Genomic DNA, 244,383 nt, shown 5'->3' with positions numbered 1-244,383 from the left:
TTTGAATATTTTAATATTTCAATATTTTAATATTTTAATATTTTAATATTTTAATATTTTAATATTTTGATATTTTAATATTTTAATATTTTAATATTTTAACAACTTCAACATTTTAATCTTTAAATATTTGGAATTGTAGAATATAAGATTTTTTGGAGTTTAATAATGTTTGGAATCAGAGATTTTTAAAATTTTCTCTCTCTCCCCTCTCTTTCTATTTTCTCGCTCTTCCTGTTCCCTGCTATCTCTCTCTTCCCTTCCTCTCAATTCAACTTTTTCTCTTTCTCTCCTACCCTCTCTCCCTTCCCATATTTTCTCACCTCTCTCTTTCCCACTTTCTCTCTGCCTCTCCTACTCTCTCTCCCTCTCCTACTATCTCTCTCCCTCTCCTACTATCTCTCCCTCTCCTACTATCTCTCCCTCTCCTACTATCTCTCCATCTCCTACTCTCTCTCTCCAACTATATCTCTTATATCTCTCTTTCTTCATCTTTGCCCCTCTCACTCCCACTTTCTCTCTCTCTTACTTTCTATCTCTCTCTTCCTCTACCCTCACCCTATCTCTTTCCCACATTTTCTCTCGCTCTTCCCCTCCAGCCTTCTCTCACAAACTCCCCCTTTCTCTCCCTTTTCTACTTTCTCTCTCCCTTTCCCATTTTCGCTCTCTTTCACTCCCTCTTCTCTACCACTTTTTCTCTCCCTCTCCTCTTCTCTCTCCCACGTTCTCTTTCTTTCTCTCTTTTTCTTCGTCTACCCCCACCCACTCACTTTCAGTCTCGCATACACACACGAGCACACACACACACACACACACACACACACACACACACACACACACACACACACACACACACACACACACACTTTCACAAACGCACTTTCACAAACGCATACACACACCCGCAACGTCCAACCCGAGGTCCAACCAAATCAGAAAAAGATAAAAATTGGTTCGTTAAACTCAAACTCGATACAATTTTTCATTCACACAATCGCCACGGTCGCACAATCCCCACGGCTGGGGTCAGTTTATACTTCCCCTTTCCAGCTCTTCCGCAAATATCCGTCCTCCAGAGCACGAGAGGGAAGAGGCGGCATTTTTAATTCCGCCGGGAGTTGAAGGTTCCGTCCTCCTCCTCCTCCTCTTCCACAAGCACGCGAGCCACACTTACCTTGCCAAAGTTCCAAAGTTTTCAGCAGCACTGCGGAACACCAACTCACAGCCACGAAATTATTTTGTTTTGACTTGTCAAAACGTGAATCGCAATTTTAGAACTAAAAAAAATACTAAAATTTAGGAATTTTTAAGAAGTACTTCAGTGTTCTAAAAAAATCCTAAATTTTAGGAAGAAAAAAATACTAATTTTTAGGTATAATTTGACAAGCTAGAACATAAGTTCAAAAAATACTAAAAATTAGGAATTTATACCTAATGTCCGTTTTGCGTGTAGTAATTCAACATAGACAGTGTAACGTAGGACTACGCCTCGCCTTTGGTTTCAGTCACTTCCCATTCACGACGTTCTTGCAGGATTCTAGCAAAGTTCTTATACAGAGCTGGATATTCTTACAGCAGGATTCTGGCAGAACCAGCTCTGCTAGAATATTTTGTGACTACATCGGGAAACTGCTGCGATCCTACGCTGCGCCGCGACGACAGATGTGAAAAATTTTCGTTATAAAAACGCAGACATTCCTGCGAGTATCTACAATGAGCTGCGTTGGTTGCTGTGATTTCCCATTTGGAACTGTCAACATTTATTTCAAAATTTAGAACTTGCGGCCTGCAGTCTGCGATTTTAGTACAGAATCGCAGCACCGCAGCATTGGCATTGTGGAAGATCAGATTGATTTGCATGTGTTTAAAACTTGCGCTTGCATCTGCGATCCTGCGAGTTTCCTTTTGTAGACCAGGCTTAAACGTTTTGCATCACGCACATTTAAAATGACTCTAGCAAAATAATGCCAAAGGGAGCGTTCTTTTATTACGTAACGCAAAAAAACTGATTTTTAGACCCCCTCCTCCCCCCTCGTAACAAAATTTCCATACAAATTTTAAAAAAAATTGTATGGAGCGTAACATGGCCGTCGAACCCCCCTTCCCCCGTATCTGCGTGACGTAATAAAAGAACGCTCCCAAAGGGGCGTAGTGAGTTTGTAAACAAAGAGTGTATTCTTTTCATGCCAAATGTAAATTCTATGTTTACAAACCCACCACGGCCCTTTTGCCTTGTTTTGCTAAAACTATCGAGAGTTAAAAGTGATTAGTGTGTGCATGGAACATGGAGTTAAACCGACGACGTTAAACTTTTCGAAGTGCCATGGGAACCTTCACAGCAACTGCTTAGAAAGTTTAACTCCATGTTGCACATACTCTCACTTTTAATTTCTTGATACTGGAAATAAATATTGTCCGTTTCTCTAGAAGGTACACGCCGCATCATTTGGATCTATAATTTTCAGTAATCCAGCAAATCTTAAAATGAAATCCAGAGATGCAATTTCGACCATTTCTGCCCAAACCCACTTTTAGTACAAGCCACACACACACACACACACACAGCCCGCTGTCATAAACAACAACTTGCACATTTTGTTTTGAATTTGCATTGCATCGTCAGCGCAGAAGTTTGTGCCGGCTGATTTTTTTGTTGAGCAATTTTTCTCAAAGATGAGTTTAAACTTTGGTGAAATTGTGGAACCCTCTACGCGAGCCTTCTGGGACGATTACGACGAGGGGGACGAAGAGCTGGTTCCGCTAGCACCGTGAGTAATTTTGTACATTTTTATTAGAAGATATTTTTTTAAAAAAAATTCAACTTTTTAGTCTCGAGTGGGAATGGCTAAACGAGGACAACACAGAGCTAAAGCTGGACCAACTGAAGCACTTGCTAATCATCGAAGGCCAAGGTATTGCGGCCTTCGCCGGCACGGCGATTCTCAAGGGCCGATCTCCGGTTTGCCGGTTTCATAATATTTCCGTCGGCGTTTACCACGTTCCGGAGCGGGATCTGCTCGTCTGCTTGTCCGAGGAGAAGGAGCTGAACAGTTTTGGGAGGATAACGGAGAAGTTGGCGCCCTGGTTGGATGTGGCACAGCAGGTTACGGCGGTGTCCTTCCATCCGAGCGTAATGCACAAGGGAACGCCGGCTGAAGATGCGGAGGAGGTTTGTTTTATCCGGAGCATTAACGGGAGCGAGAAAGGGTTGGAGGCGCCGAACGTCATTACGGGTTTGTCGGCGGGAGCGCTGAGCTATCGGAAGTTCCGGGAGCATGCCGGATCGGCAGCAGCGTACGCCTGCTATCTGGACAGTCCGGTGGTTGATTCTGCGTCGGCGAAGCCGATTCTGAAACTGTTCAAAGCACTCTCGGTGGATTGTGCGGACAGTTATCAGCTCAAGTTTAAGGCCGGTTCGAATTTGTACATGTAAAACGGAATAAAACTCACTTGCCTCTGGATGTTTCTTAAAATTAGTATGGTTTATTTTGTGTTTTCCACCACAAGTTTAATATCGCTCAACAAGATAAGATGTAAACTCAATTCCGCATGTTTGCACCGCCCTGCAGACTCACGCGTTCCCTCCCTCTTCCCTCCCCCACCTTAAGCCATGTAAATAAACGTGTTGATGTCCTCGTCGTCCCGCCGCATGTACTTGTGCTCTATCAGCCACTCGAGCTGCTCCTTGATCATCTTCTTCGAGGGCAGGAACATGTTCTTCAGGATGTCCACCAGTTCGGCCTGCGAAATTAAATCACGTGAGGGGCAAGTCTTGAAATAATCAAGAGAGAATCTTACCTGCAACGCGGCATTGCTCAGTCGTTTCCGCATCTTCATGATCTTGATGATGGCCTCCTGGGTGCGCAATATCCGCAGCTGCACGATCGACTGATTGTCCTCCTGCTGGGACCGCTCGGTGCTCAGCTGTAGCCGTCCAACGAGATTCACCTTGCCCCGGCGCTGCGGCTTCCCATTCTTGACCAGCGCAAACTCCTGGTTGATCCAGAACAGCGTGTTCTCGGCAAAGTCCTTCGGATTGCCGACGGCCGGCTCGTGCAGCAGCAGCTGGCGCTTGAGCTTCGGGAAGGCCACCAGCGACCACAGCGTCCGCCGCAGCTCCGGATCGGGCAGTTCGGTTGCGAGGCGAAGATTCTCGTAGGAAACTTTCTCGTTTGGGCGCTGGTTCCACGCGAACAGCACCGCCATCTGGAACGTGGTCACGTCCAGGTCGAACCGGCCCGAGTTGTTGGCGAATGTGATGGTTCCGTTGCTCATGTGGTGATACCACAGCAGCTTCCGGCCGGAATGTTTCTTCTTGTAAAAGTCCTCCACCTCGGGGATGTAATCCTCCAGCTCGAGCGGCAAGCTGACCGAGACCCGCTCGGAACCGCGGGCCCACGCACCGGCGTTGAGAATCTTGATGTTGATGGCGTCGTGCCGGGTCGTCTGCGCCCGGAACTGCGTGTTCAGATCTTCACTAACCTGCAATGTTGCGAGAGAGTGTTTAATTGATGTCATCCACGGTTATAGTCAATCGCCCTACCTTGTTTTTTAACCTTATTTATTTTTAATTTTAAAGTGGGTATATTCAATTTGCCTTTGAATTTTAGATGGGATTTACCCGTAGAAATATTCTTCTAAATTTAAACATTCTTGGCGAAAAGAAAAGATTGGAACATTCAAAAATTAATGCTCCATCATTCAAAATTCAAATATCAAAAATTCGAAACTTTTTTTATAGTTTAATAGTTTTTTTGAATTTTTAAAATTGTAATTTACAAAATCCGAAATTTCTAAAATCAGAATTATAAAAATCTGAAATTAAAAACTCCAAAAAACTAAACAATCAAAAGTTCAAAATTTAAAGAAAAATTCAAAATTAAAAAAAATCAAAATTAAAATAAGTCTAAATTTGAAAACTAAAAAATATTAAATAAAAACAATTTTGAAAACAAAAAAAAACGGAAATCTCAAAAATTTTAAATTCTTAAATTCTTAAATACTTAAATACTTAAATTCTTAAATTCTCAAATTCTCAAATTCTCAAATTCTTAAATTCTCAAATTCTCAAATTCTTAAATTCTTAAATTCTTAAATTCTTAAATTCTTAAATTCTTAAATTCTTAAATTCTTAAATTCTTAAATTCTTAAATTCTTAAATTCTTAAATTCTTAAATTCTTAAATTCTTAAATTCTTAAATTCTTAAATTCTTAAATTCTTAAATTCTTAAATTCTTAAATTCTTAAATTCTTAAATTCTTAAATTCTTAAATTCTTAAATTCTTAAATTCTTAAATTCTTAAATTCTTAAATTCTTAAATTCTTAAATTCTTAAATTCTTAAATTCTTAAATTCTTAAATTCTTAAATTCTTAAATTCTTAAATTCTTAAATTCTTAAATTCTTAAATTCTTAAATTCTTAAATTCTTAAATTCTTAAATTCTTAAATTCTTAAATGCTTAAATTCTTAAATTCTTAAATTCTTAAATTCCTAAAATTCTTCAATTCTTAAATTCCTAAAATTCTTAAATTCTTAAATTCTTAAATTCTTAAATTCTTAAATTCTTAAATTCTTAAATTCTTAAATTCTTAAATTCTTAAATTCTTAAATTCTTAAATTCTTAAATTCTTAAATTCTTAAATTGAGTAATTCTCGCTGAAAGTGGACCACTATTTACACAAGGTGCGAAAAATCAAAAGCAACGTACTTTTCCAATAGCCCCCACCAAGTTATGAATGAAACCATGTTTGGTTGGTTAAATTTGTCCTCACCTCGGCGCCACGAAGCTAACACATTTTTTTAAATTGGTAATTTTGTGACTTAGACGCGTCCACAAAATTGCTCATAACTTTGCAAAACTTCAACGAACCCTTGATGTTTAGGGGTGTTTTGGAAAGGAAATGAGCAGAGCTTTCGAATGCACTTGTCAGAAAAATACCGTTCCATAAATTTTTTAGCCACAAAACACCAATGTATTTTTAAAAGTCATTTTTGAAGGCCGGCGCCCCGCTTTATCGAAAAACTGACAAATCCATTCGAAAGCTGAGACGATTTCACATAAAGGACCAATATATCTAAGGTGTATATTCCTCCTATCTTTTTTAATCCAATTTTGAATCTGCGAGCGCAGCGCTCCGTTCGCATTTCGGGCACCCAAAATGTTGCAATTTGCTTGCCCCATTTTAAGGTTTTGTCAAAAAATATAGGTGCTCACTTTTTAAATGATAGTTTATTGTCCAAGGATCAAAATGCACTTTCGATAATTGACCAATATTTATGTTTTTGGGTTCTTCTAGGCAATTTAACGTCGAAAAATAGTTTTTTTTACTTCTTTTTTTGTAAAATGCTCACTTACAATTGGGTGGACTTTTTTTCAGTAGAAATAATGAATGTAGCATGTAGGAAATTTCACCACGGAAATTTTTCTCTAAGAGAAAACGTAATTTTGATACTCCAGTGCGAAGATATTTTAGTTTAAGTGAGAAAAAAAGTGCCAATTTTACAAATTTCTCAGAATTAACAAGCACGGTCTATTATTTACATGCGGCATATGTTTTGGAGGCCAGAGTATGGTTTCTTATAGTTATTTTGGTCACTGAATTCGGATCTGGAATGTGCAAACCTTAAAATGGGGCAAGCAAATTGCAACATTTTGGGTGCCCGAAATGCGAACGGAGCGTTGCGCTCGCAGATTCAAAATTGGATTAAAAAAGATAGGAGGAATATACACCTTAGATATATTGGTCCTTTATGTGAAATCGTCTCAGCTTTCGAATGGATTTGTCAGTTTTTCGATAAAGCGGGGCGCCGGCCTTCAAAAATGACTTTTAAAAATACATTGGTGTTTTGTGGCTAAAAAATTTATGGAACGGTATTTTTCTGACAAGTGCATTCGAAAGCTCTGCTCATTTCCTTTCCAAAACACCCCTAAACATCAAGGGTTCGTTGAAGTTTTGCAAAGTTATGAGCAATTTTGTGGACGCGTCTAAGTCACAAAATTACCAATTTAAAAAAATGTGTTAGCTTCGTGGCGCCGAGGTGAGGACAAATTTAACCAACCAAACATGGTTTCATTCATAACTTGGTGGGGGCTATTGGAAAAGTACATTGCTTTTGATTTTTGAGCACCTTGTGTAAATAGTGGTCCACTTTCAGCGAGAATTACTCAATTCTTAAATTCTTAAATTCTTAAATTCTTAAATTCTTAAATTGTTAAATTCCTAAATTCTTAAATTCTTAAATTCTTAAATTCTTAAATGCTTAAATTCTTAAATTCTTAAATTCTTAAATTCTTAAATTCTTAAATTCTTAAATTCTTAAATTCTTAAATTCTTAAATTCTTAAATTCTTAAATTCTTAAATTCTTAAATTCTTAAATTCTTAAATTCTTAAATTCTTAAATTCTTAAATTCTTAAATTCTTAAATTCTTAAATTCTTAAATTCTTAAATTCTTAAATTCTTAAATTCTTAAATTCTTAAATTCTTAAATGCTTAAATGTTTAAATTCTTAAATTCTTAAATTCTTAAATTCTTAAATTCTTAAATTCTTAAATTCTTAAATTCTTAAATTCCTAAAATTCTTAAATTTTTAAATTCTTAAAGTCTTAAATTCTTAAATTCTTAAATTCCTAAAATTCTTAAATTCTTAAATTCTTAAATTCTTAAATGCTTAAATTCTTAAATGCTTAAATTCTTAAATTCTTAAATTCTTAAATTCTTAAATTCTTAAATTCTTAAATTCTTAAATTCTTAAATTCTTAAATTCTTAAATTCTTAGATTCTTAAATTCTTAAATTCTTAAATTCTTAAATTCTTAAATTCTTAAATTCTTAAATTCTTAAATTCTTAAATTCTTAAATTCTTAAATTCTTAAATTCTTAAATTCTTAAATTCTTAAATTCTTAAATTCTTAAATTCTTAAATTCTTAAATTCTTAAATTCTTAAATTCTTAAATTCTTAAATTCTTAAATTCTTAAATTCTTAAATTCTTAAATTCTTAAATTCTTAAATTCTTAAATTCTTAAATTCTTAAATTCTTAAATTCTTAAATTCTTAAATTCTTAAATTCTTAAATTCTTAAATTCTTAAATTCTTAAATTCTTAAATTCTTAAATTCTTAAATTCTTAAATTCTTAAATTCTTAAATTTTTAGAAGAAAATATTTCAAATATTGGAAATGCAATTTGTTTCGGAATGAAATTTGAGTTAGGATATTGATGCCAAGCCCAGTTATTGTTAATCGCCCTACCTTAATATCCTGGAACATTCGAGCGAGCTTGTTGACGTAGTCCGCCGGCATGCCGACCTCGCGCAGCCATTCGACCATGTCCTCTTCCTTTTCGCTGTCGGCGCTCGAGTCGAGGATTAATCTGCCAAAGAAAGACAAGTAAGTTATCTGAACGAACTCACCACCACCAATCCGTATACGAACCGTCGCGTGAGATGCGCCTTGTGGTACCGCATGAAGACGTCCTTATTGCTGACGTACTTGAGCACCAGCAGTACGTCCTTGAGGCGCAGTTCAATCTCCTCCGTGGTGAGTCGCTTGCTGAACGGTGTCCGCCGCAGCAGCATATCACAATAGTTGGCGAGCAGTTCGGGGCATTTGGACTCGGGCGTGGCGGATTTGATGCCGCGGGCCATCGCCGTCGCAGTCGTCGGCAGCTCCAGCTTGAACACGCTGATGTCGTTGACGACCGTTTTGAACGCCTTGTCGCGGGCCGTCAGGAAGCGTGGATCGTCGTTGAAGGCTTCCTTGACGAGATTGCTGAAGCGACGGAACAGCTCCAGCAGCCGTTCGACGTACTTTTCCGAGTCTTGCGTGATGACGTCGGCGGCGGCCAGCATGTCGGCCAGCCCAGCCTGCACGATGTGGTTCTCCAGGTCACGAAGCATCGGATCAACGCCACCCGCCACACGGTCCAACAGGCGGAACATCAGTTGCAGCCGTTCGGTTTCGCGAGCTTCAATCAGTGGTGCGCATTCGGCCAGCAGCGTCGGCAGATGGTCTCCGATTAGCACCGTAACGCAGCACTGAGCCAACGCGGTAATGCTACCCGGTTCCAGGTACCGCTCGGCACGCGCCTCCTCCTCGCGCAACTTTGCATCCGCATACTCCATGAAGCTCTTGACTCCGTCCGCCTGCAGCTGCTCGCTGGCCTTTAACCGGTAGAACGCCGACGTCGCCTGCAAGTACGCCGCCTCAAAGTTTTCCCGGTAAATCTCCAGCTTGTCCTCGGTGTTGGAGCACAGATTCACGTAACTCTCGCGTACGCCAATGACCAGCTGCGAGTCGAACGCTTCGCCGTTCCGTTCCGCGTGCACCAGCTTCATCGCCGAGTCCTGCAGCCGGTGCTTGATGTTCATGAAGATGCTCTGGTTCCACGAGTCCAGCATCAACTTCCGCACGATGCTGTCGTCCGAGTGGTTGGACTTTTTCGACGAACTGCTGCTCGAGTTGTGGCTGGAAGACTGACTCTTGCCCTGGAACCAAGAACCAACGCTCAACTAAAACCAAGAAATATTACCATCCCAATCCCAACGCGCGCGTGCGAACTCACCTGAAGTGCGTTCTCCAGCTGCCAAAACGGAAGCGGCAGGTAGCCACTCTGGGTGAAGAACTTGCGCCACTCGACGATGTACGCCTTGAGCAGGGCTTGCTCCTCGCGCTGGGCCAACACCCGGCTCTGGGCCTGCTTGATGAACGTGACGATGTCCTCCTGGAGGCAGTCGTGGATCTTGGTCGGACCCTTGTCATCCCACAGGCACACCAGATGCACCGCGTAGAACAGCTCCTGCCACTCGGAGTGCGTGACCGGTTCCTGCTTGAGCAGCTTCAGCACGATCGGCCGCATCTGGGGCCATTTCTCCTCGAACGATGGCTGGTTGGACTGTGGGAAAGGGCAATCATTAGTTTCCAAAATATCTGAGTAAGTAAGTGTAAGTGCTAATTATACACTTTTTTGAAGCCACATCAATCACGAGTAAGCGTGACATTGCATTTGCAGGTATGACCTTTTGAAAAAAAATCCGGGTCTTCGACGAGCAAAAACGGGAAATCGGCAAAAAATCCACTTTTTTAAAACTGCGATAACTTCAAAATTTCAGGGATGACCTATACATGTTTGGGTACCAACATTTTCGTAATTCAAAAAATCAGATCACCCTAACACGGCGTAGGTCACCGTCATGGCCTAGCAAAAAAAAAAATCGGGTCTAATTATTTCTAAGCTAAGCTAAGCTAAGGGATCATGTCTCGTGGCCTCAAAATTTGAATATTTTTTTTATGACCACTTAAGTGACATTTATGTATTATTTTGAAGCTGCATCTTTTGGTTTTAGTTGGTCCCGAGCAGCCTGATGGCAAGATTGTCAAATTGTATGTATGGGCCGCGATACTCACATTTGTTGGACCGTGGACCCCGCTATTTGGTCGCTTTACCCCTCTGACGCTAAATATAGGGTAAAAGAGCCAGCAAATGTGCAATTGAAAAAAAGTTTTTTTTGTGAAAAATTATTTTAAATTTTGTTTTTGATGAATAGCTTTGAATATTTTTTGTCAAAAAATAATAACTAGAAAAAATAAAATATTATCCAGCCTTTTGAGGACGAAGTCAATCGTTCACATTTTTTAATGTTAGCTTATACACATATTTTAGTGTTAAATGTCAATATTCCAAGAAGATAATCCCTGGGCTTTGTCATAATGAGTGTCATAGGTTTGATGCTTGTTTGGCAAAGAGTATGATTTGATTCGATGTGGAATTAAAATCGAAGTGTTCAGCATATTGCTGAAGCTTCCATTTTTACACATGGACACCACTTCATGCTGCGAGAACCCACTTTGGCGCAGTCTCAGGGCTTAATCGATGGCCGGTAAGCTGTCATCGAGACAAGGAGGTTCTCCGATAGTGGAAATATCACATTTGTACAATGAACCGCTACATATGTGATTTTTCCCTATCTTAATGTGGGTGTCAGGTTAGGATGCGGGTTTAAAAAAAAAATAGTTTTTGTAGAATTTAGGATTTTAACTATAAATATCAACTTTTTATACTTTGCCTTTAGTTATTTAGGGACAAAATTAGTAACAGTGAATTTAGTAATTCTATCAGAATCGGTGATTTTCATTCAAGTAGCATAAAAACCATTCTGATTTGTCAAAATTTCCATAGAGTCTCGATCAATCAATAGTGAAATGATATCGGACTAAATTCGTTGATCTGTTGAACTAACGGTTGTCGGATTATGATTGTATCGACCATTTTTGCGAATCGAGGATCTACTGGAATTCTGACGATCAAATGGTCGCCTCTTTTTCAATTCACGACTTGTAAAATATGAACTGTTAATCTATTTTTTTGTTTTTTAAAAGAAGCCAGAAAGGTTTTAAAAGAAACGTTGTTTTGGCTATTAATTAAAATGTCGGGGATTTGAGATAAGAGTAGCTTTCGGATAGGTTGCTTTAAATCTCGTATTCAATTCAAGTTAGGTAATTATCCGCAGTGAAAATTTGGATTTACATGAATAATTGAACATTTTGGACTTATGAATAACACACAACTGTGCAATGAGTCTGCGATCAGCAGAGGAGCGAGTCAGACGTGCGTCCCTCACAAACCAAAAAAGTGCTTAAAAAGTGCAAAAATGCCTCACGGCAAGAAAAAGAGGCGGTCCTCACCAGCAGGATCGGCAGATTTGAAGAAGCTAAAGAATGCCGAAGCGCTACCTGCAAAGCCAGGCAGTTTGAGCAAGGACGCTCAAAATTCGTCTGGAAACCAGTTCGCTACCCTCCCTGTGGACGTGAGCGAGAAGGAACAATTTGAACGACGGGAAAAGTTGCCACCCATTTTTGTGAAAACATCGTCATCGGATTCGGTGCGAAAGTGGCTGACCGGGTTTATCAAATCTGGTGCTTTACGAGCTTCCATTCGCTTGTGTGCTGATGGACTCAAGATTCTGCTACCTACCAGAAAGGATTACAACTATGTTCGGGATTTCCTGAACAACACAAAGATTGAATACTACAGCCATGACGATCCAGGTAAACGCCCCATGAAACAGGTCCTCCGAGGCCTGTACGACATGGATGTGAGTGTGCTGAAAGAAGAGCTCAAAACTCTGAAGTTGAACGTAATGGAAGTCTTCAAGATGACGAGACACAACAAGGACATCAAGTATCGTGATCAACTGTACCTGGTTCATCTCGAGAGAGGATCGACAACGCCGTCTGAGCTGAAAGCAGTTCGGGCAATTTTCAACATCATTGTGACTTGGGAACGTTATCGCCCAGTGCACCGTGACGTGACACAATGTTCGAATTGCTTGCAGTTTGGACATGGTGGAAGGAACTGTTTCATCAAGAGTCGTTGTGCAACCTGCGGAGGTGAGCACAAAACTCAAGCTTGCGAAACAATCAACGAGAACATTGAAGCCAAATGCTTCAATTGCGGCGGCGACCATTCGACCAAGAATCGAAGCTGCCCAAAACGTGCTGAGTTTGTAAAAATTCGGCAGCAAGCGACGACGAGGCACCAACCAAATCGTCGCAAAACACCACCAGCATACACGGACGTGGATTTTCCTGCTTTGGCGTCACCTGGAGCGGGATCTGCTCGAGTGGTTCCAAATCTGCAGCCATTGCCGTTGAATCAGCGGCAAAAAGTTGCAGAGAATACAACACCTCCAGGCTTCAGTCAGCAACCGAGGGAAAACCAACCAACATCAACGGGTGAAGGCAGTAGTGACCTGTTTTCACCACAAGAACTTCTGAACATTTTCATCGAGATGACAACAACTCTGCGTGGGTGCAAAACTCGCCAGGAGCAAGTAAGAACTCTTGGAGCATTCATCTTAAAATACAGTTCGTAGTTTACTCGTTCTAGTGATTTTGAATATTCAATGGATTTATTTTTTTTTAGTTTTAGGTTAGGATTAGTTGTTAAAGTGATTTTTTTTTCTTTTTTACCCAAATGTATTCTATTGAATGCAATAATGTAAAACAATTTGAAGCAAATAAATAAATTTGATCAGTTAATAATAAAACGAAAAATACAACAAAGATGAAGAGCATTAGGCCATACCACTTATCATGTAAAAGAAATGTAATTATTATAAGAATGTTCAATAAAGACATATTTAATTTCAAAAAAAAAAATCACAACTGTGCAATTATTCTAGAGTCAGATCCATACAGCGTCAGTGTTTATTTGGTCGAAGTGTACTAATTCATTGGCAGATCTGATTCTAGTTGTAATGTACGACAAGACTACTGACGGACGTGACAGGACGAGGGCCCAGTTTAGAGGTTTCGACATCAACGATGTGCGGCTGGATCACCCTCCCAAAAAAAAAAAAAAAAAAATGTCAATATTCCAAGAAGATAATGTCCAGCTTGTGACGATAAACTACTTTTCCTTTACTTAGAAATCGAATCCAGAAGGGAAACGATAACCTGCTATGTTGGTCCGCACCGGGTTCTGAACTCCCATTTACGAGTCGGAAGCGTTGCCGCATGGCTTGGTCTTAACAAAAAAATTAACTAGACAATAAATAACAATTTCAAATTACAAATCTAAATATTAAAAAAACTTATTTTCGAATTCACTCATAAATGGCCTGTATACCCTATTTTGTGCAACCAGTTTATGGAGCGTTCACCCTATATGGACTGTCAAAAGCGAGGTTCACTTTTTGACAAGCTTGCCACCAGTCTGGTCCCGAGCCAAAAGTCATGTTTGATGCCAGATTTCAATTAATTCCTGATCTTTTGTGTGACCAATTTTTGGTAAGAAGTTAGGAAGAAACCAAACACATAAGTGGATGCAGTTAATGAGTCTTTAATCCATTGTATCTTAGGTCCAGTCTTCAATGTAAGAAACACTATGTAAGAAGACAATATTTTCTAAACTCTTTGAAAAAATATTTTCAGAAAAGTTCACTCATGGCCATGGAAACCAATTTAAAAAATCGAAAAACTTGCAAATTTTTAATTAAAATCCAACGGTGCACTGTGTGTGTGTGTGTGTGTGTGTGTGTGTATGTGCAACCAACCAAACGGGACCACGCGGCCACTTCTTACAAATTGAGTTGTTTCCATGTTTTTTTTTTAGATTTTAACAGCAAATAACTCGCAAAGGCATTTGGATGGTGACTAGGGTGACAATAAAAAAAATTACATCAGGGATACCCTCTGATTCGATTCCTTAGGCAAAAATAAGTATCTGTGCAAATTTTGAGCCAAATCGGTAAAGGTTAAGGGGTCGCTTTTTACCGTTGAAGTTTATATGAGGAAAATCGCAAAAATGTATGCAGAAAAACATCGTTTTAATATTTTTCTGCCAGGTGGCGCGGGTTTCGCCCAACATTTTCCAAGAGTGAGATTATTGTAGGAAATTTAATTTCCTACAACTTTGTCGAAGGGTGCAAAACGATCCGAGTTGATCCTGATTTTTATGATTTTTCTAGTAAAAATTATTTTCTTATGTACTTCTTATATACCCCTTATATTCTTTCAAGTATATAAGCCAATTTCTTTTCATCGCATTGCTAATAACTCATCAGGATCAACTCGAACCTTCTTGCACCCTTCGACAAAGATGCTGGAAATTAAATTTCCTACAAGAATCTCATACTTGGACAATTTTGGGCGAGACCTGCGCCACCTGCTGCCAAAATCCTGAAGCGATGTTTTTCCCCATACATTTTAGCGATTTTCCCCATATAAACTTCAACGATAAAAAGCGACCTCTTAGCCTTAACCGATTTGACTCAAAATTGGCACAGTAACTTATTATTGCCTAAAGAATCGATCCAGGGGGTATCTCTTCAGATTTCCCAAAATTTTCATTTTTTCTTGTCACCCTAATGGTGACCCATTTCTACGCTGGCTAGCCGAGCGCGAGGTACTTCAGCTTTTATCGACAAGCCCCACCCTGAAGAACGTTTGCATCAATCGGGTTCAAACGTTATTTAGAACTTCCGAACCCTTGTCAAATGGACAAAGACCCAGCGCGTATTTAGTTGGTAGTAACAGTATTCCTAATTCCAGTCATAGCTCACCAAGCCGTGATGGCGTAGTGCAGCGATTCTCAACGGGGATACCGGGTCTACTTGATTTACACGGCATGGGGTAGCAGGCTAGAAGAAGGTTGAGAATCTCGGGCGTAGTGGTTAGCATTTTTGCTTAAGAATCGAAAGGACGGGGTATCGAACCCCACCTTGAGCGACTTTGATTTTTCATTCATTTTCAGTATTTCAAGTATTTCTAAGTCTGCAACTTTCTCATTGGGAGCAGATGAGCATCGAACCCAGGACCATTCGCTTACAAAGCGAACACCGTAACCAGTCAGCCACCGGCGCTCTTCTAATTAAAATCCAACAGTGCACTTTATCAAAATTTCGAAGTAAAGTACTTTTGATTGCAAATTCGATTTCTACATGAAAACGTTACTAAGTCCACCTTTAGGTGGCTCTCACCACCTATTCCTATAATGGAGCATTTCCATTTGAGCAGTTTTTGCTTTTTTCTACAGAGGCGTCGCGTCCACCTGTTCAACCTGTTCATAGGACAGGTAATCATTTTGATTTCTTTCTGAAGAAAGAATTAAAATATGTTCATCAAAATAATTGAACGAACATGCCAACTCTTCTTTGGATCATGAAACAACCAAGCGCATTCGTATCATAGAGCGTCAATGAAAATCTAACGCGCACTGAAAATCCTCCCAACCTGTTCGGATTTCTCCATGCACGAGTTCCCATACAACGCATCCAAAAATACACAGAAAACCCCCCCTATTTGTACGCGCTGGACGGTATGCATGTGGTAGTTCAGGGTGTGCATGAAAGCTTTTGGACAGTCGACAAAAAAACGCGCGAGCCGAGACACGAGCAGGGAGAGAGCAAAATATGGAGCTTTCTCTCTCTCTTTGAACTTTGCTCTCTCCCTGCTCGTGTCTCGGCTCGCGCGCTTTTTTGTCGACTGTCCAAAAGCTTTCATGCACACCCTGAACTACCACATTCATACCGTCCAGCGCGTACAAATAGGGGGGGTTTTCTGTGTATTTTTGGATGCGTTGTATGGGAACTCGTGCATGGAGAAATCCGAACAGGTTGGGAGGATTTTCAGTGCGCGTTAGATTTTCATTGACGCTCTATGATACGAATGCGCTTGGTTGTTTCATGATTCAAAGAAGAGTTGGCATGTTCGTTCAAATATTTTTGTAAAACTTTTTTAATTGTTATAAATAGTAGAACGGCATGTTGCTTCCAAAAAGCGTTTTTAAATGAAATAAAGTAATAAATAGCTCTGTTAAAAGTTAGCAAGCAAGTTCATCGAAAGATTTGCAAATTAATTTGGAAGAAAATAGAGCAAAATCTTTGACCTACCAAGCATAGAATCATTTGCTTTACATGTTTTTTTGTACAAAAACAAAAATAAATAAAGCATAAATAAGCTGTCGGAATAATTTCTATTTGGATGAATTCTTGAGTTTTGATCGGTTAATTTTTTTTGAAAATTTTTATAAAGTGATGTTTTTTATTTTATTTTATGGATTTATATTGAGATATGAGCTGCAGTAAAATAACAAAAAAATCTCAGATTTATTGCACTTAACTATGGCAATTATTTTTCATTTGTGGCTATCAATTCAAAATTTGTTATATGCCTAAAAAGCCCAATGCAATGCAATGCAAAAATACACGTTAAACGTCCAATCGATTGCACGAGTTTTTTTAAATGAAAAATTTAATTTTCATCGATATTATTTTTTTCCTTCTAGTTTTTTAGGGAAATTTTGAAGATAAACGTAAAATATATTTTTTATGGCCTAATTATTTTGGTCAGAAAACTAGAGCACGTGATTTCAGGATTAGAATGGTCAACATCCGGAATGTTTGCTTAGTGAGATTTGAAAATAATTAATAATTTTTGCTCTAATCTAATCCACTGGAACATAAGAGAAGTCATTCTAAAGAAAACTCCTGGGAAAAACTTGTGGTTGGATTACGCCTAAACTTTTGATTTAGTATTTTTTTTTATTTACAAAACAAGCTAATTATAGAATACTACAATGCAAAAAGCATTTCAATTTGATCATTGCTGTAATTTGGAAAAGTTACTATTTCAATAAAAATCATGTGATCAACAATTCTCACAACAATATTGCTAACATCATCTAATTTCTCTTTATTATGTAAAAAATATTTTTTTTAAATATAATTGAGCTAAAAAACTTGAAAATTACTGCAAAGATTGTTTGAACAGGTAAAAATTTTGGCCACGCGTCGCCTCTGGTATTCCTTATGGGAGAACTGTCATTTCTGAGCAATTCTCTGCTAAATCGATCATTTTTTCAGAATTTTATTTTTTTGTATTTTTTAATCCGGCTGAAACTTTTGTGGTGCTTTCGGAATGCCCAAAGAAGCCATTTTGCATCATTAGTTTGCCCCCCCATGTTATAAAAGTTTACCAAAAGTACAATAGTAATATTTGAGTTAATCCTTCAACCATTCCATAAATTGAGAAAGGGATCAAACCTCACTTGTTTGAAAAAAAGGGTAAAGATTGAAAACAATAGACAGTAAAAGAGAATATATTTTATAAAAAATCAAGAATGAATAGTAAGAGAATAGTGATTATATTTTAAAGAATAAAATGAGAAGCTGGATGTAGTAGATGTAAAATTAGACAATATGTTATAAATAGAGATAAAAACAAGCTTAGATTATAATAATGATAATTTATAGGACAGATAAAGAATTATTCTAATAAATAAATTCGCAATAAAAAAAAAAGATTAGGCAAATGATAAATAGACATGATATTACTAGTACATTAAGGAAAAATATATTTTAAGAAAAAAAAAAACAAAGTTTGTTACAGCAATATCAATTGGTAAAAAAGAGTGGAAAAGCTTTGAGAGATAAGAGAATCAAAAGTTAGTAAAATCAAAATCAAATGATGGATATTAAATAGAAGAATCAGTGAAGAAGTGAGAATCAGTAGAGCAAAATAAAAATAGGAGATAGGTGGTAGCTGAGAATGAAGAGAAGAGAAACCCCGTTGTGCAATGTCAGGTACATCCACAGCAGTTGACTCAACATACTGCGAATCAAAACAATACCGTCTACAAACACAAATTACTTCCCTTTCCCACATTGTCGCGCCCGTTTCTTTCAGCCGTCTCGACTATGACCCGCGGTGGTCAAAGAATCGATACGACTGTAGGGATTGCGGTATCAAGAGCTAAGATCACGACAACGACCTCTGGATCAAACCGAGCAAAATCTACAAAAACTGCTTCTTAATTTAACCTGTAGCAGCAGGTCCAGCAACAACAACAAAAACTCTAATTCTTCGACATTCCTCAAGGACTTTGGCCCAAAGAGGTTTTTCTAGCCGTCCAAGGCCGACCAAAATATTTACATACCTTGAGCATAGTTTCTGTGTGTTTTCCCCCTTCTCCCTGCTGCTTGCTTCTCCGATGTCGTGTGCCTTCTCCTACGGGGGAAGAATCTGGGCTAACCGCTGGTCTCACTTGTATCCGCGGTTGTTGTAACACCTCGAAATTCACCTTCTTTTGCTCACTTCCGCACCTTTTGTTTTGTGATGTGATAATCAGACACCTTCGTCGCTCTTAATCAGAGGAATTAACCCCAGACACTCTGATCATTGACGGCTTTCGGGGGAAGGTCTCTTGGTGGTGGCGTAGTCCTCTCCGACCCAGTCGTCCTTGCGGGGGCCTCACCACAGTTTGCTGCTGCCGATGCACTTTTTGCTGGCCGCGGTGGCTACTGGCATTGTGGGGTGACAAGCTCCCTGGAACTAGCCAAGTTTTGCAACAACTTGGATTTTTTCTTCACCTAAACTATACACTACACTCCGATGGCCACCAATTGAACAGGGAAAAAAAAGTCGCCAATTCACCGTCGTTCGTGCTGATCTGTGTGTTTGCCGGAGAGAGGACGACAATCTTTTTTTTTGCCTTTTTTGCAATCGCCACTTTCTAATTTGTGACAGTTCGAGCCAAACATTTCATTAGGGCACAAAAGCCAAAACCGCGATTCGAGAAAATCGCTTGCAAAAAATGGACAACTTGTTTCAATTCCTATTTAAAAAATAAGCATGACTGATGGTATTTTTAATGATGATTCGATAAAACACACCATTATCCTCAACTCTGCTTTACTGCTTCTTAATTTATGTTGATTTTCGCAATAAAACTCATAATTTTAAAAAATCTCGCTATTGGGCCCTTTTAACTTTCCAACAAGGGGTTGGAAACTCTTAGAGCTATAATTATTATGTTAGCTAGTATACTTATTATTTCCTTTACATATCGCCAGTATACTTACCAATATACTAAGAGTATCTTAATATACTAACAGTTTATTGCTTTTCGGTTAGTATACTAACAAGTATACTGGAATATCGTTAGTATACTAAGTATACTTGCTTTCCAACTGTTGTTCATAATGGGCCCTTTCTTAATGCAATTTCGAACAGAACTGAAAGGGCACTAATGCGCTGTCACCGGATTGTTGTTTTGAATGATGTTTATGGGCCCTTTTGTTTAGTTAGAAATAATGAGGAATTCAGTGGAAATTTTGATAATTGGTGAAGTTTTATGATCGAATGGAGTAGATAAGGTATGTGAAACTTTAAAATTCTTCAAAAGTGTACTGAACAGCAGCCGCGGGCCGTATTCAATATTGTATTTCGACGATGTTTTTTTCTGCAGAAATCCTTGGTGAAACGTTAACCAAACTTTGTTTTGAAGTGAACTAGTGTTAAGAATGTATAAAAAGTTCACTTTATAACATAGAAAGTTCCTTAACCACGAAAAACTAACGAAAAAGAAAAGGGCACAATTGATTTTTTTTTTCTGGTTTGGAGTGAACATTGTTATGTGCCCTTTTGTTTTTTTGATTTCTTCAATAGGAAATTGTTTGCTATCAATCTGATTCTTGGAGGGCATGTAGGGAGTGTACTAATGAGTGGAATAGTGGAATAATCCCGAATGTTTACGTTTTGGTTTTGTGCCCTAATGAAATGTTTGGCTCGAGTTGACAGTTGCTGTAACGATTCGTGGTCCACAACACAAAGTTGACATATGATCCACACCAGGGATGCCAGATTCATCTTGAAAACATCTGCCATATTGATTTGTCTGCAAAAGTCCGTAAATCTTTAAGAGCTTCCAATGGCCCTGCAGACTGACTCTATAGAGACGTAGAACAGAGCTCGAGCTCGAGCCGATCGGCTTCAAAATTGATGAGTGGGGGTGAACTTTGATTCAAAAGTCCCCAGCGAAATAAAAAAAGACTTATTGCGCAATCCTCACTAACTTGGACTTCGCACTAAATTATTGCTATCGATCGCACTATTGCGACTTGTCAAACTGGCTTGGGAAATTTTAATTTTCTCAAAAAATGATCAAAGCGAGCCGATATTTCTAACCTGTCAATCGCAATTTTAAAGTGCGAATGTCCAGTTTGGTGGAAACTGCGACTGGAAATGTAAATAAACAACTGCTGGTTGCCTAGTTTTTTGTTAATTTTGTTGTCAAAAGTGCGAGAGAAAAGTGCGGGCCAAATCCAAGTTACAGTGCAAGGATCAATAGTGACCTTCAACAATTTCTGCAAAAAAATCTGCTGCGGACTAGGCTGCGGAGTATTACCTCACGCAGAAAAATGTTTTGTGAAATCAGCCTGTACGAGGTTTGAATCAACAAATTTTTTGTTGAATATAATCAACAACAAAATTGCGTCGAAACAAACCTTGATTTTCTCAATTCCACCAAAGTTTTGCGTTTTGCGTTGATTCAACAAAAATCATGATTTCAAATCAATAAAACGTTTTGTTGATTCAATTATGCCTTATTTTTCTGCGTGCTGCTACAATTTTTTCATATCTGCAAATCTGGCATCCCTGATTCCAAACTGCGGTGGTTTGTCAGTGATGCCGGTTTTCAAAAATTGAAAAAAAAAAAACATAATGAGTCAAAGACAATGTCTTGACTTTTTTTGATAAGGTTCCTTTAAATAAATCTAGAGTTTTTTTTAAAAAGGTCCTATAAACTATTGTCTTTCATATATTTATAGGACCTACTCAAAAAAAAAAAAAAAAACTATGGAAATGTTAACATTGAGTGTATCCCGCTTATTCTGATGGACATAAGATGTGAAAGGGATACACTCAATGTTTATATTTCTTTATAGGACCTACTCTAACAAAAGTCTAGAATTCTAACTTAAGTCTCGAGTTTTTTTTTAACATTTTTTTTTTATTTTTGGGTGTTTTTAAAACCGCTTGAGTCAGGGGTGTTCAAAAAAACCCAAAGAGCAAAAAATATTGCCAATCGAAATTGACTTTATAATTAGCTGTCGGCCTCTCGACTTTCGGTGATTAGTCACTTTTTACACGAACTCACACTTACCATCATACAAACGTTTGGCAGTATGTGTAAGATCTGTGTAAAGAGGGTGTCAAACTAAAAAGTGACCCCGTTCGTTCGACAACAATTCTCGATTAAATTTTCAAAAGGCCCTATCTGCATAGGAAACCCATGAGGGATAGGTTGTTTTGAAAATTTAATCTAGAATTGTTGTCAAACCATCAGGGTTTCTGTGTACTGTCTTTCTTTTATATGAGCAATTCTCTGAGATATCGGTCATTCGGTTCATTTTTGTATTTTTTAATCCGGCTGAAACTTTTTTGGTGCCTTCGGTATGCCCAAAGAAGCCATTTTGCATCATCAGTTTGTCCATATAATTTTCCATACAAATTTGGCAGCTGTCCATACAAAAATGATATGTGAAAATTCAAAAATCTGTATCTTTTGAAGGAATTTTTTGATCGATTTGGTGTCTTGGGCAAAGTTGTAGGTATGGATATGGACTACACTGAAAAGAATATGATACGCGGTAAAAAAAATGGTGAGTTTTAATTTTACTTTTTGTCACTAAAACTTGATTTGCAAAAAAACACTATTTATATTTTTTTTAATTTTTATATGTTTAAGGGGATATCAAATGCCAATTTTTCAGAAATTTCCAGAATGGACAAAAAATCTTCGACCGGAATTTTTGAAACAAAACCTGATTTTTTTTAAAAATCGAAACATTGGTCGCAAAAATTTTTCAACTTCATTTTTCGATGTAAAATCGAAATTGCAATCAAAAAGTACCTTAGTGAAATTTTGACAAGTGCATCGTTTTTAAGTTATAACCAATTTTAAGTAACTTTTTTGAAAACAGTCGCAGTTATTTTTTTTTAAATTAGTGCCCCACTTTTAAAACAAAATATTATTGAAAAGCTGAGAAATTTTTCTATATTTTGCTTTTTTGAACTTTGTTGATACGACCCTTAGTTGCTGAGATATTGCCATGCAAAGATTTAAAAACAGGAAAATTGATGTTTTCTAAGTCTCACCCAAACAACCAACCATTTTCTAATGTCGATACACTCAAACCGATGGTTTGACACCAACTGTTGTCAAACGAACGGGGTCACTTTTTAGTTTGTTCACACACACTACCAAACGTTTGTTTGGATAGTGTGCGTGAGCGCCGTGTAAAAAGTGACAGTTCGTCACTTTTTAGTTTGACTTTGACCAACCAACGGGGTACAAACAAAAAAAGTGTCAAACGAAATAGTGACCAACCACCGGGGGTTGAGTGTATCCTAGAGTGTATTTTTTTAAAATTAAGACTAACATTTCAAAAGGGCCAAACATTCAATATTACGTCTTTTTGAATCGTCGGTTTTAACTGCTTTGAAAACTCGAGGGAGGAATCAATATGGCGGACCTTCCCGTATCCGTGCCGTATCCCCTTAAATGACCCTAAACATGCTAATGCAATGCTATGCATGGTTTTATGGATAATTTCAGAAATAACAACAGTAAATCAACAATTTCACATAACAATATTATTTATTAGATGTTGTCTCGAGTAGCGATATTCTAGACATGCGTTTTATTTCGTTTCTTATATTTAATAATTTATAATTTCTTCTCGTGACTTCTTCACTTCTGTGTGCTTCCCCAAAATAGGCATTAGTCTTAATTTGTTTGTTGTGTTTTTGTTTCCGAACTTTTTCTTTTACCCAGATTTCGAGCACATCGCGTTCCACCTAAATTTCCGAATCTCCACCACCACCATCGCCGAAGATCTCTTGTACCATTTACTCGCACGCGGGTGCTAAATTAACAGTTTTCCTTCGTGTGTTTCAGACTTTTTTTTTCTTGTTATTTTCGCTTCTCTTTGATTCAATCATTTTTTTTTCTTTTTACTTCTTCTCTTGCCCGATCACTTGTGCCCCTTTCTTCGCGGTGATCGTTGACTCACTTTTGTTTCTAGTCGCACCACCTGAAAACGGGCGCGCATTGCTGCCTTTTTTTTGAGATTCCGATCGCGAAAAACAAAATGTAATGAAAAACAACAAAAAAGCCGGATTTTACGACCTTCTCGCGGCAGGGTACCGTGCGGGGATGGAGTTTGGTCACTGTTTTTTGGGGTGATTTTTATGTTTTTTTGACGCAGATTGATCTGGAGAAAAATTGCTCATACTCAAGCTAGCTCAATGATTCATGTCTGCGGTAAACTTCACATAGTATGCCTGGCCACTTTGACGTTTGCAATGCAATGGCACACTATAAATGTCTTGACAAATGTTGTGTATTGCTAAGAAGGCAAAGCGTAATCTAACCTGTGCTGCACTGTGATTTGATGAGATTATGTTAGAGATTCAAACTATTTGTTTTATGAAGACTTGTTGACCAACTCCCTCCACCTCACGGTTTCCCGTGCGAATTAAAACAATTTCTTTTCGCACCGCGCGCGATTTCACTTACAAATCGAGCTCTGGGTACTAAAAAAACTGGTGCCCGCCGTGGGTACAAAATTGGTTATAATCGGCGCGCGCACTGGCGTGCAAAACGGTACTCCTATATCTGCGTTTGTCAATTTCTGCGCCACATTAGGGATTCCACTATCGTACGACGTGGAGCAGGAGGGTGGAATTTTTGGCCGCTACGGTCATCGCGAGCCGGGCGCTGAGTTCCTTGTTGAGCTCGTGCCAGATGCACTTGCCGATGAGGGAAACGCTTTCGATCGAGGGCCGGCAGATGACCAGCAGGGTTATGCAGATGCCGTCGGTTGGGTTGGGCTGGGAGTTCGTGGCGTGGTGTTCCACGCTGAGGACACCGTGTGGGCGGTGCTGGGGCAGATCTGCGCCAAAGAGTTCGATCATGAACTTCTTCAGGGTTGAGTGAAGACTCCGGCCAGGGTGGATCTCAACGGTAGGGAAGTGGTAGGCCGTCTTTTCGCTCAGGAGAACGTACACCTGTTGGCTGGTTTTGTTCTTGATAGCGACCACTATCCGCAGGTAGTTCTTGTAGTGAGCTTTCTTCGCCGGTAGGATGTCCCGGTGCCAGCTGGGATCTTTGGGAAGGCGTCGGCGGTGGTTACGGGCCAGGTCGATTATCGGAAGAATGTCGTTTGCCCTCAGGTTTAGCTCGTTCAGGTTGTCGATCCACTTGGCTTGGATCGATTCTTGGTCCGCTTGGGAGGGTGTCTTGAGCTCACCACCCGTCACTCGACCTGTGAGCACAAACCTGAACCAAGAACCCCCGGCAGACTCCACGCCCAGCAGTGTTGTAATGTCCACCTTGAGTCCCGTTTCTTCGAGCACCTCTCGGGCTCCAGCTTCCATGATGGTCTCACCGGGTTCCATGCGACCCGCAGGTAGGTACCACTTGCCAGCGCACGATTCCTTCGCTTCCTGCATCATCAACACTTCGTTCTTGTCGTTCACGATGATACAGGCCACCACGTACGTCACCGACTTGCCCACGACCGGGACGTAGTCCGAAGACGCCAACGGCTTCACACCTTGCGCCTCGGTGGCCGCATTCTGTTCCTCCAACGAAAAGTCACACAACTCACTGGTCAGCTCGTCCAAATACTGACCCTCCAGCACGCGTATTAGATTCGTCTCCATAGTTCTTCCTACTCCTCTCTCAGATCATTCCCAAACAAAAAATTTCCGCGATCACCGTCGTTTCCTTGCGTTATGTTGCCCACTGGAATGTCCAACCGTAACTAAGCCCACTCCAGCTCCGAGGACCCAACGCGACCCAACGCGATCACGTCAACGAGATCTCTCTTTCCCCGCGCGCGCGCGCGATCGTGGTCTTTTCGAGAAAGCTTTTGAGAGAGAGAGAGAGAGAGCGGCGGCTGCCTCACGATCAACAACAGATCCGTCGTCCGGAACCGATGATCGCGCGATGTGAGCGTTAGGTGAGATTCTTTCAGCGACCCCCGCGGGGGTCAATCGAGCGGAACTCCGGGATTATGGACCGGCGTTGATCATCGATCTGGTGTAACGGTGCTTTGGATGTCCTCTGGGTTTGGTCTGTTTTTATTTTCGGGGAAGAAACAGAAGAGCAAAGAGACAAGATCAGAAGAAGCGAAAGGTGAGGAATTAATAACTCAGGTGTAGAGCAAGGTGTAGAGGAAGAGGTGCGGAGAGAGAATTGGGTGAGCGTGCTCTGATAACGAGAGCGAAATGGATAAATTGGTGGGACCCACATTCAAGAGTAATTAAGGCGCACGCATCAAAAGAAGAGTAAACTGCTCTCAAAATTGCGGCGGCTACGTCAGGTGTGTGCATGAATGTTTTGATTCACTTTCCCTTTATGTTTTTCGAATGGTTGATGCATCGGCATTGTTTGTTAGTTAATCGATTATGATTGGATCATTGATGTGAAAATGAGATCAAAATTGATTGGTTTGATTCCGCAGGTTTGAACTTTTTTTTGAGTATGTAATAACTGTACATACATTTAGAGTGTAATATTAAATTTCGGTCCAGACTCGATTATCCGAAGGTTTGTACGGGACTTCGGATAATCGAATCACGAACAAACAAAATGCATTTTTTCAACACTCATCACCGCCATTTTGGCCGCCATCTTGGATTTAAAAAATCTGAATCACTTTAGCGTAGCTTAGGGGTTTAGCTCGACAATCAAAAATAAGACAACGGAAAACCCATTTTTTCGTGATTCGATTATCCGAAGTGAAATTTTTCCGAACCTTCGGATATTCGAGTCTAGACTGTGCTTTTCTTAAAAATGTGCATGCAATGCATGCAAATTTAACATTGATTTTTTCAACTGTGACTACAATCCAACTTTTTGGCTGATAATGGTAATAAATGCGATTATACAGGAGTTCAACGACACTCCCCCCGATAACTAGTTACCTAATCGCATCAAACTTTCTTTTTCGAGACAACCTACCGCAATCAAAAACAAAACGCCAAAACCAGAATAAATTTCACTCTCGTTCGAACGCCGCCGCAAACAAATTGCATCTATACTTCGAGGTGCACTCGCTCGAAACTAATGCAATAATATTGTGCCTCCCCCCCTTCGGATTGAACTGCCACAGCATCGGATGGCAGTGTCTGGTAAATTGCACCAAATAATGCACTTTAGAGAGCTTCAACTGAGCAGGTTTTCCGCGATGGCGGGTTACACCTGGTTGGGCACATTGGTGGGTAGTTTTTATCTTTTCCTTATGATTAATTTTGCAGTTGACTGGTTCAAAAATCAAGTGCAACCCGGTTCCGTGGCTTAACGGTTAAGGCTTTTGCATCACAAGCAAAAGGTTCATGGAACAAATCCCGGTGAATTCGCTTAAAAGCGTTTATTGAAATTTAGCTTAGAATATTAAATATTTACAATATTCATCTTTTTTGAATTTGTACATTAATTTCTTATGTCTTCCTGATAAATCCATTTTGCATCATTGGTTTCTTCATATAGATATCGATAAAAATGTGGGGGCTGTCTTTACTAAAGTGCTATGATTTTTTTTTTGCAAAACATGTTTCTTCGAAGAATTTGTAAATTACTACACTTAGGTTGAGATCAGAAATATTCAGTGAAATATACACCATTCAAAAATATTTATTTGAAAAATCGTTGTGATCGTGGTATCTTGTAGCACGTCGATTTTGCAATCATATCGAGTTAAGAACGACATTTTGTAACGCCTCACTTTTGACCATCACAAAATTTGCATTGGCCTAAATATTTTCTTTCTATTTTCATTTGTTTTTATTATTAATTTTATATAAAAAATAGAAAAAAGATCTCTTGAAAGAATTTTTGTAGCACTTTGAACTTGAATGTGCGTAACTCAATCCTTTTATTCTACAGTGAGTTTTGAGTCAATTCCGCTTAACTTTCTAGTACAAAGCATTTTTTTTTACGCGCACGTTGACGAGATATAAGCTAGGCTTGCTAAACCCAAAAATAAACAAAAATTGACTTGAAAATAAAAAAAAACAATAAAAACCAAAACTAAACAAGAAAAAATACTGAAAAACATTTAAGGAGAGAAGTAATGTCTTTCGTAGAACAAAACTGGAGTTTTTTTTTTAATAGGTCCAATAAACCAAATTTTCAGTTTTTGGTTTTTGGGTGTTTTTTAATACCCCTGACTCAAGGCGGTTTCAACAATACCCAAAAAGCAAAAAATGGAAACTCCAGAAACTCCAGAAAAGTGGCTTGAAATGACCTCCTTAACGGTGCACATCAACCATAGTTTGAAGCTCCCCACATATTTGTTACACACATGTTAGTATCTTTGAAACTACGGGAACTTTCGATATAATTTTTGATTCAACCCCTAAGCTACTAGGTATCTCCAACACGGTCTACAGAACAATATGACAACTTATATAGGAGCAATTCCAGCTCAAATCTGGAATTTTTCTGGTACTTTGTACCCGACCCTCTCCGATTTCAATTAAACTTTGTAGACATGTTATCCTAGGCCTATATAAGCAATTTTTGAGCATATAGATCCAATTGTACTCGAAAATAACATTTGAAAAGGGCGTAAGTTATTTTAATATTTTTGAATTCAGTAATTTAAAAATAACTGTATTTCAAAGCTATAACATCGTATCAAAAAGTGGCCAAAGACAAACTTGTAGGAAATCGGACGAGCTTTCTGAAATAAAATACACTGAAAGAAAAATTCACACCACTTCTATGAGATTTTTCAATGTTAAGGTGATGTCACGATTTTTTTTTATTCAAAATTTTTGAGGAATCAGCCTAAAATTACTTACGAAATCTCTTTGTTTTAAAGTGGTCTAAACGTAATTTTTTTCAAAACCCGATAGGGAGAACCGATTCTTCAGACAATCTATATATATAAAAAATTACGACGGTTTTGTTCGAACGCGAATCAGTTCAATACGGAGCGTCGGATCGAGGTGCTCTTTGTTGCGTTGGGTTCGTGTAAACCCAAGGAAGGTTCTTACGCCAAAAAGTTACAAATTTGGCCACTCTGGAACCGATTCTGGAAAATCTGCAGATAGTATGGGAAAAGTTACGTAAAATCAAAATTTGATCACAGGAGGCTAAAGAAGCAAACAAGCAAGAAACGTCAGGAAACCAAAAAGGGCAGGACGAAGTTTGCCGGGTAAGGCTTGTTTTACATAAAAGTCTCCATATTGTCCATTGTCCTTTGTATACAGCGGTTTAAAAAATAAAAATGTTGAAAAAATAGGTTTTTTTTTCTTGGTTTTTGAAAATTTCTATCATCAGTTTGCATTTGACAGCTTTTAAGGGTGCACAGCAACCAAGGAAGTTGTTGTCTTCTTATTTCAAAATTGACAAACTTACGGACCCAATCCTGCAACAATCTGACTGTAATAATAGGCAAATTTGATTGTAAATCGTTTAGTAAACAGTACTTTAGGGGATGAATAAAAAGTTTTATCGATAGTTCCCGTAGTTTCGAAACTACTAAAATATCTGTAACAAAAATCATGGTGCAAAAGCTCTGGTTGATGTGCACCGTTAAATTGAATATATCGGCTTACAGATATAAGCTTAATTAAATTGTTCATAACTGATATTAGAATATTTTTTCAGTGTAGTAGAAATCTGGATAGTAAATAAGCTTACGCTAATATTAAAATGAGTCAAATTGAAACGCTGTCAAAAGCGAACTTATGGGAAATTGGACGAGCTTTCCGGTAAAAATATTTTCGATACTGAAAAATCAAGTCTGTCATATAGAAAATGCCAAAAGCCTATTTTTTCAACATTTTTATTTTTAAAACCGCTGTATCTTGACAAGGATTGATTGATTTATTGATTCTCCCTACTGGTTTTTGAAAAAATTTAACTATAAAACAGTTTTCGTATATGATTTTAATAAAAAAAAAATTAAAGAAGAAACATACCATCCTGCATTTTACGTTAGCCTTTTTGTTACATCTTAGGCTCCTCAAAAATTTTGAACGAAAAAATATCGTGACACATTACCTTAAAATTTTAGGTTTTTTAAGCTTAAAAATTGGAAAATCTCATTGAAGTGGCTTGTATTTTTCATTCCTGTGGTTTTTTTTAAACCCGTCCAATTTCCTACAAGTGGGCGAAATTCAGAATTTCACAATAAAATTTAGTAAGGAAGCAATTCTCTTGGAAAGTAGCCGAATTCGTGCCATTTTTAATTTTTGATTCTCAAACTTGATGGAGATATTAATTACCTCACCATTGTGTCTTCAACGTTCAGATGCACGCAAATAAAAATCTCTGGTCAAATCGAATTCATTGAACGCAAAAATTGTGTCAAAATTTCCAAACCAAATCAAAAAATCATTGCAAATGTTTTATTTATGTTGCCTGTTGTTTACACCTAATCTACATTCCGCAGAATCGCTGGAAAGTATCGCCAATGTTTGATCCGTAATGTTCATCGTACGCACTTGTTGGACAGCTCTCGAATGGAAACACAAAATGAGTTTGAAGCAGCCAATTCATTAGCATAAAAACCGTTCCAAAAACTGATCCATCAGAAGCCAGCCAACCTGCGTACCAGCGTCATCGTGATTGGAATCTCAAGGTGACTTGGCTGGTTTTATTTGTTTTGAATTTGAATGAATACGGACGTGGCCGGGGCCAGTTCAAGCCTCCAGGAACAGGTTTTCTCTTTTCCCTCATCTCAACCTTAAAGCAATCTCTTGAGCTTATATTGTGTCTCGCTCTTTTTCTCTCGATTCTGAGTCCCAAGTCTCCAGCAAATGTCTTAGAAAGAGACACCGCGCGAATGTTTTTGTCAGCTATGGGACCCCGGGACAGGTATTAAAGATCTGGCGGTTTCACGGATTAAGTTTTAGCAGGTCGAGCCGAAAACAAAAATAGAGCTGAAACAGAAGAAAAAAAGCTCTACGCCCAGAGTCACCAACCTCGGCCGGTGGGCTAGTGGTGTCAGAGGCAAACAGACGTAAACCCCGTTTTCTTTTCATCGTCAAAAATAACGGTCAGTTCAAATATGAATTCAAACAAGTCGTAGTTTCCAAGCAAACCGATGATGGCGATATCATTTGATTCGATTCTAATTTATCCAAACTTGATTTTGTTCTTAGATTTTAACAAAAAAAAGTCAGTCTTAAGGTCCTAAGAGTCATGTCCGCTTGTCTGTGGCGCGTCTCCACCGGGAGTTAAGATGACGATGGGGTGGTGTCCATGAAGTAGAAAAAAAAGCTTCGTTGCCACCAGCTTCAACTCTATATCCAAAGCTGGCTGGCTGACGACGGGTTGGCCGCAATGATGTAAGCCAAGTGACTTGGGTTAATGTGGCAGTGAGGTGGAGATTATGTAAAAGAAATTCCCTACTACGCAAAACTAACACCGTTCGAACGACATCTATCTGGGGAACCGGTTTCCGTGAAACAGCCCACGCTATTCTATTAGAGGTTTTTTTTTGTAGATCGTGCTTGTGTTTTATGATAATTCTTAAATATTGATACCATGTACAAAATGTATTCATACAAAAACACTACTTGTTTAGCAGAATGAGATTGAGGCTTCTCTCTCACACAACAAAAAAATATATCTCAGCCGCGTGTAAATGACCTGGGTGTAAAATAAATTTGCATCATGTTATTAAATTTAATGAAATATTAACGCAGAAATATGTTGCTCATCTGTATGGAGCATTCGTTGACATAAATGCCCAAGGTAATATTAGCGTTAATCCTCAACCCCCGGTGGATGGTCAATTTTTCGATTGACATTTTTTCGCTTGTACCCCGTTGGTTAGATAAAGTCAAACAAAGCCTGTCATCCTAAAAAGTGACCTCGTTTTCAAACCATTGAAGTATCCGTGTACTCTAATTGGTCGGACAGCCGCGCGGAGTTCATAGAAACATTATTTTTTTATTTTTTAGAGCGAAACAATACTCTTCAAATAATACAAAAAATTTGATGCATAAACATCAGGGGTTTGCTTGTAACCATCACGAGTTCGCGATTTTACGAAAAAAAGAACGTTACTCAATTCACATTTAGGTGGTTGGTGCCTTCCTTGCATTCATAAAGAGAATACATGAAACAGCCACAAAAAAGTGTTATTTTTATCAAAATATCTGAGATCCAGCCTAAAAAGTGTATAAATGACACTTAAGTGCTCATAACTTTTGATGGGGTTATCGGATCCTTTTGAACGCATTGGAAAGGTCTTTCAAATACCTTTCTAACAATATATTTCTTACACAAACACTCTTTTTACAATCTTCCGAAGTTTAGCTAAAATCGTTTTTTTAGTATAACTTTTGAAGTACTTTTCTAATCTTCATAATATTAACTAGGGTCTTGTGGGACCCCAAGACGGATCGAATGAAACCAAAACGGTCCAAATCGGTTCAGCCAGTCCGAAGATAATCGTGTGCATATTTTTCGGTGCACGGACTTACATATAACACACGCACAGACATTTGTTCAGAATTTGATTCTGAGTCGATAGGTACACGTGAAGATGGGTCTACGAGGTCGAATAAAGAAGTTAATTTTTCGAGTGATTTTATAGCCTTTCCTCATTGAGGTGAGGAAGGCCAAATGTTCTGAAAAAATATTTTTGTTTGTTTGTCTTTTTTCGTCGTTCTGGTAAGTAAGGGACCATCCACAAACCATGCAGACACTTTTTTTGGAAATCTTAACCCCCCCCCCCATCGTGGACGATTCCCATACAAATAAAATCTTTTTTGTATGGAGCCTGGATAATCGCCAAACCCCCTCCCCCTAAGGTGTCCACCTGGTTTATGGATGGTCCCTAACAAGCAACTCCCTTATGTTAATACATATTTTTTTTTTGTAATTGAATATGAAGCGTTCTTTTATTACGTAACGCAGATTGGGGTCAGATGCCGTGTTACGCTCCCTACAATTTTTTTAAAATTCGTATGGAAATATTGTTACGAGGGTGGGGGGAGGGGGTCTAAAAATCCGATTTTCTGCGTTACGTAATACAAGAACGCTCCCCAACAACTTTGTAGAACATTGTTTCACTCTTAAAAATGACCCTGCAAAGTTACAAAAACACGAAATTTTAAAATGAAAAAAGACAATTCTGGGTAGTTGCAGACTCGAAAAATACATATTCAATTTCCCATAAAATGACATTTCTTTAAGTCTAGTAACCAAACATAACAGAATATTCAAAACTATTTTTGTTGTTTAATGTCGTATGAAAAATACGTATTTTTTTTAATTCTCAAAACGCCATGAAATTTGGGGTAAAATTTTACATAAAATTCACATTGATACCCAATTTCCAAACACTCACCATTTCAGGCTGCAAATTATGGAAAACGCGTCAATTTTCGAATGTTCAAAAATTAAAGAGGTCGTACCGCCACTCCGTCACGAGATATCGAAAAATTGTGCTCGGATTTGTGATAAGGGACAAAAATTACCACTTAGGACAAAGTTTCACGCAAATCGAAAAAGGATCGAGGAAACTTTTTCCGATTTCGTGTTGGATGTTTTGATATTTAAAATTCTTTCATCGGTTTTCTCCCGAAACTAGAAGGAATTTTCCCGGAAAGCTCTGAGAATAATGGAATAAAAATTTCAGAGATTAACAACATTTTAGCCTTTTTTTTTATCCGAAACATTAGGGGCATATATAAACCACGTGTACACTTCTTTTTTTTTGAAATTCTAGAGCCCCCCTCCCTCATGTGGACAATTGTCCATAAAACAAATCCATGGAGCGTTTTTAAATGTATCGTCAACCGGGGCGAATCGGGACTACAGTCAGAACAGAAAAAAAAAACAATTTCAACAGGAAAACAAAAAAAGATTTTTTTCAATTTAATTAATTTTTATTAGTAAATAATCAACTAACAATTTCGTAATTCTTATAGCCTAATAGAGTTTTGGAGTACTTTTCAACTATGATTTGAAGTTACTTCAAAAAGGGAAAAAGACAATCATATTTCTTAATAAAAGAAAAATGAAGTTATCTGATAAGGAACTAAAACGGTTATACAAATAATAATCAAAAATCGAGTTAAAAGGGATAAAAAGAACAGACACAGAAAAAAAGCAAACAAAAAAAAAAGTATAAAATATGCAGTACGAAGTTTGCCGGGTTCAGTTTGTATATCATAACTATTTTTTTGAAAAAATAAGTTTTAGAAATTGTTAACTCTAAAATGTATACATATTCAAACCATATTTAATGAGAAAATATCCAAATTTTTATCCGCAGATTGTCTTTAATTTCATAAAAAAATATTCAACAGAAATGTTGATAAAAACGAGTTTTTTCGCCAATCTGCTGATAGCGGAATATGGCCAATTACAATCTTTTTCGTGATAATTTATTTAATAAAATTTTAATTTATTTTATTCATAAATATTTGGTTTAATTCATATATAAAATAGTGTATTTAAAAAAAATCAAGTTCATTGATTATCAAAAAAATAAAAAATAAAAAAATTAATAAATCTTGTCACATTAGAAGCAGGTTTATAGGTTCTCGCGTGGGACACGAAACATGACCAATATTGGAGCATTCTCGGGATTATTTTTGGCCAGGTAATATGCTTAAATTCATCGTTTTCAAATTCAAGTTTATTTGGGATCCCAAAAAAAAAACAATGTTTGGTTTGGACCAAAATCTGGCCATTTTGGTTCATAATAAACCACAAAAAAGGTAATACGTTGCATTTAAAACAATAAGCGCTGAACAAACATATTTTCTCTCTAAATTGGTGGCTGAGATTTTAATTTATTATTTTGTCACAGCTATTTTAAAATCGAAAACGACTTTAATTCATAGATATTAAAAGTAAACAAAGAAATGTCAAGCATGAAGAAAAGAAACATCTGGTCAGAGCGTTTAAATTATGTTATTTCTTCGAAAAGATCGAGCGATTTGGTCGTCAACAGGTGTTTATTGCTGCATTTTAAATTTGGTCACTACGACTGCAGTGCAGTAGAATTGCTAGTATTCAATCGATATTTCAACTTCCACTCGTCACGTCACTTTGTCTGTTCTGTGAGCTGCACACAATCTGAATAAGCATGTGAATTTTATTCATACAGGTCAAATTATATTAAATTATTTCACGCAGAGCTAAATCGCTGCAGTGAATGATTTAGTGAGTATTCAGAACAACCTTGAAGAACTGCACGCAGTACTCACTGCAGGCCGGAAACAATAATTGCATCACGGTACGTATAGCTAACCTACTTACCAATCCCAAATCCGGTTGCTCTATTGCCAAGTTCTGCAACCTTCAACTAAAGCAACAAAACTTCTTGGCAAAACTCAGCTGCTAGAGATGTCTCCTACAGTAGCGCACTGACTGACTGAACACGCAACTTATAATCTGCAACTATAATCAGCTTTAAGCAAATGCACTTCTGTGGCACTATATACGTAGTCGTAGACAGACACTGTTTATTCAAATCGAGCCGTAGAATAAGATGATTAAAGCGGCGGTGACGATGACATCTCTCGCCCGAGACACACAGTTCAATATTAGTGCAGAAAAAGGGGGAATGTTTGGGAGTTCGAGCCAAACAAGCAAGAGAGTGGGAAGAAAAGTGCGACGACAAGCACGACGTTTTATGCTTTCACCAGTACAAGCGCAATACATTTATGTTGAGGGGTCGTCCATAGAGCATGTTTTCATGAATTCTGGGTCGTTTTTTAAAGAAATTTTTATCTTTGCTAAAAAAGTAGAATTTAAACTTAATTATCAAATTTACGTCATTTGGGGACGACCCTCTGTTAGTATCAAAACATAGTCGCAGTATTTACAACCACAGCTGATTCACCGACAGTGCGCGTCTGTATCGATACGATAGAGGCATGCAGTAGTAGCAGCAGATCACCCTCACACATACTGGTAAACCGGTGCGTCCCGAACTAAAATGTGCTGTATAACTAGTGTAAAAAGAAAAAAAAATAAGTATTGAAGAGTGGAAACTCAGGGTCATTTCATCGGTTAGAAATAATTTCGTTTTTCAATGGTAATTTGCTGGATTCTTTTGGATTTTTTTTTTAGGATTAATATTTTGCAAAAAAATTGTTGTTTCCCAGTTTTTTTTTTCTCAAAACACAACAAAAATGACCGTAAACCGTAATCGCTTGATAAAGAATTAATAAAAGACGTTTCAAATAAACAGTACAGAACAAAAAATATTCTCGTACAGTCTTGACTCGGCCTTGGCAAAGTTTCACTTCGGATAATCGAATCACGAAAAAAAAAAATCTTTTTCGTTGTCTTATTTTTTATTGTTAAGCATTAGTTTAACATCTGAAATACTCTAAGGTGATTTAGATTTTTTAAATCCAAGATGGCAGCCAAAATGGCGGTGATGAAAAATGATTTTTTTAAATTAATACGCAACCAACCATTCAAATTTGACTAAAATGGGGTAGCATAACTCGAATTTGATGTTAAAAGTAAGAAAAAAAAAGATTATGCGAAGTCCCATAAAAACCTTCAGATAATCGAAACTTCGGATAATCGAGGCTTCGGATAATCGAGTCTGTACTGTAAATGAAAGACGCAACTGTTGCTGGCCAACAACAAAGTATTGGTCATCGCTAAAATTTTAAAGATATCGCAGTTTTAGTTATAAATGCTGTTTTTTGTCGATTTCGTGATTTTTACTATGACTTAACTGTTTTTCTTGAAAGCCTAATCACCTTTCATTTGCGCGACAACTTAAATCGAATGAAATGGAGCGGAGTGATGGATTTTTGAAAAATTTGGTTTTTGCGAAAATCGACAAAAAATGCAATTTTTCGGACCACCCTAACACGGCGTAAATCCCCTTATGGCAAAAAAAAAATACGAGCCTGTATTTTAGGCCAGTCCAATTAAAAAAAAAAATATTAAAAGGAATTTTGATATTTTGTAAATCTTTACTAATTTTTAGTTTTTTTTTCAGAAGTTTTGGGATACTGATAGATGCTCTTATGTTTCCCTCCGCTCTCGACTTCAACCAGGGCCGAGAGTCAACAACTTTGAATAAAATTTAAGATAGCTTGATTAAGTATATGTCTGATTTTTGCAAAATTTTTGTATCAATTATTCACTATTTTATTGAGAAAACTTTAGCAAACATTAATTTTTTATTTTTACATTTAAATTCACTTGGAAACGCTTTTTTTCCATTCAATCCAATCAATTGCTCGTTTTAGAGGAACAGCATTTAACTCCATCGAGCCACTTATGATGCCATATCAGCACTTTGGCGTGCAATTGCAGCCCATAAAATGCGTTTTCAACTGAAAACGATTGATAAAAAGCAGCAAGTTTCTATCAACAGTTGTTTAAAATAAGATGTTTATATAATGATAAACAGCTAATTGGATGGAGTTAGAGGAGCGAGTGCTTAACCTGTCAAATATACACAAAATTCCCCTATACATCTCTGTATGCTCTATAATCCGGATATTTAAAGTCCCAGCTTAAGGCCGATGCAAACATTTCTGAACGTTCAAGAAGGGGGCAAGAAATAAAAAAAATATAAAATTTGAAATAACAAGCCAATATTGAGCAATTCCAGCTCAAATCAGGAATTTTTCTGGTACTTTTGTACCCGACCCTCTCTGATTTCAATGAAACTTTGTAGACATGTTATCCTAGACCTATATAAGCCATTTTTGTGTATACGGAGCCAATAGTACTCGAAAACCACAGAAGGGTGTAAAGTATTTAAATATTTTTGTATTTTGCAATTTAAAAATTACTGTATCTCGAAGCCGTTGCGTCGTATCAAAAAGTGGTCAAAGACAAACTTGTAGGAAATTGGACAAGCTTTCTGAAAAAAATACACTGAAACAAAAATACACGCCACTTATATGAGATTTTTTTATTTTTAAGTCTAAAACTTAAATTTAAAGGTGATGTCACGAATTTTTTTCGTTCAAAATTTTTGAGGAAATAGCCTAAGATGTTACCAAAAGACTCACAAAAAATGCAGGATGGTATGTCTCTCCTAAAAAAATACAAAAATCATTTACTAAAACTGTTTTTTTGAAAAGTGGTCTAAACGTCGAAATTTTCAAAAACCGGTAGTGGGAATCGATTTCCCCGACAATTTTACATAAAAGTCTCCATATTGACCATTGCCCTATGTCCAATTCTTGGGAAGATACAGCGGTTTTAAAAATAAAAATGTTGAAAAAATGTTTTTTTTGTGGTTTTTGGCAATTTCTATATGACAGGCTTGGTCTCGTAAATATTTTTACCGGAAAGCTCGTCCAATTTCCCATAAGTTTGTCTTTGACAGCATTTCAATTGGATGTAAGAGCTTACAGATATAAGCTAATTTACTATCCAGGTTTCTACCACACTGAAAAAAATATTCTATTTTCAGTTATTAGCAATGTAATTAAGCTTATATCTGTAAGCCCCTCATATAAGTGGCGTGTATTTTTGTTTCAGTGTATTTTTTTCAGAAAGCTCGTCTAATTTCCTACAAGTTTGTCTTTGACCACTTTTTGATACGACGCAATGGCTTCGAGATACAGTAATTTTTAAATTGCAAAATACAAAAATATTTAAATACCTTACACCTTTCTCAAATGTTGTTTTCGAGAACTATTGGCTCTATATACACAAAAATGGCTTATATAGGTCTAGGATAACATGTCTACAAAGTTTCATTGAAATCGGAGAGGGTCGGGTACAAAAGTACTAGAAAAATTCCTGATTTGAGCTGGAATTGCTCTATCATTTTAATGGAAAAAGGAATGAAAAATGCAGCTGTACAGTCGGGTTGCAATAATTTGTATTCAATTTTTTTTTAGTTCAGCGAAAACATTTTTTTTTTGTGGAAAAAAAAAATATTTTTTTTTATTAAATTATTATTTATTGCGATACTGTACCTCCAAAATTCACGAAAACTCAAAATAATTTATAATTTAAATTTTAAACGTAGAGGAATGCATCTTAGATTTTTTTCTGCAGATTTCACAAAAAATGGATTTTAATGGAAAAAGGAATGAAAAATGCAGCTGTACAGTCGGGTTGCAATAATTTGTATTCAATTTTTTTTTAGTTCAGCGAAAACATTTTTTTTTGTGGAAAAAAAAAATAATTTTTTTTATTAAATTATTATTTATTGCGATACTGTACCTCCAAAATTCACGAAAACTCAAAATAATTTATAATTTAAATTTTAAACGTAGAGGAATGCATCTTAGATTTTTTTCTGCAGATTTCACAAAAAAAATGAGGTTTTAATTTAAAAAAAAATCCGATTTTTCCTCGTTCCCCCCCCCTTTTTGGAAGGGGGGGGGGAAGGGGAATTATCATTAAAGTTTTTGAACTTTGAAAAATATTTCTATCATACTTCTTATATTGAATAACAAAAATGCCATGAAATAGTTATTTGCTTATACAGTCCACACTCAATTATCCGAAGCCTTCGATTATCCGAAGTTTCGATTATCCGAAGTTCGATTATCCGAAGGTTTGTATGGGACTTCGGATAATCGAACAAAAAAAAATTTCGTTTTTTTTCTTTTTCTTGTTTTAAACGTCAAATTCGAGTTCTGCGACTCCATTTGAGTCAAATTTGAATAGTTGATTGCTTATTAAATAATGAAATGCATTTTTTCAATATTTCGTCACCGCCATATTGGCCGCCATCTTGGATTAAAAAAATGTAAATCACTTTAGCGTAGTTTAGGGGTCACACTTAAGCTCGACAATCAGAAATAAGAGAGCGAAAAAAAACATCGTGATTCGATTATCCGAAGTTTCGATTATCCGAAGTGAATTTTTTCCGAGGCCTTCGGATAATCGAGGCTGGACTGTAAATGTCTTATGGGAAACATTAAATTGGTGAGATGTCTTTTTAACGCGTTTAAAGATTTTTTGATGCTTTTTAAAACAGCAGGTAATCAGCGAAAAGAACTGTGACAGCCGAAGAAAGTTCCCTTTCAAAACTTTTCCACAGTATGGAAAGTTTAAAAAGAGCTCAAGTTCCAAATAACAAATAAGCAGAAAGCACAGCACAGCAGCTGACACTCAGTAATCACCTCAAACAGGGGCATCAGAGTTCGTTCATAAATCAAGTTCAAGCCCTTGGCTGTGTGTGTTTGTAGCATCCCCTTTTCCCAGCCAAGTCCTGGGGTACGGAAGCAAAACTTTTCAACGTAATTCCTGTATTCACCGTCTCTGTTCTCTGTTCTGCCCACGTGGCCAACAAAACAACCTGAACCGCTTCACACTACTGGGCCCGGTACAAGGGTATTCGCTCCATTACCTCCCCGCAAACCGTAAAGTTGCTCTTCTGACTTGTATCGGGGTCCCGCCAGCCGGAAGGAGTGGAACATGGTTTCCCAAAGTCTTCTTATACATCATAGATTAGCATAGTTCCGGCCAATGCCGGATGCTCATCAGAGCGGCCAAAGTAGTATAGAAAAGCTAATTAAAAACCTGGCCGGTGCTGCCGCAAGGATCGTCGCCCCCGGAGGGGACTAATCACTGGAAATTAAATTTTGCGTGATTTATCTAGCTTCTACTGAACAGAGCTATAGAGTCTAGTCTTGCCGATGAGGTCACATCATGTAAGGACTTCGGGGAAACGATATGAATGGGCTATTAAATATAAAAAGTGCCTTGTTTAATATTAATGCTTGCCGAAAAGTTGGGCCCATTTAGAAAGGGGTCCAACTTTAACCAACTTTAAAATACCTAGTACGATTTTTTTTCCTTTTTCAGCAAAGCTTCCCTCAGCCAGCCACCATCAAAAAATTTATCCTCTACATTGTGCCAAAGTCAATTTCGCACCCTGATCCTTTCCGTAACGTATGAACAGACCCTAAGGATCGAACGGCAACCAGTGACTATGGCCAATAATGGACTGCATCGCAGAGTAGCAGCGCAGCGTAGAGAGTAGTACACTCATCCCTCATATTCGGAACAGTTTACAGATCGGCCAATGTTCAACAAATCATATAAAGTCGATAATTGAACATAATGAATTGCTTTTACCTTCATGTGAAAGCTTTTCTTGCGATCTTTCGATTGATGTATAGACCGGCTGTACATTTTTACGTTTTATATCATGTTTTCAAAGAAAAACATTGACGCTTGAAATCCACAAATTCGGAACACTTTTTTCTTACGATGTAAACAAACTTTTTATTCTCTACAGGAGTACATATTTTTTACAAAACAATGACTTCGCAATCCGAAACCAATAAAACTCATGCTTAGTAATGTTTTATGAATGGTCTCATAACTTTTTTTGTGAAAATATCAGTTAAATACAGGTGTTCCACAATTGTGGGAGGCACAATAACATCCCACAATCATGGAACAGGCAATTTGGAGGCAGTGTTTTGCTGCTCTGGATAAAATAGTCTTGAAATGAAGTTTTTTGTTCAGAAAGTACTACTTTTACTAGTGAAATAGCAAGAAAATGACCAAATAAAGGTCATAAAAATAGTAGGGTCGAGAGAAAAGCTGCATTTGGCATGCTATTGACAAATCATCACAAAAGTGTTCCGAATTTGTGGGTGTTCCGAATATGTGGGATGACTGTAATCTGATTAATATTGCACCTTTGATGTTGACTCCATTATGGATTACGCCGGCAAACTTGCGCGAATGAGTGCATTTAGTGAAAGGCAGACCATGGTTTTATTTTTAACTTCAAAACTTTGCTTTTAAAAGAGATTTCAGTCTATTTATCTGTTGATTCGTTGCGTGGCTTTTAAAACTCGTCTTGTTTTTATGAGTTAAGCCATATTTTAGGCTTAGTGATTTTTCACGCTCAAAAATTGCAAATTTCACGGGGACCTTTATTTCAAAACACCAAATTTCACGGAAATTTCGCGGAACGTGAAAATACAGAAACTACTTTTTAAGCATGACCACACATAAAATGTTTCAATAAACTTTAAAAAAAATCTTCACTTAATTTAAACGTAACACCAATAAAACATTTCCTAGTTTCCAAAAAAGCTTCCACGGGGTTACTGGAAGGGCACAATATATATGAGCAATTCTCGCTGAAACCGTCCCACTAGATGCACATGTTCTCAAATCGTTACGGCAATGTTCTCATTCGATTCGGCGCACCAAAAAACCATATAAACAACCTTCGAACCAATGAGAATGTCAGCCGTTAGCCAACTGTAAATAAAAACATGTTTTGAACAATGGATTTTTTCGAAAAAATGCCCTAATTTGGAGAAATGATATCTCCCAAAATACATTACCAAACGTCAAAAAGTTATATATCGTTGGAAAGGTAATCGCGAGGGCTTTCTATCGCACTTTGATAAACATTTAAAAAATCATGTTTTCAAGGGTAATTTTCAAGGTTTTTGGAAAACTTACTCTTAATTTTGAATTTTGACCGTGTTCGCAACCACTTATCGTTACGGAACCATTTTCATTCGAAAGATTGGACGATTTTGCATAAAATCAACTTGAGGAAAGTAGTGTAATGAAATAGTTTTCGTATAGTAATTAGCGGATGAAAGAAATTGGTCAAATTTCAGTAAAAAATAACCAATGCTCAGACTTCAGAAATGAGCCTTATTTACAAGCAAAACAAAGCAGGATTGTATTTTAGCCGAATGTATAGTTATCTGAGGCAAATCTGAACATATAGGATGAATAGGGACAGCTATTTCAACTTTGCTTTCACTCATCAAATCATATTTTTAATTTGTTTATGTAAAAACAAACATAAACAAACAAGTTTCTAAATTTTAAGCTTTTAAGTACTCTGAAAACTAATGTCCTTACTTAGACTGTAATCTCGATTCGCCACATTTCACTGAAGTAGGTAATATTTTATGTACAGGATTTGTTTTGGCAAGGTCTGCTTTATTCGAATAACCTCAATCGTGCACAAAAATGTACAATGTTGAAATCATTTTTTTTTTTCTGGTCAAGTTAAAATTTGGTGGGTCTGATGATACCATCAAAACAAGCAAAAAACTCGATATTCTTCCAAATCGGACTACGCGCTTTTATTTGACACAAGTCAATTTACGATAATTTATCTTTATTTGGGGTAAAAAAAAACTACCCCCAATTGAAAACTGGATGAAAAATTAACTTTAAAAACAAAAAAAGTGGAAAATCCCTTTGCCCCACATACGGGCAAAGCTACGCACTTAATTTTTTAGGGTAATTGCCTGGTTCTCGACATAAAAGCGATTTGAGGTACATCCTAGTACTACGTTTTGAAGGCAAGTGATAGGGGTACCATTTGGTACATGAGCAGTTCTCTACGGAATCGGTCTTTTTTCTTTAATTTTAATTTTTGTATTTTTTAATCCGACTGAAACTTTTTTGGTGCCTTCGGTATGCCCAAAGAAGCCATTTTGCATCATTAGATTGTCCATATAATTTTCCATACAAATTTGGCAACTGTCCATACAAAAATGATATGTGAATATTCAAAAATCTGTATCTTTTGAAGGAATTTTTTGATCGATTTGGTGTCTTCGGCAAAGTTGTAGGTATGGATATGGACTACACTGAAAAAAAATGATACACAGTAAAAAAAAATTTGGTGATTTTTAATTTAACTTTTTGTCACTAAAACTTGATTTTCAAAAAAACACTATTTTTAATTTTTTTTATTTTTTGATATGTTTTAGAGGACATAAAATGCCAACTTTTCAGAAATTTCCAGAATGGGCAAAAAATCTTTGACCGAGTTATGATTTTTTGAATCAATACAGATTTTTTCAAAAATCGAAATATTGGTCGCAAAAATTTTTCAACTTCATTTTTCGATGTAAAATCAAATTTACAATCAAAAAGTACTTTAGTGAAATTTTGATTAAGTGCACCGTTTTCAAGTTATAGCCATTTTTATGTAACTTTTTTCAAAATAGTCGCAGTTTTTCATTTTTTAAAATTAGTGCCCATGTTTGCCCATCTTTGAAAAAAATATTTTTGAAAAGCTGAGAAAATTCTCTACATTTTGCTTAATTGAACTTTGTCGATACGACCCATAGTTGCTGAGATATTGCCATGCAAAGGTTAAAAAACAGGAAAATTGATGTTTTCTAAGTCTCACCCAAATAACCTACCATTTTCTAATGACGATATCTCAGCAACTATAGGTCCGATTTACAATGTTAAAACATAAAACATTCGTGAAATTTTCCGATCTTTTCGAAAAAAATTTATTCAAATTTGAAAATTTAAAATCAAGACTAACATTTCAAATGGGCGTAATATTGAATGTTTGGCCATTTTAAAATGTTAGTCTTGATTTTAATTTTTAGAAAATATTTTTTTCGAAAAGATCGGAAAATTTCACGAATGTTTCATGTTTTAACATTGTAAATCGGACCTATAGTTGCTGAGATATCGTCATTAGAAAATGGTAGGTTATTTGGGTGAGACTTAGAAAACATCAATTTTCCTGTTTTTTAACCTTTGCATGGCAATATCTCAGCAACTATGGGTCGTATCGACAAAGTTCAATTAAGCAAAATGTAGAGAATTTTCTCAGCTTTTCAAAAATATTTTTTTCAAAGATGGGCAAACATGGGCACTAATTTTAAAAAATGAAAAACTGCGACTATTTTCAAAAAAGTTACCTAAAATTGGTTAAAACTTGAAAACGGTGCACTTTATCAAAAATTCACTAAAGTACTTTTTGATTGCAAATTCGATTTTACATCGAAAAATGAAGTTGAAAAATTTTTGCGACCAATATTTCGATTTTTTGAAAAAATCTGTATTGATTCAAAAAATCATAACTCGGTCAAAGATTTTTTGCTCATTCTGGAAATTTCTGAAAAGTTGGCATTTTATGTCCTCTAAAACATATCAAAAAATAAAAAAAATTAAAAATAGTGTTTTTTTGCAAATCAAGTTTTAGTGACAAAAATTTAAATTAAAAATCACCAAATTTTTTTTTACCGTGTATCATTTTTTTTCAGTGTAGTCCATATCCATACCTACAACTTTGCCGAAGACACCAAAGCGATCCAAAAATTCCTTCAAAAGATACAGATTTTTGAATTTTCACATATCATTTTTGTATGGACAGCTGCCAAATTTGTATGGAAAATTATATGGAAAAACTAATGATGCAAAATGGCTTCTTTGGGCATACCGAAGACACCAAAAAAGGTTCAGCCGGATTAAAAAATACAGAAAAAATCGAATGACCGAAATCTCAGAGAATTGCTCACATACAAAGAATCAAAAATAGTCTATGGTCATCGGTGACAGAATGATTGTCACTAGGTGCTTACCTTTGCCCCGCTCTTCTCTATTCTGCGTAAAAAAAATATTTTGGGATTCATTGAACTTTAATTTTAATTGCTCTCATTATGAAAACCAAGTAAAAAAAATTCATTTGAGCAACATAAATACACTGAAAATAGTTTTAATTGAAAAACAACAAATATTGATTCTACGTCCAATTATCTTTCTAGTGAGTTCTGGCTCGACTCTGAACGCTTGCGGTTTAAGAGATATAGCAGTTTGAAAATAAAGGGTTTTAACATTGTTTACAAAAAAGCGAAACTTTGTGGTGGTGTCAAATAAAAGCGCGTAGTCCGATTTGGAAGAATATCGAGTTTTTTGCTTGTTTTGATGGTATCATCAGACCCACCAAATTTTAACTTGACCAGAAAAAAAAATGATTTCAACATTGTACATTTTTGTGCACGATTGAGGTTATTCGAATAAAGCAGACCTTGCCAAAACAAATCCTGTACATAAAATATTACCTACTTCAGTGAAATGTGGCGAATCGAGATTACAGTCTAAGTAAGGACATTAGTTTTCAGAGTACTTAAAAGCTTAAAATTTAGAAACTTGTTTGTTTATGTTTGTTTTTACATAAACAAATTAAAAATATGATTTGATGAGTGAAAGCAAAGTTGAAATAGCTGTCCCTATTCATCCTATATGTTCAGATTTGCCTCAGATAACTATACATTCGGCTAAAATACAATCCTGCTTTGTTTTGCCTGTAAATAAGGCTCATTTCTGAAGTCTGAGCATTGGTTATTTTTTACTGAAATTTGACCAATTTCTTTCATCCGCTAATTACTATACGAAAACTATTTCATTACACTACTTTCCTCAAGTTGATTTTATGCAAAATCGTCCAATCTTTCGAATGAAAATGGTTCCGTAACGATAAGTGGTTGCGAACACGGTCAAAATTCAAAATTAAGAGTAAGTTTTCCAAAACCTTGAAAATTACCCTTGAAAACATGATTTTTTAAATGTTTATCAAAGTGCGATAGAAAGCCCTCGCGATTACCTTTCCAACGATATATAACTTTTTGACGTTTGGTAATGTATTTTGGGAGATATCATTTCTCCAAATTAGGGCATTTTTTCGAAAAAATCCATTGTTCAAAACATGTTTTTATTTACAGTTGGCTAACAGCTGACATTCTCATTGGTTCGAAGGTTGTTTATATGGTTTTTTGGTGCGCCGAATCGAATGAGAACATTGCCGTAACGATTTGAGAACATGTGCATCTAGTGGGACGGTTTCAGCGAGAATTGCTCATATTTTATTTTGAAACAAAATGTGGAGCATTAATTAAATTTCGACTTATATAGCAAAAAAGTTTTCCCTTATTTGCTTCTATTTTATCCTTTTACATTTTATTGAATTTCATATCAGAGCCAAATTCAACAATCTTTTCCAACCAAAATTATTAAAATAACTTGAATTGTCTGCGACATTTTGCCCAGTAATACTATTTTTTAGGGTTTTCGTCTCTATTCTCTAAAGCTAAATTAAAAATTAATAGGTAAAAATAATTTAATCTGTAACGAAACCATCAAAACGTTATTATTTTGAGACTAGCAAAAAAAAAACAATTTTTTTTTTCAACTTCCATGGGGACGGTATCGTGAAAATTTAACAGAACTCAGAATGTTCTTTAAATGGGATTTTAAAGATAAAAATATTATTCATTTTTCAGCTTGAATCTTTTAATTTCTTTTAAACCTTTACCTTTTGAATAAAGTAGAAGTCAAGAAAAACGAAATCATTCTTTTGATAACTTGATGATTCCGAGAATATGTTTTTTACTTTTACTGCTTTTTGATAACATTCGCAGCATTCACTTCTCAGTAAATGTTGTAACAATTTATGTTAATTAATGTTTTGCTAACAATTCTTCAAATAGTTAGTATCACACTTTTCAATTTAAAACTTTAATATTTAACTAAAAAGTCTCTATGGATGAAATATTTATTATTTTGTTATTGCGCCTTGCAGCAATTTCTAGAGTTTTGTGTCAATCGTGCTAGGCCTAGATTTTTTCATCACACTGCTTTGCAGGACTGAGAACTGTCAACTTTGCGCACTTTGCACCTCAGTAGAGTGCTGCGGGAAAATTTTCATCACAGTTGGCAAACCGAATTTCCATCACACCATCAAAACAAAACAAGTGTAATACATCGACTTCTGACCACAATCTAGTCATCAAGCTGTGGTGGCCGAGGCAGATAAGTCATTGAGATGGTCTGTTAAAGGTTCCTGGATCGATTCTTGTGGTTGCCACTGTTGGGTTTTTTCGGTGGATTATTTTTTTCTAATGAGCTCGAGGGCATAATTATATCGGCCATCTTGTTACCGTTGCTCACAGTTCTTGAATGAACCTTTACTTTTTAACTCAATTCCTCAACATACAACACTACACCCTACACTAGAAGCGAAGGGATTTGCGTACCACAAAAATTAAGACAGGCTCGAAAGCGCTGCGTTTTCATTTGGAAAAGATTAGGAGGGAGAAGTGGAATTTTATCGCCGATTTTCCAATTCAGGCGTCCGTGTGGTTAGTCGAGTGTCCCAGTGTCAGTCCCGTTTTCGTACTGGTCACGCTCTGCATTCCGGAAGAGGAGGTGCCCCGGCGGATGTCAATAATCCGCAGGACCTCGGCAACCCACGGTTTTTGGTCGGTCCAGGCCTGTGAGTGCACAGGGGCCATTGCCTGCATCGAAACGTCAAGGACCATCTTCACCACTTCGTCTAGGAGGTTCCTCTCTCGGTTCAACCGGATCAGCCAGGTGCTGGGTTGGCCGATACTGTCACTAAGGGAAGACGACTAGCCGCGCGGAAGTCCAGCAACGCCCGCTCGACATCCGGCAGCGAAATCCTGCCCGAAGCAGCAACAACAGCCATCAGCCGTTATTTGACTCCAAAGATCCACTGTAAGCCAAGATGCCGGCGCAACACCGCTGCATCCCGGCACACAGTGGATCCTCTTCGAACAAAGGTGTGACAAAATTAAAAAATGTCAGGTATTCTACCAAATATGTCATATTAGGGTAATTTTGGGCAGCTGAATTCAAAAAAACACATTTATTTTTTCATGAAATAAAATCTAAGTACATTAGGGTGGTTCATAAATATTAATTTTTCAAATATTTTTTTTAATTGCTGAAATTGTATTTTTTTATATCAATAGTAGCTTGGAATTTTGATTGTGTGTGTGTGTGTGTGTGTGTGTGTGTGTGTGTAAATCTTAACAAATAAAATGTTAGGGTGGTACCATATCACAATGATCCATAACCGAAATTTTGTTAAACCAAATTCGTAGATGCCACACTTTTAAATAACAGCTTTGTTATCTTCCGAAAAGTTGATCAGGATCAGTACAGTAGTAACGTTAGGGTGGTCCAGTCCAAATTCTTGTGTATTTGAGGAAAAGTGTTATTTGGCTTCTATGAGATTATCATAACATTTTAACTGTGTACATTTTAGTAGTATCTGTAGTTTAGGTAGAAAAGATCAGAAGACATTTCTAGAGTTTTTAATGGTCCTATAAACATATGAAACACATTAAAGAACCTTTAAAAACTCTAGATTTTTGTTGAGGCCAACGAAAACTTCATTTCAAGTTTTTATCTCGTCCCCTTTCGAATATTCTCCAAATACTAGGGTGCAAAACAAAGATAAACCTACAAAATTAATAAATCATTAACTTTTTGTTTTGCATTAGAGTTATTAATTAGAGTAATTTGTGATACTTTCTAATTAAAAAAGATGAGAATAAAGTTTTGATTTTTTTAATTTCCCATCTTCCCTCTTCTCTTCATCCACGACTAAAGCCAAGGTCTGCTCTGCTTTTTATGTACTAAAGCTGCACGTAAAAATATGTAAGGTAAAAACTGCTTTTAGGAAGACTTTTTGGAAGATTTTTTAGGATAGTTGAAAAAAATCTTGTACACTAAGAAATCCAAAATCCAGTATAATATGAAGAAAGATCATAAGGCGATTGCCATATCTGACTTTTTGATCCGATTCGTGAATAGAGTAGAGTAGATCCACTTTGACTTTTTTTAGAAACATGCAAATTTTGATCTTTCGAGCAAGTATGAGCAAAATTTGCTATACACAGTCTGAAAGTACATTAAATTTCACGCCAGAAACTGCATACGCGACATTGGTCACACCCGTACAAAATTGTTCCTGAAGGGTTGAAATTTGAAAAAATCTTGAAAATAGTTAATGCTTTCTTTCGTTTGAATAGCTAAAAATGGGGGAGGGGTCAATCAAAATTCCAACAACAGTAAAATTAACAACTTTTAAATACCTTTCGAATGCAGCCAGAAGAATCAAATTTGGTTGAAAATTGGCTGAGTTATAAAAGTTCTACGAAAAAATATTTTTGGCGAATTTTGAAGTTTCAGCTACTAGAAATAACAAAAATGTCTGCACTCTCAAAGCCGCCAAAAATTCAAATTCCATCCAATCTTGCTCAAAATTTGGGAAAGAGTTTTTGAAGGTATGAGAAAAAATAGAAAAATACTAACACTACTGAAATTTAACTTTCATTTTTTGATTTTTGTCACACCTGGATCCACTGTGCGGCACCGAAGCACTTTCTCTGGGCTGGACGAGCTTTCTGAACTTCAAAAAAATAAATAAATAAACAGCCTGCCATAGCAACGGATATATTCGTCATCACTGTGAAGAAAAATCACTGTGATGAAAAAATACTGTGATGAAAATAATTGCGCAGGACTCTAGTAAAGTGCAAAATGCGCAATATATCAAAGAATTGACCTGAGAAAATTGATAAATTTCACGGGATTACACGGAAATCTTCAAATTTCATGAATTTCACGCTGTCCGCGAAATCGTGAAAATTTACTAACCCTACATATTATGTAACATACTACACAGCTGGTTGATAAGCATTAAGGAGGTATTAGTTTGCAACAAACAAACTCGCACTTTTTTTGTTTTGTGTTTTGCCGAACAAACAAAGTAAAATGTAGGGTACGTTATTCATTAGTGGACCCCTTTCCTATAGTGGACCCTCTGAAGGGTTTTTAATGGAAAATTCAATAAAATCACAATTTCAAGCATGTTGTTGTCTACAAATCTTTTATTTGGCATGTTCAGCATCATTTAAATCAATGTTGACTGACATTGAATTGTCCTTTTCACCAAAATAAGTGTTTTGAGTTCGACATCTGAAATCAGCCATGGCCACTAGCATTTTCACAACAAAACTGCATTTATATTTTATGATTGAATTAACCATCCAATCATTTTTTGACTGATTATTTAACTTCAGCAAGTCGAAGTAATGTTTAAAAGTTTAAGGATATTTACTAAAATAAAGCGAAGAAATGCAATTTTCTAGCAAAAATTATGGGGGTCCAATATAGGACAACGAAAATCCAAACTTTTCCAAAAGTGGACTCCTGTTAATTAAACCTTCAAAAATGATGAAAACTGTGTATTCAAGCAAAAGTTTCTCTAAAACATACAATAAATGCTTGTTGTTATCAACCTAAACGCATATTTTTTTCAATTATGAGTATAAATATAGCTGTTTTCATGTTAAAAGTTCCAATAATGCTGAAGCCGTAAGAATTTATAATTAATCAAAACTATAGTTAATTGTACTTAACTGAAGCACCATAATTGCAGTTTGAAATGATATTTTATAATAATAAATCAATAACAAAACATTTTTTTCCAATAAACATGCGTGGTTTCATCAGCAACTGTAAACAATTCTATTGTTTAGTTTCGGTCAACCATTTATGTAATTAATATGGAAAAATTTGCATCAAGATTACTTTTTTTAAATTATTTTTATGTTTACAGTGGTTTTTGAGACGTTTTCTCTGATCTTTTCGGAAATAAATGTGTTTAAATGTCTGTTTGGTTTTTGTTGTTTAAAGCCAAATTTGTTAACAAAAAATATTTGTTTATGATGAAAAGTGAGCAAAATCCATCTTTTATTCATTATATCTATCATTAGACCTACACCATGCATCAAAACATCAAATATCGGTTAAATTTGGAATAAAAATAACAGTTTGCCTATAGTGGACCCGGGTCCATAATCGGATTATGGACCCGGGTCCACTATAGGAAAAGGCGGTCCACAACAGGCAAAAAAAACTTTTTTTTCAATTGGCTATTTTTCTGCTCAAAAACAAATAACTGATGAAACAAATAGTCAAAATTGTTCAAAAGACTTCAGTTTTCATTGTTTTGTACAAAGGGTTATGAAAAAGTGCTTAAAATATTGAAAATTTGTGAAAAATGTGCTTCGGCTCTACTAGGGGGTCCACTAATGGTTAAAATAAACTATAATAAAGAAAATGTTGATAAATAGCATTATTTTATTAAATTCTCAAAGTGTCATGATTTTCTCAATGAACCTGATTTCGAACCAAAAAATGGAATGCATTTTTGGATTCTTTGGACAATTTTTCACTAGGATTAGGTAAAATAAGTTTGTAAATAATTGATATAATGTGTTTGGAAACATAATTCAAAAAAATCTCCCAATTTATAGGCATTTCAGTAGAACAAATTTCATATAAAATGTGAAAACTTTTGATTCTTGCTTCGATTTCAGTTTAAAGTGCAATATGATTCGATAATTTTATAAACAAAACTAGTTTTAACGATTTTTAGCCAAAATTTATTTTATAACAATGTTACCATAAAATTTATATGTATTTCGTTAAATAGCTTATAAACTTAGTTAACTAATTTAAAACATGATTTTTTTTGTTACAAATGTTTCAGCAACCTTAGTAATGGTACATTTGACTTAAACATAAAATTTGAACGCATTAAATCTGATTTTTACAAGAAAAACTATGACTATCAAAGTCACCCCGGTATTCAAAATAAGAATTTTCAACGCAACTATTTTTTTAAACACTATTGAAAAAACTTTTTATCAAAAATAGTGCATGCATCTTGTGTGGCCTACCCCAGTACATGTTTTAAAAATATTAATTTCAAGATAAACCTTACCAGTAGAAAAATATTCCAAAAATAAATCGAAATTCTATCAATGTCATACTGGTTTACGGTACCGTTAATTGGAGTGACTTTGTTTGGCAGGGTTACATTGATTGGTTGATTTTTTTTACAGAATGAAAGAAACGAATTAAATATGAAATGAATGGAATAGCACGTCGTCGCCGTCGTGCTAACTTGTCGTACGTGCATTTTGAGACAAATTGAGTTAAGAACGCCATTTTGTGCAGCTCAAAATGTCTCACCTTTTGACCTTCACAGATCCCCAAAATTCGATTTCAATCCTGAGATATTTCATAAAAACCGAAAAAAACTCCGTGCATTTTTGTCACTTTTCATATGAAAGAAGTTCCCATCTTGTCGTGCTATCTTGTCACAGCCTGAAAATTGATGTAAGTGCGGCAATTGGCCAAAGGGATTTCAGGTCAGAACGCGTTTGACGCACGTACAAGCTAGACTACCGTTATCATTTTCAATTATAACTCGGTACTTCGGCAACCAAATTCAACCAAACTTCGGGGCAATGCACAGAATGGTCAACAAAAAAAAAACGTGTTTGTTATTGTTTACATTGCGTGTTCTCGTTTTTGTTTATTCAAGGTCAAACAAAACCCGTTTTTCTCGGAACGTCGAAATGGCGGGTGCGACAAGATAGCACGACGACGTCGACGTACGGAACGGAATTATACGAAATAAGAGATAGTCCCGAAGACACCGAAACGATCAGTAAAATTTTTCTCAAGAAACTGATTTTGATAATTTTGCTAGCATTTTTGTATTAATAGCTGCCGAAATTGTATGGACGAAAGTGCTCACAAAGTTTGAGCAGAATAAAAAAATACGCATGGAGCAAATTAAAAAAAAATCTATAGCTTTCCTAGTTGTAACTAGTATGTCACCCTTTTTGATAAAAAAAATAAATCTTCAGCTTAGTTTAGCCTTTAGTCAACTACTGTTGGGAAGCAATGTTGACGATTCCTGATACTCATAGTTTGAATATTCATAATCAGAAAAGTATCATTCAACTACTCAAAGGAACCAAAATACAAAAAAATAATATCTTAAGAATAAATTTATGATCGGAAATCCAATGTTCCTCCTTTCCCAACCCGGAACTGTTCAAAACTTTCAAATAATCCTCAGCAGAAATCCCAAGACCATCGGCATCTGCTCACGACACATTCCCCCAGATTTATTGCGAGCTCAACCTCTCCAGTGCCAGGCACTAGTTCCGATCAAAAATGAATGAACTTGAAAGATTGCAGGATAAATAAATAATGAAAACAGGAGTGGGTGTATTATACACACCTTACCCGTTCATAAACTGTTCAACCCCAAAACTTGGTCTTCTTAAGCTGTTTCGACCTCATCGTCTTCATCGTCGTCGTCATCGTTAGTATCCTTCCCCGATAGAGACCCCCGAACGGCATCCTTCCGGTGAAAGGCGTAGGTGTTCGAGCCCGCCAACCTGCTTTGGCATTCTAAACTTTTCTTAATTAATAAAATTCACTCGCATGTGCTGCAGAAGACAACAGTATTTTAAAGAGTCATAGACGGACATTCAAGATAATTTGAAACATTTTAAAATCGAAATGTTTTTCTTCTAACATACAGTTGCATTGCACTACTCGATAAAATTTTGAAAAAAATATGACGTAAAAGTCTAGTGATTTGTAAAACAATCCTGTATTAAAATAATGCCATTTAATTGTCTATATTTTTAAATTTTGCAGTCTCGAATGCAACTCTATGCATAGCCCAAATTGACTGTAAATTTCGATACCGGAAGCACTTCTCCACAAAGTTATATGCCAAGACAAGCCTATACTTTATCCGGCCGGTAAATGTCGATTTTGGTCTTTCGTACACCCTTGGGCTCGTAGAAAACTATATTAGCTTTTGGGGATGGGTCTAGTGCGTCTAGGAAACTTTTCGCCAGGAAAAAAAAACTTTATCTTTCGACTGAGGAAATTTTGAGTGAATTTTCCACGAGCCAACTATCTTACAACTGGTTAGTTTTTGCGGTGGTGTAAAACTTGGAACGGATGTGATTTGCATAAATTTTTGGTGTGTCGGTTTTCTTTCATATGCAATATTCTTTCTAAGTTTATTAAGTGTTGTAGGGGAATTTCACATTTGAATCATGTTTTATTCAGCGTGACGTTAATTTGTAACAATTCCTTTGATGTTAATTTTAATGTCTTTAAAAAATAATGAAATTGTATAGAACAGTGTTTCTCAACCTTTTGCGTTCCATTCCCCCCTTGACTGATTTTCAAGAACTTTATTCCCCCCCCCCCCTCCCTCCACAATCTTTATTTTGAAGTTGTTGGTTTCAATGCACAAATATAATCACAAATTTTCTTACTCTTGTCTTTTCAATAGTTATAAGTAATAATGCCTTCGATTGAACTACGATGTAACACACAGCTGAAAGGAACTCCAAAACCCTTTTATGTACCTAAATGAACTCATTATAACTTGATTATTCACAAATAAACCCGAATTGAAATTGAAATAATCACAAATTTTAGATGTGTACAGAAAGATTAAAATTTTCATAACGAATTAAAGTGTAAACTACGAAATAAACTAAAGTACAGACAACGCAGGTTTGATTTCTAAAAGCGCTGTGATTTACATTTGCTGTCCATTTTTATCACATGCAAGTTTTACTTAAAGATTAATCTTCAGAAATTCATTTTAAACTTAAATTAGTTTTTTTAATTTGTTTGGAGGAATTAAAAGTCACATGCATTTTCATTTTTAATATTTTGTCTTCAACTGCTCATATTTAATTAAATAAATCTTACAAATATATCTCCAGGCAGTTTTATTAATATTGTTTCTGTTTAGTTTCACTAAACTATAAAAAAATAATGATATATGAAAAATGATTGCAATGTTTGAATAAAGCAAAAACTAACGAAAAATATTACTTGAAAATTATTTATTTTTTCTAAACTTCACAGCAATTTTTATAAATAGCTTTCTCAAAAAATATAAAAAACTCTAAAATAATATTTGAAAACCCAACTTTTTCTGGAGAACTGTCCAATTATTGCTTAAAAAAAACAAATGCCAGAGAAATATTGATAAAAAACATTTGTATTGTTTCAATAAATGTCAAACATTACATAAATCGAAACTTTTAAAAATGAAATTTTAGGAAAAAAAAAACTAATGTCGTTCTTACTAATCAAAGAAATTGAAAGTTGCATAGAAATGTCAAATTATGATTTATGTTTATTTGTTTACAAATACGTTTAAAAACATTGAATTTCTATTAAATCCTCATTCCCCCCCTAGAATGACAAAATTCCCCCCCAGGGGGGAATTCCTCACCGGTTGAGAAACACTGGTATAGAATAACAGAAAAAAAAACAATGTTTTTCACGTTATAAAAAAACATCGTTTGACACTCGTGCCGACGATGGTATTTGATAAACGTTTGATGCCACCGTTAGCCGTCACGAGCAAGGCAATTTAAATCACAATCGAAGAAATTTTGACTACCAACTTGGCGTGAACAACTTGGCATGCCGTCTCAACGATTAGTGCGAAGAACAAAGTTAGTTCGAATTTTTGATACAGCGCGTGCACATCAAAGTGTTCTATTTTGTGTGTGACGATTGTTAATGTATGCGTATATAACGGCAAAGAAATGTCGAATTATGGAAATATTTTAAAAAGGAGAAAGTTCCTTTCTCTTTAAACGATATGAGTTAGATGAGGTAAAATGGTTTAGAATAATTTCTTAGAATTTTCTCACACTCTTATTTACCAATATTCAATTCAATTACTCTTTATTCAATAGAGGAATTCTCTTCAAAAACCGGATTTTTTTTATTTGGCTAACATTTTGTGGGTTTGTCCATACAAGTCTCCATATATGTTGGGAAAATGGCCAGCCAATATTTAAAAATCATTTTTAATCGATTCAATATCTTTGACAAAGTTTTAGATATTAACTGAGTAAGAATGTTATTTTTTTTAATGTTTAAATAAATTGAAATATTTTTCAAAATTGGTCGGAAAAATCAAGGGGCATAAAAATATTTTATCAAAAAACCTAAAAATTTCAATGGAAATAGAATGTTTATTAACTTGTTTATGTTTATTATTTGTATTATTAATTAATAATAATATTTGGTATGTTTGAGCTCGTTTAAAAAAAAAATATTATGATTGCAAAAAAATTGGACAGGTGTCTAATGCATTTGAAGACACATTTTTAATTTAGTGTTAAAACTGTGGCTTGTTATTTAAGTTTTTTAACTTTTTAATTTATTAACCCCATCCCACTCTCGACTTTGGTCAGGGTCGAGTGACATAAACTTCAAAAAATATTTGCAACGGCCTTACCTGTTATAGATGATTAAATTATAGTTTCAAGAAAAGATTTCATCAGAAACATTCGAATTCCAAAGTGCCGCATTTTTTTAAGGATATGTTTGGTGGTGGCAGTGCGTGGCCGAATGGTTACGCTGTCCGCTTTGTAAGCGGATGATTCTGGGTTCGATTCCCATCTGCTCCAACCTTCCATCGGATGAGGAAGTAAAATGTCGGTCCCGGCCTCCGTTGTTGTTAGGCCGTTAAGTCATTCCAGGTGTAGGAGTCGTTTCCATGCCATAAGTACAAACAGCACACCAAACCAAGCCTACTCCGGTGGAATCGCTGGCGGCGGTTGGACTCGCAATCCAAAGGTCGTCAGTTCAAACACTGGGGTGGAAGGTTCCTTGGAGTAGAAAGAGGTTTGGGTGCTCTCCCCATTCAAGCCTTCGGACTCTTAGGTTCGAGCAAAAACTTGCAATAGAGACCACAAAAGACCCGGGGGTCGTTAATGTGGATGGTTTGATTTTGGTAGGCGTAAAGTGTCAACTTTTGTAAAAGTAAATTTTTCCCTTGACCAATGAAGAATATCGAGGTCGCAATTACATAGCGGATTTAGTGACTATTTCTTAACTTAATGTTAACATTTTAAGGTTAATGTTAACATTCCATAGGTCGCCTTCCCTAAGGTGTGATGATAAGGTCCAGCTTGTGACGATACACTACCTTCTCATTACTAAGCATTCGAATCCAGAAGATCGAAAGTTGTGTTGCGCTGGGATTTGAACCCCGATCTATCGCTTACGAGGCGGAAGCGTTACCACTAGGCTACGTGGCTTGGTTTTCAAAAATATTTAGACAGGGCCGAATCATTTTTCTCCAAAGTTTGTATGGAGAGTTAGGGTTCGTCGCTGTTGCATACAACCAAGAAATTTCATGCAATATGTGGGAGTAGCGATCAGCACTAATTCTTTATACAAACTTTGGAGAAAACCCATTTAGTTGCATCAAGGTATGATAGATTTAAGCTCCCTGAGCACGCTCTAATCGACAGAATGGAATTTTAGTCATTACCATACCAACAATTCTTATTTTTTGTGAGTTTCTTTAGGGACCTATATACCTATAGGCTCTCTAACCATGCGCACCCTCTTATTGTTTCTACAGCATACATAAACGTGGGTGCGCATGGTTGCTTAAGATGATTCCTTAGTATTTATACCCGAAATACACAAATTTATTTATTGGCATGGTAATCACTAAAATTCCATTCTGTCGATTAAAGCGTGCTCATGGAGCCCAAATCTACCCCCCACCTTGATGAAACTGAAGCGTTTTCTGACATCAACTTAAAAACGTCGAGTTTTGTAACTTAATGGGAAGTGAACGGACCCAATCCTGAAATAATTTGATTATAAATATTTACAAATTTTGTTGTAAATCTTTATGGACATAGTAGCTTAGGGGATGAATACAAAATTATATCGATAGTTCCCGTAGTTTTGAAGATACTAAAATGTCTGTAACAAAAAGCTGGGTGTAAAAGCTCTGGTTGATGTGCACCATTAAGTTGTTTAAATAGTGAAAATGAACATATTTTATGGAAATAGGACCGAATCATTATCTTTAGAAACAAATAAAACATTCGCTTTCAGTTATGGCATCTGGATGTCATTTTATTTAGTTTGAAATAAGCATACATTAACATTCGTAACCGTTTTTTTTTTGTTGGAGACACCATATAATGCTGAAGTATTCCTTCAAAGATTCACTAGTTTTTTTATCAGTTAGTCTTAACAAGTAAGTTAAAAGGTGTGTATCATCGTCTATTAATCCTAAAGAGTTTGATTTAAGTAACCATGTCTTTTATGTTTCAATTGATTTCTTGCTGCTTTAAGTATGTCTTTTTTTTTAATTGCATTAGTTGCGCTGCTTGTCCTTTTCATTCAGTACGGTCCTCGCTCAACCCTGCTTCCATGATTTTTATGTACATCGATATGATTAGATTTTCACTGTGCTGCCTTATACAAATTCCATCGGTGGAGCCCGCGGTCCCCGCTGGACCAATGCGCTACATCATACGTATTGTTCGGGCGCTGCTTCCTCGTCCTTGATGCTGGTGTACTGGACCTTCTTGGAGACGTGGTCGACGACGGGCGTGATCAGGGTTTTGAGTTTGTCTTTGCTGACGTAGATGAGGGAGCCGACCAGGACGATCAGGATGCAGCTGAGACAGGCCAGGACAAAGACGAGGGTCACCGTGTGGTCCCGCTTGCCGGTTCGTACCTTTTGGCACTTTTTCATGTTTAGGGTGAGGATGGGTTCCTGGTGTTTTTTGTTGCGGAAGCACATCAGGTTGTCACGGTTTCGGACGGTGACCTTGCTCTTGCTCATCCACTCGTATAGGGGGAAGATGCTGCAGTCGCAGTTGAGCGGGTTGAAGGTGAAGTCAACCATCAGCTTGATGCCGTCGTGGTGACTGGCGAGGGTGTCCATCATGGCCATGTCGTGCGGCCGAACCGACTCGAACTTGTTCCGTTCCAGGTCGAGGAAGCGCAACTTCTTCAAGCAGGTAATATTGAAGTTGATCTCTTTGAGCAGATTGTCTCCCAGGTGGAGATCCATCAGCGACGGTAAATCACAAAATACTCGCTTGTCGTTGAACTGGATGATTTCGTTCTGCTCCAGGTGGAGTTTGGTCAGCTTGGTCAAGTTGCTGCTCACGAAGATGTCGTGTAGATCTGCGGACAGCTCGGCGGAAGTGTTGTCCGCGAAGGCATTCGTCAGATGCAGCTCCATCAGGTTGATAAAGTTGGAAAACACTCTCGGATGATGGTGATTGTACTCATCGTCGTCGTACCGCGAGATGCTCAAATTGTTGTGGTTCAAAATCAACCGTTTTACGTTCGGCACGTGGTGGTACGCCTTCCCGCGGATCTCCCGGATGTGATTGTTGCTCATGTCCACGATGGTGAGATTCGCCAGATCGTTCATCGCCCCGAACACGTTCCACGGCAGTTCATCAATGTAGTTCCCCGTGAAGATGAGCACTTCGGCCTGCAACGGCATATGCTCGAGCACGTCCGTATCCCGGAAGCCCTCGTCGGTACAGTTGACCACGTAACTCGTCTTGGAGTTGTACTCCCGCATGCCACAGTTGCACCGCCCTCGGAACCCTGCACCGCAATCGTCCCCGCTAACGGCACTGGCCACCAGCGCCAACACCACACCATACAGATAGTTCATCTTGGGGTTTCCCTAGAAAAAAAAGAAAAAGAAAAGAAAAACTTGTTAAAAAATAATACGCACACCCCACAAATTGAATATATATTGTTCGGGAGAGCAAAATTCCGTGGACACATTTCCCGCCAGCAAGAAAATCCACTCGGATCGTAATCTAATCACGGTGGCATCCCGGATCAGTGCGAGGCAAAAAGTTCATCAATCAATTTTCCATTTTCCTGCAAACGTTAACTTTTCCTGCCGCGCGAGGAGGAAAATTGAGCGCGCGGTGGTGGCGAGCATGGCTGCTGACTAGGATGACCTTGTTTGAAAGTTTAGGTTATTTTTTTAAAGGGATAAATTTGTAAAGTATTAACTTTCGTCAAAAATAATCAAAGGGCCTCCGGTAACCGGTTCCAGATTGGCCAGGATGGGTCAGCAAACAATGCAAACAATCAATTTTTTATGCGTTACAAAATAAAAGAACGTTGCACGGCCGAAATGGGCTATGGAGTTTTTTGTTGTGGTAGGTTCCTGCTGGCCACAGTCACCAAATCCGGTTTCCAGAATTCGTGCCTAAGCTTTCATTTGAAACCAAGAAAACAAGATTTGATCAAAAAGAGTTTTTTAGGATTTTTTTTATGTTTGGGGTCGAAAAGTACCTGAAGTATTTTTTTAATGGCCGCTTCAAAAGGGTTCATCCAAGGTTCATTTGTAAATAAAATTTTGTAATTGAGCAATCAATTTAAAGTCAGAACATTTCAAAGCTGTAGCATTTATAAAGAAAAATTTAAATTAAAATTTTCATAAATGGTCCAAAAAGAAGCCCAATACCGTAGAAAGAGGGCCATTCATAAACTACGTGAATTATTTTTTGACCTCCCGCCTCCCCTATCCCACATGAGGCCAATTGTCCATACCAGAAAATAAATTTGATTGATATTATTGTAATAACAGAATATTTTTAAAGCTCATTTTTTGTTATTTTTTCCAGCCTACCATTTTTCCGTAGATGAAACATCAATTAGAAACTCCAAGGGGAGATGGGGGTAAGACGGCCACCCCAAGGTAAACACTGATTTAAAATCAACATAAATCGTTATTTTCACCTCCAACCTAGTGCACATTCTAGTTGGACTATTTCGTCATATAAATGCTCGAAGTTGGTATCTTTAAAATAACCATTCCTTTAGCTTATGTAGATAAAAAAAAACTCTGCGCTTATTTATCCTTTCTCCTCTTGCGGGGATGAAATGGCCACTTTTTTTAGCAACTTAGAGAACTAAGATAAAAATTCATAAAAACCCTAAATGCCTACAAATCATTATCATCATGGCTGCGAATAAAAAAAACTATCAATAACATGCTCCAAAATGGTTTCAAACAAAACATCTGTCACCATATCTTGTTGAATATTATCATACTTTTTTCTGTGTACTCGAGATATAGCTTTTCAGATATTCACATACTATTTTTTATGGCCTGTTGGCATGTTTTTGTGAAGACTTATTGGTCTTTAATAACACAAAAAAATGTCTTTTAAATATTGGATGATTTTTGCGAAAATTGATAAATTTTTGTCTCATTCTTTTGAGATGAAAAAAATCTGATGGTAACTAGACACATTTTGACACATTCTCTTCGGGAAAATTTGAAAAACATAATTTAACCCTCTACTGCCCAAATTTTTTTCCAATTATTTTTATTTTCCCCGTGTTTAGGAGGTCATTTTGAGCAATGTTTGTTCTACAAAAAAAATTACTTCTATTGTTTTATGTTTTTCTTGTTTTATTTTTATTATTTTAATTTTCATTTATCTTGTTTAGTTTATGTTTGTTTTTGGTAATATTTGGCCTATTCTACTACCTCTTGTCATTATTTTTTTTTTCGAAAACCAATAATGGCATTCGATTCAGCAGTAAATTTTAAGTAAAAAAAAACATTAAAAAGTCAAGTTTATGTTGATTAACAAAGCAGAATCATGGCTTTTTCAATAAAATATTTAGAAATCAAAATTCTGCACCGTTTTTGTAAATAACGTCACGCCACATATTCGTTCGTAGAACAAAAACCAAAACGTCAAATCCTGAACCCAAAGTGGATTCTTATGGCAAATTAAAAGTAATTTCGGAATCTGTAACAATATTGAGGTGTATTCTTCAAAAAATCAGATAAATTTTGTACCACAAAACTTTCAGGAACTTTTATAATATTGACTTTAGTTAACGTTTTACTACCCCTTTGTCATTTTGATCATAAAAAAATCACGATATCAAGGAAATGGAGTTTTCTGTACGTTTTATTTTATTTTATTTTTCGAGACACTCTATCGTGACCCAACATGGGAAGCTTTTCCAGAGCGCACAGTACAAGATTTTTTTTAAAGGAAAAGGATTGTCTGAAAAAGGGGGAAAGGGAGCTTAACTGGCTCTTTTTGAGATTTCACGTTTTACGACGGGTTACTTTAGGAACCACCGAAGGGTGAGACATTCAACAGTGAAGGGTGTCTTTTTTAAAAGTTCATATTTATGGCATAACGTTATACTTCCTTTCACTATTGGAAATAGGATTGTTCTTGAATTACATCCTGTTCTGTAGTTTCATTTGAAAGAAACATATGTTGGCAGACATTTTTTGCTGAGTGGCTCCATCATATCAATACGACTATTCTATCTTTATCCGGCAACCATATTTAAAACTTTTGACTAGAAGAGCACTATAAAACGTCTTGGATTGATCGGGCAAAAAATCAAACTTAACGGTGCACATCAACCAGAGCTTTTGCACCAAGATTTTTGTTACAGACATTTTAGTATCTTCAAAACAACGGGAACTATCGGTATGATTTTTCATTCATCCCCTAAAGTACTTACAAAGTAATTGACAACAAAGTTTGACTAATTTTACAATCGCGTTGGTGCGGGATTGGGTACGTAAGTTTGACATTTTTGGAATAATAAGACAACAACTTCCTTCGTTGCTGTGACGTTTTCAATACTGGCAATTAAAATGGCCATTTTGACAGTATTGGCCACAACCTGGAGTGGCCGGTGCCCCCAGAGAGGTTCTCCCGGGTGGACATTTACCGATCCATACGATTTTGGACAATATTGGTATCAATATTCATGGTTTTGTTATTGGTAATAAAAATGGCAATTTAAAAAAAAAGTTGGCCAAAACCTGGAGTGGCCGGTGCCCTAAAGGAGAGTATTTCCTGGAAGACATTTACTGAACCAACGAGTTTCGACAATGTGGGTATCACAACTCATGGTTTTTAATACTGGCCATTTCGAAAAAGGTGGCCACAATCTGGAGAGGCCGCAACCTCACGATTGTTCCGATTGGAGGACAAACATCAAACCATACAGATATCATGGTTTTTGATACGGATCATAAAGAGAAATCGAGCGAATTTATCAATCCAATTATGTTTTTATTTTATCTGACGCATAATTCAACAAAATGGCTTAATTTAAAAAGTTTTTCTGCTAAGTTCTTTGCCATACTGGTCATATGTAACATAACCACCTGCACCTTTTTTGGTCAAGTCAATGTGCTCAAAACTTTATTCAATCTCGCTGGAAAAAAATCTGGCAGCACTTCCTTTTCAAGTGTTTTGCTGTGTCAAAACGTAAACATTCCAACATAAATGAAATTGATTTTTTTTACGAAATGGATAGTTCTGTAAGTTTTTGGTATACAATTCTATACTTTCTATACATCAAATTGAAAGGAATTGTCTAAACTAAAACCTGTCGGGACCAGTTTTCCCAAAAAATGGATTTGTTTTCTGCTACACGGAGGGGAACTTAGCGAAAATGTTACGTTCAACAAAAGTTGTTTACAAATTACATATTTCTATGAGCTAGAGATTACCAACAAAGCTCATAATTGCACAAGACATACTCTGAAATGTCCTTTAGGACCGGTCGGGATTAGTTTTGCGAAAACTTTAAACATTTTCGAGAAATTTGAATTTTAGTTAAAAGTGATGCACTCAATCGTTAAAGAATTTCGGAAACTCACTTTCCCCACCCAAAAAGATTTCAGCATATATTTCAGAAACGAAACGATGAGCATCCTTCCAAATATGAATTGGCAGCTTTTTTGGAAGGAACAAAAAACACACCATCTCGCTTACATGTGGTGTCAATTCTGTTGTCTATGCTTCCAATTGCAGTTTCAAATCAAATAAAATCATACATTTTGTGAAGCGTGATGCACTGCTATCAAGTCATGCAGTCGGTGCAGTTTCATAGCTATGTGGAGTGTTGCTGGTTGTGGCAGATAACAAGTGTACATTTACTTCGTTAGTGTTTCGGATATGATACAAGTGTGCTTGCATCCTCAGCATTCGTTGAAACTTAATAATCTCTTTTTCATAAGGGTATAATCAGATGAAAATGCAAATTCTCAAAAATATGAAGAATGGTTTGGAGCGCATTTGCTTATTTTTTCAAATAAAAACTTCGTATTTAGACACATTATTTGAAACATAGTAAAAATATGATGACATTATTTAGCTAGGTTTTATAAATATTTATTAAAATCACAAAAAAACCATAGGCAAACATCCTTTTTGGATTAGGAGTCCCCTTTCAATATTTGGATCCGTTTTGAAAATGTTCCACAATCTAAGTATGCCACACTCGCATCCACCACCACCGGAAGCCCATCATGATGGAGGAAAAATGGCTTCCGAACCCAATTCTCACTCCGGTTACGAAAACCAGAGCGCCGGGTACAACATTGTGGTTGTAAATTTATTCTAAAATGTTCATTAATTACTTTCCACCTTTCGCCGTCGAAATTCATTTCCCAGGCGAGTTGGTCCATGAGAGGGCAAAAAAATAAATAAATGAAGGGAATCACTGTGTGTGCTGTGGTTTGGACTGAACCCGGTGGTGCTTCCGACGGAATTTGGTCCCGCTCGACACGCGGCCACTTGATGAGGATTTTCCCCCGCACTTTCTCTCGCCCTCTGTGAACATCCGCCGCCAGGACAGGATGTGTTGTTGGGGGGTCAAACTGAATTGATTTTTAATTTTATTTTACACGTGTACCATCACCGACGGATGGATCCTTTTTTTGTTGGTTCGACCGACCAACCGGAAACCTCGGCGATGTGTTTTGAACACGGTTGACCACGTATAAATTTGGGAAATGAGTTGGAATTGTTGGTTGTTTATTGGTACGATTCAGATAAATGTTCAGCAAACACGATGTTTGATTGTTTGATCATTTACCATTTTCATGCTAAATAAACTGTTGCAATTCCGAAAAACGTGTTATGTCAATCATCTATGTGTTAAATAAATTCATCGTTCAAAACAAAAAAATATTGAAAAATGTTACATTTCGATACAAGTGTTGAAAAGTTCAACTTTTCAGCACCCATTTTAGTGCTGAAAAGTAGAACTTTTCAGCACTGGTATTAAAAGGTATTAATTTTCCATTCTGCTATTTTCGGTAGGGAAAAGAAGGCCGTTTCGTTTCTCCAGAAGGACAGGAAAAGTTGACAGTTCTGCAAAGTTCTAGGATCATCTAAATATCCTTAAAATTCACTCAAACAAAATATCCCGATTGGTTGAATGCCCAAGAACCAGCGTTATCGTCCGAACTTTTTTGGGAGGCTTAGGCGTCCGTGTATCACGGAGAGACCGTGCCCAGAAATTTTAACAATTAAAATTGTTGATTTTACTTTCGTAAAGTTTAACAAAAACGTACTTGTCACTGCCAATTTTTCAGTTAAATTAACCAAAATTCAGTAATAATTTAATAACCTGTTTGTTGAAAATGCTAAAGGTAAAAAGCTAACAGATTTCCCGAACTCGAATGAACGTGCTCGACTGTTAGCTTTGATTCTAGGAAAATCAAAAATTTTGTTGTTTGAATATAATTTACATTTGGTTGAATATTTAAAAGATAAACTTGGGTTTGTTTACGTCTGTCATTTGAAGTCAGGATTCGAACGAGAGCGGTCGATTTGTTGAATTTGTGTTGTTAATTATGAAGTGAGTGGATGTGAAAGGTGAAAATTACACTATTTAGCTAAAGTTGAAGTGGCAAATCAAAGTGTTGCAACTGGGGATGTAGAATTGGTGAGTAGGTTTGTTGATGATTTCTTTGCAGGTGATAAACTATGAAGAGCAAGAGGATGACCTTCGCCATGAGGACCTGTAATGCGAGTGAGTTGAACACGTTATAAGAATGTTTGATGGAAAGAGAGGGCAGTAGAAGGGAGATGCTTGCCAACTCTTAACGGATAGAGCAGCCCGGGCAAATTTAACAAAATGTTGGTTAATCCAAGTAAGTATGGGTTTATTTTTGCACAATAATTTATCTAATGTGATTCTTATTAGAAAACTGAATCATTAAAAAGTTTCGTGCTTACGACGGATAGAATCTTAATGAACCGTTCTTTTTTTCAGAATCATCAATTATAAAATACATAGAAATGCGTACAAATGACAACATAAAAAATAGAGATGAAGTAAAATATAAAAAAAATATATAACATGTTTAAAAGAAGATAATTATTATCTTGAAAGTATTGTTGCAATACGTCTGCTCAATAAACTGGTAAGTAATACTTTAAATATTTTTTTCAGGAATCGGAGTACGCTGAATAAATTGAATCAAATGCAATGAAAGTTTGTTGCCAAAAGTAATTGTTAAATTAATGCATGCTTGGTAAGTAACATTATTGATATTTCTTCTTTTCTCAATATAATTACAATTATTTACGTTCCTTTTTTCAGTTTATAGCCGAAATTAAGATTTTTTTATTAAATTACTAAAACATTTCACTTGTCTATTTGCAGCAAAAAGTTCACTTTGGTGAAAATTATGTATCCCACCACAAGAAAAATAACTAAACCTGAGACCGTTGTAGATGATGATGACTTTTCGGATGATTTCACAGTGATGGTAAGTGAATACAACACTTAATTTTATACAACATAATAAAAATATAAGCTTGAAACTAGGTGAAAATTTTGCTCGGTTTCTATTTTTAAGGAATTCACGAGAAATTAAACATCTTTTTTAAATATGTTTAACAAAATTTGTAATTTGCTTTTTTTATTATTTTTTTAGTTTAATCCAACGTAATTTTATAATAAATTAATCAAACTTTACATGTTTTATAACAACAGTTAAAAAATAGTTTTGTTTTGATGCTTTTTAACAGTAATTTAACAACTTCATGCAAAAAAATAAAATAAATAAGTACAAAACTTTAAATTTTCAGGCAGAACAAATGCGAATATAAAAACACTCAGCATTAATTTGTGAGGCATTATTACAAAATTTACTGCAAATTCAATAAAAATATTGCTAGCAACTGCTAGTTATTGACTACATAGAAAAAAAAGTTGAATTTTGGAATGTTGAAAATTTGGTAGGTTGAATATTACCTCTGTTTTTGTGTAATATTACATAAAAAATGTGTAAAAATGTGAACCTGATGAATATTCATCAAAAACTGATGGAAATTCATCATTTTCTGGGGTAAAATTAATCATTTTTTTGCCACTAAATCTGTCACCATTTCCTGATGAATATTACCATCATTTTTTTTTCTGTGTACATGTACAAATATTTTTCTGTATTCAAGTAAGACATTAGTTAAAATATAGCTAGAAATTCAGCCCAGCCTATATCGTTAGATAATTAAAAGGAATTCTTTATCAACACTTACATAAATTATGTCTAATCAAGAAATGTTTTGTAATAAACCGCTAATAATTTGCTGCTTGCAAAAATATTTCGGTTGATACAACGAAAAAAAAATGTTGAAAAATAGTTGAAAAATATTTCACAGCCAGTTTTTAACAGAATATTCCACAATATTTCAGCTGAAAACAAGAAATTTTTAGTTAATTTTCTGAAAAAAATATTCTAGCAGTCGACTGCTAACAAAAATGGCAATTCCAACTATTTTGCCTTCCTCACTGAGGTAAGGCTATAATCCTGCTCGAAAAATGAACTTTTGAAAAACAGCTCGTAGACCTATATTTATGTATACCTATCGACTCAGAATCGAAAACTGAACAAATGTCTGTGTGTGTGTGTGTATGTGTGTGTGTATGTGTGTGTGTGTGTATGTATGTATGTGTTCAAAATTCTTGCCAAGTTTTCTCAGCACTGGCTGGACCGATTTTGATCAAACCGGTTGCATTCGACTTGGTTTAGGGTCCCATACATCGCTATTGAATTGTTTGAAGTTTCGATAAGTAGTTCAAAAGTTATATATAAAAATGTGTTTTCACATTTATCCAGATCTCACATATATGCATGAAAACTATGTCCGGATCCATCATCCAACCCATCGTTGGTTAGGTAATCAAAAGACCTTTCCAACGAGTCCAAAACATTGAAGATCTGGCAACCCTGTCTCGAGATATGTCCACTTAAGTAATATTTATGTACTTTTTGGAAGCCGGATCTCACTTAAATGTATGTAAACTATGTCCAGATCCACCATCCGACCCATCGTTGGTTAGGTTATCAAAAAACCTTTCCAACGAGTCCAAAACATTGAAGATCTGACAACCCTGTCTCGAGTTATGTCCACTTAAGTGATATTGATGCACTTTTTGGAAGCCGGATCTCACTTAAATGTATGTAAACTATGTCCGGATCCACCATCAACCCATCGTTGGTTAGGTTATCGAAAAAACTTTCCAACGAGTTCAAATCATTGAAGATCTGGCAACCCTGTCTCGAGATATGGCCACTTAAGTGATATTGATGCACTTTTTGGAAGCCGGATCTCACTTAAATGTATGTAAACTATGTCCGGATTCACCATCCGACCCATCGTTGGTTAGGTTATCAAAAAACCTTTCCAACGAGTCCAAAACATTGAAGATCTGGCAACCATGTCTCGAGATATGGCCACTTAAGTGATATTGATGCACTTTTTTGAAGCCGGATCTCACTTAAATGTATGTAAACTATATCCGGATCCATCATCCGACCCATCGTTGGTTAGGTAATCAAAAAACCTTTCCAACGAGTCCAAAACATTGAAGATCTGGCAACCTTGTCTCGAGTTATGATTACTTAAGTATGTGTGTACGTTTTTTTCTGGATTAAAAAAATAGCTGAAATATGTGTCCAAACCACTCAAATTACCCATTGTTGGTAAAAAGTGAGGAAGGCATCAACCACATAGGTGGATTAAGTTAGTTTTTTTAGTTAATTTTAGTTACTGGTGGTCAGCAATTTCGGGTTAACAAAATCAACAATCGATTGTTGAAAAAAAGCTGTGTAAAAAATTAACCCATACTTTTGGTTAAATTAACCAAGATTTTCTTAAATTTGCCCCGGCCGGTCTCTCCGTGTAAGTTGAACATGCGTTGGCGAGTCCACGAACAGGGCATACCCCTTGTTCCCCACAGTGCACAGTAGTCCATATCGCAAAATTAATTGAAAAATGGGATTTTCCGAAAAATGGTAAACTTTTGGAGCTTTGATATCTTGAGAAGAGTTATTGCAAATAGGAAGGGACAACTTTTGTTTTGGTTGAAAATCAGGGTGGTTCACGATCAGGGTGATTTTTAAAATTTAACTTTTCAGGAATATTTTTGGGAATTTATTGACTTCTAAAAAGTTGTTGGACTTGCCAATCGATGCAAATTTGTCGAATCCTAAAATTTCAGGCAGATTGGTGAGGTATATACGAGATGGGTATGCTCTGCGTAGAAACGACATTCGAAGATAAACGACAACTGGTAGTATCAAGTGGTTAAGAAGCGAAAAACCGTGATCCTTGGGATTCTAGTTGTCCCAAGACACCAAAGTAGTATTCGATAAAGCAAATGGCCTATCGAACACTGCTCAGCGATGTTCACCAAGAAGAGAGCAACAATAACGACGGTAGCAAGGAAAAAGGTTAAGAGCGAAAAGAAGATCTAGATTAGAGGCGTGGTTGTGCGATCAAATCTACAAATGAACACTACTTTGGTGTCTTGGGACAACTAGAATCCCAAGGATCACGGTGGCTTAAGGGTAGAGTACCCCGCTAGAGACGTGGGTGATACGGGTTCGAATCCCGTCTGTGATCTGGTGATTTTTTTTTCGCTTCTTAACCACTTGATACTACCAGTTGTCGTTTATCTTCGAATGTCGTTTCTACACAAAAAGAGTCATGTCCTAACTTAGGGTCAACCATAAAAAAGTATGCTCTGCTCATGGACTCGCTCTTAAAATACTAGAGAATTATTTTGATTTTTTTCTTTTTAATATTTTCAAGAACTGTTTAGTTATGAAACAATCATAAAATTTACAGAAATGAAACGAAAACGAAGTTGACTTTACAAGCTGTCGGCCACTGTTGCTAGTACCAACCACTAGTGTCTTCCTTTTAACTACAAGGACTTCGCCGCCCTGGGCTCCTAAGTGTTTGAGTACGGCACGGAGCGACGGCGCCGGATACCCATATTTACACTTAGAATTCTGAAACTGTTCGTGGAATAATTATAAAAAGACCAAATCTGGAGTGCGGACGATAGCATACCTCGACTGTTGACTGTTGAATTGAAACTTTGAAAATTATGATTTTTATAGCTTTTGGTAGTTCTAGACACTGTTTAATTAAATTAATTGGGTCTGTAAGTGTTTTCAGCTATGTTTTTAAAATGTCTTAATATTGTTTATTAAAAGTCCAACTAATCACCTAGTTTTGAAACGTGGCGAGCTAAAATTGGTCCAGCCGTTTCGGAGATGTTTTATGGAAAATGTGGTTTTTACGAAATTTGTTAAAAACGCATTTTTTACCACCCTATTTCTGATAGGACCACCCTATTCGCCAATCATAAAAAGGACCAAATTCCAAATTGTGATTTAATCGGAGTACTACTGATCTGGATCCTGCTGGTTTGACGTGGATTGTACACTCTGAATTTATCACAAAACTTCGTTTTTTTTGCATGAGTTGAATGAAAAATGTGTGTGTTCCTAGGTGTGTTCAATTCGAACCTCTTTGCCCTAACAGTAACATTAATGACTCTCTTCGCTTTGAATTCTCCGAATAGCCCTCAACTTATAGATCAAAAGCTATCGTATAACTAGTTTAAGCCCCTTAGTCGTATAAAGCAAATTGTCCTAGTTCAGCCGCAGCACTTGCTTTGCGGAAAGCAGAAAACGCCAAGAACCGAATTAATTCAATTAAAGTTGGTACATAAATGATGAAGTTTACATAAACTCGCAGCATCGCAGAACGACAACACAGATGGCTTCACGAGTTTGAGTTCAAAGCCAAATCCTCCGGCCTCGCCGGTTTAAACTCTTTCGTTCGGGGCCACCCACCACAGTCTAATTAATATTGTACGAAGTGGCTAGCATAAAACATCGAGTTCATAGTTTTCCCGGTTAGGGTGAGAAACCGCATTTCCGGCAAGATTTTTTTTCGCCATCTGCCCTTAAAAGGGTTTCAAGGGTCGAAAATAGACGCACTTACATCCTGCTGCAGCTGCAAAACTGCAAACCTGCGATCCCAACAAAGTTAACCGGCTCGGACTTTTCCACTAACCATTCATTAGCTGATGCTGTTTTCCACCGGTGGAGGAGAATAAAAAACTTTTTCGTTTTTCCTACAATCCGCAAAACAGCTTTTAAACCAATAGAAAATGTCAACAACTTTAGCCGGTGTGGCTTCGCTCAGAGTGTTTATTTTATGAACTTGCGGTGCGGCAGGCACTCTGTTTTTCTTTCGTTAGCTCTGCGTTAGCTTACATGTATGGCGCCGGGAAACGGTCCGTTGTGGTATTTGACGAGCGAAACTTTTCCAATCCTTCAAGAAAACCGCGCAGAATTGTGTGTGAAATGTTGTAGAGCGCCGTCCATTCAGTGGTACACTCTTTCTTGGGCAAGTTTTTGCTGAACAAACAAACCTTTTCAGCTTTCGGGATGCGAGATTTCTTCGGCAATGAAATATGTTTAGTTATTGTTTAGAGGAGAAGTTATGGGAGAGTTAATTTAGTTTTTTTTTTATATTTGGCAATCCTAGTATGATATGTTGAGACCTAAATGTTAATGAATTTTATCGAAATCATAAATATGCAGTAGATGATTACATTAATGACATCCAACACATCCAATATTATTTCATATAAAATTAAGGTTGATTATTGAAAAAACAAATGAGGGAATACGAGAATTTTTCAGCAAATTTCCCGAGAAATCGCAGGAATTCTTGAAAAAAAATAAAATTTGTTGAAAATCGTTCTGATTAAAAAATTTGCAACAAAATCGTAGCGACAGCACAGCAAAAAATCCGATGGTAAAATCGCATGCAAAAGCTTGCACATCACCTTCGTCAAAAAAGACACTTAATAAATATTACACGCTGCATGTACAATTTTTGTAAACACAAAAAAAAGTTGCAACCGACGGGACTCAAACCCAGCACCTGCAGTAAGGACTGGTGCCTGAGCCCGATCGGCCATCAGACCGATGAAACGCTGTAAAGATAAACGCATATACGAGCTTGACATTTCGGTCAAGTTGGTTTCCCATACTAACTGGCTACATATTTCAGGGTGTAAAATTCAGGGTCGCTAAAAAATCGCATCGCGCGATCAATGAGTGAAGGTATACACACACAGTAAGCGCCACTGTTCTCAAGAAAAACAACGCGTTGCTGGTCCCGCTGTGTAACCAAGAAGGAACTCACACCAAAGCGATCGTTCACAATCATCCACTGGGTGGATCTCACCCGATTCGCGTCGTCAAGGGGTTTGTTTATTTGGGACCGCAACGAATCTTGAATCGCGAGCGGAGAGCGATTTCCAAAAATCGCGACTTGTAACAATCCATGATTGTTACAAGAGACGATTTTGGTGTTTAAGGGCAGGACCACGATTATACGGTTTTATTGAGAATAATTGTATTGAACATTTAATGTTTTCTAGAACGATTAGTTTTAATATGAACGATTATAATAAATGAATTTAATAGATTACTTATTTCTGAAGTGTGTTAAACTCATTAAAACTGCATGGGCACGTTGAATGCGTTTCCGTTTGTTTCAGCTCAAAGAACGTGTTCGTGTTTGTGTGTTAATGCAGTTAAATTTGAAGTAAAGGTTGAACAAAGTTGCACAAGCTGTTAACTGCATAAAAATGCGTGATGTGGTGAAACGCTTTCGACAAGAATTACCTCCCAACAAAAGAGCAACGGGTTTTTTTTGTACCGTAAAACGGGGTGACTTTGATAGCCGGGGTGACTTTGATAGGTTTGCGATTTTTCCGCAAAATGAAGAATACAATTAAAATACGTACGGAATTGTTTAGAATCATTCTGACCGTGGTAGAAAAGTGTTCAAAGAACCTCAAAAAGAACTTTTCATGAAATTTTGAAAAGTTTAAAACGTTAGTAAACTAAAGTTAAGAAAATGGTGATGAAACTCATTATTTTAAACTTCTCAAAGTGTCCTGATTTTCTCAATGAACATGATATTGAATCGGAAAACGGAATGCATTTTCGGATTTTTTGGACAATTTTCCACTAGGAGAAGGTAAAATAAGTTTGTAAATAATAAATAATATGTGTTTTTGAAACACAATTTAAAAAAAAAAACTTCAAATTTATAGGCAATTCCAGTTGAACAAATTTCATGTAAAATGTTAAAACTTGCGATTAGTGCTTCGAATTCAATATAAAATGCAATATAAATCGATAATTTTATAAACAAAACTAGTTTTTGCAAATTTCAGGCAAAATTCCGACTTTTTAACAATTTTACCTAAAATTTATATTTATTTTGTTAAAAAGCTTATAAACTTTGTTAAATAGATATAAACATTGATTTTTTTCTTAAAAACAATATCAGCAACTTCAGTAATGGTACATTCAACGTACAAATAAAGTTTAAACATCCTAAATATGATTTTAACAAGAAAAACTCTGACTATCAAAGTCACCCCGGAATTTAAACTAAGAATTTTTAACGTACACAGCAAAAAATCCGATGGTAAAATCGCATGCAAAAGCATGCACATCACCTTCGTCAAAATAAACACTTAATATTACACACTGCATGTACAATTTTTGCAAACACAAAAAAAAGTTGCGACCGACGGGATTCAAACCCAGCACCAACTGTAAGGACTGGCGCCTTAGCCCACTCGGCCATCAAACCGATGAAAAACTGTAAGGATAAACGCATATATGAGCTTGATATTTCGGTCAAGTAGGTTTCCCACTGATGGGCTACATATTTCAGGGTGTAAAATCACATAAAATTGCATAAAATAATGCAATATTTATTTTACACCCAGGCCTTTTACACGCAGCTGGATTACTACTTTTTTAGCTGTGTAACTATTTTTCTAATCACTATTGAAAAAACTTTTTTTCCAAAATAGTGCATGGACTTTGTGTGGCCTACCCCAGTACATGTTTTAAAAATAATAATGTTGAGTAAAACCTTACCTGTTGGAAAATATTCCAAAAACAAATTGAAATCCATAATGCTATAACTTTTCAGTTTTATTTAACCCTAACCCTGTATTTCTAGTTTTCAAACGATTGGCATTAATGCCAAGTTTCGACATATTTTAGGGAAATATGAGTATTCCTTCTCAATTACTTCTCTTCGTAAAAAGTAGTTTGATTTATTGTTTGAAAAACTTTTTTCATTTAGAAATTGCGGGACAAATGTAAGGAATCAGGAAGTAAATGATTCGTTTCATTCTTATAAGATACTGTATACTGTAGGGACCATTCACAAACCACGTGGACACCTGAATGTCAATCCCCTTAACCCTCTATTGCAATTTTTTTTGAAAAAGGTTATTTTGAGCAACCTTTATTCTACGAAAAACTTTACTTCACTTTTTTATGTTTTTCTTGTTTCCTTTTTTTAGTTTTTTAACACTGGAACGCCCAACGCATGCCCAACTTACGCGGACACCCAAGCCTCCCAGAAAAGGTGGAACGGTAACTTCAACTCGCTGGTTCTCGGGCATTACTCAACCAATCGGGACAATTCTTGTTTCCAGTGATTTGTAAGAATGTCTAGATGATCCTAAAATTTTGCAGAACTTGATTTGCACAAATCTGTAATTTCTGCGACCGAAAACATCGTTCCACCTATTTTAAAACAACTGCCTCCGCGGAATTTTTGGCGAATTTTTTTTTACATGCGAAAAAAAAAGTTGGAACGATGTTTTTGATCGCAAAATATACAGATTTGATCAAATTAAGTTCTGCAAAGTTCTAGAATCATCTAGACATCCTAACAAATCACTGGAAAGAAGAATCATCTTGATTGGTTGAGTTATGCCCGAGAACCATTGAGTTGAAGTTACCGTTCCAACTTTTTTGAAGCCTTGGGCGTTGGAATGTCAATTAGCATTTATCTTGTTTAGTTAATGTTTGTTTTTGATAGTATTTGGCCTATTAAAAAAAATCTTAAATAATTTGTAAATAAAACATAAAATACAACTAGAATGTGAGGAAGGCACCAACCACCTTAAGGTGGATTAAGTAACGTTTTTAAATACAATTTTTGAAAAAAAATAGTTACAATAATCTGGAAACAATCATAAATATTTTTTTAAGTTTAGCGTATTTAGATAATTTGGGTTTATTCTGAAAATCAGTTTATTTAATATTTTTATATCTGTTTTAGTACATAGAGTGATTTTTACTTTGAGTGTAGATTTGCATCAAATGGTCACAACTTTGAACTTCGTCTTTTTGATAAATTGATATGTACGATACTGAGAATAGTTTAAATGCCTCTAATTTAACAACAATGCTAGGGTTCAAATGTTTGGGAAGGGGATTTTTGAAGATCGTTTTGGAAATCTTTAAAGCAATAAGTTGTTTTCGGTGAAATACATACTGTACCATGGCTTAAAATTTGTGAAGAAACTATTAAATAGGGCCAATATGCAGCTTCAAAGGAGAGGGCTGCACGGACACTTTTTTGATACTCTGTATTTCAAATCACACCGCAAATTATCGTAAAAGAGCCGACTTATATCCGAACTTACTGGACTAATTATCCCAAAAGTCGCTGGTTCGAATTAAAGCGCAGGAATTCGGCTTCATCTCCCCGAACCATACTTTTACACTTAGGTGACCCGGGTGTGAAAGTCTGTATCAAAATACAAGATGCTATAAGTGGTCATGACCACGAGCCACGAGGTTTGTAGGCTTCCGAAAGGCTAACATGTGCTATAAAATACACCCTGTACACTGAATCCGTTCCTTGGTGCTGTTTAAAAAGATATCTTTTGTCGCCTTTTTCAAGAATATTGCACAAAAATCGTGAGGTTTTTTTATATGTCCTGTAAACAAGCAAACCAATTTCTTATAGAAGCTTTTAAAAGAAACATTAAAACTCTTGGTAGAATTGCATTGCGTAAGCAAGCAAAAAGAAAACACGAGGCGCGCAAATCACAGTAACCAATGCACAGTGGTCCGAAACCGAAATCTAGCGTGACAAAATTGATAGCGGCCACACGTTAAGATTTAGAGCTTTGGTGTCTTCGGGACAAATGATCAGGGTCAATAGGGACATCTTTTGGTATGGTGGACATTAGGGTGGTCCAAATTTTAGGGTGGTTCAGAATTTTTATTTTGGCGGGATGACGAGATAGCGCTTTGGTGTCTTCAGAAAAGTTGTAGGGAACACCATTCTGAGCAACTTTGCTGAAGGGCACAAAGCTCTATCTTCAAACGGGAAGTTTCTAGAGCCATTTTTGTAATTTAGGTTTGGGTGTTTATCAAAAAATGAGTTTTTTGAATTTATCAACTCAGGCTTATGTCGTAGCGAGTTTTCGTCTTCTAGACATTTGAAGAGCTTATCAAAACACACATTTATGTTCCAAGAGAGCGAAAATCGGACCTTTTAAACGAAAGTTATAGCCAAAATACGACGAAAAAGACGCCATTTTGAAATGTGAATAACTCGAAAAGGTGGTGGAGTTTGACCTCGCTCTTAAAAGCATCTGAAAGTACACATTCTAAAGTACATTTGCTGAAAATATCTCGGAGGTCTTTTTTGTTTAACTCATTTAATCTTAATTTGAAAATGAGCATTTTTAAATCGTTGTTTGCCCATAACTTTTGATAGAATTGGCCAAAATTCGTTTTTCAAGAACGAAAATGTTTATTTTGACAAGCTCTACAATTGTCTAGAAGGGCTCAAAAATGTGCAAAATGATCTAGTGGTTGTAAAAGAAGAAACAAGTTTTTACTGAAATATTTCAGGAATAAATTTAATTATTTTGTTGATTCCTGAAATATTTCAGTAAAAACTTGTTTCTTCTTTTACAACCACTAGATCATTTTGCACATTTTTGAGCCCTTCTAGACAATTGTAGAGCTTGTCAAAATAAACATTTTCGTTCTTGAAAAACGAATTTTGGCCAATTCTATCAAAAGTTATGGGCAAACAACGATTTAAAAATGCTCATTTTCAAATTAAGATTAAATGAGTTAAACAAAAAAGACCTCCGAGATATTTTCAGCAAATGTACTTTAGAATGTGTACTTTCAGATGCTTTTAAGAGCGAGGTCAAACTCCACCACCTTTTCGAGTTATTCACATTTCAAAATGGCGTCTTTTTCGTCGTATTTTGGCTATAACTTTCGTTTAAAAGGTCCGATTTTCGCTCTCTTGGAACATAAATGTGTGTTTTGATAAGCTCTTCAAATGTCTAGAAGACGCCAACTCGCTACGACATAAGCCTGAGTTGATAAATTCAAAAAACTCATTTTTTGATAAACACCCAAACCTAAATTACAAAAATGGCTCTAGAAACTTCCCGTTTGAAGATAGAGCTTTGTGCCCTTCAGCAAAGTTGCTCAGAATGGTGTTCCACAACTTTCTGAAGACACCAAAGCGCTATCTCGTCATCCCGCCAAAATAAAAATTCTGAACCACCCTAAAATTTGGACCACCCTAATATCCACCATACCAAAAGATGTCCCTATTGACCCTGATCATTTGTCCCGAAGACACCAAAGCTCTAAATCTTAACGTGTGGCCGCTATCAATTTTGTCACGCTAGATTCCGGTTTCGGACCACTGTGCAATGAGGGCGTTCGCGCCGACAAGACCACCCCGGTGCTCACTGGGTTCCACCTTCAGTGATTGCTAGGAAAAGCAATCGGTAGCGCTCTCTGTGCGACAGCAAAAGTTGAGTCGCGGGTTGTTACAAGAGACGACTCGAGAGAGTCACGAGGGTTTTCTCTCTCGAGATAAAAAATAAACTTTCAGTCAGAGGTTGTTACGATCGCAGATTGTTACAACCCATGATTGTCGCTGAATCAGCTCTTGTTCGCGCTCCATGCACCCCTGGTAAAATTACATAAAATTGCATAAAATAATGCAATATTTTTTTACACCCAGGCCTTTTACATGCAGCTGGATTACTACTTTATTTGCTGTGAGCAACATCGATGGTCAAAACTTATGGTAGGATCAATCCCTGGCTTGATTAGGGGAGATGGGGATTAGATGTCCACCTTAAGGTTAAAAACTCTTTTAAATTTTAAAATTAAAATAGATCGACATTTTCACCTTCAACCTAGCACAGATCCTAGCTCCTAGACATGATCGAACTTGGTACAGTCCAGACTCGATTATCCGAAGGCCTCGAAAAAAATTCACTTCGGGTAATAAAAACTAATCGAATCACGAAAAAAAATGGTTTTAGCTGTTTAATTTTTTATTGTTGAGCTTAAGCTAAAGTGATTTAAACAAAAAATAAATCCAAGATGGCGGCCAATATGGCGGTGACAAAATATTGAAAAAAATGCATTTTATTATTAAACAGGCAATCAACTATTCAAATTTGACTGAAATGGGGTCGCAGCACTCGAATTTGATGTTTCAAACAAGAAAAAGAAAAAAAAAACGAGAAAAATTTGTTTTGTTCGTGATTCGATTATCCCTTCGGATAATCGAACTTTGGATAATCCAAACTTCGGATAATCGAGACTTTGGATAATCGAGTCTGGACTGTACTCTAAAGTGAAATTTTCTTTGCTTTTAACTGAATTTAAAAAAGACTGTGCTTCATTTATTATTATTCATTATTTAAGACGGCCACTGTTTTTTTGCGACTTAGAGAACTAAGATAAAAATACATAATTAATTTGATTTTAAATTGAAGTATTCTATCGAAATGGGTTTAAAACTAATGGTAATAAGGGAAAATTTGTCAAACTTGTCAAAATTTTGCAAGCAAAAAAGTAAAGTTTTGATTTTTATGTTAATTTGTTTTTTTTTATCTCTCGAGTCAGGAAAATTAATGGTTTATTATTCATTCCGCAAAATGATGAAGCGTTCCAATTATAAATGCTTTAATCATAAAAATTATGTAATGAATTTTCCGATTTAATTCAATACATTGGTGCCGAAAAGTTGAGAAAATATATACTTTCTCTTGAATTTTGGGATTTCCCGGGAAATTTACAGAAATCCCAGAACGGAAAATTTTACGCTCTAGTGATATTTTGTGACTACGACTTTTCAGTGTATTTTTAGAATATCGTTTTTGCATAGTTTGGCTGTGAATATATTCACATGAATTATGGAATCTAACTTTTTGAAGCATATAAAGTCCTTATATTAAATAATTTGCTCTTTTGAAATTTTATACTTGATTTAAAAAAAATCAATTTTTTTGAAGGGATCTGACAATTTAACGAATAGTTCAAAATCTGACGATTAGTTCGGTGATCAAAAAACGAGAACTTTAAGCAACACTGAGAAAATCTCCTTTTTTCTGTTTTTTTTTATCTTTGCATGGCCATAACGTCATGATTCGAAATCCGGACTCTTAGTAGCATATCATTTATGTTATAGCTGGCAAAAAATCATGTAATAAGTTGGAAGTGTAGAAATATCTTCAGGATGTAGTGTAAACAGTCTCCCCATCGGAGATTAATACGTAGGAAGTTGTGATTTTCCGGCCTGAATCAGAATCTGTATTAATCAAAATAATCTCTCGGTGAAAATTGCGTTTTTATAATTGTTTAAGTGTTTTGATTTTTGGTACGGATTTTTAACTGTTCTGGTTTTATAGGGGGATTGACAAGGGATTGATTTTTAAAAAAAATATGTTTTTAAACAGATTTGAAGAGAAATCTCTTACCTATCAAACCCATTTTCAACGTTGAAAATCCGTTTTGACTGTAAAAAGATATTCCACTTTAAAGACATTCAATTTGAATGCGAACTTCGTTTGACCTTGAACTTCTGCGACCTTGTATGTCACTAAAAAACAGACAAAATATGCTTTTGTTTAAACTGGAATATCTTTTGACAGTCAAAACGGATTTACAAAGTTTAAAATGGGTGTTAAACGTAAGAAATTTTTCTACAATTCTGTTCAAAAACATATTTTTCAAAGATCAATCCCCCTAAGGTCTGAACAGTTAAAAATCCGTGCCAAAAATAAAAAAAAAAACCTTAAAAAATTGATTTTGATTTATACAGATTCTGATTCAGGCCGGTTAAACACAACGTAAAATCTCCGATGTGGTATCTCAGTTTATAATATATTTTGCTCCATCCACACCGTGCCCATCCATAGAGTAAACCTTTGGCAAGGGTGAGCACCAAGAGAATTTTCAAAATCGGTTTAAAGCATAGTTTAGGCCGATGCAAATATTTTTCAAAGTTTTTGTACCTCGGCTGAGGCCGAGGTCGAGGGGGAGGGGGGCAAACACTAGTTAAGTTGTTTTGCAATCATTAGTTTTCAAAAAAGTAAGATTTGACAAAAACAAAAAAAAATTGCGACAAAAAAAGTTTTTGCGATAGGGGAAATATATCCTTTCTAATCAAACACCTATCTTCGTCATCAGCTGTGTGCTATCTTGTGACAACGACCATTTAGTACTATTCGAGAAAATCGATTTTTAAAGTTTGATGATATTGATGATTTTTGAAGCAATCGGTTCGTATACTATCGCTTAACAAACGCTCCAAGTTTCAACTAATTTGGTTACACCAGTTAAAAGATACAGTAAATTATGTAATCAATAATCTGAAAAGCACGTGTCACAAGTGTGTTTCGAAAGTAAAATTGTACTACGTGTCACAAGTGTGCACAGAATTCCCATACAAACTAAAATAGACATTAATCAATAGTTTAACCGACTTAATCAGTATATTTTCAAAAACAAAAGATTGCATTGCTTTTAAAAAGTGTTATCAACATAAATTTGTGAAAAACAAGACAAATTTTCCACATTTTCCAACAATATGTATGACGTGTCACAAGTGTGCACGATCATTTTGATGATAAATTGGTCTATGGTACAAGTGTGTATTGTGATATCCGGGAAACGGAAGCGAGTTTCCAAAATCGGGTTAAAGCATCTTGTAGTGTTTGTTAAGTATAGCAAAACGTCATCATTAATTAAAATTTGTACCAGCCTTATTGAGTTAAATAAAAATATACTTTTTTCAATTTTTTTCTTCAAATTCAAACCCTGATTTTTTTTTGCAATTTCAAAGCAAAAAGTATCACAAAATTCTTTATACAATAAAAAAATATGCAACTACAAAAAAATTGCAAAATATGTAAACAATTATGAAAGTTGTTTATTTTCCTAAACTTTTACGTTTCGTTTCGATCGTCGCATAATTCAAAATTTGCCAAAGATTAAAAATCGTTATTTGATTTACACAAATAAGCGTTTAACGTATTCTTTGTAATGTATTCTAAATGACTTACAATCAAACAATTTTTTTATTTGTTTCAAAGAATTTATTTTAAACAGTGCTTCAACAAATTTAAAAGTATCTATTTCTTGAATAAAAAAAAACAATTTCTTTAGACAAAATAGGATTGATGAAAAATATTACATCTGTATCTTTTGTATAAGCAAGACTTTAAAACGGATTTAATTGAAGGAGGTAAGACAATATGCTCCCTTTTGCCAAATTTAAAGCTCTTCAGAGTCACAATGAACGAATGAATGCATGCTTATGTGCGGAAAATTCCGCTGTTTACATTCCTCTGTACACACTCACACAGAGTTCACCGGGACTGATTTTTCCGCGGAATAATTCAATACCCACCAGCGGACGCAGTCATCCCGAAACACTCAATATGCACGGGCACTTTCGAACAATATGAATGGGGGAAACATCATCATTGCGCGAGTCAGTCCACACACACAGTTTTTACAAACGGGGGAGAAGGTCACACGACACGAAACGGGAGATCATTAAGCTGTATCCTGTTTTCCGCCGAAGTTCCGCCAGATTAACCAGGTGCTGGTGCGTTTTTTGTTTCTTGTACCCGCTGGACTACAGTCGAACCCTGCTGGTTTGATAACACAGAAAAAAAATATGATAATATTCATCAGGAAATGGTGACAGATTTTGTGTAAAAAAATGATTAATTTTACCTCAGAAAATGATGAAAAAAACATATTAAAAAAAAAACAAAAAAAAAACATATTACATTTTTTATGTAATATTACTCAAAAAACCAACACCTTTAGGTGGTTGGTGCCTTCCTCACATTCATAAAGTGAATACACTACACAGCCTCAAAATAGTGTATAAATAACACTTACTTTATCATAATATCTGAGATCCGGCCCTAAAAAATGTGTAATAAAAACACTAAAGTACTTATAACTTTTGATAGGGTCAGATTCTCAATGTTTTGGACTCTTTGGAAAGATCTCTTGATTACCCATCCAAAGATAGGTCGCATGGTAGATCCGGACAACGTTTTCATCAAAATATGGGTCATTCCACCTGAAGTGTGCAAGAAAAAATGCAAATTTGAAAATTACCATCTCCGATTCTGTTCAAATTTGGCAGAGCTATTGAGACTATCAAAACATGCAAAAATCCCGAATTTCATCCAAATCGGACCACCCCCTCCATTTTTGTACCCTCCCAAAAAATCGACTTTTTGGCGATTTTTGAGCGAAACCTCTATCTTCAAACGACGATAACTCAGGAACCACAAATCTTAGAGGGTCGGTCTTAGACGCAATTTTGAAGGAAATTGGACGTAGAATCCATTTCCGTGATCAAAATTTAGATTTACATATTTTGTCTACCTGTATTGCGCAATTAAAAACTTTAAATGGCCGTATCTCAAAACAGCCCTATTTATTTTTTAAATTTGACCTCACCATCGTATTCCCCGGCCAATTTTAAATAAGAATCACCTATCGACAGAAAGGAATATGTTTCGTTCCAGAGATATCGAATTTTAAAGTTTTAAGTATTTGAGATTACCTAAATTAGCTTAATTCGCCGCATCTGCTAGAAGCACTCGGGCGCGCTGATCAATAACTGCTACCTGGTTATTTATTGAAATAAGATTTCATTTCAAATAATCATTAGCAAATTAGCCCACAGGACAGAGCAAAAACGACACGTAATACAGGGCAGAATGGAATTCCCGCAGAGCTAGCAGGAAATTGCAATTGATCTTGTAAGTAACACTTAAGAATAAGTGTACGATACATTATCGTGTTAAAAATTTTATGAATTAACATGAATAAAACTCTCGTGAAGCATGATTAAGGAGGAGGATTTCTGGAATGTATAAAACTGAAAAATGTAAGAAAATCACAACGATTAATCTGATTTATTATCTGATGAAGATCAAATTCAATTGGGTTGATTTCGACACTGTCCGAACAATAATCTTTTTTTGTTTGTCAATCATTTCGAAATCTTGGAAAACGATACAGCTGCTGTCCACATGTATCAGAAGTATATGGTTTTGTTTTTGAAATTAAATGTACCAGAGTTGAAAAAAATCATCAATTATTCAGATGAAACTGGCTCACAATATAAAAATCGGTTTAATACAAGCTTCCCTGCACCGTGCGGTACACGCGGTTCACTTGTACCTCGGGTTTGCTTTGCGAACAAAGCAGCGGTTTACACCCGTACCCGACTCACACGAACCGAGGGTATTTTGGTTCATCGTACCAGCGCACCACGACACTCTCGGTTCGCCGCGTCGGTTTTGTGTCTGGCACTCACCCATGGCAAAAAAAACGAAACTATTGGCACTACGCCCCCCGGGGCATGGCCTTCCTCTAACGTGGGATTTCTGCTCCAGCGCCTCTGACGAGACAGGAGAAACCGGGACCGACGTTTTACTTCACCATCCGATAGAAGCTCAGTGGATAAGGCGGGAATCGAACCCGCGTCTCATAGCATCAACGGGATCGGCAGCCGAAGCCGCTACCCCTGCGCCACGAGACCCACCCATGGCATGAACCCTGTATATGAGCCAAGGTGCTTCACTCGTTACGAGCCGAGGTACGCGCTGGCGGTACAAAACGGGTCCAATACCACGACGCGTACCACGGCACGCTGGGTTCATGCCATGGGTGAGTGCCAGACACAAAACCGATGGGGCGAGCCGAGAGTGTCGTGGTGCGCTGGTACGATGTACCAAGATACCAATACACAAATGGGTTCAGGCACGTACCGAAGCTTGAAAACCAAACCCGTGGTGTGCGTTGGCACTGGCGCATGGGAAACTTGGTTTAATATGAACAATCTTTCAAACCATAAGGCAGATTTTGGGATTTTTACTGAATGGCACTATTTCGCTACCGCACATGGAAAAACAATGATAAATTTTTGAAAATTGTATTGTAAAAACTCTATAGCATTTGCAAATAAATATTAAAAGTTCAAATTTTACTTAATATGGTTCAATGACACTGAGATCAGGCAAAACAGCACATTAAAAATCACCCAATAAATATTCCTTAAACAAAAAATAGATTGTTCAAGGTATTGATTATCTCAAAATCGTATAAAATTTTAAAAATAATCCATCTTACACAACACCAGGTAGTAATTATTGATCAGCATGACTGAGTGCTTCTAGCAGATGCGGCGAGTGTAGCTAATTTAGGTACAGTCATCCCACATATTCGGAACACCCACAAATTCTGAACACTTTTGTGATAATTTATCAATAACATGGCAAATGCAGCTTTTCTGTCGACCCTACTATTTTTAGGACCTTCATTTGGACATTCTCTTGATATTTCACTAGTAAAATTAGTGCTTTTTGAACAAAAAACCTCATTTCAAGACAATTTTATCCAGAGCAGAAAAACACTGCCTCCAAATTGCCTGTTCCATAATTGTGGGATGTTATTGTGCCTCCCACAATTGTGGAACACCTGAATTTAACTGATATTTTCACAAAAAAAAGTTATCAGACCATTCATAAAACATAACTAAGCTTGAGTTTCGTTTGTTTCAGTGCGTGAAGTAATTATTTTGTTGAAAATTATGTACTCATGGAGAGAACCAAAGTTTGTTTACATCCGTAAGAAAAAAGTGTTCCGAATTTGTGGATTTCAAGGGTCAAAGTTTTTCTTCAAAAACTTGATATAAAAGTAAAAAAATGCAGTTGTTCGATACATCATTCGAAAGATCGCAAGAAAAGCTTTCAAATGAAGGTAAAAGCGAATCATTAAGTTCAATTATCGATTTGCTATGATTTTTTGAGGATTGGCCGATCTGTAAACCGTTCCGAATATGTGGGATGACTGTAATCTTAAATACTCAAAACTTTATAATTCGATATCTCTGGAACGAAACATATTCCTTTCTGTCGATAGGTGATTCTTATTTAAAATCGGACGGGGAATACGATGGTGAGGTCAAATTTAAAAAAATAATTGGGCTGTTTTGAGATACGGCCATTTAAAGTTTTCAATTGCGCAATACAGGTAGAAAACATATTTTAATCTAAATTTTGATCAAGGAAATGGATTCTTCGTCCAATTTCCTTCAAAATTGAGTCTAAGTCCGACCCTCTAAGATTTGTGGTTCCTGAGTTATCGTCGTTTGAAGATAGGGATTTTGCTCAAAAATCGCCAAAGAGTCGATTTTTTGGGAGGGTACAAAAATGGAGGGGGTGGTCCGATTTGGATGAAATTCGGGATTTTTGCATGTTTTGATAGTCTCAACAGCATTGCCAGATTTGAGCAGAATCGGAGATGGTAATTTTCAAATGCTGTTCCGCTTCAGATGGAATGACCCATATGTGAGATCCGGTCTCTAAAATGTGTATAAATAACACTTTAGTGGTTATAACTTTTGATAGGGTTGTCAGATATTTAACGTTTTGGGCACGTTGGAAAGGTCTTTTAAATACCTTTCTAAAAATGTTTTTCTTACAAAAACCACCCTTTTTACAATCTTCCGAAGTCTAGCTTAAATCGTTTTTTTTAGCATAACTTTTGAAGTACATTTCTAAACTTCATAATATTGACTAGGGTCTTGTGGGACCCCAAGACGGATCGAATGAGACCAAAACGGTCCAAATCGGTTCAGCCAGTCCGGAGATAATCGTGTGCACGGACTTACAGACATACACACGCCCAGACATTTGTTCAGAATTTGATTCTGACTCGATAGGTTTACGTGAAGGTGGGTCTTCGAGGTCAAATAAAGAAGTTCATTTTTCGAGTGATTTTATAGCATTTCCTCATTGAGGTGAGGAAGGCAAAAAGAGGTAATATTCAACCTCCCAAATTTTCAACATTCCAAAATTCATCGTTTTTTCCTGTGAATGGTTGAAGCCTTGCAAACGAATGCATGACATTTTCAGAAGAACGATGAAAAGTATGAAGCTTAAAATTTGCTCAATAAAAACATGTCACGTTATCGAGGTTTTACTGTGAAAGAGAAGGAAAAAAGTACTTTTTTATGCATACAGTGAGGCGGGACATTGCAGCAGCGACGCTGTTCTGGGAAAATTTTAAATAAAATAAACATGCACTTTCAACAGTTCTATTTGAGCCCTGAAGGGTACACTTTATCACAGACATTTAGATTAGAAATTACAAAAAGAAAACTTCAGTTTTCGAGTTCAGTAATTTTCCTTATGAGGTTTCTTTAGAAAAATGTTTTTTTTAGTTTCCACGAACCAGTTTTCATTTTAGGTGCCTTTTGAACAGTAAATTACTGCACGCTGCAGGTCCTGAAATAGCGGAAATTGCTGAAATTGTTAAACCAACACTTTTAACAGCTGGACAATTTTCCAGCAATGTTCAAAAAAAAAGAAGCACCTCAAAACACTGCAATTTGCTCGCTCGCAACCATCAGATTATGTTTCTGGCACAAAAAACACATCTTTTTAAAAGGATCATCTCTTCGAGGAGGACGGACATCCTTTTCGGAAAGGGGCAGCAGCACTAATCTGAAGGTGTGTGTGTGCTGGAAAAGTAAATAGACACACACACACGCCACACATACACCCAAACCACACGGTGGCTGAGCACCAACTGGTCCGTGAAGATGAAGCAGATTTCATTTCCAGATTTTCGCTCACTAAATTTTTTTGTGATATTAATTTCCTCCTTTTTTTTGCCGTGTGCTGCAGAGCAGAGTTGGCTGACAATTTCTAGAATTCACCGTGTTCGTTGGGATCTAAAAATGTGAATCTGAGCTTTCAATGGTAGACGATGTGTTTTATTTTAAACAATTATAAGCATGGAGGACAAATCTGGGTTTGACGATTACATTTTTGATCAAACAAAAGCATATGAATGAAACAGACATCAAAAGTAGCAAAATTCGAAATAACGAATTCGCTCTGCAGGCCTGTTATTTGGGTAATTCTCTACCAATTCACACGAAATCGGGAAAAGTTACCCCGACCCCTCTTCGATTTGCGTGAAACTTTGTCCTAAGGGGTAACTTTCGTCCCTGATCACGAATCCGAGGTCCGTTTTTTGATATCTCGTGATAGAGGGGCGGTACGACCCCTTCCATTTTTGAACATGCGAAAAAAAGAGGTGTTTTTCAATAATTTGCAGCTTGAAACGGTGATGAGATAGAAATTTGGTGTATAACCCAAGTAACATTTTAGGTTTTATCAAAGCTGTCACAACCGCTATAAAACCTATCAGCCAAAACCAACATTAAAACCCCTTAGTCGTAACAAACTCCCCAGAACCTTGATAAACCCCACTTAAAACCCAAAAGGACCTCCGCAAAAGGTTGTTACGGCCTATTTATATAACCTACATAGGAGTTCAAGTCTTTACAACTGAATCCTAACAACATCCTCAAAGCCTTGATAAAACCTTTGTTAAAACCTAGTCAGGAGTTATGGAAAAATGACATCTCATACGTCTTTAAACGTCTTATGCCAAATAGGTTTTATTTTGGCAAAAAATAAGTCTTCGTCTTGCCAAATGAAATTATGGAGATGGTTGTCAAAAATGGCGATGATAAATAATAGATATTAGAGGTAATCCAAATAATTGAAAGCTTATTTCTCAGAATTGATGGCTCAAATTCAGCTGCGGTTGAAATTTTATTGATAAATGTAGGGGAGATAGAGCCAAAAAATTCAACTCGCTTCATCAAAAATCAATATTTTTTAATCGTAGTGTTTAATGTTAAAATATATTTTATTGCAATTCTTTGAAAAAAATGTTCAAAATATTTTTAAACATCTATCGCTATATAAATCATACCAGAAATTCAGCATAAATGTGTGTTTTCATCGAATTTAAATCAAATTTTTCAGTTTTCTATTTTTTCAATCAAGATGGCGGTCAATCATATTCAATCAGAGCACGCGTCTAGCGCCATATTTATGCACTGCTATTTGGCCGCGATAAATGCTCTTTAAGGAGCTTATGGTTTTAAGTGAGCTTTTTACATGGCACTTGACAGCTACAACACCCTAGGTTTTAACAGAGCATGCGATAAAACCGTTTGGCATGGCATTGCCATCTGGTTTTCAAGCCTCTGTTAAAACTTTCATAAAACCTTATTGAAAGCCAGTTGGCTTTTATTTCCACCCAGTTTTATGTCCGAGGCATAAAACCCTGTTAGAACCTATTAATTAGCTCTTGCTTGTTGGTTGCGGTGAATGCCCAAATAAAACTATTAGGCAATCAAGATGCTACAATAAACCCTTAATAAAACTTGGTGGTGGCTAGTTGGTTTAAAAATGTTACTTGGGAAGGGACTTTTATGTAAAATTAGACGCCCGATTTGATGGCGTACTCAGAATTCCGAAAAAACGTATTATTCATCGAAAAGAATACCAAAAAAGTTTTAAAAATTCTCCCATTTTCCGTTACTTGACTGTAATTTTTTTTAAATATACCGTTTTATGGGAAATTTAATGTACTTTTCGAATCTACATTGACCCAGAAGGGTCATTTTTTCATTTAGAACAAAATTTTTCATCTTAAAATTTCGTGTTTTTTCTAAAAAAAAATCGTGTTTTTTCTAACTTTACAGGGTTATTTTTTAGAGTGTAACAATGTTCTGCAAAGTTGTAGAGCAGACAATTACATATATGATATATGTCAAAATTTTTGTAATTGCCTGCTCTACAACTTTGTATAACATTGTTAAACTCTAAAAAATAACCCTGCAAAGTTAGAAAAAACACGAAATTTTAAAATGAAAAATTTCATTCTAAATGAAAAAATGACCCTTCTGGGTCAATGTAGATTCTAAAAGTACATTAAATTTCCCATAAAATGACATGTTCCAAAAATTTTTACAGTCAAGTAACGGAAAATGGGAGAATTTTAAAAACTTTCTTAGTGTTTTTTTCGATGAAAAATACGTTTTTTCGAAATTCTGAGTACGCCATCAAATCGGGCGTCTAATTCTAACTATCAAAGTCAAAGTATTTCATCCCAATTTCTGATTATTGGTGGGCAAATTAAATTATTTACTTGAAATGGTTCAATTAAGGTTCATCAGATTTACATGAATATTAACCCTCTACAACCCAACCTCAATCTTCGATCTGAAAATTCTTCAAAAATCTATTTTTCAACAAATTTTCGATATTTAAAAAGCTTTGGAAAGAAGGACTCTTAAAATTTCAGAAAATTTCTAAGGTTGGAAGTGTGACTTGTTTTATGTGACTTTGCCGAAGTTTAAAAACATGTAATTTTTTTCTGGGGTCAACTTTGGCTGTGTTTCTTACAAATATTTCCTATATTTTATGTGACAAAAAAGTATGCAATAATTTTTCTAGTGTGCCAGACTATGCCTCTAGGCATTTTTTACAACTTAGAGCGAGTCCACGAACAGGGCATACCCCTTTGTATGGGACGTCGTTTGGATCTCACCAATCTGCCTGAAATTTTCAGGGGTTGTTTGTACATATAAAACTAGCATCTGGCCAAAATATGAGCACTCTAGGTCAACGGGAAGTGGGGCAAAACGGGACACAAAGTTTGAAGGTTCAAAAACGTCAAAAATCTTAAAAATGCTATAACTTTGGCAAAACTAAATATAATTTCAAAATTCAAAAAGCATCTGAAAGGGCTTAAAAAATGCAACAAAATGCAGGGAGAAGCACCCCAATTGGTTAAATCTAAAGAGAGTTATTGGCATTTTAGTGAAAAAATAGCATAATTTTCAAACTCAAATAAAAAAGTGTTCCATCCAGATATCAACTCGGTTCGACCTGCAGCTTGTAGGGAACATCTGGGACTACCATCTGAGTCTGAGAACGCTTTGGGTAAGGCAGTTTAACATATTAAATAGACACTTTTACTTTTAGTGAATTTTTTGGTTGTACATTTTTGCTCGGGGGACCTCTTAGATCCCATTTTCTGGTGATAATTTTATCATATTCGTGTTCCTGAGACAATTTCACAATGGAAACATCCATAAAAATGTTTATTTTCATCCATTTTAACCCTATAAAAAATGAAAGTTGAAAAAATCTTCGATTCACATTTATAGAAAATCAAGTTCGTTTCCAAGGATACTAGATGACACCAGAAAAAAAGCAGCTTCTTAATTTTTTTCAACTTTCATTTTTTATAGGGTTAAAATGGATGAAAATAAACATTTTTATGGATGTTTCTATTGTAAAATTGTCTCAGGAATACGAATATGATAAAAATATCACCAGAAAATGGGATCAAAGGGGTCCCCCGAGCAAAAATGTACCACCAAAAAATTCACTAAAAGTAAAAGTGTCTATTTAATATGTTAAACTGCCTTACCCAAAGCGTTTTCAGACTCAGATGGTAGTCCCAGATGTCCCCTACAAGCTGCAGGTCGAACCGAGTTGATATCTGGATGGAACACTTTTTTATTTGAGTTTGAAAATTATGCTATTTTTTCACTAAAATGCCAATAACTCTCTTTAGATTTAACCAATTGGGGTGCTTCTCCCTGCATTTTGTTGCATTTTTTAAGCCCTTTCAGATGCTTTTTGAATTTTGAAATTATATTTAGTTTTGCCAAAGTTATAGCATTTTTAAGATTTTTGACGTTTTTGAACCTTCAAACTTTGTGTCCCGTTTTGCCCCACTTCCCGTTGACCTAGAGTGCTCATATTTTGGCCAGATGCTAGTTTTATATGTACAAACAACCCCTGAAAATTTCAGGCAGATTGGTGAGGCCGATGCGAGATGGGTATGCTTTGCTCGTGGACTCGCTCTTAAATGATAATGGTATCGTTCTATAGTAGAAAATGTGGAAACCGAGCAAAAAAAGTGACTATAAAAACATGAAAAACTAGATAGGCAAAAGGTAACGATAGGAGGTGGTTGAGTAAGCCAAATACTATCAGAAACAAACATAAACAAAACAAGATAAATGCCAATTAAAATACTAAAACTTAAACAATTTACATAAAAAAAGAGAAGTAATGTTTTTCGTAGAACAAAAGTTGTTTAAAATGACCTCCTGAACAGGGGAAAATAAAAATTATCGAAAAAAAATTGGGCTGTAGAGGGTTAATAAACGTCAGCAAGCAAACTTCCCATGGTACTTCACAAGTTAAAAAAATAACATCATTGTCTATTGAAAAATATAAACAAGACTTATTTTCATAAAAGTTTCTTAGAGTTAAATTATACAAAATAATTTATGGTAAAAAACAGCATGGCGACAAAAAATACCATAAATTGCCCTAAAGTGACTCGCTAAGCACGTTTAAAAGAAAAACGTTAAGGTTAAACCCCCCGGAGAGAAGACTTTCATTTAATTTAGGAGAATACACTGTGCGTTGACACCGACGACGGAACGGACCGATGTAAACCAAAAGATAAGGTATGCTTAGGATTTCTCTGAATTTTCCGTTTCAGCTTTTTTCTTCCTATTGTCCCCACAATAACCACACACGAACGAGAGGGGGGGAGCTAAGTTAGGACGAAATGAAACGCTAGCAGCATTTTGTCACACGCAATAATTTTGATAACTCATCTCTTTTTGCAGGTGGATACATTTTTGGGGATTTTTAAGTGACATTGTACGCCTTGTGGGGCGATTTCACAGCTGAGTGGATTGTTCGTCCCTTTGCTAATCGTTCGTTACTATCTTAATTATGGTGGGGGAAATTAAAGCTACTTTTGTACTAATTAAATTTGAGCTGAATCGAGCATTTAAGATTGCACGATAAGGTTTAAATGTTTCAGAAGCGAGCTTTTTTTTTATTTGCACAAAATCAACTTGAATGTTCAAAGATAAATCCGATTGGTTTATGTTTTATGTTTCAAATCATGAAAGTGGCCAGCAGTTTCGACCATCCGTAAACGTGATAGCACCGTTTGGCCAGGTCAGCTCGTGCAGCACGTCGTTCCGTCCAGGCGCCTAGTGTTTAATCTGTTTTCTCGTTTGGAAACGAACCACTTCCCTCTCAACTCGGTCTACCGTAAACCGGGGTGACATTGATTTTATTTATTTTCCAAATTCTTCCCGAATTCCCGAAGTAGATTCAATTTGTATTTTTTTTGAACCTTTCCTACGACCAAAGCAGCGAATTAGTTCACCCATACAATTCTGGCAGCTGTCCATACAAAAATGACACGCAAATTTTCGAAAATCTGCTTTTTTTGAAGGAATTTTCTGATCGATTTGTTGCCTTCGGCAAAATTGTAGGTATCGATAGAACTATTCAGAAAAACAAGGGACACGTATTTTATTAATTTACCTTTTTAACAAAAAAAAATATTGCTAAAAACCCGCAGTTTTTAATTTGGAAAATTTGTTGATATGTTTTAGGGAAAAATCGAAAGATTACACATAATGCGTCCATCCCGGGAATTCCCGGGACAAAAATCCCGGGATTTTTCCATACCGGGAATTCCCGAATCCCGGGATTTTCTATAATTTGTCCCGGGAATTCCCAAAATTGAAAAAAACATCATATTTTGGTCTGGAAATTCAGATTTGGTTGTGGAAATAGTAGAACAATAAAATGAATTAAAATTTGTATTCAGCAAATCTCAGCATTAGATTGGCTTTTTAGGAAAAAATATTATAATTTTAATTAACAGGTCCGCAAAATGCCTAGTGCTTTAAATTGTTTTCCCTTTTATTTTATTTTATTTAAAAACTGAATTTATTTACGTATATTTTCGATTTTAAATTAAAAAAAACAATCTCAAATCAAATTATTTATAATCAAACGTTTTGGATGACTTCGGTTAAAACAGGAACAAAACAAAACAATTTGTACTTCCAAATTTATTGCTCTAAAATCTCCTGTACCTTTTTAGACTGTAATTCTGATTTTCCCTCGGTTGGCGGTAGTAACTTGAAGATAATTTGTAAAATATGTTTATTTTTTTTTGTTACACTGACTGGTATCATTTAATTTATTGTCGTTTTTTGTTTTTTAGATATAAAATAAATTTTTTAAGCTGTTTTAGTCATGTCTTATAATAATATATATAAAAGAAAAATTACTCTTGGTGACACCTTTATTTACAATCAATAATTGTTCCAAAATGGATTATGATGTAACACACAGCTGAAAGGAACTCCAAAACTCTGTAATGAACCTCAAAAGAACTTTTTGTATCTTGATTATTCACCAATAAAACCGAATTGAATTGAAATATAAAAGAAAACAAAATATAAAAGAATTCCAGAGTTTTTTTTGAATAGGTCCTATAAACATATGGAAGACAAAAAAACTCAAGAATTATGTAATTTGATTCGCAAATCAAAAAAAAAATAATCATACTGGAATTAAAAATAGTAGTAAATATAAAATCCTTAACACCACAAAGACAAAAAAAATCTCTTAGGCTATTTTAAAATTGTCGTCTTTGTTTAGATTGAAGTGAGGATTATCACCATTTGATATTATTAAGCTAATTCTATGATTTTAAGCTTGAAAACATAACAAAAATATAATGAAACATAGATTTTATTATTGATTCAAAAATTTCCCGGGATTCCAAAACCATTTTTCCCGTTTCCCGGGAAATTCAAAACCCGGGAAAATTGGACGCCCTAATTACACAAATATTTAATTGCTATATTCTTGTTGAAGGTTTTTGACAACACTTTATATTTCTTTTAAATTGTTGATCGTGAACTAATCTGAAACATCACACAGTAATGAACAATTTAAAAATTGATGTTTATTTTTAGTAAGCAGAAATTTTTGAAAAATTCGTGTTGCCAAATTCGTATTTTTTCAAAAAGTTCAGAAAAATTTCCTAAAATTTCGTCTTTTCAAAAATGCTTAGCATTAATATTTCGCCCTTTTGAAATGTTAGTTTGGATTTAAAAATTTTCAAAATGTTTTGTTGGAATAGATCAGAAAATTTCAATAGGTTATGTATTTTACACTGAAAGTTGTATTATTAGTTGCAGAGATATTGACATTAGAAAATGGGGTCCTATTTGGGTGAGACTTGAGGAAGACTTTAAAAACATATTCATGTTCGTTTGTTTTTTCATCCGCTGTATCTCAGCAACCTGTGGTTCCATTTTTAATGTTTCTAAGACGAAATTTTAGAAAATTTTCTGAAAATTCTGATTTTTTTCAGATATGGTCAAAAATTGAAAAACAACTACTTTTAATATAAAGTAAAAATTAAAGTTGCAAAATTTAAAAAAGTGTACATTATCAAGACTTCTGTGGAGTACTTTTCGGTTGCAAATTCTTTTTGCCTTCCTCACCTCACTGAGGCAAGGCTATAAAATCACTCGAAAAATGAACTTCTTAAATACGACTCCTAGATATACCTTCACGTATACCTATCGACTCAGAATCAAATTCTGAACAAATGTATGTGGGGATGTGTGTAGACATGATTTTTTTTTCCACACGATTATCTCAGAACTGGCTGAACCGATTTTGGCCGGATCCGCCTTATTCTGTTCGTTTTGAGGTCCCCTAAGACCCTATTAAATTTTATTCTGTTTAGTGAAGTACTTTTAAAGTTATGCCAAGAAAAAGTTTTTTTGTAGCTACAAAAAAGGGTGATTTTTGCATAACCTCAAAGGCCGGATCTTTTTGCTTACGCGCGAGAGTCGGGCAGCATGCGTAGGGATTTTGGTCCGACCACGCGGGGGATTGATTGGCAGCCACACCCCCTTGCATGCGTATCGCCCGGTTGCCACATTGCTTAAGCAGTATCTGCGTCTCTTCTGGAAAAATTCTGTATAAATTATGTTGCTTCATCATTTTGTTTCGACAAAGATTTACACGAACTTTTTACTGAAATATATAACTCATGAGACTTTTCTCCTTTATTTTGGAGAGTAAAAGGAATTGAAAATTGCTGTTCAAGTAAAATCAATATATTATAAAAAAATAAATGAAAAAAAATTTAAAAAAAAACTCCTAAATTATTTTGTAAATACAACCTAAAATACAACATAAATGCGAGGAAGGCACCAACCACCTTATGGTGGATTAAGTAACGTTTTTACATGAAAAACTGCAGTAATTTTTTTTTGGGAAGGTATCTATTCATTCCAAAAACCTAACAAGAAGAAAGTTAATATAAAAATCGGATTTTTTTTCGTGTACAGTCATCCCTCATTCCCTCACAGAAAAAAAATAATGTAAATTTGGAAGCTGTAATTTTGGAAGGTTTAATATTACCTCTTTTATGATGTAATTTTACCTCAATTTAGACTGAAAAAGTGACATTACATCAGAAAAGTGGTAAAATTACACATTTCCAGAGGTAAAATTACACCTTTTTTCTGACGTAAAAGATGTACCCCTTCCCAGATGTAATATTACCATGATTTTTTTTCTGTGTACCACAATTGTGGGAGGCACAATAACATCCCACAATTATGGAACAGGCAATTTGGTTTGCTGCTCTGAATAAAATAATCCCAAAATGCAGTTTATTTGTTCAAAAAGAACTACTTTTACTAGGAAATAGCAAGAGAATGTCCAAATAAAGGTCCTAAAAATTGAAGGGTCGACAGAAAAGATGCATTTGGCATGCTATTTACAAATTATCACAAAAGTATTCCGAATTTGTGGGTGTTCCGAATATGTGGGATGACTGTACCCATTTTTTCAAAATAGTTCTCACCATAATTAACTAAATATTTAGTCACAATATGAGTAAAAAAATTAAATCACCCCGGTTTACGGTACGCTAGGCAACCTCAGTGCTCAAGCAGTTGTCTAGGATATATCACTGCACCGACAAGCTCCAAGACCAGAGCGGAGCGGAACGACGATTTTCTCGCTTCTTGGTCACGGCCAGTGCGGCCAGGCCAGATGACGTTCCCGGGTTGGTGTTGCTTCTGGTCTAACGTACATTTTTCCGGTGTCTTTTTCGTTTCGAGATGCCACCAGTTTTAGGTTAAAGTGCACGGTTAAAAATTTAAATAATCTAAGGAGAAGATGATGAGAAATATGTTTCAAGATTCAAATCCTGGCATTCCTGGCCATCATAGTAGCTGAGAGATGCGGCCATATTTAAACTTTCTGCCTTAATTTGGTCGCATTCATTTTCAAACATAATGTCATAAATAATTAAAATTGTTGCTTGTCTCAGTATAGCACATTTCCCTCCCAATATTTTATCACTGTGCCCACCATCCGTGTCCCTTCGGTCTAGGTCACCAGAGGATCCGAAGAAGCCATATTTAGATTATTTAGATGAGTGGTTAATCCCATTTTTCGCCATGCCGTATATTTGCAAGCTAGCATTTATTTCAGCATGCAGCTTATGGACTTTTAGCTCGGAGGGGACTTTGATCTGCTTCCACCATTTTTTTTTTTGCGGTACAAGATTGGTGTTGCAACGTTGAGCCGGTATCATTGCTTTGGGTATGTTTTTTATATGATGAACTAACCAACTGTGATGATGGTGGCCGAAGGAGGGGAAACTAGCAGCTTGGATTAGCTTTGCTCTCGGGAATGAGTGACATTTCCTTTCCAATTTGAATAGAAAGTGAAGTACTGGGATGCATTTTAAAAAGAAAATATATCATGATGAAGAAACACGTTGGGGGTTCTTTTATATATTGATGCAAGATATTATTCTTATTAACATCATTTGTTTACATTGGTCCACCTAAAAAGCAAGCCTGTAGCTAACATCAAAATTTACTTACTAAATTTGAACAATATTACTGATATTACTTGATATGTAGAAAGAAATGTATTATTTCTCTTTTGATTAAAATATATTAAAATCATTAATAATACAATATGTCAAAATCCCTCACAAAAATATATTTTAAGCATTTCCAGAGATCATATTCATATTCATAAAAATAATAAAAAAAACACCTAACTTTGAAAAGTACTTATATAGTTCTACGACTTTTATAGTTCTACGACGAAAATTTATTATTTTGCCAAAAATAAAGTTTTTGCGGTGCAGTACTTTGGAATTTCATAAAAAATCATAATATATATTAAATCCAGTCCAAAACTTGCTAAATATGATTATCAATGCAGAATTTTTTTTAGATTGTTTTCAGTTGATTTGACTTTTAATTTCATTAAAATTTTGAAGTTTTTGAAAAAATATTTGTTTTGCGCTCTGATTTTTTGGACAATTTATGAAGGGGGGGGGGACATAAGCCTTTATTTCTACAGTTTTTTTTTGAAAAGGTCCTAAAAACCAAATTTTCATTTTTTGCTTTTTGGGAACCTTTTCAAAAAAAAACTCTGGATTTGTAGGATAAAACCGGGGGGATGACAACTCTATTCCGACCAAAGCAAACTGACTGCAGTCGACATTAGCACGATTTTCAAATGAGAGCCCGCAACAAACGCACTAGCTGTCAAATCGACTTCGTCGTGCTATCTTGTCGCACCCACCATTTCGACGTTCCGAGAAAAACGCGTTTTAATATTTGACCTTGAATAAACAAAAACGAAAGCACGCAATGTAAACAATAACAAACACGTTTTGTTTGGCTGACCATTATGTGCATTGTCTCGAAGTTTGGTTGAAGTTGGTTGCTGGAGTCCCGAGTTATAATTACAAATGTTTACAGTTGTCTAATTGTACGTGCGTCAAACGCGTTCTGACCTGAAATCCCTTTGGCCAGTTGTCGCACTTACATCAATTTTCAGGGAGTGACAAGATAGCACGACAAAATTTAAACTACTTTCATATGAAAAGTGACAAACATTTTCGGAGCTTTGGTTTTCATTGAATATCTCAGGATTGAAATCGAATTTTGGGGATAAGGTCAAAAGATGAGGCATTGTGAGCTGCACAAAATGGCGTTCTTAACTCAAACGAAGTTGACGTTATAGCTGTCGGCCACCATTGCTAGTACCAACCACTAGTGTCTTCCTTTTTATCTACAAGGACTTCGCCGCCCTGGGCTCCTAAGTGTATGAAAGTATGGCACGGAGCGACGGCGCCGAATACCCATATTTACACAAAGAATTTTAGAGCGCCCGCCGCGGGATTCGAACCAGCGACCTCTGGATTGTGAGTCCAGTGCGCGGTCCGATTGATCCACACGGCGGGACGCGTTCTTAACTCAATTCGGCCCAAAATGCACGTACGACAAGTTAGCACGATGGCGACGAAATGGTAGCCCATGAAATATCAATGCTTGTTTTTTTTTCAATTATTTCGCAATTTAAACGATAAATTTCTGAAAAAAAACACGTGAATTGTATTGCTGATTGCAAATACTATCATATCATTGGAGATTCCATCCCAATGTTGGCTGAAAATTAATATCGAAAAAAGTGATTTTTCTGTTTACCTTTTTTTAGCTTTTTTCTTTTAAGTTGGGAGATTTTGTAAAACAATTGAAATTATTTTTTTAGACGCAAAAAAAAATCGATTTTCGAATCTAAAACCCTTAGATCAAGGGGTTATCCTGCATTGATTTAGCTCAAATTTTAGGAATCTTCCTATTTTGGCCTATTCAACCGACCACAAAATGTTCAGATTGATTCACGAAACTTTTTGCAAAACGGATCACGCTAACAAGACCGGGATATACGAAGCAAGGCACTATGGCGACTCCTACTCCTTTCGACACAGTTGCACCCCCGTTTGCCGCTGCCGACTTAACCTGTCCCGGTCCTGTGGTCGGAGGGCGAGATAGGAGTTGCCGAACTTGCCCCACAGGCAAGTACCCGTATATTAGCAACACTTCCTCTTCCGAACGCCTCCCAATTTTCAGCCCAAGTACCGTTCCCGAATCCACGCGGCGTGTGCCGTCGGCTGAAGCTGTCATGGTGTCACAGCTGATAGACCCCGCGCCGTTGGACAACCCATCGCACCGTGCCGCGCTGCCATCACCGGGACGCTCGCTAGACGGTACCATGGAAGTCCCCAATCGCTCCGACGCAGTCGCGCTCCCAGCCAGCGGCCAGCCAAGTCGTCCCGGCCCTGCGTTCGGAAGTCGAGAGGGGGTCTTCCAACAACCAACTCCAGGCGAGTACTCTGAGTCAACAGTTTTTTCTTCTCCTGACAATCCCTTGGCTTGCAGCCCTCCACGACACTTGACCATCTATTACCAGAACATTCGCGGCATGCGAACAAAGACGGAGAAACTGCGCTTCGCCTTGATGTCCAGTGACTACGACGTAGTGGTTCTCACCGAAACCTGGCTGCACGGCAATATTCTGGACTCGGAGTTCTCCGCGAACTACAAGATCTTCCGACTCGACCGCAACACCGCCACGTCCAGCGCAGCTCGTGGAGGAGGAGCACTTGTTGCTGTCAAAAGCGATCTTGGAGCTAGGGAGGTAGAATTGGCTAACTGCGAACGGTTGGAGCAGTCAACGGTTCGTATCAACTTCCATTCCTTCTCTCTCTTCGTTTGCGGGATTTACGTCCGACCACGCACCACTCCCGACGTGTACACCTTGCATGCTGAATCCGTCCAGCAAATTCTCGAAAAAGCAACGGATCAAGACGTGGTGGTTGTTGTCGGGGACTACAACCTTCCGGATCTCGTCTGGGTCTTCGATGAAGACGTCGGTGGCTTTCTCCCCGCGAACGCTTCGTCCGATGCAGAGGTGGCTCTCACCGAGTCCTTCCTTGCCAACGGGCTGGTACAAATAAACTTCCTGCTGAACAACTCTAACCGCTTACTAGACCTCGCCTTTGTGAATGACGCTGCGGCCTTTGAGCTGTTACAGCCCCCGAACTCACTCTTACCGATAGACGCCCCGCATCCTCCATTCGTTCTGAAGCTAGAGATTTGCGCGCACACACCTGCATCCGAATCTATCGATCCGGTTGCTGAGGAGTTCGATTTCAAACGTTGCAACTTTGAAACGCTGAATTCAAGGCTAGAAGCTGTTGATTGGAGTACGATGGACACAGCGGGCTCACTGGACGACGCCGTGACAGAGTTCTACGACCAGCTGCTGAACGTGTTACGCGACACAGTGCCAGTTCGAGCCAGGCGATTTCGTTGCCCTTCCAGGACGCCGCCGTGGTGGAACTCGCAGCTTCGGAACTTACGCAACCAACTGCGGAAGGCACGTAAGCGGTTCGTGAATCGAAGCTCGTGGGAAACAAGGTCACACTCTCGTACCTCGAAACTGAGTTCGCTGAGCAACAGGTTACGAGCTACCAGAATTATATCGCAGGAGTTCAGGACAATCTCCAGTCTAACCCGAAGAATTTCTGGTCGTATGTCAAGGAGAGGAAGCAGGTGGGAGAAATACCAACAGATGTGTCGTATCGCGAGGAAAAATCGACTTCTCCGGAGGCAGCCGCCAACCTATTTGCACGGTTTTTCGAAACCGTTCACAGCTCGCAAGACCCCACGGTTCCCCCAGAGCAGCTAAACGAACTAGCAACCTACAACATTAACCTCCCGTTGCTCACAGTCTCGGTTGCGGAAGTCAAGAAGGCTCTCGGCTCGGTGGATGCAGCAAAAGGCCCTGGACCGGACCGGATCCCTCCATCTGTCGTCAAGAACTGCTGCAGCTCGCTTGCCCGTCCCGTCACAAGCATTTTCAACCGCTCGCTCTCCGAAGGTGCTTTCCCGTCGGAGTGGAAGGTCGCCTCAATTACCCCGATCCACAAATCGGGAGTCGCGCCAAAGTTGAGAACTACCGTTCGATCTCAATTCTGAGCTGTTTGGCAAAAGTATTGGAAAAGTTGCTTGTTGACCACATCTACCCGTCCGTGAAAAACATCATCTCGGAATACCAGCACGGCTTCATGAAACAGCGATCTACGACGTCCAACCTGATGGCTTACACAAACTGGATAATCCGGAGGATGGAGAAGCGTCAACAAGTTGATGCCGTCTACATTGATTTCGCCAAGGCCTTCGATCGAGTCCCCCACAAGCTAACTATCGCCAAACTAACAGCGCTTGGCCTACCGGACTGGGTTACTCGTTGGCTCAACTCGTACCTGGTCAACCGTTCCGCCTATGTGAAGATCGCTGGTTCTCTCTCGACCTGCTACGAAATACCTTCCGGCGTCCCGCAAGGAAGCCACCTTGGGCCGTTGATTTTCGTGCTGTTCATCAATGACCTGTGTTCCCGTCTCCAGTCATGCAAGCTGCTGTACGCCGATGACCTCAAAATCTTCCGGCGAATTGGCGATTCTGACGACGTCCGTGCTCTCCAGGAAGACATCAACGTGCTGCTTCGCTGGTGCGTTCAGAACGGAATGGAAGTGAACGAGAAAAAGTGCAAGCTGATCTCGTTCTACAGGATTCGGAGCCCAAATCTTGCGGAGTACAACATGGGCCGATCCACACTCGAACGCGTTCACTCCATCGTGGACTTGGGCGTCACGATTGACTGCAAGATGGAATTCAACCAGCACGTCTCCATCTCCGTGGCCAAATCGTACGCTATGCTCGGTTTCCTTCGAAGAAATGCTGCTGGTTTCACCGACGTGAGGGTCCTCAAAACGCTGTACTTCTCGCTAGTTCGCAGTGTGTTGGAGTACGCCGTACCGGTGTGGGCGCCGTATTACGCCGTCCATCAGCAGAAGATCGAGAGTATCCAGCGTCGGTTCGTAAGGTTTGCAGCTCGAGTGTTGCCCTGGAACGACCCTGTGACGCTGGCACCCTACACGAACCTGTGCGCTCTGGTCGGCCTGCCAACACTCCAACACAGAAGAGTTCTCCTTCAACGACTGTTTGTGTTTGACGTCTTGCGGAACAACATCGACTGCAGTGACCTACTCGAAGAAGTCCACATCCGAGTTCCCTCAAGAGAACTTCGGAACCATCAGCTTCTCGACATACCAAGGCACACGACGAACTACGGACACCACAACCCTCTTGACGCCTGCTGTAGAAAGTTCAATCACTCGACTATTTTGGAAAATTTTGACTTTAATGTGTGTAAATCTGTGTTTAGAAGTAGAATTTTGTTGCTTAGTTAGTAAGAAACCCTAAAGTCTGCAAAGATGATAAATAAATAAAAGACAGAGTTGTCAAATTGTTTTTAAGATTAATTTGATTAGGGGTTTACACAAAAAAATATTATTAGAGAAACCATGAGGAAATGTTCTGATAAATTAACTCGATCTGAGTTCAACATGTTTTTTTTTTTTTAATCTTGTTCTTATTTCACTCTCATAACATTCGAAATCCAACTTTATTAAAAATGGTGGTGGTTATGTTACACATGATCAATATGACCAAGAACTTTGCACAAAGCTCATGACATTTTTTTTTCTTTTATGTCCACTTTAAACAATTAGGCTGATTAGCAAGTTTAAATAAGATTCACAATCAATAGTTTTTGAAACAGAAATTTCGAATTCCCATCACAACACACCTTGTGCCATCCAGATTGCATCACCAATTATCACGTCCTACCTATATTCTTCGCGCGCTTTAACGTTGAGCAAAGCAAACTGCAATCACAAACATTGAGTACGGTTTGTGGCGGTTTATTTAGCTTTGTTTGTTTGCACAGTTCTTGGACAAATCAGCTTCCACAGAGTATTTATACATACTGTGATTCATATGCGTGCATTTGTTGATTGATCAATCAATATTTCTTCAGTTGTTGGGGAGACATTTCTCGATGTGAATTAATTTCGGTTCGAATTGTTGCAGTGATTTATGTATGCAGATCTTTCCAACAATAGACCTATAATCAGGTCTAAGTGGTAGATTACTCAGACAGAAAAAAAAAATGCAGATCTTCAACAATCAGGCAACTTTTGTACATAATCAAAAGGGCAAATAAATTACTGGACATAAATCGCAAACTGGCACATCGATTTGTCGAATCCATCCGATTGCTCATGAATGAAAAAAGCATTTTCATGTCGGATTTTAGCAAAATATGTGCCAGCAAAGGCAGTGATAGGGGAAATCCAGGACTTTGGGAAGACAAAAAAAAAGCTCAACATAGTTTGCTGCCGGCGACGACGATACCAGACCACACTAATTGGCCAGATGGTACCACTTTTGGCTGGAAAACAATCCTGGGTAGCTTTGGCAACCGGCCGGTGAAAACCCACCACAAAAGGCTTGAAACAAGAGCTGAAAAGTATGCACATTTGTGCTGAGCATCGAGCGAAACGTACCATATGGCTGCTGCAGCGTTGAATCTACCGGTCGATCGTCTGATTGAGTGAATTGTCAAAAAACTTCTCACCAACATTAATCTTTCAAAAAAATTGTACTAGCCTTATAGAGTTTTTCAGCCAGCGGCTGGTTCAATTTCTAAACAAGATAAATACAGATAAAAAACTAAAAATGAAACAAGAAAAACATACAACTAGATAATGAAGTGAAGATGGTATGTCAGAGACCACATTTTTTAAATGGGATTGCTGATGTTTTCAGATTGTTTGTAAAATGGATAACCAGATTATTTTATTTTGTTTTGAATAAAAAGAACACCGGCCACTCCAGTTTGTGGCCACCACTGCACAGTGTTCGGAATGGCAAAATTAAGTGGAATAAATTGATAACCCCTTTATTTGACGTCCTAGCCAAATGGTGTCTTTGGAAGAGTTGTTGTAGTTGATAAGGGCTATCTTTTGAAGTTATTGACATACAGGGTACCGACCTTCCAGGGTGTCAACAAAAAACTAACTTTGTTGGATGACGTTGTAGGGCTTTGGTGTCTTCGGCAAAATTGTAGAGGAGAAAATTTCATGAAAGTTTGTCCAAAGCACCAAATTTGTAGGTCTTAATCTACTCGAGATACACGCCATTTTTGCAAAAATGGTAAAAAAAAGCGCTTTTTTTTCCAAATGTTAGCATTTTAGCGGCCTACTATGTTCTGGAGAGTTGTTTATGAAATAAAATTACACATCTTTGCCGAAGACAGCAAAATGTTTTGAGTCTTTATTGAGGAGTTAGAACCATTTTTAAGTGATTTTGAGCCTATTTTCAAGTTGCTATGTTTTCAAAATGGCGCATTTTGGCGCAAAACCGAATAATGCACCTGAAAGTACACACTTTCAACTACATTTCCTGAAAATATCTCCATGTCTATCGGTGTCTATTTTTAGATATCTCAATTTGAATTTGACGATTTTTAATCATTTTTTTTTCTTATAAATGTTATTCGAAATCATATTGAAGGGTAAATTGATAGATTTTTATGGAAAATACTTTGTCTATGAAAAAAATTAACAACCTTTCTAATGTGACCAAATACAAAAGGAAATATTCAATTTTAAATACGAACAATTATTAAGAATTTAAACTTACATTATTTTTGGGCTAAACATATTTTAATACATAACTTTAAAATGTTTAACGTAAACATAAACAATGTATTTTCCATAAAAATCGATCATTTTACCGATTATTACAACGTTATCGTTAGCAAAATATAGAGAATATTCACAGTTTTTCAAAAATATTTTTTTCAAAAGTGGGCAAACATGTGCACTAATTAAAAAAAAATGAAAAACTACGACTATTTTCAAAAAAGTTACCTAAAAATGGCTATAACTTGAAAACGGTGCACTTTATGAAAATTTCACTAAAGTACTTTTAGATTGCAAATTTGATGTCTGCGATCAGCAGAGAAACGAGTCAGACGTGCGTCCCTCACAAACCAAAAAAGTGCTTAAAAAGTGCAAAAATGCCTCACGGCAAGAAAAAGAGGCGGTCCTCACCAGCAGGATCGGCAGATTTGAAGAAGCTAAAAAATGCCGAAGCGCTACCTGCAAAGCCAGGCAGTTTGAGCAAGGACGCTCAAAAATTGTCTGGAAACCAGTTCGCTACCCTCCCCGTGGACGTGAGCGAGAAGGAAGAATTTGAACGACGGGAAAAGTTGCCACCCATTTTTGTGAAAACATCGTCATCGGATTCGGTGCGAAAGTGGCTGACCGGATTTATCAAATCTGGTGCTTTACGAGCTTCCATTCGCTTGTGTGCTGATGGACTCAAAATTCTGCTACCTACCAGAAAGGATTACAACTACGTTCGGGATTTCCTGAACAACACAAAGATTGAATACTACAGCCATGACGATCCAGGTAAACGGCCCATGAAACAGGTCCTCCGAGGCCTGTACGACATGGATGTGAGTGTGCTGAAAGAAGAGCTCAAAACTCTGAAGTTGAACGTAATGGAAGTCTTCAAGATGACGAGACACAACAAGGACATCAAGTATCGTGATCAACTGTACCTGGTTCATCTCGAGAAAGGATCGACAACGCCGTCTGAGCTGAAGGCAGTTCGGGCAATTTTCAACATCATCGTGACTTGGGAACGTTATCGTCCAGTGCACCGTGACGTGACACAGTGTTCGAACTGTTTGCAGTTTGGACATGGTGGAAGGAACTGTTTCATCAAGAGTCGTTGTGCAACCTGCGGAGGTGAGCACAAAACACAAGCTTGCGAAACAATCAACGAGAACATCGAAGCGAAATGCTTCAATTGCGGCGGCGACCATTCTACCAAGAATCGGAGCTGCCCAAAACGAGCTGAGTTTGTGAAAATTCGGCAGCAAGCGACGACGAGGCACCAACCAAATCGTCGCAAAACACCACCAACTTTCACGGACGTGGATTTTCCTGCTTTGGCGTCACCTGGAGCGGGATCTGTTCGAGTGGTTCCAAATCTGCAGCCATTGCCGTTGAATCAGCGACAAAGAGTTGCAGAGAATACAACACCTCCAGGCTTCAGTCAGCAACCGAGGGAAAACCAACCAACATCAACGGGTGAAGACAGTAGTGACCTGTTTTCACCACAAGAACTTCTGAACATTTTCATCGAGATGACAACAACACTGCGTGGTTGCAAAACTCGTGCGGAACAAGTAAGAACGCTTGGAGGTTTTATCTTAAAATACAGTTCGTAGTTTACTCGTTCTAATGATTTTGAATATTTTAATGAATTTACTTTTTTAGTTTTAAGTTAGGATTAGTTGTTAAAGCGATTTTTTTTCTTTTTTACCCAAATGTATTCGATTTAATGCAAAAATGTAAAACAATTTGAAGTAAATAAATGAATGTGAACAGTTAATAAGAAAACGAAAAATATAACAAAGATGAAGAGCATGTAGCCATACCACTTAGAATGTAAATGAAATGTAATTATTATAAGAAAGTTCAATAAAGACATATTTAATTTCAAAAAAAAAAAAAAAATTTTTGCAAATTTGATTTTACATCGAAAATTGAAGTTGAAAATTTTTTGTGACCAATATTTCGATTTTTTTTTGAAAAAAATCAATATTGATTCAAAAATTCATAACTCGGTCAAAGATTTTTTGCACAACCTGGAAATTTCTGAAAAGTTGGCATTTTATGTCCCCTAAAACATATCAAAAAATGAAAAAAATAAAAATAGTGTTTTTTTGCAAATCAAGTTTTAGTGACAAAAAAATTAATTAAAAATCACAAAAAAAATTACCGTGTATAATTTTTTTCAGTGTAGTCCTTATCCATACCAACAACTTTGCCGAAGACACCAAATCGATCAAAAAATTCCATCAAAAGATACAGATTTTTGAATTTTCATATATCATTTTTGTATGGACAGCTGCCAAATTTGTATGGAAATTTATATGGACAAACTAATTATGCAAAATGGCTTCTTTGGGCATATCGAAGGCACCAAAAAAGTTTTAGCCGGATTAAAAAATACAAAAATTAAAATTAAAAAAAAGATCGATTTCGTAGAGAACTGCTCTAAAGAAATGCCAATAAAATCATGCAAAATCTCTGTTAAATACAAAATTATAAGTGTTTTTAACTTGTTAAAGCCCTATGAGAACTTTCCACAAAAACAAATATAACAAACATCCCAATAGGGACGTGGCGTTACATCATGCTGCCACCTGGTTTTTTTAAGTGCAAGAGTGAAAAAGTGCTGAGTCATCGTCTAAAAATAGACGGCGTCCTATCTCGCCCAGCAAAATGAAGTCGATAAAGTAGTCGGTTTCGATGAGAAAAAGTGGAAAACGTGGTCTAAAAATAGCGACGCCATCCCCCTATTGCATAGTACTCTACTATCTTTCATCGCACCGAAGCTCATCACCGTCCACCGTATTGCCACACCGGTTCCGGCCACACAGTCATGGTTCCCAGCTCTGGCCAGACCTTATTGGACCGGTGGCGTCACCAGTCCCCAAAACTGGAACCACTAAAAAACGCAAAACAACGACGGCCACTAAACCCAATCATCGCACACCGGTATCGACGGAGCAGAGTGGACAAGTGTGCCAAACTGCCGCGACCGATACGGGCTCAGCAACTTTATGGCCAAACGACGATTCTGTTAATGGCAAAAACGGCCGTTTCACTGCAAAGTTGTTGAGATCGTTTGGTTTTTTGGCGGATGAGCCACTTCGATATAAATTTTCATGAAATTTGTTCAAAACTGATAAATTTATTAAGAATTTTGAGAGTTGAAAATTGTGAAGGGATCAGACATTTAAAGTTTAAATTGTGGCACATAAGCCACTTTACCAAAACTTCCTCCTCAAAATCCATGAATTCAGTCTGGCACCATCAGCAGAAATTCGAGAGCAACAACGCCGTCAGCTCGGAGAAGGGCTTTAGAGAGGGCCAATCGACATGTGGTTGCGATCCTTTTTATTAGGTTTATAAGTGTGTTTTTGCCCGTACCTGTTGATTTTTGCTTGGATTTTCGACCGGGAACCTTTTCCGTCCGGATGTGGCGGCCGTTCAGAGAGCCCAGTAGGCGCTATCCGCGCTATCGGAGGCCAGCTGGTGCTTCATCATGGTGCGGTTTCGTGCCCGCCGCACAGGTCCTAATTGGTTTTTGGCACTCCCGGGGAAAGTTTCGGGGCTTTTTGTGCTGAAATATAGCTTGGTTTGGCTTATTGGAAGTGATCAATTGAATTGAGAATAGTGGCGATACGTTTCTAGTTTCCAGTGTTAAACACAGGGGAAAATAAAGTATTCGATGGTGGTGCATTTCGGTCAGAAACAATAGTTTGTTTGATGATACGATAATTATGAAACGATAATAAATATTTAAAAAAAAATGGCTTTCTAAATTATTGACCAAACATTAGATTAGTTAAATACTTCTAGCTCAGTCTTTTTTCCAGGACATTTATTTAGATTGAAACAAGTGAATCAAGAGTTTTTGTTTTGTGATTTTAGTCACGGTTAAAACTTATAAAAAAGGTGTTGTAATTTTAACAAAACAACTCAAATCCTTAACAATATTTACAAACAAAAAAAAATAATTTGTGTTCATTTCTGGGCTCTACTCGTCCAAACTGATAAAAATCTCAAATGTTTAAATGTTTCTAAAAATTAAAAACTACCCAAGTAACCACCCAAGTAACCGCGAGGCACTAAATAGCGGCATTAAATCAGCATTATATTGGCATTTAATACCAGCAAATAATGCTTCAAAACATTAAATCAGCACTTTTCCCTTGAGAAATATTTCAAGCGGCGCACAGTGATGCCGTTTTAATGCCTCACCGAAAGCTCGAACAAAAAAAACTGCTTTATCGACGTCAAGGCTGGGGGAAAAAAAAGGACAGCTAGCTGCTCCACACACTTGGTGGTGGGCCTCCTTTGTTTTTTTTTCTCCTGTTGCGTTTCATGTGTGAGTGTGACACTTTGATGTTATTCTTGCATTTTCTCGTCGATCTCAGGATGCGCGCCAGCCAACTGATGTATTCTGAAATGAGTGTTTGTTTTGAAAGTTTTAATCGATGTGGTTGATGCATCGAACATTAAGGAAGACTTTCTTTCTGCTGTTTCGAGTTTCTGGTTCATGAGAAAAACCCGTTGTCATTTTGTTGGACGAAAATTATTGACGAGTCACTCAGCAAATTGCGGCCATCCTGTCAAGTACAGTACAATCAATTACGGAAGGCTTGGGGTTGATAGGGACAAGTAATGGCTAACGGCTAACGTAAACTGTTTTTCCGAGGAGTGCTTGGTCCACGGTTGGCAAAATTTCACAAAGTGTATCAGACTTCCGGAAAGCAGCTTTTTGCTTGCGAGAAAAGTCATTCAATTTACCAGAGAACTTTTGATAATGTCCTTTGTGCTATGGGCATATGTTTTGAAAAATTTGGCTTAATTACAGGCTGCAGTTTTCCACAAAAAAAAAACAAAAAAAAACAGTTCAGTCAGCGGGAATTGAACCCAGTTCACGCAAAAATAAAACTGTTGCACACTGGGGGAAATGCGCCTTAGCCCGCACGCTTATTGGAACAGTATAACGGGAGAAGGATAAAAGTGAATAAGAGCGTGACTGGCTGAAATGTTTCCCGTATGGATGGGTTACTTTGTTGATAAACATCAAATGCTTTGAAGCACATTTTCAAGGTCGTAAATGGTGATTTAATGCCAGTTGTAATGCTGCAAAGTTTTGGTACTTTGAGGCATTCGCAAAGCTTATTTACTACTTCAAAGCATTCGAGTGCTGATTTAGTACTGAATAAATACTTCAATTTAGTGCTTGTGCCCAAGTAACCACAAGCACTTAATTGAAGTATTAATTCGGTACTAAATCAGCACTGGAATGTATTGAAGTAGTAAATAAGCTTTGTGAATGCCTCAAAGTACCAAGACTTTGCAGCATTACAACTGGCATCAAATCAACATTTACGACCTTGAACATGTGCTTCAAAGCATTTGATGTTTATCAACAAAGTAACCGCTGACTGAAGGGTTTTTTTGTTTTTTTTTGTGGAAAACTGCAGCCTGTAATGAAGCCAAATTTTTCAAAACATATGGCCATAGCTAAAAGGACATTATCAAAAGTCCTCTGGTAAATTGAATGACTTTTCTAGCAAGCAAAAAGCTGCTTTCCGGAAGTCTGATACACTTTGTGAAATTTTGCCAACCGTGGACCAAGCACTCCTCGGAAAGCAGTTCCGTTAGCCGTTAGCCAGTGCTTGTCCCTTTTAACCCGTAATAAATTGTACTGCACTTGACTGGCTGGCCGCAATTTGCTGAGTGATAATCGATAATTTCCGTCCAACGAAATCACAACGGAAACTCGAAACAGCAGAAAGAAAGTCTTAATTAATGTTCGATGCATCAACCACATCGATTAAAACTTTCAAAACAAACACCCATTTCAGAATACATCAGTTGGCTGGCGCGCATCCTGGAGATCGACGAGAAAAATGCAAGAATAACATCAAAGTGTCACACTCACACATGAAACGGAACAGGAGAAAAAAAACAAGGAGGCCCACCACCAAGTATGAGTGGAGCAGCTGTTCTTTTTTTTCCAGCCTTGACGTCGATAAAGCAGTTTGTTTTTGTTCGAGCTTTCGGCGAAGCATTAAATCGGCATCACTGTGCGCCACTTGAAATATTTCTCAAGGGAAAAGTGCTGATTAAATGTTTTGAAGCATTATTTGCTGGTATTAAATACCAATATAATGCTGATTTAATGCTGCGGTTACTTTGGGATATTTCGATTTTTTTCCAAAAATCACTCTTTTTTCAAAAATGAATAAGGCCGTTGCAAATATTTTTCACAGTTTATTTCCCTTCAAAAATTGTCTGAAAAATCAGGGGGCAAAAAATATTTTTTCAAAAATCTTCAAAACTTTAATGAAAATAGAAGTTAAATCAATTGAAAACAATGCTAAATGCATTTTTCTAAATTGATAGTCATACCGTCATACCGTCATAGTCATACTTTGAAACCTCTTTTTACGCGATGCGTTATGTTTTTCTAATTTGTCGATTTCTCTGGAACGACGCAACATTTTTGCAATCTTTTAAAAGCAATTTGTAGGTTTAGTTCAGATCTACAAAACGCTTTTTGAAGCTTGCAAAAATATTGTATGGTTTAAGAGAAATCTACGAAACAAAAAGCGTAACGCCACCGCGTAAAAAGAGGTTTCTCTGTATTTAGCATGTTTGGGCTGGAATAAAAATATTTGAAATTTTTATGAAATCCCAATGTACAGCACCGTAAAAACTTTTTTTTTTGCAAAACATAAAATTTTCGTCAATACTTAGATATTTTGGAAACTAATGACTGCAAAACAACTGGACAGGTGTATAATGCATTTTAAAACACTTTTTTCATTCAAATGTTGAAACCATGGCTCGTAAATTCAATTTTTAATCTTTTTTTAACACTGGAACGCCCAACGCATGTCCAACTTACACGGACGCCCAAGCCTCCCAAAAAAGTTGGAACGGTAACTTCAACTCGCTGGTTCTCGGGCATAACTCAACCAATCAAGGTGATTCTTTTTTCCAGTGATTTGTTAGAATGTCTAGATGATCCTAGAACTTTGAAGAACTTAATTTGATCAAATCTGTAATTTCTGCGACCAAAAACATCGTTCCATCTTTTTTCAAAACGACTGCCTCCGCGGAATTTTCGGCGAATTTTTTTTTACACGCGAAAAAAAAAGTTGGAACGATGTTTTTGATCGCAAAAATTACAGATTTGATCAAATTAAGTTCTGCAAAGTTCTAGGATCATCTAGACATTCTAACAAATCACTGGAAAGAAGAATCATCTTGATTGGTTAAGTTATGCCCGAGAACCAGCGGGTTGAAGTTACCGTTCCAACTTTTTTGGAGCCTTGGGCGTTGGAATGTTAAGAGGGGGGAACCTCGACTTTGGTCAGGTGCGAGAGACATAAACTTCAAGTTTTGGTCCCCAAAAACATATCAAAAAATCTTGAAAATCAAAAATACTAATCTTGGGAAATTGACTTTTTGTTAAAAAAAAACTAATTTAAAAATCGGCAAGATTTTTTTTCCATTTGCCTATTTTTTCTGAATTGGTGTCTTCATTGATCAGGAATTTCTTTCAAAGGTTACAGATTTTCTAATATTTACGTACCATTTTTGTATGGACAGCTGCGAAAATTGTATGGAGACTTGTTTGGGTGAACTAATGGCACAAAATGGCTTCTTTGGGCATAGGGAAGGCCCCACAAAGTTTGAGCCAAATCAAAAAATACAAATAAAATCCATTTCCGGTTTTGGAAGAGAATTGCTCTAATTAAGATGTGGAAAAAATAATCAGATTCATGGTTTTTCATGGTTTTTGAAATTGTAAGTGCTTTTATGACCTTAAAACATTGTATTAAAATGCAATTAATTTCGAAAAAAAAAAACATTCAAGGCTGTTCATGTGGAAATGCCATAAAATTCAAACAATCAGAAACAACTTTTAACGCGCTGTAAAACTAAAACTTAGGACAATAAAATAAGAATGAAAACACTGATATTTACAAGATAACGAGTCTAGTGATTTGTGTTTGAGTTAGGGACATTAAATTTTTAATACGTTGAAAAAATCAAACCGCCCGGAAGCTCACATCCACAAACTTCTAAACTTTGAAGCTTCCACTGTTCTAACTACGTGCCTCGAATCAACAACCGCACTATTTCGGCTGACTCGCTAGTAATATTCTCAGCCACCAGTCAATGTGCAATGTTTGTTCGTCAAGTTTATGGATCACTAAGCTAACGAACTGTTGGTGTGGTCGTGTCGTGGTGTTTTCTCCCTTTGAGTTAATGTGTTTGTTTGTGTGTTTATGTGCCACTCGCGCCTGCAAAGGTTGCATTTTCGCTAGAAAGGTACACACGACAGCATTAACGAGATACAAAACCGGCACTAAAAGCAGCCCCAGCAACAACACCAGCCGACTGATCTGGGAAAATGCATTGCATATCTTTATCTCGCTCTGGCTCGTCGCAAAACACTGCCAATCATGCTTCCCGAATCCCGCGTAAAGTCAAACACCACCGGTGATTGTACCTTTGGCATCAGTTGTCCATAACCAGCATTACTTGAAAATGGTGTAAATGTTTGTTCTTAATACATTGCACACAGTTCATTTGATTTTCAGAACAATTCTAGAGTTTTATTTGAATAGGCCACCTTTAAAAAAAACTTAAGAATTCCAACATTTCATTTTAAAATGTTCACCAAATAAGCAATCGAAAAACATTTAAAACTCTATAATAAATTTTCGGAATATTATTAGTTTGCTGGTTTCACTTGTATCATGTTACATTACCAATGTTTTGAAAATTGTAATTTTTTCCTTAAATTTTAAGTCATAATTAGTTTGCAATATCTTTTGTAGTACTGGTCATGTACTTTACCGAAATGAGTGCCCTTGTGGTTTATGGATAGTCTCTTAAAGGAATAAGTTATTTATTCCGCCCCTCCTCCCCACATATTTGAGAAAAAATAAATGAAAAACTATTCATATAAGCTAAATTACATTCTATTCATGTTTTTATCCAAGGCCCATGTTAATTTCAAGCCCCCCTACCCCCTTTTTCTAAGTTTTCTAAGCAATCATGGAGAATTTTTTTTACAAAAAAAGACATTTTCAAAGAATGAACTCGTGGAATCGATGTTCAACTATTTTAGATACATTATTTAACGTTCATTTATGCATTCATTATTTCAATTAAATCACGGTGTATTTTTCGGAGATTATTTAGATAAAAAAAATCGGCAAGATATTTGGCACCATGAAAGAAGGGCTCTTTCCCGACATTTTGTGGGGTACCGAAATATTTCGTCGGGGGGTCTAGAGCAACTTTTTTTTTGAAGATTTTTTCTCAATTTCATAGGATATTTCTTCAAAAAAGTCGCTGAAAATCGGTGCATTAATGTTGATATCCATCAAATTTCTTTTGAATATGCCTAAGGTGACTCTAACTTACATATTTGACCTATATTTTACCTCCAATAAAAAGTTTCCGATCCAAATTTACCAGATTTTTGGCTTTCTTTGAAATAACTCCATAGTCAAAGCTGGAAGATTAAGACAACCGAATAAAAATCTTTTCGGCGGTGTTCATCATGTGAAAGGTAATTAAATCCACAAATTTTGGAGAAAGTCACTATTTATTTTAGGAAATTGGGCATATCTGTGTCTATATAGAACCAAAACTGATACTTTTTAGGGAACTTGTTCAGGAAACTGTTTTCTACAATGCAATTGATTCTTAAATACTTTAAAATAAAGTGGTGTAATATGGCAGAGGATTCAAAAAATAACTTCGAGAGCCTATTGAGTAATAAACAGCTTCATGAAATAATTGTTGTTTTGCATTGTTTAATGCTCAAATTTCTATCCGGCAATATGTTGCTGTATTTTTAAGACAAATTATGCAAAGAAAAGATTTTTATTCGGTTGTCTTGGTTCTTCCAGCTTTGATTTTGGAGTTCTTTCAAAGAAAGCCAAAAATCTGGTAAATTTGGATCTGAAACTTTTTATTGGAGGTCAAATATTGGTCAAATATGTATGTAAGTTAGAAGTTGCATTGTTAAACTTACAATTTTGGTGGATTTTCTGGAAATATTTCATCGCACCAATTTAAAGAGACCGAGCCACGTAGCCTAGTGGTAACGCTTCCGCCTCGTAAGCGGTAGATCGGGGTTCAAATCCCGGCTCGGACCAACACAACTGGTGATCTTTTCCCTTCTGGATTCGATTGCTTAGTAAAGGGAAGGTAGTGTATCGTCACAAACTGGACCTTATCACGACACCTTAGGGAGGCGACCTATGGAATGTTAACATTAACCTTAACATGTTGACATTAGTTGAGTGAAAAACTGCCACTGAATCCGCTTTGTAAATGCCGGCCCCGATACTCTTCACGGGTGTTCCCCTCAGGAACTGGGAAAGTAAAAATTAAAAACAAATTTAAAGACACATGTCAGGCTGACGTTTGGCGATGAAGTGTCAATCTTCGCCAAACTTTTTACCGACATGACATGAGAAACCTTACCGATGAAACGTTTAAAAAAAAATCCACCAACATTGTAGGTTTAACAACACGGCTTTGGAGAACCTTTCAACTGAGATCAATTCATAAGCCTTTGCAGGGAGGGTTCATATTTCTATGTTTAGATTTTACTAGCTGAGTGCTATTTCAGGGAAAATAAATTTTGAGAATAAAACCCTAGATCTATTGGCATGGGAATGTAAAATGGGAACTTTCAGGATTTTTTTCTTCAATTTTTGATTTTTGAGACCACGATCGGAAAAATACGTGACACTCTAGGGAAAAATGTTTCATAAATTCGTTTAAATTTTGCTTTTTTTAACAGTGCACTGTGATAATTATGGAGAGGGCCTCGTGGCGCGGTGGTTAGCGGCTTCGGCTGCCGATCTCTAAGTTGCTATGGGGCACGGGTTCGATTCCCGCCTTATCCTTCTGACCTTCTATCGGATGGGGAAGTAAAACGTCGGTCCATTTGCGTAAAAGAGGTTTTGGGTGACTCACCACCAGAAATGAGAAGAAACTTGCAACAGAGACCACAAAAGACCCGGGGGTCGTTAAAGTGGTTAGCTTTTAGTGATAATTATTGCTTCAAAACTATAGATGGAAATTTATTTTTTTTTGTCCGGGGAAAAAAACTTTAACACTGGAACGCCCAACGCATTTCCAACTTACACGGGCGCCCAAGCCTCCCAAAAAAGTTGGAACATTAACTTCAACTCGCTGGCTCCGGGCATAACTCAACCAGTCGGGAAGATTCTTGTTTTCAGTGATTTGTAAGAATGTCTAGATGATCCTAAAATTTTGCAGAACTTGATTTGAACAAATCTGTAATTGTAATGTAAAATCTGTACTCGCGAAAAAAAAGGACCTACGAGAGCGGGAGGTATCAAATTATAGAACAAAAAATCAAATCATGCTATTTGAGAGGACTGAAAAATCCATCTACACATGAAGGTTTATTGCGGAATCGATGATCGACAACGAGACAATCGACTGTAGCTTAAATAAAGTGATTATGTTTATGTTTATTTTGTATTACCTTTTCTAAAAGCAAATAAAATTGTAATTGACCACCTAAGGGATTGCACGTAGAAAGGGTACTTTTTTGGTTCAACTAATGTTAGGAAAAAATAGTAGTAGTACGATAAAAAGATGCTAAAATCGTGTGCACTCACAGAGAGTGAGTGAGATCACACACAAATGGGAAAGGCTGGCAGCGACGAATGGCACTTGGCTCTCGAGGTATGTCGCTGATGTTTGTTTTTTTCATTCACTATGGTGCGACCTGCGGTTAAAAGAGGTGTGAATGTGAGTTTGGTTTTGGTTGATGTCATTGTGGTTGATTTGTGTATGCGTGTTGTTTTCAGAGAGAGAACACCAAATCTGGTGTCATGTCGCGGCTTCAGAAGGTGTGAAGCTGATTATGTGGGTACATTAGGAATCTTAAAGGGGATTTTTAGAGTGAGCAATGCTGACGATTAGATAAAGGTTATTTTTTTTACTCTATTCCGTAATCAAATGAGATAACTTTGAATTTTCTTGGAAGATGATACAATGTAAATTTAGGAAAGGCTTATCTTTCAGCGAAATGCGGTTGATAAGAAATTTTCTTTGAATATTTTTTTATCGTTGAAGAAGCAATTGTTAAATTTATGCCAGAATAATTGCTCGGTAGACCTCGAAACAGCAACCATCCCACAAGAGAGAATTTCCATTAAATTTTGAGAATCTTCAGCAAACCAAAGCCCAAGGTTCAGCTCAGAACGATTCTGCACATTTACCGCAACATCGAATTGATTTGTGTTATTATTATGCAAATGTATCGACGTGGAGGAGTAGATTGAATGCAGCATTAACAGTCAAGACCCGAAGGAAAAAATTTCCCTGTACAACCCGAAGGCTGCAAAATGCGTTACAGTAAATTTTTGCAGGCTTGGGAAATATGCAAAATAACACCAAACTTCAATGTTTTATAGTGTTTTGGAATCGTCAGAATGTCTACTTTAAGTAAAAAATATGCAAATTAGTGGATTTTTGGGCGGGGCTCGGGGGGGAGGGGGTGAACGAAAAAATATCCAAGCAAAATGCGTTACAGTAAATTTGTAAAATTTATATCTCATGCAAAACTTGACCAAAACTCAAAGTTTTATAGTGTTTTGGAAAGGTCTTCATCTGAACTTTATGTTAAAAATATAAAAATACTATGTTTTCAATAAAGTTTTACTAAAAAAGTTTAGTAAACTTTTATTGTTCTACGTACTTACATCAGTAAGAAAATAACAACATGACTTTTCATCAGAAACATAATCATGCGACATATCTAACTTCCCAAAATTTTATGACTAGTCATTCTGAAACAAAATTGAACCGATTCAGCTGAACCGGTTCATCCAACCGGTTCAATAGTTGTACCGGTTAAACATTTCCGGCTTAAAATGTATCATGCGACACATCTAACTCTTTCAAATTGCCTGAATAGTCATTCTGAATCAAAATTGAACCGATTCAGCTGAACCGGTTCATCCAACCGGTTCAATAGTTGTACCGGTTGAACGTTTCTGGCACGAAATGTATCATGCGACATATCTAACTCTTTCAAATTGCCTGAATAGTCATTCTGCAACATAATTGAACCGATACAGCTGAACCGGTTCATCCAACCGGTTCAATAGTTGTACCGGTTAAACATTTCCGGCTTAAAATGTATCATGCGACACATCTAACTCTTTCAAATTGCCTGAATAGTCATTCTGAATCAAAATTGAATCGATTCAGCAGAACCGGTTCATCCAACCGGTTCAATAATTGTACCGGTTAAACATTTCCGGCATAAAATGTATCATGCGACACATCTAATTCTTTCAAATCGCCTGAATAGTCATTCTGAATCAAAATTGAACCGATTCAGCTGAACCGGTTCATCCAACCGGTTCAATAGTTATACCGGTTGAACGTTTCTGGCACAAAATGTATCATGCGGCATATCTAACTCCTCCCAAATGCCTGAATAGTCATTATACAACAATATTGAACTGATTGTGCTGAACCGGTTGATCCAACCGGTTCAATAGTTGTACCGGTTGAGCGTTTCTGGCACAAAATGTATCATGCGACATATCTAACTATTTCAAATTGCTTGAATAGGCATTCTGCAACCTAATTGAACCGTTTCAGCTGAACTAAACGGCTTCAATTGTTGTAGAATAAACATATCCTTTTGCCTGAATAATAAGTTTTCACCAAGATTTATCCAATTTATGTAAAATTTCTTGAAATCTCTCAGGCTGGTAAAACCAATATTTATGGGTTTTGTCTCCTTTCAAAGTCAGCACAAAAATCTGGGGGGGGGGGGGTTTAAATGGTTAAAATTCGCCTATACAGTCCAGACTCGATTATCCGAAAGCCTCGGAAAAAAATCACTTCGGATAATCCAATCACAAAAAATATTTTTTTTTGTTTTCTTATTTTTGATGGTCGAGCTTAAACCTCACAAACAACTCATAAACTACTTTGAAATATTTTAGAAATTTCAAATCCAAGATATATTGAAAATCCATTTTTTCATTTACAAGGCAATCAAATATTCAAATTTGACTAAAATGCTGTTGCAGACTTAAATTTGATGTCTAAATTATAAAAATAAAAAAAATCGGAAAAATTTGATTCTATTATTCCAAGCCGAATCTGGTACGTTTCGCCGAATGTCGTTTCGCCGAATGGGTTGTTTCACCGAATGTACATTTCGCCGAATTAAAAAAAAAGATTAAAATTAAAGGTAAACAAAAATATAAAAACACCAAAATTACCAAGAACGATTCATGTTTGAAAAAATGCAAAAAGTCACAGAAGTATCCTCAAACCCTATTTTAGTACTTTTTTTTTTATCCATTTCTTTTTCTTTTTATTTTTTCCTTTTTCGCTTTCTCTTTTTTTTAAATTTGGCGAAATGTCCATTTGGCGAAATGTCGATTCGTCGAAACGACCTTCGGCGAAATGTCCCGCACCCTTCGAAGTCCCATACAAACCTTCGGATAATTGAACTTCGTATTATCGAAACTTTAGATAATCGAAGCTTCGGATAATCGAGTCTGAACTGTGTACCTCTTAGGGCCGATGTGGCCATCCCTTTTCTGTGGCACCGCCTTCTTTTTTTGACGATTTTCTAAAAACCTTTGTATTCTTTTACTCGTAACTTTTCAACTATAAGACCAAAAAACTTTCTTCAGGTTGCTTTTTATAAACATTGTTTTAGAGAATTTAAAGAAATTAAATAATTGAAATAATTTTAAGAATTTAAAGAACTTGAATAATTTACATTTTTTAAAGAATTTAATGAATTGAGGGATTCAAATAATTGAAATAATTTCAAGAATCTATAGAACTTATTTTTTTTAAGAATTTAAAGAATTTAAAGAATTTAAAGAATTTAAAGAATTTAAAGAATTTAAAGAATTTAAAGAATTTAAAGAATTTAAAGAATTTAAAGAATTTAAAGAATTTAAAGAATTTAAAGAATTTAAAGAATTTAAAGAATTTAAAGAATTTAAAGAATTTAAAGAATTTAAAGAATTTAAAGAATTTAAAGAATTTAAAGAATTTAAAGAATTTAAAGAATATAAAGAATTTAAAGAATATAAAGAATTTAAAGAATTTAAAGAATTTAATGAATTTAAAGAATTTAAAGAATTTAAAGAATTTAAAGAATTTAAAGAATTTAAAGAATTTAAAGAATTTAAAGAATTTAAAGAATTTAATGAATTTAACGAATTTAAATTAAAATAATTTAAAGAATTTAAAGAATTTAAAGAATTTAAAGAATTTAAAGAATTTAAAGAATTTAAAGAATTTAAAGAATTTAAAGAATTTAAAGAATTTAAAGAATTTAAAGAATTTAAAGAATTTAAAGAATTTAAAGAATTTAAAGAATTTAAAGAATTTAAAGAATTTAAAGAATTTAAAGAATTTAAAGAATTTAAAGAATTTAAAGAATTTAAAGAATTTAAAGAATTTAAAGAATTTAAAGAATTTAAAGAATTTAAAGAATTTAAAGAATTTAAAGAATTTAAAGAATTTAAAGAATTTAAAGAATTTAAAGAATTTAAAGAATTTAAAGAATTTAAAGAATTTAAAGAATTTAAAGAATTTAAAGAATTTAAAGAATTTAAAGAATTTAAAGAATTTAAAGAATTTAAAGAATTTAAAGAATTTAAAGAATTTAAAGAATTTAAAGAATTTAAAGAATTTAAAGAATTTAAAGAATTTAAAGAATTTAAAGAATTTAAAGAATTTAAAGAATTTAAAGAATTTAAAGAATTTAAAGAATTTAAAGAATTTAAAGAATTTAAAGAATTTAAAGAATTTAAAGAATTTAAAGAATTTAAAGAATTTAAAGAATTTAAAGAATTTAAAGAATTTAAAGAATTTAAAGAATTTAAAGAATTTAAAGAATTTAAAGAATTTAAAGAATTTAAAGAATTTAAAGAATTTAAAGAATTTAAAGAATTTAAAGAATTTAAAGAATTTAAAGAATTTAAAGAATTTAAAGAATTTAAAGAATTTAAAGAATTTAAAGAATTTAAAGAATTTAAAGAATTTAAAAGAATTTAAAGAATTTAAAGAATTTAAAGAATTTAAAGAATTTAAAGAATTTAAAGAATTTAAAGAATTTAAAGAATTTAAAGAATTTAAAGAATTTAAAAGAATTTAAAGAATATAAAGAATATAAAGAATTAAAAGGATTTAAAAAATTTAAAGAATTTAAAGAATCACAATTATTGATCCGGTTAGATGATCCAGTTTAGCTGAATCGGTTCAATTTTGCTGAATTGGTTCAATTTTGTTTCGGAATGACTATTCAGGCAATTTGAAAGAGTTAGATATGACGCATGATACATTTTGTGCCAGAAACGTTCAACCGGTACAACTATTGAACCGGTTGGATGAACCGGTTCTGCTGAATCGATTCAATTTTGATTCAGAATGACTATTCAGGCAATTTGAAAGAGTTAGATATGTCGCATGATACATTTTGTGCCAGAAACGTTCAACCGGTACAACTATTGAACCGGTTGGATGAACCGGTTCAGCACAATCAGTTCAATATTGTTGTATAATGACTATTCAGGCATTTGGGTGGAGTTAGATATGTCGCATGATACATTTTGTGCCAGAAACGTTCAACCGGTACAACTATTGAACCGGTTGGATGAACCGGTTCAGTTGAATCGGTTCAGTTTTGTTTCAGAATGACTATTCAGGCAATTTGAAAGAGTTAGATATGTCGCATGATACATTTCGTGCCAGAAACGTTCAACCGGTACAACTATTGAACCGGTTGAATGAACCGGTTCAGCTGAATCGGTTCAATATTGTTGTAGAATGACTATTCAGGTAATTTGAAAGAGTTAGATGTGTCGCATGATACATTTTAAGCCGGAAATGTTTAACCGGTACAACTATTGAACCGGTTGGATGAACCGGTTCAGCTGAATCGGTTCAATTTTGTTTCAGAATGACTAGTCATAAAATTTTGGGAAGTTAGATATGTCGCATGACTATGTTTCTGATGAAAAGTCATGTTGTTATTTTCTTACTGATGTAAGTACGTAGAACAATAAAAGTTTACTAAACTTTTTTAGTAAAATTTTATTGAAAACATAGTATTTTTATATTTTTAACATAAAGTTCAGATGAAGACCTTTCCAAAACATTATAAAACTTTGAGTTTTGGTCAAGTTTTGCATGAGATATAAATTTTACAAATTTACTGTAACGCATTTTGCTTGGATATTTTTTCGTTCACCCCCTCCCCCCCGAGCCCCGCCCAAAAATCCACTAATTTGCATATTTTTTACTTAAAGTAGACATTCTGACGATTCCAAAACACTATAAAACATTGAAGTTTGGTGTTATTTTGCATATTTCCCAAGCCTGCAAAAATTTACTGTAACGCATTCTGCAGCCTTCGGGTTTTGACTGTTAAGAACGGTCCAATCTGGTGCTGCTGCTACTCTAGTATGAGCAGAGAGAACATTGGTTCCGGCTGTTCCGGATTACACGATGACGATGATGATGATGATGATGATGATGCAAGAACGGCCATGGATGCAAACACGAGGTTTTGTCGGAAACTTTGTCGTTGACCGGGTTCGTACAAGTTTAAACCATTTCCAAAACTCAAATTGCAGTGCAATTTTGCATTGCGGTCACGTACGAGGTTTGCTTCACAATCTGGACGCGTATAGCCGTATGGTTGTGCCAGCTCATGGTTTTCCTGAGGCGACGTCGAACGTCTTGGGAGATGATCTAGGAGGGAATTTATTCTTCAATTTCAAGCAGTTAAATGCTGAAGTCAAAGAAATAAACTGCCAAATCTAGATGGCTGTTAAATTTTTGAACTTCTTTTAAAAATTTAAGCAATCTAAGTAGCACGAAATGCCGTTGAAAATATTGTTCAACCGTCCATACAATAACATAATAGTCGAGGATAAAAACTATTGATGAAATGTATGATTGTTGAATTTTCAAAAAGGAAACGATTTATTACAAAATTTTCGAAAACCAAAGAACCCTATTTTTGAAACTATAAGGTGACTAAAAATAATGTTAAATGTTGTTGTATTTTCAATTCATCGAAGAACTTTGCTAAGAAACCCATCTAATTTGTGAATTCTGAGCAAAATGTTTATTTCCTACTACAGTCCAGACTCGATTATCCGAAGGTTCGATTATTCAAAAGTTAGTATGGGACTTCGGATAATCGAATCATGAACAAAATGTTTTTTTTTTCTATTTTTTTTTATTTTCTTACTTTTACCATCAATTTGAATTCTGCGACTCTATTTAGTCAAGTTTGAATGGTTTATTGCCCTAAAAATTACAAAATGCATTTTTTTCAATATTTCATCATCGCCATTTTGGTAGCCATCTTAGATTTAAAAATTATAAATTAGTTTAGAGTAGTTGAGGGATCATACTTAAAATAAAAATTCCATTGTGTACAACCGATCAGTGAGGTACTCCTGGATATTAGCTCCTGAAAAGTGCTTTAAAAGTGCAAAAATGCCTCACGGCAAGAAAAAGAGGCGTTCCTCACCAGCAGGATCGGCAGATTTGAAGAAGCTAAAGAATGCCGAAGCGCTACCTGCAAAGCCAGGCAGTTTGAGCAAGGACGCTCAAAATTCGTCTGGAAACCAGTTCGCTACCCTCCCTGTGGACGTGAGCGAGAAGGAAGAATTTGAACGACGGGAAAAGTTGCCACCCATTTTTGTGAAAACATCGTCATCGGATTCGGTGCGAAAGTGGCTGACCGGGTTTATCAAATCTGGTGCTTTACGAGCTTCCATTCGCTTGTGTGCTGATGGACTCAAAATTCTGCTACCTACCAGAAAGGATTACAACTACGTTCGGGATTTCCTGAACAACACCAAGATTGAATACTACAGCCATGACGATCCAGGTAAACGCCCCATGAAACAGGTCCTCCGAGGCCTGTACGATATGGATGTGAGTGCGCTGAAAGAAGAGCTCAAAACTCTTAAGTTGAACGTGATCGAAGTCTTCAAGATGACGAGACACAACAAGGACATCAAGTATCGTGATCAACTGTACCTGGTTCATCTCGAGAAAGGATCGACAACGCCGTCTGAGCTGAAAGCAGTTCGGGCAATTTTCAAAATCATCGTGACTTGGGAACGTTATCGTCCAGTGCCCCGTGACGTGACACAGTGTTCGAACTGTTTGCAGTTTGGACATGGTGGAAGGAACTGTTTCATCAAGAGTCGTTGTGCAACCTGCGGAGGTGAGCACAAAACTCAAGCTTGCAACACAATCAACGAGAACATCGAAGCGAAATGCTTCAATTGCGGCGGCGACCATTCTACCAAGAATCGGAGCTGCCCAAAACGTGCTGAGACGACGAGGCACCAACCAAATCGTCGCAAAACACCACCAACTTACACGGACGTGGATTTTCCTGCTTTGGTGTCACCTGGAGCGGGATCTGTTCGAGTGGTTCCAAATCTGCAGCCATTGCCGTTAAATCAGCGGCAAAAAGTTGCAGAGAATACAACACCTCCTGGCTTCAGTCAGCAACCGAGGGAAAACCAACCAACATCAACGGGTGAAGGCAGTAGTGACCTGTTTTCACCACAAGAACTTTTGAACATTTTCATCGAGATGACAACAACACTGCGTGGATGCAAAACTCGCCAGGAACAAGTAAGAACTCTTGGAGCATTCATCTTAAAATACAGTTCGTAGTTTACTCGTTCTAGTGATTTTGAATATTTCAATGAATTTATTTTTTTAGTTTTAAGTTAGGATTAGCTGTTAGTGATTTTTTTTTACTGTATTCGATTCAATGCAATAATGTAAAACAATTTGAAGTAAATAAAATAAATGTGATCAGTTAATAATAAAACGAAAAATACAACAAAGATGAAGAGCATTAGGCCATACCACTTAGCATGTAAAAGAAATGTAATTATTATAAGAAAGTTCAATAAGAAATATTTAATTTCAAAATTACTTAAAATAAACATTCAAAAATAAGACAACGTAATTTTTTTTCGTGGTTCGATTATCTGAAGTTTTGATTATCCGAAGTGATATTTTTCCGAGGCCTTCGGATAATCGAGTCTGGACTGTATAGTGTCTAAATCGGGGCATAGTGAACGGATTTGGACGCTTCAAGTTGAAAGAAAGAAAGGGATTTTCGACCGGGCCGATCCGGATTATCCGACGATTTTGTACCGAAACGCTATTTTTACTCCAAAAAGACAATAAACAATGTGTTTTAAGACGGTATTTGTTCGAAAATGTTCAGTAGATTCTGTTGACATTTGTTTTTAAATACTCATGTTTTTTTTAAGTTTTACATAATTGAGTATATTTTTATTAGTTTTTATTAATAATAATATTTGTAGTTTTTGAGTATTAGCAAATCAATGTCAAAGTCGTAATGAGAACATTCTCTGATTGATTTTTATGTTGCCAAAACAGAGATGTTGCTTAAATCGGGAAATTATAAAAAGTGTATGTTTTAGAAAAAACTATCAGTATTTGTGTGAGAACCATCAATAAACTTCGGTTACCCTTTACAATGACGGGTGTAATTTATGGGAATATTCATAGATCACGTAATGAACGAATAAGATGATTTTTCGACTGAAAAAAAATGAATTGATTTATGATAAAAGATATTATTTGCATTGAAAATAATTATATTTTGAGCAATAACTTATTACCGTCATCAGGGGTGACATTGGGTCTAGGGGGTGAGATTAGGTCATACAAATTTCAGCATTTTTGGTTGACCCAATCTCACCCCCAGACCCAATGTCACCCCTGCTGACGGTAATTTATGTTTTGAAAGTATTACGCAATTCGCAATTCGCAATTTTCAGTGTAAGAACGGGCCTTGACCGATCGGAGAGAGTTCGGTTGTCAAACGCGCAAGTCACGTCGTTTCGGGTTCCGCAAAAAAGTCGTTTCTATGGTGTACATGTTGTGAATTTCGGGTCGAAAATGGTCTTAATCGTTCGGTCGTGAAGTGTTCTTTCCGGGGATTATAAAATATTTTTTGTTTTTTGAAGTTTTATGTAGATTCAGACCAATTTAATTCATGGTCGCTTCTTTTAATTTTGGCGTGGTTTGGCAAGTGAGAGAAAATATAACATCTCACAGAAATACACACGTGAAAAGTGTAAGAGTGTAGTTGTTACCTTGCCGGAAGAGAAAGAGGAAAAAGGCTCTCTGCCCCGGTGTGAAGAAGTGCTTGGAGTTTCAGCACGAGAGCTTGTGCGTGTTTTCTCTTTGGATTTGAGAAAAAGAGCTGACTTTTGAGAGAGAGAGAGTGAGAGGCTCGTGGTCTCGTGGTGTAGTGTTGGTGCAGCAAAGTCTTGGTTGTGTTTGCGTGTGAGCTGGTTGGTTCGCCGATGACATTTCAGTAACAACATTTCAAAAGGGCGAAACCTACGATCCTGCCATTTCGGGAAAATCAACATTCAAAATTTTGCAATTCCGATCAATTCCTATTTCCACACAAAGGCATGAAAACCATCAATTTTGTCAAAACGTAATAGAAAATAGCAATAATTTCATCATAGAGAGCAATTTGAAATTAATTAAGGTGTTTTTGCTATTAAAAATTGAGAAAAACAAATTACGCCTTTTTGAAGAGCGTGCCTCCATTTTCGCCCCACCGTATTCGCCACCCACTCAACCAAAACAACGGTTTAGCCCGTCAGGTTACGCCGCAAAGCAAAAGTAAACAACAGATTCGCCCTTTTGTTTTTTGTTCATTTTTCGGGATTTTAAAGAAAAAAGTGGTGAAACAACTATTTTATCATTGTGAAACGTTACAGTCAGTGATAATACAGTGATATTTGCAACCTCAGTGATAAAAAAATGGTCTAGAAAGCCTTCAGAAGGAGTTCGATTCAGGCCAAGAATCGATACACCGTAAGTAGCAAGTTGGTTTGACGATGTGGTCTATATTGAAGTGACGTTCCTTGGGGTGTCCCCGCCGGAAGTGGGAGACATGGCACCTGACGACTAGGCCACCCCGCGACACCATCCTGCCTTCTCTATCTTTGCATAGCTTCAATGGTTACGGAGGCGATTATTTTGTACGGCATTCTTCCTAAACCTCCCTACACTAACTTTTTGTCCTGCAACTGCTAGACCCAGAATCCCCGGATGTTCCAAGAACCGGTAAATTATGGACCTTCATATCTAGATTGTGAATCCAGACCAGATCCGATACTACAATAATTGAAATTAAAAAGTTATGTATTTAGGATCATACAAATCTGTGTTTGTTGTGGAATTGTGGTCAGAGACATCAGAAACATACATTTTGATCCATTTTGAGGATTGTCAGGTTAAAATTCACTAAATTATAACGAAAATTTGGTGTTTCTAAATATACGTCGGAACTTGCAGAAAACACTACATTCGCCCTCGTGATTGGATGAAAACACAAGGGCGGAAACTCAATTTGGTTTGTTTTGATTGATGTTGTTGATTAGCCCTTTTGTTTTTTGCTTGTAAAACTACGTATTTTCGGAATTTTGTGATGATGGAGGGTGTTTTAGGATCAGTTTTGTTCGCTTTATATGATTCTGACAAAAACTCAGTTTACATCTTAGGGTTTCGCCCTATTGAAAAGTTGTTACTGATTTTTTTGTCGGAGCGCGCATCTTGCGACAGTGTTGTGCGTGTGTGCACTGCACACTGAGCAGTGAGGGGGGTTTGTGGGGCGGCTGATTGAAGTGAGCTAGATGTGGAGTGATTGTCCACATCAAGAGAGGCGGCTCCTCTCTCGGTTTCTTTGTTGGTGGCTGCATTTGATGGTGCGGAAGCGAGACTGCGATGGCATCAGCGCCGATGGCAGCCCCGCGTGCTTGCTAAGAGGTGATGGAGTACGGTTCAACGCTCGTCCGTCGCCCAGAGAGAAGGAGGCAGCATCGATCAAGTAAAAGGAAGGCGTCTGCGAAGCATGCTTTGCCCCGGGTGAGAGCGTTCTTTTTGTGTTGTGTGTTAAAGCCCTACTTGATTTTGTTCGTATTCTATTGTGCTTTATACTCATTCCAATCATGCAGCATTAGTTTTTAAATTATTTATATTTTTCACAGCTTCCTGGAATCATATTTAAATTAACTGCTAATATTTATTTATCTATTCACTAAATGATTTATTTATATTGTTATGTCATTCCTTGTCCTATTCCTAATCCTCAATTATATCATTTCCCCATATATTATATATTCGAATTGCATAAACTATCGATACTATAACAGCCATCTGGAGCATTTCTTTTTAAATTATTGTTATTTTTTACAGCTTCTTGGAATTATTTTCAAATTTAATGTCGATATGTTTATTCATCTATTCACCATATGATTTATTTAAATGTTCAAATTATTCCTTATCTTATTCCTTTTCATTTATCTTACCATTTCCTCATATCATATATGATCAAATTGCATAAACTAGTGTCGTTAGTTTATAACTATAACAGGAAAGGAACCATCTGGAGAATTTGTATTTTAAATTATTGCTATTTTTTACAGCTTCCTGGAATCATTTAGATTATATATATTATCATCACTAAACTATATGCTTATTACATAATACACTACAGACTCACACTTACACTTACTAACTTCCAAAACATTTAATACTTTACGCATTCAACCATTTTCATCGGCCCGATGAAATTCCCCCAACCCCCATTCCAAACCTCCCAAAAATATTCCGTTCACTTTTAAAAGTCGCATGGGTTCCCTGCACTTTTGCCACTAGTGAACAACAAAAACATCCCCTCCCAAATCCCCACGGGACTGTATGGGCGTAGCCTTGGAGCACAGTGTGGAAATTTCCGTTCTTGAATATTTTTGGATGTACCGGGCATCAGTCAAATTGTCTAAGAATATTGAATTGACCATTGTGGCACCCCCTACAGCGTGGTGCAGACCCGTTATGCTATGCTATGCTATGCTATGCTAAGAACGGGCCTTGACCGATCATGCACCAGGTTCCCGACGAACACGCACTGCCCTTACACCTACATCTTACCCTTGCTCTGAGTCAGTACGAGCAACACGCTAGAACACGCTTTGAGTGTTCGTGCCAGGCATGCACACCTTCTTTTCCGGTTACGCATTTTAACTCGGCCGGGGGTGGTACATTACGTAGGGTTTGATGTAAGTATAAGCGCCTAACCATTTATAGTGTGCCTATCAACTTTCATTAAAGCAAAAACTTTTTTATTTTTAGCTTGAATTCAAAAACTAATTGTTATTTACAGTGTATTGTTTTCTCCTGAAAATCTTCCCTATTGTTGAGTCATGTTTATCTGTTGCTATTTCTTTTGTCGCGGTGTTTTGTTACAATATTTTGGTCCTAAGCATTTTAGAAAAGTTTTTCAAAAGTACTATAGTAATAGTTGTGTTAATCCTTTAATCATTCCATAAATTGAGTAAGGGCTCGAACCTCACTTGCTTAAGAAAAAGGTGAAGTTTCAAAACAATGGACAGTGAAGGAAATATACTATGTAAAGAATCAATAGTAAAAGAAAGATAGTAATTTATGAAGTAGATAAAGAAATTAACAATAGTTAATAAATAGAGGTAACAAACATGCTTAGATTGTATTGAGGGCAATTTACAGGGAAGATGAGAAATTATAAAGAAAAGGCACATGATAAACAAAATTGACATCGCTACCAAATTAAGGGAAAGCAGACAGTTTGTTACAGCAGCATCAATTGGTAAAATAGATGAGAAAAGCGTTGAGAAAAAAGAGAATCAAATAAGTAAAATCGAAATCAAATGGAGGGTAGTAAACAGAAGCCGTTTTAAAAAATCAGTGAAACAAAATAAACAGAAGATAGCTGTTAGCTGAAATGGAAAGAAGAGAAACCCCGTTCTGCGATGCTCAGGTACATCCACAGCAGTTGACTCAACATACTGCGAATCAAAACAATACCGTCTACAATCACAAATTACTTCCCTTTCCCACATTGGCGCGCCCCTTTCTTTTAGCCGTCTCCACTCTGACCCTCGCTGGTCAAAGGTTTACGAGTCGTTTCCACAGGCCACCAGCTAGGTTACACCTTGTCATCATGATGACTAATCCAAGCCAACGTGGAGGTAATAAAATAGGACACTTGCAAGGAACCAGAGCCATGCTGTTTTGTCCAAACAGCACTACGGATGTATGTGGGCTCCTTCCGGGATGTTCCTCGCCTGGGTGTCAACCGACGAGTATCATCAGTATCATGCACCCTTGGCCTGCAAATACAGTTCTTTTAATGATGATCTTTTTGAATGAAAAAGGTACCGTGTACCCCAGAATCACTAGCGTGCCCAGGGTGGGGCAACATGGGGCAGTTGCCCCACCATCCTCGGAAATTTGTTCTAAAATTGGGCAGGGGGTGTCCATAAACGACGAAATTTTCAAAACTCTAATATTTTTGCCCCACCTTCCTTGAGGACCTGGGCACGCTAGTGCCCAGAATTAAACCGATTTACAATAATTATTGGTATGGTAATTTGTTATTTAAATTCTTCGGGATTGGAATTTGTCCATTCTGGGACAGCAATCCAGCGGTTGTGTTTCCAAAATTGAGCAAAATACAATTTTTGTGTTCCAAAAAAAAGTTTTTCAAGTTTGTAGATATTCCGAATGAGTAGGACGTTTCGATCTCACTAGGTTTTTTTGGCCAAATTTTCCCTAGTTTTTGTTTAATTGCATTTGAAGAACCATCTGTTGAAGATGGATTTTTGTGGCGTTCTTTTTGTGCTGTATTCGTGATCGTGTTCATATCATGCATGCGGTGAGGGGGGTCATTGTGCTAATGAATATTATTGCGCGGAAAGATGGATTTTTGTGGCGTTCTTTTTGTGCTGTATTCGTGATCGTGTTCATGTCGAATTATGTGGAAGGTGCGAAGCCGCGTTTTAGGATTCTTGTGTCTTTGTTGTTTTATGTGTGTTTCCATCTGGAGTATTAGTTTTAAAATTATTTTCATTTTTTACAGCTTCCTGGAATTATTTTAAATCAAATGCTTACATGTAAATTTGTCTACTCACTATATGATTTATTTAAATGTTCATATTATTCCTTATCCTATTCCTTTCCTGTAATATACCATCTCCTCATACCATATATGATCAAATTGCTTAAATTAACGAAACTTTCTAAAACAGCATGGGAACCATCTGGAGCATTTATATTTTAAATCACTGTTTTTTTACAGCTTCCTGGAATCATCTTGATTGTATTTATTATATTTATTATATTTATTTTATTTACTATATTTATTATATTTATTATTTATCATTATTACAAAACTATATGCTTATTAGATAATACACTACAGACTCACATTTACACTTACAAACATTCAAATCATTAAATACATTACGCACTTAACCATTTTCATCGGCCCGATGAAATTCCCCTAACCCCCATTCCAAACCTCCCAAAAATATTCCGTTCACTTTTAAAAGTCGCATGGGTTCCCTGCACTTTTGCCACTAGTGAACAACAAAAACATCCCCTCCCAAATCCCCACGGGACTGTATGGGCGTAGCCTTGGAGCACAGTGTGGAAATTTACGTTCTTAGATATTCTTGGTTGTACCGGGCAGCAATCAAATTGTCTAAGAATATTGAATTGACCATTGTGGCACCCCCTACAGCGTGGTGCAGACCCGTTATGCTATGCTATGCTATGCTAATTGCATTTGAAGAACCATCTGTTACCAAGCGGTTAGTGAAAAGGAAATAGTTGCAAGGAACACCAAATCTCTATGAACCCGCCATTCACACAAGTTGTAAAATTGTTATTTCGGTAAATAAAATGAATTGAATTGAATTGAATGAGTAGGACCATTGTAGATGTCAAAATGCCTATGATTTTTTTAAATGTTGCTTCAACATGCATTTGAACTGCTCGAAAATACAAAAAAAAAGTCACTTAGAATGACTTTAATATTGAATATTTTATTTGACAGATGCTTTAATTTCACACATTTTCAAACCCAATCAAAAATTCTTTACAAAATGTTTTTACTTTTATCACAACCTTAGAAATAATCCATTTGTATGGAACATGGCTAAGTTTGTCATGAACATGTTTGTTTTTCTAATCAACTCAGCGTAATTTAATGTTGCCAGTATAAAACTCAAATCAGCTCACTTCTCTCACCTTGACTGTGTGTTCTTCACTTGCTGCAACACCACCTGATGACTTATGCTGACTCCACTCTAACTTCAACACCAACTCCTTCTCATGTGCCCATATGGTACTCCACGCGGATGATCTGCATGCAATACCACCACCACCTATCAACCTTCCGAACTCTTCTGATCTCTTCAGCACTAATCCACAGCGGAAATGACGGGCAAGTCTTGTTCCATCCGACTTTTTTTTTCTTCAATTTTTCGTGGGGTACCCAACACTTGTGCGCCACTTCTTTTCGGGCGTTTCTTCTTGTAATATTAACTTCCTCGCGGTTCACGTACTTTACTCACTTTTGCCCTTTCCTGGAGCAAGTTTCCAAGTATTCCGCGGTTTTTCGATAGCTCACTCCCACTCCGTGCCCCAAATTGGCTTTGTTTGCACTAAATCACACTGTTTCGTTCTGTTTCTTCCCCCAAAAATATCTAGCAACCCTTTCCAGCGGAACCTTGCACAGCCTGTTGCGTCTCCCGTTCAAGAAGTGGTGACTTCATGGCCCGAACTCTGCGCAAAGATCGCTGCGGCGCACTGTGAAGTCGCATAAATGAGTAGGCGCAGAGCAGCAGCGGCGCGAGTTATCACGCGCACATCTTAAAATCAGTATGCACACACGCGAAACACTCACACAAACACCCCGGACTCAACAGGTATTCCAGGTGAGCTTGTATGGTTGGGACACCTCAACACAGCTAAGCAGTTTCGCTGGTATTGTTGTGCGGCACACCTCCGCGAGACCGCCGCGACTTGTTTGTTTCGGGCAATCTAATGACCTGCTCCGCACAAGGTGTGCAACGCCGCCGCTGAACGAGAAGCGGTCGCAGTAGTCCGTGTCCGTAGCGCTAGAAGAACCGATGAGAACTGAACGCATGCTGCGCGGTGTCGGAACGGAACTCCAAAGCCAGCCTGGCCGTGTCACGTCGCGTCAGGTACGACCGGATTGGGGAGATTTTTGGGTACAGAACAACCGGACCACGGTTGATTTTATGTTGCGCAACACACTGCTTGGATGCCATTCTTATGTTGGTGGGTGGCGATGTTGCTCAGTAGGCTTTTTTGTCTGAAACAACACCGTCCGTGTTGCTTTGGATACCACTTGCGCAGTACACGCGCGCCGGCTTGTATGCAAGCCTGTGCTTTGCATGCAAGATTGTGATAAGTTCAAAGTGATGGGTAAAATTATATTTTCACCTAAACATTTTGGAAAAAATACTTCAATTTGTTGAGAATATGATTTGAAATTACCATAGGCCGACTAATAATCCTTATTGTTTATGAATTTAATGACCTTTTTAATATAGAGAAACGTACGATAAGTTAAAATAACACTTGTGCTACTTGTATCTACATTATGAACATTCTGCCGAAATTTGATTCAGAAAATTGTGTTGTTTATATTTTTTTGAAGATTTTTTTTCATGGTTTCAAAGGATATTATTGTTAAAACTGGAAACCCTATTTAATTTGTTTTAAACAACACATTTTTTCATTTATATTTTTAAAAATGTCCAGATCAATTTTAATTTATACCGTCTTATTTCGTCATATGTGTTCGAGGTAAATAAAACACGAATATCCACGATTGGATTCCGTGCGCGTAGCGTCATCGCGTGTCGAGATTTGTTTCGTGCGATTGTGACATCATCTATACAGCTTCAAATGTCGCAGTACAGCGTGCAACATCAGCATCAACTGGTGCGTCACTGCAAGTTCAGCAGATTGTTTCTGGTTTATTTTGTTGCACGCCGTGTTATTTGCAAGAATGATTTCTGTGATATTTAGTGAAGGAAATTATGTAGTTTAAAAGTGATTGTAAGCGCAAATTTCTACAGGTTTTTCATTAGGTAATTCTTTGGAGAGAATCGTAAATTCATCGAATTTATTGATGTTAAACAAAGTTTGTATTTGTGGTGTTCTATCTGTTGTGAGAAAATTTCGAGAAGCTGTCAATTTTCCTATGATCGCGTTTTGTTGAATTTAAGCAAGTTGAGTAATGAATAAGCATGCTTTCATGTTCGTTCTGACGATAAATGATTTTTGAGCAAAAAAAAGGGCAACGCGAAACTTCAAATTCCTTTCTAAAAAGAACCATCATATGTTGGAAAAGCCCCAGCTCTGTGATTGTATGGGAATCTTTGCCTTGAGAAGGGATTTTTTCTAATCGATGTAGTGTTACGGCAAATTTTAAGAGGCAATTTTGGATCTCTTAAATGAACATACTAAGCGGTTCTCAATTAACACAACGTTAAAAGTAAAACGTAAATTACAGCAAATTTTAAGAGGCAATTTATAGAAAATCAAATTGTTCGATCTACAGCATGGCCCAAGGCGTTCACTATTGCAAGATTCCTCTACTCGAAACTATGTATCCGAAAAGCTTGAAACAGTGAGACTATCCAACCCCCTTTTTACATCTAGCTCCTATCCACCTCGGGATTCGAACTAACCACCTTTGGATTGCGAGTCCAACTGCCGGCCAGCGACTCTACCGGTGCAAGTATACATTTTCTAGGGAGACGACTCCTACACCTGGACTGACCTAGAGTCTAGGGTAGAGTAGTCATCAATGAGACATAGGGAACAATGATAAAATGGTTTTCACAAGTCGTAGTTTCAACCAAACTCATATTTGGGGGGAAAGTGTGTAACCATATTAAGAACGATCATGGGCGATCATCAATTTCCCCTAAATGAGCGAGCGCCAACTGGGTGAGGTGGTGAGTTTCGGAACTAAAAATTTAAAAAAATAGGTCAACTCTACATCTCCCGTAGACGATGATCGTGTGATATATTGACCTGGCCGAAACTCTCTCAATTTTCCGCTAAGTGCTTAGCAACCAGGGCACCTTGCGAGTAGGACTCGGCCTTGACCAATCAGAGCCGGCCACGAGTGAGCCATTTTTCGCGGTCAAGGTCTCGACCTAGTGTCGTCAAGGGCTCTCTGCCATTTGCTCCGAGATCGTGCGCTAGTGAAGATCACCAGCATTTAGGGAAGTGTAGTAGTTGCGAAAATTTACAAGTCTGCCAATTAGCCAAGCCGTTGAATTTAAGCCCGCGTGTGCAAAGCGAAGTGTATTTGGACGTGAGTTCACTCCCGAGTTATTGTAGTTCTTTTAATTAATTTAGATCACTTTACCAATTTTGTGAAATTAGGCCCAAGTCGCTAGACTAGCGTTTTTCCGCTCCCCCCCCCGCGGGCGTGTTGTTACAAACCAGAACCAAAGGTAATTAAATACATTAAATTAGGCCAGTGATCTAAGTTGCCCCGTTTCGCCCGTAGAACCTTCAGGCGAAGGTTCTTTCGGTAGGTTCTACACCCCACCAGCACCTGCGAACGTTTCACAACGCGGTGCAGCACTGTGAGGTAAGCACCACGCCACCGCGTGCTTCACACCGGAGCAGCCCAAGCAAGCCCGCACAGCGAACGAACCGTGCCTATCCGCCAGGGTCCGCCGAGAGTCCGTAGGAGGCCACACCATCCCCTCCGAGCCACAGGACGCGATCGTCGACGAGGCTCCAGCATAGCTGGCCCGCTGAGCCGCCCACGCGGCCACGTGGTGTCGTCCGTAGAGGTTGCCGCCATCAACCTTGAGCCACTGGACCACCATCGACTTTCGTCTACATCCGTTCGAACCGGCGATTGACCCGCGACACGTGGCCAGCAGCTTTAGCTCGAAGCACGAGTCCGTAGCGTGCCCGCCAACGCACGTGAGCCATTGGACCCAGCCGTTTCCAACCAGCATCGCTGGCGAACAATCCGACAACGATCGGCAGGTGAGTTGTCCGTAGGAGACGCGTCAAATCTCTGAGCGAGTGGACCTCACCGGCGCCTGGAAGTGCCAAGATCGAGTGCCACGTGTCCCAGCGAAGTCTCACCAACGTGGGAGTCCTGCCCAGTAGCAGCGTTCGTACCAGGCGGCCCGAGAGCCCGCCCAGACGTAGCAGTAGCAGATCAGCACCTGTGATCGCGAGTACCGGCCGGCAGCGTAGTCGTCAGCGGCGTTCATCCGCCGAGCAACAGTAGCGATACCGCGAGTCAGCAGCCGCTGCAGCAGAGCAACGTGTCCGTAGCGTGCCCGCCAACGCACGTGAGCCAGAGGACCCAGTCGTTCACGCCAGCCCAGCTGGCCAACTTCCGATCGAGAATCGGACAGGCGTGCGAGTCCGTAGAGGACGCGCTAAATCCTCGAGCCAGTGGACCACGCCGGCGACTGAGAGTGCAGCAACAACAAAAAAACAGCCTTAGGCTGTAGCAGGTCAGACTAGATTTAAGAGATCTCTCCCCTTACACGTGCACGTGACCCCAAACTGTAAACCCTGCCCCCCCTAGAGAATAAACAAGTGGATGTTAAGTTTAATTCTAGGCTTGATTCTTTTACGAAACGCACTTTCGACAGACTTGTGGTTTTTGAGTTCCTTGTTCGATATCTATCTTCGTTTTTTGATGCGCTTTTAATAAGTGGTTCTCACTTGACCTGCCCTGAGAAGCTGAGCCGGGTTCTCCAAGTAACACGCCCTTTCGCAGTGTAGCCTTCAGCTACACTAGCGCTTAAGCGAGAGGGTTTCCAAAGGGACGGTCGTTCCGGGTCATTGGTTGGCGGAAACAGTTGTGGTTGTTGCCCAAAAAACCAAGTTTTGGTTCCGTTCCATCACCTCACCAGTCGCTAATCGCATCCCCCCCAATAGAACTGTTACAAGTGTGTCTACTGGATACACTTCTGCCATAAGAGTGGCTTTGGTTTTGGAAGCTCCCTTGCAAAGTTTTTCATACATGTTTGATTCTGGGGTTTAAAAGTAAATTCGGGCAAAACATACTTTTTCCCTCGTAGGCTACCATTAACATCAAAACTTATAAATTTTCAGATTTCTTTCGATGTTTTATAGGATATGAGTTGGGCTACAATGTCCTTTCGTTAGATTTGACCAAACTTTAGGATATACCCAGAATCCAGGCCTTACTCATTGTTCCCCACTCATTTCAGTTTATGGGTAACAATGAGACACTTTGATTTTTCTTCATTAAACTTCTCAAAATCTGTAGAAATCTTTCAAAATATGTATTGAAAGTGATTTTGGCATATTTATTGAGTTTTAACTTTAAGCAACCAAAGATATAAAGTTATTTGTTCGCAATTCGCAATTTTCAGTGTAAGAACGGGCCTTGACCGATCTTATGCACTAGGTTCCCGACGAACACGCACTGCCCTTACACCTACATCTCACCCTTGCTCTGAGTCAGTACGAGCAGCACGCTAGAACACGCTTTGAGTGTTCGTGCCAGGCATGCACACCTTCTTTTCCGGTTACGCATTTTAACTCGGCCGGGGGGTGGTACATTACGTAGGGTTTGATGTAAGTATAAGCGCCTAACCATTTATAGTGTGCCTATCAATTTTCAGTAAAGCAAAAAAACTGTTTAATTTTTAGTTTGAATTCAAAAACTAATTGTTATTTACTGTGTATTGTTTTCTCCTGAAATCTTGCCTAATGTTGAGTCGTGTTTATCTGTTGCTATTTCTTCTGTCGCGGTGTTTTGTTACAATATTTTGGTCCTAAGCATTTTATAAAAGTTTTTCAAAAGTACAATAGTAATATTTGTGTTAATCCTTTAATCATTCCATAAATTGAGTCAGGGCTCGAACCTCACTTGCTTAAGAAAAAGGTGAAGTTTCAAAACAATGGACAGTGAAAGAAATATACTATGTAAAGAATCAATAGTAAAAGGAAGATAGTAATTTATGAAGAAGATAAAGAAATTAACAATAGTTAATAAATAGAGGTAACAAACATGCTTAGATTGTATTGAGGGCAATTTACAGGAAGATGAGAAATTATTGAAATAGATAAATAAAGAAAAGGCACATGATAAACAAAATTGACATCGCTGCCAAATTAAGGGAAAGCAGACAGTTTGTTGCAGCAGCATCAATTGGTAAAATAGAGTGGAAAAGCGTTGAGAAATTAGAGAATCAAATAAGTAAAATCGAAATCAAATGGAGGATAGTAAACAGAAGCCGTTTAAAAAATCAGTGAAACAAAATAAACAGATGATAGATGGTAGCTGGAAATGGAAAGGAGAGAGGAAACCCCGTTCTGCAACGTTCAGGTACATCCACAGCAGTTGACTCAACATACTGCGAATCAAAACAATACCGTCTACAATCACAAATTACTTCCCTTTCCCACATTGACGCGCCCCTTTCTTCTAGCCGTCTCGACTCTGACCCTCGCTGGTCAAAGGTTTACGATCCGTTTCCACAGGCCACCAGCTAGGTCATCATGAAAACCAAGTCAACGTGGAGGTAAGAAAATAGGACACTTGCAAGGAACCAGAGCTATACTGTCCTGATCAAGAAAGATCTAACAGGACTACGGGCGTAGTCAGTGACGCTCCTTCCAGGATGTTCCTCGCCTGAGCGTCAACTGAAGAGATATCATCAGAATCATTCGCACTTGGCCTGCAAAGATATTAAGTTATTTGTTATAAATATATGGATATTTTTCATTTTATTTTTTTTGTTTAACTTTTGTTTATTGAAGTTTCAAGTTGGAAAAATTGCTTATAAATGTATAAGGCAAGTTACCTGCAATGGAACAATACAAAAATAAGATGTTTTGCTAGAAAAGTATTGATGTTAGTAGAGTGTCTAATTACCCTGCCAAGTGCTTCTACATGCAATGAGACAGTTGAATAACTATGATTGTAGAGGTCCAGTCAATGTTAAATTTTATTCAAGTTAAGAATTTGGTATAACTTTTTTTTTCAAATTATCTTTTAACTCCATTGAGGTCACTACCGCCAACTGGGATAAATCGGGACTATAGTCTGGATAGGGAGAGTTCATTTTAAAGCATTGAATTTGGAAATCGGTGTGCTAATTTAGTTGCTCAAATCAAATATGAATTAAACAGTTGTCCCAATTCGTTAAATTTGTACTGATTCGCCCAGATTCCGGTACCCCAGAAAAAAAAAAAAATATTAACATTTAAATATTTCGAATTGAAAAAGAATCATTGATAAACGTAAAAAGAATACCAAATCTTTTAAACATATATTAAAAATACAAAATAAAGAATTAGACATTTTTTGGGTCTGTATACACTAAAATTTCAACAATTTTAATTCCTCTGAATTTCTATCGACTACTAAGTAATCTACAATTCCACTATTTTCACAACAGATTTTCCAGACGAAAAAAATGGAATAATTTGTCTATTTCGGGAAAACAGGGACAACATATAAACAAATCCCAGAAATCCCGGAATGGACGCACTAATTTTGAATATTTTAATTATGTCCAAGTACTTGAACAGGCCAAACTCGATTATCCGAAGGCCTTGGAAAAAATCAGTTCACGCAACTATTCGCAATTCGCAATTTTCAGTGTAAGAACGGGCCTTGACCGATCTTATGCACTAGGTTCCCGACGAACACGCACTGCCCTTACACCTACATCTCACCCTTGCTCTGAGTCAGTACGAGCAGCACGCTAGAACACGCTTTGAGTGTTCGTGCCAGGCATGCACACCTTCTTTTCCGGTTACGCATTTTAACTCGGCCGGGGGTGGTACATTACGTAGGGTTTGATGTAAGTATAAGCGCCTAACCATTTATAGTGTGCCTATCAACTTTCATTAAAGCAAAAACTGTTTTATTTTTAGTGTGAATTCAAAAACTAGTTGTTATTTTACTGTGTATTGTTTTCTCCTGAAATCTTTCCTAGTGTTGAGTCGTGTTTATCTGTTGCTATTTCTTTTGTCGCGGTGTTTTGTTACAATATTTTGGTCCTAAGCATTTTAGAAAAGTTTATCAAAAAAACAATAGTAATATTCGTGTTAATCCTTTGATCATTCCATAAATTGAGTAAGGGCTCGAAGCTCACTTGCTTAAGAAAAAGGTGAAGTTTCAAGACAATGGACTGTGAAGGAAATATGCTATGTAAAGAATCAATAGTAAAAGAAAGATAGTAGGAATTAGAAATTATTCAAATAGACAAATAAAGAAAAGGCACATGATAAACAAAATTGACATTGCTGCCAAATTAAGGGAAAGCAGACAGTTTGTTACAGCAGCATCAATTGGTAAAATAGAGTGGAAAAGCGTTGAGAAATAAGAGAATCAAATAAGTAAAATCGAAATCAAATGGAGGATAGTAAACAGAAGCCGTTTTAGAAAATCAGTGAAACAAAATAAACAGAAGATAGCTGTTAGCTGAAATGGAAAGAGGAGAAACCCCGTTCTGCGATGCTCAGGTACATCCACAGCAGTTGACTCAACATACTACGAATCAAAACAATACCGTCTACAATCACAAATTATTTCCCTTTCCCACATTGACGCGCCCCTTTCTTTTAGCCGTCTCCACTCTGACCCTCGCTGGTCAAAGGTTTACGATCCGTTTCCACAGGCCACCAGCAAGGTCATCATGAAAACCAAGCCAACGTGGAGGTAAGAAAATAGGACACTTGCAAGGAACCAGAGCTATACTGTCCTGATCAAAAATGATCTAACAGGACTACGGACGTAGTCAGTGACGCTCCTTCCAGGATGTTCCTCGCCTAAGCGTCAACTAAAGAGGTATTATCAGTATCATTCGCCCTTGGCCTGCAAATCAGTTCACGCAACTAGCAAACAAAGGAAAATGTATGCAGGCTGACGTTTCTGCAAACAAAGCAGGCAAACCGTCAAAAGGTGCGAGTTTGTTTGTCATAATCTAATAATTTAGCAATTTAGCAACTTCAAATAATGGAATCAAGAACAACATTTTTTTCTTCTTTTTTTTCTGACTTATAACATTAAAATAGAATTCTGCGAACTCATTTTAATTAAATTTTGAGTTGTATGGGTTTCCTAAATATTAAAAACATAATAACCCTCTTCAACCTAACCCCGCCTTTAGACGGGCTTCGATCTAAAAAATCGCCAAAAATCCATTTTTCAACCAATTTTTGATCTTTAAAAAGCATTGGAAAGAAGAACTCTTAAAATTTTAGAAAATTTTAGGGTTGGAAGTTTGACTTGTTTTATGTGACTTTGCCAATGTTTTTAAAAATGTCATTTTTCTAGGGGTCAACTTTGGCTGTGTTTTTAACTAACATTTCCTATAATTAAAGTAAAAAGAAGCATGCAGTAATTTTTGTAGTGTCTCAGACTATGCCTCTACGCAATGTTTTACAATTTAAATGATGATGATGCCATTCTATAGCAAGAAATGTGAAAAACAAGCAAAAAAAAAAATGAAAAAGTGACTGTAAAAACGTGAAAAATTAGATAGGCAAAATGTAATTATATTCGGTGGTAAAATATGCCAAATACTACCAAAAACAAACATGAACTAAACAAGATAAATGCAAATTAAAATACTAAAAATAAAACAAGAAAAACATAAAACAAGAGAAGTAAAGTTTTTCGTACAACAAAAGTTGCTCAAAATGACCTCCTGAACACGGGAAAAATAAAAACTTTCGAAAATAATTTGAGCAGTAGAGGCACAGAGAACAGATGTACATCTAGGCTCTAACTTGTGTGTAAACACTGTTGCACTAAAAAAATGCGTTGCATACAATCTTGCATCAAAGAAATTAGAGTGTGCAGGATACGCTTGGCGGCGCCACCGTCGCGGCTGAGAATACTTGACTTAACAATTAAAAAGGCTCAATAATTCCGAAAGAAAATTAATGTTAACCTCGTTTAAATAGAAAATTCGCTTCTGTATAATTCCAGTTGACTAAAAATAATGCAAAAATGCATAAACATTAACGAAAACCTAACAGAAATTTCATTCAAAAATGATTTTTCAAGCGACAACTTAAAATAGTCCCTTTACACATGTTATGTCCGATTTCGTTTTGTTTACCTTCTTTGGCGCGTAAAATTTCAACCCTCTGATGAAGGACAGTCAGACATTGGTCTGATGTCGTTCGTACGGAATGTTTTATGTAGTGATTAGATGGTCCAACGTTCTGCTACTGTAGGCTATCATGATTTTGGAAGTGGCGCCATCTAGGCGGATGGTGCACACCCTAGCTCTTTTCAACGTATTTTGGTTTGAATTTTTACACACGTTTTTCAATGCTGTTTGTTCATTGATATACATCTGTTCTCTGTGGTAGAGGGTTAAGAAAAACATAAAATCAGAGATTTTTTTTTTGCAGAACGAAAGTTGCGGATGAAACAACTCTTGAGCGATTTAACTTTGTTCACAACAAAATTGTCAAAAGTTGTTAGGGAAGTTGTCATCACGTTTCATAGAGTTAAAAACAACTTTGACTAATTTTCCACAAACATCACAAAAAACATCTGTCTCTATTTGATATCGTTTTGTATCCACGTGTTCCACAACATCCGACAGTCCGTGTCGCGAAAGGAGGAAGGATTTCACAGAGCGTGTGTTGAGATATTTCCAGTGGATGGCTTTTTGTGAAAAGTTTTTGATTTTTTGTGTTCTGTGTTCTTCCTAGGGTCTTTCTTCTTTATTTTATCAGTAATTTTCCTTTTATCGACTGCCACTTTGATACATTAACTGTACAAATCTACTTTTTTTGTTTGTTTGTCTGTCTCACATTTTGTTCAGGTTTCTAGCTGAAAGATTCCACTCGAAATAAGGGAAAAATTGATGTTTTTTTTTTGTTGTTGTCCAGGTGCTACCGTACTATTTAACTGTGACTATTGCGAAATGCATGATGTGAGGCTGAAATCCCTTTTTTAAAACTATTTTTTTTCTCTGTAAAATGACAAACAAAGCGTTTTTCTCTATGGCCTGACCGATGAAACACAAAACGATTGGGTGTTGATAAATTGTTGTTATTGCAGGTGTGTGTGTGTGTTTCGGAATAAACATTGTTACTAGAGTTGAAATGTTTTGATTTTTGCAAAGTGAAAGGTAAAGAAAGAGGAGGAAGGGGAAAACAATTATTGTGTGTTTCTTATACACCTAATGCAACAACTGATGTGAATATTCAAGTTCTGTTTTCTGATACGGAGAATTATTAGGTCATACACTTGTGTTGTAGTTAAGGGCTAACTGCTGTTTGATTAGTACTGTACTGCTTTATGAGTTGTTAGAATGAGTGTGTTTTGTGTGTGTATCGTTGTGTAATAAAGGTATTGTTTGGATACTTCTTCTATGCTCTGCTTTTACTCTGTTAGACATCGTTATTTCAGATTTATTGTTTTCGTGCAATGTTGAATAAATATTCTTTGCTGTGGTGTAGTTTTGTATTTTGATGCCGTTCTACTTGCTGTAAATGATGCTTTAAGAATATTGTTTACACCTGAATAAATGTAGCAAGAAACAACCACGTCTCGTTGAATGTAAATAATTCTTTCTATGGTAAACTAAACCATTATAAGCACTCATTTATTTTATTTACCTTTCTTGCATTGCTACCCAATATTTTGACAAAAGAAAGGAAAAAATCTACAAGAAAATAGTTTTAAAAAACAATAGCGCTGATACAAATATTCGCCTCCGGCGATCTGTCTTACGCTATAATGCCTTACCACTAGTTTAACGTGAATTTCCTTCTCTTCATCTTATTCTGTTCAACTGCGATGCCTTTGTTTGTAATCATAAATTATCTCACACTGTGTTCCGCAATCCACGTTGCATCGAGTTTTCTTGTATTTTTCGGGGATATCTGTTTGTTAAAGTTTTTTTTGTAAATCGCTATAATTTGGATACATTATAGTCAGCAAACGTAAAACCTACAAACAATGAGAGGTAGGAAGGAGGCGGGAAATTTTGGAAATTAACCAAATAAAATTAGGAATGGGGAGAGTAGGGAGGGGAGGAAGGGAAAATAATAGTACAAAATAAGGCCGGTTACATCGACGACATGTTGTGCCGGCGGCCCTTCACTCGGCTGACCAGGTTGCAGATTTTCAGCGCCGGGCCCAGCTTCAGGCCCATGTACTTCATCATCATGTCACTGTTGAGCAGCAGAAGCGCTTTACCGTCGATTTCCTGCGCATGGTTGAACGTGTAAAAAGGGGGAAACAATGTTTTACTGTTTGTTTTTTTTTTAATAGATTAAAAATGTCTTATTTACAGAGTGAATAACCAAGTTACAATAATTTAATTTGATGTACAAAACAAAATTCCTACTCGAAACTAGGTATCCGAAGGCTTGATTGTTGAGGCAATTGCAAACCTCTTTTTACACCTTAGCTTCCATTCACCCCGGGATTCGAACTGGCGACCTTTGCATTGTTAGTCCAACTGCCTACCAGCGACTCCACTGGGACAGGACCCAGGGAGACGACTCCTCCTACACCTGAACTGAGCTAACGACCTAACCTCTAGTTTAGACCGGGACCAACATTTACTTCCCCATCTGACGGAAGGCATGATCAGACAAATCTTGTCTCGAAAAATGCCACCGGGACCTTCTGGAATCGAACCCAGGCCGACTGGGTGAGAGGCAACTACGCTTACCCCTAAACCACGGGTCCCTGTTCATGTGTGCGTGCGACGCATCCGCGGTAATTGTCGGTATAGTTACCTCCACAGTTCACGCACCTGATGCGCGCTTTGGTTTGCACTCCGTTGTCCCCCAAGTCCGCCTTGCACGACATTGCACACTCCTTTTGTATTCCATATAAAAATTCCAGTGGCAGTGCGTGGCCGAATTGCTTACGCTGTCCGCTTTGTAAGCGGATGATTCTGGGTTCGATTCCCATCTGCTCCAACCTTCCAACGGATGAGGAAGTAAAATGTCCTTGGTTTGTTGTTAGGCCGTTAAGTCATTCCAGGTGTAGGAGTCGTCTCCATGCCATAAGTACAAACAACACACCAAACCAAGCCTACTCCGGTGGAATCGCTGGCGGCGGTTGGACTCGCAATCCAAAGGTCGTCAGTTCAAACACTGGGGTGAAAAGTTCCTTGGAGTAGAAAGAGGTTTGGGTGCTCTCCAAATTCAAGCCTTCGGACTCCTAGGTTTGAGCAGAAACTTGCAATAGAGACCACAAAAGACCCGGGGGTCGTTAATGTGGATGGTTTGATTTTTTTTTTGATACAAATTCCATAAAAAAGAATTACCTTATAATGCAGAATCTTAAAACGAAGAATCTTGAAATTTAAAGAACGGATTTTGTTTTTTGCTTGAAATAAAATAAACCAAAAGAAGGCTAATAATTATCATTAAATTTTCTGGCAGGAACATTCCAAAAAATTAAAAAATTAAAACTCAAGCATTTTGAAACTCAGAACAATGAATTTTTAAAAATTCATGGTTCAAAAAACTAAAATTTAACAATTTAAAAGCCAAAAAATAAGGTTCAGATCATCACAAATTAAAATATTCAATTATGCTACATACAATTTCAAAAGTACAAATTTCTGAATCTATAAAACAAAGAAATTAAAGTTCAAAAACCAAAATTCGCAAATTTAGAATTTTTTTTTTTAAACAGTTTGTACTCTATTGTCCGAAATTGTCGCCTTAATTTCTGATCCAATCAAATATTTTTATCTTTCTTAAAACGGGCGTCCATCTTGTGGAGAGATAGTTGCTTATTATTATTATCAGTCGATCTCGAGCAGCTAATCGCGCGGTTGATGAGCATGTTTCGTAATGATTTTGAGGTTTTTTGTGTTGTTCTCTTTTTATAGTTTTCGATAGAAACGGGCCGAATTTTGTTGAGACAAGCAAGTCAAATTGCTCATTTTTTGATTATAGGACTTAATCAGTAAAGTAAAGGTAAACATTGAGTGATTTCGCTCACTCTCATGGACATTGACATAAGGTGTGATAAAGAATACATTCAACGTTTACATTTGTTTATAGAACCTCATAAAAAAATTCGAGATAATTAAATCTTAATATAGAGCAATTCCAGCTCAAATCAGGATTTTTTCTGGTACTTTTGTACCCGACCCTCTCAAATTTCAATGAAACTTTTCAGACATGTTATCCTAGGCCTATATAAGCCATTTTTGTGTATATGGAGCCAATTGTTCTCGAAAATAACATTTGAGAAGGGCGTTAGTTATTTAAATATATTTTTATTTTGTAATTTAAAAATGTCTATATCTCCAAGCCGTTGCATCGTACCAAAAAGTGGTCAAAGACAAACTGAAAAAAATACACTGAAAGAAAAATACACACCACTTCCATGAGATTTTTCAATTTTTAAGTTGAAAGTTAAATTTGAAGGTGATGTCACGATTTTTTTTCGTTCAAAATGTTTGAGAAAATAGCCTAAAATGTTACAAAAAGACTCACGAAAATGCAGGTATGTATGTCACCCCTAAAAAAATACAAAAATCATTAACTAAAACTGTTTTTTTGAAAAGTGGTCTAAAAGTCAACATTTCCAAAAAACTGATAGTGGGAATCGATTCCCCAGACAATTTTACATAAAAGTCTCCGTATTGACCATTGTCCTATGTCCAATCCTTGTAAAGATACAGCGGTTTAAAAAATAAAAATGTTGAAAAATTAGGTTTTTTGATGGTTTTTTGCAATTTCTAAATGACAGACTTGATTTTTCAATCTCGAAAATATTTTTACCGGAAAGCTCGTCCAATTTCCTATAAGTTTGCCTTTAACAGCATTTGAATTGGATGTATGGGCTTACAGATATAAGCTTAATTACATTGCTCATAACTGAAGATGGTATTTTTTCCAGTGCTTGCTTAAATAAGCTTACGTAAATATTAAAACCAGTCAAATTAAAAAGCTGTCAGAGCCAAACTTATAGAAAATTGGACGAGCTTTCCGGTAAAAATATTTTCTAGACTGAAAAATCAAGTCTGTCATTCAGAAATTGCAAAAAACCATCAAAAAACCTATTTTTTCAACATTTTTATTTTTAAAACCGCTGTATCTTTACAAGGATTGGACATAGGACAATGGTCAATACGAAGACTTTTATGTAAAATTGTCTGGGGAATCGATTCCCACTATCAGTTTTTTGGGAATTTTGACGTTTAGACCACTTTTCAAAAAAAAAAAACAGTTTTAGTTAATGATTTTTGTATTTTTTTAGGAGAGACATACCATCCTGCATTTTTCGTGAGTCTTTTTGTAACATTTTAGGCTATTTCCTCAAAAATTTTGAACGAAAAAAAAAATCGTTACATCACCTTCAAATTTAACTTTTAAACTAAAAAATTTAAAAATCTCATGGAAGTGGCGTTTATTTTTCTTTCAGTGTATTTTTTTTCAGAAAGCCCGTCCAATTTCCTACAAGTTTGTCTTTGACCACTTTTTGATACGATGCAACGGCTTCGAGATATAGACATCTTAAAATACAAAATAAAAATATATTTAAATAACTTACGCCCTTCTCAAATGTTATTTTCGAGTACAATTGGCTCCATATACACAAAAATGGCTTATATAGGCCTAAGAAAAAAAAGAAGTTTCATTGAAATCGGAGAGGGTCGGGTACAAAAGTACCAGAAAACCTCCTGATTTGAGCTGGAATTGCTCTATAGCTAACATTCCCGTCCACTTCCCAGTGACTCTACCTCTGGCCGTAGCCATTTGAAAAGTTGCGAAGCAAGGAAAGATGGCTCCCACTCATCTTCTACGGCTCGTGGATGTAACTTATGGAGGTCTTGGCCAACAACGGAGTAGCAACTCCGGCGATAAAAACGACACGTTCTGGTTGATAGGTCGAAAAATTTAAATATTTTTTTTATTGGTCTAAAAAAAAAAACTCAATTTCTAATCCGAATCTGTAGTAAAATGTGTGTTTGTTTTGAAATGGTTTTGGTCACTAGCGTGCCCAGGTCCTCAAGGAAGGTGGGGCAAAAATATTAGAGTTTTGAAAATTTCGTCGTTTATGGACACCCCCTGCCCAATTTTAGAACAAATTTCCGAGGATGGTGGGGCAACTGCCCCATGTTGCCCCACCCTGGGCACGTTAGTGGTTTTGGTATCATTCCAAATTTCTTGACGTTGCATTTCTTGTCTTATGAATTTAAATTTATAAGGTTTTATAAGTTATTTTGAATTACACAATTTTAAAATTTTAGAATGTAAGAGTTCAATGTATTATAATTTACAAATAAAAAAAAATCGGAATTTTCCTTTTTTGTATTTTTTTGTTCTATTCCTATTGAATTCCAAAATTTTTAGAATTCTTCTATTTTTTAATTTGGGTTTTATTTTTAATTTTTTTATTTTAGCATATTGAATTTGGGAATGTAAAATGATTATGATATTAATAATAGATGGCGTAGATTACGACATAAAATGTTGGTATCTTCGACAAAATTGCTTTAATTGCTTTCTAGATGAGAGAAAAAACATCCAGACACCAAAACATCACCATTTTTCGGAAAATTTTATTTTCCAATTAATTTTAGGATCTTGATCACTGTGCAACGTTTTTATCAAAATCGCAAAAAAAAAAAGCAAAATAACCCCCAAACCAAAAATCTCTACTCACATGCTTCCGAAACAGATCGGCGTGCACCGCCAGCGACGGGTCCTGCGCCGCGATAAAGTGTATCACCTCCTCAATCGTCCAGTCACTGGTTTGTCCGCGTGGCATCTGTGGCACCGCCGCCGGCGTGACCACAGCCGTCGCCACCGTCGAAGTGCCGGTTCCCGCGGCCGGAACCATCGTGTTGGGAATTGCGAGAGGCGTCGTCGTCGCGGTAGCGACGCTTATCGTCGGTATAACGACCGCTGGCGCCGCCGCCACCGCCGACGAGGACGCCGAACCGAAGGGAATCGGGGCCAGGGCGGGCGGGATAATCGTACTAGCGGTGACTAGCAAGGGGGGTGTTGGGACTGCGGGGGGTGTCGGTACGGGGGCGATGTTCGCTGTGGGCGTTACGTGAGTCGCCGCCGGAGAGGTGGTGGCCTGAGCGGGGGATAGAGCGGACGCTGACGAGGAAGCGGCGGCGATTGCGGCGGCAGCTGCCGGAGCGTTGGACTCCGTTTTGACCGCGATGCTGGGTGGGGTAGGCGCGGTCAACGTGGCCAGCGGTGGCACGACCATCGTGGATGACGGCGTCGGTTGAACGGTGGCTGAAAGGTTGAGGGTTTTTGTTTTGGAGGGTAGTTTAAAGGGGGTTTTGGGTTTGCTCTTACCAACGCTGACGCTGGCGGCCACGGGAGACGAGGGTGGTGGCGGCGAGGACGAACTTGGTTCGTTGTTAGTGGTTGACGTTGCCGTCTGCTGCTCGACCGCTTTCCGCTTGGGCGATGGACTTCGGGGATGGTCCTGTTGTTGCTGGGATTCCCGCGAGGTTGCTGCGGCCTTCGGTGAGGACGCAGCTGTCGGCGGTGGACTCGCCGATCGTACGGTTGGTTCGGTTTTGATGGGTCTCTTCAGCGGGGGTGAGTGTACCAAACAATCGTCGCACTGTTCCGGGCCGGGTTCCAGCGTGATCAAGTGACTGCATGCCCTGCATGTCGTGCACAGGATCTCCAGAAACTGCGACAGACCGTTGTTTTCCTTCTGTCGGATGTAGGCAGGGATTTTGACGGTGAAGTTCTTGCCGGCGGCCTGCACGATGTGAACCTCTCCCTCGAGGGCAAACAACAGTGGAGACAGCTGCGAGTGATCCTTGGAAGCGTCCAGCACTGCCTGAATGCAGATCTTCGCCAGCGTGTGATGATTCGGTGCCGTCAACATCGCCGGAAGCTTGGAGCAATTGATCAGCGGGCCGCCCTTGCACCGACTGTGGAAATGTGCCGTCACTGGGCTTGCCGGCATCATCGAGTCCGGTTCGGAGATCATGGCAAACGAACGCGATCCCTTCGAGCGGGTACTGCTGCCGTCCATTTTGTTCTTCTGACCTGGCGGCTGCATCGGATGGCAACTTCTGGCACACCAACCCACCGGGAAGATATCCCGCGAATCGTACCGGCACCAGTAATCGAACGCACCTCGCCACCCATCGAACGTCACGTGGATCTGATCCTCCTTGACCGCGTCCACCGTTGCACAGCAAATCAGCTGCGGATTCTTCTTATCTACGGCCTCCAACTTTTGGCCAACCTGTTGAAGAGTTAGAGAAAGAAACAATTACAATTTAACCACCCCTCCACCTATCCGCTCGACAAACCTGAAACAAATTGCACTTGGGCGTGGGCGGTTCCGGCATGAAGACGTGCGCCGGTGCCATCGTGGCCCCGTTCAGCGTCTTGAGCAGAAACGTCGGCCAGCTGCTGGCGTTCATCCGGAAGCCGAGCGGGGGCTGCAGCATCTCGCCCGTCTGCTCGCAGTGCCCAATCGGGTGGATCTCGTTCGAGTCGACCAGCCGCCAGAAGTCGTTCTTGTTGTCGCTGCCGTCGAGCCGGAGCCGTAGCCGCGAACCCAGCACTCCGACCACGCTGGCGATGCAGGTCGAGGTGACGTTGCGCGGGTCGAGCGCTTCCAGCTTCATGCCGATCTTGAACTCGTTCGAAGGCGGCACGACGGCCTGCTTGAAGCACTCGGCCGGCGCCGGGACGCTGCCCGAATCGCGCAGGTACTCGGTCCAGTCGAACACGTGAAAGCTTTCGTACTGGAAGGGACCGGTCGTGGTGGTGGTGCTGACCTGTGGGAAGGCATAGGATGATAATTTAGTGTATTTGTATTTAGGAAAATGCAGTTGTACGACTAAATATTAAAAAAAAAGAGTCCATAGACTGGTTAATCTTTAGGGGGTACAATCCGAGGTCAAAAACCCCTACAACCTTTAGCTTGTTATAGCTATAGAAGTACCGGTATTAACTAAAAGGAGTTTTTGGAAGACAGACCCACTGAAGCTTAGCGGGTATGATCTGGGGTCCAAAACCGCTGACCTCTGACCTTAACTTCAGAGAGTTCTTCGATGACCCGTAACATCCCAATATAAGCTACACGCACTGCCCGGGCAGACGGTAATAACAAAATTCATGCCATTTCAATAACAAATACTGTTAAAATAAGAAAAGTGCTATGGAATCTTCTTGAAAAGTCCATTTTTGCATAAGGATTTAATAACAGTTTATGTTATCATAACAAAATTTGTTATTGTTCTGATATTGGTTGAAAGCCAAAACAACTTTAGAATAACATTTTTTGTTATGGAAGAATATCTTCAAATGTTATTGGGATGATCGGATTAGTTGTTAAAATAACAAAAAATAATAACAAAGATTTGTTCGAAGAATAACTATAAATGTTATGAGTCTGTTATTACAATAACAATCCAACAACAAAAAATTCATAACAACGAATAACAAATCTTGTTATAAATAACATAAAATGTTATTGGCATAATATTTTCAAATATCAAACAATTTTATTCCCAAGTTATTTCCGTCTGCTCGGGTGTAGCCTTCCATTCTCACTGTAGCCGAATGGATAGGACCTGTTGTCAAAATCTTGAAAATTCGACTTGTTGAATACCCGGAAGTTTCGAATGACCCAGGGCATCCCAGATGTACCAAAATCATGCTAGCATAACATAACTAAACAAAATGCAATTCATATATTTTTAAAACATTCCCAAACATTATTTAAAACTAAGGATTCTCGATATAAGTCGAAATTCCAGGGTGGCCACTCAAACCCATTTTCGAATTCCCGACTTTTCCAGAACCACAAATAAAAGGCATTTATTACTCAAATCATGATTGCAAATCAGAAACATTTCATGAAAAAAAGTTAATAATAACCATCGAACACAATTTTTAAAAATCGAACTATATTTCTAAATAAATTTAAAAAAAAAATCAAGGTATTGAAAATTTAAGAAAAAATAACAATTAATTTATTTAAAAAATACTTCAATAAATCACTCATAATTTAAATTCAGGGAGAAAACATTTAACAATCAGATTTAATAAATAATTCAGAGCAATGCATACAACTTCATAGTATATTTATTGAATTTTCAAACATAAAGTTTTTTTTTTACAGTTTGAACTAAAAATAATTGAAATGATAAAAAGCAAAAAAAAAAACTGATAATATTTTTATTTTTTTAATAAAAACCCGCTCAACATGGTGAATAACTTCATTTTTCTTTTTAAAAAACAAAGCATCTCGGAATTCTTGAGGAATTCACTAAAAATTATTTTTTCAGGTTTCCTTTTAAATTTAGTAGATTTTTTTTACTTAATTTTTCAAATCAAAACAGTAATCATGGTTATATTACATTTGGGAATGGGTGCATATTTGATGGCAAAAGAAAAATGCGAAATTTTACCTCTAAAAATGTGTAAATTCACCACTATTTCAGTGTTTTGTCACTCTTCCAGTCTTAATGTAGGCAATATTACATAATAAGAGAGGTTACACCTTCCAAATTTACACAATTTTCAACTGTAAATGTTGATTCATCATGTTGTATTCAACAAAAAAAATAATTACAGGTCAAGGTTTAACATTTCAATGAAAAAGAGTTTTAAAATGCAGTTTACACCAGTGCAGTCATTTTGCAATCATTAGTTAAAATTTTTTTTTGCGTTCATCGGAATTTCAAAGTTTTGAAAAATATTTGCAACGGCCTAACTACAAAAAATTCTTTTGCAAAACTGATGTTGGACGATTCCACTTGTTTTACAATATTCAAGCAATGTAAAATAGATCATAATCGTTGAAATAGATTGAAATAGTGGAACAAACCTTGAATTTTTGTGCTTAAAAAGAATTGAATGCAATAGAAATGACAATACCTGGGTGCAGAATAGTGGTTCGCAAAGCGGCCTCAATTTAGAACTGTCAAAGCGGAACCAATTTACTGTTTGCAAAATGCTACCAAGAAGTGGCAAGTATTGTGATCGATCTATAATTTATTTTGGTTTGTCATCACGTGGAAAACAAAAAAGGCCTCTTTTGGCTTCCCATCGTTTAGTCTACGAAGAAAAAAAGCGCGAAGCACTTAATTTTTCAGCGAAATCTGTAATATCAACAGATTCAAAATTATTCAAAACAATTCACTTCAGCAGCAAAAAATATGTCACGCTTGAGCTTGAACATAGCCTTCTACTTTGTTTATGTTTACAGCTGTAGTGCAGCTGTATTAGTGGGAAGCAGTGGGGAGCAGTGCTGAAAATGTCAGGAGTCATGACGCGAAAATCGGCGACGCTGACACGAATTTTTCAGATCCAGTCACCGAACCGCAAAACCGTGACATAAACAAACCCCGCGCAGTCATGAGTGCCCTAGCTCATTTAGCAGCATCAATGCGAGGCAGTAGTCGACCAAAGCTCATTCGACGTTACACGCACACACATAAAGAAACAAGTTTTTACACAAAAAGTTTGTATTTATGCGTGGAAATGTATTTTTGAATATAAGTTATGGTTGTTTGAAGTGTTTTGCACAGTCTTGAACCATTCAATTGTTTAAAAATAGTCAAAATAGTGTTTAAAGAGGATTTTACGAGTCAGTCATATGACACGAATTGAGTGAGTGTAGCTCATTTTTTCACGTCTCGAATTCTCCAGCAGCCGACCGGCACAAGTCAGGCGGCAGTGGTTGAACGGACACAGTAGGCTCACAGTCACATGCTAGCAGTGAACCAACCGGACCCTAAGATGACAGTTTTCGTGAGTTGCGCGTATTCACCGACAGATGGCAAGTGGGCCTCGTCGGAGTCCACCCATCAAATACGAAACTCAAAATTTGCAAAGAAAACTTTTTTTTCGTGACGGCTTTTGCGGCACTCTTATTCAACTGTTCTAGACTAATATTTGAACGTGGCGTATCTCTAAACAAGTTTTTAAAGAAAATGATTCCAGAATGCTTATTTTGTCGTTTGAAACCAAAACAAGGCAAAAACTATATTTATTTAAATTATTCACCATTTTCAAATGTTTGGCTAGTTAATATCGAAGGCCGCCATCTTAGGCCCACTGGGCCCACAAAACTGGGTACGCTCAGTTTGTATGGGAGCTGTCAACATGCTCCCGGGCTGCAGTGAACTGACATTTTGGTTTGCTTCATGTGTACGCTGGGTTGGAAACTTTTTGCAGGCCTGGTGGGGAGCTTTCGAAAATCACGTTACGCAGTCTGTCTTTTCAGCACCCAGGACAATACATACAAAAATGGTAAGTAAATATTCAAAAATCTGTAACTTTTCAAGGATTTTTTTGATTTATTTGGTGTCTTTGGCAAAGTTGTATGTATTGATGACGACTGTTAATAAAAAATAGGTACACGGAAAAAATGTGATTTTTTAATTAACTTTTTTTTTCACAAAAAAAAACAATTTCCTCAAATCCGTATTTTTTTTCTTTGAAACTTTTTTATATGTTCGACATTAGAAAATGGAGGGTGTTTGGATGAGACTTAAAACAAATCAATTTTGAAATTGTAGCAAATTTTCTGAACTTTTCGAAAAAAATATTTTCAGGAATTGACAATTTTGGACACTATTTTAAAAAATCAAAAAACCGGAATTTTTCGGACAAAATTTAATTTTGAATGGCTATATTTTGAAAACGGTGCACTTAATCAAAAAAATTACTACTTTTAGTACTTTTCGAATGCAAATTTTAAACTATTTAAAAAAAATCATAACTCGTCGGCAAAATTTTGGTCAGCCTTCTTAATGGCTTAAAAGATGCAGGGTTTTGTACCCTAAAACATATCAAAAAATTTCAAATATTAAAAAACACGGATTTTGGGAAAATTATTTTTTGTGAAAAAAAGAAAATAAAAAAAATCCTCAATTTTTTCCGACTGCCTATTTTTTCTGAATAGTCCTCATCAATACCTACAACTTTTCCGAAGACACCGAATCAATCAAAAAAATTCTTGAAAATTTACAGATTTTTGCATGAACAGCTGCCAAAATTGTATGGAAACTTGTATGGATGAACCAATGACACCAAATTACTTCTTTGGTCATAGCACGGGATTGAAACTCGTCTGAAAAACCTGTATCATTTTCTCATTCGAAACAGTGGCGCCACGTGGTGGTAGTTGCCCTGTTTATTACACTGTGAAATTATCCATGGCCAATCCAAGGAACCAGAAGGTGACAACAGAAATGTCCGTCCAAAAGGGGTGCTGCAAAAAAACTTATTATTTTTAACAAATTTTCGAACAAATCAGCAACGAATTACATGTTTGACAGTTGAACTACACTTAAATGTTGGTTTTGTTATTTGTTTTTGCAAAACCGCATATTTTTAACGAAAGTGCCAAAAATATTCGTAATCACCTTTTGCCTCTTGGTGGCGCTTTGTGTTAGTATGTGTGTGGTCGATGTTTGCGGACGTGCACGCAGAACACAGAACAGTGAGAAATAGCGAAAATGCCTCACTTCCTTCTGCTACAAGTCGCCATATTGAAATTGCTTGAAGATTCATACCCGTGGTCATAGGGAAGGCCCCCACAAAGTTTGAGCCAAATCAAAAAATATAAGTAAAATCCATTTCCGGGTTTTGGTGGAGAATTGCTCAATCCCAGAGTTTTTTTATATGTCATATAAACATATGAAACACAATAGCTTATAGGACCTTTTTTTTTTAAAAAAAAAACTCTAGAATTTTGCAAAATATTTCAAAATTATTTATGAATTAGAAATATTTTTAATTTTTTTATGCTTGAGATCCGACTCTTCCCAACTTTTTGACAAAAAAATAACAAGTCTGGAGGAAAATTTGAAAAGGGCTCATAATCATTTGGCAGCTTCCAAGACAACAGGAAACTATTTAACAAAACCCACAGTTTCCAGCTATTGTTTTATACTCTATACTGTTTTATAGAGTTTTGCGAGAAATTTACCTGTTGTCTCTTGATTTGCAAAATAGGTTCAGCGTTCAAAATGCTTATCCGACTTTTTTCGTTTTTTTTGTGCGGATTTTTGCGAATTCTCGATATTCTCCCAAATTTGTAACTTGAGTGGCCACCATAGAATTCTCAATTTAAGTCATTAATACTCTTATATCAAATGATTTTCGGTTCAAACAGTGAAATTAGTGAAGAGAGTTTGAAAAAAAAACCCGGATTGAGCGAATTTTACCTTTCCCTTCTCTTTTTTCAGAAAAATCTGTCAAAGATGATCTAGTAGTTCCGCGATGAACCAACGTGACACGAGCATCAACACGTCATGATGCTAATTTATTTGGTAAAAGTTTTGAATATATTTGCTTGCGGAGTCAAATTCGTGGTCGATTTGATCCGTAACATTGTAATGAGAACCAGAAGTTCCACAAATCAGGAATTGAAGTATGTTACTCGATTGGATTTCACAAGAACGAATAATAATTCCTAATTTTGATTTCAGTGTGAGAAATAGTCCCAGCACTAGCAAAAAATCACGAAATATTTTAATGAGCAACATAAGCGACCTCGTAGAAAGGTTCAACTCGATTGCCCTACAAGAAGGCAGCTATCCGGAACTTACTGCTGAGCAAGAAGAAGAGATCGAGAAAGCTCTCCATGGTGGACCAAACACAGATGTAATGTTTCTTCCTTTTAACCAATAGCTGACCTAACCAAACCGCCCTCTCCATTGCAGACCATCATAACTCGCTTCCACCTGATCATAACCCGCGCCGATTTGAGCACCCTGGCCGGGGACAACCGCCTAAACGATCAAATCATCAACTTCTACCTGAATCTCCTTGTGGAACGCAACGCCACCGACCCGCACCTGCCCCGACTCTACGCCATGAACACATTCTTCGTGCCGAAACTGCTCTCCTCGGGCCACGCGGCCCTGCGCCGCTGGACGCGCAAGGTTGACCTGTTCGCGCACGATCTGATCCTGGTCCCGGTACACATCGCCGGCCTAGATCACTGGTGTATGGCGATCGTGGACCTGGGCCAGCACACCATCCGGTACTACGACTCGCTGGGAGGCGGGCGGCCCAACCATCAAGTTATGGACGCGCTGGAACGGTACCTGCGCGAAGAATCGCTGGACAAGCGGGGGAAACCGCTGGAGAGGCCGGATTATGAGAAGCGTCACATGCGGGAGTGTCCCCGGCAGGAATATAGCAACGACTGTGGCGTGTTTAGCTGTGCGTTTGCGGAACATGAAGCGCGAAAGGTTGCGGTGAAGGGATTCGGGCAGGCCCAGATGGCGTACTTTAGGCGAAAGATGGTGTATGAGATTTCGAAGGGACGACTGCTAACTTGATTTGGGCGTTCAAAGAAAGGATTTGGAATTTCAGATTGTGTGCTCTCATTTTTTTTTAATCTTAGGAAACTAACCAAAGACGCAAGCCAATATATTTCAAGAGGTTTTGGTCCGATACTTAATCTGTATTCAGAGTTGTGTGACGATTGTTGATTAGTTTTATTCATTTTTTGAGATAACAAAATATTAAAACTCTATTAATTTCAACTTTTTGAAAAATGTATTTTCTCTTAATGACAGCGCCTTGAAAGCAGCAGCGATTAACCGCCTTAATTGGGTCCTAAAATGAAGCTTAGATTGCTTATATTATTGTTAACAGCGATAAAGCTTATTTTTCTGAGTACAATGACCCTTTGTACGACCACAAAAGGTTTAAAATGGATTTTTAAATCAATTTTGAAAAATTAACCTCTTGGTCCTTCTTGACAGAAAAGCTCCTACTTGACAGCTCGGGCTCGAGGCTTAGGGCTTTAGTACCCAATTGTCATTACAAATGCTGAAGAAAAAAAAATCGGCTCTCTGATGAAGTGAAAAAATAAATTGCAATTGTTTGGGCTAGAGCGTCCAATTTCCCGGGGTTACAAAATTCCCGGGAAACGGGAAATTTTCAGCAAATTTCCCAGAAAATCCCGGGAATTCCCGGGAAATTTGAAATTTATCGAAATTTGTTCTGATCCTGGTATAAATAACTATTTTGCAACAAAATATTATAAAATAGCAACTATAATGATCAAAAAAGTGTTTGGTTCCATTAATGCCGAGGCTGCTTGTAAAAAAATACAATTTCAAGAAAATATATAAAATTTTCTAAATATATAAGCTGTCTTTCAATTCGTTCAAAATATCCAAAAATAATGATTAGTATTTTGTATTGATAATAAGTAGCTAGGTATAATTTTTTTAAATCCCAAACAGTGAGTAAAATTAATCCATGCTCCAAAACGATAGAATTGCTTTTGTCTCTTTGAACAGTTAGAAAGAATATGTTAAAGAATAAAATTGATGATTTAGCTGAAATGAAAAAAAAAATCATGCAGCAAATATGTTATTCATGGCAAAACATTAAAATGAAAAAAATAATAATAAAGAAATTGTGTTTTTCATGGCAAACATTTTATCCAGAACAAATCTTACTGGTTAAATCTCATGAATCTTCTTCTTCTATATATATAAAAAATTTCGATGGTTTTGTTCGAACGCGTATCAGTTGAACACGAAAGGTCGGATCGGAGCGCTCTTTGCTGCGTTGGATTCGTATAAGCCCAAGGAAGGTTTTTACACTAATAAGTTGACACTTTGGCCACTCTGAAACCGATTCCGGAAAATCTGCAGATTGTATGGAGAAGCTGCGTAAAATCAAATTTTGATCACAGGAGGCTGAGCATGAGCATGAGCATGGTTGACTGCCAATGAGCTGCTACTCCGTTATTGACAGATCAGCTGAAGTTAAACAATGAATCAAAAATGATCAGTGGGAGCCAACCATCCGTTCACTGTTTAACCTCTGAAGATCCCTACTTTATTAGTCAATACCGGCGCCCACAAATTTTGATCACAGGAGGCTGAATTAGCAAACAAACAAGAAACGTCAGGAAACCAAAAAAGGGCAGGACGAAGTTTGCCGGGAAGAACTTGTAAATATATAATAGCCTGTCCCATTTTGAGGTCATGTCGAGGAATTTCAGGTGCTCACTTCTTAAATGATAGATTATGATGTTAGGAAAAAAAAATACTTTTTCGCACCCCCTAGTCGATTTACTGAAAAAGTCACTTTTTTGAATAAATTTTCTAAAATCGCTTGGAATCAATACAAAAACTGATTCGATCTGGTGAGTATTATCTTCAAACGAAAGGCTTTTGTCCATAGATTAAGATGCACTATCAATATTGGACCAAAACCTAAGTTTTTGGACTCTCTCAGGCGGATTTATGTCGCATTTTTTCGAAACTTTTTTCAGAAATGCTCATTTAATTTAGGGTAGCCTATTTTTCCAAGTAAAACCAATACATGCAGCTTGTAGGAAATTTCATGGCGAACATTTTTCTCTCTGAGAAAATGCAATTTCGACACTTCAGAGCCGAGAGTTTTAGCGAGAAAAAAGTACCAATTTTCAAAATTTCTCAGAATTCAGAAGCAAGGCCTACTAATTACACGATGTTGCAAGCATGTGTCGCAAAGGTCAGGGTATGCTTTCTTATAGTAATTTTGGCCGCTGAATCCGAATCTGAAATCAAATTTCGTGTAAACAGTGATGTTTTGTAGCTACATCCTTTTGGAATGTTATTTGCGTGATTAAATCGCTGCAATTCAAATTGTTATTTTACTCCCAGATCTGCTAAATGTAAAAAGGTGAAGATTCTCTATGAAAATCGCATACAAACTTAGATGCTAAAGAGCTTCAATGAATCCTGAACCAAATTTGCTGAAATTTTCAGGGGAGCTTCTGTAGACATAGAACAATGATTTTATCAACAATGCAACGGTCTAGCTGACATTTTTGCATTTCCAAGGGGCCATGAACCACACTACCCTTACACCTACATCTCACCCTTGCTCTGAGTCAGTACGAGCAACACGCTAGAACACGCTTTGAGTGTTCGTGCCAGGCATGCACATCTTTTTTTGCGGTTACGCATTTTAACTCGGCCGGGGGTGGTATTGCGCGTATTCCCGAAAAAGACACGCGGCATACCAGCCTCGAAACGACGCGCCGCACTTCGAATTGCATGGCATTGTTGCCGGGAATGTTTTTTATTGCACCAAAAGTGCAGAAAATTGCTGGCAACAGTGTCTGCGGCACATTCTGAAATGCCGCGCGGCGTGTACCTTCGAGAGAAACGGACAATACATTACGTAGGGTTTTTGATGTAAGTATAAGCGCCTAACCATTTATAGTGTGCCTATCAATTTTCAGTAAAGCAAAAACTGTTATATTTTTAGTTTGAATTCAAAAACTAGTTGTTATTTTACTGTGTATTGTTTTCTCCTGAAATCTTCCCTATTGTTGAGTTGTGCTATTTCTTTTGTCGCGGTGTTTTGTTACAATATTTTGGTCCTAAGCATTTTATAAAAGTTTTCCAAAAGTACAATACTCCCATACTATGCCTCTACGCATTTTTTTTTTTACAATTTTGATTTATTTTGTTGTTTAAGCATTACTTGTGTGAAGTTACTATCCTAAGCTGAGATGTGGACTACCTTTCAACAGCTGATTAATTCAAAGTTGGGAACAGAGTTTGCGGGTGCTTGAAGAATCGAGTAAATCTACTGAAGGAAAAAAGTTACAAAATAACCTTCGAATTAGCTAATAGCATGAAAAAATTGATCGGTAAAATGTACTGATAGGAGGTGGTAGAATAGGTCAAATACTACCAAAAACAAAGAAAAACTAAACAAGATAAATGCAAATTAAAATACTAAAAATGAAACAAGAAAAACATAAAACAGGAGAATTAACGTTTTTCGTAGAACAAAAGTTTTTCAAAATTACCTCCTAAACACGGGAAAAATAAAAATGTTCGAAAAAAAAATTCGGACGCGTCGATTGATGTATAAATGTTGGTACTTTAGTCGAATTTTATGTGCTTTTACATAAAAAAAAGTTTCCGTACAGGGGGGTAACTACGGACAAATGAGCGGCCGTGGCTGACTGGTTCGCTTTGTAAGCGAATGGTTCTGGGTTCGATTCCCATCTGCTTCCAACGAGAAAGTTAAGAACACATAAATTTGAAATGATGAATATGAACGAAAAATCAAAGTCGCTCGAGGCGGGGTTCGATCCTCCGCCCTTTGGATTGGTAAGCAAAAATGCTAACCACTGCGCCATGACGACTTGGTGAGCGTGGACTGGAATTAGGAATACTGTTACAGAGAGCGAGTTGTGGCGCTATAACCACGGCAAATAGTGTCCAGGGCATTCGTCGAAATACAATGTCCCATCCCAGAGGGTCCCGGAGTACCAAACCTTCTTAGCATGGTGCTCCCAACGAATACAACCAAAATCACGGAGCGTATGGTGGTGTGTCCCCACGCTTCTTCCTCCTCTGTCGATTCAGGATTGTGTTGTTGTTCGAACACTCAGTGCTCAAACTCAACCCAATTACGAGTCATCTCTGCGATACGGCTTTACGCAGTAGGCCTGGCCGCTTTAACGCTTGTGATGTTTCAATGCATTCTAATGCAATGGCGCACTACAAATGTTAATAAATGACAAGAAGAGTGCTAGGCGTCATCTAACCTAAGGCACTCTCCAGGATCACTTCGAAAGATTGGCTGTGCTAGGGTCTGATTAGATTAGATTAGATTAGGGGGGTAACTACGGACAAATATTTGACTCACTGTACGAAACTGTATAGATGCCGTCAAGGATCGCAAGGCAAGAGACAGGATCAACGCCACAATTTCTGTCACGTGAATGAGTCCAAGACACCCAAGCTTGGGAAGCACTCGAAGCCGCATTCGAGGACGCGAGACTGACCCGGAGGACCGGCTTGATTAGGAAGATCGGGCCAACACACCTGGAGGACTGCTCGTCCATGGAGAAGTTCGTCAACACGGTGATGTCAACCAGCTGTGTGGTATCGGAATGGTTATTCCAAAGGATTAACCTGACGAGATTGCCGGAATTATACCGCCCAATGATCTTGGCTCTGGATGATTCCGGATACTCAATCGAAACGAAGTTGCTGCAGGAGCAGGAACGCAATTCTGAGCAGAAACGGTCAACGCTGACGCTGACAGATGTTCGGACACATTGCGAAGGACTTGATGTACCGTACTGTCAATGAAGACGACCACTGGTACTTTGATTCGGAGGCTTTCAACCATTTGGCGTAGTGGACGAAATCGTTGGACAACCTGGAGAACTACAGTGGATCAAGATCAACCGAGCTTTACCGATTTACGAGGAAAGGCAAAGCTGCATCAAGCTCGTGGACGGCAACAAGATCGGGAAGCGGACGTAGCACATCGAAACCCGATACTTTTACGTTCGCGACCTGAAGGCGAAGAAAATGGTCGATCTGTAGTCCTGCCCAACTGAGAAGATGTTGACAGACACTCTAACGAAGCCGTTCCAGAAACTGCGGATAAATATGCTGCAAGAAGAAATCGGTCTACTACCGGATCTCGTCGAGGAGGAGTCATTGAAGTAGACGAAGTCAGATCATAGTAGAGTTTGTATAGGGTATAGGGGAGTCTGAGGTGTAAAGGGACCACAGTCCGAAATAAAATTAAATCTATTCCAATTGAGTCTGGGAGGTGAGATTGGGTAATACAGAAAAGCAGAAATTTGTATGACTCAATCTCACCCCCAGACCCAATGTTACCCCTGATGACGGTAGTTCAGTCTCTGGCTAATCTCCCAAAAACAATATGGGTTTTAAACTTCATGTGGTGGCCACATCTTAAGCAATGACCGGTTTCTTAAGCACTAAGCAATTTCTAAACCAACTTACCGGACTAATCCTGGTGGGCACCGCTGGCTCACTGCCGGGTGAATTATTTCCATTACTCCTCCGGGTGCTGCTACCATTGCCGGTTCCATTGCCATTACTTCCAGCCCCGTTGCTGCTGCTGGTGCTACCGTTGTTATTGTTGTTTCCATTTATCTTGGGACTGCTGCCGGTGGCCGTCGGCGCCACCGAGGTCGACGAAGGACTCGCACTCGCGTCCGACGGCGACTGCGGAGCGGTACCGGTCGCCGCGGCCAGCGCCTTCTTCTGGTGCTTCTTCATGCAGAACGTCGAGCAAAAGTTGGGTTTGGGCGCGTTCGCTCGTATCACATTATCGCACTGGATGCAGGCGCCCTTGCTGTACGCCTTGCGGAACTCGAGGATGCACGTCTCCGAGCAAAACTCCTTCTTGCCGTTCTGCGTCGGCAGGACGTACTTGAGCGGAGTTTTGGCCTCGCCGCACCAGATGCAGGTCGCGGTGCTGCTGGTGGCGGACGTTCCGTTGCTTCCGGCCGATGTGGACGTCGAACTGCTGCTACCGACGGTCAGTTTGCGTGGTGTCCGACCACCGGAACCACCTCCGCCGCCGCCGGACGAACTTCGGCGCTGCTGCTCCTGGCTGCTGGCCACGTCCCCGCTGCTGCTGCTGGTAATGTTATTGTTGCTGTTGCTACCCGGTGACGAACTTCCAGCTGCGGACATCACAAACCCCCAAAAACAACACACTGAGTCACGGCCAGCTTTTTATCTGTACAATTCTTCCACGTCCCCGGACCCCGGTCACTTGCGCAGTTTCCCTCTGGTCCAAATCTAGGACACGACGTCCCTCCGCGCGAGGTTCCACCGCAACTTTCAAACTTTTTCACCCGCGGGAATCGATTTCTTGACACTACACACTCCCGTCCCCGTTGCCACCTTCTCCTCCTCCTCCTGCAAGTTTCGGCTGGTGTTCTGCGGCGGTTCGCGTTTTTTCACATCGCGCTCGAAACTTTTTTCCACAATACGTACAATTTTGTTGAAGGAACGCGCGCAATGGCCGCCTAAAACACTCCACCCCGGGAACTTGCGGACACTCCCGAAAGCCGCTACGGGAAATGCTAATCGGTCCAGCACGAGAAAAAAAAAACTTTGATTAAAATTTGCCCACTTTTTCTTCCATTCTTTTTTCCTGTTGAGCTGTCGTCGCGAGGAGGCTTCAAGAAGAGACGCGCTTGTCAAAAAATTTAGTGCCAGCGAAGCATTTCAAAAGGACGTACGCATGTTTTGTAAACACTGCCTTTGGGCGTTCTCGCGATCAATTTGATTGGTTTAAATTAATTTGACCAGCACAATTTAATTTTTTTTTGTAAAAATATCATGAAAAAAATCTAACATAAACATGAGCAACGAAAATCTCAACAATTCTGCAAGCCACATACGACTTTTTCAAATACCTCGCTAGTTATTCTTCTTCCCAACAACAGCGTTCCGTCTCACTCGCGCTGCCACGAAAGATGTGCTACCCGTCTCGCTCTCGCTTTTTACGACGTTGGCGTTTTTGACTTTTGTGCTTTTTGTTTGTTTTCGTTTTCGACTTCGGCCGTTCGGCGATGTTTTTCGATGAACCGTCAAGGTTTTTGACAGATTAAGCGTACGGCGGTTTTCAGCATCCATTTGAGTGTGGAAAAGTTCAACTATTTGGCAAAGGACAATTAATTTCCAAGATGTCTAAGTATTGACAAAAAAAAAATATTTTTGAGAGAAAAAAAAGTTTTTGCGGTGCTATACACTCAACCCCCGGTGGTTGGTCACTTTTGCGTTTGACATTTTTTTAGTTTGTACTCTGTTGGTTGGTCAAAGTCAAACTAAAAAGTGACGAACTGTCACTTTTTACACGGCGCTCACGCATACTATCAAAACAAACGTTTGGTAGTGTGTGTGAACTCCGTGTAAAAGGGGTGTCAAAATAAAAAGTGACCCCGTTCGTTTGACAACAGTTGATGTCAAACCACCGGGGTTTGAGTGTAAAGGCTAGTATGCAGATCGGAAGGAAAGGGGTCAAGAAACAGCTTTACGAACAGCAGAACAAAGGAGAGGGAGCGATTTCTTGGGGCTTTTCTTCACCCTCTCTGACTTGCTTGCGCTGCCGCTGCTGCCCATTTGATTTTTTTCTTGACCGGTTTCTTCCGAAGTGCGTATACCGCTTAAACTGTAAAGCCTGGTCTACAATAGGAAACTCGCAGGATCGCAGATGCAAGGGCAAGTTTAAAACACATGCAAATCAATCTGATCTTCTTCAATGACAATGCTGCGGTGCTGTGATTCTGTACTAAAATCGCAGACCGCAGGTCGCATGTTCTAAATTTTGAAATAAATGAAAATTTTCGCAGGATTTCTGCGTTGACAGTTCCAAATGGAAAATCACAGCAACCAACGCAGCCCATTGTAGATACTCGCAGGAAAGTCTGCGTATTTAGAACGAAAAATTTTCACATCTGTCATCGCGGCGCAGCGTAGGAACGCAGCATTTTCCTGATGTAGATCAGGCTTAACGGGAACTGCAGGCACCGGATCAAGACAGTTAATCAATTTGGCTAGACAAAATAGTTAAATTTTGTTTCGATTTGGAATTCAATGTGATTTTCTAACATAAATCTTATAAGATTCTGTATTTTATTTTATACAGTCCACATTCAAACTCAAAATATTAATGAGTGGGTACAACTCTCCCACTTCGCCCGACACCGGGTTCGTGTCCTCGCCAGCACGATGTCTCGCGACACCAACGCTCATCCCGCGCAAGCTTTGGACCTCTTGCGCTTGCATTCGGCGCGCCTAACGCTCGTGTTGCATCGCATCCTGCAACTTCATGCCACGCTACACGGTTGATCGTTGCACTACTTTCGCGTTTGTCACGCCGGAAAACGGTGTTGTAGCAACTCCTCAGCATGATTCATGGCCTGGACTTGAACGGGGACGGACGGTCGGGTGGGGGACGAGGCGGACACGGCAGAACGGAAAATCGTTTATAAAAGGGTATACGATGGCGATGGTTTTATGATTCGCTGGAGGGACGTCGACGAACTAACACTTGTTGAATACCGCTGGAGCGCGTGGCCACCGAGAACCGTTCTAGAGCGCTGTGTGGAGTGGAGTAAAGTGGAGTGGAGTTGGAGTGCGACAGGACACAGACTTCCGGTTGGAACGGTGGGCAAGTTCAGCCCGAGGAAGGGGTCGTACATCCGCACAGAGTCATCTAGTGACGAAATAAGTGGTGTAGTGCGCGGGTGATCTAGTTGCAGGCGATAGTTAAGAAATTGAGCATAACTAACGGCGCTGGAAGCCGTTACGGATGTGTTGAAGAGTTGGAATCGCCGGAAGCGAACCGTGAAGTCCTGTGAAGTGTGCGTGAATTTTAAATCCTACGCAATTATCGGGAGTCGATAAAATTCGGCGAAGCATCGCGTGCGCTCGAAAAGTGTTAACGCGTTTTCGGTAATTGACCAATAAAACAATTAAGTTCTGTGCGATTAATTTCGTGCCCCCGACGGCGATTCATTTAATCGAATTCGTGGACCAATAAAGATTCCCTGGAAAATCTCTGTTGCCAGGGCAGGTGAAACGGTTGAATTTGAATATCTGCGTGGTCCACCAGAATTCCGACGGTGGCTGTGGCTTCTCAGTTGTCGAACCAATCACAAAGTTTATACTAATTCAATTTGTGTACTTCGGTTGATGTCCGTGAACCAGCAACCGTAGTTTCGAAGCCGTTGGTTCGTTGGACTTCTGCCCCCGGGAATAAGAAACATTCCTCTTACTGTTGCTCGCTTCTAAGGATCATCGCAATCAACATAAATTAATGTGAGTACCCATCAGAGCTGCGTCTTCATCCTCTGAACGACTTTCCTGAACGCGAAGGCGGACTGTGTTAGTGTAGTGTTGTTGGAATTTTCTATGCATAAAAATTACCCACCTCAGCAGTACTGATTACGGGCGGGATATCAGGAAGTTGTCGTCAGCGAAGAATGGCTAGATTACGACAACGATCCGCGCAGTTGTATCTGTTTGACCCTCGTACAGTTTAGCCCATGTCAACCCACGGGATTGTTATCATAATTTCGTGGATTACCTGGCCCCTAAACGCGTGCAGCTCCTATAACACTGAAGATATCACATCTAATTTAATCAGTTATCCACGAGGACGGAAATGTTTGTTCAGCATAGTGCCGTAAAAGTATTCACATGTAAGGGCGATCTAGGCTGTTGATTGTAGAAGTACTATTTTTACATGAGTTGCTCTCTTAAAATAACGTAATAAACATCTTTGGATTAAGTATCAGAGGAAAGAAAGAAAATAAAAAACTTTTAATTAAACAATCTATGTAACAATTATACAATTGGGTACTAAAGCCCTATGTCAATTTTTATGTACAACGGCAAAAAACATTAAAAACCATTTCTGATCACTTTTTTTCATTTTAATGCAAAATTTTTTTTGACAAGACAACATTTTTTCGATGGATCAACTATGGTCCCCTTAGAACGAGCTGTCAAGTAGGAGCTTTTCTGTCAAGAAGGACCGCAGTTAATTTTTCCAAATTGATTTAAAAATCCATTTTAAACTCTTTGTGGTCGTACAAAGGGTCATTGTACTCAGAAAAATTAGCTTTATCGCTGTAAACAATAATATCAGCAATCTATGCTTCATTTTAGGACCCAATTCAGGCTATAACATTCGTAAGTTCCTAAACCTCTAGAATTGTTTTATGTGACTTTGCCAATGTTTTTAAAATGAATTTTTTCAGGGTTTATTTTTTTGGCTGTGTTTTTCACTAACATTTCCTATATTTTATGTGAAATAAATATGCAGTAAATTTTGTTTTGTCCCAGACTAAGTCTCTGCGCATTTTTTTTTTAAACAATTTGACAAAGATATCATTCTATAGTAGAAGTGTGAAAAAAAACAAAAAGTTGAAATAGCAAAATGGTAGAATAAGCCAAACACAATCAGAAACAAACATAAACTAAACAAGATAAATGCAAATAAAAATATTTAAAATGGAACAAGAAATATATATACTAACAAGAGAGGTAAAGATTTTCGTAGAACAAAAGTTGCTCAGAATAACCTCCTAAACATGGGAAAAATAAATACACTCGAAAAAAAACTTAAGATTTTGAGGGTTAATCCGAATAATAAAAATTTCCAGATAATCAAAAATCGTCTGATTAAAAAGAACAATCATGTATTGTTTTTAAAGCGATATGGTATGTTCCCCTATTATTGAAGTACCGTCAGTGGGGGTGACATTGGGTCTGGGGGTGAGATTGGGTCGAAGTGATTTTTTACGGATTTTACCATTTCTCAGGTTCTTCTCAATGAAACTAAATTCTGTTAAAAGGGTTGTGTAGGGGACATCTTTAGATGACTTCGCTGAAAAAATCTCGTTCCTAGAACAAATCCTGTTATTTTGGCAGCTGTCTAAAGTTGAGGTACGTTTTTGACCAAAAATGTCCTCTCGAAAAATCATTTTTCTAATATTTTTGTTGGGATTGCTCGAAAACTACCCAAATGTTTGAAAATCTCCACTACAAACATTATTGCATGTCAATACGATTCCCTCGAACAAGAAACACTGTTGGATGTCATGTTTTTACCATATCGTTGTATTTGAGCATCATTTTAGTTTCATTTGACCCAATGTCACCCCCTCTAAGGAGTAAGATTGGGTCAATTTTCAAACTATTGGCATTTAAGGTAGTGTTCATCAAAATCCACCATATTTTGTTAGTAAACTATCTAAGAACAAATCTACGTTGAAAGATTTTTGATGTTATCTGTTGACGGTATACAAAATGTAAAACAAATATTCATCAAAAACCAAAAAATACTGAAATAGTTTTTTTTTTAACGGTGCACATCAACCAGAGCTTTTGCACCCAGATTTTTGTTACAGACATTTTAGTATCTTCAAAATTACGGGTACTATTGAAATATTTTTTTATTCATCCCCTAAAGTACTGTCCACAAAGTGATTTACAATAAAGTTTGACAAATTTTACAATCCCGTTATTGCAGGATTGGGTTCGTAAGTTAGACAATTTTGGAATAAGAAGACAACAACTTCCTTCGTTGCTGTGCACCCTTAAATTGGATATATTACATTGTTGCATAAATTAATTTTGGGACATTCACATTACAGGGTACCAATTTTTTTGTAATTAATTACGCAACTTTTGGTACCCTTACATGTATAGGTCATCACTGAAATTATTAAGTTATCGTAGTTTTAGAGAAAAAAGTTTATGTTTTGCCGATTCCGTAATTTTCCTGTTTTTACGCGTGGCGCGTCGAAAAACTCAGTTTTTATTTTCAAAAAATCATATCTCGGAAACTTACGGTTCGACATCACCAGTTTTGTGATATTTTATGTGAAATTTTCCGAGGAATCCGATAAAAATATGTTCAGACATAGTCGGATGAAATGACGCGGAGATATGATTTTTTGAAAAAAGTGGTTTTTGCGAAAAATGACGAAAAATGCCATTTTTCGAACCACCCTAACACGATGTAAGTCACCTTAATGGACAAACAAAAATATACGGGTCTAATTAATTATTTTGGCCAAGGAACCCCCAAAAAAAAATTGAGCCTGATCGGAGAACTTTTTTTCGGTTTAGGCTCTTTTCAAATGGAATTGCTGTAAATAGAAAATTGAAGAGTTCTCATAGACACTATTTCGATGATGATTTTCCACCGCTGTCCCTTCTTTTATAAAATCAAAGACTTTCATTATTTTATTGTTGAAACCATAACAAACTTATTCAATTTTTTTTTAAATCTAAAATTCGAACGTTTCGCAGTAATTTATCTTTTCATCATCAACAATCAACAATTGACCGAGCCTCGTAGCCTAGTGGTAACGCTTCCGCCTTGTAAGCGGTAGATCGGGGTTCAAATCCCGGCTCGTACCAAAACAACTGGTGATCTTTTCACTTCTGGATTCGATTGCTTAGTAAAGGGAAACCCCTTATCATGACACCTTAGGGAGACGACCTATGAAACGTTAACATCAACCTACACATGTTAGCATTAAGTTAAGAAATAGCCACTGAATCCGCTTTGTAAATGCCGGTCCCAATACTCTTCATGGGTCATGGAAAAAAAAGAAAAAATTACTTTTACTTATCATCAACAATGTTGCAAACAAACAAGATTAGAATGTCCAATATGTTGGAATTTCGTATTGCTTTCCACCGAAACCACGTGAGGTCGGCCCGGACTTTGGAAAAAAAAACATCCCACGACGAGTTAACCACGCTCGAAAACCAAGCACACAATTTGCGAAACGCCAGCCAGCCATCCAGCCGGCCTGCCCCGCCAAGAATGCCAAACATCCGAGCTTGGGAGGAATTTCGAAAGGAGATATTTGTGCATCTAACTATGCTCCAACGCCCAGCGGCCAGCAAAAACGGTTTTCACGTTAGAACCTTTTTAGCGCGCACTTTTCGCTCAACATGGACTTGTTTGTTTTGTGAATGGATTTCGCCCCCTCGAAAAAGGGTCTACGAAAGCTTGGTCCTGGCCATGCCGCGTGTTTTGGGGGAAATCTGATGGGTGGTGGCCATTACGGATGCCTTTCTAAATTATGAGCTGACCGAGGAAAATCACTGAAAAAGGGCTAAGTTGTCTGGGGAGGAATTAACGATTCGATTGGACATGTTCATTTAAGGGCCTCTGCTGTAAAAGGGATCTGAAGAAAGTAAAAAAAAAAACGAGCAATTAAACATTTTTTGTTAAATATAAATAAAAATTTAATGAAATTATCTGACCAGTTAACAATTGATTCCATATTCCTTATAAACATCGGTTTCCTACTGAAAGAATAATTATTATACAATTATTTTCTGATATTTTTTAGATGACCCAGAAACAGCATGATTTCAAACAAACAAACAAATAAAAAACAGAAACTTATCACAAATTCTTTAAAAAAAATCAAAACTGGAACTCATTATTTTGATTGAGAAAACAATTAGTCTTTTAAAAATGACAAAAACCTAACAATACATAAAACTTCAATGATTATTTTTAAAGTCGGCAAACGGAATGTTTTTTTTATATAGGTATATTTCGTTTCAACTCAAAATGGTCAAAAGTAAAAAAAAACTGAATTTTAAAATGTATTCTTAATTTAATTTCATTTTATTTAAAAACAGAACGCTTAGTACATGATTACTGTTATTATCCTTTTAAAGAATTTAGAAAAATATCAACGAATTAGTTTAAAAAATGATTTCACCAGGTTCCATTTTTAATTTTGTAAATTTGGATATTGAATTTTTGAATTAATGTTGATTTATCTAGTTGTCTATTTCACTATTTTATCATTATTATTTTTTCAATAAAAAATTCAGGTTGATCCATGTTTTTATGCGAAATGTTTGAAGAGACAAATTTTTAGCAGTAACTTAAATCTAAAATTCATGGATTTATTTTTTTGCGATTCAAAATCATCTATGTTTTTGAAACATAAAAAAGTTTTTCAAATTTGTCATTCAGAACAACATCAATTGGATTTAATTCAATATTTACGTAAATCTTGCCTCATTTATAGTAATTCGCCAATGCTCACAAAAAAAAATCTATGTCTAATATTTATAAACATCTTAATAGACATTTCATTCTCAAATAGATTTAAATAGGGAAAGGAACCTAAAATTCAAATTAGGTTACTGAAGAAACATTAAATGAATTTAATTTGAAAATTATTAAAAAATATTACAAAAATTATTTAAGCGTTAAAACATAATTTTTGAAGAAATATGCTTGAGATTCCCGACTTTTCCCGACTTTTTGACAAAAAATCACAGATTCCCGTCTTTTTCCCAATTTTTGGCTGATTTTGGCTAATTCCCGACTTTTTTCCGACTTTCCCGATTTCCCGACTTGAGTGGCCACCCTGAAAAAATGAACTATGACAACTGTTTTGACATTTTTCGACAGCTAAATATTTTTAATCCGTTGCTCTGCCAAATGAATCCTGGAATATTTGTTTTCAACTAAAGCCATTCAACTCTGCCAATGACACCAAATCTATCGGAAATTTTAAAGTTACACACCTTTTGATGGCATTTTTGTAAAATTACAGTAAAAAAGGTAAAAAAGGAAAAATAAAAAAGGGCAAATATCAAATGTTGTTCGAAAATATTCAAATATTCAAGATACAACCATTTTAGTTTATGAAAAATTGCGAATTTTAAAAATTCCCAATTTTACTATTTCTAGAGTTTTTTTTAAGTTTCAATAATGTATGGGATTTTCTATGTTTATAGCAAAGCAATAAAAAAAATTACAAAAGAAAATCCGATTACACAAAAAAATGATCTCGATAACTTAATTTGGTATTGGTGAGATATGATTTTTGCAACAGTAAATAACTGATTCTGATATTATTTTCTTATTATTAGCTTATTATAAAACTTTAATATTATTGCTTGTTTCAAATTAAATATTACCTATATTCAAATGCTGAATAAAATCAATAAACATTGGCTGACGGCTTACAAATTTTGTTCAACATTTGAAGAATGTAAAATTTAACAGAGACCAGATAAAATATCCAAGTGAGCAAATAATCAACATAGTGAACTTGAAAAAACCTTGAAGTTCTAGCAATATAAAAATATTTATAAAACAAAATTAATCAAGCTATTGAAAAACTTGGGTATCAATAATAAAAAAAATCAACTGTCAAGTTTTTCATTTGGAAACACCCAAAAGCAAAAATAGAGTTTATTGGTTTTTTTTTAAATAAAAACTTTTGATATCAATTCAATTTCAATTCAATTCGGTTTTATTAGTGAATAATCATGTTACAATTAGTTCATTCGCAGTACATAACAGAGTTTTGGAGTTCCTTGCAGCTGTGTGTTAAATCTCAATCCATTTTGGAACGATTATTGCTTATGACTAAGAGATTACCAAAAGTAAGAAAAAAATAGAAAAAAAACTTACTGAAATTGCAAAGGAAAGGGGATAGAAATAGAAAAAGCTTAAACTAGATCACAGTATTTTTTATCTATTGTAGATGTGCTTAATCATTAGCTCCCCGAGGGCCAGAAATTGCTCCGCCTTGTTACGGCAGGTCCGGAACCGCGTCATCATCTCACCCGCTAGAGCAAAAAACTCCGGCAAGGTGAAGAGATCTTCTCCGGTAACCTCTTGCTGGACCGCATCGCCGCTACCGGCAGCGACCACGCTGGCGAACGATCGCCCCCATCCAGGAGGGAACGCTGAGTTGTCCGCTGGAACCGTACGCTGTCCAGCTGCAGGAACGGTTGCGCTCGTATTCCGCTGAGAAGGGTGGGATGCAGCTGCTTTCTTCTTCCTCTTTTCCTGCTCCTCGAGGTACGCCTTGCGCGCGACGCATCCGCGGTAATTACCGGTATGGTTGCCGTCACAGTTGGCGCACTTGATGCGCGCCTTGGTGTGCTCTGCCTTGTCCCCCAAGTCCGCCTTGCACGGCAGTGCACACTTCTCCGAGAGGTGTGTTTCACCGCACTTCACGCAGCGGGGCGGGAGGTTGCAGTTCCGCGAGCCGAACTTCTGGCAACGGTGGCATTGCGCTACGTCCATTGGGTTTTTGGAGTAAAACCGCCAGTTTACCCAAAAACCGTCCAACGCCTTAGTCCGTCGCAGGTCTTGGATTTTGACGGTGCCGCGGTCGAAGTACAACAGGTACAGAGTGTGCGTACCTGTGACAGTTGTCTTGCGCGAGAGCACTTTTATCTCTCGTGGCGTTATTCCGGCACCCAAGAGGTGTTCCTTCAGGTCGGCGATTGGGCGGTCTTGGTAGCCCTGCAGGACTACCTTAACCGCGGTCTTCTCAACTGGATCGAATGTGTAGAACTTGAAGTTGCTACACTTCAGTTCTTTCACCACCAGGTCGAAATTCTTTTTGTTGAAAGTAATCACTTGTACTTTCGATTTTCCAATTTTCAGACTATATTGGAGGCCTTCCAGCAACTCGTCAACATCGTCCGCCAACGTATCCAAAACAAAAATTGGAGGTGGTCGCCGTTCCTTCGGAGAATTATCTTTTTTTGTCGTACTACCTTTTTTGCGTGCACGTCTATCATCGTCGTCGTCGTCGGTAGTGCTGCTACCGTCGGTGTTGTTGTTGTTGGTTTCCTCGTCACTCAGCCTCGCGAACTTGTTACTGGTGGGAATGTTGGCGGATGTTGATGCGCCACCGGTCGACAGATTGCCGGAAGTACCTGAGCGGAGTCTGCTTCTTATAGGGCTGCGATCCTGGACACGGTAATTAGCGTGCAATAACTCCGGATTGAAACCATCAGCGCACACGCTACCCTGCGCGATGGCGGACGACGCGGCGGCGTTGTTTTGTTTACCTTTTAGCACTCGGCCGGTAGACGAACTTCGCGGGTTTTTCGAGGCCGCACTCGAACTGCCACGGCCACGGCCGGCCTTCGGCATGCTGGTGGAGCAAACTCGCGGGTAATCACGGTCGATTGCGGCGGAAAATTCGAAAAAAACTTCTAGAGCACTGAGCACTTAACTGCTGCTTGCTCTGGAGGATACACGCAGAATGTTAAAATTTACGATATCTTGGATTATTATAAATAAAGAACCTAGTACAGAAGATAATTGATGGAAGCTTTAGCTTTGAATTTTAAAATATTTTAGAACAATGTTTCATATTTTCTCTGAAAATATGCCGTCAATTGCGGGATTCAAACGATTCATTTTTATTTTTTATTCATGAAAATATCTATTAAATCCAGGTGAGCCCGAAGTTAAAAACTCAACATTAATCTGAACCAAAGTTAAATGTGATTCCATAACTAGTTCCATATCCTCTTAGCAAAGTTAAAAAAGTGACCACGCAAAGCCCCTTGACAAAATTTTCAAAGTAAATTTTCCCCCCGAATTTGCATAATCCATCACATGGAAACCAACTTAAGTCGAGAACTTCGCCCCCAAATGGCTGTGCGCTACCGGCTGGTGGTGTTATCGTGAGAAAAGTTGATCTTCCCACGTATGTTTGTATCTCCATGGAGCAGCCAGCGCTCCGTCGGCAAGTCGGACTCCGTCGGTGCGGAGCCCATATTTATGGTTCCTCCCTCAACCCCACCTAAAACCATCGGAGACGATAAACGCTGCGTGTTGCCTCTAATCTAATAATATCGGCGCTGTTGCGGTCGGGCCCTGGTTTGGTACGCGTAAATTAATTTGCGGCAACGTTCCTGACAGCTCGATGGAACGGCTTAGAGTCCGCTGTTATGAGTTGTTTGAGGGTTGAAAGTGTTGTTGGCTGTGTGTTCAAGCTGGTTCAACCAGGCCAATTTTTACCTGTTAAAATAAACCAAAATATATATTACATATTTCGATTAAGCTTGTTATTTTTGCTTATTGTACCACAAAAAAGATTTTTACAGATATTTAAAATAATGTTAAATTATCTCTTTGCAACCCAACCCCAGCTCTAGGCGAGCTTCAATAACAAAAATTACCAAAAATCCATTTTCAGTCAATCAAAATCAAATCAAACTATTCACTCTACAGCATTGCCTTGGCGTTCTCGATTGCGAGATTCCTACTCGAAACTAGGTGTCTGAAGGCTTGATTGTTGAGGCAATTGCAAACCTCTTTTTACACCTTAGCTTTCATTCACCCCGGGATTCGAACTAACGATCTTTGGATTGTGAGTTGGCTACCAGCGACTCCACCGAGGCAGGACCCAGGGAGACGACTCCTACACCTGGACTGAGCTATCGACCTAACCTCTAGGTTAGACCGGGGCCAACATTTACTTCCCCGTCGGACGGAAGGCGTGATCAGACAAATCTCGTCTCAAAATTTGCCACCGGGACCTTTTGGGATCGAACCCAGGCCGACTGGGTGAGAGGAAACCACGCTTGCCCCTACACCACGGGTCCTGGCTAATTTCCAGTCAATCTTGATCTTATATTTAAAAAATTTTAGGATCGAAATTTGACTTGTTTTATGTGACTTTGCCAATGTTTTTAAGAGCGAGTTTTTCACCGATGTGAAACACCCATACTCCCATAGGTCAAAATTTAGGGAATTTCATGGACTATAAGCCTACGGTATTAACTTTTTGGCCAATCGCAGTTTTTCTCATAGTTTTACGATTTTTCTAGAACAAACATTTTACAACGTTAGTTTTTGCCCTGTAGGCCAAGAAGACGGCACTTTTTGGTCTCAATTTTGTCATATTCGGAATCCTCAGAAAATTTTACATTAGATTGAGGTGTTGGAATTTTGTATTTGATTGGGAAAAATGCCGTTTAGAATTAATTAAAATATTATTTAGAATTTTGTCGGATTAGGGGTAAAACAAGTTTTCGCCTACTTGATACAGCATTTGACGTATTGATCATAGGGTAAATAGGATCTATTTCTTTTTTCAAAAATGTTTTATTTATTTATTTTTTAAATCAAAATTACAACTCCAATACTTCTAACTTACGTGAAATTGTCCGAGGATTCCGAATATGACAAAATTGAGACCAAAAAGTGCCGTCTTCTTGGCCTACAGGGCAAAAACTAACGTTGTAAAATGTTTGTTCTAGAAAAATCGTAAAACTATGAGGAAAACTGCGATTGGCCAAAAAGTTAGTACCGTAGGCTTAAAGTCCATAAAATTACCTATCATTTGACCTATGGGAGTATGGGTGTTGGAGGCTGTTGCAAAAAGATATCAAGGTTTTAAAAAAATCCATTTTTAACAGTAATTTGCAAAAGCTATGAGAAAAAGTTAAACCAATCCTGGATGTCTATAGCACATTTTGAAGGGCTTCAAAAGACCATTCGAATGCATCTAAGAGAGTTGGAATTGATGAAGTTTTACGGAAATGCGAGCAATTTTAAGATTTTTCATGTGTTTTGGACCTCAAACTTCAATGCCCGTTTTAACCCACTTCCCTTGGTCGTAGAGGGCTCATATTTGGCATGAGTTCATCTCATGCATAGACAAACAAACGCTGAAAGTTTCATCCAAATCGGAGCACCTCGATACGACCTCTAGACCAAACCGAGCAGAATCTACAAATACTGCCTCTTAAAAATGTTATTTTATGGGGTCAACTTTAGCTGTGTTTTTCACTAAAATTTCCTATATTTTATGTTCAAAAATGCAGTAATTTTGGTAATGTCCCAGACTATGTATTTTTGCAATTAAAATGATAATGGTATCATTCTGTAGTAGCATTTTTCTTATATTTTTTTTTTACAAAGCATATTATGAATTTTGAGAAAGCCGTGAAATAAGGCGTCCAATTTTACATAAATGTCGTTGTGAAACCGAATTACTATCTGTCACGGTTTAGAGCAGTCGTCCTCATGCCAGTGCACAGTAGTGCAGATCGCAATTTTGTTTCCAAAAAAATGGTGAAGTTTTGGAGCTTTAGTGTCTTAAGAGCTTTAGAGTTGTTGCAAATTGAAAAGGGCAATTTTTGGTTTGGTTCAAAATTAGGGTGGTTCACGATTAGGGTGATGAAAATCTAACTTTTCAGGAATATTTTAGGGATTTTTTTCCATCTACTAGAAATTAACTCTTAATTTAGAGATCAAGGTTGTTGTCAATTTTTCTATTTCTAAAAAACGATTGATTTTAGTTCTTGAAGCGTTCAACGGAGTTTGAACATGTGGATCTCACATAGATTAACTTGAAAAAAAAAATGAATTGTTTGGTAAATCGGTTTCATGATTTATGTTAATTAGTTCTGAAATCAACATTAATATTTAATTCTCAATGTTCTCTTAACGTTAACTTTTATGTTAAAATATGTATGGCTTACTTATACACAAGGCTTGGATTTTTACAGAATATTTAATAAATATTTTTGGAATTTTTTATGTGTTTTCGATCTGTTTATAATGGTCATGTTGAAGGACACATAAAATACAGTATGTAAAAAAAGTATTTACACCCCTTGGGCACTATGCACATTTTGTGATGAAACATGTAAAAAATTTAAAGTTTGACAGGAACCTAGTACTACGTTTTGTTCAGAAACTCATGCCAAACATTTTGCTATAAAAAGCTCATGAAAAGATGATTTCTATAAAAAGTTATATAACAAATACTATTACGAAAATAAAAAAGGTGCAAAAAAAGTTTGTACACCTTTCGAAAAATTAACATAAATAATGTTATTTGTTGACAAATCACCATAAATCCAGTCTCTCAAGTCCAAATAGGCATCCTTGACTGATTAAAAAAATAATTTGGATTGAATATAAAGTTTACTAACTACTTAGTATAAAAGTTTATATAACTCTGGAAATTCTATATAAAACTTATCTAAACTTAATTTTGCAAACTTTTAATTCAACTAAATGTCAATATATTACCATAGAATTGCTAAATAAACATTTTGGAGTGGGTATAACACCGTTTTGGGGATTTTTGTATCGATAGAATAGATTTTTCGTTGGAATTTCGTACCAACCCGGAATTACGTCGTCGGAAAATCCGCCGGCATCCGAACCGGTCCACAATTCACAAGTCAACCTATGTGGCATCAGAAAGGGCATAAAATTTCCGATCTTTTGATATCCATACATCCATAGCTTTTCTTTAAAACCCACGTTTTAAAATACCTAAGCAAAAACGTTGTTATGGTAACGTTTGAGCAACCTGCCAAAAATGTATGGAATTTCGTAATTTTTGTTCTCGTGGATCAAACTTACTTTTTGCCTAGGTATTTAAAAACGTAGGTTTTAAAGAAAACCTAGATGTTTGGGTATCAAAAGATCGGAAATTTTATGCCCTTTCCGATGCCACATAGGTTGACTTGTGAATTGTGGACCGGTTCGGATGCCGGCGGATTTTCCGACGACGTAATTCCGGGTTGGTACGAAATTCCAAAGAAAAATCTATTCTATCGATACAAAAACCCCCAAAACGGTGTTATACCCACTCCAAAATGTTTATTTAGCAATTCTATGGTAATATATTGACATTTAGTTGAATTAAAAGTTTGCAAAATTAAGTTTAGATAAGTTTTATATAGAATTTCCAGAGTTATATAAACTTTTATACTAAGTAGTTAGTAAACTTTATATTCAATCCAAATTATTTTATTAATCAGTCAAGGATGCCTATTTGGACTTGAGAGACTGGATTTATGGTGATTTATCAACAAATAACATTATTTATGTTAATTTTTCGAAAGGTGTACAAACTTTTTTTGCACCTTTTTTATTTTCGTAATAGTATTTGTTATATAACTTTTTATAGAAATCATCTTTTCATGAGCTTTTTGTAGCAAAATGTTTGGCATGAGTTTCTGAACAAAACGTAGTACCAGGTTCATGTCAAACTTTAAATTTTTTACATGTTTCATCACAAAATGTGCATAGTGCCCAAGGGGTGTAAATACTTTTTTTACATACTGTATTTATTCTCAAACATTTAGTTATGTATGGAAAACTATGCTCAAATTTTAAGAGCATTCAAATAAACTAAGTTTTTTTTTGCCATATCAAAATTTGACAAAATATGGTTGTGCTGCTGTGAATTTGTTTCAAATTGATATAACCCATCGTTAAAATCTCAAATTTGAACTTGAAGTCTTTTTTGCACAAATTGTAACAATAAATGTTAGAAAATGATAACCTTTGTCATTGGTTTCAAATCGAAAACTTCTTCGTAATCACAGAAACAAAAATTAAAATTCTAATTTTAAAATGATTGTCACGATGTGGGAAGCCGGAAATAGGTATTTTTATTTCTCAATTTCGCCTTTGGGGATCGATTTTTATTCGCGATGTGAGGCTGATGTATTGAAGTTTAAATTTAGAACTCGAACCCCAAACCACGGGTGGTTGTAACATGTTTCCTGCCCTAATCGTTTGGGGGTAATTTTGGGTTTACCAATCTGCCGCAGCCAGCATGTTTGTTTTTCTCTCATGAATGAAGATTTATGTAAAGTTTGTGCGGATTTGAGAGGGAAAGAGTTTCAAATTGATGTTGACGTAGACACCGTATTATTTTGCAAAGAACCCATGAGATTGATTGAAAACCGCATCCATGAATGAAAGCTTAGCAGTTGGATCTCAATTACGCACTAAATTGAACAAGTTCTAAAAAAAGGACTTTATAATTGTGTTTCGCCACCTAACCGGATAATTCGCGATATTCAGATTGCTCTGGTAAGCACCAAATTGAATTTACTGAGCCATCATGAGCAGCGAATCTCAGATAAAGTACGGACTCAAAAGTGTACCATAATACAGCCGGGATAGAAACACTCCCTCCTCCCATATTTGCAGAAAAGCTTACATTCACGATCCACATTCACTGGTTTTCCACGCGCGCCACAGACGGTTTCCATGAAAAAAGCATTAAAAGATTAGCATCACTTGTATAATCTGCTCGCTGACAAGAAAAAGAGTATGGAGAGAAAAAAAAGCGAAAAGATTTTCAGCTGAAAAAAGAGGCAAATACAGGAAAAAAAGCTGTAAACCAAAACTGCAACTTGGGCATTTGTGGTGAAAGGCAAGGTCGCGTACGGTATTTCGGTCTAAAATCAACAAAAAGTCATCGAAAATTGATAAAGTTGTGTACATTCTTGATTTTTTTTCGACCTCGTGGCTTTTCAAAAGAACGCCGAAACGAGGACATTCCACCCTCGAAGGACCACTTTTTGTTCGAAGATTTGCGGGTAGCTTTTGGGCGGGGGAGCTTTCATAAAACACAATACTGTCCACCACCCTCGCTGTCGTCGGAAGCTGAAGGGACAACAATGTCAGCAAGTCAGTGTACCAAGCAATGAAAAATAAGCCCGGAATTAAATGGTGTTTACAGGGAACTATTTCGCCGTTGTTGTTGGGAGTTTCATTTTGGGTTTATGAAGCGCATGAGAAAAAAGGCACTTGAACGAAGCAGGACGAATTTAAGAAATTGCAAATTTTATGAGGCAATTGGGATTCAATTGCTAAAGATTGTACTTAGATAATATTTAGATTAAAATGTCATACTTTTCATTTAGAAAATCTTTTATTTTTACAAATTTCTTCTAAAATAACCTGAAAACCTAAAAAATTAAGAATTGAAACATTTCTGCTTCTCATTGTTTGCATACAATAAAGCTTCATATTTTTCTTTCCCTATTTCTTCCATGTCCTTTTATATTATATTCTAATTGTCACTGGTAAACAAGCTACAGGGATGATGCTTTTGTCTGTTCAAGTGTTTTGCTATATTTTAATACATCAAGCCATCTCTGCGCTAAGACAGTTGATGGGATGAATATTATGTAGGATGTACTTTCAAAACGCACTGACCAGCATTTTTTCTGCATATTCTCAATTCATGGGGAATCATAATGCAATTTTGGACTTGTATGCAAGAGTGACAAATCGCCCAAAGCCTAAATACGAAATTTGGAGAATCATTACTCCTTACAAAAAAAAAAAAAAAATGAAGGACATAATTTTACATCGGAAATACTAAAATCCAGCTTCAAACAATACATAGAAATGAGCATGAGCATGAGCATGAGAGACCACCCATGGTTGCCCCTCTGTTGCTGAACAGAACCGTAATATCCTTTCAGCACTACTGATTATAGGCATGTTTCCCTTATCAACGGCATGTATGAATGCGCTGAAAAGATAAAACACCATGATTGCTAAAACTAGATCTGTTGCGAATAGGTAACAGTCATTAGCAACCAACGGCGCCCGCCATGTCAATTTGTAGATCTCGATTTTAAGGGACGGGAATGTTAGTTAGCGCAGGTTGCTACTAGGGCAGCTGGTTTGCCCTGTGCTTACACCCCACAAGCGCAAGGAACCTGAAAATTTGTTAGTAGGATAGAGTGTTTGGTCAGGATTCATCATAGAAGATCGGATGCTGCGGATGAGACATTTTCCGTTTACCGGCTGTTAAATTTTCAATGAAATGATTTGATCTTAGATAGCCGGCTGTGGAAAGATATAACCAAAATCATTTGTAATTAAAGAATGAAGGATTAAACAGTGTAACTTTTAACTTGAGATGATTTTACGAGTTTTAAATGACTGATGTTTAGTGAGGTACTGATTAACGAAGCGAACGACGAGTTACAATGTTTATCGAGCTGAAATGGTATGATAAGATTTTGTTAATGTTGCACACGAACGCGAAAAATCTTGCGACCCGACGTGCCTCCTGATCAACGATGATAAAAGAAGGACTTATGAAAAATAAAATATCAAATAAAAGGCTCCAAAAAACACGATGCAGAGTAACCATGAGGTCCCGCTACTCACAATCGAATTTTAACAGTGATACAACGAAAATGGAAGAGATGGAAATGCTAAAACGAGTCTGGACGTCCCCGTGGCCAGCGCACTGAATTTTTATCCTAAATTTCAGCGTGTCTTTCGATAAACGATTTTATAGAAATGACTTTTTCACCGTGAAAATTTAACCATTATTTGAAAAATTAATGCACAATTAACCCGATGCCGTGCCTTATGATCAACGATGGGCTTTTAAAGTCACAAAACAATTAATGTAATCTTAATTAAAGCACAAAAACACCAATCACTGAAAAAATGACGCCCGAAACACGAAAAATCCTGCAAGGCGTGCACGCTGCTCCCCCGTCCAAAATCGACTCCCAGCTTCAAACAATACATAGAAATACAACTTTAGTGTTCATCACATGAGATAGGGTGGCAAGATTATCAAATTTTCAACTTTTCGACAAGGACTTTTGAATACCTCTCCAAAGCATTGCATTGCAATGATGTGTCGCATGATCGATCCGGACATCCTTTTTCATCCAAATTACTATGATAGCTTAAAAAAGTACATAAATATCACCTAAGTTATGATAACTTGAGATAGGGTAGCCAGGTCTTATTTTTATGACTCGCAAATCACTAACTTTATTTGACTCTTTAGGAAAGTTTATTTACCTATTCAACGATGTGTATAAGTGTAATCTACATGAATAAGATAACACATTTTCATATGAAACATTGGAACTACTTATCGAAACTTTATAAAACTAAGAAGAGACTCTAAACTGACACACACAGACAATTATTGAGTTTAATGCTTTTAAGTGATCTGGAAATATGTCATCCAAGATGGCGACCAGTAACGTCGTGATTCGAATTCCCGGACGCTTCGAAACCTGGATACCTCATCTTTTTTTATCAATTATTTGGATATAAGTTCGCATTATGAATGTCAAAACTGTGTTATTTGATGAATTCTAACATCAACTTTCATTTAAAGTTTGTTTGAACGCTGTAGTTAATGTAAAAACAATAAAATAAAATGAAATTATAAGATTATCAAAAATGCGAAACATTTCACGTGAAATATTTCATAGGCGTCTGAAGCATCTGGAAGGCAAAGCAGAAATTTATGGTTTTGATTTCCATAAATTCTAGCAAATTTTTTTTATAAAATATCGATTGTTTTGATGTTAACAGCTTATTTAAGACCTAAAGAATGCCATTCACTAACATTTCAGTCCAAATTTGTGCGATTCATTAGCAAAATCGAGTGTCCGGAATTCAAAGCAAAAGTGTCCGGATTTCGAATCAGCTTTTATCAGTGTCTGACTCTTAAGACTGACTGTTAATACTACATCCTGATGATATTTCTTCATTTCCAACTTATTACATGATTTTTTGTCAGCTATAACGAAAATGATATGCTACTAAGTGTCCGGATTTCGAATCATGACGTTATGGTGGTGGTGGGTTTGCTTAACTTGATGTTAAAAATAAGAAACAAAAAATGTGTTCCATGATTCCATGATCTTGATTGATCTGTAGAGCGACAACATGAAAAGTGAGTGCCTACTTTCAAAAGCTGCATATTTAAAAAAAAAATGTAAAAAATAGTTCTGCAGTTTTTCCTATCTTTATAAATAGCAGCATAAATATATCATCTAGAAAAAATCTATCATAAGTCATTCTAAAACTTCTAATTGAATCCAAATTATTATACTGAACAATCGCAAGAAATGCATAAAAAACCGTTCCACATAGCTTTTTATCTGTAACGCACTTGATTGAAATACCATTTTTTTAAACTCCTTCAAGGAAGCGCTTTGGGACCTGTTATAAATCAAAAGTACCACTGCGAAACAATCTGTTTATTGAGCGAGAAACAAAATGAAAATTCCACACAACAACAAGTGCAACTCGATTTGCGCTAGCGTTCCTCATTCTTGCCAGCTCATATTTTATTTCCCGCTTCTCTCCGGAGACCACAAGAAGCAATCAAAATTTAATGTTCCCTGAAAAAAAAAGCAAACTCATGTCTGTTTTTCGCGCCACCCACCTTGGCGAAGCTGCGGACCAGCATCGGGTGCCACGTGTTTTGCCAAGAAATTAACATCACCACCTTGGCAGAGATTCCCGACGAGAATATCTGTCCGTGAGTAAAAAAGGAGTGAATTAGATAAAAAATGCAATTAGTTAATATAAATACTTACCTTATAGTTGCTCGCAAGTCCCGGCATTTGTTCTCTTTGGGAGATAGTTTATTCAGAGTCAAAACTAGGGTGACCGATGTAAGTGAAAACTAAATGAAAATTGTACTTAATTCTAATTAAATAATTATAGCTTTTAGCAATACTTACCCTACAAATCAACGGTGTGTTATTTGCTGAAAAGAGCCCGAAATACGTCTCAACAAAATCTAAAAGATCGTCCGAGTATCTACGATAGAGAATGGCCAATTGCCAAGTATGCGAGCAGCCGGACACGGACAGGATGGCGAACTGCTGCAGGTGCGGATCGTGGTTGCACTTCGAGTGCATTGCAACAAGCAACAGCGTCGTGTTGCAGGACCGTTCTGTTATCTGCCCCCGCTGTCAGTATCCAACCAATCCGGTGCCTTTGGTGCCCGAGAAGGCGAAAATCTCGAAGGCAGGTTCTGCTCGATCGGGTGCAAGTACTGTCCGGTCGGCTACTGGAGTACGAACCAGGTTGACCGAGCTGAAGTTGCAAAAGCTGGAAGAGCAGAAGAAGCTCGCGTTGCTGCGTCTGGAGATGGAAGAAAAACAGCGGGCAGCGGAGCTTGCGGTCCAAAAGCAGCAGCAAGATGCAGAGCGCGCGGCGAGGAAGCAACGGCAGGAAGCAGAACTCGCGGCCCTGAAACTGCAGGTCGAAACGGAAGCGCTCGAAGAGACTTTCCGGTTGATGGAGGAGATCGAACGAGCGGAAGAAGAAGACGACGGTAAGAGTGTGGCTTCGGAGCAAAGCTCACGCAGTAAGGTTAGGCTATGGCAGGAACAACAAGCTCTGAGCTCGACGCGTATAGGCCCGGCGGAGACCGCAGCTGGAACTGGTCAGCAGGGGAGAAACCCGAAGACATCCAGGACAAGCACTAGTCAGGTGGAACGACCGGCTGGTGATGGAACCGTTCTGGATAGGGCGTTAGCGGGAATCTCCCTGAATGAGTCAGGAGTTCAGTCGACGTTAGGAGGGTTTATAGGAAGGGTATCAGATATCATTGTGCCGACACGTGCCACGAAGCCACTTGTACCGGAAGTAGCTCCGGGACCAAGTACTGCGGATCTTTCTCCTCATCCCAAGCATTCTACCCCTCTTCCCCCCAACGATACCTCTGTCAAGCCCACCAGTCTGATCCAGAGTCTTCTGTCAAGTCTACCATTTGCGAAGCCGGAAGTATGTGTGAATAGTGCCCAAGTGTATGCACAGAAAACGAACTCCGGAACTCAACCAGCTGGTGGACATTCGCAGTCGCAGACTGGGACTGAAGCAGTCCCAACAGGAGGCGATCTGACGCCCGTTCCGAAGTCTACTGGACAGAAGGAATCAACGCTGCCAGAGGGGTATCACAGCCACCAAGGGAATCGGAAAGCCGACTCCTTCGAAACCCCACCGGAAGTCTACTGTGGTCCGACGGCGCAACAGCTCGTGGCCAGGCAGGTGATCTCGAGGGAGTTACCCGTGTTTACGGGAAATCCAGAGGACTGGCCGCTGTTTATCAGCGCCTACGTCAACACGACGAATGCTTGCGGGTATTCGAACGCGGAGAACTTGTCCAGATTGCAGAAGTTTGTGAGAGGATACGCGTACGAAAGGGTGCGAGGTCGTTTACTACATCCGGCGGGGGTTCCACATGCGATCGCAATGCTGGAAATGCTGTTCGGCAGACCGGAGATCCTTATACACACGCTGCTGGAAAAGGTGCGTAGCGCACCCGCGCCGAAAGCGGATCGGCTAGAGTCGTACATCGACTACGGTTTGGCGGTTCAGCACCTGTGTGATCATCTGGAGGCCGGTGGACACGAAGCACACTTGAACAACCCGATGCTGTTGTTTGAGTTGGTGGAGAAGTTGCCACCAAGCGCGAGACTGGACTGGTCGCTGTATAAGGAGCGGTGCGAAAAAGTCAACGTCTCGGCGTTTGCGCGCTACACGTCGGCGTTGATGAAAGCGGCATCGGACGTGACGCTCAGCTACGGCTTCAAACAGCAACAACAGCATACGCGATGTGCGAAACCGGACAAGGGCGGCAAGGATAAAGACTTCTGCGGTGCGCATTCTGCCGAAGAGATGCCACGGACGCTGGTCAAAGAGGAAGCAGAGAAGAAAGTTGCAGCAGCATGCTTCGTCTGCAAGGACCTCAAGCACCGCATGAAAGAGTGTGCCGAGTTCGCCAAAAAGGCGCTCGAGGAACGCTGGAAGCTTGTCGATAAGTTTAGGCTGTGTCGCGGCTGTTTGGGAGCTCACGGGACAAAACCGTGTCGAACCAGCGATAAGTGTGGTATCGACGGGTGCCAAAAGCAGCATCATGTTCTGCTGCATTTGAAGCAGATGCCGGATGAACCGGAACCAAAGCACGCTGGGCCGAAGCGGGAGAATGATGAGTCGAAAGCGTTCGAATCAAACTCTGTCAACAACCATCATTACGGCGGGAAGACGACGCTGTTCCGTATCATCCCAGTAGAGCTGCACGCAAACAAACGATCAGTGTCAACCTACGCATTTCTGGATGACGGATCGTCGCGGACGATGGTGGACGAGGAGATTGCGAAGGAACTCGGCGTCGAGGGTGAGGTGCTTCCGTTGTGCTTGCAGTGGACAGCGAACGTCAAGCGCACTGAATCGGAGTCCCAGCGAATCACGCTGGAGATTTCCGATGGCAAAACGGGTGCCAGATACACGCTGAACGACGTGCGGACGGTCAGAAAGTTGGATCTGCCTCGACAGTCGTTGCGGTACTCGGAGCTGGCCAAGACATTCCCGCATCTGCAAGGCTTGCCGGTGAAGGATTACGACAACGCTATGCCACGCATTCTCATCGGCAACGACAACGTGCATGTGACGACGATGCTAAAGGTCAAAGAAGGGCAACCTGGAGAACCGATTGCGACAAGATCGCGACTTGGGTGGACGGTGTACGGGAAGCATGGCCAGAAGGAATTCAGGACGGAATCGGAGTCGGTGGAAGTCGAGAGGATCCAGCAGCAAAAGAAGCAAGCCAACCAGTGTCTCGAAACGCTGGAGAACTTCAAGGCGGTTCTTACACGGGTCGGGGCGCCCGATCGCGAGAAACGGGGGAAGCGTGGATTACGAGGAATCGGAGTGGCTCAGTGGAAGTCTAGGACAAACGAACCTGATCAGAGAAACATCCTGACACGAGAAGAAGGAGTTCTCGGTACGAGAGTCCAGACTGAGGAAGGTGACCTGCGCCGAAAAGTTGCAAAACTAGCGCGCTCGGAAGTGGAAGAGTGTAAGCTGAAATCGGAAGTGCCGAACCAGCTTAACGGGTCGGGGAACTGTTCCGACGCGGCGCAGCTAATGTCACCGCAAAAGGTCCCCCGGCCGGTTGGCAAACGTAGCGAAGTTAGCTGCGGTGCAGATGTACGAAGAAACGTAGAACAGAAGGACGAGAGGAGAAGTTTGTTTACAAACAAGTAGTTGCGCGATCAGGTTGTGAATGTGAAGCCAGTTTGTGCGTTAATTGGTGGCAAATTAAGGAGTTTGTGCATTAATCGGTGGAAAGAGGTTGGAAGTAAGTCGGAGAGAACTATTTGAAATCCTGAAACTAATCCTAAAACTAACTACAAATAGGAGGCCCACAGGGGAAAATTACTCTCCACATCAGCCGCTCGTTTTAGTGGTCCATTTTGAGGTTATCTGTCCGTGAGTAAAAAAGGAGTGAATTAGATAAAAAATGCAATTAGTTAATATAAATACTTACCTTATAGTTGCTCGCAAGTCCCGGCATTTGTTCTCTTTGGGAGATAGTTTATTCAGAGTCAAAACTAGGGTGACCGATGTAAGTGAAAACTAAATGAAAATTGTACTTAATTCTAATTAAATAATTATAGCTTTTAGCAATACTTACCCTACAAATCAACGGTGTGTTATTTGCTGAAAAGAGCCCGAAATACGTCTCAACAGTATCTTACGCCCTTCTCAAATGTTATTTTTGAGTACAATTGTCTCCATATACACAAAAATGGCTTATATAAGCCTAGGATAACATGTCTACAAAGTTTCATTCAAATCGGAGATTGTCGGGTACAAAAATAGCAGAAAAAATCCTGATTTGAGCTGGAATTGCTCTTCATGAAGTTATGAATAGGTATTAGGATGGCTCGACATGATCGATTTTTCAGAACAAAGTTTTTTCGGTCCCTTTTGGGTCCCTGAACAACCCCCCAAAATTTGGGAGCGATTGGTTCAGCCCACACTTTGCGCAAAGCGATTCAATTTTGTATGGGATTTAGTATGGGAAAACTAACTTTTTGTATTTTGATTTTTATAATTTTCAGGTTTCACTGAATTTAAAACCAATACCGTAGGAGTGTAGCCCTGATTGTCCTCTAAAACTTTCCCGAAGAAAGTATGGTCCTATCTCTCTTCTGAAAAAAGATATAGCGATTTCAAAAGTTCGATTGGAAAATAAGTTGAGAAAATTATATTTCCTGACAACACTGGCAGTACATTTACGTAATATGAGTACGACATTTGTTTCTAACTCGTTTCAAGTGCATCCTAGGTAAATGGTGTCTTCTGGAAAGTTGTTGTATATACACAGGGCTATCTTTTAAAAATATTGACGTACAGGGTGACACCACTACAGGGTGTCAAACCAACCCTAACTTTTTCTGTTGGCCATTTAGAGGATTGGTGTATTCGGCAAAGTTGTTGAGAAAGTTATTTAACGTAACTTTTATCATTAGGGAACAGGGTGACACCACTACAGGGTGTCAACTCAATCCTAACTTTTTCTGTTGGCTATTTGGAGCATTGATGTGTTCGGCAAAGTTGTAGAAAAACATATTTTATGTGTCCTCCAACAATAAGTGACGTGGTGACACCACAACAGGAGGGAGGGGAAGGTTACTCAACTCAACAAATTCTCAAGATGGTCTTTTAAAATATTGATTTTTGCAGCAAAAGTGCAAAGAAGCTTATTTCATGACATTCGGTTAAGAGGATTACACAACAACCGGGTGTAATTTCATAACTAGGTCGAGCTAATGATCTAATCTCCAATGACTTCAGACAGTTTCCAGATATATGTTTTAAAAATACATGTGTCTGTAATCAACATGACTTCTAATCTCCAATCTATCATAAGCATAACAAATCAGACGTTTTTGTTAAATTCAAGTATTGGTATCGAACATAAGTTGATCTTGAGTGAAAATTTTGAAAATTGTTTTTTTTTATGGTTTTATGTATGACGTTGTTTTGCCAGTTAAAAGTCCCAGTTCTAAGTGTGCTTTTTACTTGGCAAACATTGCTAACCGAGTTTCAATATATATTTTCTAATGAATTCATTCAAACCTGTAATTATTTTTTAATTACCCTATCCCTAAAGAATTTTTATTTGAAATAGAGTATCTCAACAACCTCTAAAATTTTAATGTGTGAATTTTATGTTAATAAGTTAATTGTGCTCAGAATTACTTAAATTATGATCGAATGATTAATTGAATATTATTGAGAGGAAAAAACGCGGATTACATTAGATCTTTTGATACTCCTTTATGCAAATCGAGGGAACCGCAATTGAAATGATTTTATAAAAAGGTGTTTAATCAATAACACTGATATTCCTGGCTCAAAGTTGGTAAAGATTCTTAAAAGTACAATACAGTCGGGAATAATGTACGCTACAATACTCTTCGATAATAATTTAATAACCTAAAAACAAAGATTTGTTAAAAATAGCTTATTCTGCTATCTAAAATTATTTCAAGAAAATCCAATAGCAGAGGACAAAAATATTCTCGATAGCTCAACTTGGTATTGGCGAGATAAATTTATTTGCAATGGTAATTAACTGTTATAAAAATAAAACAATACTTAAAATAGTCCAAATAGTGATCTTAAAAACTTCAATAACTTTACTTAAGTTTGAAAGTACCCTTAAGTAAAGTTCTAGCAATATTAAAAAGCAATAGCCAATAGCAATAAAATATTTCGCTACACGCAATTAGAAAATGTTCGAACAATTTATTGGTTACCTTGGGCGGATATCAATAATTAAATAATCCGTTCGCAATTTATTTTATGACCGGAATAATTTAGTATATCTGGCGTTTTTTTTTAAATATTTGCAAACATGCCAATAATGTTGTTGTGGAAAACAAATTGTTTAGTTTAAAAGTTGTGAGCTGCAAAAAAATCACTATTTCCTTACTTACTTTTACTTTTATTGGCGCTACACCATTAGCTTGGCCTGCTGCACGATTCTCTGCCAACAAGCTATTTCCAAAAAGTTTTTAAAATTTGCTCAAATGTGTAATCGAATAAAAAAGGATTTTGCAGTGTTTAAACTGTTGCAACTTATAATTACATCAAAAATTTGGAATCATTTTGAAAAATTATCAAGCTCCTGATTTTCGAAGGCAATTTTAAAGGGAAGATGAATGAAAACTTAGATTTTTTTATTTCCAATAAAATGTCATAATGTTCTACAAACTTTTAAAGCTAAATTAAAATAAAAATATTCATGAAAAATTAGCTAGAATCCTTCACGAGTTTCAAGTGCATTTCAAATCATACATTTTTTCGGCTAAACAACTCTGCAATAATGAATAAAATAGAATTAAAAATATGTTTGAATTGATTCCATTGACTTATCTCCTTGTTTTGAAAGAGCAATCCGAACATGTTTTAAAACCTCTGTTTTGATAAAATCAATGTGGGTGACATTGGATCTCTTTCCAAACATCCCAAAAATTCCATTCAGTTTTAAAAGTCGTGTGGGTTCCTCGCAGTTTTGCCATTAAGTTAACAAAGTTTGTATCAGCGTTTTGGCTGTAGTTGCAAAATAAAAGAAGAAACACCCTCCCCCATATTTTTAACATATTTTGAACAATACTGTACCTGTGCTTCTCCTGGGGTAATTCTCTACCAACTCACACAAAATCGGGAATAGTTAACCTGACCCCTTCCATTTTAGAACATGCTAAAAAAGTGGTATTTTTCAATAATTTGCAGCCTGAAACGGTGATGAGATAGAAATTTGTTTTCAAAGAGACTTTTATGTAAAATCGTACGCCCGATTTGATAGCGTACACAGAATTCCTAAAAACGTATTATTCATCGACAAAAAAATGAAAAAGTTTTAAAAACTCTGCCATTTTCCGTTATTCAACTGTTTTTTTTGGAACGTGTCATTTAAAGGGAAATTTAATGTACTTTTCGAAGGGCTATTTTTCATTTAGAACAAAATTTTTATTTTAAAATTTCGTGTTTTTCCTAAATTTGCAGGGTTATTTTTAAGAGTGTAACAATGTTCTACAAAGTTGTAGAGCAGTCTATGTTCAAAAATGAAAGGGTCGTACCGTCCCTTCGCCACGAGTTATCAAAAAATGGACCTCGGATTCGTGATCAGAGACAAAAGTTACCCCTTAGGACAAAGTTTCACGCAAATCGAAGAGGGGTCGGGGCAACTTCTGTGTGAGTTGGCGGAGAATTACCCCTGAATGAAAAAAGTAGTGTGACGGGACAACATCGTAAAACTGGAATTTTAAAAGGCACTGTAAGATAATCGCCACTGTTTTGCCAGCATATATTATTTTTATTTTGCTCTTCTACACTTTATCAAAAATTTAAAACGAATCTTATGCGCCATGAACTGAACGAATTAGTTGAAATTTGAGTTTTTGCCAGCCATTTCTTTGCGAGACGGGACAACGAAAGGAGCAGATTTATGAAAAACTCATCTCTCATTCAATGGCTTGCAGTCCTTATTTGATCAATATTTTTGGCGTTTGAGGTAAGAAAACGTATTTAAAAACATAGAAATTTTTAAATCATAACAAAAATTAAATTTTTAATTTAAAAAATCGTATTGAAAATTGAATCAAGTGACTTTTTAGTGTAGCTTCGCTAAGAATCGGTCTAATGTTGAATTGACAAATTTATACCTTTCTTTGCATCATTTTTGTTTCATTTGATCTAATTTCATTTTGAGATTAGGCTTACTTTTAAACCAAAGTCATTCAAACAAGTTTCATCAAACTTCACTAAATTTGGGATAATTATGCTCAATTATCAGATAATTTTCACCTTAGGTGACTTACTAAATCCATTTAATACCAGTAAACTCTGTTCCTCACTTTGAATTAATCAGCTAGTGCGTCAATCCTGAGATTTCCCGGACAGAATGACCGGGAAATTTTGAAAAACTGGGAATTCCTAATCCCGGGTAATTTTATATTTTGTTCCGGTTTTCCGGAAATTGATAAAATACATATTTTGGTCAGGAAATTTAAATTTTGTTGTGAAAATAGTGGAACAGTTGAATACTGAGTAATTGATTAGTTTTTTTATAGCGTTCAAAATGATATTGAGACAGCGTGAATTTTACTTTTATGGAAAATTGTAGAAATTTTAGAGTACAAATTTAAAAATGTTCATTTTTATGTAATTTTATGCATTGTGAAAATGTTAGGTTATAATTTAAGATAACTAATGTTATTTAAATTCAAAATAAATTTTCATAGTTTACCATTTTTCTTCGGTGCAATCATCTTCTGTAAATTGGGACAAATGTATCGTTTTGGGAATAATGTTGAACCCACATTTTTGCACAGTGTTTTGATATTTCTGATTGATTTGGTTAAAATTTAACATAACAACAAAACAAAAAAACTAATGCACCAAAAATGCTGTAAAATTTACTATTCCAACTTATATTGAAGTTCTGATTTGCACCAAAAGGCGGACTTAAATGAAGATAATCGATAATATTAAAAATATAAGTTTTAAAAAAACCAAAATTCTAAACTTATTAAAAATGTAGCAATGACTGGATGTAATTTTCATTGTTTCTTTTTTTTCTTTTTCTCATACCTTATAAAATACATATTTTTTATAAGCTTCTATTTACTTATTTAATCTGAAACACATTTTATAAACAATTGCAGTTGATTCAAAATTTCAAGCATAACAAAGTACATTAACAATACCAACTGCTTTCCCCTTGAAGATTGTAGTCTAGACTCTCACCAGATCATGACAATAAACTTATTTTATGATTTTAAGGTTTTAAAACATATGTACTAAAAAATAGTTTTGTGGCAATTTAAAAATAACCTGAGATCCCTGGAATTGCCAGGATTTAAATTTATGTTGTCCATTTTCCAGGAAATCCTAAACCTGGGAAAATTGTTGATGGAAGGAGGTTCAGCTTGGGCTTATGACGGAACACGAGTTAAGCTAAAACATCGAAATAAATTTATGTAGCTTGGAGAAAATAAAATTAATATCTATGCACTTTTGCTGCAAAATCAATATTTTAAAAGACCATCTTGAGAATTTGTTGAGTTGAGTAACCTTCCTCCCTCCTGTTGTGGTGTCACCACGTCACTTATTGTTGGAGGACACATAAAATATGTTTTTCTACAACTTTGCCGAACACATCAATGCTCCAAATAGCCAACAGAAAAAGTTAGGATTGAGTTGACACCCTGTAGTGGTGTCACCCTGTTCCCCTAATGATAAAAAGTTACGTTAAATAACTTTCTCAACAACTTTGCCGAATACACCAATCCTCTAAATGGCCAACAGAAAAAGTTAGGGTTGGTTTGACACCCTGTAGTGGTGTCACCCTGTACGTCAATATTTTTAAAAGATAGCCCTGTGTATATACAACAACTTTCCAGAAGACACCATTTACCTAGGATGCACTTGAAACGAGTTAGAAACAAATGTCGTACTCATATTACGTAAATGTACTGCCAGTGTTGTCAGGAAATATAATTTTCTCAACTTATTTTCCAATCGAACTTTTGAAATCGCTATATCTTTTTTCAGAAGAGAGATAGGACCATACTTTCTTCGGGAAAGTTTTAGAGGACAATCAGGGCTACACTCCTACGGTATTGGTTTTTAAATTCAGTGAAACCTGAAAATTATAAAAATCAAAATACAAAAAAAGTTAGTTTTCCCATACTAAATCCCATACAAAATTGAATCGCTTTGCGCAAAGTGTGGGCTGAACCAATCGCTCCCAAATTTTGGGGGGTTGTTCAGGGACCCAAAAGGGACCGAAAAAACTTTGTTCTGGGTTGATTTGACCAATTTTAAAATTTCCCATATAACGACGAGCCAGTCTAATAGGTATATTCATGATACCGCGAACGAAAATTTAAAAATGTGCGAGCCATGAGTAAAATTCACAAATGGGTAATTCTCCGCCAACTCACACAGCAGTTGCCCCGATCCCCCTTCGATTTGTGTGAAACTTTGTCCTAAGGGGTAACTTTTGTTCCTGATCACGAATCCGAGGTCCGTTTTTTGATATCTCGTGACGGAGGGGCGGTACGACCCCTTCCATTTTTGAACATGCGAAAAAAGAGGTGTTTTTCAATAATTTGCAGTTTGAAACGGTGATGAGATAGAAATTTGGTGTCAAAGGGACTTTTATGTAAAATTAGATGCCCGATTTGATGGCGTACTCAGAATTCCGAAAAAAACGTATTTTTCATCGAAAAAAACACTAAAAAAGTTTTAAAAACTCTGCCATTTTCCGTTACTTAACTGTTAATTTTTTTTGGGATATGTCATTTTAAGGGAAATTTAATGTACTTTTCGAGTCTACATTGACTCAAAAGGGTCATTTTTCATTTAGAACAATTTTTTCATTTTAAAATGTCGTGTTTTTTCTAACTTTGCAGGGTTATTTTTTAGAGTGTAACAATGTTCTACAAAATTGTAGAGCTGACAATTACAAAATTTTTGATATATAAAAATAAGGGGTTTGCTAATAAACATCACGAGTTAAAGCGATTTTACGAAAAAAAAGTTTTAAATAGGTCCTTTTTTTCAAGCAGAGAAACAGCGCGCGGTAAACAGGCAGACAGGCAGTAAGCTCGTGAGAGAGTTTGAACCTGAGAGGCTCTCTCTGCATGTGTGTACGAATTCTAGACTTTTTTTTGATTAGGTCCTATAAACATATGTAAACATTGAGTGTATCCCTTTTACACCTTATGTCAAAGTCCATCGGAGTAAGCGGGATACACTCAATGTTTACATTTGTTTATAGGACCTTATCAAAAAAAAGTCAAGAATTGTAAATAAACATCGTTGTTAGGTAGCCCCTTACAGCTGGCCGCGCAAAAATGGTCAGTTTTGAAATGGTCAGAATCAGATAACTATGGCGCCCTCCACAGGTAAAAAGGTAAAACAGTTGCTGTTCTCCATACATTTTGACGATTTTTCCCATACAAACTTTAAGCGATTGGAGCGAGGGGTTCCCCTGGTCAGAATGAGCTCAAATTTGGAATTTAGCCTAGTGATGGGTCAATCTTTGATATCAGCCCCAAAAAAGCCCAGATTTGGACCACCCTGATATTCATGACGAAAATTTAAAAATGTGTGAGCCATGAGTAAAATTCACAACTCATTTTTTTATTCACGATTTCATGAATAAATCTCATGAAATCATGAATAGTATCACGAAATCGTGACTAATATTATTCATGAATCGAAATTCATGATTTCTCTAACACTTTTTATTCGTGTATACGTCTAACTAAACTTAAAAACAACTTCAGCTTTTTTTTTGCTTTAGTTTATAACTAAAACATCTTTAAAACATTCAAAAGTTACACAGCAAAAAAATGTGTAAATTTGGAAGGTTTAATTTTAGAAGATTGAATATTACCTCTTTTATGATGTAATTTTACCTCAATTTAGATTTAAAATGCGACATTACACCAGAATAGTGGTAAAATTACACATTTTCAGAGGTAAAATTACACATTTTTTCTGACATAAAAGATGTACCCCTTTCCAGATGTAATATTACAATGATTTTTTTTTCTGTGTAGCTTGACATTTGAAATTGAACTTTTCTTTATTTTTTGACCAATTTATAGCGAAAACAATTTCTTTGTTACCCAGTTAACCTCTCACAAAAAGCAATTACCAAATACCATGAATCCTTGAATATCTTTCTACGACCGTATCTCAATGCTATGTTCCTGCCTGAAGAAAAGAAAAACTAAGAACACTATTCCGGAGCGCAGTTACCTCTCGTAAAGCATTTCTGCAGCAGAAACAGCTTCTTGGTTAAGCGATTAAACGAGTGAACACGGGACGGGCGGCCCGGGCTTTGAATAAATGATTATGTCGACTTAGCTACCGGAGCATAAAAAAGCACTCGACAAAACTTCTCGACACCACTTTTGTCACGATTTCCTTCAAATGACGGCTGGCTATGTCGCACAAATGGGTGCTAGTAAAGTTGTTTTCCTTCTGTTCGACTCTCATTGACGGGATGGGGACCATTGAAAATTGATTAGTTTTTTCAAGCTCATCTTTAAAGTATAGTTGTTTATTGGGAATTCTACTTCAAACTGCCTGAATTAAAAAAAAACTCCTCAAGTTCAATCTAGATCCTCAATTATTTTGTAATCACAAGTCAAGCAATGAGCAAATTGGTTCAATATTGACCATTTTGCCTAATTTACTCCTTTCTAATCGTGAATTACAAAAGAAGTATTAAAGACACTTAATTTCACGCTCAGCCCCGTTATCCGGAGCATATATTTTGCTCACTTTTGCTTGGCTGACTAGTGACTACACTGGCTTAAGGACAGGACATCATCTCGTGTGTGTGTTTCGCGCTTCGTTGCCACGCTCGCCAAAGCTTTCAAGAACGAAAACGATGCAGCAGTTTTTCCTTGTTGTGGAAGGCTTCACCCTGCTGCTTGTGCCATATGAAAGTTCATCGGAATGGAAAGCGCTCCCCCATCGGAATGCGGTGAAAGTCGGGGGTAGCTTTACGTGTCAGCCCGAAAGGATTACAATGTATCTCCCCCGCGCTCCCTGACTGATGGAAAGCGATTGTCAGCTTGGTTAGGTGTTGGCTACAGGGTTGATGCCAGTTGAGGCGAGTGATTCTTGGATGAAGTTGATGGGGGAAAAACTCTATCGGCACTGAAACATGCATGAGAAGTTGAGAATGTAGAACTATTGAATGTTTTGCTGCAAGCAAAAACCAGCTGAAAATATGAGATGTTTTGCATGGAGAGAAAAAAAATTGCAGACACTACAAAGAATAATAAAAAAAACATGAAAATTTAGAACAGATTTCGAATTAAGACTTGGCACTACTGTACAGATTTATTGTATCTTTTCATAATCATATGCAAAAGGTCTCTTGCATAGAAAAGCGATCAAGATAAAAAATATACTCTTTCTCACTGTTTGAATGGGGACTGAAAACTAAATTACCATCACCACTTTTATTCCTGTTGCTTAGTACCTACAACTAGGAAATTTCCACCTTTTCTAGCAGGTTTGTCAAAGAGAAAAATGAACAAAAATAATTTCACTTCATAATTTCAACATCACTCTTTATTTACCTGGCCATCGCCTCACAAGAAAAAAATAAATCGTATTTTACAAGTCCTTTCTCTGAACTTTATATAAAACCAATTCAGCACAGTTCATTTGCCGGCTTCAACGTCATACGTCAGCAGATTGAACTGGCTGAAAGCAATGAAAAGTTCAACCGCTTAACATTCCAACGCCCAAGGCTCCAAAAAAGTTGGAACGGTAACTTCAACTCAATAGTTCTCGGGCATAACTCAACCAATCAAGATGATTCTTCTTTCCAGTGATTTGTTAGGATGTCTAGATGATTCTAGAACTTTGCAGAACTTAATTTGATCAAATCTGTAATTTTTGCGATCAAAAACATCGTTCCAACTTTTTTTTCCGCGTGTAAAAAAAAATTCGCCAAAAATTCCGCGGAGGCAGTCGTTTTTAAAAAAGGTGGAACGATGTTTTCGGTCGCAGAAATTACAGATTTGTTCAAATCAAGTTCTGCAAAATTTTAGGATCATCTAGATATTCTTACAAATCACTGGAAACAAGAATCGTTCCGATTGGTTGAGTTATGCCTGAGAACCAGCGAGTTGAAGTTACCGTTCCACCTTTTTTGGGAGGCTTGGGCGTCCGTGTAAGTTGGACATGCGTTGGGCGTTCCAGTGTTAAGGAACACTCACTGAGCAAAACTTCCACAACGTATTGAAGTGATTCACACATGAATTGGCCCTGCATAACATTTCACTCGAAAATTAATCGCAAAACACATGAATTGTTGGCAGCAAAAATAGCTGTCAAATCAATTGCAAACACATTTTTCATGGCAATGACTGAAAGATGGCGAAAATAAAGCATTTCAATGAATTTTATTGCTAATGGAAATAACCTTGAGTCCCGCCCGTGTGGATCAATCGGACCGCGCACTGGACTCACAATCCAGAGGTCGCCGGTTTGAATCCCGCGGCGGGCGCTCTAAAATTCTTTGTGTAAATATGGGTATTCGGCGCCGTCGCTCCGTGCCATACTTTCATACACTTAGGAGCCCAGGGCGGCGAAGTCCTTGTAGATAAAAAGGAAGACACTAGTGGTTGGTACTAGCAATGGTGGCCGACAGCTATAAAGTCAACTTCGTTTTTCATGTGTCAAACATTCTAAATTCAAGTGTTTTGCTCTTAATTTGGCCACATGTGCAAAGAAGATCATTTTCAAAACATTGCCATTGAACATAATGTGGGACCTTATGTCAAAAAGTTATGTGGCATGGGCACTTGAATGAAAAGTGCTTATTTTTTGCAGTGAATGATTAGGTACTTAGAGCAAATCTCTGAGATTTCGGTCAATCGATTTTTTTTATTGTTTTTTTAATCCGGCTGAAACTTTTTGGTACCTTTGGTATGCCCAAAAAAGCCATTTTGCATCATAAGTTTGTCCACATAATTTTCCATACAAAATTGGCAGCTGTCCATACAAAAATGAAGTATGAACATTCAAAAATCTGTTTCTTTTGAAGGAACTTTTTGATCGATTTGGTGTCTTCGGCCAAGTTGTAGATATGGATAAGGACTGCACTGAAAAAAAATGATACACGGTAAAAATAAATTTGGTGATTTTTAATCTCACTTTTTGTCACTAAAACTTGATTTGCAAAAAATGCCACATTTTGACAGCTAGAACTTTTTTGCGAATACCGAGACAACAGAGTTGCATGGTTAATTTGATTTTGGTTAACCGCGGTAAATTGTCTTGAAATAATTCGTTGGCGTCGAACTGTCAAAAATTGATCGCGGTGGACACTTTTCTACCACAGTTTTTTGTGTGATCAGTGAGGTAAATGCTTTGGTGGATTTTTGACAGTTCGAAATATTTCAAGAAAGTTTACCGCGGTTTACCAAAATCAAATTACCAACGCAACTCAGGTAACTATTTAACAAAAGGTATGAAGGTAGCTGGGAAGGCCAGAAGAAAGGTTGTGAAATTTAATTTGTCCCAGACTCTGAGATTTAAGTTAATTTTGAAGAATTCAGTGCACTTTTTTTATTTAATCTACAATACAATGCACATACAATGCAATGATTTTCCGTAAATTGGTGTCTTCAGAAGAGTTGTTGCATATGGAAAGGGGCAACTTTTGGTTTGGTTGGAAATTAGGGTGATTTTGAAAATCTAACTTTTCAGGAATATTTTTGGGAATTTATTTGTCTTCTAGAAAGTTGTTGGGCTTGCCAATCCAAGCAACTTTGTCGAAGACACCAAAATTTTATCTCGTAAACTACGCCTTTTTCGACCAAATTTATAGAAAGCATCTGGGAAAACCTTCAAAAAACAGTTTTTTGAACGTGGAAATTCAGGGTTAAGTTTTAGTGAAAAGTGGTTGTTGGAACCCTAACGTCTCTAGTGTTCCACGGTGTAATTCTGAGTAAACAAAGAACCCCTCGCCAAAGCAGTGTGGTGAATAACTCATTGTCACCACAGTCAAACTAAACACAACGTAGGGAAGTATTGTTATTTGTTATGAATTCAATCTGTGATAATTAACCTGTAAGCAAAAGTGAAAATAAACGACCTCTTCTAATCCAACCTCCGAGAAGGCAAGTTGCCTCTCTCGGAGCACCTGAAACCCTGGAGTTTTTACTTACCCGAAGTCTGGTCCGCTGCTACTTACCGTCCGCTGGAGTTGTCCGCTGCTGCATCGATGGGATCCTGGAACCTGAAAAGAAACGGTGGGTCGTCCGCAGTTTTCTGAGTCGGCCCCCTGGCCGAACATTGGTGCCGTGACCAGGATGGTCAAGCCGGAGGTCCACCGCCATCGTTTTTCACCGGTAACTATCGCCATCGCAGAAGGAATCCAGCTACAAAATGGCACCGTCGCCATCAGTGTTCAGTGTTGAGAAGAGCCAAGTTTTGTCCGTGTAATTGTTCTTCCGCAAGGCCATTTGGGTCAAGTTTTTGTCGGTTCGCTTGCAAGATGCGAGTCCTACCGCCTCGGTGCGCGGATCCAGGAACTCTTGAGCAGGTGAATCACGGAGCAACAAGCTTCCACTGTGGGACCCATTGCGCCGGAACGTCGGGTTTGTGCTGTGCGTAGGCAAACCGGGGTTGCCCAGCGTCAACCTTTAGACAGCAAGCTTGTCTGTCTGCGATTGCTTCCCGTGGAAACAAAACACACGTGCGTAGCACAAAATGGCCGCTTCAACCATTTTCTAGTTTAGCTTGTGACCCAGAAAACAAATTTAGAAATTAGGAGAGCAATTTAAAAACTGTAACCGATGGCAGTTCCTGACCCAATCGTTACTGTGGCTCTGTTTGTTTCGCGTTAAATATATGTGCTAAAATACAGAAAAATGCTTTAGTTATTGGGCGGAGCTTCACTACTCCCACTGGCTAGGGCAAACAAAAGCCAAGACACCCTAGCAGTACGCAGCCAGTTCCATACCCCCACGATTGCTACCCCACTAGAACGAGACTGCATGCTTTGGTAGCCGATTGGTAGCAGCAGATGACAGGTGCCTGGTAGGCAGCAATACCGGAGATGACTTGTGAATTCAAGATCCGGGATTCGGGCTATTTGCCCGGAAGACCCGTAACCGAACAGACTGACAGTGCCTGAGTCAGTCGGATAGCAGGACCCCTCAACCTTTATTTAAGGTTCATCCCGGATGCCCCGGAGATGACCAGTGGAACCCCAACAACCCCCTGGAATGTCCGACGTCCTGGCGCTCGACTACGGGCAATGTTCCGGCCAATCGCCAACACCGGCCGAAGTCCCGATCCGTCAACACATCGGGAGAGCCCAGGACAACCGGATGGGTCCACGCAGCGCGCGACGAGAACCGCTACCAAGCACCAGGATGCAGATCCAAGACCGCGGCCGAAGCCGACGGTCGAACCCAGATCGCTGGTGGATGGAGCAGAGGTGACGACGCCGAGCTGGTGGGGCCCCAAGAAGCAGAAGAAAAGGTCAGATAGAATAAGAAAGTGGGACAGTTTTGAGGTTAGGAGAAGGAGGAAAGTTAGTAGGAGGAAAGGGGGAGAATAAAGTGTGCACAAACCGTCAATAAAAGTGGTGTTTCGTTTAGTAGCTTAAGTGTTTTCCTGTATCCGTCAAAGTTAGTGTGGATAAGCGTGCCGACCTTGAGGTGTTTTTGTAGAGTCCCTGTATAGATGAAGGTCTCGGCTGAACCACAAGTTACAAAACATTCGTTTTTGGTGGGGAGTATGTTGGAACCCTAACGTCTCTAGTGTTCCACGGTGTAATTCTGAGTAAACAAAGAACCCCTCGCCAAAGCAGTGTGGTGAATAACTCATTGTCACCACAGTCAAACTAAACACAACGTAGGGAAGTATTGTTATTTGTTATGAATTCAATCTGTGATAATTAACCTGTAAGCAAAAGTGAAAATAAACGACCTCTTCTAATCCAACCTCCGAGAAGGCAAGTTGCCTCTCTCGGAGCACCTGAAACCCTGGAGTTTTTACTTACCCGAAGTCTGGTCCGCTGCTACTTACCGTCCGCTGGAGTTGTCCGCTGCTGCATCGATGGGATCCTGGAACCTGAAAAGAAACGGTGGGTCGTCCGCAGTTTTCTGAGTCGGCCCCCTGGCCGAACAGTGGTATTCGAAGCACTTCTAGAGCTCTAAAAAACAAACATTTTTATTTTTTGACAAGTCAATTTGGACTTAAGGGTCAAAAGTTACAGCGATTCTAATGTAAAAAAGATGCAATTTTTTTTTTATGGGACCACTCTAACGAATTTCGAAAATTGTCCAAATATATGTTTTTCCATGTAATTTTGTCCGCTGAATCTGAATCTGCCTTGAGAATTGACCCAAAGTGTCGAAAAATCGATTTTTGGTCATATTTTGGGTTTAAATGATAATTTTACATGGAAACCCAAAATATGACCAAAAATCGATTTTTCGACACTTTGGGTCAATTCTCAAGGCAGATTCAGATTCAGTGGGCAAAATTCTCTAAAAGTGCCCCGAATACCACTTTTCTATAGAACTCAACCCTGAATTTCCACGTTCAAAAAACTGATTTTCGAAGGTTTGCTAAGATGCTTTCTATAAATTTGGTCGTAGAAGGCGTAGATTATGATATAAAATTTTGGTGTCTTCGACAAAGTTGCTTGGATTAGCAAGTTCAACAACTTTCTACAAGACAAACAAATTCCCTAAAATATTCCTGAAAAGTTAGAATTTCAAAATCACCCTAATAGTGAGCCACCCTAATTTCCAACCAAACCAAAAATTGCCCCTTTCCATATGCAACAACTCTCCACTCCCTGTTCAACTTTCGTTGGGTTTGGTCGTCTTTCGAGCTAGCTAAGCGCGTTTTTGACGGTGTTTTGTTAACTTTCGCCGACGGCCATGGCGGCGGCCGCGACGGTGGAGAGTGAGTGGACGGAGCACAGGGCTGAGAATGGAAGGACGTTCTACTGGAACGCGGCCTTGAGGAAAGTGTGTGGAGAAACCGGACGGGTTTCAACCCAAGACGCAGGCGGCGACGGGCATGGAGGTGGAAGACTCCGAAGGAGGAGGAGAGGACGGGGGCGAATTTCGTCCCGTGGTCAAGGTTCGCCGCAGGAAGGCTAAGGAGGAGATCAACGTCGGCGATGGCGGCAACGACGGCGATGTGGAGAAATTGCTCAGCAACAACAAGTTCAGCCCGCTAGCGGAGGAGAGCAACAACAACAACAATGCGAACCCAGCAGCAGAAAAAACCATCCCCGTGGTACCAGCAACCGGCAAGTCGGCCGGGGAGAAGAAGCAGCCGCCGCTGGTGGTGAAAGAAATGAGCTTCGCCCGCCTTGCGAAGGTGATGTCGTCGTGTGATGTCCAGCCGGAACACAAACTGACGCGGTACGGCACAAAAATTACGTGCTTCTCGAGCGACGACTTCGACACGGTGCAAGCCCACCTGACGAAGAACAAGGTGCAGTTCTACACGCACGGAAAGCGCAGTGCGAGATCGCACCGGGTAGTAATGCGAGGTCTCCCGAACGTGGAACCGGATTACATCAAGGAGCTGCTCAAGACGGAACATCAGCTGGACGTCTTGGCAGTACACGCCATCAGGCGGAAGCAGCAGCTTCCGCCATCGATGAGACGCCTTTCATCGTGCTCTTCCAAGGGCACACCAGTCTGAAGGAGTTGAGTAGCAAGGTAAAGAAAGTGGGACCAGTCGTCGTCCGGTGGGTGGCCTACCGGAACAAAGAACCGCACGTGACCCAGTGCAAGAACTGCTTGCAGTTCGGTCACGGAACCAGTAACTGCCATCTCAAGCCCAGGTGCAGCAGCTGTGGGGTGCCCACAGCACGGAAAAGTGCAAAGCAGAAGAAACGGAAGCCAAGAAGTGTCAACTGCTCTGGATCCCACGAGGGTCTGGACCGCAGCTGTCCCAAACGTGCGCAGTTCATCCAGTCGAGGCAGCAGGCGTCCAAGCCGAAGCCGCCAGCATGGAAGAAGGACAAACAGACTCCTGCAGGAGCCGTGTTTACCGCGGCGGATTTTCCTCCGCTACCTGGAGCGGTACCGGAAGATAAACATCCTCGTCCCGCAGGAAGAAGTCAAGGAAATACTGGCGCCGACGCCGGTGCAACCCCGAAGGAACAACAAGGTGAACGGATGCTGTACAGCGAGTCGGAGCTGTGGGCCATTTACCGTGAATACAGAGTTCGCTTGAGGCAGTGCAAGACACCCGAGGAACAGATTGACGTGATCGCACTCTTGCTGACACATGGCACGAGAAAATGATCATCTGATTCAGTTACGTTTTTTTTATTATTATTTATTATTTGTTGTATTTTTGATCCTCGGTCCTAACCTGGTCGTAGCACCTAAAAGGACCTAATAAAAATAAGTTGTGAAGAAAAAAAAAAAAAAAAAAAAAAATATGCAACAACTCTTCTGAAGACACCAAGGCTCCAAAACTTCATCATGTTACGGAAAATCCATTTTCCACTTAATTTTGCGATCTGGACCACTGTGCAATGCATTTTTTTTTTTGTTCATAACTTATTTTTATTAGGTCCTTTTAGGTGCTGTGACCAGGTTAGGACCGAGGATCAAAAGTACAAAAATAATAAAAGAAAAATAAAAAAAACCGGAACTGATCTAGATTATCATTTTCTCGTGCCATGTGTCAGCAAGTGTGCGATCACGTCAATCTGTTCCTCGGGTGTCTTGCACTGCCTCAAGCGACCTCTGTATTCTCTGTAAACGGACCACAGCTCCGACTCGCTGTACAGCGTCGGTTCGCCTTGATCCGCCTTCGGGGTTGCACCGGCGCCGGCGCCAGTATTATCTGGACTTCTTCCTGCGGGACGAGGATGTTTTTCTTCCGTCCCGACGGACGGCACCGCTCCAGGTAGCGGAGGAAAATCCGCCGCGGTCAACGTGGCTCCTGCCGGAGTCTGTTTGTCCTTCTTCCATGCTGGCGGCTTCGGCTTGGACGCCTGCTGCCTCGACTGGGTGAACTGCGCACGTTTGGGACAGCTGCGGTCCAGACCCTCGTGAGATCCAGAGCAGTTGACACACTTCTTGGCTTCCGTTTCTTCTGCTTTGCACTTTTCTGTGCTGTGGGCACCCCCACAGCTGCTGCACCTAGGCTTGAGATGGCAGTTACTGGTTCCGTGACCGAACTGCAAGCAGTTCTTGCACTGGGTCACGTGCGGTTCCTTGTTCCGGTAGGCCACCCACCGGACGACGACTGGTCCCACTTTCCTCACCTTCATACTCAACTCCTTGAGACTGGTGTGTCCCTTGGGGAAGAGCACGATGAAAGGCGTCTCATCGATGGCGGGAAGTTGTTGCTTCCGCTTGATGGCGTGTACTGCCAAGGCGTCCAGTTGATGTTCCGTCTTGAGCAGCTCCTTGATGTAATCTGGTTCCACGTTCGGGAGACCTCGCAACACTACTCGGTGCGGTCTCGCACTGCGCTTTCCGTGCGTGTAGAACTGCACCTTGTTCTTCTTCAGGTGGGCTTGCACCGTGTCAAAGTCGTCGCTCGAGAAGCACGTAATTTTGGTGCCGTACCGCGTCAGTTTGTGTTCCGGCTGGACATCACATGTCGACATCACCTTCGCAAGGCGGGCGAAGCTCGTTTCTTTCACCACCAGCGGTGGCTGCTTCTTTTCCCCGGCCGACTTGCCGGGTGCTGGTACAACAGGGGTGGTTTTTTCTGCTGCTGGGTTCGCATTGTTGTTGTTGTTGCTCTTCTCCGCTAGCGGGCTGAACTTGTTGTTGCTGAGCAGTTTCTCCACTTCCTGGCCATTGCCGTCGTTGCTCTCCTCCTTAGCCTTCCTGCGCCGAACCTTGACCACGGGACGAAATTCGCCGCCGTCCTCTCCTCCTCCTTCGGAGTCTTCCACCTCCATGCCTGTCGCCGCCTGTGTTTTGGGTTGGAACCCGTCCGGTTTCTCCCACACACTTTTCTTCATGGCCGCGTTCCAGTAGAACGGCCTTCCATCCTCAGCCCTATGCTCCGTCCACTCACTCTCCGCCGTCGCGGCCGCCGCCATGGCCGTCGGCGAAAGTTAAAAAAAAACACCGTCAAAAACGCGCTCAAAGGACACACGTCTGCTCTGAGCAAGCTGTCAAACTGGAATGTCTGTGCAATGCATTAGCAAAATTAAAATTAACTTCAACTGTTGCCTCAGCAGCCGTTCCTCTTCCGCTGAGGTTGGAATCATGTTGCGTAACTTAAAAAACGGAACAATTTGTGGGAAGTCCTGAACGTTACAACAAGTTCTATGACAACTACAACTAGCTTTTACATGGCTAAGCTCTATGACTGCAAAAAACAATTTAAAAAATCCGGACTTTTGTCGGTTTTCGTTGCAGTTCAGTAAGCTTTCTGAAGTTAATCAAATAGAACGAATAACATGCCATTACTAACTAGTTAGAATTTTTGGCTCGATCTCGAGCTGAATCTACTCGAGGCTGGAACCAAAATTCTCTATGAGTATTGTGTAACTCATCAACATTCCATCCAATAAATATTCATTGGATTGATTTTTAAATTCTGCTCGATTAGACATCTCTCACAATCGCTCAAGGTTCACTTTTCGGCCATATGATATTTATACTGGATCAAATTTATCCACGCGTAAAGTTGGGGAAAATGGAAAACCTGAAAAATATGACTTCATTTTGCCAACAGCAAACGAGCTTTCATCTCGAGTTCGGCAAACAAGTTTGGTCGGACGGCTCTCGTTTGATCGTGCCATAATCCGGATTAGTGATGCGTGCAACCGATGGCATCGTGGCGCTGTGAATTAACTGACAGATAAAAAATGTCTGAATTCAATGAACCAACCGACTTTTCAAAATTGTAAACATATGTTATAATCAGCGAAGTTTATACTACACAAATTATTTCACGATTTGGTTTTACAGATAACAACAAATCATTTGCAAAATTTAACAAAATCATGTACATAATTTAGCTAGTTTCCGGCAAACATTTGCCAACACGAGTTCACCAAATCAGTTTAGTGCCGACATGTGTAATTGCTAGGGCCGGGATTTCGGGTGAGTACAATTGGAAACTTTGTCTTCTGCAAGTGCACCCATTCCCAGCATGGTTTGTTAGCTTTGCGAAGCTCGAAACCGGCACGTGAACTACAGTTTGCCAAAGCGGTTGATTGCATGACTGGTGGGGTAGTTGAAAACAGAATTTGGACACAAAGTGACATGACGGTTTAATTTCGAATTTTAGTTAACATTTTATGGTGTGCAGAGTTTTCATCATGATCGTGATGAGTTGTAATACAAAGTGGTCAAGTCTGGGAGATCAATTGGGTTTGGTGATTGTTCACTAGGGTGGTCCAAATCCTGGCTTTCTCGGGGCTACCTCCTGAAATCCTAGATTGACCCATCACTAGGCTAAATTCCAAATTTGAGCTCATTCTGACCACGGGAACCCCTCCCTCTAAGCCCTTGAAGTTTGTATGGGAAAAATCGTCAAGCAACTGTTTCAGTTTTTTACTTGTGGAGGGCAAAATAGTCGTCAAATTTTAATCAATTCTAAGATGTAAGACCTTCATTAAATTTTGCACAACTTTCCCGAAGACAACATATTTTTAGGACTTTTTGCTGAAAAGTTATAAGCTTCCGTTTTTGCGCAGACGGCTATAAGGGGCTACCTAGAAAAAAATATTTTAAACCAAAAACAAAAATTGTTTGGATCCACTAAATTTAAAATTTTGGAAAACCTTAAAAGATACTACCTGGCTTAATTCCTTAAGTAAAAATATGTAACTGTGCCAATTTTGAGCCAAATCGGCTAAGGTTTAAGGGTCGCTTTTGATCGTTGAAGTTTGCATGGAAAAATCGCAAAAATGTATGGGGAAAAGCAATAAAATCAAAATTTTACCAAACGGTATCGTTAAATGTGTCGGAGCATTGTCAAGTGTGAGATTCTTCTGTAAAATTTTACGACAAACAACTTTGACGAAGACCGCAAAACGATCCGAGCTAACCCCAGGGTTGCAAATTAGCGAGCGAGCCGGAAGCCGCACTCGCTCATTCATGAGCATGAGGACTTAACAGATGACTCGAGCTCGCTCCTGCTCATTGCATGCGCTCGCGCTCAATGAGCGCTCTTCAGCAAAGAAGGGAGATTTTCAGTATAGTCGATGAATCTCGCACAGGCCAGTTGGATTGCCACTTTTGAACTTTATTTCATATTCCTGAGATAATTTCATTACAAAAATGGGGCATGTTCTCATCTGGGTGCTGAAAAGACAGAATACGTAACGTAATTTTCGAATGCTTCTCACTAATACATCTGCACTACAGCTGTAAACATAAACAAAGTGGAAGGCTATCTTCAAGCTCAAGCGTGGCTTATTTTTTGCTGCGGAAATGACTTGTTTTGATTTTTTTTTAAATCTGTTCATGTTTAAATTTTCGTTGAAAAATTAAGGGCTTCGCACTTTTTTTGTTCGTAGACTATGCGATGGGCGGCCAAAAGAGGCTTTTTTTGATTTCGACGTGACGTAATATTGCGTCAGAAGTGGGCGAAATTTTATGAATCAGAAGAACAACCGAATCGAAGTTCGGAGATTGTGTATCTTTGAAGCGCAGTAATAATGTTGGAGTAAGATTATTCAATATTATTTGGCATGTGCTATTCATAGTTATTGATAATTCGTCCCTAAAATTTCAAAAAGCGTCATAAACGTAGGTTTTGCGGGAGACATAGCGCTTATTGAAATGCTAGCGACGAATTTACCCAATCTCGATTTCCACCCTCTTTTTAAGATTTGATAACTTCGAATACCTCAAAAGCTCGACACCACCGACAAAATAAATTATAGATAGATTACAATATTTGTAACTTCTTAGTATCATTTTGCGAACAGTAAATTGGTTCCAGTTTGACAGTTCTAAATTGAGGCCGCTTTGCGAACCACTATTCTGCACCCAGGTTCTCATTTAATGTTTTAGCTTAGTATTTTTTTTTTCAGAGTTCAATGATTAAAAATACTTGTTTTGATTAGATTCGCGATGTATGAAAAATGGCTGAATCAAATTCATACTAAACTTTTAAGAACGGGGTTTTTATGTTTTAAATAAGCTGTTAACAGAAAGGCAACCATTTTTTTTACTGTGGGCACGTAAAAAATACGTATTTATTCTTAATGTGAAACTCATTACATAGACAGTTTTTAAATTTATTATTCTAAATTATTTACAAATAATTGATTAAACAAGATTAGGTGCCCAGACTCAATGAGCAAAATATTAGCGCGAGCGCGAGCGATGAGCATTTGCGCTCATAAAATATATAAGCAAACATGAGCAGGACCAAACGTGAGCCAGCTCAAAATCGCAACACTGGTTAACCCTGACGAGTTATTGGCGATTTAAGTAGACGTTTTTGTATGAAAAGATGTTTTTGTCACCAAATTTAACGATCTACATCGACCCTTAGACCTTTACCGATTTGGCTCAAAATTGGCACAGTATCTTATTTTTGCCTAAGGAATCGATTCAGAAGGTATCCCTGATGTCGTTTTTTATTGCCACCCTATTGTCCACGAGTGTGGTTTATGGATGGTCTCTTGTGACTAGATCTTAATAATTGAGCTTCGTTGGTTCCATAACTAAAACATTGCTTTCTGATTTGTTCCCAAAAGCTTAAAATTCAGATTAAAATTATCTCCGGAACTTTTTGTAGATAATTTATGATTATAAGTAAGGAAGGCATCAACCACGAATGTGGATTTAATTAGTTTTTATAAAAAAATCCATCTTGTTACATATTTTTAAAAATGTATTAAATATAAATTAAATAAAAGACTTTTCCAATAAGCCCAAAAGATAGAACATCAAAATGTATGATCACTCAAGTGTTAATTATACACTTTTCTAAAGTCGATAATCCGAAGTCCACGAAAAAAAACAATTCAAATAATGAAATCTTCGGATAATCGAATTACGAATATACATATTAGGATGTAACAAAAATGACTTTTTGTCGGGCATTCAGGGGTTTGTTCCAGTGGGCATACTGAGCCCAAATCCCAAATATAAGCTAATAATACTTTTTTTTCAAAAATGTCTATTTTGAGGCACTTTGGCCACCAATGCGTTTACCTAAAACATCACTATAGTGTAGGCCAGATTCTTGATATGCGTCGCACCTCGCGACGCCCGAGACGCCATTTATTTTACCGGGGCCGATTTTAAGAAAAAATGCCAAACTTTGAAGGTCTGTACCGAGCTCCAGGGTGCTCCAAACTTCAATGTTATATATACTAAAAGATGCGCAAGGATCTGGCCTACACGCTAGTGGTGTTGGTAAACGCATTGGTGGCCAAAGTGCCTCAAAAATAGACATTTTTGAAAAAAGAGTATTTTTACGGGTTAAATCCCATTCAAAATTGAAGGGCGGAGCGCCAGCTCCTGTTACGTCCAATCAAGCTCATATTTGGGATTTGGGCTCAGTATGCTCACCGGAACAAACCCCTGAATGCCCGCCAAAAAGTCAATTTTGTTACACTCTAATACATATCGTTGTCTTTATTTGGGTTTTTGGGATCAAATGTGACTCCAAAAATGCTCTTAAGTGATTTTGAAATTTGTAGTCCAATGCAAAAAAAATACGGTGAAATTGACGGTGATAAAATGTTGAGAAAAAAATGGCGATGAAACTTTCAACCACTCGAATTTCTTAGAAGTCATGTTAAAATATGGAAATTAAAAAAAAAACGAAAGAAGTGGCCGTGGTTCGATTATCAGAAGTTTTTAAGAAACCTTCGGATAATCGAACTAAAGATAATCAAACCCTCGGGCAATCCAGGCTTCGGATGATAGAGTCTGGACTGTATTACTTTGATGCTGATTTAAACACTTTTGCTCAATTATAATTCCACGTACAACGTCTAATGAAAGGTCAACAAGAGCAAAATGTGGTCAAATGGGAACAGGTGGATTTGCAACACTCAACTTTTTACTTTGTTCAACGATGATAACATACCTACTACCTAGTTTCCTATTCATAAGTGGACGATGAATTCTAATGTAATGATGTGGTGGATTTGTTTTTGTATAAATGTATAACGAATACAATAAATATATAATTCAATAAACAATTTAAAATAAAACATAATTGAATTTCATTTGCTGTTTAAGCCCATTCAGTGGTTTTACATGTTTATTTGCTAGAAATAAACTTCATAAATGAAGCAGCTGTAATCAGATTATCCGTTGCCATGAAATCCGGGCACTAATCATAAAAGCTGTGGCTGATTTAGCATGAATAATTTATTCGGAACGATTAAATGCCATTATCCCATGGGGGCGGCAGGAAACAAGCATCACGTCTGATTCGATTAGCTCCACAGCCACATGTGCCTTGGAGGGGTGTGGCTTAACAGGGACATGATACTAACCTTAGATGGGCTCTGGTTGAAGTTGCATGCACAAGTTCAGCAAAAAGTTATATCTTGTGGTTGGTAGTTGTATGGCACTTGAATTTTCTGCTCGGCAGTAATAACAACCATAATTGAATCATTTTGCGTTTAAAGAGGCAGTAATGGCTACCGTAAATTCTAAGTGAAAATTGAATTTTAAGTTGAGTTATTTTAGGATATGTTTACATAAGTTATTCTAACTGCATTGGTTTTTTTCCTCAAAGACTGTTATGCCGTTTTGTTCTTTGATTGCATTCCTAACCAACTTTTAATGCAATATCTCAAACTAGGTGGACGTCGGCAGAAAGATTTGAACCAACTCAGGCTCTCTGTTGATTGGAATTCAAACGATTGCTTCATTGCATCGCGTTTGTTTATTGGAACATTCGCTTCATTTCCAACCAGCAGTCTTCGGAAGCGGCAATCAAGCTGAGCAAAGTCCTTGCGGAAATTAAGACTCTTGATTGCTGGAGGTTCGTTATTCAATTGAAATTATCTATTTGAACGAGGGCCTTGCAAATTGCACCATTCCATTGATATTATTGCTGAGTAAATAAATACGCAATGTTTTAATGAGATATTTTTTTCTTAAGGAGTACAAAAATAAATATTTTGAAAGTAAAATTTCGTGTGATAATTTAATACTCCTATATCCTTTTGTATGTGGTATATACGATGAATCCTTTGATCAAAATTCATTACGCAAAAAAACGTGCGTCAATTCAGAAATGAGGCCAGTTTCCTAACCTACACGAACAGGGTAATCTGCCATGTCTTTAGTCTCAGTATCCTCTCTAACCCAGATCATCAACGTGGAGTGGATTACCCTAAGCCTTAAACATCAAACTCTTACCCGGAGGCAGAAGCGGAGTGTCCTTCCCGGAGTGTGTTGTAGGTATATGTTCTTATACAGAGTGCGTTGACACAAGTGGAAGAGGAGTGGAATCGACGCGTCATTCGCGTTTATCTTGCGGGGTGTCAAAAACCTATAAATAACCATCTTCGTGCTCCGGCCGGCCTGTTGAGACAGTCAGTGGGACTCGTGTGTGACGGTTCACTTGTCTGCGCTGACAGCCATGTGATTTTTATCTCATCGTTTTCGATAACGGAACGCACAGCACGATGAGGGGGATTCCGCAACGAAGACCTACTCTACTGTTCGCGGAAGGGTAGGGTGCTTGTCGCTAGATTGGATGTATCTGAACAGGGTCATCAATAAAAAATAATGAAATTTAAGCCCAAAAACTATGAAACATATTTGCAAGGGGCTACATTAAAAAAATACAAATCAAACCAGTGCTTAAAGTAATAAACTGGGTGCAGAATAGTGGTTCGCAAAATGGCCTCAATTTTGAACAGTCAATGTGGAACCAATTTACTGTTCGCCAAAAGTAGGGAGTATTGTTATCGATCATTAAAAATTGTTTTTTTTTTGCAAGAATGAAAAATGTGTGGCTTTTGAGGACCTGGAGTTGAAGTCAAGAAATCTTAACACTGGAACGCCCAACGCATGTCCAACTTACACGGACGCCCAAGCCTCCCAAAAAAGTTGGAACGGTAACTTCAACTCGCTGGTTCTCGGGCATAACTCAACCAATCAAGATGATTATTTTTTCCAGTGATTTGTTAGAATGTCTAGATGATCCTAGAACTTTGCAGAACTTAATTTGATCAAAGCTGTAATTTCTGCGACCGAAAACATCGTTCCACCTTTTTTGAAACAACTGCCTCCGCGGAATTTTTGGCGAATTTTTTTTTACACGCGAAAAAAAAAAGTTATCTGCGACATCGCAGAATGACACTCTCGCCGCAGTTCTTCGTCATCCGTAAAAAAGACAAATCTCTTCTAACCGATCCAAACGCAACAATTTTCTAGCAAAAAATGACAAAAACTAGACAAAGTAAAACACATACTACTGATTATAAAAAAAGCTCATTTACCAGTAAGAAAAAAGTCATGCTTGTGCTTGAACGGCCTCCTACTTTGTAGATGTAAACAAAGTGGGATCATTCGAAAATCACGTTACGCATTCTCTCTATTCATCACCCAGGTAATTAATTATGTTGTAATTATGTTGAGGTAAAATTTTTTATATTATTTTTTATACTTTTTTAAGTGTATGAGTTGTAACACCACTAGCAGCAGCAGTGGGGTCAAAAAACCTTAACACTTGTCAGCATTTCTTATTTATTCCCTTTAAAATATAAATGTTATTGATTTGCATTTGAAAAATATTTTTTTTTAAAACAAATTTCAGCTGAATCACATGCAAATCGTTTTAAAAGTATAAATGTGAATCTGCATTTTTTTGTCTGTACATCGGATTTTAATAAAAAATCAATATATTTTTAAGTAAGCCATGCCAAATATCGTAATCAATTCAGCAAAATGCATTTTAGTTCTTGTTTTAAGTTGATAAATATTGAAGTTTTTTGAATATATATTCCCTCCCCCCTGCTGGCTGCTGGCACATAAATGCAAAATGTGTTCTTTTGTTTTTTTGCTACTTTTTTCTAAATTTCTTAAAATATCTGAAAGCAAAGCAATCCTAAATTAAAAATTTTCATAAAAAACATTTTCAATGGATTTATTGGTTATATACTGTATTTTAAAAGAATTGATCACCAATTCTTAGTAAAAGTAAATCTTTCCCAGTTCCTGAAGGGAACACCCTTGAAGAGTATCGGGGCCGGCATTTACAAAGCGGATTCAGTGGCAATTTCATTCTCAACTTAATGTTAACATGTTAAGGTTAATGTTAACATTCCATAGGTCGCCTCCCTAAGGTGTTGTGATAAGGTCCAGTTTGTGACGATACACTACCTTCCCTTTACTAAGCAATCGAATCCAGAAGGGAAAAGACCAGTTGTGTTGGTCCGAGCCGGGATTTTAACCCCGATCTGCCGCTTACTAGGCGGGAGCGTTGCCACTAGGCTTCGTGGCTCGGTCTTAGATTCTTAGATATTTTCCAAATTTCTTTAATGATATTGAAGATGATATTGAAAGGAAAATCATAGAAACTCTTAAACTCCACCAATTCACTCAGCACTCAGCAGTAGGTCCGATCACTCTTCGATTTGCATGAAACTTTGGCCAAAAGGGTAATTTTGGTCTCTGATTACGAATCCGAGCTGCATTTTGCGGTAACTCGGCGGAGCGGTACGACCCCTTTTATTCTTTTACATTCGTTTTTCAATAATTTGCACCCTGAAATAGAGATGATGAATCGGTAATTTGGTGTCAAACAGAATTTTATATGAATAAATTGGGCGCCCGATTAGATGGCGTACTCCAAATTTAAAAAAAAAAATCATCAAAAAAAATACAAAAACAGTTTTAAAAGTTCTGCCATGTTTCGTTAGAGACCATCCATGAACACTTTTGTGGAAATCACGCACTACCCTACTGAGTAGAAAAAAGTGGAATTTTGGAAGGTTGAAAATTTAGATTTTTGAATATTATCTGTTTTTTTAGTATAGTACAATACGTTTAAATTAGTGAAATTCATGGATCTCTATGCAGATAGAACCTTTTGAAAAAATAATCTAGAATTTATCAGGAACTGACGCAAACGGCACTCATTAAAACATTTATTTACTGGATAAAAATAACCAACAAACACAAAAAAGAAAAGATTTTTCCCCTACATCTTATGGTATATGCATCTATTGTGAATCTACCTTGGTGAAGATCCTTTCGGACCAAATTTAACAAGAATCATCGAAGTTGTAAAAAAATCAGCTATTATACAGATGTACAAAGTTACAATTACAATCTCTTGGGTCCCCTTGATTCCGATTTTGATCGTTTTTTTTGTGTGTGACTTTTGTGTACCGTAAAACGGGGTGATTTTGATAGGTTTGAGATTTTTCCGCAAAATGAAGTGTAAAAATTAAATACGCTCTGGAATCAGACTGACCGTGGTAGAAAAGTGCTCAAAGTACCTTAAGAAGAAGTTTTCATAAAATATAGTAAAGTTTAAAAAGTTAGTCAACTATAATTAAGAAAATGTTGATTAATTACATCATTTAAATCTTCTCAAAGAGTCATGATTTTCTCAATGAGCATGATTTTAAATCGGAAAACGAAATGCATTTTTGGATTCTTCGGACAATTTTCCACTAAGAGAAGGTAAAATAAGTTTTTAAATAAAAACTTTACATAATCCACCTTCAGGTGGTTGGTGCCTTCCTCACATTCATAAAGTCAATACATTCAGTAAAAATAGCAACATTCCCTTAACATGTTTAACAAATCAACTTTATTACTCATTTCTTTTGATAGGGTTCGCAGACCTTCAATTTTTCTGGCTCATCGGCAAGATCTGATAAAAAAACCTATCCAACGATAGTTCACATGAAAGATTCAGACAATATTTTTATCACAGTATCTGAGATCCGGCCTCCAAAAAGTATATAAATAACACTTAAGTGCCAATAACTTTTGATAGGGTTGTCAGATCCTTGATGTTTTAGGCTCATTTGAAAGGTCTTTCGATTACACTACTCGACAAAACAAAACTTGTGTCAACGGATTCACGATATCTCATCCGTTCCTGAGAGAAAAGGCATCCCCGAATCCGATGCAATCGACAGAATTTGATTTTATGTCCACGCGGACTGATGAAAAGTTGGTACATTTTTTAACATAAAAAATCGAACAATTTAAAAAAAACCATGCGTCTCCTCCCAATTATATGAGCCATCTACAAGAATATGGAAGCGCCTGGTGCATAGCCATTTCCTTTAAGCACAACGGAAACAACCAATACAAATGTATAAAAAAGTTGTCAAGTTCTCGGGGGGTCCACAGCTAGCATTTTTTGTACGATTATAAAAAATAAATATTAAAAGTTTAAAATTAATTTATTTAAAAAACATATTTTTTGATTTATTTGTTTACTAAAATTTTATGTATCTCAAAGATCTATGGGTACTTCGGGATGTCCATGGTCATCCAAGGACTGCCTGGAGTTAAGATCTACGAGTCTACCGCCGTAACAAGCAAGAGGTCGTCGGATTTTGACCCCGGATCATGTGCGTATAGCATCAGTGCATATGGTAGACTACTATATGAATGTGTTGGGATGTTCATGGTCATCCAAGGACTCCTGGAGTTAAGATCTACGAGTCTACCGCCGTAACAAGCAAGTGGTCGTCGGATTTTGACCCCGGATCTTGTGTGTATAGCATCAGTGGATATGGTAGACTACTATATGAATGTGTTGGGATGTTCATGGTCATCCGGACTCCTGGAGTTAAGATCTACGAGTCTACCGCCGTAACAAGCAAGAGGTCGTCGGATTTTGACCCCGGATCATGTGCGTATAGCATCAGTGGATATGGTAGACTACTATATGAATGTGTTGGGATGTTCATGGTCATCCGAGGACTCCCTGGAGTTAAGATCTACGAGTCTACCGCCGTAACAAGCAAGAGGTCGTTGGATTTTGACCCCGGATCATGTGCGTATAGCATCAGTGCATATGGTAGACTACTATATGAATGTGTTGGGATGTTCATGGTCATCCAAGGACTCCTGGAGTTAAGATCTACGAGTCTACCGCCGTAACAAGCAAGTGGTCGTCGGATTTTGACCCCGGATCATGTGCGTATAGCATCAGTGCATATGGTAGACTACTGTATGAATGTGTTGGGATGTTCATGGTCATCCAAGGACTCCCTGGAGTTAAGATCTACGAGTCTACCGCCGTAACAAGCAAGAGGTCGTCGGATTTTGACCCCGGATCATATGCGTATAGCATCAGTGCATATGGTAGACTACTATATGAATGTGTTGGGATGTTCATGGTCATCCAAGGACTCCCTGGAGTTAAGATCTACGAGTCTACCGCCGTAACAAGCAAGAGGTTGTCGGATTTTGACCCCGAATCTTGTGTGTATAGCATCAGTGGATATGGTAGACTACTATATGAATGTGTTGGGATGTTCATGGTCATCCGAGGACTCCCTGGAGTTAAGATCTACGAGTCTACCGCCGTAACAAGCAAGAGGTCGTCGGATTTTGACCCCGGATCATGTGCGTATAGCATCAGTGCATATGGTAGACTACTATATGAATGTGTTGGGATGTTCATGGTCATCCAAGGACTCCCTGGAGTTAAGATCTACGAGTCTACCGCCGTAACAAGCAAGAGGTCGTTGGATTTTGACCCCGGATCATGTGCGTATAGCATCAGTGCATATGGTAGACTACTATATGAATGTGTTGGGATGTTCATGGTCATCCGAGGACTCCCTGGAGTTAAGATCTACGAGTCTACCGCCGTAACAAGCAAGAGGTCGTTGGATTTTGACCCCGGATCATGTGCGTATAGCATCAGTGCATATGGTAGACTACTATATGAATGTGTTGGGATGTTCATGGTCATCCAAGGACTCCCTGGAGTTAAGATCTACGAGTCTACCGCCGTAACAAGCAAGTGGTCGTCGGATTTTGACCCCGGATCATGTGCGTATAGCATCAGTGCATATGGTAGACTACTGTATGAATGTGTTGGGATGTTCATGGTCATCCAAGGACTCCTGGAGTTAAGATCTACGAGTCTACCGCCGTAACAAGCAAGAGGTCGTCGGATTTTGACCCCGGATCATATGCGTATAGCATCAGTGCATATGGTAGACTACTATATGAATGTGTTGGGATGTTCATGGTCATCCAAGGACTCCTGGAGTTAAGATCTACGAGTCTACCGCCGTAACAAGCAAGAGGTTGTCGGATTTTGACCCCGAATCTTGTGTGTATAGCATCAGTGGATATGGTAGACTACTATATGAATGTGTTGGGATGTTCATGGTCATCCGAGGACTCCCTGGAGTTAAGATCTACGAGTCTACCGCCGTAACAAGCAAGAGGTCGTCGGATTTTGACCCCGGATCATGTGCGTATAGCATCAGTGCATATGGTAGACTACTATATGAATGTGTTGGGATGTTCATGGTCATCCAAGGACTCCTGGAGTTAAGATCTACGAGTCTACCGCCGTAACAAGCAAGAGGTCGTTGGATTTTGACCCCGGATCATGTGCGTATAGCATCAGTGCATATGGTAGACTACTATATGAATGTGTTGGGATGTTCATGGTCATCCAAGGACTCCCTGGAGTTAAGATCTACGAGTCTACCGCCGTAACAAGCAAGTGGTCGTCGGATTTTGACCCCGGATCATGTGCGTATAGCATCAGTGCATATGGTAGACTACTGTATGAATGTGTTGGGATGTTCATGGTCATCCAAGGACTCCCTGGAGTTAAGATCTACGAGTCTACCGCCGTAACAAGCAAGAGGTCGTCGGATTTTGACCCCGGATCATATGCGTATAGCATCAGTGCATATGGTAGACTACTATATGAATGTGTTGGGATGTTCATGGTCATCCAGGACTCCCTGGAGTTAAGATCTACGAGTCTACCGCCGTAACAAGCAAGAGGTTGTCGGTTTTGACCCCGAATCTTGTGTGTATAGCATCAGTGGATATGGTAGACTACTATATGAATGTGTTGGGATGTTCATGGTCATCCGAGGACTCCCTGGAGTTAAGATCTACGAGTCTACCGCCGTAACAAGCAAGAGGTCGTCGGATTTTGACCCCGGATCATGTGCGTATAGCATCAGTGCATATGGTAGACTACTGTATGAATGTGTTGGGATGTTCATGGTCATCCAAGGACTCCCTGGAGTTAAGATCTACGAGTCTACCGCCGTAACAAGCAAGAGGTCGTCGGTTTTGACCCCGGATCATATGCGTATAGCATCAGTGCATATGGTAGACTACTATATGAATGTGTTGGGATGTTCATGGTCATCCAAGGACTCCCTGAGTTAAGATCTACGAGTCTACCGCCGTAACAAGCAAGAGGTTGTCGGATTTTGACCCCGAATCTTGTGTGTATAGCATCAGTGGATATGGTAGACTACTATATGAATGTGTTGGGATGTTCATGGTCATCCGAGGACTCCTGGAGTTAAGATCTACGAGTCTACCGCCGTAACAAGCAGAGGTCGTCGGATTTTGACCCCGGATCATGTGCGTATAGCATCAGTGCATATGGTAGACTACTGTATGAATGTGTTGGGATGTTCATGGGCATCCGAGGACTCCCTGGAGTTAAGATCTACGAGTCTACCGCCGTAACAAGCAAGAGGTCGTTGGATTTTGACCCCGGATCATGTGCGTATAGCATCAGTGCATATGGTAGACTACTATATGAATGTGTTGGGATGTTCATGGTCATCCAAGGACTCCTGGAGTTAAGATCTACGAGTCTACCGCCGTAACAAGCAAGTGGTCGTCGGATTTTGACCCCGGATCATGTGCGTATAGCATCAGTGCATATGGTAGACTACTGTATGAATGTGTTGGGATGTTCATGGTCATCCAAGGACTCCCTGGAGTTAAGATCTACGAGTCTACCGCCGTAACAAGCAAGAGGTCGTCGGATTTTGACCCCGGATCATATGCGTATAGCATCAGTGCATATGGTAGACTACTATATGAATGTGTTGGGATGTTCATGGTCATCCAAGGACTCCCTGGAGTTAAGATCTACGAGTCTACCGCCGTAACAAGCAAGAGGTCGTCGGATTTTGACCCGGATCATGTGCGTATAGCATCAGTGCATATGGTAGACTACTGTATGAATGTGTTGGGATGTTCATGGTCATCCAAGGACTCCCTGGAGTTAAGATCTACGAGTCTACCGCCGTAACAAGCAAGAGGTCGTCGGATTTTGACCCCGGATCATATGCGTATAGCATCAGTGCATATGGTAGACTACTATATGAATGTGTTGGGATGTTCATGGTCATCCAAGGACTCCCTGGAGTTAAGATCTACGAGTCTACCGCCGTAACAAGCAAGAGGTCGTCGGATTTTGACCCCGGATCATATGCGTATAGCATCAGTGCATATGGTAGACTACTATATGAATGTGTTGGGATGTTCATGGTCATCCAAGGACTCCCTGGAGTTAAGATCTACGAGTCTACCGCCGTAACAAGCAAGTGGTCGTCGGATTTTGACCCCGGATCATGCGTATAGCATCAGTGCATATGGTAGACTACTGTATGAATGTGTTGGGATGTTCATGGTCATCCAAGGACTCCCTGGAGTTAAGATCTACGAGTCTACCGCCGTAACAAGCAAGAGGTCGTCGGATTTTGACCCCGGATCATATGCGTATAGCATCAGTGCATATGGTAGACTACTATATGAATGTGTTGGGATGTTCATGGTCATCCAAGGACTCCCTGGAGTTAAGATCTACGAGTCTACCGCCGTAACAAGCAAGTGGTCGTCGGATTTTGACCCCGGATCATGTGCGTATAGCATCAGTGCATATGGTAGACTACTATATGAATGTGTTGGGATGTTCATGGTCATCCAAGGACTCCCTGGAGTTAAGATCTACGAGTCTACCGCCGTAACAAGCAAGTGGTCGTCGGATTTTGACCCCGGATCATGTGCGTATAGCATCAGTGCATATGGTAGACTACTATATGAATGTGTTGGGATGTTCATGGTCATCCAAGGACTCCCTGGAGTTAAGATCTACGAGTCTACCGCCGTAACAAGCAAGAGGTCGTCGGATTTTGACCCCGGATCATATGCGTATAGCATCAGTGCATATGGTAGACTACTATGAATGTGTTGGGATGTTCATGGTCATCCAAGGACTCCCTGGAGTTAAGATCTACGAGTCTACCGCCGTAACAAGCAAGGGTCGTCGGATTTTGACCCCGGATCATATGCGTATAGCATCAGTGCATATGGTAGACTACTATATGAATGTGTTGGGATGTTCATGGTCATCCAAGGACTCCCTGGAGTTAAGATCTACGAGTCTACCGCCGTAACAAGCAAGTGGTCGTCGGATTTTGACCCCGGATCATGTGCGTATAGCATCAGTGCATATGGTAGACTACTGTATGAATGTGTTGGGATGTTCATGGTCATCAAGGACTCCTGGAGTTAAGATCTACGAGTCTACCGCCGTAACAAGCAAGAGGTCGTCGGATTTTGACCCCGGATCATATGCGTATAGCATCAGTGCATATGGTAGACTACTATATGAATGTGTTGGGATGTTCATGGTCATCCAGGACTCCCTGGAGTTAAGATCTACGAGTCTACCGCCGTAACAAGCAAGAGGTCGTCGGATTTTGACCCCGGATCATATGCGTATAGCATCAGTGCATATGGTAGACTACTATATGAATGTGTTGGGATGTTCATGGTCATCCAAGGACTCCCTGGAGTTAAGATCTACGAGTCTACCGCCGTAACAAGCAAGTGGTCGTCGGATTTTGACCCCGGATCATGTGCGTATAGCATCAGTGCATATGGTAGACTACTGTATGAATGTGTTGGGATGTTCATGGTCATCCAAGGACTCCCTGGAGTTAAGATCTACGAGTCTACCGCCGTAACAAGCAAGAGGTCGTCGGATTTTGACCCCGGATCATATGCGTATAGCATCAGTGCATATGGTAGACTACTATATGAATGTGTTGGGATGTTCATGGTCATCCAAGGACTCCCTGGAGTTAAGATCTACGAGTCTACCGCCGTAACAAGCAAGTGGTCGTCGGATTTTGACCCCGGATCATGTGCGTATAGCATCAGTGCATATGGTAGACTACTGTATGAATGTGTTGGGATGTTCATGGTCATCCAAGGACTCCCTGGAGTTAAGATCTACGAGTCTACCGCCGTAACAAGCAAGAGGTCGTTGGATTTTGACCCCGGATCATGTGCGTATAGCATCAGTGCATATGGTAGACTACTATATGAATGTGTTGGGATGTATTTTACGTTGGATAATTTTAATAATCGAATTCTGAGGTTTGATTACGACTCCAATGATATTAGAAATTTGAGTAATACTAACATTTCACTAAAACAGTTACAAAGTAATCGTTTCAATATGTCAGCAAGTCAAATGATGACATTCATCTATAACATACCAATGGCAATTGGTGATCTGGTACCGAAAAACGATGAAATATGGTTATTTGTAATAAATTTTGAAAAACTATGCAATTTTCTATTTTCTTTTGATTTTGATGATGATTCTTTGCAAAAACTAGAAGATCTAATTGATACAGTTCTATCAAGTTATAAATCATTGTTTGACCAGCATTTAAAACCAAAAGCTCATTTTCTATGTCACTATCCTTCGACTATCAGACAGTTTGGACCGCCAAGAGGGATTTGGACGATGCGTTTCGAAGCCTTCCACCGCAAATTAAAAACTTTTGCTTTAAGTACTGCTTCTCGTAGGAATATCTGTTGGAAAATTGCCATTAAGAATGAAATGGTATCATGTAATGCACTTCTAGAATGCCTTAATTTAAATAATAGAGATCTATTTATTACTGGGACTCAGGAAATGGTCAAAATCGAAGAATTTGCAAGTTGGGGATTAATAAACCCTAATGAATTTGTAGCGAAATATAATTATATTCATTTATCTAATTTAAAAATAAATAATGGCATGGTAATTGTTAAACAGAATGGTACATTATTTTTTTTTTACAAGATATGTCATATGATAAAATCGAATGATGAATTGGTTTTTTTTTATGTAAACAATGCATGGATTATAACTACGATGCACACTACGATGGATTTCAGCTTAGAACCTTTGAAACGTGCTGCATTATATATGCAAGTGAAATTAAATATGTCCCGGTTAAAATACATTTGGGTGCATCTGGTTTAAATATGGTACGAATTAAACAATAATTAAAACTAATTAATATTAACCATTTATGTCTCAATGTGAATGTGCCTGTCTGTCTTTCAACAGGCGGCGTCACTGGTCAATTTTATTGCTGACCTAGCTGGTTTATCGATGCAAAAATATTTTCACAAGTTGTAAAATATCCAGACCTATTACAAAAGAATGGAAGGATTGTTTTCTTTAAAATTGTCTCGCGATTCTTTACCTGACCAAAAAATAACATTCCAGGTAATGCATTTTTGAAAAGGACATTGAATACAGACAATCGCTCATAAAACAACAACAATTGGAAATCCCCATGTATAGGTAGATCATTCACTGACACCCATTGACAGAAAAATGAAATGGTGTGTGTAAAAGTAAGAGTAAAATATTTTCTTCCTAGCCATCTCCAGATTTCATCACTACCAAAATATTTCTTTAAGTTTAGTTTTGGTTTGTCTGCGAAACTAGCCAGTCGACAAATAAGAGCATTGAGTTAATTTTTTTTCTGAAACAGTTTTCTTCATAATTTATGTTTTATATGTGTGTTTCAAGTGTTAGAAGAACAAATTCATTAGGGTTTATTAATCCCCAACTTGCAAATTCTTCGATTTTGACCATTTCCTGAGTCCCAGTAATAAATAGATCTCTATTATTTAAATTAAGGCATTCTAGAAGTGCATTACATGATACCATTTCATTCTTAATGGCAATTGTCCAACAGATATTCCTACGAGAAGCAGTACTTAAAGCAAAAGTTTTTAATTTGCGGTGGAAGGCTTCGAAACGCATCGTCCAAATCCCTCTTGGCGGTCCAAACTGTCTGATAGTCGAAGGATAGTGACATAGAAAATGAGCTTTTGGTTTTAAATGCTGGTCAAACAATGATTTATAACTTGATAGAACTGTATCAATTAGATCTTCTAGTTTTTGCAAAGAATCATCATCAAAATCAAAAGAAAATAGAAAATTGCATAGTTTTTCAAAATTTATTACAAATAACCATATTTCATCGTTTTTCGGTACCAGATCACCAATTGCCATTGGTATGTTATAGATGAATGTCATCATTTGACTTGCTGACATATTGAAACGATTACTTTGTAACTGTTTTAGTGAAATGTTAGTATTACTCAAATTTCTAATATCATTGGAGTCGTAATCAAACCTCAGAATTCGATTATTAAAATTATCCAACGTAAAATACATCCCAACACATTCATATAGTAGTCTACCATATGCACTGATGCTATACGCATATGATCCGGGGTCAAAATCCGACGACCTCTTGCTTGTTACGGCGGTAGACTCGTAGATCTTAACTCCAGGGAGTCCTTGGATGACCATGAACATCCCAACACATTCATACAGTAGTCTACCATATGCACTGATGCTATACGCACATGATCCGGGGTCAAAATCCGACGACCACTTGCTTGTTACGGCGGTAGACTCGTAGATCTTAACTCCAGGGAGTCCTTGGATGACCATGAACATCCCAACACATTCATATAGTAGTCTACCATATGCACTGATGCTATACGCATATGATCCGGGGTCAAAATCCGACGACCTCTTGCTTGTTACGGCGGTAGACTCGTAGATCTTAACTCCAGGAGTCCTTGGATGACCATGAACATCCCAACACATTCATATAGTAGTCTACCATATGCACTGATGCTATACGCACATGATCCGGGGTCAAAATCCAACGACCTCTTGCTTGTTACGGCGGTAGACTCGTAGATCTTAACTCCAGGGAGTCCTTGGATGACCATGAACATCCCAACACATTCATACAGTAGTCTACCATATGCACTGATGCTATACGCACATGATCCGGGGTCAAAATCCGACGACCACTTGCTTGTTACGGCGGTAGACTCGTAGATCTTAACTCCAGGGAGTCCTTGGATGACCATGAACATCCCAACACATTCATATAGTAGTCTACCATATGCACTGATGCTATACGCATATGATCCGGGGTCAAAATCCGACGACCTCTTGCTTGTTACGGCGGTAGACTCGTAGATCTTAACTCCAGGGAGTCCTTGGATGACCATGAACATCCCAACACATTCATACAGTAGTCTACCATATGCACTGATGCTATACGCACATGATCCGGGGTCAAAATCCGACGACCACTTGCTTGTTACGGCGGTAGACTCGTAGATCTTAACTCCAGGGAGTCCTTGGATGACCATGAACATCCCAACACATTCATATAGTAGTCTACCATATGCACTGATGCTATACGCATATGATCCGGGGTCAAAATCCGACGACCTCTTGCTTGTTACGGCGGTAGACTCGTAGATCTTAACTCCAGGGAGTCCTTGGATGACCATGAACATCCCAACACATTCATATAGTAGTCTACCATATGCACTGATGCTATACGCATATGATCCGGGGTCAAAATCCGACGACCTCTTGCTTGTTACGGCGGTAGACTCGTAGATCTTAACTCCAGGGAGTCCTTGGATGACCATGAACATCCCAACACATTCATACAGTAGTCTACCATATGCACTGATGCTATACGCACATGATCCGGGGTCAAAATCCGACGACCACTTGCTTGTTACGGCGGTAGACTCGTAGATCTTAACTCCAGGGAGTCCTTGGATGACCATGAACATCCCAACACATTCATATAGTAGTCTACCATATGCACTGATGCTATACGCATATGATCCGGGGTCAAAATCCGACGACCTCTTGCTTGTTACGGCGGTAGACTCGTAGATCTTAACTCCAGGGAGTCCTTGGATGACCATGAACATCCCAACACATTCATACAGTAGTCTACCATATGCACTGATGCTATACGCACATGATCCGGGGTCAAAATCCGACGACCACTTGCTTGTTACGGCGGTAGACTCGTAGATCTTAACTCCAGGGAGTCCTTGGATGACCATGAACATCCCAACACATTCATATAGTAGTCTACCATATGCACTGATGCTATACGCACATGATCCGGGGTCAAAATCCGACGACCTCTTGCTTGTTACGGCGGTAGACTCGTAGATCTTAACTCCAGGCAGTCCTTGGATGACCATGGACATCCCAACACATTCATATAGTAGTCTACCATATCCACTGATGCTATACACACAAGATTCGGGGTCAAAATCCGACAACCTCTTGCTTGTTACGGCGGTAGACTCGTAGATCTTAACTCCAGGGAGTCCTTGGATGACCATGAACATCCCAACACATTCATATAGTAGTCTACCATATGCACTGATGCTATACGCATATGATCCGGGGTCAAAATCCGACGACCTCTTGCTTGTTACGGCGGTAGACTCGTAGATCTTAACTCCAGGGAGTCCTTGGATGACCATGAACATCCCAACACATTCATACAGTAGTCTACCATATGCACTGATGCTATACGCACATGATCCGGGGTCAAAATCCGACGACCACTTGCTTGTTACGGCGGTAGACTCGTAGATCTTAACTCCAGGGAGTCCTTGGATGACCATGAACATCCCAACACATTCATATAGTAGTCTACCATATGCACTGATGCTATACGCATATGATCCGGGGTCAAAATCCGACGACCTCTTGCTTGTTACGGCGGTAGACTCGTAGATCTTAACTCCAGGGAGTCCTTGGATGACCATGAACATCCCAACACATTCATACAGTAGTCTACCATATGCACTGATGCTATACGCACATGATCCGGGGTCAAAATCCGACGACCACTTGCTTGTTACGGCGGTAGACTCGTAGATCTTAACTCCAGGGAGTCCTTGGATGACCATGAACATCCCAACACATTCATATAGTAGTCTACCATATGCACTGATGCTATACGCACATGATCCGGGGTCAAAATCCGACGACCTCTTGCTTGTTACGGCGGTAGACTCGTAGATCTTAACTCCAGGCAGTCCTTGGATGACCATGGACATCCCAACACATTCATATAGTAGTCTACCATATCCACTGATGCTATACACACAAGATTCGGGGTCAAAATCCGACAACCTCTTGCTTGTTACGGCGGTAGACTCGTAGATCTTAACTCCAGGGAGTCCTTGGATGACCATGAACATCCCAACACATTCATATAGTAGTCTACCATATGCACTGATGCTATACGCATATGATCCGGGGTCAAAATCCGACGACCTCTTGCTTGTTACGGCGGTAGACTCGTAGATCTTAACTCCAGGGAGTCCTTGGATGACCATGAACATCCCAACACATTCATATAGTAGTCTACCATATCCACTGATGCTATACGCACATGATCCGGGGTCAAAATCCGACGACCTCTTGCTTGTTACGGCGGTAGACTCGTAGATCTTAACTCCAGGGAGTCCTCGGATGACCATGAACATCCCAACACATTCATATAGTAGTCTACCATATCCACTGATGCTATACACACAAGATCCGGGGTCAAAATCCGACGACCACTTGCTTGTTACGGCGGTAGACTCGTAGATCTTAACTCCAGGGAGTCCTTGGATGACCATGAACATCCCAACACATTCATATAGTAGTCTACCATATGCACTGATGCTATACGCACATGATCCGGGGTCAAAATCCGACGACCTCTTGCTTGTTACGGCGGTAGACTCGTAGATCTTAACTCCAGGCAGTCCTTGGATGACCATGGACATCCCGAAGTACCCATAGATCTTTGAGATACATAAAATTTTAGTAAACAAATAAATCAAAAAATATGTTTTTTAAATAAATTAATTTTAAACTTTTAATATTTATTTTTTATAATCGTACAAAAAATGCTAGCTGTGGACCCCCCGAGAACTTGACAACTTTTTTATACATTTGTATTGGTTGTTTCCGTTGTGCTTAAAGGAAATGGCTATGCACCAGGCGCTTCCATATTCTTGTAGATGGCTCATATAATTGGGAGGAGACGCATGGTTTTTTTTAAATTGTTCGATTTTTTATGTTAAAAAATGTACCAACTTTTCATCAGTCCGCGTGGACATAAAATCAAATTCTGTCGATTGCATCGGATTCGGGGATGCCTTTTCTCTCAGGAACGGATGAGATATCGTGAATCCGTTGACACAAGTTTTGTTTTGTCGAGTAGTGTTATCTAACTAACGATGGGTCGCATGATGGACCTGTTTATCATTTTTACTGAAATATCTGACATCCGGCCTCCAAAAATTATATAAATAACACTTAAGTGCTAATAACTTTTGATAGGGTTATCGGATCCTTGATGTTTCAGGCTCATTTGAAAGGTCTCTCGATTATCTAACTAACGACAGGTCGCATGATGGACCCGGACATCATTTTTACTGAAATATCTGAGATCCGGCCTCCAAAAAGTATATAAATAACACTTAAGTGCCAATAACTTTCGATAGGGTTGTCAGATCTTCAATGTTTTGAGCTCATTGGAAAGGTCTTTTTAATACCTTTCTGAAAATGTGTAGCATGATAGGGTTTCTTGCAAAAACCACCCTTTTTACAATCTTCCGGACATACGCTAAAATCGTTTTTTTAGCATAACTTTTGAAGTACTTAACTAAACTTGCTGATTTTGAATAGAGACCTATGGGACCCCAAGACGGATCGAATGAGACTAATACGGTCAAAATCCGATCATCCAGTCCGGAGATAATCGAGTGACAATTTTTTTGTCCACCCACCTACACACATCCACACAGACATTTGCTCAGAACATGATTCTGAGTCGATAGGTATACGTGAAGGTGGGTCTACGAGGTCGAACTAAGAAGTTCATTTTTCGAGTGATTTTATAGCCTTTCCTCAGTAAGGTGAGGAAGGCAAAAATGTTATGTGTTTTTGAAACATAATTTTAAAAAAAATCCAAATTTAAAGACATATTCAGTAGAAAAAATTCCATGTAAAATGTGAAAACTTATGATTCGTGCTTGAAATTCATTTCAAAATGCAATATAATTCGATAATTTTATAAGGGACCATCCATAAACCACGTGGACACCAGGGTGTAATAACAAAATCGATTTTGCAGCACAGCATTTTTTCAGTTAATTTTGGAGTCATAAAAAACTTCCCAAAGTTTGAGAACGATTGGTTCAGTCCTAACTTTGCGCAAAGTGATTTTCCATATAAATTTGTATGGGAAAAATCATTTTTTTGAATTTTGATATTTAAAAAATCCACGTTTCACGCTATATCAAAACCGGATTTATATTCGGATGCCACGTGGACACTTTAGGGGAAAGGGGTAGGGGGGAGGGGGGGCGGTGGATTTTTGTGCGATTGTACACGATCCATACAAAAAAGTTTTTTTTGTATGGACAATTGTCCACGAGGGGGGGGGGGTGGGCAGGGGTTCGAGATTACACAAAAAAGTGTCCATGTGGTTTATGGATGGTCCCTAAACAAAACTAGTTTTAACAAATTTTAGACAAAGTTCTAACTTTTCAACAATTTTACCAAAAATTTATATGTTTTTTGTTAAAAAGCTTATAAACCTAGTTGACTTAATATAAAAATTGTTTTTTTTTCTTAAAAACTGTATCAGCTACCTAAGTGATAGTACATTTGACGTAAAAATAAAGTTTGAACACCTTAAATCAGATTATACCAAGAAAAACTATGACTATCACAGTCACCCCGGAATTCAAAATAGGATTTTTTAACTTAACTTTTTTTAAACGTATTTGAAAAATCCTTTTTTCAAAAATAATGCATGGACTTTGTATGGCCTACCCCTAAATTATCTTTAGAAAAACCTAACCAGATGGAAAATATTCCAAAAATAAATTGAAATCCTATCAATGTCACCCCGGTTTACGGTATATTTGTTCCAGATTTGATGGATTTAGGTGCTAAAAAAAACTGCTGTCTCTATACAGACTTCATTCCAGACATTGGCTTCTGAAGTTTTAACTCCGAACCAGGCATTTTAAAATGTATCGATCCCGTCACCAATTTTAACTCCGGCTAATCGAAAAGTGCCTACTCCACCAACTCTGACTCCTGCACCGATTTTGTCCAAACAAGAAGCTATCTACCCTATCAAAGTTAGAGATTTTTTTCCGCCTATCCTTGAGTATTTTAGTAGGGATATCATCGTACCATCCATCCACTGAATGAAAATCGAAGCTTCGACGCTGATGGTGTGTTATTGTTATTAGTTTATGATGCTGCAAAGAGGATCCAGCTCACCGTTGATGTTCCCTCTGTTCTATTCCTCTAGGAAGAGCCCCAAGCAAGCAGAGCATCTCTTTTGATTATGGTTAATGAATTTTATATGAGCAATTCTCGCGTGTTCGTGTGTCCAGTCCACCCACGTACTACTTTTCGGACCAGCGTCGGGAAGCGCTGATGGGTTACGTGTTGAATGTAATTTTCACCAGCATCATCATCCCCAGCGAAAAAGAAAAAAAAATAATGGTGAAATTCCACGAAAATCATGTGGCTTACCTTGCCAAATCTGCTGCAGTCGAATCTTGTTAAGGCCCCATAAATGTTTACGAGCCGAGCCTCAATTGGCGGTGACTCGCGTGAAAAGCAAACAGGACCGGATGCGGGCCGTGGGCGTCAATGATGGCCGGATGTTTCGGGGAAAAATGGTTCACGATTTTTTTTTATTTGCTCTCAGCGTTTATCTGTGTTTTGCTTGGCAATCAAAATTTTACTTCAAAAGAGATTCGCAGAAATAAATCTGGAGTGATGATATCTTTTCAGGATTTATGATTTGCTTCCCTAGCCGGGGGAGACTAGGTTAATGGTTCCCAGTTGCCCCAGGAGAGAACACAAATCCGAGGTAAATTTTTCGATGTTTTGAGACGTTGGGGCTGTACGACCCCTTTCAATTCCAAACAATCGAAAAAATGTTGTTCAAACATTTCAAGCCTGAAATGGTGATGATTTGGAAATTTTGTTTCGGAGGGACTTTAAATTATTTCGGTAATTTGTATACGAGATCCTGTTTTGAAGAAATTTTTAATCAGGTTAAATTTATTACAGAAATTGCAGTTCAAAATCATTATAATATCAAATTCCTTCCTTTTCTTAGTATTTTTTTTTCAAGATTGATTGAGTTTTGATTAATAAAGTCAATCGTTAAACCTTTGTCTCCTCTAAAACAGAATCCAATATCAAGACGAAAATCTCTTCGGTTATGATGAACACTCCAGGGAAACGGCATAAATTATTGTTCAATGTCCAACCCCGTTCCAGCAATTCTCCAGCCAATCAGTCGGTTTGATCTGGTTATGATTTATGCGATTGGGAACAAAGCAATTCCTAATAGATTTTCCGGTAATCTGCCCTGTGGAGATATCTGCAGATATCAACTCTTCGCCCAACAGCCTACGCAGAAGAAAACAACTTACCAAACTGTTTGGCAAAGTACACCTATTGAAACTTATCCTATTATCACCTGTCCCTTTGAGATTCCAGGCCCTTCGAAAAGTGACCACATTTAACATTCCCATCGGCATCGGGTAACACACTTTTTTCAATCACAGACAATTCAGTTGAGTATTTCTATTGATGAGCAATGCTAAGTATGTGTACCTCTACTTGTCTATGCCTAGCAACAGGTGTTCATGGCGAAACGAAACTTTTGTACAAAATGAGGACCTGACCTGCCTCCCCGTTCCAACGAAACAGTTATTCCGAATCGTCAAGCGCCGACATTCTCCACAGAATCGCTTTGATGTAGATTCCACTCCTTGCAGGAAAGGTCCTTTTTTTTCGCTCAGCCAAGATGGGATTGTAATTGAATAGCGCTCGGCGCTAATAAGTGGAATTGTAAACAAGTAAAGTTGATAACGAATTTCATAGGAAACGTGCGCCGCCACTTTCTTTTGGTTCTTCACCAGAAGGTATGAGAATGGCTTCGGTTGGAAACGGAAAAGCCAGACTTTTGCCTTCCAACATTTGCGCGAGAGATGTTCCAGTCTGATTATGGCTCGCTTGAACAAACAACTTCTGTTTGCTGTTCGCGGGAATCAGCGCGGAAAGACGACTTAATCAGGGCTCCGGGACATGGAATTCAAAAGATGTTGGGGCTGTTCTAAACGCTTCTAAATGTTAAGAAGTCATTTAAAAGCTAATATTTATTTGTTAATGGTATTTATCCGAAATCGCTGTCTACAACTTTGAACCGGGAAGCCTAAGGGTATTGCCAGATCGACGACTATAATTCAATAAAGTCGTTATCAATGGCCAACCCACGGTTACCGTTGGCAAATGTTGGTCCAATTCAGCGTTAATTAATATCCCAAGGTAGGCAAATGAGTGCCGACAAATTGGCGCGATAATGGAATGCGATAACCAGAATGGTAGCGTAACGCTCATTTGGCTTCTGGGGGCGCAATAACTTCCTGTCCTGGCGCCCATCTGAGTATGTAACCTAAAGTTATGGAGCGAGTCACAATCGTCCTAAAATAACTTTTGCAGGGCTTTTTTTAGAACTGGTTACTCAATCATCATTCAGTAGGCTTGGAACATTTTATATTTTTCCAACTCATGACATTCTACACCCACAGTTAAAGACCGAGCGGATAGTACTTCCAAATTGAAACGAGAGGAAAGTACTAATTTTCTAGAGTATAGACCTCTCGCCTTAATCGTGTTCATTCGTTCATTGAAACAATTCATTCCGTTCAGTAGCTAATATGGACAGTTTCCCGTCGCTTATTCATCGAACTACGGTGACCGAAACGGTAAAGTCACGGATTCGGTATGCCATAGGTCTTGGGTCTCAATATCGATTTAAGAATGATTTTTTTTTTATTTTTGAAAATGACTCTCGGACATCTCGGGCTTTATCCTTTCCATCCGTTCACCGTACCTCTTTACTATCAAACCGTGCCTTTTATTTATTTATTTATTTATTTCACCGCCTCCATCTAAAATGCTCAGGCTGTATAATCTTAAAAAACTAACATTAACTTATTCTAGTTTTAAACACAGTTTTGGACACGACATAATCAAAACAAGAGCAGATTTCATTAAATTGACGGAAACAAACATCTAGCGGGTTATTATAACCATAGTCAAATATATGTCTCGGAATCCACAGCAGGGGCGTTCCCCTGAGTCCTTGGCGAGCCGGTTCATTGAAGCGTACGTTGTTGCGGATGCTGCGGCAGTCGATGTTGCCGCGCAGCAGATCGAATACAAAAAGACGCTGCATCAGGGTCCGACGCTCGGCAAGTGACTGCAGCCTAAACAGCAAGCAGCGTCCTTCGTACGATGGCAGGATCAGCGGGTTATTCCATGGCAGCTTGCGCAAGGCAAACCTCACGAAGGCACGCTGGACTCGTTCAATCCGCGCAGCCAGCGTTACGTGGTACGGTGCCCAAACAACCGCAGCATACTCCAGGACGCTCCTGACCAGCGATGCGTACAGCACTTTCAAAGCAAACGGGTCGTCGAAGTGGGCGGTGTTGCGCTTCAGGAAGCCTAGCATCGCAAAAGCCTTTCCAGTTGTCAAAGCGATGTGTTCGTTGAACATCATTTTACGATCCACGGTCACGCCTAGGTCCCGGATAGAGTTTACACGATCTAAACCCGAGCATGGGTAAATAACATGGGAAATGCGTAATAATACCTTTCTCTGGTATCTATACCAAATTTTGGTATTCCTGAACCATTTAAAATTTATCTTAAGGATTATGCAAGAGCAAAATGTGCTATCATACCAATTAAAGGTATTGTTTTGATATTGCAAAATTGCAGAATTTGTCAATGGTCGAACACCACATATTGGTATTCTTTTGGTATTACAGTGTTTTATCAAATTCCTCTGAAACTATAGGAAAATTTTTACCAATTTTGACAAAATAATTAATTTTGCGCTAAAATAATGTCTCAAAGCGAATGCTTTAATTGAAAACCGGAAATTTCAAACTTGATTTTAAACATTTTTGATATACCCCCTAAATAAATGACTTGAAATTGTTGAAAATTTTCTATGTCAGGATGGCACATTTTGGTATTATTTTGGTATTAAAGTGTTTTATCAAATTCCTCTGAAACTATGGGAAAATTTTGACCAATTTTGACAAAATAATTAATTTTGCACTAAAATGATGTCTCAAAGCGAATACTTTCATTGAAAACCGGAAATTTCAAACTTGATTTTAAACATTTTTGATATACCCCCTACATAAATGACTTGAATTTGTGGAAAATTTTCTAAGTCAGGATGGCACATTTTGGTATTCTTTTGGTATTACAGTGTTTTATCAAATTCCTCTGAAACTATGCGAAAATTTTGACAAAATAATTAATTTTGCACTAAAATGATGTCTCAAAGCGAATGCTTTCATTGAAAACCGGAAATTTCAAACTTGATTTTAAACATTTTTGATATACCCCCTACAGAAATGACTTGAAATTGTGGAAAATTTTCTAAGTCAGGATGGCACATTTTGGTATTCTTTTGGTATTACAGTGTTTTATCAATTTTCTCTGAAACTATGGGATTTTTTTACCAATTTGGACAAGATAATAAATTTTGCGCTAAAATGACTTGAAAAAAAAAATACTTTGAAAAACGAGTCAATCGAAAGATTATTGAATTTTGGTTAATTTCAATCCAGTTTTATTTTAATAACACTTATTTTTCAATCTTGTTATTTTTCAGAATCTTCAAGAACTTCATGCACAGGCCGTTCATCAATGACAAATGCATTCGGTGTGGTGAAGAATATCACTAAGAACAACATGGAATCATCAGGTGAGTAGATTTGGCTGTTGCATATGGATCATTTCCGTTTTTTCACTAACTGCAACTGCTGCACTAAAAATGGTATGAAAATACCAAATTTTGGTATTACTTGTGCAAATATCAGCGACCAAAATGTGATCTTGGTTGCCCAGTAATAGATGGTAAAATACCATCAAATCATACCAAAATCATGTATGTGGAAGACCACAGGAATACCAAAATATGATTTTCCAAGGGCGCGGGAATACCTAAAATTAAACCATGGCAATACCAAGTTTTGGTATTCAAGCAATGTTAAAAAATTCAGAAGACCTCAACTTGGTATTGAAATGGTTTTATTTTGAGGTATTATTTTACCCTTGGAATAACATGGTTTGGTATTGTTGTGCCCTTCCACATACTAGACTTTGGTATGATTTCATGGTATTTTACCATCTATTACTGGGCAACCAAGGGCACATTTTGGTCGCTGTTATTTGCTCAAGTAATACCAAAATTTGGTATTCCCGTGTTATTTACCCCTGCTCGGGAAGGACACCCATCGCCCATCGTGTAGTCAAATCGCAGAGGGTTCCTTGAACGACTGAACGAGATAACCTTGCACTTCTTCACGTGTACCTTCATTCCATTTGACTCGCACCAGTGCAGGAGCGCATTGACGTCCATCTGTAGCGAGCAGCAGTCGACGTTGTTCTTCACCGAGCGGAACAGTTTCAGGTCATCAGCGTAAATCAATGTGTTAGAATTTGTAAGCGCACATATTTCGTTCACAAAGAGAATGAAAATGAGTGGGCCGAGGTGGCTGCCTTATGGGACGCCAGAGGGAATGTCAAATGTGCTAGAACGGGCGATTCGAAGATTGACAAAAGCTTTCCGATTCGTCAGGTACGAAAGCAGCCAGTTGGTGATCCAAGCAGGAAGACCGAGCTTGCGGAGCTTTCGAACGGTGAGTGCGTGAGGTACCTTGTCGAAGGCTTTCTCGAAATCTATGTAGATGGCGTCAACCTGTTCACCGGATTCAAGGGCATTTACAGTAGAGTGTACAAATGTTAGGAGGTTGGTTGTTGTTGAACGTTTCTGCATGAATCCGTGTTGATCATCCGAAATGATCGGACGCACCACCGCGTACAGCCTATCATATACAATCTTCTCCAGAACCTTGGCAAGACAGTTCAGGATCGATATCGGTCGGTAGTTCTCGACTTTCTTGGTGCTCCCTGATTTATGAATCGGAGTGATTGACGCCACTTTCCACATCGCGGGATAAACGCCTTTTCGAAGAGAATCGTTGAAAATCCTCTTAACTGGAACGGTGAGAGAATCAGCACAGGCTTTGATCAGCGACGGTGGAATTCCATCCGGACCTGGTCCTTTAGCTCCGTCCACTCCCGAAAGCGCCTTCAGAGTTTCCTCGTCGTTGAGCACCGGAAGCGGCAGCGGCAGATAGTGAGTTGGTACATATTCAAATTCGTAGTCGCGGGGTGGAATTGCATCAGAACTGTGCACCGACTTGAAGAAATCAGCGAAGAAGTTGGCGGCGGTGGCTGGAGATGTTGAGTTCAAATCGCGGTACGAAACGTCTGTTGGAGTTCGATTGGCGTTTTTCCGGCTGTTCACGTAACTCCAAAACTTCGATGGATCGCTCTTTAGACTCCTTTGTGTGTTGTTGATGTAGGATCGAAAGCTTTCTTGGTTCAGCGCGTTGTATTCGTCCTCGATGTTTTGCACCGTCACCTTGTCCCATGCTGTCTTTGATTCCATGTATTGAGATGTTGCCTTGCGTAAGCGGTTTCTGAGCGTTCGTAGTTCATCGTTCCACCACGGCAGCTTGTATCGGTGGCTCATTCGACGGATTTTCTTCGGAACGACTTCGTGTAGGATGGAATTGAGCCTTTCATAGAAGTTTGCAGTAGATTCATCTACCGAGGAAGTGTCAAGCAGAGTGTCCAAGTCCACGCCGGATATTCTCTCGTTCAGGAGGGCATAGTCACACTAGTTAAAATCGAAGATTTCATCTGCATCATCAAGGTCGTCATTGCCACCGTGATCATAATCCAGTTTTAAAAGTATTGGCTTATGATGAGCGTCTGGTTTTAAAAGAGGACATGGCGGATCGATGAGTTCAGCAGCAGTCGCATCACTCACGAATGCCAAGTCAAGAAGATTTCCGTGTGCACTCGCCAGATTGTTGATTTGCAGAAGTCCGCAGGAGAGCATCGATTCCAACAGCAAAACCTCTTGTTCTGCCGATGCGCTGATTGGGAGAAAGCTGTGCGTATCATCATCAAAGAACCAGGTTAGCGCCGGAAGGTTATAATCGCCGACGACGAGAACCAAATCTCTTACTCCCGCCATGCCGAGAATTTGCTGCACAGCGCCCGTGTGGAGCTGGTACACATCGATGTTACTTGCTGGTCGAATGTAGATACAGCAGATGAAAAGTGCCTGATGTGGTAGAACAATACGGACAGCGATTTGTTCCAGGCTGCCACAGCCCACGAGTTCGACGTCTTTGCAGTTCCGTCCTGTTTTGACCGCAACCAGTACACCTCCCCCGCGTTGAAGTGATGATGATGATATTTTCGATGAAATGTTAAAGTTTTGTTTTCATAATTCGAAAATGTTAGAAAATGTATTAAGGGGTTACATACTTGTAAATCGGCAAAAATGTCAGAGGTTGGTTTGAGCACACAATTAAACTTTTTTCAAAATATGTTTTCATTGCATTAAAATATACATTTTCATCTATTAACAAAACAAATTTGAAAACATTTGGTTGTATCATTGCCGAGATATAGCTATTTGAAGTTAGCAGTTTCAAAAAACGGGTGCCACGATATCTCAACATTGCTTCGACCAAATCGGCTCAAAATTTTGGTGAAGACTCGTTAAACCGGTTTCGTGTGCATGACGAAGGCCGATTTTCAAAAAGTTTATTTAAAAAAAAAGATAAAAATATTTTTCTGTTTTTCATATAAAAAATCGCCGGTTTTTGATTTTTGTATTTTTTGAAAATTCAAAATTTTAAAATCGGGCTTCGTCATGCACACGGGACATGTCTTGGGAGTCTCCACTCAAAATTTCAGCCAATTTTGTCCGTCCCATCTCGAGATATCGTGGCACCCGTAAATCAACTTGGTGTTCAGAGAAAAACGCCCAGAAAGTTAGACAGTTGGCTTTGCGCATGGCAAAATTCTGAGCTTAAATCGTCTCTAACTCAGTTAACCCTCTACAACCTAACCCCGCCTAGAGGCGGGCTTCGATCTAAAAAATCGCCAAAAATCAATTTTCCAACCGATTTTTGATCTCTAAAAAGCATTGGAAAGAAGAACTCTTAAAATTTTAGAAAATTTCAGGGTTGGAAGTTTAACTTGTTTTATGTGACTTTGCCAATGTTTTTAAAAATGTCATTTTTTTAGGGGTCAACTTTGGCTGTGTTTTTTACTAACATTTTCTATATTTTCAGTAAAAAGAAGTATGCAGTAATTTTTGTAGTGTCCCAGACTATGCCTCTACGCATTTTTTCGCAATTTAAATGATGATGTTGCCATTCTATAGCAGAAAATGTGAAAAACATGCAAAAAATTGAAAAAGGGACTGTAAAAACGTGGAAAAATTAGATAGGCAAAATGTAATTATATTAGGTGGTAGATTAGGCCAAATACTACCAAAAACAAACATAAACTAAACAAGATAAATGCAAATTAAAATACTAAAAATAAAACAAGAAAAACATAAAACAAGAGAAGTAAAGTTTTTCGTAGAACAAAAGTTGCTCAAAATGACCTCCTGAACACGGGAAAAATAGATATTTTCGAAAAAAAAATTTGGGCAGTAGAGGGTTAAATCATGAATTATCTTCATGAAACTTTCAGGAGTGATTGAAAATCATCTTTTAAGTGGATTTAATAAATTTTCTGTAATATGAAATTTTGTGATTTTCTACATGTATGTAACCCCTTAAGCACCCACAAAGTTAAATTGCAATCATTATTTTCAAACAAAATTCACTAAAATTCAAATTATCTTTGAATATACCCGAACATGCTCCAATGATTAAAACCGCAGAGGAAAAAAAAAATTTCCATAGATTTTTTGAAGTTTTAAGAAAAAATATTTTTGCTCTTGATTTTTCGAGCAAATTTTTAATAATGGGCGAGGAGGTCGACAAAGGCTTTATAAAATATTTGCAACAGCCTTATTCCTCCGATTTCAGCATTTTGATGGTAGTCAGATTTGTTATCTGTCATGAGTTCGAATCCCGAAGGGAGGTTTCTAAGTGCAATGTAGTTTTGAAGGTCAGTTCATAAAAGGGTCATTATGACTATCAAATTATTATAGAATACAAATATTTTTGCAACTATTACAGATTTCTATCTAAGTCAAATTTGAATATTTTATAAGTTTTTACAGAAATATTTTTAGTTTCACTCACATTGATTTTTGAACAAGATATTTGTGTCCTTAAATGGGGATCAAAATAAATGTAATTAAATAAATAATAAAATCATTATTTTTTATTAACAAAAAAAACATAAAAGATTACCATAAAAAGGTTAAATTAAATCAAAATTTTGAAAAACTACGAAATCATTTCACAAGTGGTCAACGGGCCATTTAGCATGATCATTCAAAATGGGTCCGCGGGCCACAAAAAATCAACTCGCGGGCCATATTTTGGTCACCATACATGTAAATCGGCAAAATTGTCAGAGGTTGATTTGAGCACACACTTTTTTTTTTGATTCAATAAAATTTCTGTAATATGAAATTTTGTGATTTTCTATATGTATGTTCCTCTTAATGTTATGATTTAGAAGCCACATTCGATGGCAGCGCTTTTTCGTTTGAGTGTAGTCATTAGCGTGTCCCAAAAAAACACGAAGTCGAGGAAATCAATGTGCTCAGTTCTCAAATGATAGAAAATCATGTTAGAAACAACTCTCTCATACATGAAAACTTTCGGAAAAATCGTTTACCACGTTCCCTGGGCATTTTTTTGAAATAGGTCAGTTTTTTCGTCAATTTCACAAAATCTGCTTAGAAAAAATGCAAAATTTTAAAATTTCAAATAGCCTATACCATTAAATGATGGTCTGTGGTCCAATAAACAAGTTAATGTATCGATTTGGCCTTTTAAAACCTTGTTTTCACTTTCCCGGTAGCTTTTATGTCGAAAAATACGAGTTTTTGCTTTACTTTTTTTCAATATTTTCCCTCGGTATTGAACACAAAAATTTCTTCATCTGTAAAAATACATGCATCTTGTAGGAAATTTTCCGCCGAAGATTTTCGTCTAAGTAACTTTGAAGTTTCATCAACTCTGAGCTGAGATATTCCAGTTTTTGTGAAGAAAGAATATTGAATTTTTGAAAATGTTGAAATTTATCATCATTGGCATACAATATTAAGGAAAAATTAAGCCTAATTTGAAGTGAGGCTATATCGCATCTGTTTTTAAACATAATTAACTCATCCTCTAATACGAAGGCCACCTGGTGTTGTTTTCTCATGGCACACTAAGTGCTAAATCAATGAATTACTTTTAGTAAATAACTCATATTTAGAGCATTTTGCATTTAAGCCAATCGATGCACGTTTGCTGCATTTCCATGGATACAAATAAACAAATAACAAATATAAGGTTCGATTGTACGCATTTCCATGATCTGAACCACAACGTAACCTTTACGCTCCCTTCTTATAACTCCTGTTGGTAAATCCGATGTTCAAGTATATTAAAAATAACACTAAGTATTTAGAATTTATTCGATAGGGATCCATCCATTAATCGCGTAGACATTTTTGTTAATCTCAGCCCCCTCCCCTTCTCGTGGTCAATTGTCCATAAAAAAACACTTTTTTGTATGGAGCGTGGACAAATGCCATCCCCGTACAATCGAACCTTATATTTCGATGCCTCTGTGCTCTCTTGTACTAAGCTTGCTGGTTTTCCTATCTAGTTAGCATAAGAGAGCACAGATGCAACGATTTGCTATTTGTTTATTTGTATCGATGGAAACGCAGCAAACGTGCATCGATTGGCTTAAATGCAAAATGCTCTAAATATGAGTTATTTACTAAAAGTAATTCATTGATTTAGCACGTAGTGTGCCATGAGAAAACAACACCAGGTGGTCTTAGTATTAGAGGATGAGTTAATTATGTTTAAACACAGATGCGATATAACCTCACGTCAAATTAGGCTTAATTTTTCCTTAATATTGTATGCCAATGATGATAAATTTCAACATTTTCAAAAATTCAATATTCTTTCTTCACAAAAACTGGAATATCTCAGCTCAAAGTTGATGAAACTTCAAAGTTGCTTAGACGAAAATCTTCGGCGGAAAATTTCCTACAAGATGCATGTATTTTTACAGATGAAGAAATTTTTGTGTTCAATACCGAGGGAAAATATTGAAAAAAAGTAAAGCAAAAACTCGTATTTTTCGACATAAAAGCTACCGGGAAAGTGAAAACACGGTTTTAAAAGGCCAAATCGATACATTAACTTGTTTATTGGACCACAGACCATTATTTAATGGTATAGGCTATTTGAAATTTTAAAATTTTGCATTTTTTCTAAGCAGATTTTGTGAAATTGACGAAAAAACTGACCTATTTCAAAAAAATGCCCAGGGAACGTGGTAAACGATTTTTCCGAAAGTTTTCATGTATGAGAGAGTTGTTTCTAACATGATTTTCTATCATTTGAGAACTGAGCACATTGATTTCCTCGACTTCGTGTTTTTTTGGGACACGCTAGTAGTCATATTACTTTAAGGGAAACCCCCGTTCTTAAACTAACAAACTTTTCAAATCATCAAATTTCACAAGAAAAAAAAATCTGCTCCCAATTGCACCGGTTCCGGAATGACGCCCACCCAGATGTGGTAAGATCCAAAATAAGCCGGGTAAAAGTGTAAATCACCCGTTTTGCGTCCTAATTGGCCGGGTCAATATTTTTCGGAGCCAAGATGGGTACATATGGGCACATCAACTGACAGGTGGGTCGCGGCTCAGTTGCTGTTGGGAAGGCCAAAGCTTCAGGCGGGTGTTGTACTGTTCGGTTTTACTTGTACTGCTCAGTGTAATCCACTCCTTCCGGTTATGGTGTATCTAAGTTTACTCGTCAAAACGCAACTTCTGGTGAGTAAAATTTTTTGTAAAGGAAAAAGTTGAGAGCAAATTATTGTGAGGTTCTGGTAGTATCGGTTAAATGAAGTTTTGTCGATATTTAAGTTTCAAAACATGAACGAAAAACGTGAATACGAAGTTTACAGGTTGAACTCCTCAAAAAGAAATAATCGTGCATATCAAGTGACGCAAGCCAAACCAAATGTGCCAGGAAGGATTTTCTTCTCATGCTCATGCATGATGTATATTATGATGCAGATTGTTTCACAAAACTCGGTACGACTGTAGCCCATGAATCTATGACATTTCCCCGAAACCCACATTCCCGAAGAGACATTTCCCCGAATGCCACATCTCCGAAAAGACACTTTCCCGAAATGTCATTTACCCGAAAATCATTTCCCCGAACAATCCATTTCCCCGAACGGCCACATCCCCGAATGGCGACTTCCATTTTCCCGAATGACCACTTCCCCTAATTTTCCACATCCCTGAAAATCATTTTCCCGAATGACCATATCCCCGAACGGCCATTTCCCCGAACACCACGTCCCCGAACCTGGTCAGGCGGGTATGGCCGTTGCCCTGAACCGCGCGCGCGGTTCTGGGCATCGGCCATACCCGCCTGACCAGGTTCGGGGAAGTAGCGATCAATAAAGTATCATGTCCACAATGGAACGTTCAAAAAATTCCGAGCTTCACTTGAATTTTGAATATTCAAATTGATGTAAGTGCGACAACTGGCCAAATGGATTTAAGGTCAAAACGTGTTTGACACACGTTCAGGCCCGACTACCGCAAAAAATTGTAATTGTTACTCGGGACCTTGGCAACTAAAATCAACCAAACTTCGGGACAATGCACAGAATGGCCAACCAAACAAAACGTGTTTGGCTCTATTTTTCGTTTATTCAAGGCCAAACATTAAAACGCGTTTTTCTCGGAACGTCAAAAAGCGACAAACGACAAGACAACACAACAACGTCGATTTGATACATTGATCATTTCGCAAAAAATGCTTTTAGTTGAAAATCAAAATACAGTCCCAGACTCGATTATCCGAAGGCCTTGTCAAAAGTTCACTTCGGATAATCAAATAATACAAAAAAAAAATAAGTCGTCTTTTTTTTTGGCTGTCGAGCTTAAGTATAGCCCCTAAACTACTTTAAAGTGATCAAGTAATTTTAAATCTAAAATGGCGGTGATGAAATATTCAAAAAATGCATTTTGTAATTCAATAATCAACTATTTAGATTTGATTGAAAAAAAAAAATGATCATAGCCATATGCCAAAATTGATTAAGACAAATCAGTTCAGTTAAACAAAATCTAGAACAAACTGAATCCTGCGCATCGAGTCGTCGCATAAAGCCGTTGCTATTTAATCCTTACCACGTAGATACCGTTTTGGAAAATTGTCCTTTGCTGAAAATTGCCGCTACAAAAAAAAATCTTTATTTTATGGAACGTGGATGATCTCAATAACCCGCACTCTTAAAGCGTCCGCGTGTTTTATGGATGGCCTTCTACGGTTATTTGTTTTTTTTTAATCTAAAAAAACACGTAGGAGAATTTAATATTAACGTCATACTTTTAAAAAAAATCCCTAAATAACAATATAGTTTATATCAAGGTTATCATTCGGGAAAATTGATTTTCGGTGAAGTAACCATTCGGGTATATGTAAATTCGGGAAAACTACAGTTCGGTAAAATGGCCATTCAGGTAAATGACATTCGGGGATATGGAATTTTCGGGAAAATGATTTTCGGGGATGTGGAATTTTCGGGAAAATGATTTTCGGGGATGTGGAATTTTCGGGAAAATGATTTTCGGGGAAGTGGCACTTTCGGGGAAATGATTTTCGGGGATGTGGAATTTTCGGGGAAATGATTTTCGGGGATATGGGATTCGGGAAAGTGGGATTCGGGGATAAGGGATAAAACCGTAGCCCATTAGGCAAGTAGTAACGAGGCTTACGGATTTTATTTTCTACATTACCGGATGTGGTATGCTTCTAGTGCCCTGATGTGTAAGCAGAGTCTGTCGTAAAGTTATGATTTGAAATGCAATCTTTATTTATTTATTACAGTTGATAGTTGAATGAATCGAAAGATTTCGTTTTGGTAATCAAACTGCTGGAAAAATGGTTAATATGATGGGTTTGGATACAAATTTCATATATTTTTTTAGATCTGGAACAAAAAGTACACAAACATCACTTAATTGGTCATAAATAGAGAAAGGGTTACCAGATATCCAATGTTTTGGACTCGTTGAAAAGGTCTGTCGATAACCTAACCAACGATGGGTCGGAAGATGGATCCGGACATAGTCTACATACATTTAAGTGAGATCCGGATATATGCAAAAACACATTTTTATTTATAACTTTTGAACTACTTATCGAAACTTCATAAAAACCAATAGGTACGTATTTTACCGTCAACTGGGGTGAAATGGGACACATGGGGTGAATTGGGACAGCAGTTTTAACCATGTTAGAGCACAATATTTTGATTTTTCTGGTTGGTTTCGGATAGAACAATGTTGGTCACATACACACACACATACATTTGTTTAGTTTTTGATTCTGAGTCAATATGTATATATAAGGTGGGTCGACGAGCTTTTAATAAAAAGTTCATGTTTAGACCAGGTTTATAGCCTTACCTCAGTGAGGAAGGCAAAACACAGCCAACATTGACTCCTAAAAAATTACATTTCTAAAAATCTTGGCAAAGTCACATAAACCAAATTAAACTTTCAACCCTAAAATTTTCCAAAATTTTAAGAGTTCTTCTTTCCAATACTTTTTTATGATCAAAAATTGATTGAAAATTGATTTTTGGCGAATTTTTAGATCCGGGCTTCCAGGCCAAACTTGAGCCAAATCGGATTTTGATCCTGCTGGTTTGACGTGGAATCGCTGTATAATAAAGTGGAAATGAAGAATCGGTTTTCATGAAGTGTATCTAACTCTAATCTAACATTATAGTTTTTTGAAACGAACTCTTATAACTATTTTAAAATTTAGCTTGTCGAACGTGTTACGAGATTTAAAACTGCACTTTTTTTTTTGGCTCAATCTGACAGCTTACAAAATGTTTTGCTGAACCCACTATTGTTTATTCAATCGCAATTTTATCAACCCGCGTACCACTGTTTGCGAATAATTTGCATTCCTGGAACGATGTCAGTCCGATAATCTCGCTTCCATTACCTCGTATGGATTGACGAGTTCATGTTGAGCTGGGTTAACAAGATACCACCTGCTGGCCGTTGTGGTT

General features: G+C 38.0%; 6 protein-coding genes across 7 annotated transcripts; 2 read left to right on the top strand and 4 right to left on the bottom strand.

The window, feature by feature from the left end:
* The first annotated feature begins 2,590 nt into the window (after positions 1-2,590).
* LOC119769699 lies at positions 2,591-3,473 on the top strand. Its single transcript, XM_038263113.1, has 2 exons — positions 2,591-2,768; positions 2,830-3,473. Exons 1-2 carry the CDS (start codon positions 2,674-2,676, stop codon positions 3,431-3,433), a joined length of 699 nt encoding a protein of 232 aa, XP_038119041.1. The 5' UTR covers positions 2,591-2,673; the 3' UTR covers positions 3,434-3,473.
* LOC119769698 (cullin-5) lies at positions 3,458-19,023 on the bottom strand. Of its 2 annotated transcripts, none has more exons than XM_038263111.1 (6): positions 18,438-19,023; positions 9,564-9,893; positions 8,435-9,510; positions 8,252-8,372; positions 3,799-4,482; positions 3,458-3,741 (listed from the first exon to the last, which is right to left on the bottom strand). In XM_038263111.1, the coding sequence occupies exons 1-6, from the start codon at positions 18,444-18,446 to the stop codon at positions 3,604-3,606; spliced, it is 2,358 nt and encodes a 785-aa protein (XP_038119039.1). In that variant the 5' UTR covers positions 18,447-19,023; the 3' UTR covers positions 3,458-3,603. The 2 variants fall into 2 exon arrangements, with proteins under 2 accessions (XP_038119039.1, XP_038119040.1); XM_038263112.1 differs by having other exon boundaries at positions 8,435-9,486.
* Positions 19,024-23,076: 4,053 nt separating this feature from the next.
* Positions 23,077-34,924, bottom strand: LOC6039789 (8-oxo-dGDP phosphatase NUDT18). Its single transcript, XM_038266164.1, has 2 exons — positions 34,590-34,924; positions 23,077-25,426 (listed from the first exon to the last, which is right to left on the bottom strand). The coding sequence occupies exon 2, from the start codon at positions 25,010-25,012 to the stop codon at positions 24,002-24,004; it is 1,011 nt and encodes a 336-aa protein (XP_038122092.1). The 5' UTR covers positions 25,013-25,426; positions 34,590-34,924; the 3' UTR covers positions 23,077-24,001.
* Positions 34,925-57,605: 22,681 nt separating this feature from the next.
* LOC6039793 (trophoblast glycoprotein) lies at positions 57,606-132,153 on the bottom strand. The gene is made up of 2 exons (XM_038266163.1): positions 131,233-132,153; positions 57,606-59,217 (listed from the first exon to the last, which is right to left on the bottom strand). Exon 2 carries the CDS (start codon positions 59,203-59,205, stop codon positions 58,036-58,038), a length of 1,170 nt encoding a protein of 389 aa, XP_038122091.1. The 5' UTR covers positions 59,206-59,217; positions 131,233-132,153; the 3' UTR covers positions 57,606-58,035.
* An 842-nt stretch (positions 132,154-132,995) lies between these two features.
* Positions 132,996-156,503, top strand: LOC119770742 (sentrin-specific protease-like). Its single transcript, XM_038266165.1, has 4 exons — positions 132,996-133,106; positions 155,196-155,380; positions 155,439-155,613; positions 155,673-156,503. Exons 2-4 carry the CDS (start codon positions 155,262-155,264, stop codon positions 156,294-156,296), a joined length of 918 nt encoding a protein of 305 aa, XP_038122093.1. The 5' UTR covers positions 132,996-133,106; positions 155,196-155,261; the 3' UTR covers positions 156,297-156,503.
* Positions 141,534-162,963, bottom strand: LOC6039790 (polycomb protein Scm). The gene is made up of 5 exons (XM_038266162.1): positions 161,754-162,963; positions 149,295-149,768; positions 148,315-149,227; positions 147,665-148,251; positions 141,534-143,228 (listed from the first exon to the last, which is right to left on the bottom strand). The coding sequence occupies exons 1-5, from the start codon at positions 162,450-162,452 to the stop codon at positions 143,088-143,090; spliced, it is 2,814 nt and encodes a 937-aa protein (XP_038122090.1). The 5' UTR covers positions 162,453-162,963; the 3' UTR covers positions 141,534-143,087.
* Between the last annotated feature and the right edge of the window lie 81,420 nt (positions 162,964-244,383).

This window comes from Culex quinquefasciatus, chromosome 3 (assembly GCF_015732765.1).
Source record: "Culex quinquefasciatus strain JHB chromosome 3, VPISU_Cqui_1.0_pri_paternal, whole genome shotgun sequence".
Taxonomy (NCBI): Eukaryota; Metazoa; Arthropoda; class Insecta; order Diptera; family Culicidae; genus Culex; species Culex quinquefasciatus.
This window is presented reverse-complemented; position numbering and strand designations above follow the sequence as displayed.

What these genes read in the sequence shown, in the direction of transcription:
- LOC6039793 (XM_038266163.1), bottom strand. Translation starts at nt 59,205, where the DNA reads ATGAACTATCTGTATGGTGTGGTGTTGGCGCTGGTGGCCAGTGCCGTT.
- LOC6039789 (XM_038266164.1), bottom strand. Translation starts at nt 25,012, where the DNA reads ATGGAGACGAATCTAATACGCGTGCTGGAGGGTCAGTATTTGGACGAG.
- LOC119770742 (XM_038266165.1), top strand. Translation starts at nt 155,262, where the DNA reads ATGATGCTAATTTATTTGGTAAAAGTTTTGAATATATTTGCTTGCGGA. An exon ending in TCCACAAATCAGGAATTGAA is followed by an intron (nt 155,381 to 155,438) that starts GTATGTTACTCG and finishes TTTTGATTTCAG; the next exon opens with TGTGAGAAATAGTCCCAGCA. An exon ending in ATGGTGGACCAAACACAGAT is followed by an intron (nt 155,614 to 155,672) that starts GTAATGTTTCTT and finishes TCTCCATTGCAG; the next exon opens with ACCATCATAACTCGCTTCCA.
- LOC6039790 (XM_038266162.1), bottom strand. Translation starts at nt 162,452, where the DNA reads ATGTCCGCAGCTGGAAGTTCGTCACCGGGTAGCAACAGCAACAATAAC. An exon ending in TGCCCACCAGGATTAGTCCG is followed by an intron (nt 149,769 to 161,753) that starts GTAAGTTGGTTT and finishes GCCTTCCCACAG; the next exon opens with GTCAGCACCACCACCACGAC. An exon ending in CCGATCTGTTTCGGAAGCAT is followed by an intron (nt 143,229 to 147,664) that starts GTGAGTAGAGAT and finishes AACCATGCGCAG; the next exon opens with GAAATCGACGGTAAAGCGCT.
- LOC119769698 (XM_038263111.1), bottom strand. An exon ending in AGCTGGAGAACGCACTTCAG is followed by an intron (nt 9,511 to 9,563) that starts GTGAGTTCGCAC and finishes TCTTGGTTTTAG; the next exon opens with TTGAGCGTTGGTTCTTGGTT. An exon ending in TGAGCAATGCCGCGTTGCAG is followed by an intron (nt 3,742 to 3,798) that starts GTAAGATTCTCT and finishes TTAATTTCGCAG; the next exon opens with GCCGAACTGGTGGACATCCT.
- LOC119769699 (XM_038263113.1), top strand. Translation starts at nt 2,674, where the DNA reads ATGAGTTTAAACTTTGGTGAAATTGTGGAACCCTCTACGCGAGCCTTC. An exon ending in GAGCTGGTTCCGCTAGCACC is followed by an intron (nt 2,769 to 2,829) that starts GTGAGTAATTTT and finishes TCAACTTTTTAG; the next exon opens with TCTCGAGTGGGAATGGCTAA.